We start from the raw sequence: 288,358 nt of genomic DNA on the forward strand, positions 1-288,358 counted from the left end.
AAATCACAATAAGACATATAATGTATGTGAGAAACATTGTGAAATTCACATCTGAAAGTAAACTCGGTGTGTGAATGAGAAAGCAGAGGCAGGATCTTTGGTCACTCTCAGTTTCCTTGCCTGAGACTTGGCAATAATGACATCAGAGCAGAGAAGATTCTAGAAGAGATATAATTTCTTCAGAATCACTTTAGGACATGAAAACCTCAGAAATGTCTGAAGCTATTGCAGTAGATGATTCCATAAGGCTTCTTACTTAGATTGAAAAATGAGGGAGAATAAAATTTAACCAATATCTAACTTCAAGGTCAAAAGCCAACACTATAGAGAGCAGATGAGTAGAATTGATCAAAATTATTTTTTGTTGCTATTGACTTTGACACAGCAAACTCATTTGTTAGAGGAAAAAGTGATTATGAAGTAGTGAAAATAATGATATACTGTCTTAAACATTCAAGAGTGCCTGCATATTATAGAGCCCAAATTGCTTGAATATTCTAGCATTCGTTACATGGACTTAATACACACATGTTTATTTATCTCCAGTTAGTCTCAGGTATTACACAAACATAACTTCTTAAAGTTTTCCAAACCACTTTTCCAATAATTGCTTGAAATGACTTTCTTCAAGATCTCGTCATGTCTATAAAACATAAAAAAGAAAAAGAACAAATCTCAGGTTTATCATCACTTTTCTCTTATTTACTTTTTAATTATGCAATTAATAAATAAATAGATCAGATATAACATCATTTTAGTAATAGATGTTCCAGTAAGTATCTGCTGCATACTGAAAATGTTGAAACTTAATTTCTAATGTGATAAAATCTGGAGGTGGGACATGTTGCAGATGATTATTTCATGAGGACAGAGTTCTCCTAAATGAGATTAGAACTCTTATAAAAGAGACCCTATAGATTGTCCACATTCCTCCTACCATGTGAGGAAAAAGATGGTCAGCCATAAATCAGAAAGCAGGCCCTCACTGAATACCAAATGTGCTGGCAACTTGACCTTGGATTTTCTAGATTTCAATGATAAGAAATGAATTTCATTACTACCTGGTGTGTGGAGTTTTGCTACAGCATCCCAAAGAGATGAACACAGTTTCTTTTTTTTTTTTTTTTCTTCCTTTTGCCGTTGGTTCACCCTCCAATGGCCGCCGCGGCCGGCGCGCTGCGGCCAGCGCACCGCGCTGATCCGATGGCAGGAGCCAGGAGCCAGGTGCTTTTCCTGGTCTCCCATGGGGTGCAGGGCCCAAGCACCTGGGCCATCCTCTACTGCACTCCCTCGCCACAGCAGAGGGCTGGCCTGGAAGAGGGGCAACCGGGACAGAATCCGGCGCCCCGACCGGGACTAGAACCCGGTGTGCCGGCGCCGCTAGGCGGAGGATTAGCCTAGTGAGCCGTGGCGCCGGCCGAACACAGTTTCTTTATTAGACAATATTTTCAAGATTATTTTACCTACCAAAATTAAAAATAACCCCTAAATATCATTTAAAGCTATTCTGTTTTTTATTTTCCCACAATTATCTCAAAAATAACTTTATACAGTGATATTTTTGAATTAAGAACTCCACAAGAACTATTTTGCAATATTGTATCTCCTGTCAATTTTATGGTAATTTTTGGATAATCTACATTATTTGTCTTGGAAAATTTCCACAATCTGCATTTGGCTGAATGTGTCCTCTTGTCATTTAATTTTTTTCCCCATTGCTGGTGTTTCTTGCACACTGATTGTTAGCTCTAAAGTCAACCATATTTAGGTTTCTCTCTCTTTCTGTCTTTTTGGCAAGGTGTTTCAAAAGTTGATGCTATACAAAAGTTGGTGCTGTGTTTTCTACTGTATTTCCAACAGGGAAACTGCAAAGCTTTGTGAGCCACTTCAACTCACTTTTCAGGACCCATCCTCATACGCCTAAAATCTTCCAAGCCTCTGTATGTGCCTACCAATACCACTTTCTAACAATAAAAATTAATTTTTCTGTATACAAATAAATATATATATAGCTAAATAGAATACTACTGCTGTCCTTGATTATAAATTTCTTCAAATTGTAATGTTGGACATTGCACACCATATATCTGATGTATTTTGGATGAAAACTTATTTTAAAAATTGGATCATACATATATATATTTTATAGTTAACAGGGTTAGATAGTCCAACAATTGCTTAAAATTATAAATACATTTCATCAAGTATGCTTATGTGACTGCTTTTCTATCACCATCTCGCTTTCCAATATTTCAGGCTATCCCTCTATGTACAGGAAGCTCCATTCATAGTAGTACCATATTCCCTACAACATTTAGTACATTTTCTGTACTGCTATCACAATTCGTCACACACTCAGCAGCTCAAAGCACTATACATTTGTGATCTCACATTTTCCATGGGTTAGGTGCCCAGGCGTCCTCTGGGCAGGTCTTACGGTCTGGAATCAAGATGTTTAACAGGCAGCAATCCTCATCTGAAGTAGTGGTCCCCTCCCAGGCTCACTAGTGGTTGGACGAATGCACATTCTTTGTGCTGTAGGACCAAGTCCTGTGCTTCCTTGCTTGCTGTGGAAAAATGGTTGTTGTCAATTACTAGCGGAACCCTGACAGTTCAGAACTTACCTGTTTGGTTACTTCTTCAGAGCCACCCAGAAATCATCCCTCTGATTTCTGCCACCAGCCAGAGAAAACTTGTTTTTAAGGACGCAGCAGATTGCGTCAGGCCCATACAGATGATTTCTGCATTTTAAAGTGGAATGAAATAGAATATTTGTTAAATCTGAAAAACCTCTTCCCGGTAATATGAAGATTAGAATTGGCTGTACAGACAAGAACAGGAATCTTGGCAGCAGATCATCTTAAAAATCTGCTGTTACCATAGAGGGTAAAGCTGCCACCTGCTCCTATCACAGCTGCTCCACTTCTGGTCCAGCTTCCTGTTAAGGGCCTGGGAGAAACAGCAAATGGCCCAAGTGTTTGGTTCCTGCCACCCATGTGGGAGACCCAGATAAAGCTCCTGGATCCTGGCTACAGCCTGGCCCAGCACTGGCCATTGAGGTCATCTAGGGAGTGAATCAGCAGATGGAAGATCTTTCTATCTCTCTCCCTGTCTGCCTCTTCCTCTCCCTCTATTAACTCAACTTTAACAATAAATAAATAAATATATCTTAAAGAATCCTGCCATTAGAAGCTCATCAAACAGAACTTTTTCCCTGTGGTCGCGCTGCCTATTTTTTTTTCTTCCATTGTGCCTTCTCAGGTTGAATTCTTGCCCTTGCTTCATGACTCAAGATAAATACCACTTCTCCAGAATAGTGTTCCTAAACTGCCGTTATCTAAGCAGCTCCTCCAGACCTTGCTTTATTTTCCCAACATCCCATTCTTTGTTTCCTTCATAACACTAATAACAACTTTTTTATTCAGTAAACTCATTTGCATACATGTTTATCATCTCTCCTCTACAAGAATATAGTATCTATGAGACTGAGACCAAGAAACTTGCAACACTTGTTATAAATCCCAAGTCTACTGGAGTGCACAACACCTATCTAATAGATGCCTAAGAAATGACTTTTATTGAATTAAAGAAAGAACCTATGAACACACACACAGAGACAATATCAGATATTCAAAAAGTTCATGGAAAATGCATATTACAAAAATACCATTCATAGATTTCAAAACAGTTTAGCACCAAAATAAACTTGTCATTTGATTCAATTTTCCATGAATATTTGAAGTACCCTTGTGTGTGTTTGGATATTTTAATCTATAGTCTATAAATTTAAAAAAAATCTATTTATAACATAGAACCTTACATGATACAGAATTCTAAAAAATTTTGATATTGAATTTTTGCTATGTTATTGAGTAAGTATGAAATTTGACATTATATTTTATTGATTAAGTTATTTTTTTATTTTTTAAAAAGGAGAGCAAGAGTAGTAAATGCTGAATGTCCTCTCATTAAACCACCCAACACGATAATCTCTTTAGCCACACACATGCTTGCATACTTCTGAGGCTTTCCTTTGCTGGGAAAAGATGAACTGTGAGAACACATACTGGTCACTGAGTAGAAAGTTAGGGAAGGAAGTCATATTTTTCAAAGCTGGTGACACTAGTTTATTTCTATTTTCACTCAGGAGCCCAAATTTTCCCACCACCATAATCTTGATCCTTGGAAATGCTTCACATTTGCATTTTGCAAGTAGAGTGTTGGAAACAAGCACTACCACCCCCTTTGTGCTTTTTCAACTTTTAATCAAAGAAGTGAACGAATTAAGGGCTTAGTTTTTGGTGGTGTACTAGGTGCTGTTCTGTTTCTTTTCTCCCTTTTAGAGAAGTAAGCCTAAGTTATTTGCTACCAACAGTTAACGTTACTTTAATACATGCAATCTCCCCTGTATTTAACAAATCATATCTTAAATAAAACTTAAATGCTAAGGACTAAAGGATATTTTGCTGGTACTTGCATTCTTTGCTCTTCATTATCAGATCCTTGAAGCTTGCATGTCTATTATGTTGTCTTCCTATTATCAGAATGTTTGAAAGGCAGTGATGTTAGTTAAAGCAGTCCTTTTGCAGTAGTCTCCAACTCACCCTCACTGCTATAGCTTCCTGAGGGGCTCTGGCAGTCCTGGTTCCCCCTCTCAAACTTCTCCATCTTTCTCGGGCCGTGGGAGCCTAGCAGCTTAAGAGACTAGACTGTGTGATTTCCATCAGCAATTTCCGATAACAAATGGCGATATGTGTAAGGACTAAGGTTTGATGGGGCTATTTTGACCTGTCTTTTCCTCTCTCTCTTTCTCTCTCTCTGACTACCTTTAGTTATTAAACACTTTGCACAAAAAAATCCTATTATTTCCTAAACAAATTCATCAATAAGCTGCAATTATAAAATACTAAGTAATTAATTAATTGACAGGCAGAGAGATAGTGAAACGGAGAACTTCCATCTGGTAGTTTACTTCCCATATGTCCATAACGTCCAGGGCAGTTCCAGGTTGTAGCCAGGAGCCCAGAATCTAGTCTCCTATGTGAGTGGCAGGGACACAGGTATTTGAGCTATCACCTGCTGTCTCCCAGGGTGCACATTACAGGAGCTACAGTTGGAAGTGGAGACAGAACTGGAACCTAGACACTGATATGTCATGGGGGCCTCCCAAGCAACATCTTAACTGCTAGGGCAAATTCTCAACTCTAAAATAACAGCAATGGGTAGAATTACTGAGATTTTATAGGGGTTTTGTTCTTTTTTATCTCCTTCATTCCTTCCTTCCTTTCCTCTCTCCTTTCCTCCTCCCTCTCTCTTTCTGTGCCTCCCTCCCTCTCTCCTCTCTCTCTCCCTTCCTTCCTCCCTCCCTCTCTCCCTCTCTTCCTTCTTCCTTCCTTCTTCCTTCCTTCCACCTTTTCTTATTTTTCTCCCACTCCCCCTCTAACTTCGCACCTTACACTTCTTCTCTCTCTCTCTCTTTTTTTTTTTTTTTCAGTCAGAGTGGACAGTGAGAGAGAGACAAAGAGAAAGGTCTTCCTTTACCATTGGTTCACCCTCCAATGGCAGCTGTGGCCGGCACACCCCGCTGATCTGAAGCCAGGAGACAGCGGCTTCTCCTGGTCTGCCATGCTGGTGCAGGGCCCAAGGACTTGGGCCATCCTCCACTGCACTCCCAGGCCACAGCATAGAGCTGGACTGGAAGAAGGGCAACCGGGACAGAATCCAGCGCCCCGACCGGGACTAGAACTTGGGGTGCCGGTGTCACAGGTGGAAGGTTAGCCTATTGAGCCATGGTGCCGGCCAAAGAGTAACCAGGACAAGAACCCGGTGCCCATATGGGATGCTGGTGCCGCAGGCAGAGGATTAACCAAGTGAGCCATGGTGCCAGCCAACACTTCTTTTTCTCTTGCCTTCGTCTCTCCCTTTTTTATATGAAGAATGTCCTAAATTATTAAACACTCCACAAATCGTATCTTACATAAAACATACTATGTAAGCATTTCATTTAAACCACACAATCACCCTACAAAATAGATTTTATTATTGGCAGTTTTTTTCCTCAAGGAAATCAATATAATCCCTCCTTCATTTACAGTGATAATTATAAAGCCTGGAATTTAAACCAGATCTGCCTTAATTCTGAGCTCATACCCTTGACGATCAAGCCTTCTCTTGGCTCACTGATCAAGACCTCATTTGATTCAATATTTGTACTCATTGTCTGAAGGCTCATATGGCACTTAGTATTTCCTACCTCGTGACGTTACTGTGTTTTTTATGATTATGCTCATTTACCCAACAAGACTGAAAACAACTTAAAGAATATCTCTCAGTAACCCTGCAGAGTATCACATTTGTAAAGAAGTATTAAACAAGTGTTTTCGAGATACGTGCTTTGGGTGTTGACCTAGTGAGTTTCTTCTTGCTATTTGGTTAAAAAAAGAAGGCATCATAAAGTTTACCATCTTAATGACATGTACAATTATAGTAATGTTAACTAATTTTACGCACATTGTGCAGTAATATCAAGAAATTTTTCACATTATGGATATGAAGCTCTGTAGTAATTGAATAAGTTCCTCCTTTCTCCTCCTAACATCCCTTGACAAGAAGAATACTAGTATGGATTTTATGGTATTCATCTATTTCTTGTGGCTGTTTTTTTTTTTTTTTTTTTTTTTCACACAGCATATAGCCTTAAGGTGTACCTTTTTCATGCTTGTAAACGTAGGTGTCATTTATACCTAAAGTTAGCCTTTGGTAGACAACATAGAGTTGAATCTGGTTTTTGTTCATTCAGTCTTTTAATTATAGAGTATAATCTATTTACATTTAGTTATTACTTAGGGAGAAGGCCTTACTATTGCCATGTTGTTTATTGCTTTCTGTGTGCCTTGTAGCTACTTTGTCTCTCTTTTCCACTTTTACTGCCTTACATTCTGTTTCACTGATTTTTTTTTTAACTTTTATTTAATGATTATAACTTCCCAAAGTACAGCTTTTGGATTATAGCAGATTTTTTTCCCCATAACCACCCTCCCACCCACAAAAATCCCATCTCCCACTCCCTCTCCCCTCCCATCCTTCATCAATATTCATTTTTCAATTATCTTTATATACAGAAGATCAATTTAGTATATATTAAGTAAAGATTTCAACAGTTTGCACTCACACAAAAACACAAAGTATAAAGTACTGTTTGAGTACCAGTTATATCGTTAATTCACATAGTACAACACATTAAGGACAGAGATCCTACATGGGGATTAAGTGCACAGTGACTCCGATTGTTGATTTAACAATTGACACTCTTATTTATGATGTCAGTAATCACCCGAGCCTCTTGTCATGAGCTGCCAAGTCTTTGGAAGCCTCTTGAGTTCGCCAGCTCCAATCTTATTTAGACAAGGTCATAGTCAAAATGGAAGTTCTCTCCTCCCTTCAGAGAAAGGTACCTCCTTCTTTGATGGCCGGTTCTTTCTGCTGGTAACTCACGGTATCTCACTCTCAGAGATCTTTCATTTAGGTTTTTTTTTTTTTTTTTTTTTTTTTTTTTGCCAGAGTGTCTTGGCTTTCCATGCCTGAAACACTCTCATGAGCTCTTCAGCCAGATCCAAATGCCTAAGGGTTGATTCTGAGGCCAGAGTGCTGTTTAGGACATCTGCCATTCTATGAGTCTGCTGTGTATCCTGCTTCCCATGTTGGATCGTTCTCTCCCTTTTTAATTATATCAGTTAGTATTAGCAGACACTAGTCTTGTTTATGTGATCCCTTTGACTCTTAGACCTATTGGTATGATCAATTGTGAACTGAAATTGATCACTTTGACTAGTGAGATGGCATTGGTACATGCCACTTTGATGGGATTGAATTTGAATCCCCTGGCATGTTTCTAACTCTACCATTAGGGGTAAATACGATTGAGCAAGCACCGAACTGTACATCTCCTCCCTCTCTTATTCCCACTCTTATATTTAACAGGGATCACTTTTCAGTTTGGGCCCTGCACCCCATGGGAGACCAAGATAAGTACCTGGCTCCTGCCATCGGATCAGCGCGGTGCACCGGCCGCAGCACGCCGGCTGCGGCGGCCATTGGAGGGTGAACCAACGGCAAAGGAAGACCTTTCTCTCTGTCTCTCTCTCTCACTGTCCACTCTGCCTGTCAAAAAATAAAAAAATTAAAAAAATTAAAAAAAAAATTGAAACACCTAAGAATAATTTTGTGTTAATCAAAGAGTTCAACCAATGGTATTAAGTAGAACAAAAAATAATAAAAGGAATAAAATAGTAAGTTGTTCCTTGATAGTCAGGACAAGGGCTGTTCAAGTCACTGTTTCTCATAGTGTCCATTTCACTTCAACAGGTTTCCTTTTAGGTGCTCAGTTAGTTGTCACCAATCAGGGAGAACATATGATATTTGTCCCTGATTTTCTTTGTAAAGATAGGTTTCTTTTCACATTTTCTTTAAGGTATCTTCTGTAGGTATTTTTCTTCATGGTTACCAAGGAAATTACATAAAAATCTTACAGCCATAGTGATATATTTTAGACTGATTTGCATTTAACTTCTATTATACATAAAATCTGTACCCCTTTATATCTCTTTTCTCCATATTATATTATGTCACAAAATAATTTTTTATATTTTGTATTTATTATATTTTATATGGTTGTTTTTTATCTTTTCTTGTAAATTCTGTACTAGAATTAAAATGATTTACATACCACTATTGTAATATTGCAATATTCTATATTTATCTCTCTCTTTATATATATATAGAAAGATATATACCAAAGCTTATTTTATTGCAAATGCTTTTGTGTTACTGTTTAAGATTCTTTTGGGGATAGCATTGTGGTGCGGTGAGTTAAGCTGCTGCCTGTGATGCCAGCATCCCATATATGCACCAGTTCAAGTCCTGGTTGCTCCATTTCTGATCCAGGTCTCTGATAATGCAACTAGGACAGGAGCAGAAGATGGCCCAAGTTCTTGGGTCCCTGCTACTCATGTGTTCCAGGTTCCTGGCCTAGGTCTTGGCAAGTCCCCACTGTTACAGACATTTTGGAAAGTGAACCAGCACATGGAAAGTATCTTTCTCTGTCTCTCCCTCTCTCTCTGTAAGTCTGCCTTAAAACAAAACAAACAAACAAACAAAATCTTTCTCTTCAACCTGAAATACTTCCCTTAGGCTTTCTTTTAAAGTAGGCTTAGTACTAATAAAATCTCACCTCTATTTCTCCTCCATTTTACAGAGTTAGGCTGGGTATGGTATTCTTAGTTGACTGTTTTTACTTTAGCACTTTGAGTTTAGCATCTACTCCCTTTTGTCCTAGAATGTTTCTGCTGATAAATCTAATGAAAATATAATAACAGCTCCCTTCTCTGTGAAAAGTTACTTTTCTCTTACTGCTTTCAAGATTTTTTTGACTTTTGACAATACTATTATGATATGTCTTCGTACGTGCCTGCTTGTTTTCAGTCTATTGGAATTCTCTGAGTTTCTTGATTTGGAATTGTTTCATTCATCCGATTCTAGAAATTTTAATTCTTTTTTTTTTTTTTTTCAAAATAGCTTTCTGCCCTTCCTCTTCTCTTCCTGACACTCCCATAACACATTCATTGATTCATTAGCCAATGTTCCATAACTCTCCTAGCCTTTCTTCATATTTCCTTATTTTTTTGTTTGTTCTTCTGGCTCAATAATTTTAAATTATGTCTCTTCAAATTTTCTGATTTTTTTCTGCTTGATTATGTCTGCTGTTGAACCCTTCTGGTGATTTTTCCAGTCCACATATTAGATTCTTCTGCTCCAGAATTTCTATTTGGTTGTTTTTAAAATACGTTCCAACACTTTGTTGATAAGCTCATTTTATTCAATTATCATTTTACTGATTTCACCTAATGATCTGTGAAACTCATTGAGTTTCTTTAGGATGACTATTTTCAATACTTTCCCAGTTCATTTATAATTATCCATTTCTTTAGTGTACAATCAGGAGATTTATTTTGTTCCTTTGGTTGGACTATGTTTCCTTCTCTTTTCATATACATTGTGCATTTAGAAAAACAACCATCTTTCTCAGTCTCTGTGACTGACCTAACACATGGAAGACATACATCCATCACCCAGGCAGAGATTCTGGGAACCTCTCAAAGCTTTTCTGGGGATGTGTTTTCCCTGGGTTTGCACTTGTTATTTCTCATTTATAGAGGTTTGTTAATTTCTGTTTGAGGAACCCATACTCTCATGCTTCTTCTGGGATCTGTGTGCAATACCACACAGATTCTCTGATTCTGCAAGCTGCCCAGCTCTCCTTGTTCTCAGAAGTACCCAGGCTCTCAAAGGATGACTCAGTATTATAAGCCAGGTGAGACAGACACAAGTCCCTTTGGACAGTCTCTGACCGACATATGTATACCTCTTTTTCTTTCCCTCTCAAGGGAGAAACTGTGGCTGGATATTTTCTCCTGACCAAAGATCTGCTGTCTTGGGTGAGAGCCACAGTGGGTGATCTCACCAATTCCAATGCAGCTGTTTATGGCAATGACACTGGACTGCTTTTGGCTTCTTCCATTATACTATACCTTCTCATTGCATCTTCTCAACTGGTTTCCAGTGTTTTCATAAAGGCTTTTTGGATCACATGTTACTATTCAGTAGAATACTCCATAGGAAACAATATCTGAGACTTTAAAAAGACATTTGCAGCCGGTGCCATGGCTCACTTGCCTAATCCTCCACCTGTGGAGTGGCACCCCGGGTTCTAGTCCCGGTTGGGGCACTGGATTCTGTCCCGGTTGCTCCTCTTCCAGTCCAGCTCTCTGTTGTGGCCCAGGAGTGCAGTGGAGGATGGCTCAGGTGCTTGGGTCCCTGCACCTGTATGGGAGACCTGGAGGAAGCCCCTGGCTCCTGGCTTCGGATCAGCGCAGCACCGGCCGTAGCGGCCATTTGGGGGGTGAACCAACAGAAGGAAGACCTTTCTCTCTGTCTCTTTCTCACTGTCTATAACTCTACCTGTCAAATAAAAAAATGACATTTGCATTAATATAAAGAGAACAGATTTCATGCATGCCATAGGTACAGTTCCATAAAGACAACCCCCCCATTCTCCCTGAAACTCCTCCTTCCCTCTCCCCTCTTCATCTGTTTTTTCAAAGACATAATTTTACCAACTCTATATTCACAGGTTTAATTTATCACTAATCATAATATTCAACAAGTAAAAAGTAGGAAGATCACAGCTCCACAGGAATATAATTAAGAGCTAAAAATGACAGTCATATCCCCAAATGTCTACTTTATTCCTTTACATTTTTTATTTCTTATTTGGAACTTTATAAATTAATACATTTGAAGCTATATGACCTATTATTCAGCCATACTGCCACCAATTTTAGGGTTTAACAAATATTGAGATACTAGCACTAACAGATACCAAAAAACTGTCTTGATCTAATTTTCACAACTTTTGGCTGAAAATATTTTACTTTTTCAGATCTCAATAGGTCTTTTATTTCATATATTTTAGAAATATCAGGACAACTTTATAAAGAAGACAGAGAAAAAACTTCTAAACTTGAGGTAAATTCTTTTATATGTAACATAGAGTGAAAGTTAGCAGTTCAGTCTGTATTAGCAGGTGCAGACTAAAGTTTTCAAAGCAGAAAACACATTAACTTGAAGTATTGCTCCTTGTGTAAAGTCATATCTGAATAGCATACACACACACAAACACACACACGCAGATGTGTATATGGAAAATGAAGTTCTTTCGATCAACATCAAATCAAATAACAGATGAAATTTGCCTGCTCTCTTTATTAGTTTATTATGGCTCCTTCATAGACTAGAGTGACAATAACAAAATTCCATGGACTGGGTGATTTCAACAACAGCACTTATTTCTCATAGTTCTGGAGTCTGACAAGTCCACAAAGTGCTAGCAGATGTGGTCCTTGGTGGAGGGCCTGCGTTGTGGCTGGCAGACCACTGCCCTTTTATCCATATGTGACCAAGATAAGAAACTCTGGGGTTGTTTTTGCTTTTTATAAAGGCACCAATCCCATTATCGGAAGGCCATCTTTATGACCACATCTGAACCTAATTAATTCTCAAATGTCCTATTTCCTAAAACCATCACATTATCACATATGGGGTCAGAACATCTACACATGAATTTGGTAAGGGCTTTGAATGCTTAGACAATAACAGAGTGTTTACTATTTCAGCGCATCATGAGATGAGCACATATATTATCTTTATAGGGAAGTTTACTTCTTGGGTTTCATACATTTTAATCCGAATGGTAACCCACAGAAATCAGCTTAGATTGCTTAGTTCCAAATACAAATAAAGTCCCTCTCAGGAGATGAACAAAATTTCAAAGTAGAATTGGTTATATCTACAAAAAGTATCAAGAAATTAGAAGCATAAGAAATAGAAACAATCCTTAAGAAGGTAGAGTTAAACTTCATGTAATAATTCTTAACATCAGCAAGCAACATTCACTAATGAGCATGACTACCTTTTCTAGATACAGGTTTTGTTATTGTTGGTACTTTCATGCTCTGTTAACAAATTTGTATGAATATTAATGAAAGGATTCTTCTAAATTTTGACTGAGAAGAGCAGATAAAATGGCGGTGACAAAATACACTTCCCAGAACAATAATTAAATTCAGTTTTCAATCATTAGAAAATTGTTTACAGACCTATCCCTAAGAGTCAATACCTGTATGATCATTTCAAAATAAATTGCACTGCATTACAGCTCTACTCAAAATGTCAGGTATGTTCTGATTATTACCAAAAAATAATATTCCTGATTATTCTTGGAGTCCTCACCTCTTTATCTTTCTCTAATATTTTCAGAGCCTACTAGAGTCTTGGAAATAGGCTTACTATAATATTTGTTCTAATTAGAAGAGCAGTATCCAGACTATTTTAAAAGGAAGACTTGCTGCTCCTGGAGTAATTCTCTTCCATTCTGTTTTTGCTGATGAAGATAATTAGGCTTATGGGTAATGATTTGAATGAGGGTTTAGAAGGAAAGAGGATTATGCACACAATAAAAATAAACTCATCTGAATGCTAGTTGATATAAAAAAAGAAAACATGTCCATGACATTCTATGTTTTTAAAATTGTGATTTGAATAGAGAAATGATAGTTCATAGAAAGATCATTTCTATCAACTTCTTTTGCTTCAAAGGAAAAGGATAATATGCATCCTGTTGTTATTTTGGAAACATCTCAACACTTACGTCATCTTTCTAGAAATGTGTAGAACTGTGGAACAATGCCCAGGATCTCAAGCGAAAATAAGCAACATACATAAAAAAGCAAAAGAACAACAACGAAACATAATTTAATTATAAATATACTTATGAAATATTGATATTATATCAGGGTGTAACTATAGTTTGAGAAATAATCTGATATACCTTTCCATGAAACAAACCCAAATTGCATAAAATATAGTCATTGCATACACAGAATACTCATTTATCTCCTTTGCCAATTATTAGAGGCTAGTATTTCACTTGTAGGTGGAGATATCTTCACCTATTTGGAAGTTTTTATTGAGATTTGTTGCATTTTATCAAAATTTAAAATCCAAGTGTTCTCAATTACTTAGTGAGAGAGGACATAGTTTGAAACAGTTGTTCTCCACAATATAATGTTGAATCAGCAGGCCTTAACTTCTTACTCAGTAGGATGCCTTTGACTTGGTTAAATCAAATAACTGTCATGTTGGACAATTCATGGAGCACTAATGATGGAGACTGAAACTGGAAAAGAGCCAAAAGAGACTTTTGAAAAGGCAAAAAGATGATCAGGAAAATTACATAGCATTCAGTTTCAGTGTAAACATCCATCTGCCCCTATTACGTTATAACAGTTTATTATGCAAATGCATAATTTGAAGGAAGAATATGAAACTGATAAGCAGTATGTTTAGTTTCTAATAAACACCAAGATGACAGATAACTATTTTAGTCTTTTAAAACCATCTGCATTTGACTTAACTGAAAAATTCAATTGAAGAAACTTATAAGAACAAGCTTCTATTAAACTTTCCTGATTTGTACACAGTATCACTAATTTTCCAAACAAATGTTTACTTTACATTTATTTAGCATAAACATTAATTAAAATTCAAATAGTAAAATATGTTAACATTCTATAATTTAAATGAAATAATCTTAAGGAACCTGAACCTTTAGGAAATACCTGTGCTATTCAAAAGAAAGGATACATTTTTTAGCATAGGAGGAGCCATTACTGGATTACATTAGTGAACTGGGTAACTCAATTTAGTTGCCCAAATCAACTTGATTCAACTTGTCCTTGATTCAGTTGACTACTCCACATAGAATTATCTTATTTCATATTTTTTACTGTTTATTGAAACAATTAAGTCTTTTGCAAAGTCTATGAGCTTATTTTAGTTATTGTTAGGCTTATGAGTGTATGCTCCCAAATAAGAAAAAACACTGTTGTGGTTAATCTCTTATGGTCAAAAATGCCTTACGCTTTCAGTAACTCTATCCAACATTAAGCATCTTTGCTTCTATACCTCTTACATGCAATTTAATCTGTTTTGGATTTTTTTTGTCAACATTTCTTTTGCAGTATTTTTCAAAATGTTCACTTTTAAAATATTTTCATTATCCTGAGCTCAATTTGTTAAACACCTGGGCAGTTGCAAAGTTAATACCTCCAGCTTCCTTCAGCATCTCCCATTTTTCCAATATAAAATACATAGTTATGGGAGATTCAATTTTCTTTCTGTCTTTTTTGTTTTCACTATTATCTGGAAGGTCAAATTCATATCTGTTGCTCCCCCTCTTCGCGGAGGAACGACACTGGACCCTGCGCTGTTCTTTTGTCTGCTCGGCCCTCCCCGGGTTTGCTGCTGGTCCTTTCCGGGTTGGCTGCCGATCCTTTCACCTCCGTGGAAGGGCGGCTCCCCCTGCCACTTTCCCCACTTCCGCGGGGGAGCAGCACACTGCCGGCCGGCTCTCTCGGGGGCTGCTCAGATGTTATCCGGATATTCCTGGTGCATGTTGTCTCTCTCTCTCCTCCTTTATAGTCCTCTTCCAACAATCCCAACTCTGCTACCCACACACCGAGTACGCTGCTCTCCTCCAATCAGGAGCAGGATCAGCTCCTGCAGGTTATTGGTCGAACTGGAGGCAGCTGTGTAGAAGTTGTTTACTCCTCTCCCAGTGCCATATTGTGGGAGAGCAGATGCATAGAATAAGTCTTAATTCCAGTAACTTAGTCTAGTCCGAGTTGCTCCCCACACATATCCTTTAGTATCTTCTTTAAACTTCTTCAAACTAGCCTGTCTATGTTGATAAATTGATTTTGAATTTCTTTTCTGAAGAAACTCTTTGCTCTTAGACTCTATTTGATCCTCATGTGTATCTTCTACAGTTTTAAACATCTTCATAACTGTGATAACATTTTTCCTGAAGTATTGCAACTACGAACAACAGGGGAGGTGTCTCCAAGCACTACTGCCAAGATGCTTTAATTTTATGTGTTTTAAATAATATTGTCTTTTTAATTGAAAATGAATCATGATGAAGAATGGGATGGGAGAGGGAGTGGGAGATGGGATGGTTGCGGGTGGGAGTGAGGTTATGGGAGAAAAAGCCACTGTAATTCAAAAGTTGTACTTTAGAAATTTATATTTATTAAATAAAAGTTGAAAAAATATTATCTTCTAATTATGTGCTCATAGTTATGCTTCAAAATTGCTTACTTTGTAAAATAGCAAAATTATTGTATGAAGAATAGATGTAAAATAATAATAATTAATATCATTAAATATCAAGTTTGCTATTTCACTGCCACTATGCTAAGCAGGTTGCACATATCAAAGCATCGCATATGCTGAACAAACTTTATTTGATGATACAATTGAGCAAAAGAGATCTGCAAATATAATTAGTGACACACGCAGATTCACAGAACTAGATAGTGAAGTATGAATGCTTCAAGTCTATGGTTTATCACAGCTCCTGACACTTTTGAGTACATAAAATGGGATTATGTAAGTAACTAAAATAGCTTCATTGATAATGGCATGCATTGAATGTTAAAGAATTGCAACTTAAAATACAAATCTTGAGCTCCTTGTGTGCAGATGTATGTCTTAATTGACTTTTATATCTATTGCCACCTAGCAAAGACCTGGCATATGTATGTATTTAATAAACACTGTTTTGACCAGCACCACAGCTCACTTGGCTAATTCTCCACCTGAGGCGCTGGCACCCCAGGTTCTAGTCCAAGATGGGGCACTGGATTCTGTCCCAGTTGCTCCTCTTCCAGTCCAGTTCTCTGCTGTGGCCTAGGAGGGCAGTGGAGGATGGCCCAAGTCCTTGGGCCCTGCACCTGCATGGGACCAGGAGGAAGCACCTGGCTCCTGGCTTCGGATCGGTGCAGCGTGCCAGCTGTAGCGGCCATTTGGGGGGTGAACCAAAGGAAAAGGAAGACCTTTCTCTCTGTCTCTCTCTTTCACTGTCTAACTCTGCATGTCAAAAAAATAGTTTTAAATGAATGATTTTTATGTTGTACATACTTACAAACATAAATATACATTCTGCTTTCTTTTTTATTTATTTTCAGCAACCTGAAAAACAAGATATTTATTTCATTTAAAAGCAAACTTTTGGCCGGCGCCACGGCTCAATTGGCTAATCTTCCGCCTGCGGCACCAGCACACGGGGTTCTAGTCCCGGTCGGGGAGCCGAATTCTGTCCCGGTTGCCCCTCTTCCAGGCCAGCTCTCTGCTATGGCCCAGGAAGGCAGTGGAGGATGGCCCAAGTGCCTGGGCCCTGCACCCCATGGGAGACCAGGAGAAGCACCTGGCTCCTGGCTTCCGATCAGCTCGATGCACCGGCCACGGCGGCCATTGGAGGCTGAACCAACAGCAAAAGGAAGACCTTTCTCTCTGTCTCTCTCTCTCCCTGTCCATTCTGCCTGTCAAAAAAAAAAAAAAAAAAAAAAAAAAAAAAAAAAAGCAAACTTTTGTTCATTTGCTTTTTTTTTACTTCAATGGCACACACACACACACACACACACAGAAATCTTCCATCCACTGATTCATGCTCCTAATGAATGTAACAACTGGTTCTGGTCCAAGCCTAAACCAGGAGCCAGGAACTCAGTCTAGGTCTCCTCTGTGGGTAGCAGGGATCCAAGTATTGGAGGCATTACCTGATTCCTCCAGGGTTTTAATTAATAGGGAATTGGAATTGCAAGTGAGGCTGAGAATTAAACCCCGGCACTTTGTTGTGGGATGTAGGCATACCAAGCAGCACCTTAGTCAATGTATCAAATGTTGGCCCCAAGATGTTTATTTTAATAATAAAACATGTGGTTCTATCAAATGTTACCTGAATTTATTCTGGAAAATTAGATGTATTATCTTTGTTTTCTTCATTATGCTAATAACTACTTATTAATGACCTATACCATGTCAGACACTGTCCTGAATCTTGGGCAATAACAGCTAATAAAACAAGCAAACCAAAAATATTTGACCTGATGAAATCTAGATTTTAATGGAAGAGATGGACAAAAAGCAACATAAATAAGCAAAATACATGCTATATTAGGAAATGATAATGATAAATGCAAAGAAGAGCAAAGAAGGAAGAAAGTGGAGTGTTTGAGGTGGGATATAGTCATCAAACATCATGGAAATCTTAGAGTAAGGATCTGAAAGGTGTGTGATTCAGTCAGAATGTTTTATACAGAGGGGAAAGAATATGAAAGACTGGGGTGAGTGTGTGCCAGGAATACCCAAGGAATAGTAGAGTCCACAGAAGTGAAAGTAACAGGGAAGGAAGGCAGGAGCAGGGGACGAGCAGATCCCATGGGACCTTCAAGTCCCTTAGCAAGACTTCAGCTGCTTCTCCCAGCAGTGTGGGTGTTGGCCCAGGGTTTTAAGCACAGGGTTAATACAATCCTAAATGGCTAAACAACCTCTTTCTTTCTGTGCACTCCATTGAGAGATGATTTAAAAGAAAGGACAAAAACAGGAAAGATGACCCATAGAATATTATTATAATAATGTAGGCAAAAATAATGAGGATTCGACTCAGGAGGTCATTGGAGAGGTGGATTGGAGGACAGGTTTTAAAGGTAGGTTGATGGCATGCACTGATTGTGTTTGACGGCATTAGAGAGAAATGGAAGATGATTTCCAAATATTTTAACTAAATGATTTAATGAATAGAGTTTTCATTTCCTAAGATGGAGGAGATCATTAAGAGTTATAGTGGGGAAAAATGAGAGACAATATGACAACTACAGTTTAGTGCATTTAAGTAGAAAAGTCTGCTAGCATCCAACACTCACTTCCCACACCATCCTCTAGTTGTATGCTAGTTCAGGCAAACGTCACCTCTCCATGGATTACTGCAATGGATCCTGATTAATTTCAGTCTCCTTTCTTGCCTCCTACATAAATTCTCTCTATTCCCTGTAGCACATACTCTGAAAATTATATGGAGTGAGTCAGATCATGTCTCTCCTACCACTCAAAACTCTTCCATGACCTCTTAACTCACAGGAAAACCCGATCTTACCATGGTCTCCTTTATTTGGCTAACAACCTCTCTGATCTCATCTCTCCTACGTAATCCTGTACTAATCATTAAAAGACCATAAGGAGAGACACAAAGACAGGCTAAGGAAAGGGATAGGGCATTTAGCTCATGAGTAACAAAGGGCTTGTATGCATAATGTGTGAAGAACTCTTACAGATGAGAAATAGATAATCCTGTAAAAGTGAACAAGATGTTTACATAGCCATTGGGTCTCTACATTTGCAGGCTGAAGGGAAATTCTGTGTTCTGGTGGTGTTGGACTTATTGATCTCGATGACAGTTATTTATTTGAAAGGCAGAGTGACAGAGAGAAATTGAGAGAGAGAAGAGAGAGATTGTCCATTCACTGATTCACTCCTTAAATGCTTGCCACAGCTGGGACTGGGCCAGGCAGAAACAAAGAGTCAGCTCCATCCAGGTCTTCCATGCGGTGGCAGAAACCCAAGTACTTTGGTCACCATGTGCTGCCCCTCGGGTGATTAACAGGAAGCTGAATCAGAAGTAGAGGCGAGGCTCCACCCCAGGAATTCTGATACGGGATGTGGGCATCCTAAGTAGCAGCTTAGCCTTCTGTGCCACTAGGGGTGTTCTTCAACACAGAAGATGGAATCAAAAATTAAGCATGAATTTAATTATATCCCAAAAAAGTCAATAAAGTTCTGGACAAAGAGAGAGACAGTGGAACCAGAAAGGAAGGAAACTGCTTTAGAGATGGTGGGTAAGAATGAACCTGGCATGCTGACTAGCAGAGGTCAGGAGATAAGGCAGAGGAAAAGTGCCCTAAGAATGACTCCCGTGTCTTAAATGTACGGCTGGAAAATACTGATCGGCTAGAAATATGAACAAACCAGATTATGTTTTTGTCCTGGTGAGAATAGAGAAAGAAGTAGATATAAATTTCCCAATCCTACATTTTATTAGCAAATTGTTGAAACTGAGTTTCAGGCTCAAGCTACGAGACTAGGATTCTTACAGCAGTGATATCACACAGCCTGGACCCAAGAGCACTAAAGGAAGGGGACGGCTATGGCAGAAAGACATTACCAATTCAGCTCGCGACGTGGGTTTTATCGATAATCAAGTCTCTTTACAGTACAAATAAAAGGAGAGCACAAAAAGAGTAAAACTGATTCTTCTTGGAAGCAATCAAGTTTAATTAGCTCTTTATAAGCAGTGTAATAATTGGCAGCATTCAAATTGCTGACAACTTTGCTTTCTCGCTTCTTTCTTTGACTCCCTTCTTTTTTCCCCCTCACTTCTTTTCCAGGGAGATCAAAGCCTTTATAGCTGAGTGAATGTTAATGGTGCATACATTTATTTGAAAAGCTTTAAGTCCTTGAAAATGTGCACATAAGTTTTTTTTTTTTTTATTCCCAAATGTCTGCTTGAAACTGTATTTGACACTATTAGCAGGAATTATCTCTGCTTTATTCCCCTTGTCGTTTTTAAAAGAAAACAAGTCTACTTTAACATTTTGGAAATGTTGGTTAAAATGAGAGTTACATAACCTTTCTGAGACTCCACCAAATAGGTACTCTGACCCACAGACTTGCCATAGAGTTAATGAGTCTCTTCCTCATGCATATGTACTTTCCTCCGCATTGTGTGTCACACGGGGAGAGGCCTGAGCCCACCACACAAGCTTGGGAAAACGATCAAACCCTCTCCTAGCTGTGTGTGTGACGCTGACAGGTGGGAGGTATTGCTGTTGCAGTTTGTAAAGAAAGAATGGAATATTTTCAGTTGCACAAAAGCATTTCCCAGATTCTTACATGGACAAAATGCCTTTCCAGTCGCCTCAAAACAATAAGAATTACCCTTGGTGACTCTGCAGGGCTGATCCAGAGTTCTTTCCGAAAGTGGAAGCTGATAAACACTAGTGTTGATCTGACATCTTCCGATGGATTTGTGTTCTGACGCATCACTGATTCTTGGGCACTGTGATTCTTGGGCCTCACTCTGTATTTACATTATGGTGGGGTATGTTTAAGATGGATTTATGTTTAAGCTGAATTTCAAGGATTACTGTGCATATTAAAACAATTTGCCTGAGACACAGAAATGATTGAGGCATTAGTTGTTCTTATTCTTCTTTTTGTGAAAAGGAGAAAAAGAAGAAGGAAAGAGGGAGAGAAAAGAGAAGATGTAAAATATCTACGTGCTGAATAACTTACAAAAGCTGCATCAATTATTTCTGGTATTATGTCACATCATTACCTAAAATGGCAGCCTGGTAGTGAATGATGATTTTACTAGTTAGAGAACATAAAATAAAAGTAGAATCAGTCGATCAAAAACTGCAAAACAACTACCTTAACATATCTGGTCCTTGTCCCTTCCAAGCAGGCATGGCTCAAAACATACTGGTCTATTTCACTGGGTGTTAGAAAGGAAATCATTTCTACCAAAGTTCTCAACTTTAAATAGTCGTTTCTCTCAAATTTCAAAATGAGGTTCAAAAGCACCAATGCAGGACCTACAAAGGAAGGAGGTAAACCTCTTTGTGGTCTTCACTCCTAATTCGCTCACCTTTTTATTGAATAACAGTGGATAAAATTGGCCAGACAGGAATGTTGGCATTTGGAGGATTTCTTTAGAGTAAGTGTACTGTGCATCTTGGAAACCCACACACTACAAACACACACAGGAAGCTAGCAGAGAGCAGGAGATTTTCCTTTGAAAGGAGTGTAGAATTTTTACTATTTTATGGTGCTAAACACATTAACATAATAAAAGGGCATTATGAATTGAGATTGTTTGGAGGATTAAGGTCACAAAAGGGTACTTTATTATCCAAGAGCATCCAGAAAAACCTTTTGATTGTATTCACAAAGGTAGGTGAGGGGAAAAAAAAGCTATCCTCATAGAGAATGTCTATGTGGGATAATAATTAGAGAAGAAAATACAATTTCTAATTATGCCCAATGAGTCCTGCTAAGGCAATGTACTAGTTACAGTAGTTTTCTAGGAAGAAAATGTGCTTTATGATTAAATTTACCAAAGCCTTCATAAGTTCAGATCTCCTTCATGCCCATTTCTTGGCAACAATAAATCTGATTGAGGAATTTAACCAGGAGTACTTTGTCCTCAATCCTATTATTGTTGAGCAATGTTTGTTATTTAATATATGAATATCTCTATGGGTCTCTATGGTTACAGAGAAGTGTTTTGGCAGTGACTGGAGTGGCTCTGATGATTGAAAGGACGATAAGAATTATTATTATTTTCTTTAAATTCCAGGCCCCATGCCCATATTTTATAAACTCATCCTTCTCCAAGCTTATGATAGTAGTTAGCCGTAAAATTGTCAAAAGGAAGAGCTCCCTCAGTGGAAAGCTACTTTGTAATGCAGATTCTTCTGAAGGTTTTTGCAATACGTTCGAAAAGAACTAATGTTAAGGGTTTTTTGCTGTTGCAGGCTTAGATTGAGAAATGATTACTAAAATCCAAAATAACAGATTTTTATTAAGTAGTTACAATGTATTGAGCTCTGAACTATGCCATATATGTGGAATTATATCATTTAATCCTCAAAACAACCATATATGATAGATGTCACCCAGTGTCACTCCATTCTCATCATCTTATTACTTAATTGAGGAAATAGAGTATGAGAATTTCTCAAGATCATACAGAATTAAAATTTTATTTAATCTGATTATATACCCCACATTCTTAGTCACTTTATCATTTTTTAAAGGTTTTTAAATTTTATTTGAAAGGTAAAGTTATGTGAGTGGGGCGAGAGAGAGAGAGAGAGAGAGACAAAGACAGAGAGAGAGAGAAAGAGAGAGGGCTGGTCTGAAGCCAGGAGCTTCTTCCAGGTCTCCCGTGTGGGTGCAGGGACTCAAATACTTGGGCCATCTTCTGCTGCTTTTCCCAGGCCATTAGCAGGAGCAGAAGTGGAGCAGCCAAGTCTCAAACTTTTTTCACCCATATGGAGTGCCCACGTTGCAGGTGACAGGTTTACCCACTACGCCAAAGCACCAGCCCCAGTTGTATTACTTTAATTCCTTTACCTTTCCATGTTCCAAACTTGCCTAGTTGTAGCATCCAGAAAGTCTAATAAAACAAAGATGTGCTTGCTCTGGGAGTTTCTGCTTGTGTTTTGTGTGTGTGCTGCCACCAATCTAACAGCGTTCTGCATAACATAATTCTTTCCATCAAGAGCCTCGAGAACAAGTTTTCTTCCTTATTAGCTGACTCAAAAGTAGTTACCTCTAATATTTGTCCCTTACTCATGACTCTTATTATCCATAGAGAAAAAGATAACTAATACAGAAGCATCCTGTATAGTGTATGGTAACTTTGTACTATTTCAAGACTCTGGAAGCTCTCTTCATCTTCTTTCTCTTCTTGCCACGGCTGCACAGGTCTTGCAGTTCTATTTCTAGTCCCCAGATTTCAGTGAAGAATGACTGCTGAATGTGTATATAATGCAGGTGCCCAAAGCCAGGCTGTGTTTGCTGAAACTGCAATTCGCTTCAAGGCTCCTTTTTTTTTTTCCCTTGAGACCCAAGTATGTAAGCTGGTGCAAGGGCACCTTCTGTTGGCCAAACCAATGATCTAATCTACAATGCTGGTCTTCCATTTCCACCAGGTTTATCACCACCTTTGGCGTAAATTTGAGAAAGGCTAATCCTTCTGGGGAGAAAAAAATACCTGTATCAGTAAACTGAAGAGAAGGGTGCTGCTTAGATCGCAGTACCTGGCATGTGTTCATGTGCAGTAAAAACTTTGCACAAACATATTCAACATAGGAGTCCCTCACAGAGTCCTAGGAACTAAAGCAGCTACAAAAGGAGAGCCTCATGTCTATGAGGCTTTATATTTCTGGTTAGCAACAATATTTGACAGCAGTAACTCACAGTTAGAAGATCCCTCAATGGAAAATATGAAACCGTGATGGTTGATGGAAACACTTAGGAAAAAAAAAATTGAATTTGTTTCCTGCTATTCCTGCTGCCTGTTGCCCACAGTGGTATTCCATGGAATCTTTTATTCTTCCATTGGTTTAATGGTTCTCAACTTTGGCTGGATATTGAACTCACTAGTAGAACCTAGAAAATTTTTAATTCTCCACGTCTATCATAGAGCAGGTAGAGCAGAAACATGGAGAATAGAAACCAGGCATCTATACTGTTTAAATCCTTCCAAAGATTGCAATGAACAGAGTTTAGAATCACTACAGATTTTAATAAATTATTGAATTAGAAGATAGTATAAGAGTCAAACTATAATCTTTTCCCTTCTTTCAGGCCACCCTCATCTGGTTGACTTTGTGTGACTCAGATTGTATAAAACGTAAAACATTCATATTGTTATTTAAAATTATTAACTATATAATTTAAACTGTCTTCTTTCATGTTTCATTCATTTATTTTATTTGAAAGGAGAAAGAGAGAAGTGTGCCTTTGGTTGACTTTCCAACTGCCTGCAACAACCAGGTCTAGGCCAGATGGATGCTAGGAGGCCTCAACACAATACTGGTCTCTCATGTAGGTGGTGGGGATTCAAGTCCTTGTGTGATTACCTGTTGCATGTCATGGCTGCACATTAGCCAGAAGCTGGAATGGAGAGTGGAGCGGGGCTCAATCCCGAGTGCCGCAAAGTAGGACTAGGACGTGGCCATCCCAAGCAGCAGCTTAGCTGTTATTTCAAATGCCCTCCCTTCAAATAAAGAATTTAACTCGATTCAATCAATTACTTTTCTTCACAATGTTTATCTAATGGCTAACTCTGCAATGGTGCTAACAAAATTAAATGGTATATTATAGACATTGCCCTTTTTTTTTCTAGAAAGTTCTTTCTGAATAGGAGTAAATGAACATAACAACATAAATGCTCCAGAAGAAATATTAGGCCTAGAATAGCTGCTTTCTCATAAGCCTTTAGTGAAAATAATGACCAAAAACAAAAAATAAAATCAACAGTCCCTTCAAGAAATAGCTATTTAATAATTCATTAAAGACTCATCTGCAGAAAATGTCATGGTACAAATAACAATGTCATTCCCAGGCCACGGGTCTATCACAGTGTATCAGCAAACCACAGTTAATAGAACAAATATTTTTGGCTATAGAGAGGTAGGTTCTCCAAACACAAATTAATCTCCTTAATGGGTTTTCCTTACTTTCATGAAAAATACATTATGGGCTCTTAAGTCACACTCAACACATTGTTAGGGTTTTATATGATGTGGGGTTGGCACAAAGATGATTTTTCTTTCACACTGTGGGTAAAAAAACAATGATCGGAGTGGTTTGGAGCCAGACTCCTTAATCACTAGGTGAAGACTGGTCACCCAGAGAAGCTGCGCTGTTCCTCAGCTTTCCCCTTCTGCAAGAGCTCTTTTAATTTTGCTGAGAGGTATAAAGCAATTGCACCAAATAGCTTAACACTTGCAAAATTTTCAAAGAATCAAAAAAGCTGTCTCAGTTGGCCTTTTTATTAATTGCTCTGATTTCCTTCAAAGCTGACTAATGGAAAATTGTCCTGATACAATTGCAATTGCTTCTGCTTATGCCCGGGCTCCTTCCTTTCCCAGTATGCGATAACACCAGAGTAACTTGAATTAGAAACTAAGGTGGTTGTGACCAGAAGGCATAACACACATTCCGTGATATAATTATTTCTAAGCACCATTTCCTAGGCATTTATTTCCGGATATAGATTTTATATGCAGATGGATGTTCATTCAGGACTGAAATCCCACATTAACCAGGATGAACACATGGACCAGTTAAGTTTATGCCATCTTAGGTACACAAAGAAGGCAAGATGGGAAATGGAACTTCCGATGCTGAGCTCAGGGTGTTTAACCAGGTGCTAAGCCAGCTTCAAGAGTGGCAGAGAAGTGGGGGGCAGATGTGTGGCACTCATGAGTTTGTCCAGCTTTGTGGCAGAACTCACCTTGCCTTTTCTTGAGTTTTCTCGAGTTAAGTCCTCTAAAATTACTTTAAAACCACTGAGGCTTTAGTTTTCTTTTAAGTAGGAGTCAACAATATGCCTTCAAATGGTTTTAAATAGCAAACACAGGTCAGAGCTGAACCCATGCCCTAGAAGTGAACAAGTCTCTTGTGAGAAATGACCTGGTAGCAGAACCTGGCGAAAGCCTTATTAGCTGGGTTTGGGGCGCTGAGAACCATGGATAACCATGGCAAGGATTCACCCGATGCCCACATTTAGGCATTGTGTTTCTCAAATATATCACTAAGAAATTAGGTGACTTATTTAGCATTGTCAGTCGGCAACCTGTCCCTGCACCGTGACTGCTTCTTTGCAAAACCAAGTGTAGAAGAGTCAGGAGGCGCTTGCACAATTGCATGGGCATTGAACTCAACGAAGGTATTGCAGCAATCACATTCAAATTAAAGAGAGGATTTAATTTACAGCAGAGATCCACCGCTGTGAATATTATGTCTTCGAGTAACTGGTTTTGGTTACATAATGCCGGTGATTTTTTTTTTCCAATTAACAATCAACAACAATTAACAATTAACAATTAACAGCAGCCCATGAATTCTGAGAGTCTAACACAGATTTAGAACTCATGAAAAAAAATCTAATGTGTGCATGGCCTTAGTTTCTCAAACAGTAATTTTTCTGGTATAGAGGCTAAAAGTCAAAGCTCCTTTTTATAGTCTACTAAGGAAAATATTTTATCTCACAAGCACCAGTTTAATTGTTACCTAGTTCATTTTCCAAACACGTGCATTCTCCAATGACTGTATGAAAATATGGAAAACAAGTAAGGCTTTATATGCACTCTTGGGTCAGCCCCAGAGTTATTCGCAGAACAGCTGACATAAATTAGGTAGGTTAATTTCTTGGTTAAAATTTAAAGCAAAAAAAAATAATCTTCAGTTTCCTCACTGCATTAATAAAACCCTAGCCCTTTATAATGGAGCCTGAACTATTTAGAAAAGCTGCTGTCTGCCTCACTCCTCAACCTCTGCGTGTACCATTGTTCACTCCTCAAGCTTGGATGAACGGCCACTGTGGTGTGTTAAATAATGGCTCCAAAGATGCCCACATCCTCTTCCCAGAAACCTGGGAGTGGATTACCTTACATGTAAGAGGGATTTTGCAGATGGGATTAAGCTAAAGATATTGAGATAATCCTGGATTATCCATTCGGGCCCAATATAATCGCATGTATGCTTATAACAGGGAGATAAGAGGCTGAGAGTCAGAGAGATGGAAAGATGGAGAGATCAGAGAGGAAAGACGGTGCTGCACTGCTGACCACGAAGACAGAGGAACAGGCAGGGAGCCAAGCATTCCAGGTGGTCTGTAGAAGCTGGAAAAGGCAACGAGATGCATTTCGTGTTCCGCACAGGCTTAATAAGAAGGTGCAAGTAAGAAACTACGAAGTACCCAGGGTCCAGCCATATGCTTCCTGCCCATGCTCCTCTCCCTGATTCCAGATAGACCACCCTTTATTCTAACCTCTTTAGACATACTCTATGCGAGGATGTATATATTGACTTCACAATACAGGAAAATTATTAGAAAGCGAACAAAATAATTAACAAGAAGAAACTCAAATTTAGGCTTTTCTACCTAAGGAGGATAATAAAGGAAAGTGAGTGTTTTCTTTGAAGTCTTTAATGAGAATCACAGGAATACAGAGAACTATTTCACTACTGAAGAAAAAAACACTCATTCCCCAAAAAACTATTATGGAAAAACCGCTGAGCATTCAAGACTATCCCTGGTTATCACCCTGGGACACAGGGCAGTTAATGGATTTTCAGTTATGTTCTAATTTTTTTCTATGCTTCATCAATGTTTTGCAAAATGTCAGGTTTTATTCAGCTTTCTTGTTTTCTTTCTTCTCCTTAGAAACTCTTGACCCTTGTCATTTGTCTAGCAGCAGAGAGATTACATCTCCCTACAAAAAGTTCAGCTTAATTGAAGATCCTGGAATTCAAAACTTGCAAATATTATGCCAAATGTACAAGCATGCACTTTAAAAGTATCTCATTTGCTACCAAGTACACAACATCAGCAAAATCAAACTGCATCTGTGGTTTGGAAATAAAATACGGGCTAATTTTTTTGCCGTTCAACTCAGAGAAAAAAAAATCAACTGACATCAGGATTAAAAAGATAGGCAGAGGACAGCTGCTGTGGTTCAGCCACTGCTCCTGCTGAGTGCTGGTTCAAATTTCAGTGACTCTTGTTCTGATCCAGCTTCCTGCTAATGTGCGCTGAAAGTCCACAAATGATGGCTAACTCTTTGGACCCCTGCCACCTAAGTGGGTGAGCTTGATTCCAGGGTCTAACTTAGGCCTGGCCCAGCCTGGGCTGTTGCAGGCTGTTATAGAGTGAACTAATAGATGAAGCTCTCTCTCCGTCTCTCTGCTTCTCTCTGTCACTGTTTGAAACAATAGGCAGAGAACAGTCAGTCACTCTTTTGGAGAAATTTTCACTTTTATACTTTAATCCCTATGATTTTTAAAAAGAAAATAATTAGCTAATTTATGTTTTTCATTGAAACCACAATCATCATCAATTGGATCATCAATCAATTTATTGAAACCACTATAATCATCAATCGGATTTTCTGGTGAATTGCTGATTGATTGTCTGTCCTTTTGGTAGGCGTCACTGGGGAAATTTATATCTCTGCAAAAAGAAAATTCTGTAATTTGAATTCCGTTTTTTATTTGAAAGTGGAGCAATATAAGACTTAGGAGAAAACACAAAAGCCTACAAAGAACTGTAAGTCATTTGATTTGTTTGAGTTAATTGTTAACTTCAGACAATCAGTTTGTTTTGTTCCAGCCTGAGTTTACTTACTAAATTTAGAGGTAGTTTCCAGCATTATTACGGCATATACAACATACACAACTAATTATCCTCTGTTGAATATTTTAATATGTTCCTCTGTAATATAATTTTTAATGATACAGAATAAATTAAACTTACATTAGAGGCAGAAGGAGAATCTACAAGCTGGTGTTTCATAATCATTGCCAAGGGAGAAGTCACGGCAACCCATGTATTCAGTGGGAGTATTAATAATTCAATCAACAGATGGCTAAGTGTACCTCTGAAGCGTGCAGACAAATTAATTCTCACTTGCTCTCATCTATTGGAAGATAAAAATAGAATGATCACTTTCTAACTTATTATATTACTTACATGCCAAGATATTATAGTGAAATCTGATATAAGAAGGCAAGGAGTAGAGGGGTTATTCTGCAATTTCCATACCACATTCTAATCCCATTTCAATTCAATTCTAAGAACATTATCGATAATCAGACTGAAGTAAGAAACTACTGAAATGTCTGTTTCCTTAGCATGTCTGTATCAGTCAGCTTTCAGTGCACTTTGCTATAGTAACAAAACACCCCAACATCTCAGTGGCTACAGATGAGGAAAGAGTTCAATTCTCATCTGCCTTAATCCATCACAAAGCTGTCCCTAGCATCTTTTTCCATATTGCTTCACACTGTCTCCAAGAGGCAGTCTCTCTTTAATACAACTTGTTCTCACACCAAAGAGAGGAATGAGGGTGTATTACTCTGAAAGACCTGTTGAGAAGTGTCACGCACTACTTCCATTCACATTTAACAGGCTAAAGGAATTCACATGGCTAAGCCTTATGGCAATGATATCAGAAGAAAGTCAGAGGAGAGAAATCAGGGTTACGGTGAAAGAGAGGCAGAGACAGAGAGTGAGATCTTCCATCAGCAATGGTCAGGGTTGGGCCAGGCCGAGGCCAGGAGCTTCAGCCAGATCTCATACATGGGTTCAGGGTTCCAAGGACTTGGGCCATCCTCCATGCTTTCCCAGGTGCATTAGTAGGGAGCTGGATCAGAAGTGGAGCATCTGGCACTCAAACTGGCACCCATATGGGATGCTGGCTCTACAGGCAGTTGCTTTACTCACTACGACACAGCACTGGCTCCTCAAACTAAGTTCTGAAGATGCTCAGAAAGATTTTGAGTAGATTTGTCAAAAAATGAGTAAATATGGCAACTGACTATTAAAAATAACTACTGCCCTCTATTTCCACGTCTCCCAAACTGATCAAAGTCACAGAAGAATCTGAAATTATCACTCGAATATATTTTGTAATAAAAAATAATGTATGAATAGATTTTTATTAGACTATTTTTTGCTTGCAGCTCTAAAGACATATGACTACATTTTTAAGACATGTAATGAGAATATGTTCATATCAATTTGTTTTTTTAAGATTTATTTATTTATTTGTATTTATTTGAAAGGCAGAGTTATGGAGAGGGAGAGGCAGAAGTGGGTGGGGGAAGAGAGAGAAAGGGTGAGAGAGAGAGGGAGAGAGAGAGAGAGACAATGAGAGAAATGGAGAGAGAGAGAGCTCTTTCATGTATGGGTTCATTTCCCCAATAGTTGTAACAACTGGGGTTTTGCCAGGCTGAATCCAGGAGCCTGGAATTCCATCTGGTTCTCCCTCATGGCTGGCTGGTACCCCAGCACTTGGGCCATCTTCTGCTGGTTTTCCCAGGCACATTAGCAGAGAGATGGATTAGAAGCAGAGTGTGATGATGTTGGTGTTGTGCTTTACTGGCTGTGCCACAGTGCTGGCCCCCATTTTGGTTTTAAAGATTTATATTTTATTTACTTGAAAGCCGGAATCACAAATTGGAAGGGAGAGACAGAGAATGATAGCGAGAGCGAGAGAGAGAGAGAAAGCGCAAGCTTCTTCTGGGTCTCCCATGTGGATGGCAGGGCCCAAGCACTTGGACCATCTTCCGCTGCTTTCCCAGATCATTAGCAAGGAGCTGGATCAGAAGTAGGGAAGCCAGGTTTGAAACCCTTGCCCATATAGGATGCTGAGGTCACAGGTGGTGGCTTTACCCACTATGCCACAATGCTGGCCCAATAAAATGTGTTTAAAAAGACATCATATCACATATGATGACATTATTATTATTATTATTATTTTAAATTTTGTATTTATTTATTTGAGAGGATGGGAGGAGTCTTAACTGCTAGCCTAAGTGTATGACCTTAACAAGAGCATTTTAATAACTCAGTAAATATTTGTGTCCAAACTATACCTCAACTCTGTCTGTTTTATTTCTTGTCCAAGTTCAAGGATGCTAAACCCTAATCTATATTGCTTAGTAAAACCACAGAGGAGAAAATACAATAATTACATTTGAAAATATTTTCTTCCTCTTATTCTTAGAAACCACACGTATGTAACTCAAAAGATGCAGTTCACTAAGAATTACATCATACATTTTGTATGTTGGCCTCTTGTTTATACACACACAGACACACAATGACACACAAACACAAATCCAAAATGAGAAATTTTAATGTATTACTTCAGATCATACTATAATTTAATGTCTTAGATTATTCTTTTAAAGTTGAGAAACGATGAATGTCAACTTCAGAGATGTTTAGAAGAAAGAATCCACACATAAAAGCTTGGGATGCTGCAAATGGAGTGCCCCTGAGGCAATGTTAAATAAATGTGTACATTGCTTTACTATTGCCACCTGTGTTTTCGCATTTTCTACTAGTATCTCAATCATTGAGAGGACCAAGGACACTGTCACTGAGATATGGACAACATGTTGTGGTGGCAAATCAGTGTGTAGAGTACAATATCATTGAGATGGGACTTCAAGCAGAGGCTTTGCTTACAATCCCAATCTCAGTCCCTAAGAGGCTGGGCTGGGTACAGAAGAGGTTCAACAAGCAGTGTCTGGGAGCACACTTCCGGCCTCCCAATCCACACAACAGGTACACACACACACACACACACACATACACAAAATAGAAGCTTCAGTAGGGAACATTCTCACATTTTTTATTAATGTGTTTCATTGTTGTGCTTCAAATATTGCTTGAACCAAGAGTCCTATTTGTCCTACTCTGTTGGTAGGCATCTCAGGTGTGGCTGTAATTGTTGTGAAATGTCAATTGGAGAAACTATTCTCAGGAGAAAATATGAACAAAAGAAATATCCGGCTGAAATGCCCATGAGAGTATTTCAGGCATGGAAAGCCAAGACACTCTGGGGAAAAAAAAAACCTAAATGAAAGATCTCCACGATTGAGATCCCAGTGGAAAGAACGGGTCATCAAAGAAGGAGGTACCTTTCTCTGAAGGGAGGAGAGAACTTCCACTTTGACCATGGCCTTGTCTAAATATGATCAGAGTCAGTGAACCCAGGGTGCTTCCATAGCCTTGGCAGCTCATGACAAGAGCCTAGGGTGATTACTGATGCCATAAACAAGAGTGTCAATTTGTTAAGTCAACAACAGGAGTCACTGTGCACTTACTCCTCATGTAGGATCTTTGTCCTTAGTGTGCTGTACATTGAGATTTAATGCTATAACTAGTACTCAAACAGTATTTTTCACTTTATGTTTCTGTGTGGGAGCAAACTGTTGAAATCTTTACTTAATGTATGCTAAACTGATCTTCTGTAAAAAAAAAAAAGAAAGAAATTATCAATTTCCAACTTGACTCTCACTGGGATTAAACATGACAATAGGTCTGATCTGATTTGCTCATCATTTAAAAAATCATCTATTATTTTTCACTTTATGTTTCTGTGTGGGAGCAAACTGTTGAAATCTTTACTTAATGTATGCTAAACTGATCTTCTGTATATAAAGAGAATTGAAAATGAATCTTGATGTGAATGGAAGGGGAGACGGAGTGGGAAAGGGGAGGGTTGCGGGTGGGAGGGACGTTATGGGGGGAAGCCATTGTAATCCATAAGCTGTACTTTGGAAATTTATATTCATTAAATAAAAGTTTAAAAAAAAAGAAATAAACCCAATAATGATATGTAATCAAATCAAAGGAGAGAGAAACAAGGAGCCCAGGACAACACTTTCATCACATCCTGCAAGTTCACAGCTGACAGTTACTGCTTTGTATTTAGAAACCTCAGCTTTCAGCGATATCAGATGAGTTTTTAAATCAGCAGACACTGGGCAAAGGAAACACAGAATTTTACTACTGTATAGTCCTCTAAGCCCATCATACTCTGTACTTCTTTTTTGAGAATCCTGATTTTCCCAATGAAAATAAGCAGTGATAACATATACACATAGTTCCCCTGCACAAGAGCAGTGATTCTCTGAGAGACCAACCTGCACTTGAGAAATACACCACCTTAGCTGCTCTACAAACCACTGGGTGAATTGAACTGCTTTGCCATTTCTGCCTAGCAAGCAACTTTTCTAGTTGCAAACTGCAAAGGAAAACTACCTCAGCTCAATCTAAGAGAATCTAGCTTATTAATAGAAAGGTCAAAGAGTGCACATACAGTGAGTTACTAAAAAGAATACAGTATTGATAAGAAAGAGTTAAACAATTGAACTCATCTGAAACCGAGTGAAGAGCAGTGACTTAGTCATGTGTCTCGGGCACTCCACTTGTATTCGAGATACAAATTCCTGAGCTTGTGCACACAGACCCTTTTATATGGATTGCCTTGGAAGCTCATATGAAATCAGAAATGACTTTCAAATTTATTTACCTCTTCTGTGAAGTAAAGAGCTTATGCATTTCTACCAAGACTATTGGGAGATTAATTTAATATCTTCCCTACTCTTTTGACTAGAGACCAGATCAGATACTACTAGACTGACAACAGAAGCATCAGTCTTCCAGGGAACATCCTTGGCCTGACAGTTCAGTCACAAGTGAGACACCCACAGCCCCAGTCAGAGTGCCTGAGTCTAGTCCTCAGTGGCTCAATTCATGACTACAGCTTTCTGCTAATGTGTGCCCTGAAAGGCAGCTGGTGATGGCTCAAGTTGGATCCCTTCCAGTAATGTTGAAGACTTGGTTCCCGACTTCAGCATGCCTACCATCAGTTGTGTATGTTTCAGGAGTGAGCCAGCAAGTGGGAGCTCTCTTGTCCTGTCTGTTTCTGTCTTCCTCTATCTATCATCTATATATCTGTTTATCTGTATCATCTACCATCTCCATTTATCTTGTTGTAAACATAAGTCTCAGGACCGATAAAGTTCATTGTGTGGGGCTCTTTATTGCTCTATGAACTTCACGTAAGTCTTCCATTTGATCTTTATCTCACTCTGTGAAATAGGAATTATTATCATCCCCATTATGGCCATGCAGAAATAGCAAAGAACAAAACCACAGTGGTACATTTGTTTAAGACTTGCATTGTATGCAATGAGAACAAATGTGAGAGCCAAATGTACAAGCTATGTAGTGGGAAAACATAGCAAAGGCACACTGTGTTAAGAGAGATAGGCAAACTTTAGAGACCCTAGAAATAGGAGGTAACCTTAGCAACTTCAGTATTATTGTTGTACTTAGTAATAAAGTTCATTTTCTTTTTTTTAAGACTGTTTTTTTATTTTTATTTTATTTTATTTTATTTTTTTGACAGGCAGAGTGGACAGTGAGAGAGACAGAGAGAAAGGTCTTCCTTTGCCGTTGGTTCACCCTCCAATGGCCGCTGCAGACGGCGCACTGCAGCCGGTGCACCGCGCTGATCCGGTGGCAGGAGCCAGGAGCCAGGTGCTTTTCCTGGTCTCCCATGGGGTGCAGGGCCCAAGCACCTGGGCCATCCTCCACTGCACTCCCTGGCCACAGCAGAGAGCTGGCCTGGAAGAGGGGCAATCGGGACAGAATCCGGCGCCCCAACCGGGACTAGAACCCGGTGTGCCGGCGCCGCTAGGTGGAGGATTAGCCTAGTGAGCCGCGGCGCCGGCCACTAAAGTTCATTTTCAACTCAGAGTCACCTAGGTTTAAATTTCAGTTTTATTCTTCATCAGCCATATGACTTTGAACAAGACTATAACCCTCAATTTACTCATATGCAAATCAGAGAATAAAACAGAGAATAAAATTCTTACTTTGTATGATTTTGGAGACTTGAATAAAATGTTTATTAGAGTACTGTACATAAGGTGCATAGCATGTTCTAATCATCTTTTTTATAAAGGTTTATTTATTTATTTGAAAGTCAGAGTAATACAGAGAGAGGAGAGGCAGAGAGAGAGAGAGAGAGAGAGAGAGTCTTCCATCTGCTGGTTCACTCTCCAATTGGCCGCAATGACCAGAGCTGAGTTGATCCAGAGCTAGGAGCCAGGAGTTTCTTCCAGGTCTCCCACTTGGGTGCAGGTGCCCAAGGACTTGGGCCACCTTCTACTGCTTTCCCAGGCCATAGCAGAGAGCTGGATCGGAAGTGGAGCAGCGGAGTCTTGAACCGGTGCCCATATGGGATACTGGCAGTGCAAGCAATGGCTTTACCCACTATGCCACAGTGCAGGCCCCCGATTATCTTTTTTATGTATTGTTTTATATTTTTATCTTTAAGATGTCATATTTTATTTCTAGATTATTTGATATTGATTCTTAATTTCTAATAACAGGCACTATTGTCAGATTATTATTTCAACATCACTATTGTTTGCATGGTGACTCCTAACTCAACATTCCTTAAAGGCTTGCAGTTTCACAGAAAAGTTGTCATAGTGGCATTCCACCCTTTCCACATTTTATTTTAAGTGCTTGAGAGAACACTTCATGTTTTCAAAAATTCATTGAAAATTTGCATTCTGGAAAAATGTATGAATTTACAAAATTTTATGCAGCAAAATAAACTTATTTTTAATTCCATTTTCCATGAACTTTTTGAATAGCCTAGAAAACCATTAACATCTCCACCACTTCACAGAAACTCTCTCAGAGTCTCTTTTTCTCTCTGTCAAATGTGATAGTCATGCTTGTCTGATAAATGTTACCGATGCCAAATAATGTACAAATTAAGCAACTCATTTGAAAATTCTTTGAAAGCTGAAAAGAAATATGTAAGAATTAGATGGCAATAGAAAGAGTGAGCTTTGAAATCTTGTACAACCTGAGTTCATAACCTGGCTCTGGCCTTTACAAGTTCTGGGTTCGTGAGAAATCACTTGCTGTCTTTGATTCTCAATACTTCTAACTAAAATAAGTAAGAATGATATATACTTTCAAAAGATTATATCTTATTGCCAAATATTTTTATTTTAATTTTCAAATCAAGCTGCGTCTAAATTAGTACAAACTTGGTCATCATTTATGCAATGAGTAGCAATCTCGTTGTGCTCTAAAGATTTCCATCAGGATCTACATGGATTCTAATAGATTCTTGATACTTAGTTTTCCTTTTTTAAAATGGTGTATAATAACTACATATTTATGGGGTACAGTGTGATAATTTGCTACGTGTATATGGTATGGAGTGATCAAGTCAAGATAATTAGCCCTTCCATCCGCTTGCATATTGCTCATTGTGTGTGTGTGTGTGTGTGTAGATGTGTGCATGTTCAGAATCTTCTAATGCTTCTAGTCTAGTTTTTTGTAAAATATGTAAAAAAGTTGTTGTAAAGTATGTGGGCCCTATTACTAGTAGGATAATGGGAACCAAAACATGGTAAGAGGAAGAAATAAGTTCTAGTTTCCTGATTCCAAAAGAAGTGAATTAATAAGAAGCAAACAAACAAGTAAACAAAAAAACAAAGGGAAGATTCTGTTGTGGTCCACGATGATTTCACTATGCAACACAACCATGGAGAATGAGAGTGTGCTGATCATGACATAATTTCATTACATTAGAGATGTGTAGAGAATGGGTGACAGTGAGGCGCAATAGCTGTCATAAGGGAGAATCAAATAGGTTGGTTGCCTGCAGCGAGGGCCAGCATCAGACACTGGCTTAGCTGTGGAGTGCAGAGAAATAAAAAACACTGATGAGACAGCTGGTTTGAAGTAGGAAGGCATTGACTCACTAATTATGCTGAATGCAAAAGGCAGGGTCACATATGATGATAACAGTGACAGTAATATGACAGGTTCAAAGAGTAATAACTTACCAAAGAAACATGTTAAGATAAATCGTGTTAGAAAGTTATTTGCTACCATATTTGTACTTCTACTGCAGTTTACTGAGAGATGTATTTCAGCTATTGAAAAATCACTAAATTAGAAAATTGACAATTAGATATAATTTCATTGATATATTTAATTTCATGCATCTTACAATTCTTTTAATAGGAACTAAGTGATCTATTATAACTTATTTTGGTGGATAGTCTGTTGGTCATGCTTTCACAAATTAAGCGCTTCATGAATATTCAGTAAATATGTGAAACAAAGATGCTTGTTATAAAATTTCCTAGTGCTTATCCTTCAAAAAAGATATCCATAAATGACCTCAACAAATGCTTGTCATGTTTTTGTAAGCGTAATGCTACAAGTTTTTGGTACAAAACCTTGTATGTATCATGTAAGATTAACAACAATCAAAACATGTGACTTTGTATAACTAAAGATGTACTTGAGAGCCAATGGCCTATTTAAAAACAGCAGTGAACATAATTTCCAATAAGATCCAATGCAGCATCCTATTTGAACGCTGCATGTGTCATTTAAATGCTGCTTCCTCTCCTCTCACCATGTTGCCAACATCCGGCCCTTTTCAGTTCCTGGAACACAGTGACTGTTACAATGATGGCTTCACTCCTTCCCCTCCTTGGGTGTTAGCTGCTTCTCCCCAGCTTATCACCCAGCAGTCGCTTCTCTTCTACATACAGGAAATTTCCTTAAATACCCTTGTCAGTAACTCTTCTTCCCCCTGGCCAAATCCCAGAGTCACATCCGTTTAGAATGTAACAGAACACAAAGTAGGCTAACTGCAGATTCATTTTATTTAAATCTTAGCTTTAAAAGAATTAAATGTTGTGTCAAGTCTCAATGTTACTGAATTGCCAAAACTAAGCTTCAATTATTTAAAATATATGTATTTAGTATTATTTTTTCTAGAACTGAGAATAATGTCTTTGGTATTTCAATTGGGATCACACCGAATCTGTAAATTGCATTCAGTAGTATATACATTTTAATGATATTGATTCTTCTGATCCATGAACATGGAAGATTTTTCCATTTTTTAATGTTGTCCCATCTTCTATTTCTTTCCTTAATATTTTTTTAATTTTCGTGACTCACTGTTTATGAGTAGGGGAATACGTTTACATATATGAAATCAGAGTTGAAGTCCTAGGATATCAATCGAAATGGTTAGAGTTACTGCCATTTTCCCTTTCTTTATTAACTAACCTTTTCTACGTATTGGCAAAGAATTTTAATACTGGGGAAATATTAAAGAGATCACCACAGCTTAATGAAACCCAGAATACAGTTTTTTGGGTACTTGTCTTTGAAACTGGTCTCCAAACTTGAATTTTCCCAGTAGTTGAATAGCTACCATGGCACATCATGAGAAATAACTTTTAAAAAATTCTTATTTATTTGAATGGCAGTTACAGAAAGAGAGTGACAGAGAGAAAGAGAGAGATTGATTTTCCATTTGCTGCAAATGGCTGCAATAGCCTAAGCTGGGCCAAGCCAAAGCCAGGAACCAGAAAATTCATCCAGGTCTCCCACGTGAGTGACAGGGGCCCAAGCACTTGGTCCACTTTCTGCTGCTTCCCAGGTGCATTAGCAGGGAACTGGATCCTAAGTGGAGCAGCTAGGACTCAAACAGACACTACAACATGCTATACTGGCATTGCAGGTGGCAGGTTAACCTGCTCTGCCACAACACTGGCCACAGGGAGTCAACATTTTAAACATATCTAAAATTTTCTCAATATTTGATATTATAAGCAAAATGTTTTCTTGCTTTAGACTTTCCTGGGGGCATTCCATTCACTGTTTTGCATTTTCAAACATGGTATATTTAACAGAATTATAACAGTTCTTTACTTTGTTATTGGCATTATTTCTGTCTAAAGTTGGTATAGCCATCAATGAAAACTAAGTTTTCTGATGCATACTATCAAAAATGTAGCAAGTTTCTATTCTAAAATGCATTCTTAGAACTCAGCATATATGGACATATTTAATTTTTGGTGACTTTAATGTTTATAATACCATGAATGTTATCACAATGCTAGGTATTATTTGTTAAATATGTTCTAATGATTGAGGAACCTATAAAATATTTATACTATATCTTTTAGGAGATATATAATTTGCCTAAATGAAAGTATTAAAATATAGTATGAAATTATGTTGAATACACCAAAGAAAATTAGAGCAAAATCAAGACTCATAGAGAAAAATATGAGATTGGAAAACAAAAATGTCAGAACAAAATGAATCATTTGGTTACTTTTTTCTTCATAGTTTTGCAAGTCTCCTTCCCACAGAATACAGCCACAAATGAGGCCTAGAGAAATTAAAACGGAAAATTGACAGCATTGGAATTGAAATGCAAAGGAAACTTTGAGATAACCAGACAACTGTCAGAAGTAATCTTTCAGTAATTTTACCCAATGTAAGCTTTATCCCTATTTACCATAAACTCAGCAAAGCCTGACTAATGTAAACAACCTCAGATACTATTTAATACAAACAACATTAAACTGTGTGAAAACTATAGTTTAGAAACCGAATGAATTAGCTTAAAATTGAGTAGGCTATGACAGGACAAAGGTGATAGCAGTTAGTTCACGTAGTAGCTTCCAAATATTGGAATTTTAATTAAATGCTACGTAATAAGGCAATGCAGAAATGCTGAAAAGCATGAGTAAATGGACTGAAATGCTCTTTCAAGCTAAACCACTTTAATGTGTTACCTTTTATGATGCAAACATTTAGGAAGTAATTGAGCATACTGATTGTCTAGGAGACTCCTGGAGAGCCCCCATTAGTACCAGTACTTTGTAAACATTTAAGTAAATCTCAGAAACAGAGATAGCAAAAATCCAAACTTGGTACCCAAACCATGAAGCTTCTTGAAGGCAGGAGTTATTTTTTATTCACGTGGCATCCAAGGTGTCTGCATAGGGTAATTAGGATTGAACAAATTAACAAAGAGGTACAGTGCCAAGTCTGCAGGCTAGTTTGTAAGGCGGAGTTAGTTTCCAATTTGATGACCTACAAACATCTATCTCAAAGTGCTGCCTGTTAAATGCAGAATGATCAAGGACTGACTTCCGTCTCAACCAAAACCTGCCTTCAAGTTAGAGAGAGCTATCTTTGCCACTTTAAAATCTGGTAAAGATTTCTTGGACTCATTCTGTTCTTGATCTGAAGCTGCATAAATTAAGACAATTTCAAATGAAAATATAATATTTTCTTTCTCATAAAACTGACAGTCTAAACCATCCTCTTTCTTTGAAAACTATCCAACACTAGCAGGCTAGAAAGTCTCAAAGAAAAAAAAAAAAACATATTCTGGTTTAGATTCAATCCCCAGGTCCATGTGTCTGTGCAGCATGTGCTACTGTGAGCTTTTTGCCTGGATTAGAAAAAAGCAGTTTAAAGACATGAACAATTTCCTGTGGAGTAGTAGATGATTGTCAACTGAAATTTTTTGATGATTCTGCCAAAGAAGAAGAGAGCAATTCTTGTTTCATTTTTCTTTATCCAAAGCCATTTCACAAATTTATCGGTTTCCCATTAAAAAGTAGATCTGAGCATCTGACTTTCCAGGTACCCTTACATCAGCTAGAGCAACAATGTCCTTCTCTTCACGTAGACTCTTAGCTTAAAATAATTAACACATTTTGGGAGCAGTTGTGCAGCTCATGGTCTTAATCTTACTGTTTTGCTAAAGAGACATTTCCTTATTTATCTTACTCGTCCACTTTAAAGTCAGGGATCAACAGGACTGTTTGGGGCTGCATTCTTGCATAAACCTGGGCAAACAGAGTCTCAGAATTGGGACTTGAATGACAGACTGCTCAGGCAAAATGGAATCTTACTCTGATCAACATCTGTACCACAAGCAGTATGGTTTCAATTTGAGAGAGGGAATCAGTGACATTGCCAAAGAACTTTGTATATTGCTGGTTATTTTATTTGGGCTAGAATGGTACGTAGACGAACATCCCGACTTTCTGCAACAGAACCTTGATAAACAATTTTGTACCTTGCAACCTGATTTGGGAGTTTGGTAGACTGATTCATACACTATTAAATCCTAAAGTATCTGAAAATCATCTATCTTCAGGCAATGTGGTTTTCAGTATTCTATGGGTCAGCAGATATGGAGTCTCTCTCACAAATACGTCTTTCTTAGTACATCTACTATCACTATATGACATGTTATGTGAAGATTTGATGTCTGTAAACCATTCAGTATATCCCTTTATTGAAGTGTCAGCAGTCTTTATCTACATGGATGTCAATTACACATTTTCAGAATTAGCTTCAGGAATCCTAACACAACTATAGATCCAATACACATACATTATATACTAAATAAAAAGATTTCAATAATTTTTATGGTTAATGCATTAAATAGTCTGCATATCTTAATCCCAATTCAGCATATCCTACTTGGATCCTCACTGAAATCCCAATGTACCTTCAAAAAAAAGTATTAATGATCGAAAGTTGAATTTAACTACACTCATTAGAAACAAATAAAAAACCCTTATTAATGCCATGTAAGCAACTTAGTTGCCTTGAATTTGGGCACAGACTCACTATTATTTCTTAGAGATACCTTATTTATCATCCCTCCCTCCACATGTATCTCATTCAGTTTGAAAAATTTTCCTTGTAAATGATTCACTTCTTAAAAAACGAAGTCAATTTTTAAAATGACAATTTCTATAACATCCTCATCAGTAGTGACACTGTGGATATATAAATGCCTCAGCAATAAGGCAATGACTCCCTTGCTGTCATTTTTCTTAACATGCTTCCTATTACTATTCCTCCAGGCTTATGTTGGTCAGAAAGGATAGCATGAGTCAATCTGTGTTAACACAAACATCCATCTCAATTACATATCTTGCTTTTGTTTTTTTTGGATTCTAGATATCAGTGCACAACAAATGTATATTCACATTCTCAAGATTTACTTAGTATTTGAAGATGCCCTTCTACAATAAATGTTTCTGGGCCTGTAATGAATTATCATTCTTAATATCCTCACATGCACCCATCCCTATGTTTTGTGTGATGCTGTCTTTGCTGACATGTTGATAATTTGGCCTCATTGAGTCTCTTGCTGCAGTCTTAACATGGGATGCTGTCCTACTGTAGGCTTTCCCATGTCACTGTCACTGTGGCCACAGTGCTGTGCATGTGTGTCTGTCACTCATTCGCCTCCATAATTCAAGTCTGTTCAGATGTAGCATCCCACAGCGGTCTTCCTGATCAGCCTATTCAAAACATCATCACTTCATCTTGCTTTAGTTGGCTGGATAACACCTGTCTCCACTAAATATTACACAATTGTTACTATGCTTATATCTTGATTCTGTATCTCCTCAACTAGGATGTAAGCTCATCAAGGTGTGAGCTTTATCTATTTTATTTACTATTCTATTATTATTACTCTTCTAGGTTTAGAAAAGCACTTACTATATATAGGGCATTAATTGCTTATAATTAATCCAAGTTTCTGAACTTCTTATGTCTGAATTAATTTCTCTATAAAAGATTATTGTAATCCATGGTCTTTAGTCCAAAACATTTTTGTTTGTAATGATTATCATAGATATCTAGGTTATGTTAGGATTGGATCATGGGGCCGGTGCTTTGGCACAGCAGGTTAAAGCCCTGGCCTCAAGTACCGCATCCCATATGGGTGCCGGTTCTAGTCTCGCCTGCTCTTCTTCCGATCCAGCTCTCTGTTGTGGCCTTGGGATGCAATGGAAGATGGCCCAGGTGCTTGGGCCCCTGCACCCATGTGGGAGACCCAGAGGAAGCTCCTGGCTCCTAAATTCGGATCAGCTCGGCTGCAGCCATTGTGGCCATCTAGGGAGTTTGCCTGCAGATGGAAGACCTCTCTCTGTCTACCTCTCTCTGTAGCTCTGTCTTTCAAATAAATAAAATAAATCTTTAATACCAGGGGATTCCAATTCAATCCCATCGAGGTGGCATGTACCAATGCCATCTCACTGTTCCAGGTGATCAGTTTCAGTTCACAGTTGGTCATGGTGAAGGGACTGGGAGTCAAAGGGAGCACATAGACAAGTCTAGTACCTGCTAACGCTAACTGATGGAGTAAATAAAGGGGAGAGTGATCCAACATGGGAAGTGAGAATCTCAGCAGACTCATAGAATGGCAGATGTCCTAAATAGCACTCTGGCCTCAGAATCAGCCCTAAAGGCATTCGGAGCTGGCTGAAAAGCCCATGAGAGTATTTCAGGCATGGAAAGCCAAGACACTCTGGCAAAAGATCTCTGCGAGTGAGATCCCAGTGGAAAGAACAGGCCATCAAAGAAGGAGGTACCTTTCTCTGAAGGGAGGAGAGAACCTCCACTTTGACTATGAGCTTGTCTAAACAAGATAAGAATCGGAGAACTCAGAGGGCTTCCATAGCCTTGGAAACTCATGACTGGAGCATAGGGAGATTACTGATGCCATAGACAGGAGTGTCAATTGGTAAAGTCAACAACAGGAGTCACTGTGCACTTACTCCTCATGTAGGATCTCTGTCCTTAATGTGCTGTACATTGAGATTTAATGCTATAACGAGTACTCAAACAATATATTTCACTTTGTGTTTCTATGGGGGTGCAAACTGTTGAAATCCTTACTTAATGCATACTAAACTGATCCTCTGTAAAAAAAAAAAAAAAAAAAAAAAGAAATTATCAATTCCCAACTTGACTCTCACTGGGATTAAACATGACAATAGGTCTGCTCTGATTTCATCATCATTTTAAAAAATCATCTATTATTTTTCACTTTATGTTTCTGTGTGGGAGCAAACTGTTGAAATCCATACTTAATGTATACTAAGCTGATCTTCTGTATATTAAGATAATCGAAAATGAATCTTGATGTGAATGGAAGGGGAGAGGGAGTGGGAAAGGGGAGGGTTGTGGGTGGGAGGGATGGTATGGGGGGAAAGCCATTGTAATCCATAAGTCGTACTTTGGAAATTTATATGCATTAAATAAAAGTTAAAAAAAAAAAAGGATTGAATCAGTAATCTCTAAATTTATTAGAACCTAGTAATGGCTTTTCCCTCATTAAAAATGCCTGAAAATATTGAATTCATATATGATATTAACATGAAACACTTGAACTGATAAACCATTAAAATTATTCTCTGGGGCTGGCACTGTGGCACTGAAGGTTGACCTGCCACCTGCAGTGCCCGCATCCTATATGGGCACTGGTTCAACTCCTGGCTACTCAAATATGATGGGAAAGCAGCAAAGAATGACTCAAGTCCTTGGGCCCCTGCACCCTTGCAGGAGACCCGGAGAAGTGTCCTGGCTCCTGACTTTGGTCTGGCGCAACCCCAGCTGTTGGGACTATTTGGGAGTAAGCCAGTGGATTGATTTCTCTCTCTCTGCCTTTCAAATAAATAAATAAATAAATATTAAAACAATAAAAAAAACTACTATCCGAGGATAGGCATTTTGCCCAGCAGTTAAAAACTGGTTAAGATGTCTATGTCCTATATTTGAGTACTAAGGTTTGAGTCTCAGCTCTTGGCTTCAGGTTCCTGCTAATGCATGTCCTGGGACACAGTGGTAATGGTTCAAGCAGTGGAATTTGTGCCTTCTACATAGAAAACCTGGATTGGGGTTCCAGATCCTGGCGTTGGCCCTAGTTGTGGGCCATTGTCCGCATTTGGGGAGTAAACCTACAGATGACAGCGTACTTTCTCTCTGTCATTTCCTGTCCTTCTGCTTCTCAAAAAAAATTTAAAAGAAAGTCTTTTAAAAAGAAAAGCAAACTCCTAATAATAGTAGCAACCACATAAATTATAAATGATGTGACATTATATTCAAAATATGTTTAGATACATAATAACTGATTAATCATAGACATTTTGTTTCACATAGAAAGGCCTAGTAATGTGCTAAAATGAACTTCATTTTGATTTATTTTTCCTTGGGAAGGTATATTGTTTTTTAAATTATTTTATTTATTTGAAAGAGTTAGAGAGAGAGGGAGAGACAAAGAGAGAGGTCTTCCATCCGACAGTTCACTCCCCAGATGGCCGCAACGGCCAGAGCTGTGCCAATCTGAAGCCAAGAGCCAGGAGCATCTTCCAGGGCTCCCACGTGGGTGCAGGGGCCCAAGGACTTGGGCCATCTTCCACTGCTATCCCAGTCCGTAGCAAAGAACTGGATCAGAAGAAGAGCAGTGGGGACTAGAACAGTGCCCATATAGGGTGCTGGCGCTTCAGGCCAGGGCTTTAACCTGCTGCACCAGCCCTGGGAAGATATATTTTTAAAACTAAATTTATGACCAATTAAAATAGGGAAAAAATTGCCCTGCTGAGTTATTGATTCAAAGTTTTAAAAGTCTGCCTCACTTTTCACAGACTTTGTATTGTAATATCAAATTCATATAAAATATATCTGCACTCATATGACAGAAGTGATTTGTTCTTAGAGGGAATATCTAGAAGTAATAAAGCAAATGACCACATGCTTCTTTTCCTGACTGACAGCATAGTCATTAGGGTATTTTCAGTTTGCACCTGCAAGAAAGTAATGTTTTCTCATAACAGAAGAAGACCCCAATGAGTGACTGTATTTCAGGAAACCCTATAGAGCCAGGATTGCATTTCTAAGGTCATGATATTATGTGTTAACATACAGATCACAACCAACTATTTATTTTTTGGGGATTATTACCATGTCAATTTGCCTATGATAATAGTAACCCACCCTAGTAACATATACCATGTCATTCCACAATGTCAATAAATTAAGCATTAATATCCATTTTAAGTGATACTGTAATTTCATATATTTTTTATTTGTTTTGCTATAAATATTGTTCTTTCTTCAGTGAAAAAGATTCCAACAATAATCAAAGACTAAAAATTTTCCTATAAGAAAGCTATCTTGTTCTTAATATGGGAATGATTAATCAAGAGAATAGTGATTCTTTGTCTCACAAAGAATTCTAAGAGAAAAAGAATCTTGGCATCAAGGTCTTTCTGCTTAACCCTTAGCTATAATCATGTCTATCACTTTACTTTTAGCTCTGCTCTAAATTATAGAGTTTATATCCTTCAGGACATTAACATACTTCAGAGATTCTTGAAAAAAATAGTGTACTCTGTTTTGACTCACACAAAGCAATCCACATGTTCTCATGTTTGGTGCATAAATTCATACAACCAAAGCTCACAGGAAGATACTGAAACTTGTTGGTGGATTACAGGTGATCAAAACAGAGAGAAAATTAGACTAGTGTCTTACACTTAGTCTCTCAGCCACATGAAAGATATTTAATAATTTAAATGAAACTCACATTTTAATTCCTATTCAGATACAAAATACACTTCAACATGTTTAAATGATAAAATACTTCTGGCATATATGTCAATATGCTGGCATTAAGAGCAAACTATTAAATTTACCAGAACTATTATTGTTAAAATGCTTTTTTCAATATGGCACGGTCAGTATTAAAGGATAACATCCTCAAGGAATGTTAGGATCAGGGTAGATATTTAACTACAAAAGTTCTGAGTAATTTTCAAAACACTTAGATATGTAAATATTCACAAATAGTTCCTGCTTTGTGCTAGTCTTTTTTTTAAGTTGTGTCACTCTTGGGTGACCACCAGGAAACAGAGATCTGTCTTGGCTAAGATAGCATGCAAAATTTGTTTAGGATTTATGCATCAAAGTCATCAATAAATTAAAGATAGGAATGTGTAGTCGGGCTTTTGCTGTAATTCTTTATACCTACTATTGCCTTTGGAAAATTCTGGGCTGGGTCCTTGGAGAAAATCAGACCCAGACATTTTCCCATAATTACCTTTAATTCATTGCTGCTTCTATAACTATAATCTTGGTCCAAAGCTGGCCTTCAGTGAATGCACTCTATTGGGAACTTCTAAACATTTATCATTAGAATGCTTTAAACCTGGTTCATGGCTAAGTCAGTCCCTTAAGACCAACCTCGTCTAGACTCGTACTCCTGGGAAGTCCAAGAACTCTGACAAGTAGAAATGCACTAAAATGACCTTAAAATATCTGTGTTGGCAATTCTCCAAATCAGGTTTTATAAAAGAGAATGATGCATCCCATACGTGGTTCAACTTGCCATACTATATTGAGAAGTAAAGACTGCTCTCAATTGGGCATGTTTAGAGGGTAGAAAGGTGGAAACTTAATATTACACTATGAATACAAAGTATTTTAAATAAATATTTTAATTCTATTGTTGGCATTTACAAGTAGAAAGCATACAGTATGTTACAAATATCAAAATGTGAAAAATATGAACGTTACAAAAGTAACAAATGTAAAAAAAAGTATTTTCTTACCTTCCCTGAAAGTAAGAAAATTATTCAGCATAGGAAAATATCAGTATCAAAAACACAGCTCAGGTGTAAAAAAAAAAGTTTTTACACGGTATTAAAAATGATCTACAAAATGACAGAAAGTAAGAAGTGTTGAAATTTGACTTTATATAAATTATAAAAACTGGGTACTTGGGTAAATGTTGAATGGTTGAAAAATAAGTCCAATCACAGGCTTTGCTTAGGTCAGTTCTTTGAAATGTTACACGTATAGGCTATTTTCTTCAATAAATAACTCTTACAAGTGTCTCTTGGAAATGCTGTTGAGAACATTATTCCACGGTAGGAGGGTGGCAGTGTTCTGGGGACAGCATGCAGTCATTTCGTTCCTGATGGAAGCCTGAGAAAGTCAGGAGACCATAATCATTTGCAAACAAGATTCAGAAGTTTTAAAACAATTTTGTAAGAAAGCTTTTAAAGTGCTGAACAAAATGACTTATTTCAGTACCCACTGTCATGTAAAACTTAAGCAAATACTCAGCCATTTCTGAGCAACCTCAAATATGGAATCTATAATTCTGAAAAGAGTTAATACTTAGTTTTTCACTCAAGGAGAGGAGGGCTCTTTTCTACACTTTACACGGATGGGTTAAACCCCAAGGATCTTGCAAGGCAAAACATAATCATAAGAACACAATGGAAACAATACACATACCCCACTGTGAAAGCACAAGTTCATTTCTGCCATGGTAATGGGATTAATTTTTTAAAAAATCACAAAGCAAACACTGGTAAATAAGAAAAACTTTCCAAATGCTGCATGCCACAAAACTAAGTTACAAAATTCAATGCATGCAGGCAAATAAATTCAACCAAGCATATTTAAATTAAAGAGTTGTTCTGAGTCTGTTTCAGCAGCATTGTGGTTATTATTTGTAAAGTTTCCCTCAGCCACTGGTCCATACTGGCCTGTTTTTCCAACGTGACCCAATCTGGTGGGCAACCTCGCGCGGGCTGCAGTGTTTCTTGCATTGCTATGTTTCCAGTACCATTCTGTGCCCTTCACACATACTGTTCTGCTTCCCCGTCTTTGGGGGCTGGCTTAGTTGTCCCACCTTTGCCTTCTTCGTTTGCTGCTGCTTTTTCAGGGAGGGATGCCAAATCTTTAAACACATCCACGTAATGGCCAAAGCCAGGGCCCCAGTTCAAAAGGTTGTCCCAGTTGAAGTTTCCTGCTTGCTGCCCAAGCTTCAAGGGCAATGTGCTGTCAGCACCCCCAGGGGCCGCTGCCTGGGTGCCCACGGGTCCTCCTTCAGCCCGACGGCCGTGGTACCTTCTGGGCTTCAGTCTGGCTCCATAGTTATCTTCATCGTCTGCATCAGATTCATTGACTTGAGACAATTTGGGCATCCTGGAAGTATACACCATTGGTTTTTCCCTGTCGTATTCCATTTCTGAACAAGTGAAGGACTCGTGGGAGTCACTATCAGAAGAGGATTCTGGAGCGGGAATGCCGTCTGCTGGGTTCCTGGTTCGGGACAGGGGCCTTCGGCAGTCCTCCTCCGAGGACGACCTCCCATGGTCTGCACTGCAGATGCTGGGGTTTCTGGGGCGAGGAGTGTTGAGCCTCTCCACCTCTTCGATCGAAAGCCCGACTGGAGGAGACGACTCCAGAGGAATCTGCCCAATTGGCTGCTTGAGGCGACTGCCGGGTCTAGAACCGTGCGATGCCATGGCCTGAGGACTCTTGCTTCTCCTTCCCAGCCTCGTGGCATAGTTAAAAATGCCGGGCTGGCAGGCCTCACCATGCATCTCCAAGGCATTCCCATCCCTCATCGGCAGGTGCAATTCCCTTGCTGGGCTGTTCCTATAGAAAGTGGAAGACTTGGAGAAAGGAGCGGGGCTGTGGCGGGACAGGGGGTTGGGAGTCGGGCAAGCTGAGTGGCTTAGGGAGCTGGTTCTTAAACCTGGCCCGTAGGAGGTCTGGTACGTCAAACTGCTTGCTCCTAAGGGCATGGGGGATTGCCTGGCAAAGCCCAGGGGGCTGTGTCTCTGGATAGAAAACTTGGGTGTGTGGCTGCGGAACTGCTTGTAGTGCTGGATGATATCTGCGTCGGACGGCGCGATGCTGCTGGCGTTGTCGATGTCGTAGTGTTCGATCTCCTGCTCCGGGGACGCCAGAGGGGCGCTGGGGATGGTCTCGGAGTTGTGAGGGATGTCGGTCTCATCGTAGATAAGGTACGGGTTTTCCCTCTCTATGATATCCGGCTTAGGGTTCCCTTCCGGCTGCTTCCTCACGGTCATGTCGTCCCCATACGGGGGGATATTGTCTGGGTCATCAAACGCAACGTTCTCGCTCCCCTTTTTCTTCTTCTCCTTCGGTTTCTTCTCCCCTTTGGGGTTTTTGGCCTTCTTGCCCCTGCACTGATTACACAGAATCAGGCTGAGTACCAGGAGCGCCAGGGCTGTTGCGCAGCTGCCCACGATGGCAGGCACGGCCCACAGAGGCAAGGAGATCTCTTCAGGGCCCTGACTCAGAACACAGACGTGCCCCCCGGGGCTTCCGGCTTTGCACACCTTCCCTGGAGGACAGAGGATGCCAAGACAGGCCACCACCGTCTCACAGGTCCTGCCCGTGTGCGACTCGGGGCAGCTACAGGTGAAGCCAGAGTGCAGGCCTGGCTCACAGCTGCCGCCGTTCAGGCACGGGTGGGAGGCGCAGTCTCCCGGAGGGACGCACTTGTAGGCGTACCACTGGTTGATGCACAGCAAGTCGCCCCAGCAAGGGTTGCTGGCACAAATGTTCGGGCCTCGACAACCGATCTTCACAGAGGGATCTGTTTTTGAGATCGAGGCCAAGCTGTGCTTCCCACTGAAAGGAAGACTCTCTCCACCATACAGCATGGAAGCGATGCAGCCGTCAAAACCTGGGGCAGGAGGGAGAAAGAGCAGGAAAGCGTTTTAGATAAAAACCCAAAGTTGGGGTGGCATTGTGGCACAGAGGGCAAAGCCACCGCCTGCAGAGCCGGCAACCCATACGGGCGCCGGTTCGAGTCCTGGCTGCTCCACTTCCAATCCAGTTCTTTGCTATGGCCTGGGAAAGCAGTGGAAGATGGTTCAAGTGTTTGGGGCCCTGCAACTGCGTGGGAGACCCAGAAGAAGCACCTGGCTCCTGGCTTTAGATCAACACAGCTCTGGTCATTGAGGCCATTTGGGAAGTAAACCATTGGATGGAAGACTTTCTCTCTCTCTCTCTCTCCCTCTGCCTCTCTGTAACTCTTTCAAATAAATAAATAAATCTTAAAAACACACACACACACACACACACACACACAGTTTAAAACCCTGCAAGGCTGAGATCTGATAGAGAGAAGCTTCACAAATGCCACATGAAGAATTTAGTCATGCACTTCACCTTCTTTTCAGGGGGAAAACAGTCTGTGGATCTTATTTTAGCATAACTTTGTAGAATGTGTAAAGGCATTATGGCAGAAATGGGAGAAGACTGACAGGGTACTGCACTTTCTACAGACTTATGAATGACTTCAGACACTCTGGATTTTTTTAATTAATTCATTTCCTTATCAATTTGAGAGGAGAGATGAGAGAAAGAACTCCCATCTATTGATTCCCTCCACAAATGCCTGCAATGGCTGGGCTTGGGCCAGAGCTGGAGCCAGGAGCTGGGGATGCAGCCCAGGGCTCCCATGTAACTGACAGTAATCCAACCGCTTGAGCCACCACCTCTGCCTTCCAGGAGCTGAAACTGCGTATTAAAGCCTGCTGCTCTGATGTAGGATTCGCTCATGTTCACTGGCGTCTTAACTGCTGGGCCAAGTGGCTGCTCCCAGCCTAGATGTTCTTTCTGTTCCACTTTTCCTTTGTTTAATTACACATTTGTTTCTATTTGTAGAGTCTCTCTATATACAACAAGAATTGTTCACATAGTAATCGAATGTGTGTGTGTGTGTTTTTTTTTTAAGTTTTACAAAATACCAAAAATAGGCCAATAGCTTTCACCACAATATCCTGCCTCCTCAGTGGGTGTGAGATCGCCCCCAAGGAGTCTAACATAGGTTATTACTGAGCAAAAGAGTAACTGCAGCTAATACAATGGTTTGTCGGCTCCCCAACAGCAAATAGAGAGTAGAGCTGTGGTGTTAACATGAAATGAGAACAGCAGTGCTAGAGAGAGAGAGAGAGAGAGAGAGAGAGAGAGAGAGAGAGAGAGAGAGAACACTTGAGGCAGCTTCTTAGGGTGATAAGGATTTAAAAAATAAATAAATATAAATTGAAAAACACTTTCTTAGACTTGAGTGTCAAAATATAGCTAATGCACCTGTCTCAGGGCACAAGAATCTATTTTACTAACAAAAGTCATCATCCTTGTTGACTGCTGATCTTTACAACATTCATATAAATTAACATCTAAATTCTATATAAGGAAATATAGCCTGGAATTAAATTTCATGTCTTAATTCAATTACTCTGTCATGCATTTTTCAATTTTCCTCACTTTTTTGCACTGTTCTAGCATAGTAACATTTCTGTCCCTATTCCTGATACACTCTTTTTCTATGATCTATTAAGATATCTTCAGTTTTTGTTCATATACTCCTAGTTTCTTCCCATTATTTAGTCTCCTTTTATTTTTTAAAATCAATGCCTTAAAAACAATGCATTTATTTATTTTCATTTTCATTTTAAAGGCAGAAAGATGGGAGAGAGAAGAGAGAGGGAGAGAGAGAGAGAGAGAGAGAGAGAGAGAATGTCCTATCTGCAGGTTTACTCCCCAAAAGTCCTCAACAGCTGGGGCTACGCCAAGCTGAAGTCAGGAGTCTAGAACTCAGTCTGAGTCTCCCATGTGAATGGCAGGGACTCAAACATTTCAACTAGTTCCTGCTGCTTCCCAAGTTATGCATTAGCATGGAGCTGGAATCAGAAGAGGATCCAGGACTCAAACCCAGGAATCCAATATGGGATGTACCAAATAATGTCTCAACTACCGTGCCAAATGCTCTCCTGCCTTATGACTCATTTTCCTCTAAACAACCATTAACTGAGAATTTCAAGGTAAGTAAAGCCTTAGATTTTTTTCACACTGTACACTTATGTTAGGTAATCATGCTCATGTTTGATGCTTCAAATACTGCTTGACACCGACATCTCTCAGACATGTATTACCAGCCCAAGTTAACCTCTGTTTTGCAGCTCCTCCGTAGGAAGGCCTGTTTCAAAGACGTGTCCAGTGCAACAGGTTCCATACCAAAGTCGTGTGTCTCCCAGAGACATAGATCTGTTGAGCTATGCTGCAGTTTTCTCTTTCAGTAGCACTACTCTTTGAATTAAAGGATCAGAAACCTCCCCAGACTGTTACCCAAATCACTAACAGCTTGGTTGATAGTAATTCCTAGAACAATTGTTACCTTTATGTTTCTTTAACTAACTCATCACCCATCAAATTAGTGGGAAATTACAGGGTACTTTCCTCACATCCTGGCAACAACTTCCCCATTAGTTTCTGAAAATCCTTTCTTGTCCTACTCCAGTTCATTCTCCATGCAGTAGCTTGAAAGATCTTTAATATTACTGAATTAGGCTTTTAGTAGCTTTCCATTGCTCTGCAAATAAGACCCAAACTGTGACATATCTTGAAGGCCCTGCTTCATCCTCCAACTTCACCTTTTTAAAAATTACTCTTAAAGTTTAGTTTCATTTATTTGAAAGACAGAGTGACAGACACAGAGAGATAGAGTAAAAGACATTTTCCATCCACCGGTTCACTTCCAGAAATTATTGCAATGAACCTGGCCAGTCCAGGATGAACTCAGAAGCCCTGGAACACTATCCAGGTCTCCTACGTGGTGGTAGGATCCAGTGTACTTGGGACATAATGCACTGCCTTCCCAGGTGCATTAGCAAAGAATTGAATTGGAAGTGGAGCAGCTGGGGCTCATGGGATACCAGTGTTGCAACAGATGGATTAACCTGCTGTACCACAATGTCTGTCCCTCAACTTCATCTTCTTGCCAGTAACATCTGCCACCAATGTACTGTTTTCTGTAATCTTGACTTTACCTGCTTTTTTAAAATTCCCATCAATATAAATCATTCTTGCTTTTTTTTCCCATTGTCATCAACACCATTCAGATTTAAGTACACATGTCAATTTCCCAGCTAAGTATCCCTTTCTTCTTCATCTCTTTTTCAGACTTTAGAATTCTACAATCTTCAGTTACAACATCTATCATAAATTAAAATAAAATATTAATATATGTAAAGATTTCTCATTTCCTGTGTTCCATGGGGAGAGTGGCTTTGAGTGTACATATGAATTAAATAGAAATACATGTATGGTGGAGAAGCAAAGCATCAAAGAACCATAAGCTAAATTATTCTTGATAGGAGAGATGCCAATAGTTACAGGAAGTGATAGCTTATAGTTTATGAGACACTTCCTGAAGACAGTCACTATAGTCAGGATATTATAATTAATTATATCAAAATATAACTTCTTATTGAAAAATAAGTGTAATTGTCATGAAATAGTACAGTATATGTGATTAATCTCCCAACAGTAGATTGTAGCTGCTATTTTCCAAAAATAAACAAAAAATACTTTTTGAGGAACAGACCCTATTCAACACAAGCAATTTACCTGTTTGAGTATCTCGATAAGCCTGATTGGGTGGAATTCCTCCAAGAGATATAGTAAGCACATCAAGCCCACCAAAATCCTGAGTAGGGTGGATGATATCTCTGTTATACATTCTGTCAATGGACAGCACAGTGATTGTCCCATTTTTCCCAATTAGGAATGTATGCCAGTGGCCATCTGCCACATACACTTCAGGAATATTTCTCTCCACTTTCCCAGCAATTCCTGCATCCGACGTGTAATGTACTTTGCCATTTTTAATCTGTAAAACATTAAAAAGGTAAAATTAAAATATAGTGGGTTGAAATAAAATTAATGCATATAAACCTGGAAATATTGATGAACCTCAAGCAGATTAAATAGCTAAGCAATCTAGTTGTATAAGACATGTATTCCCTGTACAATATTAGGTAATGTATGCTTTCATATTTTGTACAAGGAGTCTTAAAAATGAATGGGAATACATATTTGAAAAATACTGTAAATATTTCAATTTTTTGTCTGTAGATTATCTTTTAACTGAATTTTCCACAAACTTTTCAAAGTTTCCTCATGTTTTTAATAGGTTTCAAGGGATTATTGTATTTGTACTTAATTTTTTCAAGGTGTATTATTTTTTCAGTACACAGTTGAGATAATAATAGAGCAAATAGCTATCTTGAGATCAGCAAACTAGTTTTTTGTGATTATCCACATTTCAATGACCATATTGAGTGTATTAGTTTAGTAAATAGTTATTTTGATCAAAAATCATTAAAATCCAAAAGAAAAATGAATGCTCAGCCAAAGAAAAATAGTTGGAAAAATAGAGACAAAAGGAAAATGGTTTACCTCTCATCTATTACACATTGGAATTTTAGGAAAAAGTGATGCCACTTATTTATATCATTTATTGAAGTGAAGAAACTGTGATGCATACAGGGTGCATTCTTAGTAATGAGGTGTCTGGGCAAGTCTTCACTTTGGCTGTGCTTTACAATTTATCTAAGGGATATTTGGTTTCTTTTACTTTAAGCAGACAAACACTGGGGTAACAGGATGCTCCTACTCCAGGTTCCAGTTACCAAGTTTCCAGTACTGAGCAGTCCTCTTTAAAAATGAAATGCTTGATGAAGCAGGATGAACATTTGGTTCAGGGAGCATAGTCCCATCAGTACTGCCAGACAGAGCTGCTATCTTGGCAGGGGGACGAAGTGGCTCTGCTCAGATGACAGGAATGAAGGCATGGATCCGTTTATTTTGTCATTCACATCAAATACTATTTCTCCATGCAACAAACACATCTGGGAGAACTAAAGAAACAGTTCATTTGTGCTTGATGGAAAATATGTCTAGCACATTTACATATGTTATTCATATAGTAATATTTTATTAAAGCAATCTTTCCAGATAATAATGTATTCAGTACCAAACTAAGATAGGGAAAAAACAGGGAAATTCTAGTTAAATGACAATAACAGCTCATCAAATGGGCAACATCTCACTACAGACAGTAAAAACAGCAACTCCTCTTCAGTGCCAGCATCCTTTTGGAAAAGAAGCATTGGAAAGAGCCACCTCCCAGCTCTGTTTTTCTCTCCTACTTGGTCTTTCCATGTCTTCCTTTTATTTGATGAAATTTTGATGAAAGTGCACTTGCAATATGTCATGGAGTGGGGTGAACAAGGATAAACTTCCCATTATAACTTTCTTAATGTTTTCCTTCAAAGTGACACTGGACCTAACACATATCATTCCTAACTTTCAAAACACCACACAGATTTGTGCTTAGTTTTATGTATTTGCTCATTTACTGAATTTTTAGTTTATAGAGTTCTGTACCATTGATGTCACCTTACTTCAACAAATAGAGAAAACCATACAGAACTGATTTGGAGTTCGAATACAGTTCATCACCTGAATGTCATTATAGAACTGCAAATACAGGGCTAATGAAGTGCCATGAATGAAGACAGGTTGATGAAATGCTTTAAAGGGAGTATCAACTATTATATATAAAAATGCTGTTCTGTAGCTTTCATCTCTGCAATGTCCCCCTCTTAGTTTCTTCTTTATTAAAACGAAATCCATCAATTCCACGTACTGTTCCCTCTCTGCACATTGCTAGTGTCACCCACTCCTGGTACCCTCTCTACTGTGACCTGATGGAATAGCCTTCACCCACCTTTCCTTCTAATTTTCATAAAATATCCTAGTTTTCTCACTGTGAGTATATGTGCATGGGGAGGGAAAGAGAAAAAGACACACACACACACACACATACAGAGAGAGAGAGAGAGAGAGAGAGAGATTATTATTATTAATCATTTGAGCCAAATGAGGGGCAGAGATGGAAAACATGGATCTTGGTCATGGATAAGCTAAGAAATAAGCCCAAATGTATGCTAGTGAGGTCCCTAGCCTGTATAAATGGAGCATATTCCTGTCACTCAAATAATTTTCCTGCTCATAGCAGCCACTCTCCTCCAATCTAATTCACCTAATCCATTCTAATTTGCTGCTTCTTCCCTTATCTTCTCACTTTACTGGTCAAGCCCTCTTAACTGAAAATCCACTTTTCAAAATTTACCCACAAAACTGCATTTTGGTCTACATTAGTCATTGTTTTATTAATTAGCACTAACTTCCTCTTTAAAAAATCTTTTCCAAGAGCCTGCTTTACTGATGTTACAAAAGCTAAAGAAGCCAAATGCTGTGTGCTGTTGGAAACCCCTTCATTTATGGTAACAAAAATGTATACTGATATTCAGTTTCTTCTTTAAAGAAGAAAAAGTTCTGTCTCTGATTTCTTCAGCCACATTGTATTTTGAATGAATGCCTTGGCTTAAAGAGATAACAAATAGAAATATTTTTGCATGTCATTTAAATGGCATGAGGACTTGGAAACAGTTTAACAGATAATGCACAGACCTCAATGTCAAAGCCTCTGCAAACGTGAACAGCATTTCTCCCAGGTGATGGAGGTCGATTTGCTTCTTCACTTCTTTATATTCCATATTTCTTTGCTTTCTCTACTGCTTATACATTTGTCAATCAAACTTGCAAACATCAAATGATAACTTTATATGATGGCTTATGTGTTCTGTTTTGCAGTTGCTATATTAATCCCTAACCTGAGCCCTTTGCTTCAATAATAGACCCAGATTTATAACTTGAAGATGCTATCTGGTACCTGACCAGGGCAGACTGTCACACTGACATCTGGCACTGGATAATCTCCTGTCCTGAGTGCTATGTTGTGCATTGTAGTATGCTTGGCAACATTCCTGAACTCTACTTACCAGATACAAGGGACAACTCTCATTTCCAACTGTGACAACTGAAAAAGCATCCAGGCACTGCCAAACCTGCTCTAGGGGGTAAAATTACCTCCAGTTGGAAATGATCAGGCTAGAGGGATTATAATTAGAGAATTTTTAAAATATTGGGCTTTGTACTACTTATTAAAGATATGTCCATGCAATGTAACACCAGGGTTGGTTTAGAAAGAGAAAATTTGAGGCTGAACATGCTTATATTTAGATGTTAAAAATGTATTTATATTTTAATGCTATCTGTAAATTAAACTGAGTAATTTTCTATGTATATTGCTCTTTTTCATTATTAAATAATCCTGTAGTAATTATCAAAATATTGATTTCTAGATGAAAAGAATTCAGGAACTCTACTACTTTATATCAAACTCTTATCTGTAGAACTATAATGTACAAGTGATACTAATGAAGAGCACTCAGTGTAACTTAACTGATAATCTAGGAGATGATGACATTTGTGGAGAAAAAAGCAGAACAATAGTTTGAGAAATTCAAAAATCTATAAGCTGATTAAAAATGTACTTAGTGGAATTATTCACTAGTTTATAGATGGCAAAGAATATGAAACAGTTTGATAAATCAGTTCACTACTCTAATGAAATATAATTTTAAAGATTATTTATTTAAATTTTATTTTGAAATTTTAGGTGAAATTTTACCACAATATGTCCCAACTGCACTTAATTTTATAGACTCTACCTAGACAGTGAATTGAATATATGCTCCAGAATCAAGTCAGATAATTTAAAAATGTTTTTCCTTATTCTAATCTTGCCAATGAACATGTAAATATTGGCAATATTTTGAAACAATTCTTAGATAAACATTCTGTTCCATTTCAAAGACACCTTATCCTTTTTCTTTTGCATTATTCAAAAATTGGAAAAAAGCAGTATAAAGTTTTTATCTGACAAAATACATTGCAACAGATTCTTTTTGTGGCCTACCTGGCAGTGGTTTCTACTCTAAACCAAGACAAAAGTTTTGAGAAACCAACCGTTGAGGTCTTTGTTCCTCTGGCCAATGCCTGGGGAATAGTTAAGATAGATGACATTGGAATAGTGCCCAGCATTAGTCGGAACTCTAATGGGTTGTAAAGAAAAGGACAGAAATTATGGGAGAAGAGATTTAAGCCATGAGACAGCAGGCGGTCTAATCAAATGAAGTCACCATTAGCTTTTATCTAACCTTCACAGTAGTGTAATTGCTGCTTTCTTGGATATGGATTAAAATGCCATTCTCGCTTCTTGTCCTGAATTTTACTTCCAGACTGTTCACACCAAAAGGCTCCAACGTGGTCCCTCTGATGCTCTGTCTTAACAAGTATTCCCGCTTCTCATTCTGACTCATGTGGTAGTCCAAGCGCCCTTTGCCTTCCAGCGATAAGGCGGTATCTGGAGTAATTGCTGAAAACCAACACAAAACGGAAAATTGAATGCACCCATTAGACATTTCTTAGAGGTTTCTAGAGGGGTAATAAAATACAAAAAGAACAATTTTTGAAAATCAATGTAAAATTGTAATCTTACTCTGGAAAAAAATTTCCATTTGTGACTTTTTATATGAGTTGATTTAAACTGCTTAAACCCATTTCAGGACCATGAAATACAAAATACTTTAAGACAGTCATTAATCATTTGGGAAATATTCACTAAACTATTTGCTGCATGACATAAATCATGAATATCTGAAGAGGTAGCCACCTGTTGAAAACAGGAACTTGAGAAATTTTTGTCATCAGCTTCATTTTATTCCCAAAATTCATAAATAAATATATGTTTCATAGTTAAAATGATTTGTGACTTTTAGTCTCTTGTATGTTAGAAATTTGGACAAAGTGTACAATAAAATACTTATATTTGTACCTAATTTCACTTTGAGTAGTAATCATGAATAGTTTAATTTTTCCTCATGTATAATCAGTGTGCATAACTATACCATAATCTGGTGAAAGCCTCACAGTACACAAGCATGGACATTACATTACAGTAAGATGTAACAGTGCTAATATTAGTATATAAAGGAAATGGTATCTCAGCACTGAGTAATACTTTAAAGGGATAAATTTTACAGTACATAGATTCTACTTCTAGTTAAGAAAAACACTTGCAGGCATTTTTCAAGCCAGTGATTTATTTCATGTTCCAGATATAACTAAAGTTCCTGAGTAAGTACTCATCAATTTTTAAAAATCATGTGGTACTGTAGTTCTTCTATGTTTTCATTATATCTGAAATAAGTAAAGAACTTTTAAATTATTTTGTAGTCTAAGAATTATCACACATTACTACTTATTCTATAACTGATTCAAATTACTCCTTAAGAAATTGTCAGATATCTACAATTGACAGAGCACTTTAATAAGAGAGATTCCATTTGGGTAAATAGGATTCCCAGCTTGAACTTAGAGAACACCATTGGCTAATGATGTTTTGAACAACATACATGTCTTATTAACAATATAATCAGGATTTGAAATACAAGTAACTAAGGAAATAATTTAGAAAGTAATATTCAAGACAAATCCCAGTTATTTCTAAATGAAATCATCTTATTTTAATATTGTCCTTGTATGATGTTTTGAGTTCAGTGACTTACTGTGTACAATTTTCTATTAGGTAGAAACAAATTCACTAGAGAAATATCACACAAAGGCAGATCATATTAAAATAAAGCCTGAATATAGCCCCTGATCTTTCACATTGCCTAAGATTTCTATATGTAAGACAAAAATAACTCAGTATGATGTGTATAAAATGAAGATTAAATTTAGTTAGTGAGTCATTCTTCCAAAGATATTACTTTTCCTCTGGTCAATAAATGAATTTAGCATCGTTACATTGGAATGAGTGAGTCGTGTAGCGATCAAGATGCCGCTTGGGATACCCATAGCACGTATCAGAATGCCTGGGTTCGAGTAATGCCTCTCATCCTGATTCCAGCTTCCCCCTATCAGGACCCTAGTGGGCCATAATCATAGCTCAAGTTGTGTCTGTGCCACCATCTTCTATATTGGGTTCCTAGCTCCTGGCTATTGCCCTGTCAACCCGTGTCTGTTGTGAGAATTTAGTGAGACAATCAGCAAATGGGAATTCTGAGTGTGCACATCTGTCAGTCTCTTGTTCCCACCTCTCTCTGTCTTTCTACCTTTAAAGTAAATGAAATAAGTAAAATAATAAAAATGTAACTATACAAGTATTTTATATTCAATGTGAGTATTAGGAATGAAAACTTAATTTAAAAAATTCAGCTCCATATTTAGGTTTGTATAATGTATACTTTTGTGGCTGCACTTTCCAGTGGAATCTGGGACAGCTTACATACATTTCTCACAGTATTTTCCAGTTAGTCCTTCTTTGCAGTGACACTGCTGCCAAGACCAGAAATCCATACATGTGCCACCATGTTGGCAGGGGCTGCGGGTACAAGCACCTTCTAGTCTAGGGCATCTAAAAGAAAATAACAATAAAGAGACATAAAGCACAAACAAGAAGCAAAGAAGTTTGCTAAAAGTAGATGTAAGCTTTTATTAGCATGTTTAATTTCAAGTCCTAGGTTATCTGAAGCTCAGGCTACAAGTCACTTTTGGAGCAACTAATTTGACTGGAAGTCATCATGCAACATACAGTCTGCCTCAGAATAAAGAAGATTAAATCAAAGTAGTATCTTATGCTACAAGAAAAATGGGTGACTGTTTCTTCTTTCCATTAATTCTTATTAGAGAAAAACAATTTGTCCAAATAAACTCTTTGGTTAGTATGATGCAAGAGCCACATGCTTATGTGATAACCAAGCTCCATGACCAGGTTGCTCACGCAACTAACATTTACTGATTATCTATTGTACACTGAATACTGTTCTAAGCATGGAGGTAAAGTGATAAAAAAAAAATGCATGTGTTCCTTGACTTTTTTCCCTTGTGTTAGAGACAAGAAAAAATAATTAAAAATCCCCCAATTAACAAGGGTAATTTGAAAAATACAGTATGTAATTTTCACAATTCTTAAATCATTGCTGAGATCCAGTTAACAATCAATTAAGAAAAAGAGAATTCTTATAGTTTTTAAGCTTTAATTTAACTTGATTTGTCAACCAAGTTGTTACTGGGTTTTAAAGCTGTTTAAGTATTTGGAAATGTTCATGTTTATAAATAAAACTACTTAATTTAAAAAAAAAAGGGTCATGTCTACATGATAACTAACATTTATGTTACTAACATATGTCACTTTCCTTTCTATATAATTTATCTACATAATTCATTTACTCTATAGAACTCTGTAAGATAAGATAAAGCATGCATACATACATGTATATTTTCCTTACATTTTCAAATAAAATTAACTTTATAATTCCATATCATCTGTTATGCTAACTAAACTTTCCCAGCTATAAATAAATAAATAAATAAATATCTAAACAATGTAAAACATTTGGTATTTCTTAGGGATTTGGGCAAAATAATTTTATTTCTTTGAGGCTCAGATAGCATATGTTCCCCCATTTTCCTTTAAAACAGTAAGAACTAAGATGGCCATACTGATCTAGGATGCCTTGTGCTGCCAAAGCTTGGCTGGGCTCCAGAGGCCTTCCATTGACTGCGAATTCCATTATACAGCCGACAAAATCATGGCTCTCCACGTGTCCTCTCCTCTGAAGGATTGGTTCTAGAGATCTGATACCTCCGACTGTGACTCGATTTGGCTGAACATCAAGGGTCCTAAATGAAAAAGGAAAGACAAGAATATCACTACCCACACAATAGACTCAGTAGTGTTTAGTCTAAGAGTGAATACTCATGCTTATTTTTTCTGATGTCTATGACAAGTGTGGTAATTTTCAATGGAAAACATGACATTCTGATGTGGATCCCCAAAACACAGGATTATTAGATTTTCAAGGCAGGAAAAATATTAAAATTTACGGAAATTATATTTTTAAGTAGTCAAAATTGATGTATATAACACTGTTAAATCAGCAATTAGAAGTACAGTATCAGAGATAGGTCAAAATGAAGAAGTGAAAACTCTTATTTACATCAGATTATGTTGTTTTTTCATTACACAGATGACAAAACAAATTAAGTTGATTAGTGCACTAAATGATGGGATACTATTTATTTTAGTCTATTTGTAATTATTCCTATTAAGATCTCTTGTTTTCAATCATCTAATTGTGTTTCTAAAGTCTAGGTGATACCAAAAAGTACTTTTTTAATTGCCACATAAACTTCTAGAGAATTTGTCTATTAAGAGTCAGACACCTTATTCTACACTAATTCTAGGACCCAGGTTACATGCTTCTATTTCTTGAAGCTTCTCAAAGAATGCTGGAGGGGCTGGCATTGTGGCATGGGGGATGTGATGCAGGCATCCCAGATGGGCCAATTTGGGTCCCTGCTGCTCCACTTCTGGTCCAGCTTCCTGCTAATGGGCCTGGGAAAAGCAGTGGAAGGTGGCCAAAATTGTTGGGCCTCTACCACCCACCTGGGAGACCTGGAGGAAGCTCCTGGCTCCTGATTTCAGCCTGGTACAGCCTTGGCCCATACAGCCATCAGGGGAGTGAATCAATATATATGCAGGATCTGTCTCTCTGTCCCCCACCCCCGCCCCCATAACTTTGACTTTCAGATACATAAATGTTTAAAAAAAAGAATACTGACTACCTATATTTCCTTTTCTCTTTGTACATGAATAATTAACTATTTTTAGTTTATAGTATGAAAATCCCTTTGGGAGATAAAGTATCTTAAATTTTTATGGAATATGCAGCATAATATAATTATTTTGAAATACACAATTTCTTTCAAAATTTCAATTTACTATTAATGATCAAGTAATAATTTTGCTTACCAGTCATCTGAAACTGCAACATTACTGACAGTGCAATATCCTGGCTCTTGGTTCTCAGAACAGGAATCAACGGTTAAGGAAGCTGCCTGGAAAGCAGAAATGGTGACATCACATTGGGTGTTTCTATCAGCCTTTCCAGCCTTCTCAGAATTTGTTTCTATGTGGACATGTTTTACAGCTGTGATGACAATTTGATTTAATGTTTCATAATACATAACAAATAATACAACTGTAATACAGTATTAAATTGTGGCAATTTTTGATATCTCCAAAACTAAAGTTATAATTATCTTTACTTATAAGAGGTGGGAAATTGTACTGAAAAATCTTTTTTTATTCACTCTATATGAAAGAATAAAAATGCTATTATTCTTTCTGATAACAGCATACAGGAGTTCTGGATCATCTTGCTGGGATTACAATCTTAAGAAAGAAATTTATTCTACTGTGCAGCTATTTTAAATAAGAATACATAGAATTTTCAAGCCGGCGCTGCGGCTCACTAGGCTAATCCTCCGCCTAGCGGCGCCGGCACACCGGGTTCTAGTCCCGGTCGGGGCGCCGGATTCTCTCCCGGTTGCCCCTCTTCCAGGCCAGCCCTCTGCTGTGGCCAGGGAGTGCAGTGGAGGATGGCCCAGGTGCTTGGGCCCTGCACCTCATGGGAGACCAGGAAAAGCACCTGGCTCCTGGCTCCTGCCATCGGATCAGCGCGGTGCGCCGGCCGCAGTGCGCCAGCCGCGGCGGCCATTGGAGGGTGAACCAATGGCAGAAGGAAAACCTTTCTCTCTGTCTCTCTCTCTCACTGTCCACTCTGCCTGAGGAAAAAAAAAAAAAAGAATACATAGAATTTTCAATTTTGAAAAGACTTATCCTAATATTAGGAAAATATGAATATTATGAAATACAGAATACATGCTATTTTAGAAATCTATGACAATTTCAAATCTTGCATTAACATTTGAAGTGAAGAAATCAAATAAGTCATTTATGTTCAGAATTAGTTTGTATAAATGACATACTGTAGCTAATCTATACGTAATCAGGATATATTATACATTATTTTACATAAATAATTCCCCAATAGTATTTAAATTGCAACTAATAGTAGTCATTTTAGCATATCTTCTTGATATAAAAGCCTTATTTATTGAAACATATGAGTACTACATTTGATCAATAAACAAAGTAATTACTTTATGGTGAAAAGGACCAAAAATATGATAGAAGTTGGATTTTCTACTGTATAACAGCCAGTGAATGGACAAAGATTGTTACAGTCCAGTTTGAGATCATAGTTGTAATAATAAGCCATATTATTCCGTACAGGCAAGGCTCTCATACTGCCCCTTTTTTATCCTCCTAACCTCGATAAAATTTAGCAAATGATGAAACGTGGCATATTTTATTTGGTGAAATTGTAAGAAGGATATTCACAGTGTGACATTTCAGAAAATGACCAATAAGTCAGAAGTAGAGGCATAAATCAATATCCGGAAACACAGGATGATTAAGAAGTTTCTCCCAATGCTTAGGATAAGGGATTAAACATAAAACACCTATATTTATTTGGATGTCACAGAACAGAACCAATTCAACTTCATAATATCTATATGAGAAATGTAAATACTACATAACTACCCATTTATCAGAATGGTTATCATTTGAGGATAATTTTCATAAGAGCAAAGCAAACCCAGGACAGGGAGGTTAAGTAAATTGGCAGTTTACAGGCAGAGGTTGGCTATCAGGCTGTTTTCTGTCTCACAGAACAGATCACTTTCATTATAGATGAAAATGACTCATGTCCTTAATATCCATAACATATGCCCTTAGGTGAGAGATTTGTAAAAGTTGTTCTTGATCTCACACTTCAGAAATGATGAAGGAGATCAATTTTTAGTAACTGTGTATCAAATATTACTAGTTAGCATACTTTTAAATATTTCCAACAGTTAATTATTTTAAGCTCCATGCAATAACTCTTATGAATCATGTAAAATTTTCTTGCTGCTTTCTCAAGTAGATTACAATAAATAACATTTTTAGAAAACATTTATATTTCCGATTCAATATCAAGACATTCATAAAGTATTTAGTTACCTTTTCCAATAGATGTGATTCTTTCCAATTATCTATGAAATTGAATGGCATTCAATTTCTTTTTTTTTGTTTGTTTGTTTGTTTGTTTTTGACAGGCAGAGTGGACAGGGAGAGAGAGACAGAGAGAAAGGTCTTCCTTTTGCCGTTGGTTCACCCTCCAATGGCCGCCGCGGCCAGCGTGCTGCGGCCAGCGCACCGCACTGATCCGATGGCAGGAGCCAGGTACTTATCCTGATCTCCCATGGGGTGCAGGGCCCAAGCACCCGGGCCATCCTCCACTGCACTCCCTGGCCACAGCAGAGAGCTGTCCTGGAAGAGGGGCAACCGGGACAGAATCCGGTGCCCCGACTGGGACTAGAACCCAGTGTGCAGGCACTGCAAGGTGGAGGATTAGCCTAGTGAGCCGCGGCACCGGCGGCATTCAATTTCAAAAGCAGTATTAGGATTTCATGATATAATTTATGTTACCTATGTCCACTATTTGATTTAATACATTTTCTGTACATATGCCATGCAAAGTATTCATCCCAGACATCACTAAAGTTATCATAGAGTGACACATAATTATTTGTGAAAGTCTGAACTAAAAATATATATTTAGATAATGGTATGATACATAATCATTCTTAATATTTAATATAATTTTCTTATTCCCTAAAACTTGGTGACACACATTGACTAACTGAAAGGATGATTATTTTAAGTGTAGCTCATGCAACTTAATCTCCTCCTTTTGCTGTTGAATTTTTCTGCCAGTATTACTGTAAACTGAGATGCTTCTGTCCTGTCTATGAAATGACTAAAAGCTGGGAGGTTAATGATTTTGCCAGTTTCCAACAAAAATCATATTGAACTGTAGAACATAACACTCAAAATCCAATAGAAGCCTTATTTTGGATGTTTTCTGACACGGGGAGACACTTGCCCTGTTACTGAAGGAACAATGACAGAGCTGGTTGTTCACATTTGCTATCGTTCAGAACTGGATGACTATGGCCATACATTACAAATGAACCAGAAAAACTTTCCTCTACGCCTTTTTCCCGCTTCACACTACCTCCTTGCTCCCTCCTCTTCAGCCCCACTCTGTGTATGGTAAAGGCAATGCTCAGGAAGCTTATGCAGACCTTTACCTGCTGTAAAATAATCTATTCTGTATAATACTCTGCTTGACAGCAGGGTGGGATCTACTACCACTCACTAGATCACACAAACCTCGATCTCCATATATAAATATCCACGTTTGCTCTGATTCTGTGATACTCAGTAGTCCCAGATCAGGACTGGTAATCAGGAACTGAGATTGTCTTAAGATATGTTAGCCTCCAGATTACCATCTGAGCACACTAATTTAGTATTACGCTGGTTGTAAAGTGCTAAGTATGAATAAGTGCTGTAATTTATTACTAACAGGAAGAAATAATTTATCCATTTTTGTTATACATCTTTTTTAAAAAGTTATTTTATTTATTTGAAAGGAAGAATGACAGAGAAAGAGATCTTCCATCTGCTGGTTAGCTACCTAAATGGCTGCAATGACCGAGCCTGGGTCAGACTGAAGTCAGGAGCCAGGAACTCTATCCTGGTCTCCTCGTGGGTTGGCAGGGGCCCAAACACTTGGGCCATCATCTGCTGTATTCCCAGATGCATGATCAGGGAGCTGGATTGGAAGCAGAGCAGCCAGAACACAAACTGGAGCTCCACTATATAATGCCAGCATTGTAAGAGGTGGCATAACCCCTGGTACCACAAGGCAAACCTCTCTTTTAATGTTCATTGAAGTCAGGACGACCTTTTAAGCACTGTTCAGAATTTATTGTCCATAAGATCAAATAAAACATTTCCAATGTGGTGGTAGCATCTGTGCTAACTCCAGATATCTAACACTGATTTAAATGTCTATTTTTTACAGAAGAAATGGAATTTTATATGATTTATATTAATTTTTAAAATAGTATAGAAATATGGAGATATATTTTTACTATTTAGACACTAAATTTTTATTTTCCTCCAATCCCTTTCCAATAGACAACACTACTTAGAATTATCAAATTGTGCTTCCAAGTAAGTCTTTTACTATAGATTCTGTTTAGACTCTGAATTCCCTGGATTACACCTATTGTTACTAAATTTTAGTCATGTATTTAGGCTTAATTTTCAGAATATCATGGGTAATTTTATTAAGTAAGCATGACATAAATTAAACATTTAATAAAGTTATTGCAGCTGTGCAATATTAAAATCAAGGCAATAAAGAGATGGAAGAAAATATATAAGTAAAATATTTTAAAAGTTATGCAATAGTTTCACTCTTTCTTCACCTATATTAAGGTGGCATACATCTAATAAAGTGGTAGGACCCTGAATATAACATGATGGATGTGGAGATATCCAGGGATGAAATCTCCGAGCAGATTCTTTGAGTGTTAACTCAATCACTTGTTCATCTTTAAAACTCATCATTATTCTTTATTATCCCAATAACTGGAAATGATTGTAATTTAGAAAGTTGCTTAAATCTTGTTTAATGTATTAGATGAGATCAGAGAAAGAAAAGTCATTGTATATGATTCTATTTAAAATAAATATGGGTTTATAAAATATTTGTAAAAGGAGACAGAAAATTGCATCATTTGACAGTAGTAGATTGCTTGTTACCTGCGTTGGTCAGAAACAAATCAACATTCTATGGTAGCTTCTGTCATGTTTTTACGAAGTTAGTAGTTACAGAAGATAAAAAAAATTGCCTTTAGAATTAATTAGGGGCCAGAGAAAAAAACCTAGCCAAAATATTTGAATGTTATTTCCAGATATTGATTATACCTGTTTGCATAAATGCTCTTCAGAAAGTTTACAGAAAAGGAGCATTATGAAAAAATTATCCATGAATATCAAATTTTTTTGCATCATAACTGTTATCTTAATTCAATTCCTATGAACTTTTTGAAGTACCCTTGTATTCTAAGATGTATTCCCACAAGTAAGTGGCAAAAACATTTCTCTCAGATAAACTTGTAATTCCTTCGGTCATTATTAGAAATGTATAATTCATTATATCTTTGTAGATTGCCACTGAGGGAAGATATAACTGAAGATATTTAGATCTCAGTTTCTTCATTTAAAAATAATTCAAGAGCACAGATTTTACTTGAGCTAATTTTGCTTTTACTGTATGATTTAATATTCTGTTTATTTTTGTTGGGTGAAATATCTGTCATAATAATTATGCTTTCAAAGGTCAAAGATAAAGGCACAAAAATATTTTCAGATAGCTTTTTTGGCATTTACTCATGCAAAAATCCTTGAAGGTGCTGAAGATGAGGTGACCATGAAGAGATAGTTAGGAATATGAAAAAAATGAACAAATTATCAGAAAGTAATAAGCTCTTTTATTCTGTTACAGTATGTGAGATGTTCTTAAACATTGAGAAGAAAAAGGTAGGATTTGCTTTTCTTATAAAGCAAACTATTTATATGATGAACATAATTTCTAAATAAACCTGTGGCATTCATGTTATGAGAGCCATATGGTTATGCTGATATAATTTATAATAATATAGTATAGAGGCCGGCGCCACGGCTCACTAGGCTAATTCTCTGCCTACGGCACCGGCACTCTGGGTTCTAGTCCTGGTTGGAGCACTGGATTCTGTCCCGGTTGCTCCTCTTCCAGTCCAGCTTTCTGCTGTGGCCCGGGAGGGCAGTGGAGGATGATGGTCCAAGTGCTTGGGCCCTGCACGCGCATGGGAGACCAGGAGGAAGCACCTGGCTCCTGGTTTCATCAGATCAGCGCAGCGTGCCTGCCATAGTGGCCACTTGGGGGTGAACCAACGGAAGGAAGACCTTTCTCTCTGTCTCTTTCTCTCACTGTCTAACTCAGCCTGTCAAAAAAAAATAATGTAGTATAGAAATCTTCACTAATTTGGAGTTATAATTCTACATACTCTGTAAGTAATAAAAAAAGCAAACTATCATAACATAGTCTCATCTCCTAGACTTCACAGAGGGTAGTATATTGAGGTATAGCATCATAAAGATTAGCCAGAATAGTACTATATTGAAACAAGTACTAAGTATAATTTTCTGTCAGCAACTCAGTTGCAGAAAAGTTCCCCCATTTTGTTCCTAAATTGTTTCTTCAGTTAGGTAAGGGACACACAAGAAAGAAAACTCGCCAGTTCCAGTAGAGTTCTGACAGGTCCTTAAAAATATGTATTTGTAGGAGATATCAGTGGAATTTCTATGTAGTTGTCATAATCAAAAAGAAAAATATATATATATTACTTCTAAGGCTGCTGTGCTTCTTAACTAGACTGATTACGTAACCAGCTAATGTGTAACTCGATTTGCACCACAATTAATACTTCACTTGCAGGCCTACTTGACTGGATACATAAGCATAATACTGCAAGGTTAGTGTAGGTGAAATGTCTTACCATTCCTGCTCTCCTGGCAATCACAGTGTGAAAATGTCCATCTGACACCTTCTTCATGGTGGTGAGCTTATATGTACCACTGCCCAAATTATAAGAGAAGCGTAGTCTTTCTTCAGCAATTTCAAGGGCCAAAAACTCAGCCCGGTCCCCTGTCTGGTTGTCATAGTTGTAAAGCAGTAATGCATGGCTTTTGATTGTTGAAAATTTGACATAAATATAGTTGTTATTGGGGTCCAAGCTGGGGAATTCCATATATGATAATTCCTCAAATCCATAACTGTTCAACTCACAGTGTTTTCCAAAGACACCTGCAGTTGCAAAAAATGCAAATTGATACATCAAATTCCAAAGTTTTATTAAGATATTTTGATTAAAATAGTTTTAAGTTACAATAATCAATTGTGATTGAAACAACTTTTTTATTACTTCTTAAAGAATAGTATCTAAACTAACACTGAAACAGAGTAAGTTAGTAGTTTTTAAAGCAAAAAACTGAGATGCTAAACTGATGAAATTAATTTCCCTTGAAATATGATGAATGATGTAAGTTTGCCCTATTTATAAAAATTAAATCTATACAAGAGAATATGTCTAAGGAAACTCCTTTCCTGGAAAATTTCCAAAATTATTTTGTCAATCTTTTAAATGTTTTACTATGCTGTAACTTTCAACCAAGATACTTCCTTCATAATATATCATTCTTAAAAACAATTTCAATTCAGTTGAGAATGGTAAATTCATTTGTTTTGATTAAAAATAAAACAGTCCCTGCACACACAGTTTGCTCAAGGGTCACAAAATTAGGGAAGGGGCTCACTACTTCCAGGGAAGGAAGTAACTGTCTTTACGTTTTATCTCTTTCTTGTTTTGTACCCTAGCACACTATGATTTATAGCAGGCCATTTTAAAATAAGTTTCTGTTTTTCTGATTTTCAGCATTCCCATTTGTTTGTCCTGGTTCTTTTTCAAACCTGAAAAATAATTTTTATTGATGTTACAATGCTACGCCAACATTCTTTTCCCACAAATATTACTAGACTGTGGCAAATGATTGGAAAATTAACCCATGCCAATACACCATGATTCTTATTAACTTTCAAAGGCTTCATTCCTTAATTTTGGCTTAATATCTCTTCTAAGTGCATTAAATTTAGAATCAGGGAATTCTTCAGCTGAAAGGAACCAATGCTATTATTTTACAGAGTATTTAAAACTTGCCCAAGGTCACAGAACCATGGAAATCACAGCCAAAATTTGAAACCAGATCTACTTGACTTTCTAGTTGTTTTGACTCTACCACACTTTATGTCCAAATGTTCTCTAAATTAAAAGGGCATAGAAGCTGGCATAAAAATCTTGTGTCACTTAACTTTTTCTTTTCTGACAAAGTTTAAAATATTCATTACAAATGAATAGGAAAAAACATATAATTTATTATTTTAATTAATTAAAAGTTAAAAGAAAGGCAAAAGAATTATAGGAATCATATATATAGATATGTATACACATACAAAATCTAATTATTAAAATGTTAATGGAAAATACATTATGAAAAAACATATAAGAGTTTCAAATTTAAAATTCCATTTCCCATGAATGAATTCTTGAAGTACTGTCATACATTATAAATAGTATATATTTATTTACCATGTCATAAATTTGTTTATTTCATATTTATATTTTATATATTTATATGTGAATATACATCATATATAAGAAAGGAATAAAACTTGAAGTTAAAAAAGTCAAAGATACAAATTAAGAAGAAATAATACTGAGAAAAAATTATACTATGTGTTTTCACAGCTCTTCTCTGATTAAATGTTGATCTATAAAATTGTATTTAAAATTTGGATATGAAAATATTGAGAAAGTGTATCTATATATATAGATACTGGAAAGATGTTTTATAATTTTATTCAAATTTATATTGTAATTTCAAACTGGAAAATATTTCTTTAAGGATTTTCTTTTTTAGTAAAGCATTTTGTTATAGTTTCTACAGAAAAGTAGATTTTTTTCTGTGAAGTATAATAATATTTAATGAGGTTTTTAAATATGACTTCCAAATTGGATATCATGAAATAATCTAGATAAAGTTACTCTAAAAAGTTACACATACATTATACCTTAAAAGAGTAATTTATATATATATTAATAAACATAATATATTAGTACATAGTACACATATACAAAATACATTTAAATACTCACATACTATCCCTTCTAGGAGTAATTTTAATGTATAGACTATTGTGGACATATACACATATTTCATGTATGTACAAAATCTATAAAATATACTATACTATAATATTATAATATAATATAACAGCAAAACCACTCTAAGAAGTTATCATTATGCAGCCTGGGCTAGCATTTTAAACACTGAATTCCTTTGTGCTTTTCCTAATAAATAATCTAACAGGAAACAGAATCTAAAATTTTTAAAAGCCAAACAGAAAATCTTTTACTGATGAGAAGGTAAACAGTACACAATATTTCCCAGCTTCATAATTATAATTAAAATGCCAATTGCTAGGATATTGGTGGTTCTACTTCGTCTTCTCGTTTGAGGTACTGCATATGACACCTTTATTGCATATTTCATTCACATTCAAAAAATATTTTTTTTCTTTTAATTCAATCTCTGTAGTCATAAATCTTGTTTGAGGTCTCAAGTTTTTCACCTTTTTTTTTTTAGAGGTACTTATATTGTCAGCTGATAACGTCTGTTGAAATAATGACATTTGGTTTTGCCACTGGAGGAGTGGGGGGGGGAATAATCTGCACGGTCAGGTACGTGCTATATGTGGCTCTCTGGATTTTCCTTGTGCCATCCTCCTTTCCCTGGGCATCTCTGGCAGGGGGAGGGGAAGGTCAGTTTGAAGCCCAAACACTGCAGGCGATAACTGTGGATTAGCTACAGGGCAGCAGCAACAATTGGCTTCTATTTAGAACAAATTTCTTAAATCCATTCATTTTTAATTGAAATGTTAGGGGATATCTAAAAATATAAACACCTCTGTTCATTCACTAGGAAATCATTTTCCACCTTCCCCTCCACTTTATTTATTTTTCATTCCAAAACACAAGCTCAACCATGAAGTCTAACTGTAGCTATCCGTAGAAAGCAGCACCATTTCAAGAGACCACTGAAACAAAGGAAAAGCTCCTGATCTAAACGTATGGTTACTTTTGCCCTTAAAATCAGCACTCCAAAAAATATCATGGTAAACGCATAGTATGAAAAACACTATGCATGGATTTTTTTTTAAAAGTACTAAAATAAACATGCCTTTTAGTTGAATTTTTCCACAAGATTTTTGAAGTTCCCTCTACCTTTCACCACTTCATGGGCATTGTTAGGAATCACTAAGGACTTTTAACAAGGAGGGATGCTATGAATATCAAGTTGGACTAAGCATTTTATGTGTTGCAGTCACTATACCATCTTGAATTAGTTTTTCTTCAATTCCATTTTTTGACTTTGGGCAAGTCACTCAATTTCTAGATTTGAGAACCATTGGTAAAATAAATGGCTCAAAATTAACATTTTTATATTGATTCTCTTTATAATCCTATTGATGCTATGCTTAAAAAAACTAAACAGAGTCATAGAACTGCTTGAAAATGAGTAATAAACAACATTTGTTACATTTTACTAGTTACTAGGAACTTCAGATTTATTTTAAAGTTCTATTCTGAACTAGTAATTGAAGTTCAATTTTTAGCTCCATTGAACATAGTAACGCAACCAATGAAAACTAGAAAGAGTTTCTTTTTCTATCTTGTTTAAGGAAAGGCCAAAAGGCCAGATCACTGAAAGGTGGGTTCCACGTTGTTGGATGAAGTAGCCTTTAAATAAATGGAATGATCACAGACTTATGAAACAAACAATGGTATTAGAAAAGCTTCCTCCAAAGCTGTTTTCATTGTCCTTGGCTGGCTCAGTGCCAGGTAGTACTTGGCTGAGAGCTGGAAGGTACCCTTATTTCATTACACAGGTGAATAAATATGTTTGTGTACAAATGGTTTTCTTTAACCACTTCTTCCTTAAAAGAACACATTAGTGCCAATTTATTAGTTTTATAGCATTATTTATAAAATGTCTATCATGAAAACTGTATTTCTAGTAACTAAATCTTTTCATAAGTTATTGAATTAATTTAACAAAAAACAAAACAAGAACTATTTCAACTATTTTTACACATTTGTAATATGGAGTGATATGAAAGAGTGCTAAAAATAAGGCATCCATAAAGATTTCAGGGAGACATCCTGGGAAGACATTTTGATTAATTATCTTGTTGATAATTTTTTCTGGTAATGATTTAAAAACAAGAATAATCAACAAGATTTCCACAATTAAAGTTTAAAGGGTTATACCTTTAATGTTTTATTTTATTAAAACCTCCTATGTAAAACACTGTTTTTGTAAGCACTGGTGGCCATAATAAAACAAAATTGCTAAACAGTATGCCAAAGAATTCATGGAAAATGTGCATGTTTGTATTTCTTTCAGAATCAGAGAGATATACAGACAAACAGAGAAGCCTGTGCCACTGAGAAGGTTCACTTCTCAGCAGCCTGCACCTGGGTGGCAGAAACAATTGTCAGGCCATTGCTGCTGCCCCCTAGGGTATACATCATTAGCAGAAAAGCAGGGGTCAAGATCCAGAGCTAGTTACCAAACCTAGGCACTGTAATATGGGATGTGGGCCTCCTAACTGGGATTAACTGCTGGGCCAAATGCCCACCACTACATTATCTTTATTTCCATCTTCCTTTCGGCTTCTGAAATCCCATTGTAGAATGCATTTTATGTCAATAACAAAGGTGTACTCACCAAATGGACAATGGCAGTAATATGAATCCACACCACTTTGGCAGGAACCACCATTAAAGCAGGGGTTGCATTCACAGTAATTAACTGAAGATTCACACATTTTCCCTAGAATAGATCAAATTCATTTAAAAAGTCTCACTCATAAATACTGTGACATCATTACAGCATAACCATATGTAAAATCCATTCTGAGGGCTCATATCTTAAAAACAAGTATCAGAAGATTTTATGTGAGAAAAAGGCATTGGAATTCTATCTCAGAGTTCAAAATCTTACTAAGATGTTCTATTATAAACATAAGCATATAATGTGTACAAAAGAATTTACATAATTATCCTGGGAGGAAACACTATTTTTAGGAAAATGACACATTAAGCCCATTAAGATTATTTCACTGAATGTATTTTATCAATGCCCCTTCATCTTCTACATCTTATAGCCAGAGTGTGGAAACTTTCACAGGGTTCTTTTAATTGTAAATATTGCCCCGACTTAGATTTTTGAAAGGTAGAACTCAACTTAGTTAGCTTGTCAAACTACAATCATTCCACTTTCCAGAAATAGCTATTAACTTGCAATTACTTTTCTAAAGCAGAATAAGGAATAAGAAAACACAACAAAGACTTTTTAAAAATTTTGTTAATATTTTTCTAGGCTACTGACTGCACCAACCTTGTCTTTTTTTCTGAAACTACACCTGAACAGCATATTTTTCAGCTTATAAAGTTTTTTTTTTTTCATAAATATTCTTGTAAAATTAAATCAACCAATACTGACTGAGTGCACATTATAAACGGGGCATAATAATGGATGGGGCTAGGTGGTGAGGAGAGCACAGAGGTGTCTTTTTCTTATAAAAATTCTGTTAGCTCAAACTTCTCTTTTTAAGATGTATGCTATTTATTTTAAAAGCAAAGTGACAGAAAAAGCAAGAGAGAGAGAGAGAAGGAGAGAGAGAGGAGAAATTTTCCATGCACTGGTTCACTCTAAGATGGCTGCATAGCCAGGACGGGGGCCAAGAGAAACCCAGGAATCTGAACCTCCATCCAGGTCTCCAATGTGGATAGCAGAGGCCCAAGTACACTGGCCATCTTTTGCTGCTTTCCCAGGCACATTAGCAGCGAGCTGGTTTATAAGCAGAGCAGTCATGACGCTAACCAGCTCTCGGCTATGGGATACTGGCATTGTTGCAGGTGGTGGCTTAACCTGCTGCACCACAACGTTGGCCCTCAGGCAACTGTCTATATTAGGAGAGAGTTTCCATTTCACTGGGGAGAATTAATTCATATAAATGAAACATTTAAATTTTGTAGCTGAAAGCAAATAAACCCTTATAATCTAACATTTGCTCGAGAGATTATAAAACTATGATACAGACAAGTTTAAGCCTTCTATTTCCATATTCAGGTTTGGCAAAGCATTGACTGAATGGTTGATCACTTGGTACACAAAACCTAAGGTCTGAGTGACACCTTTTTTTTTTTTTTTTTTTTTTGACAGGCAGAGTTAGACAGTGAGAGAGAGAGAGAGAGACAGAGAGAAAGGTCTTCCCTCTGCTGGTTCAACCCCAAGATGGCTGCCACAGCTGGCACGCTGCACCGATCTGGAGCCAGGTGCTTCTTCTCGGTCTCCCGTGCAGGTGCAGGGCCCAAGCTCTTGGGCCATCCTCCACTGCCCTCCTGGGCCACAGCAGAGAGCTGGACTGGAAGAGGGGCAACCAGGACAGAACTGGTGCCACAACCAGGACTAGCACCTTGAGTACCAGCGCTGCAGGTGGAGGATCAGCCTAGTGAGCTGTGGCACTGGCACTTGTTTTGTTTTTGATATAAACTTAAATATGTTTTAATACTCTTTTGCCACAACTTAAATTATTGCAATGATTAGACATATTTGTTAAAACAATTTTCCAAATTCTCCCACACCGTGAGAAGTAATAGACTTTTTAGTTAATTTCCATTCACTGATAAGAGGGTATCAGTTAATGTAGAACTAGTTTCCATAAAGCTATTTTCTACTTCCCAACATGACTACACTAATGCAGTTTTAAGTATGGCATGAAAATACATACATTTCAAATGCACAGCTAGACAATGTTGAGCCTAGAAATTCCATTTCATCATAATAACTTTGCCTAAAACATAGTCAAAGATTTTGTTTAGCACACATTTGTTCTGTGGCTTGCTCATGCAGCCACAATTGTTCTGCTCTGAAAGTACAAGTGTGACTCAGAGCTCATGACACTGCTAACTAAGCCCCTTTCTGTACATCACAGATCATATACACAACACACTTTTTCTGCATAAATAAAATTGGGAACCACCTTACAAGGCAAAAACATTGAACTAATGATTTCAGAATATCTTTTAATAAGGGGAAAATGTGGAAATAAACAAGCTACTAATCTAGAAACACAGCAATCAGGTTTTGTCTATTAAGGATTTGATATAAGCTTGTGCCTTTCACACCACAGTAATGCTGTTTCATAGAACTCCTTCCTATGTTGTTTTCTAACTGAATATGACAAATCATTTTAGAAATATGAATTTTTTCCTAATACAATGCCAGTATTTCCCAGTAGAGAATAAGCAATACCTATTGGCTATATTCTTTATTATTTATTCATCATAAAGAAAGTCACATTTCATTTCTTCAATTTCTTTCACTTTACAACCATACCTAATGTTCACATGTCTACCTTTACTTTCTTTTTCTGAGAAATTTCTTTTGTGTGTTGTTGGAAAGTCACACATATCAAATACAAAGATTAATATTCTTTTGAAGTATGAGCAAAACACCATTATGTCACAAAAACATTAGTAAATGTCAAAACTGTGCAGTTCATTTCTTGAATATGAGAAATTAAAACTTTGAGGAGATTCTCTCATATATACTTAGTCAAATACTTGGACAGTTTTGGTCCCTAAATAAAATATGTAAAACAACAGAAACCCCAAAATTATTTATCCTATAAAACTCAACCACATATTTTTTAACCCTCTTTAGAAATAGTATGGTTTACAATCTTGGTTTAAAATGACAGCAAAATAAAATTAGGGATCAGTCTTTCTGTGTAACATTTATATTGCTATTTACTACCTACAAAATGATATTTTAACAGAGATGTCAGAGTTTAATTTAAATATAAACTGCATGCAGTTAGTCCAAAATGAGGAGTGGAAAAACACCCTATAATAAATAAGACTTATCTATGTATCAAAACATACAATACCTAAGGAAATGACAGAAGTTACAAATTTTGAACATAGTTTTGAGAATGAATTTCTCAAACTTAAACTCAATAGAATTTGATTCTTGAGTATATGACAATACAAGTAAAAATTGGTATGAAAAAACAAATTGAGAATTTCATTTGCAATTTTGATTTAAAAGTTTTATTTTCTTACCATTTAATAAATAATTTTGAAAAATATAAAATGACTTTGCTAGGTACCTCATAAGGGAATTTCTCACTGAGTTTGGGAAAAAATAGTGTTTTTTTGGTTTTAAAGCATATAAATCATTTACTATTTAAAAATTTAGTTGGAGTTCTCTATTTAATGAATATATACTTCTTTTGTAAGCCGTGAGGTTTTTATACTAGATATTAGGTTCAAAGACACAGTTTGAAAACAATGTTTAAATTATTATTAAAAATGTTCTTCTTTTTGTGAGAGAAAGATGTTATAATTTTACCTAGAATCAAAAGAAAGCCTCTGAATGCGTATTTCTCAGATTTGGAGAGTTTATGTCCTACTACCCAATTAAAAATCAACAAAATTTTTGTTGTTCTGTCTATATAAATTGTACTGTTAATGGCGTAATCCATATCACTACATGCAGCAGTTTTGAATTACTCCAACATGCTTCTGGTAAAACAAGCTGTTGTGCTGCAGCACTGAGAAACAAATCCTGGCCATTAATTTAATTAATACTGCAAGTCATTTAACAATACTTGTCAATGTCTTGAGGCTTGGCACTCTACTGATTGGACTTGCATACAAGAAGGCACTCATGCCTCTTGAACTCAAGGAGTCTTTGCTATAAAGACATGTTTACTTTCATAGCAACTCTTTACAAGAATAAACCGATCTCATTGCTTTGACATCCATCAGTTGTGTTAACATACATTATTTAGCACAGATAGGAGATGTGATTCAGAAAACAAATTCTTAGCACACAGAGAAAGAGAATTGCTCAAGATGACCGTAGATGCACAAAATGACGTCAATGTGTCCACAGATTTTCCAAGAATGTAGTTTAAAGTTACAGGAGAAAGTAGGTTATATCTTCATGTTCAGAGCAGAATATGAGATGGCATGTTGAAAATAAACTGAACATTTTGTGATTACACATGGTCTTTTCAACGACAATGTATGATCAATTTCACACGTCTAGGAATAGTTTAATGATGGATATGTAGAGCAAAGTTAAATTGTCAGCTGTAATTGGATCACCTCATGAAGATAGGATGATTTTTTATATTCTGTAGTTTTCTGAAGTCTCCTCACTTAATATCTTAGATCATATATATGTATATGTATATAGATTTACACTATTATAATATTGTTTTTGCATCTCATTTATACATGGAGTAGAATGGGGTTAACTATTTCACACCTAAATGGACTATTTTATATATATAAATATGTATATAATATACATGCTATTCATTATAAATATTTATGCTGATATGCTTATTCATTGTTTTAGCAAATAAAATTTGGTTTTGGCATATTTCATAAATGTTTCTCATTATTGCAAAAGGCACTATGAATATAGCCCATCTAAATACCCTGCCAAAAGCATTGTTTTTTTTTTAAGATCCTAAGAATACAAGTCTGGTATGACTCATAGCTACCTTACCCTACTGCGGCTTCATGACTTTTTATAAATTGTGTGATGTATCTCTATTACTACCAATACACTAATGCTACTGCCAGTTCTAATTAGCAAGGTCATTCATCAAATGTTGGACACTGTGCTAGGTGTTTTACAAGCATTAATATTTACTCAGTATAACAACTCTAATTATTCCCATTTTGTAGATAATCTGATTGAGAGTTAGTAGGTTAGCTGACTTCACAGAAGCAACTATCCAATTTCTTAATCTTATACTTGCTTGCAGTCCCTTTTCAATTGTATTTCAAGGAGTTTATTTCAAGACAAAGCCTGTATGTTTTGCCTCAACTTTTCAAACTTGCTTCATATCATCATCAAGAAACTCAATTCCTAATATAGAAAACATAACTCTTCACCTGTTGGGCTCTACTAAAAATATGACATCCAAATACATTTATTTTAAAACTTCTTTAACAATATAATTCTGTAAAACATCTACAAAATGTGATAAAACCCTTTCTTGGTTCTATTTCAATAGTACCTTAAATTGCACTTATAAGCACTATAGAGAAATCTGATATATGTATGTTCTAAACATGTGCAGTGTGATTATTATAGGAAAGAACTGTGCTCTCCTCAAACTCACCAACAGCATGGCATTTGATTACTAATACCTAGATAGGTGAAAGGTAGGTGGGTGGTAGATAGGTAGAGAGATACACATAAGATATAGAAATAGATTGAGATAAACATGTACCTGGACATCATATCCTGTTAGGGGGTAAGAGCTAACTAGATAAATTTGCTATTGTACGCTTAATGGTGCTTCTAAAATGTGAAGGTGAATTGTATTTCAGTTTTATTCTGATTTACCTGCTTTTCTCCTATTTCTTATAGTATAAGAAATAATAAGGAATTTGAACCTTAAAATATGAATTTTGCTGTATTCTTATCACTCTGTTCATGACTTTAAAACATTCTAAAAATGAAGATGAAATAGAAGAAACAACAACAATTATTAACAATTATGTAGGACAAAAAGGAATAGGTCTTATGTTTTGTGTATACCATATTTTTCAAACTTTGAGACTCTCCTTTAAAAAGATATTAATCTTTTTTGTTCTTGTTCAGAGGCATCAAGTAGAAGGACTAACAGTCTATGCTCTGGACTGACTCAGAGCTTTGAGCTCTGGAATTGACAGCGTAGGGTTGAGTCATGACACTAGAACAAATTAACTGGATTGCCCTAGAAAGATAATTTCACTTCTTTCTACTTCAACTTTCTTGCCTGAAAGAAACGGAAAATATTCCGACTTTGCAGGTTTTCTTATAAGAAGCAAATAAGACAAATACATATAAAATGCTTAGAAAGTGTCTAAACAATAGTAAATTTTTTTAAAACATTTGTTCCAATTATGCCCATTTTATGAAAAAAATGTTTAAAAATGAAAATTCCAATGCTTTCTACTACACGAGGCATGGCTAACATCTGAGTAAAGAACCAAAACATTATCATACCTGTGTATCCAGTTTTACAAACACAGTTGAAGCCTCCTGGAAAATTCTGGCAGACAGCACCATTCTTGCAAGGACTAGGCAGACATTCATTGACATCTCTTTCACAGGCTCTTCCCGTGAAGCCTTCTGGGCAACTACATGAAAATCCTCCCACTAAATTGTGACAGGTCCCACCATTGTGACAAGGTGATGGAAGGCACTCATCTATGTCTGTTTCACACCAGCTACCCGCATACCCTGGCAGACACTTGCATAAGAAAGGCTGCAGAGGTTCATTGGCCATGATGATAACTGGTAGACTCTCGTGACTTTTCAGCACAGAGCTCACAGCCAGTCTTCGTATACAGCTCCCTCCATTCTGACAGGGGCCATGAATGCATGAGTCGTGATCCACAGATTCTACCTTTACTCCACTCTGCCGAAGCAGGATCTCTTTGATGCTTTCAAAGAAGGTGGCTACACCACTGGGATTCACATACTGATTATTATTTCGCTTCACAGCGGCCAAAAGAAATGTTCTATTGCTTTCTTCATATGCACCATAGAGCTGCACAGCAGTGCCCAGGCCTGTGAGCTGTGAACTGGCAATGCGTAAGAAATGAAGGTAGTGGTTAGTCAAGAAGTCCTTCACTGTCGGTACTGCAACACGAAGTAAGATGCTGTTGTCCACTGTGGCATTGGAAAAGCCAGCAAAGAAGACTCGGATGTTGCTTGTCACTGTGCTGTGCACGCCATCATTGCTCAGGACAGTCAGATCAAAAGTGCCATCTGTGGATCTCGGCTGGGAATTCAGATCACAAGTGCCCCCTGGAATACTGAACAGGCTTGTAACTCCAGAAGTAAGGGAGCAGTGGAAGCTATCTAACACATCTGGATCCTGTGGCTTCACAGAGCCCAAAATCCCACCAGGAAACAAGTTGCCATAGTAATTAACAAATATCTCCACTGTGCGAGACTGTGAAGGATTGTCATTTTGGTCTATTACTGTGATGTGCACAGTTCCTGTGGAAGACATCTGGGGAACACCAGAATCCCTAGTAACCACAGACAGATAGAAGTCTGAAATCTGCTCTCTGTCAATCTCTCGGGTCGTGCTCAGAACTCCGGCAGTATTCAGACTGAAATAATTGGTGGCAGGACCCGTGCTCAGCAGGTAATAGGTAAAGGGGCCTTGATTAGGAGGCAGATCAGGGTCAGTGGACTGCAGGGTCATCACTAGTGTTCCTGGGCGTTTGTTTTCCATCACTTCGCCTTCACTTATGGTCAACATGGGCCCATTATCATTGATGTCCTCTAGGGTGACTAACAAGGAGGCACTTCCCGTAGCTGAGGGGGTCCCTGAATCAACAGCCAGAACTGTTAGATTGTAGACGGGTAGGGTCTCTCGATCTAACTCTGCAGTAACAGTGATCTGTCCTGTCTGTGGATTGACGGAAAAAGCACCATTTTCATTCCCTGATCCAATGAAGTAAGAAAACCTGCTCCAGCTGGGGATGGAGTCTGAGTCGAAGGCACTGACAAAGGTCACGTGAGTTCCTATGGGGACCCCTTCGCTGATTTGAACACTGTAGATGCTTAAACTAAAAACAGGTGGGTCATTGGCATCTAGCACAGTGATATTTACAGTGACCTCATCTATATCTGCACCCCTAATGCTTCCAAAATTCTTGGCCAACACCTTCAAAGAAACCCTTTCTTCTTTTTCTCGATCAAGAAGTCCAGAAACATAAATTTGTCCAGTCTTCTTATTGATCTGGAAACCCTTCTTTCGACTATCACCAAAAATCAAATAGTGTACCTCCCCATCAGCGCCCAAATCACGGTCACTGGCAAATACCTCTCCAACAATAGTACCTTTAGGAGCTGCTTCTGAGATTTCAAAATAATAGAGTTTGGAGACAAAACGAGGCACATATTCATTTGTCCCTTTTAATTGTATGTTAACCGTAGCAAAGCTACACCTTTCTTCATCAGGGACATTGAAGGCTTTCACAGTAAGATGGTAACTCTGCTTGGTTTCAAAATCCAGGAAACCTTGAGTTGTGATGACTCCTGTGTTAGGGTCAATGACAAAGAGGTCGCTGTCGGATGTCTGTACGGTATATGCAATCACAGCATTTGTTCCAGAATCAGCATCTGTTGCATTTAGGTGGATGACTGTTGTCCCGCTAGGGGCGTTTTCCAAAACGGTGGGGAAATAGTCGTCAGGGATGAATATTGGAGAATTGTCATTCACATCAATGACATTGATGGTCACAGTGCAGTAACCAGTTCTTGCAACCCATCCCCCATCTGTAGCACTGACAATCATTTCATGCTTCTGGCATAGTTCAAAATCAAGAGCTTTGGCTAGTGTCAGTACACCTGTGGAGGAGTTGATTGCAAAAATGCCCCCTTCATTTCCTGAAGAAATGCTGTACCTAATCAAGCCATTCATTGCTGCGTCTCTATCTCTTGCAGAAACAGTTCTGACAATGGCCCCAATACTCTGGCTTTCTGGTATGGTTGCACTCAAGTGGTTTTGGGAGAATTCAGGTGTATGATAGTTTTCCTCAGTGACAGTTATTTGAACAGTTGCTTGGGAAGAAAGAGGAGGGTTTCCTTTATCTTTTGCAGTGACTGTGATTAAAAAGTTTTGGTTCAAGTCAGAGATCAGGGAAGATGCTACTGAAATCCACCCTGTGTTATTGTCCAACTTAAATTTTCCTAAGTGATTTTCATTAGACATGAAATACTCCACTTCAGAATTCAATCCAAAATCTTTATCATCCACTGCAGTCACTTTGATTAACTTTGTACCAACTTTAACATTTTTCGTGACTGGAGTGAAATACTGAGTTTGCAGAAACTGAGGTGCATTGTCATTACTGTCCACTGTGTTGATGGTGACTGTCGTCTCACTGACTAAGGAAGGTTGCCCTCGATCTGAGGATGTCACTATAAAACTATGCCTGTTGATATTCACATTACTGAAGCCACTGACATTTTGGTATTTTAAGACTTGTTTATTGAAAATCTCTCCAGTGGTGGCATTAATCCTAAAATACTCTGACTGAGATTTTATAAAATAAAACACTTGTCCATTAGATCCCTCATCAGGATCTGTTGCAGAGACCTGAGTTACTTTGGAGCCAATCTCAGTCAGTTCAGGGCAATCTAAATAATAGGAGGGCCTACTAAATCTTGGAGCATTGTCGTTGACATCTGTCACAAAAATTGTGACATCTGTGCTCACAGTCCACCCAGAGTCATGGGCAGAAACTCGGATTCTGTAGCGATCTGTGTCTTCTCTATTTAAAGGTCTACTAATAATGATATCGCCTGTGCTAGGATTAATCGTAAATGGAAGACTCGTGTCCATTATGGAATATCTACTAATTGCATTTACACCAATGTCTTCATCAGAAGTTGTGACACGAGTCACAGTGTATCCTAAGGGGGAATTCTCAGGAACGTGGGCACTAAATATTTGAGAAAACCTAGGGGCATTATCATTTTCATCTAAAATGTTAATGATAACCTTTACTGAGGCACTCTGAGAAGGGGACCCTTTGTCTGAAGATTTTATGGTGAGCACATAATGAGATACTTTTTCTCTGTCTAAAGGTCGAATACTTCTAATTTCACCAGTAGCATGATTGATACTGAAACTATTTTCTTCATTGCCATTAACAATCTCATAATCTAACTGTCCATTGGGTCCACTATCCTTGTCCACAGCTGATACAGTAAGGATTTTTCGAGGAGAAAGGTTTTCCAATATTTCAGATACAAATGGATCTTCCTTAAAAACTGGGGCATTATCATTGACATCCAATACTGTTATGTCCAGCTTCTCATAGGAGGAGAAGGGAGGGAAACCTCCATCTCTGGCCTCTATCCAGATGACATATTTTTGTAACTGTTCAAAATCCAGGGGTTGACTAATGGACACTTGCCCCGTTAACTGATCAATCTGGAAAGTATTGCCAAGATTTCCACTTGCAATGTAGTAGGACAACGGGTCTCCTCTCAGAGAGGATCCCGTAACAGTGGTGACAAGAGTGTCTACCGGTTGGCTTTCAGGAAACATGAATGTTTGTTCTTTGGCTCTGACTTTCGGGAAATCTGCCTTGTTCACAAATCTAACAGTCACTGTTGTAGAATCTGTCTTTGGAAAAGCGCCACCATCTTTCACATGTACGGAAAATGTCACTTCTGAAGCTCCATTTAGTGGTCCAGCTGCCATAATAGCTCCCCTCAGTGGATCAATATGAAATTTTTCAGAGTTTCTACCCGAAAGGGAATAATGCAGCTCAGAATTGGTTCCAATATCAGCATCTGTGACTGTAACCGCAAAGACAAAGGAACCTATAAAAGAAGGAGTGTGCAGTTATAATCACACGGGATCCAGTTAAAACATTTGGTAGTATATTAAGGCATATAAAACACTACATTGCTGCCACACATGACTTTATTTTCTCATAATTACTGAAGAGAACAGTATCTCCTATATTTTCTCTAAAGTTTCCAACTTAAATCTGCTTACTGACAATCTTCAGAGACTGGCTTGCCATTTTCTAGCTAAAACCCACACAGTCTGCTGGATTTAATATTTTCCGGTATGCCTTTGAGAGAAGCATAGTGAAGAGAACTGGCTAATCATTCAGAATCATAGTTCCTAGGAGAAAAATCTGCACATAATACAACATTCCAAGAAACATGAAATATGTGAGATCTGCAAGGAGGTATACTTCTAAACAATGAACAAAGGTTATTGTTCTACTGTGTTATAAAATACCTTTCAATTAGTGTATAGAATCACATCAACAAAAATTATGTTCAAAAATACTGCTGATTACTTATATCTACAATTTCATAGCAAACTTCCTTTATTATCACATGTAGATGATGTATGTATCTATAAACATGCAGAAATAAATGTAGATAATCATAAAGTAGTAACAAATAAGAACTGAGGGATAATGAACTTTATTTGGATTCCAAAAATTAGTGCTTGAAATGAGTGCCAATGGAACAGATTGTAGGAGAAATATGCAGAAAAAGTGCCATAAGGACACATTTTCAGTATACTCATTCAGAAACTCTTCCCAAACATGCACCCTTACTCCTATGGAAGAGAATGTGATGAAAGTGAAAAGTCTTTTATTTTGAAATGACAATGATTCTGATTAATTCTAATAAGTCTAATGAGGAAAAGATGCTTAAGCACACCTCATTTTGCACAAGAGATGCTGCACTGCACCACTTCACACTGGATGCAATTAGAATCACGCCCGTCAGCCCATTTCAGCTAAAGATCTTCAGCAAGGATTGATGACTTTGATATTTACATTTCTTTTTGATAGAATGTTAGTGTGTACATTCAGGGATTTTATGCCCTTAATTGGTATCAATGAGACATTCTCGGTTACCAGCAGATCACAGATTTCTGAGAATAGAAATACCAGGCCCACTTATTCCTTTCTTCTAATTAAAAAGATTTTCAAGCAAGGAAGATTAAATTAATTATGAGCCACATTTGTGTGTGTTTTCTGTTTGAATATTCATCTAAAAATTACAAATCACAGAAGATCAGAACAGTCCCCAGAGGACTATGCCATTTTCTGCAAATAAGCTAATGGTATCAATCCAATCAAAGAAGCTAATGGTATTAATCAATGATATGAATTTAAAGGAGATGCAGATGGAAAGCCATGACACGGTGGCAAAAAAATAATCTAAATGAAAGATCCTGGTGAACAAGAGCCCAGCAGAAGGAACAGGCCATCAAGGAGGGAGGCGCCTTTCTCTGAAGGGAGGAAGGAACCTCCACTGTGATACGGCCTTGACTAGACAAGTCCAGAGTTGGTGAACTCAAGGGGTTTCCATAGCCTAGACAGCTCATAGCAAGAGTCTCGGGTGATTGCTGACGTCATAAATAAGAGTGCTAATTGTTAAATCAACAATGGGAGTCACTGGGTACATGCTCCCCACGTAGGATCTCTGTCCTTAATGTGTTTTACTATGAAACTTAAAGACAACACCACTAGTCGAACAATACCCTATACCTTGTGTGGTTGTGTGAGTGCAGCCTGTTGAAATCCTTGCTTAGTGTATACTAAGTTGATCTTCTGTATATGAAGGTGATTGAAAATGAAACTCGATGAAGGGCGGGATGGGAGAGGGAGTGGGAGAGGGGAGGGCCGCGGGAGGGAGGGAGGTGGGGGGAGCCACAATAGTACAAAAGCTGCACTTTGTAAATTCACATTTATTAAATAAAAAAACTGGAAAAAAAATAAAGGAGATGCAGAAAGATAAATGCATATTGTCATTCTGAAAGGGGACCATAAATAGCTCCATAAGCTTTCTAATAAAATTCATCCACCAAAACTAGCATAAAATAAACTAATTAGAATTATTCATTAATAAAATAATTCTGGAAATCTACTGGTGAAGGATTAAACACTCATTTTCTATCAACAAATATATTTTAATGCCTATTACCTCCTATATAATGTTTCAGGTATTGGGATATGGCACAAAAAATAGAGAAAATATCCCTTCTCTCAGGGAAATTACATACCAATTATACCACAGAGGAGAGGTTTCTTTGACTATGAAGAGATACGTATTTCAAGTATGTGCAATATATAACAACAGTAAGAATTTTAATAGGAAAGATGTAAGTTATGAAATTAAATACACAACTGACTAGGAATAGAGTCAGGATTCAAAGTTCTTTCAATTTCATTAGCAAAACAATCTGAATTTTATAGGACTTGCAATGTTACGCTAGATCAGAGATTTTTTTAAAAAAATTGCATAATATATTGAAAGAAAGATCTGATATACAACAGGCTTCAAGAGTTGGTTTGATTACCTGGAAGAGTTGGAGATGGGATGTGTGTGACATATGGGTGATGTTGAAATCTGGGTGGATTGTCATTGACATCAGTCACAGTGACGAGCACACTGGTGGAACTGGAAAGAGGCTCTGGAGATCCGGCATCACTGGAGACCACCACTAAAGTATAATTATCTTTTGTCTCCCTGTCAAGCAATGCACTGGTGATGATTTGTCCCGTGGACGGGTTGATGGTAAATTGAGAGTTTCCACCAATGATGCTATAACTAAAGCAGAGAGCAGAGATAGATATATTTCTTTCAGTTTTAGTACTGTGGCATTTATTTACTAAGGCTGAAATGTAAAGAAAAACATGGCAAATAATTCTGCATAACAATGAAAGAATATGACTAGAAGATAAGTATTTTTAAAATGTTGGGACCATTCCACTAACAGTCTTCATTGCGAGGTACCTGGTGGCCTCTAGCAAGTCTCCAGAAGTATTTTAGGACTCTCAAATCATGCAACCCCTCTAAATAAACCCAGCAGACCATTGTGACTTAAATAAATGAACCTGAAAACATAAATGAGGGCCTTGCTCTTACACTGTGGTTAGCAGTCAGCATCACAAATGATTGACTTTTAACTGAAGTTAGAATTATTTTGCTCTTGTATACTATAAAAAACTAGAAAAGATCAGTTGAAAACTTTCTTTATTCTCTAAAGATAAAACACTGTATTTGACATATATGGGCTATCCAGAACAACTCATGAACTGATTATTTACACTGGGGCATTCCTAGTTACTAATTCTCTCGTTTGTCAGTCCTCATATGGTTATGTTACTTTTTGTCAGGGCAAGTATGACATCTTCATGGATATTTTGATGCTAACCAGATTGGTTAGCAGGCAAGAGTTTCCACTGAGAATAGCTTCTCTTCTTTCAGAAGAGTAAACCTACCTATCTGCATAAATCTCTGATTTTCTATCTGAGCCAAAGTCCCAGAGATCATTTTGGAAAGAAATATTTCAGCCTGAAGGTTCAGAAAATGGCTGGGTCCAAAAAGTTGAATGGTAGTAAGGAGACAGACATCTTTAAAAGCTTTCATCATTATCCCCCCAAAAGATACATCCTGTTGGAGTTAACTACTCTTCTATAGTTTGGTTGGTGTCCATGTAAACATAGCAACAGGATGTGTCTAATGTAAACTGCAGGGAAAAAATACTACACTGCAGCCAATGGGCTGTGCATTCTTCCTGTTACATTACCAGCTTAAACATTTCGGCAATTTCATCCTACTAAACAATAAACCATTAAGCAGGCAATCTTTTAAATAATTATCTCACTTATTTGAAGGACAGAGTTAAAGAGAAAGAACGAGGGAGAGACAGAGAGGGAGAAAGAGGTCTTCCATCTGCTGGTTCACTCCTCAAATGGTTGCAATGCCTTCTTAAGATTCTGGCCTTGGGGCCGGTGCTGTGGCACAGTGAGTTAAAGCCCTGGCCTGCAGCGCCGGCATCCCATATGGGCGCAAATTCTAGTCCCAGCTGCTCCTCTTCCAATCCAACTCTCTGCTATGGCCTGAGATAGCAATAGAAGATGGTCCAAGTCCTTGGGCCCCTGCACCCCTGTAGAAGAACCAGAAGAAGCTTCTGGCTCCTGGATTCAGATAGGCACAGCTCTGGCCATTGCAGCCAACTGGGGAGTGAGTCATCGGATGTAAGACCTCTCTCTCTCTCTCTCTCTCTCATTTTCTCTCTGCCTCTCCTCTCTCTGTATAACTCTGATTTTCAAATAAATAAATAAATCTTTAAAAAAAAGGATTCTGGCCTTTATAGGTTTTGTCTTGTACTATGTTCTTAACAGTTACTCAGCTGAGTTTTTTTTTTTTTTTAAGATTTCCAGTGTTTTGATGACTCCTTAATGTGTACTAAACATACTACTAGGAAATTTATAAATATATTAATTTAAATTCTAAAACAGTTTGGCTTAGTATTGGATTTTTATAGGTGAGGAATCTGAATTTAAGGGCCATTAAAATAGTTGCACAAAGAAACACATAATCTGTAAATGGAGGATCTAGAGTTTGAGTTTCTGCCCTTGTATCTTCAATAGGTCCTTTTCCCATTGTACTACAATATGGATAAGGTGAAATTTGGCTGTATTGAGGCAGGTAATGCTGTGTTTGCTCAGGGTGAGTCAATGCAGAATCGGTTCATAGTTATTTAGTTCAAAGCAAATCAACAAACATGTTAAAAAATTTTCTGATTAAAGAATAATAAACTATTTCAAATTATTTGCATAAAACATTATTATCTGAACTCTGAATCAATCATTTGAAATCTAAAATATTCCCATTTGATTATTTTGACCACTATTGCCTCTTTCTGAGATAAACTAGGAAAGTGAAGCACTTTGCTACATGCTGCAAGAATACAATAATACAGTAACGGCTTAGAGACTGGACTGTGGAACACAATTCACCTGAATATGAAGTTTCTGCTCACTAGCAGCACTCAGATTCATAAAATGTCCTAACCTTTCTAAGCTTGCTTTCTTCGCCTTTCACTTGGTGGTTTTCAGTATTAAATGTAATTTTGTGTGAAAAGCAGTTTATATTGTGATTGATACATGATAAGCACTACAAAGGCTAGGTTTGCTTAGAACATGGGGACATAAATAATCATAATGTAATAATGTATGGTATACAATCTATCTTAATGTAACTATATATTTAGATAGTGAAATAAATAGATGTATGAAAAAGAGATATGACAAATGGGTTAAAAAAACAAACCCTGGTTTCAAGTCTACATTCTAAATGGAAGAAATTTATGGAGAAATGTAAATATAAAACAGGGCAATAGGTTAAAGTGCTGTGACACTGTTAAGAGGTTCTATTCTAGGTATTTAGAAGACAGAACATTTTTGACAAGAATGTTTAAAATAAGCCTTCCTCAGAGAAGGCCAAATTTTAGATAAGTTTTAAAGGAACTAGCAGCCTTACAATGGTGTTGCAAGAAGGAGAAAACAGTATTCTGGGCCAGTAGTTGGCAAACTGTTTCTGTAAAGGACCAGGTAGCAAATATTGTCAGTGTTGGGGGGGGGGAGCACAAGAACTCTGTTGGAACACTGCCATTCCAGTGCAAAAGCAGTCATCAACAACATGTACATGAGTGGGCATGGCTGTGTTCCAGGAACACTTTATGTACAAAAGCCGGCACTAGGTAAAGTTGGCTTGCAGGTGGCATTTTGCTGAGCCCTGGTCTAGGCAATAGTATGATTGGAACAAAGCCTTAAGGCTTGGGGAAGAACAGATCTGTTTCACAGGAGAAGAAAATGATCTGGTGAGGCTGAAATGTTGGCTATATGTTGGGGCTTTGTGTAGAATACACTTGGGAAGACACTGGGGCCATTTATAGAGTGACTGGGATGGCGTTATGCCATCCACAGGCAAACTGGAAGTTGAGAGGTTTTAAGGAAGAGAATGTTACTGAAGTGAAGACAAAGAATGCTCAAACTGGCTCATGTTACTGCCATTTACCATCAGGCACCAACTCAGGCTTTGCTTCTTCCAGACTACTTTCTACCACCCCAAGAGAGGAATTGTCATGAAGTGTATACCTGTAATGTGGTAGCCCAGTGTTAAAACCGTCCACTGTTTCTCCCATTAGATGCAGAAGGAAACTTAGAATTCTTTCATATGGTGTACAAAGTCCACCCCCAATTCACTCTAACCTTCTTGACAGGCTTTGTTTCTCTAAAGCTATGCTCCTTGTCTTTGAACCTATTTGTCTTTGCCTACAATGGCTTTCATCCCTTTACTCGTCCATAAATCACTTCTCTATCTTTCTAAAATTCTAATTACTTTAATAAAGGAAGCTGGGTCTTGGGGATACGGAAACTGTTTATACTACTTCTCAATTCTTTTTCTGTGAATTTAAAACAATTCTCAATTAAAAAGATTTAAAAGATCATTAATTACTTGATGATTCTACTGATGTTCTCATGGAGAATTGACCATTCTTTGCACATCCTCCCATTCTATCCTTAAACTGTACTTGTTAAAAAGAACTATAATTATAAACTACACAATTACCTCCTGGATTGCACTTTCCTCCTTACAAGATCTAGAGTGACTGACTCCTTAGAATTTAACAAAGTGTGTGGTATAAAGTAAAGAATATATAGTCATACAGTATAGTGTAGCATATGGATTGCAGGGATTAGAAACCAGAGGCAGGGAAGTAAGTTAATTTTTATTATAATAGTCTAGGCATGACATAATTATGGACTGAACTTGGATCTTGGCAGGAGCAGTGCATTGAACAGAATGGGTGCCAGAGTGGTCAGAAAAGAAGAAACATGAGAATCTGCCCAATGATTGAGTGTAGGAGGAAAAGAAGACACTCAGCCACAAGGTGTGGATGAAGAAAGCAAGGTACCATTATTAAAGAGAAAGTAGAAAACCAAGATGAGAAACAGAAGAGCTTAGAAATTTCCCATATACTGTGTTTATGATGTCAACAGAACCTCTAGGTAGAGTAGGTCCACCAGAGAATTATAACTATAAGGAGGCTCTGGGATACACTCAGAATTGATGGTCCATATAGCACAATGTTATATTAGTATTATGTTATATTATCATATATATGTATATATATTAAAAATGAGTGGCTTCAGTCAACAAATTCGCTATCACTCACTCTCTCTCCCTCTCTGTTTTTCTTCACTTTCTCCCTCTCTTATTCTTCCCTCTCTCCCTCCATAAACATACAAAGATAAAGAAAGGAGAGAACTGAACGAAAAAAATTCTGTGGAGAATGTTTAATGACTTTCTAGGGAAAGAAGGTCCAATTCAGAAACCAAATTAGGTGAGATCAGATAAAAACACCATGCTTACTTCCATGCTATTGACCTGTACTTCAGCTTAAGGGGCACCTCCTTTGAGACCCTACTGCTATCAGAATTGAATGTGCCCTCGCTAATGGGTTGAAATAATCACCAAGGTGACAGCATTAGCAGATGAGGTCTTTAGAAGCTTATTAACTCAAATCATTGGATGAGATTAAGACCCTTATGAAACTATTTGGAGGACTGGGTTTGCTCTTTTCAGCCATGTGAGTGTGTGGTGTTAATTCCCTCAAAAGAGTACAGCAACAAGGCACCAACTTGGAAACAGAGATTAGTCCTCTCTGGACCCAAAGCCAAACATGGAAGTGATTTGATCTTGATTTTACCAGCCTCCATAAATGCAAACCATAAATCTATGTGATTTACAAATTACCCAGATTTGGGCATCTTGTTACAGCAGCACAAATAGACTGTTGATACCACTCAAAAAAAACCAGTCAAATCTAAAAACCCTCCTTGTTACTCTATTATTATATTGTCTCATTTTTTTCTTTTGACAGGCAGAGTTTTTTTCAAGGTTTTATCTACATAGGAAATACTCTGTTGTGTATTTAATTGTGTACCTCAAAAAGAATGCAGGTCCAAAGACAGCAGAACTCTTGTTCATCACTTTTATTCCTATCAGCAAATCACTAAGTATTTATTAAATGAGAACTATTTCTGAGGCTCCTACATTGACTCATTCATCTCTGCCAGCAGAAAGAAACCAATTAAAGCAGTTTCTCAAAAGGATTTTTGTTAGAAAGAAATGATAAAATAAATACTAATCAAATCATCAGATCAATACACGTGTTATCCTTGACTGATACTTCTGGAGTCGTCAAACCCCTTCTAATTTATGTAACACCATGATGTGTGTGGGGGGTTGGAGATGTTCAAAAATATTTATGTCTTTTGAGTTTTTTGTAGAAAACTTAGAAATCTTCATTTCTTATACCATAGAAGCGGGGCATGGACAAAGGGGACAAGCTAGATCAACTAACTATTCACAATTTAATTGTCTTTAAATCCTGTTGGTAAAAGCTACCACATTGCATTTTTAAGAGGGTTTAAGTAAAGTAAAATAATTTTTTAAGCTAAAAAAAGTAAGTAGTTCTATTGGAACTAGTAGTGGGTGAAAAATGGCCAAAATTCTTTGACAGTCCTCCCATAAGAGGTGGTATGTATTTCCGCTCAGTGAATCTGGGCTGGCTATGGCCACTTTGGCCAATAGAGCATTGAGGAAGTGATGCTATGCTGCCTCTGAGCCTGATCTTTAAAAGCCCTCGGAGATTTAACCCAACGCTCGTGGAGCCCAAGGCCAACCATGTAAAACGTTCAACTTTTCTGCCAAAGAACCTCTTGGAGAATTCCTAAGACTATATGAATGCCTTAGGGGCTCAGCTGAGCCTGACTTTCCAATCATCCTTGCCAGGGTGCCAGGCATGTGAAGCTGCCCTACAGATCACCAGTCACCAGGTAAACAATGCTAAGTGACAACAGTCAATCATATGACACAGAACGACTACCCATTGTATCCTTGAATTACAAAATCATGATACAATAAAAATTTAAAGTATAAACACAATTTTGAAATGATAAAATTATTATTGTTTAAAACTTCATTTTAAGCATAACTGGTTATTTAGCAATAATTATGCAGAATAGAATAGAACCACATGTTAATATGAAATTTCCAATGAAATTGAACATTAAATTCATTTAGTCCAAAGACTAATGTTTCCTTAGAAGACAAAGTTCACAGAGGCAAATTCACTGACCTAACAACTGCATTTGTTGAAGCATCAGCATCTGAGGCATTCACCAGCAAAACGTCTGTTCCAGTTGGGGCATCTTCAGGAATTGTTGTGAAATACATTTTACTTGCAAAAGTAGGGACATTGTCATTGACATCATCTACTATGACATTGATTGTGCCAGTTCCAGTCAAGGGAGGGAATCCTGTAAAGACAAGAAATTCAGGTCTTAATGTTCAAAACTGATGAAAACAGAAGATAAAATAAAACAATTAGCTACAGACAGAATTATTGAAGAGAACTTGAAAAATATGTTGTCAGAATTTCTGAATACATAAGAAAAAGTGATTGATCTTTAATTATAAGAAAAAAGTTCCATTTATGACCTAGAATTGTAACTCTTTCCTAGTGATTCTGCACAAAAGCAGTATGTCACATACTTTCATTCTTTTTTAAAGGTGCTGGTTCAACAATGCAGACACAATAATATAATTTAAATTCCACAAAAAAGCAATGCTGGTGATTTCTCTAAGCTTACATTAAAATGGAACAAACCAGATTTGGAGAATCCCCACAGGCATGGAATAGCTGGCCAATTAACAAGGCACTGCTCTTAACTGTATTTTTAGCTGTGACTACCACTGTTACAGCCAAAAATTCCAACTTGAGTCGCCGAAGTACAAAGATCTGTTTTTCTATTTCAATAAATATTTGTTCTTAGAAAAGAAAACCTTCAAGTCATATCTGAAAACTATAATCCTTTCAGTTTCTGGAAATAAATTTATGTTGATGAGCTGATATAGAATTTTTGTTATATCTATTTAATATTCAATTAAATGTGAAGTTATTTTTATTTCCTGCTTCAGTTCTCTTATCAGCAAAGGAGTGTACTTGAAAAAGTTCATGGAAAAATGTAACTAAGAGACTAGTCTGTTTTGTGCTCCAAATTTTGAAATCCATGTGTAATTTTTCATAGTGCCTATTTTAAACATTTAACAAAAAGTTGGAGTACACCATCAGTACAACACACAGTTAGCAGAATCATTTTCTGTTGGAGATCAGATGGCATAGTTGGTTAGAATTCTGTGGGTTGCCCCCATAACTAAAAGGCAAATCATGTTCCTTTGGTTGTATTTCAAAACCATTTTCAAGCTTTATTTTAAATAGAAAAATGAATATTTATTGAGCTGCATTTATCTAAAATAAAATAAAGGCCTAGATACACTCCTTATCTAATTAGGATATTATTTTTCTTCTGATAAAATTCTTTCTTTCAATAAAGTTATATGAAGTTTAAATGCTACTTATTGTTGCCACTCTGTTCTGGAAATACAGCCATTCATTCATTTCTTCACAATCTGTAAATTGCTTATGGATTACCCTTATAATCATAAAATAGTTTTGGGATTCACAGACTTTCACTACAATTTCTTCCAATAATCTTACGATTTGCTGATATGTCTTATATCCATATTCAAGCTTTTTCTATGTTTTTTTAAGATTTATTTTATTTATTTTAAAGACAGTTACAGAGAGAAGTAAAGATGGAGAGAGAGGTCTTCCATCCATTGGTCCACTCCCCAGATGGCTGCAGTGTCCAGAGTTGCGAGGATCTGAAGCCAGGAGCCAGGAGCTTCTTCCGGGTCTTTCATGCAGGTGCAGGGGCCCAAGGACTTGGGCCATGTTCTATTGCTATCCCAGGTCATGTCCTATTGCTATCCCAGGCCATAGGAGAGAGCTGAATCGGAAGAGGAACAGCTGGAACTAGAACCAGAGTCCATATGGGATGCCAGTGCTTTGGGCCAGGGCTTAAACCTACTGCACCACAGCATCATCCCCTTTCTATGTTCTTAATTTACAGTTACTGGTAGCCTGTTATAAATTAGCTTTTATTCTCAGATGTATAGAAATTTAACTCAACAGGATAGAAGATTATGGAATGCAGTAGTTTTGGTGATGTGTTATTATTGTGTCCCATACAGAAAGCCCAAATACTGTGCTAGATGAAAAAAAAAAAAAAATGTATAGTACTAGTTGAGCTGGGACCCATAAGGAAGAATGAACTCCTAGAAACCTGTGCAATTAAAGTTAGACTGCATATCATAATTGTTGTCTCTTATATATCTTTGTCAGTAAGAACTTTTTACATTATGCATTTGTTGTATATTAAAATATTTAAAAAATCATGAGTGCTAAAATCATCCCTATCAAGTGTTTGATTTTTACATTCAAAGGAAAAAAAGCCTTTGTTCCATTGGCTATATGAATAAATCATACTTTTAAAAAACTACATACACGGGGCAGACGCTGGGTGTAGCAGGTAAAGCCTCTGCCTGCAGTGCCAGCATCCCATGTGGGTGCCAGTTTGAGACCCGGCTGCTCAACTTCCAATCCAGCTCTCTGCTGTGGCCTGGGAAAACAGTGGAAGATGGCCCAAGTCCTTGGGCCTCTGCACCGGTGTGGGAGACCTGGAAGAATTTCCTGGCTCCTGGCTTCAGATTGGCGCAGCTCTGGCCATTGCGGTCAATAGGGGAGTGAACCATTGGATGGAAGAACTCTTTCTCTCTCTCTGTTTCTCATTCCCTCTCTGTGTAACTCTGACTTTCAAATAAATAAATAAATCTTTTAAAATAAGTACATTCACTTTTTCAACAGTTGCTTAGTGTAAACAATAGTAATCTTATGTCACAAATATTTCACACACATGCCAGCATAAATAGGGAAGTATTAAAAACACTGAAAAAGCACATCAAAATAGAATTTTAAAAAATCTCATGCAACAATTTAATATCAACAATAACAAATATTTATGGATAATTATGTCTGCAAACATTGGTTTAAGAAGTTTAGATAAATAATCTTATATACTCATAATACCAATGTCATCTCTATTGTTTTTATATGAATGAAATGAAGTTCAGAAAGGTTAAGTAGCTGCTATCTGTGTGGCATAGATCTGGAGCATTCGTCCTGGCAAACAGCAGCTTCTAGGTACTGCCAGCAGCTGGAAGGGTGTAGTTTGCTCTGATGCTCTGGCACTCACAACAAGCAGCAGTGACACTGAGCCTAGGAGACAACAGGTCCAAGCAAGAGGAACTGTCATTATTTGTCAGGTTAAGTTTGTGGAGCATTTGGAAACAATAATATTGGCACAGATGTTAAATTTCTCACAACTGAATTGTTAAAGCTAATGTAAATATTTTGGGGAGTATTGCTGATATTGAATGTTGGGTCTAAATTTCTTGAACGAGTGTTTAATTATATGCAAATTAAGGAAGAAGAAGATAGTAATCTGAATAATGTTAACAGTCCTTCCACTGGTGTCATATGAATGAAAATTAGCTGGAGAGTATCTGCATGAGAATGGGTAAAAGAGACTGTGGTACGTGGGAGAGGGTACATATGATGAACTGAAAAACAAGTATGGTTACAGAGGCAAAAGATGAGAGGAGACACAAGACTCTTCAATCTCTTTTATTGATCTTTCACTCTACTCACTTGAAACTCAGCTTCCATCTGTAAAATGAAAATAACAATAGAATCTACCCCCCCTCAAAGAGTTTGTGAAGGAATATAATGTATTTGGGATAACACTGAGCAGGTTGTTCAAATGTATTATATACGGCTGTTTTATTACTGATTTTTTTAATAAAAGATTCATTTATTTATTTGAAAGGTAGTGTTACAGAGAGAGAGAGAGGGAGAGAGAGAGATATCTTCTGTCTGCTAGTTCACCCTCCAAACGGTGGCAACATCCAGGGCTGGGCCAAGCTGAATCTAGAAGTCAGAAGCTTATTCAGGTCTCCCACATGAGTGCAGGGACCCAAGCACTTGGGCCATCTTCTGCTGCTTTCTCAGGTGCATTAGCAGGGAGCTGAGCAGCTGGGACCTGAACTGGTGCCCATACAGGATGCCAGAGCTGCAGGCTGTGGCTTACCCTGCTGTACCACAGTGCTGGCCCCTATTACTGATTCTATACTTGTTTTAGACACAAAGTGGAAAACTGACACACACAAGGTCTATATTCAGTTTATAGATTTCTGGTTTATAGCTCTTAGAATTTTTTACTCCTCAAACGCTTTCAACTCAATCTTATGATATCATTGAGGGAAACATTTTGAAACTAATTTGTCTTACTGATTCCTTTACAGTATAAATGCATGAGTTGTTTGGCTTTCAAAAATTGATAGGCACATTTAAATGAAATTTTAAAATTCATGGTGGGCTTTTAAGAAGATCTGAATTGGGCCAGCACTGTGGCATAGCTAGCAGTGCTGCCTTCTGCAGTGCTGGCATCCCATATTGGTGCTGGCTCATGCCCCAGCTGTTCCATTTTTGATCCAGCTCTCAGCTATGACCTGGAAAAGCAGTAGAAGATGGCCCAAGTCCTTGGGCCCCTTCACCTTCTTGGGAGACTTGGAAGAAGCTCCTGGCTCCTGGCTTTGGATTGGCCCAGTTCTGGCCATTGAAGAACTTTGAAAAGTGAACCAGGGGATGGAAGACCTCTCTCTATGTCTGTCTGCCTCTTCCTCTCTGTAGCTCTGCCTCTCAAAAAATAAATATATCTTGAAAAGGAAATACAGAAAAAAAGATCTAAATGCCTCTGATATGCACATTGCTTCTCTAATTCACAATGCTTAAATATTTTGGAGATACCCAATAACAGCCAACCAAAGGCTTTATCACTGGTATTCAGAAGTGTCTTGGCAACACACATATGGAAAACCACATAAAATGATGACTAACTCATTTGGTCAGGAACATGTGATTTCTTTCTTTGTCTGTGAGCTACATATTATTGCAGAATCGTCTTCTGAGTTAATAAACAAACAGAAAAAAATGTTTACGCAGGAAGACTTAGAGCAAGCTCAACCTCACTGTCTTCATGCTACAGAATATCTTATTATTCCAGATGATGCCCAAAACACCCCAGTAACAACAGGCAAGCCAGCTTATGAAGTGGTCTCATAGATGATGCTTCATCTATAGGGGACTCCTCTCAAACCAAGAACCTTTCCCAGAGAGTACCCTCTTCTCTCCTTGTCATCTGTGCCCCAACTCACTTCACAAGCACTCAGAGTCCTCTGCTTTTCCCACCTTAAGAATAGAAAGCGAGGCAAATCTCGGCAACAGGCTCAACTTTCTCACTGCCCCAGGCAATGTACACATAGGTCTCTGTAATTTCTTGGTTAATTTTTCAAGGAAAACAGTACAAAACCTTTGATCTACGTTTCTAAGTCTTTCACTGCATTGTAATTAAATCCCCAGTTTACATTCTACTCCAGTGTTTTTTATTTTTATTCTTCACAATAGGGCTAAACACTTTACCCCGCACAACCTTTTTACTTGTGCATAGAGAATCTTAGCTCCAGAAGTCACCGCCTCTCAGCTTTACACAGAAAAATGCTATCAAGGGAGAAGTGTGAGGACACCCACTGATCTCAAAGGGGGAAGGCTCAAAGTTCTACTGCATTTTGGCTAGACTGAGGGACACAAGTCTCCTAGGCCATGGCCATTACACATCCCACCACTTCCTCACGTGCTAACTGAATGATGAAACCATGTGTTTTTTTGTTGTTGTTGCATTTCTGTGTTTTTCTTTTTTTAACCCTTATGTATTAGCTTTTTTGATAATTTAGAATACCTGAAAAGAGCCACATAAGAAGGAAAAAAGGTTTATTTGAGTTCACGGTTTGGAGTTGACCGTCCAAGAGGTGGCTCCATTAGTCTAGAGTTTGATGGCAGCTGACAACCGTATCTGCAGAGTACGGATCACATGGCAAACCATGAAGCAGATAGAGAGAGATGCAGGAGGCACCCTCTGCTTATATTACCAAGTCTCTCATGAGAACTACCTTCTGAGGGTACACTTCCAATCCAAGGACTTAAATAAAGACTTCCAGCTAGCTCATCTCAAGATGCCATAATTAGATCAAGTCTCTTCCCTTATTCCATCAATCATTAACATTAATCCCTAAATGTTAACATAAGATTTTGGGGTTTTAGCATCTACATGATTTGCAGCATTGAATCCTACTCAAAACTTAACACTTTTCTTTTAACTATGTAAAGAAGTCAGCTAAGGTGTTTATATTCCTATTTCCCAATATTATTATTTAAAATTTATTTTACTTCTTTGAAAGTCAGAGAGACAATTGTCATTCTTTGGTTCACTCCCCAAATGCTCACAAGAGCTGGGGCTTGGCCAGGACAAGCCAAAGCCAGGAGCCAGAATCCAACACAGTTCTCTCCAGTGTGTGGCAGGAATTTGAGTCATCACCTTCTGCCTCCCAGGGTGCAATCAGAAAGCTGGATCCAAAGCAGAGCTGTGCTTAACCCCTGGAACTCCGATTAAGGGTGTGTGGTCGCAAACAGTGATTTAATCCCTAGACCAAATGCCCAAATACTCCTGCCCCAATCTTCTCATGGATCTATTCCATGTAAAATGTTCCTCAATGTTTACTATTACTTTAGCCAATTGAGATCTTTCTGCTGAATTCAGGCTAATACATCTAAGTACCTATTTATTGTCTCCTCTTGAGTTATCAAAGAAGCTCAACATAAACATGTCAAAAACCAAAAGCAGGGGCCAGTGCTGTGGCATAGTAGGCTAAGCCTCCACCTGCAGCACCAGTATCCCATTTGGGCTCCAGCTCATGTCCCAGATGCTCCTCAGATCCAGCTCTTTGATTATGGCCTGGGAAAACAGTGTAAGATAGCCCAAGTGATGTGGGACTGGTCAGAGAGATAGATTAGCTGGAGGCCACATCCCTTTTCCCCCACGTAATCTCACTTGTATCCACTCACCTGCCAATCAGACTGTGTAACCACTCCCCTTTTGGAAGTGAATAAGAGGCCTGGAGAGCACTGGGCCCACTTTCTCTCTTGCCTGCCTGCTCTCTCACCCCCTTGCCCTCTCGCTTGCAGCCTCTGGTCTGCTCCCTCTCTCCTGGTGGATCCCTGGAAATGACTGGTATGGAGTTCTCCATTTACCCTTCTTGGTGCACTCTCCCTAAATAAAGGCCTCCTGTTCCTGTGTATTCTTCTTACTCCCTAAACAAATTCTGAACCTTACCATGCTGCATGTCTTGCTTGGGCCTGTGCTTAGAATTCTTCTCTAAGTAAAAAGCAAGAGCCCAAAATACAAATTTTGGCCTAATTTAGCCCACAACAGAACTTCCTGGGCTTCTGCACCCTCACTGGAGGCCTGAAGGAAGCTCCTGGCTCCTGGGTTCAGATCAGCCCAGCTCTGGCTATGGTGGCCTTTGGGGGAGTAAACCAGTGGTTGGAAGACCTTTCTCTCTGTCTCTCCCTCTCTCTGTCGGTAACTTTGCCTCTAAAATAAATAAATAAAATATTAAAAACAGAATTATGTGCACTTATAAACACATATTAAACTCATATTTGATAACCAGATTTCTGGACTTAATATCCATCTTACCCATTTAATATATAAACTCCATGAAGTGTTTTTTAATTTTCTAAAATGAAGCCTTTAAAGTGCAAAGATTTTGACCAGTTACTTCACAGTCAGCCATAAAGGACAATGTAAACCAAGAAAAAATATTTTCAGTTTATAGACTTAGATAAAATCATGCCACTCTTTTTGCAGATGTTGTGCTTTATATTATTATTAGCAAAAAACTGCTGCCATATCCTCTATTAATGCAAGCTAAGTGAACAGAGTAATAATTCCATTAAACTAGATTTCTGTATAAACCCATGATGTATAATATTAGGTCTTTTCTTCAATCCATATTAACTTTCCTTTATTTTATATATTTGAAATCGCTGTAGTGAGTACATGGCAGAAACTTCCAGGAATTGAAAACTTTTAGTAATACACAATCTAGGAATGTTGGTCTTGGACTAAGGCTGAGCTGGGAGAATAAGACTGCAGACAAAGGTCAATGTTTCGGAGATAGTGTACTACTTATAAACAGAAGGTCCCAATTAATCCTGAATCCCATGAGAAGATTAAGAATACAGAGGCCAATGTTTAGCTTGAATGGATCTGATAATGATGAATTATATAGGTAGTGGCATAATAGGGCAAGATTATTCAGTTTCATCTGGGATTGATTTATGAGAACCAGATGCGATCAGAAAGACAAGGCAGGATATAACGACACAGGCTGCTGGTAGAGGATAGTGAGCAAATGAAAGGGCTAGAAGATACAAATGAACTAAAGGTCAAAGTCTCAGAAATTTGTAATTGTTGAGGTTAGGAGGGTGCATTGGACATTTGAATTAGAACTCAGAATCACAATTAGAAGTCAAAAGTCCAAGCACAAAGAATAGGGTGAAGATAAAAGGAATCTAAAATTTCAACTTGTAAAACTATATGCATTTTATATATACATACTTGTACATTTGTATATGTGTGTATATGTTCATACAAACACACATGCATATATATATATAAAACAAACAAGAATAAATTGCTAAGAACTTTTAAAATTTTTAGAGTAAATATGAAAATATATATCTTATTTTGAACAGCATTTTTTAAGTGTGCAACAATCAAAGCACAGCACACAGAAAGACTGTCTACAGCTTAATCCTGCAATTGTTCATTGCACCTTGGTTAGCCTCAAGCCTTATGAGTTATATTTTATTTTATTTATAAATGTTTAAAATAATATTGCCTTTAAGACTAGAAGTTTAATAACCAAAATATACCAAAATAAAGCTTAAAAATTTAAAATAAGATATTCAAAAGAAAATGTTTCAGGCAATCAAGTGCTTTATTGGATGCTTCGTGAATGAGTATGTCTTCAAATTTCAGGCAGTTCACATTTTTAATGTGAGCTCCTGCAAATTAAACAACTTTCCTGAAAGATAAAAAGTATGCAGCAGAAATAGAATCTGCTTAACTGAAATCTGTAGCTTTGCAACAAAGCAGATTTCACTCCTGACATCAAATCTTTGGTGAATGGATGCCCTTATGGAGTGTTTGTTATAATAAAGTAGTAGCTTCTTTTATTACCATGAGGTAAAACTATTTGTTTCACAATCAGTAAGCCATCCATGAAAAATGTATTGAAATTCAGTCATCCTTAATAATATCGAAGAATATGTGGTTAGCTTTGTTTGAATCCAAAAATATAAAAAGCAATAAATATGAAACATTTACACATGACTAATAGCTTTGAATATTAAAATATTCTATCTTACAAAATAATTTATTATTGCTACATACTTGTATAAACATATTGGCATAAATTTATATATACATATATATACACACACACATACAAACAGATACACACACTGAAGTTTCACTTGCTTTTGTTTTTCATTTTTCCATAGGAATCTTTATCAAAACACTATTAATTCCTTACTATAAAAATATGCTAAATAGAGGCAATAAGGAACACTAAAAAATTATTTAGTAGTTTTAGGAAAATGACACTGAATAGGGTGCAGAACAATGTGAATGTGCTGATTATTACTGAATTGTACACTTAAAATGGCTAAAACACAAGTTTTATATGTCTATTCTACCAAAATTTTGAAATAATATTAACTTACTACCTTATCCTTTCAAAAATTCATTATAAGACATTACTACGGAGAGAGCACTAAAAGAAAAAAAAATCCTAAACCTCCTATCAGAGATTTGAACTCTGAAACAGTAGAGGTTACCCACACCTTCTACACTCAACCTACCTCCTCCTCCTTACTGAAAATATCAAATTAGATATTTATAAAATAGTCCTCAAAACTGGCTATAAAATGACTACATTTCAACAAGATCATATTACAAGGTTCTTAAAAGGAAAAAAAGATCTTCATAATGAAATTGTTACTTTCTATTGCATAATGAGTATGTTTATCTTCTAGTTTTTGTAAGCTTTTCTTTAATATTGAAAACATCTTGCAATCTCCAAGTTGGAAATGTTCCAGATTTGTGTACTGTGGTTCATAGCTTTAATGAAGTAAATAAATAATAGAAATTATTTTACAAAACGTAATTATCTGCATCATAATGACAATTCTCATTCAATAAAATTTTATAAACTTATTTTTGTATTTTTATCTTATGAACACACAAATGAAATTCTATGTAGGAAGATTTTTCTTATTAAAAGTTAACTTATTAAAACAAAATTAGGCAAATAGGTAATTTATAATAATACTTATGTCACTAACCAATATGGTACAAAAATTGTATTAGAAATAAAAGGAAATAAAACAAGAAATTATCAACCTTGGAAACAAAATTCCCATCTGGAACAGATACTCTATCAGAAATACACATATAAGATCTTAAACAGATATATACAAGTAGGTAAGTCAAATGCAAATAATTTCTGGTAACTGAAGGTAATTCTAGCATCTTTGATTTATGAAATAATTGGTGTCTTATTAAATTTTTCTAGTAATATTCATTATTAAAAATGTTTATCATGGCTAGTGTCCTGAAATATTTTTCACAAATAGTAACAAAATGCAATATTTCTAGAATAATTAAAAAACAATTCTCTTCAAATACAAAATGTCACTTAACATAATTTTATCTTTCCTTTTGATTATTGAGCCATTTGTAATGCAGCAACCTCTTTCAACTAAACGTTGCACACAGTATTAATTCAAAATGTCATCATATACTTACCATGAAAATAAAGCATGGTGATTAGTCCTTTAGCTTTTAGCATTAACTTCTGCTAAAGCATCATGTTTCCCCTCCATTAAAAAGCAATTCCCAACCCCTGCATAGGAATGAAATTATTCCCTCTTTCAGTTGGATGATAAATGTTCTTAATTAGGAATGCTAACAAACTGAAATTTTCCCTGTACATCTATTAATTATGCTGACACATAGATACTTCATAACTGAACATTTTTGGTGAATCTATAGCCAGATATCTGTATATCTCTTTAGTATAACACACTATGAATAAATGAAGGATAGCATATTTAATTTGTGTGCAGATCAATCTCCTGCTTCTAAATTAAATACAGCCACACACAATGCCCAGCTGATTGCATTGCCGATTACGTATGTATGTATGGTATATATTTTATAATCACAGTATACTACCTAACATTCATTTTGCCATTTGTATTTTATAAATGCCTTAAATACACATTTCTTGATTTTATGAGGAAATTATTCCCATGATTTCTGGTTTATGAGCATTCTTACTTTATAGACTAATGATGGAGATCCATAAGTTTTTTGGTCTTCTTAAACCATTGCCATTTTTAATATAAACAGAAACAGTTCAAACAGAGGAAATTTTTAGAAACATAGTTCATATGAAATACAATATGGTAGTTAAGCTGGTACAAGGGAAGCAGTAAGTCATGGCTAAGAAATGGTCCCCTGATCAGACTGCGTGAGATGTCAGTCAGGGTGTTTAACTTTTCTAATACTCAGTTTTGTTTTTCCTTGTAAATGTATAAAATGTAAATAGTACTATCTAATTTACATAGCTGGTGTGAGATGACATAATACAGACCCTGGTACTTAGAAGCATGCGCTGAGCACACAGCAAATATCATCTAAATGTTCAGGAGTTTTCAAGTTGTATCTCTACTTGAATTTTTTCTAGAGAACTAAAACTTTATATATAATTTTCCTCTTGACATCTCCACAAATATCTCATAATATCTCACCTGTAACACGTCCAAAAGATAATTCTGATTGTTCTGCCCTAAAATCTTTACTTTTCCCAACTCCAGCTTGTGCAGGCCAATAATAAGGAATCCTATTTTTGACAAGACTCTTTTCCCAGCTTCCTACACCTCCAATCCCACCAAATTCAGGAGGCTCAACAACTAACTGTGTAACATATGTAACCAATTAATACCTGGCAGGATTCAGAACATGCTGCCCCCCAGAATGTGGCATGTTGGTACAGTGTTGCAACTTGAAGGAATCTGACCAACAGCCTGTGCTGAGAGCTGTGATCTCTCTGCTTCAGAAGACCTTCATGTGGGAGGGACCCTCTCCAACACCCAAGAAAGGGGCATTTATCTCAAGGACAGAGCACAAGGCGAGGATCTGAGAGACTGGCCGAGCCAGTTCCCCTCCTTTGCTCCTCGGAGCTCATCTGCCTTTCGCCTATCATGTTTTTCCATGACTTTGCTCTTGGTTAAATCTGTTGTCAATGCACTCGGGCTTAACTATTTTCTTCAGGTCTTCCTGCCCTTATGCAGAGTCTCAGGTCACACAAAACCGACACATTGTTATTCTTGGGCTTTACTAGTCTTTCTTTTGCTAGCATAATTTAAAATGGTTTCAATGAAGCTAAGATGGGGGGGGTGGATTTTTTTTTTTTTTTTTTTGACAGGCAGAGTGGACAGTGAGAGAGAGAGACAGAGAGAAAGGTCTTCCTTTTGCCGTTGGTTCACACACCACAGGGTCATCTGTTTCAACACTGTCTGGCCTCTCAGCAGGTACGCAGCGGCCTCTTGATCACATCTGTACCTGCATTCTTCACCACCACTGCTCCTGACAGGCTCCTTGCCACCACATCACGGCTTTCCAAACACCCCTGTCACAGGCTGGGCTCCCCCGGCCCAACAAGGCTCCCCCGACTGAAGTTAAAGCCGCTCATCACAGCCGGCCAGCCTGAGCTGTGCAGCCCTGCTTGCCTCAACTTCCAAGGCTCCCACTCTTTCACTCCGGCCCAGCTGCCCAGGTTCTCTGGCTGTTCTTTGGCTAAACTTAATCCCTGCTCCAGGGCTGTTGCATCCATACGCAGTGCTGCTCACCGTATTTTCACATTCCACTTTCCTGACCCTTCCATCCAAAATAACACCTCCTTCTCCCCACTCTCTAGTCATTTAACCTGTTCTACCTAACTGCATCACATCTCATATTACTTCGGTTTATGCATTACGTTGTGTTTATGTTTATATCTTTATCATCTAACGTTTAAATAGATTGCTGATTTGTTTGAAAGACAGAGACAGAGAGAAAAGAGGGAAGAAGTGGGGGAGAGAGAGAGAGAGAGAAAGTTCCTATTCTGTGGTTCACTCCCTAAATTCTCAACATTTAGACTGGGCCAGAACTAATCTAGGAGCCAGGAACCCAATCAAATTCTTCTGTGTAGGTGGCTAGAACACAACTACTCGGGCCATCACTACTGCTCCCAGTGTCTGTGTTAGCAGGAACCTGGAGATGGGAACCACAGCTGAGTATCAAATCCAGGGACCCAGAAATGGGAGTTTGGCATCTTATCCACTATATTAAATGCCTATGCCTATTGTGAATCTGTGTGACTTGAATGTAAGTTTTATGAGACAGAGACCTTCTCCTCTCACCACTGTATCTCTAGCATGTGGAAGAACGCCATAAGAATTTTATGACAAATCAATATTAAGTGCTTGTTCTGTATTAATAAAGTCCTTCTACTTGTCTTAGCTTCATTGGACTTATTTAAATTACACTAGCAAAAGTCTCATTAACTGTAATCAGAACACATAAGACATATTAAATGAGCATTGTAGCTTGATTTTAATAAAGGCAAAATGATAATTGCAGTGATAACCGGCAATATTATTATCTTCCACCTTTAAAGACTAATGAATTTTTAATAGCTTATCCTACTTAACAGTTTAATTTGAACAATGCCTAAATTTAAGCTTATTTTCAAAAGTCCAATATCAAAATTACTGACTCCAATTTGGCTCCACATAAAAGTGTTTTGAACAGCAGCTATATGGCTTAGCACTCAGGACTAGAGCGGATATGCCCGCATTTCATATAACAGTGCTTGGGTTCCAGTATCAGCTCTGTTTCAACTACAACTTCCGGCTAATGTGGGCCTGGGAGGTGGCAAGTAACGGCTCAGGTAGTTGGGTCCCTGCCACTCACATGAGAGACCTGGATTAACTTCCTGGCTCCCAGTTTCAGCCCAGCCTAACTCTAGCCATAAGGTTATTGGAGAGTGAACCAGTGAATAAGAGCTCTCTTTCTGTTTGTTCTGTTTCTGTCTATTCTTCTGTCTCTCAAATAAATAAATTAAAAATGCATAAAAATGATTAGAAATACATACATATTTAGAAAAGTGAAATAACTATTGAATATTGTATTCATTAAAGGAAAATGAATATCATATACAAAGAAAAGCAGCTTTAAAATTGCAATTTTGGAAATATTTGTCATATATAGTCAACAGGATGTTTTAAGGAACAGCCTGATTTCCTTAAAGTATTTAGTAAATATGGTTTAGACAAGTAAGATCTTGGTTGCAAGGCAGGAATCCTGGATATTGCCCCTGACTCTGCTATTACTGGGTCTGCATGCCTGGCCAGCAGATTCTCTACCCCCGGCTTCAATTACCTTATTCAGAAAATAAAGGAAGTAGGCTGGATCATCTCCAAGATATTTTCTGGCCAACAATTATCAATTTATGTCTGATTTCCCTAACTTTAGAATTTCTTTGTGTATACTTCTCTTTATAATACTTTAATTCTACACATTGATATAACTGATAGCCTCAAACTAACATCATATCTTGTTTTATCACCTTGCCTTTTCACATATAAATTCAGTTCCTTGAAAGAGTAATATTGGTGAGTACTAAAGGCCAACAGATTTTGAATTTGCCAATGATCATCCTAAGATAAAAGAAAATGAAAAGACCTCAATGTTACCTGCATAGATATATATGTATTGGAATAGTGTATCTAAGTCTCAACAGGTCCATAACAAATGCAAAATAATCAAACTTTTCATATCAAGATGATGTGAAGAGTGATAAGCTCTTATATTTAAGCTATGCCAAACTGGTTGTCACAAGGAGGGTATATGCAGAAGTGCTTGGAGTTTTGGGCGATATGGAAGCCTCGGACATTTTACTCTGGAGAGCCCAGTGATAAAAGAATTGACAGTGGCAGAACATTTTGAAAGCACATAGTTTTTGTTTATGCAAAGATCCTGAATTGGTGAATCCATCTAAGAAAAGGTAAATAGCAAAGTACAGAGTAGCAACAAGACCTGGTAGAATGTCTAATAGATAACTAATTTGAATAAGAGCCAGAAGGTTCAGGGGAGAGTCATGAGAACATGGTTCAAGCAGTATTTTAAGCACTTGAAACTGAATTAAAGCCATAAAATGCTTCAGTGGTTCCTTGCATGTGACTGCAATTTATCACTTCACACTAAATGCTACAAAGCCTCAAACACTTGTGCTGCTTTTCAAGGCAGAAGTCAATTTGAATGACCACAACCAATGTTGCAAATACTTCTGGAATTTCAGCCCTGAGTTAAAAAAGACTTGTACTTTTCCTTTTGGAAGATCTTTTTAAAAAACCTGCAGACGAACACTTTGTGACCATACACTAAATATAGGTATAGTAAAACCAGATATAACAATTACATATCAAAATAACAGATTGGAGGGACCTGAATTAAGGTGCAGTGAATTAAGCCACCATTTGTGATGCTGCCATCACATAACAGAGCACGAGTTTGTTTTCTGGCTGCTCTGCTTCCAATCTGGTTCCCCGCTAATGCACCTGAGAAACCAGCAGATGATGGCCCAATACTTGGGTTCCTGCCACTCACATGTGAGAGACCTGGATGGAGTTCCTGCCTCCTGCATTCAGCCTATCTAATCCAGTCCTATCTGTTACACGCAACTGGAGAATGAAAAAAGAAAATGGAAAATCTCTCTCTTTCTCTGTCTCCTTTTTCTGCCATTCTTCCTTGCAAATTAATAAGTAAGTCTTTTAAAATTAAACAAGGGTGCTGGCACTGTGGTGTAGCGGGTAAGGCCGCCACCTGCAGTGCCAGCATCCCATAGGAGCATCACTTGAGACCTGGCTGCTCCACTTCCAGTCCAGCTCTCTACTATTGCCTGGGAAAGCACTGGAAGATGGTCCAAATCCTTGGGCCCCTGAACCCACTTGGGAGACCTGGAAGAAGCTCCTGGCTCCTGGCTTCAGGTAGGCACAGCTCCGGCCATTGCGGCCATTTGAGGAGTGGACCAGTGGATGGAAGACCTCTCTCTCTTTCTGCCTCTCCTTCTCTGTGTGACTCTGGCTTTCAAATAAATAAATAAATAAATCTTAAAAAATAAACAAAATAACAGATTGGTGATTAAGCAAAATCTGATGATCATCAGTGTATTTCATTAAACATTGATTCATTCAACAAATATTTGTTAGTGTCTTTTAAGTCATGTGTCCTATTCTGAGTGTTTCTGAGAATCCAGTGTTGAGTGGAACTTAGAAAATGTTCCTTCTTCTGGAAGCATGATAGAGCTGGATGAGGGGAACCACACCACACACACTCAAAGGCAGTTTATATATAAGCATAAGATTATAGCTAACAATTACTATTAAGGAGAAAACTCAACAAGGTAAAGTGATAGGGGGCTCTGAGGAGAGGATAAAGGGCAGCATTATTGGTGGTCAACCCCCACCCCCACCAAAAACAAAAATAAAAACACTGCTGGATGCAGAGCAAAATGTTCCAGGAAGGAAGAACCACAAGTACAAGCCCTTGCTGATTCCCTTAGTGCAAAACTTCCATACTGGTCGATCTCCACCAAATGCAGTTAGGAGAAGACAAAATGTGAGCAGCAGCCAGCACACCAGGGCTGGCTCTAGGTAAGGCAACGGTGGTGACAGTACAGGATGTCGAGTTTGTGAGCAGAAGCCAGGCCATTTGATGCTGTGAGGTCAAAAAATTTGGTTTTATTCTTGGAAACCACTGTAGGATTTTTAAGCAAGCAATGGGGTATCTCAGCTTATGGTTTAAAAGTTCATGAGGGCTGGCAGTATGGCCTAGCTGTTCAGATGCTGGTTGGGTGCCTGTATCCTACATCAGAGTACCTGGGTTTGAACCTCTGCTCTGCTTCCTATTTCAGCTTCCTGCTGATTCAGACATTGGCGGGCAGCAGGTGATGGCTCAAATGACTTATAATCTAGTTAGCAGTTTAATTATATAGGAATAAACGGACTAAAATTATTATAGCCTGTGCTAGTTTTGTTTTCTTGTAATGTAACATTCTCTTTCCACACATGACGGGGTAGTTGTAGGATTTTTTTTTTTTTTTTTTTGAGCGCTAGACAGGAGTAGAGAGTTTCCAGATGTGCTGCCCCATGACCATGCAGTCAGTAAATAAAAATATGATGATAGTTGGAATGCTAATGTTTTCTTAAAAAAATTTGAAGATTTAGAGCTTTGTGTGATTAAAAAGCTGCCGCTTCAATTCCTTCCATATTGCCAAAATTGACCTATCTTTGAGCTGCCACCAGGTAAGAGTTTAAAGGAGCAAAGGAAAAGTGATTTGTGAGATAAGGAATAAAACTGTCAAATTTTTATTCTTTAGAATACTTTGACATTTTCCTGGTCATTAGAACACCACAAATTTGAGAATAACGTGGCATCTGGGGTCTAAAAGCTGCCATATTTTTCTGAATTTTCTCATGTCATCTACCAATTTGACTTTTAAATCATAGCAGTGAATATGTATTTTTAAGCCCCATGTCAGAAACCTTATTTTTTCCTGCAAAATGGGCTTGAGTTGAAGATTCTGAAACTGCTATCTAAAACTCTCACATCCTTCTCAAGTGGTTACCCTTGATATCCATCAGAAGCAAGGGAATTAATGGAACATGGAATTGTGGTCATATGTGTTTTAATGACTTTAAATTATCTAGTCCCACTTTGCTCACGGCTTCTGATTGCTTTCTCTATCATCCATAACAAGTGATTTTCAGACATGTAATTGAATACTTGGCTGCCAGTGGCATCAGAGGCACCAGTCTATTTTTAGGGCAACCTAAAGAAACACACACACACACACACACACACAGAGGCAGAGACAGAGAGAGACAGAGACAGAGACAGAGAGAGATAGACTGTGCTTTGGAGCAAGATTTAATTAATTCTTTAAAGATTTCAAAAATGGTGTAACCTAAGTCCTAGTCACTGATGTTACTGAAACTCATTGTTGTCTCCCATCAAGCTCTTTAATATCACTTTTAAAGCCCAGAATAACAGACTGCAGAAGATTTTTTTAACCAGTGATGTGAATTTTCATTCTCCATTATCCAGGCTTCTCCCTAACTCACAACACTTTTATCTCAATTTAGGCAGAATCTTCACCCACTCGGTCTTAATATTTCTCTTTTAATAAAATAACAGTTCTTCAAAGAAATTGCAGTTAGGCTTCTGTTATTTATCTTCACCTTAAGAAATAAGTCTCTTATTTTCCCCAGATCAAGGTTGACAGCTTCAAGAACTGACAAAATTTGTATCCCGAGAACCAGGTCCTGGGTCTTCAGGGGTCTGCACATTTAAAACAGTGCTTTGGTGAGCTGTGTCATGGAAGTTCCTAACAGGCTGATTCCTCTAAGTATATCAGAAGAGAATGTTTTTCAGCTCTGTCATTTTTTTTTTGTTTTTGATATTCATTTTTTGATATTATTTATTTATTTATTTATTTATTAAAGATTTAATTTATTTATTTCAAAGTCTGAGTTACACAGAGAGAGGAGAGACAGAGAGAGAGAGAGAGAGAGATCTTCCATCCGTTGGTTCACTCCCCAAATGGCCGCAATGGCCGGAGCTGCGCTGATCCGAAGCCAGGAGCCAGGAGCTTCCTCCGGATCTCCCACGCGGGTGCAGGAGCCCAAGGATTTGGGCCATCATCTACTGCTTTCCCAGGCCATAGCAGAGAGCTGGATCAGAAGAGGAGCAGCCAGGACTAGAACCGGCGCCCATATGGGATGCCGGCACTTCAGGCCAGGGCTTTAACCCACTGTGCCACAGCGCCAGCCCCCATGGCAAGTTCTAATTCTTTGGGTTTGTTTTTGTTTTTGTTTTTGTTTTTGTTTTTTTGTTTGTTTCTAATAAAATGTCCCTTGGTGTTGTCATTTTGGTGGCAAAACATTGCAAGTGATGGTTAAGTTTATTGTCTGGTCCACATAATCCTCATTAACCATAATTTGGTTCAATTACATTTTTAAAATATGTGGAGCTTTTTTTTTTTTTGCAATGACTAAGTAGTTACTATGTAATGTATCTTTAGATGTTTAAAAAGAAATATTTGCTATACCAAAGAAGTTCCTAAGGTTGCAATCTATGAAATGAAACTCAATGTGGCCCGTATTTTTTTTAAAAACAGGATTTAGCTATTCAACATACATAAATTAAACTTTATAACAAGTACTTTTTAACTATTGTTAAGCCCTTTGTGCTGTGGAAGAAACTGAGATTGACACTGAGCAGATATAAAAAAATGTATACATTAATTGAAACATTTCATCAAATGTAGAAAGAACCCAGTGGAAAGGCTAGAATGTTCTTCTCTATCAGTTGCCATATACACATATATATGACCATACAAACATATCTCTCTGTCTCTCTCCAAATATATACATATATAAATACATAGGTGTATATAAACATAATTTCAGAAATCTAAAGTCCAACAAACTTGTCTTGACTTTAACAAAGAGTTCAAGAAATATTTTCTTAAATATGCCAACAGTATTAAATTTTTAAATACTTAAATATTGAATTGAATTGTGATATCAATTTTCACAAATGAATATTACTTAATGATAATATTCCATAATTCTTTAATCCATTGGGAAAATCAATATAATTTACTTATTTTTTTCAGCAAATATTGAAGCAATACCTATTTTATTCAAGGCACAAAGATTCTTTGATGGATTTTTAGCCGTTTTAGTTTTGAATTAAAAGTGCTTTTATGAAAAGAGTCCATATATGCAAAACAACATAGTATAAATAAAACTGCTACTGTTAAAAATTAAAATTGTATTTTATTATTGCTTGCTAAAAATTGTACGTAATTACTATTTCTGAATAATAAAATCTAATGCAAACTGATTTTCATTAGTTCTGTAGCAGGCCATTACACTGCTAACCTGAGGAAATCTCCAGTCTCACTGATACTCTGTGGAGCTTTATGGCACTCATCAAATGCCTACTACAGCAATTGCAGTATTGTAGAATCTTGAGAACTAACTCAATAGAATCTTGAGAACTAACTCAATAGAACTGTGGACAACCTCTCCAATCTTCACAATGAGTTTCAAGAATCCCTGGATTCTCTAAAGCTAAAGTACTTTAAATATGTGTGGGCTCCAGTGGAGGAGGATAATCTCACACCCAGAGACAATCAGGAGGTGGGTGGTTTCCAAGGCAAGGTGGTTTTACTGAAATAGAATTTTGCTTGTGATATCCTCAAGACCTTATCAAATTTCATCAAGTTATTTGTGTGCTCTTAATTACATGTGTATATATACATATATATAATAAACATTTCAAATATTGGTAAATTTCAATAAATATTCAATTTAATGATAAAAATAATTTTCTACTGACATAATAACAAAATCATCTGCAACTGAACAGATCTGCAATGGATTACCTGAATCTGTAGCTGTAATCACCAAGACAAAGTGCTCCTTTGCTTCCCGGTCCAGACTCTGTGTTACTTCAAGTTCTCCACTGGCTGACAGAGTGAAAGCATTGTCTTCATTTCCACCAAACAGAACATATGAGAGCTTGCTGTTAGAGCCTTGGTCATCATCTCTTGCCACCACCTAGCGAAGAGAACAGCACATGCCATGTTTGCGAGTGAAACGAACACAGTGCATGCTGGCATATGAAACACATCTATTAAAAAAGAGATTGAGTCAGATTAAAAACTCCAAATACACAGCTTCAAGTTTTCAAATAAAAATGGTAAAATATATAATGCACAAGTACACTTCCATTAAAATATGCATAAAACTAATGCACAGCATTTTTGGAAAGTTTCACAAAAATTTTGACAGCCATTTCATGTCGGGGTAGAGTTTATGAGGTGTGAAGGAAGAATAATATTTGGAAACTAAATTTTTACATCCCCTTATTTCCTTACTGTGGCACATATTACTCTCATCATGAAATCAAGTTAAAAAACACACAAATACATACATGCATGCAATATAAATACACATAAAAAGGAATGGGGATGCGATGTTATAATCTCTGAAGAAATCAATAAGACTTCAGTATAATGTTCATCGCCCATTCCTTGCCAAGGTCTGCAACTGAGCATTAATGGGTGAGCATGAGGAGAGGATGGGGCAAGCAGGAATAGGGTAGAAGATGAGAGGTTTTCACTGTGAACACAATACTTGTTTTATTTAAATATACTGACCTGAAGAATCGTTCTGGGTAGTGTCTCTAAATTCTCGGGGACATTTACAGAATATGGAGATAGCTCAAATATGGGAACAAAATCATTGATATCCAATAAAGCGATGCTGACAGTGGAAGTATCAGTTCTAGGGGTGCTGCCTCGATCTGTCGCCTGAACAGTCAGAAGGTAAACAGGGGTCTTCTCCCTATCCAAAGGCTTAGCCACAGTGATGGCACCGGTGACAGAATCAATGCGAAATTCCTGATTGGCGTTACCGTCAACAATGCCATAGCGAATCTGTCCATTTGTACCTTCATCTCCATCTGCTGCAAATACTTGTATGATATCTGTTCCAGTAAGTGTGTTTTCATTGATCTCCACTTTATACAAAGCCTGGGAAAAAGCTGGGTTGTTATCATTGATGTCCAGTACCATAACTACAACTTCTGTAGATGAAGACAAGGACGGTTGACCTTTGTCTGTAGCCACCACCATGAGAGTATAATTTGAAACTTCTTCTCTGTCCAGTTCTCCTGTAAGCCTCACTTCACCATCAATGGTTCCAATACTGAACTTGCTTCCCAAAGGGTTCAGCAGGGTGTACTCAATATAGCTGTTTGGGCCACTATCTGGGTCAGTTGCTTGAGCTTTGAAAACTACAGTATCAATAGGTGTGTTTTCTGGAATATATGTCAATTTAGGGGAAAGAAATGTTGGTGGGTTATCATTCACATCCAACAAAATAATGGAGACTTGTGCGGTGCTTGTGAATCTGGAGCCTGGGTGCTGTGGCAGGTCATGCACCTGTACAACCAGGTTGTAGAAGGACTGACTTTCCCGATCCAAAGCTTTCAGAACTTTCAGGACACCATTCTGATCAACTGTGAACTGCCCAAGGCCATCCCCTGAAGCAATGCTATAAGCCAACTGGGAGTTGATGCCTGAAATTGAAGAGAACAATTAAACTTTCCTAAATGTGTGCTCATGGCAGACTAACCTGCATCAAAAAGTCTGGCATGTAATTTTGCATGTTTGTTATATCAAGCACCCAAACACACTTTATGAATTTTTTAGCTGAAGTTAACTTTATTTTAGTAAATAACACATACACAGAACTCTTTTCCTGTTAATTTTTTTACCTGAAAAGATGTTTACAATCTGGTGAACAGATGATATATATACTGCTTGCTATTTACTACAGTGTTGAAATGTTGAATTATAAAAGTAAAGAGAAAAGTATTCCAGAAAGAAGATAGTTTTCTATACATTTCCTTGTTTCTATCACATAATCCCCATGGGTTCAACACTAGCAGTGTCACACTCTACACTATTGGCTAAACATTTATAACTTCAGTAATTCATTGAGGCCAACCTCAATTTTCAGAGAAGGGTAATAAAAATTTCTGATGCTTGGTATTAGTCATGGATGTTTTAAGTCTACTTTTACATTTCTTGTCAGAACCAATATATGCTTTTTAATTCCTATTAAGCATCTGGCCAAATAATGGCCTTTGAGAAAAATAGTTCTCTTTCACATTTTATTATGCATATTTAAAGTTTTTAAAAAGTATTCTTTAGAGGAATCATCAGCAGTAAAATTGTACATAAAGTCTCCAAATATAAATGCTCACACTCACACTATTACAGGCTATATTTAGGTAATATCCATTTTTCCTAGGAACATGTGTCACTTCTTAATTTAAAAAATCTAAATCCTCATTTCAGAAAATGATTGCAGGGATACTTATAAGAAAGATCATGTGAAGAATACATCAACCTATTGTTTTAGTAAATAATATAAAGTAAGTAAGAGACATAGTAAAATCAGAATGAAAAAGATTTACTATTTTATTCTGCATTTGGTATTTTATCTTAAAAATTATGAGACTATTACAGGATATTGGTATAAGTAACATATTGCAATACTCCATTCTTAGTAAGATTTTAAACTAGAGAATTAAGGAGTCTACTGACAACATAAATTGCCTGAAAATAGGACCTCCAATTCTGAAATTAATTTTAACTATTCAAGTTTCTGAATTCTACTTTTCAGAATTGATGTGTACTCTTTACCAAGAGGATCCTAGAACAATTTGATAATGTCCTTATCCACATTTTTTTAAAATATTCTGATTTCAAGATTCTATGAATACTTGTGTTAGCTAGCTTTTGCCTTGTCCTGAACTCACCAGCTTCCTTATTAAGACAAACTTTAACGAATTCCATTAGGAATTTTCTTTTCTACCACGTAGGTCCTGTTCTTTCGTAAAATGCCATTATTACTCTTTTCCCATGAGTTTCTCTCTCCCTGAATAATGTCATTTGCCTATATGTAGATGCAGAGGAAAATTGCTTATGAAAATAACATTTAGGTACTAGCTAATTGACAAATATTTTTAGAGTAAATAATGTTTGAGATGATAATTGACAGGGTAGAGTTTTTCCCTTCATTATGAATTGCAGTTTTTATTCTTTAAAGGGTTAAAAAAACAATTCACTAGTGAACAAAGCAGAGGTTATAAATTTCAGAATACTTAGCAGTCTTATGATCAGGAATTACATGAATAAAATAAAGAGCCAAAGGGACCATGGGTCAATTTTCCAACAGGAGAGAAACAGAAATTTAAGAACTGGATATAACAAGATCAATAGTCTACTTCAACTCCTTTTCCTAAAACTCCACAAGTTTCAGAGAATAAAAAGCTTCACTAACATTTACATACAAAGGAGTGTAATATCCATATTATGGATATATCTATTTAAGAAACTATTTATTTTTATGACAGGTCTGATGAATGTATGTGTATACATGTTTGTTAAAAAGATTTACTTATTCATTTATTTATTTGAAAGGCAAAGTTACAGAGAGAAAGAGGAGAGACAGAGAGAGGGGGAGAGAGAGAGAGAGAGGGAGAGATCTTCCATCCCCTAGTTCACTCCTCAAATGGACACAATGATGGGGATCAGGCCAGACCAAAGCCAGGAGCTAGGAGCTTCTTCCAGGTCTCCCAGTGGATGTAGAGGCCCAAGGACTTGGGCCATTCTCCGCTGCATTCACAAATGCAGTAGCAGGGAGCTGGTTGGAACTGGGGCAGCTAGGACTCCAACTAGTTCCCAAATGGGATGCCAACATCACAGGCAGTGGATTAATCCACTGTGCCATAACATGATCCCAGTTTGTAATGCCTTGAAAAATACAAAGCTTGGACCGTTTTTCTTTCTTTACTCTTAGCAGCAAATATCTGAATCAAGAAACACTAAATATATTATTTTTGAATTGTAAATTTTAGTCATAAGTATTGGAACTTGACTTCAGTTGGTTTTATAGCCCACCAGATGGTAAACAGCCCACATTTTGAGCCATCTGTGTTCAATGTTCTGAAAGTCATTCAGTTACATGATTCTTCCTGGCAGTTTTATTGTGTGTGTATGGTTGTGTCACATATATATCTGGATTTCAGTCTTGTGAAATGCTTAGTTCCAGGAAGAACAGCACATAAAATATAAATAAATATTAATAATAAAATATATTTAAAACTCCAGGTATGCAGCTCTTTGTTACAATGTGTGTGCATTTATTCACAACCCTTCAATAATGTATCACTGTTTCTATAGAGAACTAGCACTTGTCCAAGGAACACACTGCTGCCACACAGGGCAGTGTTCAGACTGCATTCCTCTTTATGCAGCAGTTTGAACAAGGCCAGCAAATTACTGTAATGTGAACCCATTCACAATTCAAATCATCTGCATCATGTACTACATGTATATGGCACATTTATTCAGCAAAAATTATAATTATTTCATTATCAAAACACTCTTGTGTGATTCTCTGATATTTTAAAGTATATATGATTTTCAGAACAATAAAATAATAATTAAAGTCAGAATGTTCTCATGATACTCAAGTTATTTTTCCTCACCATAATATTTTAAGTGTGTTTGCGAAAACTCTGAGATTAATACATTTTAACTGTCTTGCGAAAACAGTAAAGGATTAGTTTGATTGTTATGAAATGATCAGGTAACCTAAAATTTTAAAGGGTAAGCTTTGAAATACTATATATATACATAACAGAAATTATTACTTATTTTCATATAATATTTCACCAAAGAAGATGACAATATGACATCATCAGGAACTTTTCAATTAGAGTTTAATTAAAAATGTCAAAATAACATTGCCTGTAAAATATAGTGAGAACTATTTTTGTGTTACTGAGCTAGCAACATTTACAAACAAGGTTACCCTTGGGCAGTCTTATCATTATTCTTAAAACACAGAAAGAATAGGAACTGTGCCCTGTATCTTAGGTCAAGGTGCAGGAAATCACACTGATAAAAGTATTCAAAACTAAAACAATGGGCAAAGGTAGCTAGAAGCTTCTACTCAACACAATTAAGGGGCAAATACACTATATGTGATTTGCAGTCAATGGTTAGTGCATATTGGTGTTGACTTGTTCATGGACTATTACATATTTTGACAAGGAATGTTTCCCTTTTGCTATCTTCTGGTCCCTAGATTTTAAGCTACGGAGGTACATTATTCCAAAGAGGCACACACTTCTATGAAACAAAAAGCTCTCTCTAATGTATAATAAATAAATCATAAAGAAATATGGTGGGAAATACTTCACTAATGAAAAGTTGAGCATGGTCACAGAGAGAATATTTTAAGAAGATATAAATGGCAATGAAAATATTCATAACCAAGAGATAGATAAATTAACTAACAGTAGTGGAAACCAAGAACCTCCAAAGGGATTAACCTCAAGTGTGAACAGATATTTAATTGGGCCAATCCACCGATTTGCCAGGATTGATATTAGAAGTCAATTACTATTAGTATGATTATGATTAAGAGAAGTAGTAGTAGTAGAGATAATTGTAGTACCACTAGTATTACAGCCACATTTGTTTTAGTTATAGTCATGTGTCCAATGTGCTTTGCATCAGATTAGGGAAATTTAAAATAAACACAATAAACTCTATGAAAAGTCGCTTCAATTTTTACTGTTTGCTTTTCCCTTTTAATATATAGGTGAAGTTACAGACATCTCCAAAAGACGCCTATGTATGGACCAGATTGTTAATAGAGAATACTATTCTGAGATTGCATAAATCATCAAAGTCACTAAGAAATGAGGACATTATAAATTAAGGTTTGCTAGTCTATGTCATTGTCATGTCTTCACGCTAGAGACCTATTTCTTCTTCAACAAACTGCTTCCTTTCCCTTTTCTTGTCCACTAAAAGGGCAATTAGTTGCATCCAGTAGAAGGTAAAACAATTTACTAACTTTGGAAACAATTCATTTAAAGTCTGATAACCTGTACAAGGATACTTCTAATACTATATTAAGAGATAGGTCTTGCAAGAAAAGATGGGGAATCTTCTTTGAAAAGATAATCGGCCAAATCTTTTGAAATAAATACATATCAGATCTATGAAGATGATACATTTAATGCAAAATTTCAGCCTAAACACATAGCTAAAATGAAAAAAAATTGAGTGTTCAAGTCAGCATGAAAGCTTGTTTCAGTATTATTAGAAATTGTCAGAAATACAAAACATAGGTATAAATCTTATAATTTTCTTCAAAGTTTAGGCTTCATTTTACTTCCCAGTTTCATCCTTTTGACATTAAAATAATATGTGCAAAATAAATATTTCCATTCACCTAACAAAATCCTAACAAAAATTGTCTTATATTTTCTATAGTACTAATCTATAAGACTGCCACTCATTGAGGGGAAAAGGGGGTGCCAAAACTGCCAAGATGATAAAATGCATGTCATGTAACTGCAATAAATAAGAACGTAACTCACAAGATAATGCTTTCAGCCTTTTATAGTTAAGTTATAATTTCATCCCACGACATATAAAAATGTCACTTTTGTGATAGCACAGTAAATAGATGTAACATAAATACATAGTATAGAGATAGAAAGTTAATGACATTTTAATAAAGATTTTAAAAGTGCATTAATAATGTGCTTACCATCATCTGCGTCAGTAACGTTGAACACAAGCACAGCAGACCCTATTGGTAGGTTCTCCATTAAAGAGGTGCTGTATGAATTCAAGCTGAAAATTGGTGGATTATCATTTACATCTAGTATATTGAAATAAACTCTGATAGTAGTAAATTGTCCCCCACCATCTTCAGCTCGAACAGTGAGGATATAATATTGTTGTGCTTCATAATCTAATACACGAGTCAAATTAAAGACTCCAGTAACTGGGTTCAGGAAAAATATGCCATCTTCATCATCTTCATTCACAATATAAGTAATTTCTCCATTCACACCAGAGTCATCATCCGTGGCTAAAATGGCTGCTACCAAAGAACCTATCAAAAGAACAGATTAATAGTCTAAAGTTAATGGAACAAGGGTATCACTAAGACAATATTTACAAAGATACTAAAAAAATTATCTGTACAGTAATTTTTAAATTTTTATTAGAAACAGAGAGACAGGCAGATAGACATAGTTCCCATTTGATGGCTTACTACTCCCAAATATCTACAGCAGCCAGGGTTGGTTAGGGCCACAGGGCAGTTGCTAGGCTCCCCAGGTTGACATTAGAATGAAGTTGAAATTGGATGCCAAATTGGGATTGAAACCTAGGCATCCCAACATGCTATGCAGGCATCCCAAAGTGTTGCTTAATGTCTAGGCCAAACTCCTGCCCTAACTAGAAAACCACTATGAAAATACAGTATACAGAATTCTACAATTCTATGTTAGCACTGATACTAACTTTTCTGTACAGCAATAAAACATATAGTAAATCAGACACCCAGTGGCTCAGAGTGTAAATGCCCTGGAGAATTAATCCTACTTTTGACATTACTACTCCACCAAGTACTACTAATATAAAAACTTGTTGATGAACTTAGTGGACATATTTTGGAGCCCATTGCTTGTGTCAGGAACTAGATTCCAATAGATATATATCCAATAGATATATATCCAAAAAGATAGATTAATGCACTGGTTTTAACAATCCAGAGTCTGTGATCTCATTGCAATAATTTAGTTAAGAAATGCATGTGAACTGATGGGAATTTCATGAAGGACGTGGGCAACTCATCTTGGGTAGTGAAGGAAAAACCACAGGGAGAAGCAGTGCTCGATAAATGTTTAATTCCTTTGCAAAATAGACTTTCCCAAACTTAGGGATATTATGCAAAACACTACAAATGTAATTCAAAATAAAATTTTTATCATAGGTAATAAATTCTAATAATGGGATTGAAGGACACACACACAGAGACACATACACCAAAACATAGTTATTGAGACTTAAACTCAACATCACAACATATTTTAAGGGAGTAATATTACTACACAAGATTCAGATCCCAATAACATTTATTGAGCAAGTGCTAATCCCCAAGCTCCGTGTTAGCAAATTCACACATATTTTATTAATTAACCTTTACCCCATTTTGAACAAAAATTATTTCCTCTACTTTACAGTAGATAGAATTGAAACTAAGAGAAATGAGTTAACTTGCCCTGAACACACAGCTGGTAAGTGTTAGGAATAGTATGCATTGTTTTTAATGTACTTTTCTTTGCTATTTCTACACGTTTGCACAATGACATAATCACAATAGACATTTTCAAAATGGACAGAGTACCAAAATAATGATTTCCAGAAAAACAATTCATATCACAAACACTATCAGAAATATAAATATCTGTAATTAGTAATCAATCAATGGATAACCACATTTGCTCTAAAATATCAAGCAATTTGCATGGGAATTTTACCAAATATGATTCGTTAAAAAGATTTAAAATCTAGCATATATTTTTTCATAATTAGTAGTAAATGGTAAACACTGGTCACTAATTAGGAATAGTCAACACAGAGTTGTTAGTCAAATGTGATCATTGCTACATTGAGGTATGTTACCTACCAGGTGTTGTATCTTCTGGGATGTCAAAGGAGTACACAGGTCTGGAGAACTTGGGTGTGTGGTCATTCACGTCACTGACGGTGATATTAATTCTCATGTCTGAGGACTGAAGACCATCATCAGCACGAACTAGCAAGGAATATTTGGAACGACGTTCCCTGTCCAACCGCTTGGTTGCTATCAGATCTCCAGATTCAGGGTCAATGCGGAAACTATCATCGGCGCCACTAATGATAGTGTAGGTGACAAGAGCATTTGCACCCTAGGAGAAGAAAACAGGCTTGTGAACTGCTGCAAGTAGTCCAATAAGAGCACTGGTCCTCGTATATCTTTACTACATGAATTTGTGAAAGTTCAAAAGCTAACAGAAGATACAGTAAATGAAAGAAGTGAATGATATGTACACTAAAATTTATAAAATACTGATAACAGATGAAAGAAGACACAAATTGGAAAAATATCCATGTTCATGAATTGAAAGACTCAACATTGTTAAAATATTCATATTACCTAATTGCAAACTACAAATCCAACACAATTCCATATCACAATTCTAATGACATTTCTTACAGAGATAGAAAAACAAATTCTAACATTCACATGAAACCACAAAGAACCTCAAGTATCCAAAATAATACTGAGAAAGAAGAATAAAGCTAGAAGTATAACACTTCCTGTTTTCAAAACATACTACAAATGTAGAAGTACAGAACTGGCATAAAGACTGACTATATGATCAAGGAAGAGAATGCCAAGCCCAGGAATAGAACTGCATTAATGGTCAACTGTTGGTCAATAAGGGCGGCAAGAATATGCAATGGAGAAAAGGCGGTCTGCACAAATGGTGTTGGGAAAACTGGAATCATATACAAAAGAATTACACTGGAAGCTTGTCTTACACTGTATACAAAAATAATCTCAAAATTGGTAAAACTCCTAAACATGATTATCAGAAACCATGAAACTCCTAGAAGAAAACATGGGCTTAAGTCTTCCTTTGTTTATGATATTTGACTTGTCAATGCCTCCATGGAAATGACAACAAAAGAAATGTCACTTGTCTCTGAAATGATTTCAAGGATTCAACAACAAAAGCACAGCCAGTGAAAGCAAAAATAGACAAGCAAGACCATATTAAACCAATCAACAAAATGAAGACAATCTATGCAAGCGTTGAGAATATTTCCAAATTTTACACATATATATGGACATATAACAGATATATGTATATATGTGTTAATACCAGGAAAATGTATGATTCAACAGAAAAAAATCTAATAATCTAAATAAACACAATAACAAAGGGCTCAGATAGACATTTCTCCAAAGACAACATAAACATAGCCATTAAGGTATATAAAAATAAGATGTTCAATATCACTAATCTAGAGATACAAATCAAAACCATAATGAGATACTACTATATACTTGATAGGATGGCTACTATAGAAAATAAACAAAAGATAATAAATGTTGGTAAAGATGTGCAGAAATGGAAAACCTTGTTGGTGGAAATGCAAATTGGTGAAATCAGTATGGGAAATAGTATGAAAAGTCCTCAAAAAATTACAAGTACAACTACCATATGATCCAGTGATCTCACTCCTAGAAATCTATAAAAAAGAACTGAAATTAGGACCTCAAAGAGATATCAGCACTCTATTCACTATGATCAAGCTTTTGGGGCAAACATTTGTCCTAGCAATAAGTTTCTGATTAGAATGCTTGTGTACTCTGTCAGAGACCCTTGGTTCCACAGCAAGCTCCTACTTCTGACTCCAGCTTCCTACTACTGCAGAAGCTGGGAGGCAGTGGTTATAGCTCATCTACTGGGGCCCCTGCCACTCACACAGAAGACCTGATTGAGTTCCCAGTTCCCATCCTTGGCCAACTGGCCGTTTTGGGCATTTGGTGAGTGAATCAGTAGATGGACTTGCTCTCTCTTTCTCTCTCCCTCCCTCTCTTCTTCTGTCTCTCTCAAATAAATGAATAAAAATGTTATATAATATATATATATTATACATAATATATATTTTATATATTATTTATACATGAATTTATAAATGAATAAAAATGTTATATAATATATATATTATGCATAATATATATTTTATATATTATTTATACATAATTATATATATATTATATATTCCATACATATATATATGGAAAACAGTTGGAAACAACCTAAATGTCCAGTGATAGAGAATACATAAAGAAAATGTGGCGTACATATACAAGAAAATGGTAATTCAGCTTTTAAAACAAGGAAATCCTGCCACATACAACATGGATGAACCCTAAAGACATCAGGTTAAATAAGATAAATCAGGGACAGAGGGACAAGCACTGCATGATTCCACTTAGATGAGGCATCTAAAACAGTCAGAGAAACAGAATGGTTTTCCCAGGACTGAGGGTCATGGGAAATGTAGAGTTGTGAAACAATATGTAGAGATCTTCAGTTACACATGATAACTAAGCTCTAGAGGTTTAATGTATGACATTACATCTATAGTTAACAATATGGTGGTTGTGCACTTAGAAATCTAGAAAGTGTGTAGATTATATAACAATAAAATACAAATTAAAAAGTAGCAGGCAAGTCTAACAGATTACATAGTCTTTCGCTATTCACCCCACTGATTCGAACAGTGAATCTCAGCCTTCAATATTAAATTAAAAAAAAAAAAAAAAACAAAAACAACCTTGAGGCCTGTGTCGTGGCATAGTGGGTAAAGCTACTGCCTGCAGTGCCAGCATCCCATATGGGCACTGATTCAAGTCCTGGCTGCTCCACTTCCAATCCAGCTCTCTGCTTTGGCCTGGGAAGGCAGAAGATGGCCCGAGTCCTTGGGCCCCTGCACCCTCATGGGAGACCCGGAGGAAGCTCCTGGCTCCTGGCTTCTGATTGGCTCAGCTCCAGCCATTGCAGCCATCTGGGAAGTGAACCAGCATAGGAAAAGACCTCTCTCTCTGTTTCTCTCTCTCTCTAACTCTACGTCTCAAATAAATAAAAAATAAAATCTTTAAACAAAAACAAAACTCACAAAATATACATTTGGAAAGAAGTAAAGCTGACACTTGCAAAATAACAACAGTCCTTCTACTATTAACCACAATAATCAGACAATTTATCATAGGCTTGCTCTGTGCAGGGCACTTTGAACAGCAGTACGTAAGCCATATCTCACTTTAGTTCACAGCTTGGGGAGGTGTGATTTCAGAAATGAAGACACAGGATTGAGGATCTAAATTCATTCACACATGCACATTGTTGTATATCAGTGTGGATTGAAAACCTAGATTTTACTCTGGCCAAAAAAAAAAAAAAAAAAAAAAAAAGGATCTAAATGAAAGATCTCTATGAGTGAGATCCCAGTAGAAAGAATGGGCCATCAAAGAAGGAGGTACCTTTCTCTGAAGGGAGGAGAGAACTTCCACTTTGATTATGACCTTGTCAGAATAAGATCGAAGTCAGCGAACTCAAGAGGCTTCCATAGCCTTGGCAACTCATGACAATAGCCTAGGGAGATTTCTGACACCATAAACAAGAGTGTCAAACTGTTAAGTCAACAACAGGAGTCACTGTGTACTTACTCTTCGTGTGGGATCTCTGTCCTTAATGTGTTGTCCAATGTGAAATAATGTTATAACTAGTACTCAAACATTATTTTACACTTTATGTTCTGTATGGGTGCAAACTGATGAAATCTTTACTTACTATACACTAAATCGATCTTCTGTATATAAAGATAATTGAAAATGAATCTTGATGTGAATGGAATGGGAGAGAGAGCGGGAGATGGGAGGGGTGCGGGTGGGAGGGAAGTTATGGGGGGGGAGCCATTGTAATCCATAAACTGTACTTTGGAAAATTATATTTACTAAATAAAAGTTTAAAAAAAGAGAAAACCTAGGTCTTCCAAACTCTGAATTTGTACTCTTTCTGCTATACCATGAAAATCTATTTAAATGACAGGAAGTGCAGGAAGCTAGCAATAAGCACAGTAAGAACCAAGAAGACAGAGTGATCATTTTTGAGTTGCTTTGTTAGGAGAAAATATAATAAAAAGGGTGAACCTGAACTGAATTTTGGAGATCAGGATTTTTTTTAGTAGACAAATGTTTGAGAAAAGCAAATTCAGAAGAAAGGAGATGATGTGTTTGTCTTACTCATTGATGAACAGTGCAGAGTGGAGAGATTTGATCAAGAACGAAAGAAGGAAATCAGCTAAAATGTTATGTTATGGGTATCTTTTGTAGAATCTCAAATATAGCACACAGTCTGACATCAATGTTAAAGAAACCCAGTCTTATTGGAAACAAACTATTATTTGTTATTTTATTTTTTAAAGATTTATTTATTTATTTGAAAGTCAGAGTTAGACAGAGAGAAGGAGAGGCAGAGAGACAAAGAGAGAAAGGTCTTCCATCCACTGGTTCATTCCCCAGTTGACCACAACGACCGGAGCTGTGCCGACCTGAAGCCAGGAGCCAGGAGCTTCTTCAGAGTCTCCCACGTGGCTGCAGGGGCCCAAGGACTTAGGCCATCTTCTACTGCTTTCCTAGGCCATAGCAGAGAGCTGGATCAGAAGTGGAGCAGCCGGGCCTTGAACCGGCGCCCATTTGGGATGCCAGTACTGCGGGTGGAGGTTAAACTCATTATGATACAGCATTGGCCTTGGAAGCAAACTTTTAAGGTCATGGATACTGGATGCACTAGAGTAGGGGAGAGGCCAGAAAAAGGAGATTATGAGCAGAGGAGGAAGGAAGTGGAACGTATGAGGAGAAACAAAGGTCAGCCTACCACAGAAGACAGAGGGGATGTTTCAAGCAAGAGTAATTTTTTTTTCTTTTATTTAACAGGTAGAGTTATAGACAGTGAGAGAAAGAGAGAGAGAGAGAGAGAGAGAAAGGTCTTCCTTCCATTGGTTCACTCCCCAAATGGCTGCTACAGCTGGCGCTGTGCCAATCCAAAGCCAGGAGCCAGGTGCTTCCTCCTGGTCTCCCATGTGGGTGCAGGGGGCCAAGCACCTGGGCCACCCTCCACTGCCTTCCCAGGACACAGCAGAGAGCTGGCTGGAAGAGGAGCAACCGGGACTAGAACCTGGCGCCTATATGGGATGCTAGCACTGCAGGTGGAGGATTAACCAAGTGAGCCATGGCGCTGGCCCAAGGAAGAGTAAATTTTAAGCAGAGTCCAAAAATAAAAAGATGGTAGAGAATTAAACAGAACTCATGTGACTCCAGTGAGGAAGGATACCCATTTCATTATCTTAGCAACAATTAAGCTATGTATTATTGAAATATAACTTAAATATTACCCATGTTAAAATTACGAGGCAGTTTGAGTAGATATCTTAGTTAGGAATACTATAATTAACATATTGGGTTGAATATGCATATTCTGGTTGAGATATGATGCTCTAGGGATATATTTTGGGGGTCAAATCTCTGCTCCAATACTTTTTAATTGTGTAGCATTCAGTAACATACTTAATGTTTCTGAGCGTGTTTCCTAATCTGTACAGCCGTGATGACAATATAACCCACCAAATAGGGCTGTGGTGAAGATTAAATGAGATAATCCCTGTAAGAAACCTAGCATGATCCATGAGAAACAGCATCAGACAATGCTAGTTTTCTTTATTCTTATTTTTATTATTTCCTTAAAAGACAAACATTTATTTAGATTTCTGCAAATAAATAATTTAAGTCAAAACGGGGTTAAACTCCAAAGAACATATGGTTTATGATTTCTTATGGTATAGAATTTTTTACCTTGAAACTAAGGTACAAGTAGTATTGGACTTGGTGACTTGAAAACCACCCTTTTGATTTACATAAAATGAATTTCCCTTATAACATTATCAATCTCTAGAAATGTACCTATGTGGGCCGGCGTTGTGGCATAGTGGGTTAATGCCTTGGCCTGAAGCGCCAGCATCCCATATGGGCGCCGGTTCGAGACTCGGCTGCTCCACTTCTGATCCAGCTCTCTGCTATGGTCTGGGAAAGCAGTAGAAGATAGCCCAGTCCTTGGGTGCCTGCAGCCACGTGGGAGACTCTGAAGAAGCTCCTGGCTCCTGGCTTCAGGTCGGCACAGCTCCGGTCGTTGTGGTCAACTGGGGAGTGAACCAGTGGATGGAAGACCTTTCTCTCTTTGTCTCTCTCACTCTCTCTCTCAATATCTCTCTCTCTCTCTCTCTCTCTCTCTGCCTCTCCTCTCTCTGTGTAATGCTTTCAAATAAATAAATAAATCTTAAAAAAAAAAGAAATGTACTTATGAATACATTCAGACAGGGAACATTGAATGAGTCTATTAAGAAGAACATAAAGTAGATTTGGGATATGACTGACATATGAGAGATTACACTGTTTGTAGTTTCCATAAAGCTTTCCCATCATAGATTACATACATTTTTTTCCCTTCATGGTCAAATTCACAAGGGAATGATGTCTAATAATCTAAAGGAAAATATTCCTACTCTCAACTCATGCTTAGTGGCATTTGCTACTTTTTTTCTGTGTTCCTCAAGCCAGTCATGAATTTACTAAAGGGAATAAAATATGCCTCAAAACATATTTTAATTCAATAATGGAAGAGCGGAGTTTAACATACTACCCAAATTTTTCTTGTATATTCAGGTGTACACAAAGTATCTTGCATATTTATTGTGATTTTATGGTTTAGGAAAAACATTCAAGAAGAATTTTTGACCACTAATCTAACCACATTCTGTGTTATTTGTTGTGTTTTACTAGGAATTCCATTATTCTAGGAAAGTAAGTCAGGTATAAAGACAATTAACAATCATCTATTAAAATGGTAAGTATTTCAAATTTAAGAAAAATATAGAAACAAAAACATATTTAAAGTTATTACACAATGGCTTTTGTTCAGAAATACTATGTGTACAAAATTATTTAATAGTATTAATATTCCTAAGGTTGTGAGAATTCTTCCGTATAGAAGCAAAGACATTGGATTCTGTTGATAAAACTATTTTTTTCGCTTTCAAAATCAGCTGATGTGGTGAATTTATAGTACCAGCAAATGCCTGAAAATGTCTTGCCAAGAGTAATGATTTAATTAGGTCTTTTGAAAAGTCTATTTATTTATTTAATATCCAAACTATGCCACATCAGCAACACGAGAAACAAATATCAAGTTTCAGCTACAGTGCAGTGGAAATAATGCTGTTTAAAACGTTCTACTCTCCTGAGGAACCACAGAGACACAAGCACATGGAAGGAATTCTAAAAGTAAATAGCTATAAATTGCAAATGCATTTTATTACCTTAAGTAGTATTTTCAAAAACAAATATGGTTCCATGAAACAGAGTTTGAGTATCCTGGGCTATTACTGGCATAATAATTCTGCTTATAAAAGGGAACACGACACTGACACAGACACAGACATTTGCTTCTATAAGATGTATATCTTGATCTAACACATGTTTTAAATGATATTTAAATTAAGTTCAACATATACATGTTGCTTTCTAAAGCTGTAATTCTTTTACCTAGGTTTTATCCTCCAGCATTCTACAAGAGTTTCTGCAGCACATTAAGTGTTACAAGCTAATTAATTAAGAAACAGTGTGCAAATAATAAAAAAACTGGCACACTACTTCCAGATGATGAAAAAATCTCAGTGCTTAGTTGCATGGGAATTTAATGCTAGCCACAAGCTAAGTTTTCAACTAAGGAGCTAAGAATGCAGTAGAAAATAGAATAAAGGTTGTCTAAAAACATTGATATTAATTTATTGTAAGCAACAAAAAAAAAAAGGAACCAGACAAAATTTCCAAATGCCATGAGAAGACTGGGTACTCATTCTGCTTGGCATAGGGCCAAGAGATGAAACAGTCAGCAGTTATTAAAACACTACTCAAGATTTTAAGATAAAATTTATTCGGAAATTAAAGCAACTAAATAAGATTCATCTTTAAAAAATAACAGTTGCCAACTACTTTCATAAAATGATTTTCTTTCCTTTAAAACTGTAAGTGTACCAACTTCCTTCCATTCTCTTCTGCCTTTCTGCACACACCCATATACACACATATACACACATATACAGTGACAAAGCCTGTGTGATCCTTCTGACCTCAGACAATCATGCCTGGTGCATATCTTCAACATCCCTTTGTCCCTGTGACTTGTTCCCACCCCCATCCATTTCCCTCATCTATTTCTACATTAAGTCATAGAATTTTCTGTTCCTTAGCTGCTACCTTCTCTCATCCTGAACAAATGTATTTTTGCTTATTTTATCCACTTGACACTTAGTATTTTTTATTTTTTTATTATTTTTATTTATTTATTTTTTTTTTGACAGGCAGAGTGGACAATGAGAGAGAGAGACAGAGAGAAAGGTCTTACTTTGCCATTGGTTCACCCTCCAATGGCCACCGCGGCCGGCGCACCGCGCTGATCCGATGGCAGGAGCCAGGTACTTCTCCTGGTCTCCCATGGGGTGCAGGGCCCAAGCACTTGGGCCATCCTCCACTGCACTCCCTGGCCACAGCAGAGAGCTGGCCTGGAAGAGGGGCAACGGGGACAGAACCTGGCGCCCCGACTGGGACTAGAACCCGGTGTACTGGCGCCGCAAGGTGGAGGATTAGCCTAGTGAGCTGCGGCGCCGGCCGACACTTAGTATTTTTTAAAAGTAGGATTCCTGCATGACAACACCAGAATGGTTAAAGTTTTTTAAAATAAGAAAAAAAATGCTCACTAGAAATAAGACAAAATGCATGGTACCTGTGCTGGTGTAAGTACCTAGAGACATAAGGATCTTCCCAGCTGTTCTCGAATTAATCAGAACCATAAACATCTTAGAAGCTGAACTCTAGGCAATGCAAGTGTCTATCTGCACACATACCCACAAACACAGAGAAACAACACACCCAGTCATCAAGTAGTTTTCCTCTCAGTTAAAAAAGAAAACTACCTCAAAAAAAAAAAAAAAAAAAAAAAAAAAGAAAGTTTTTGGTTGTTGACAGTGGTGGCATGAAAATCCTTATTAAGCAACTAAAGTTTAAGTTGTGAAAGGAAGAGGCACTTACAATGGTTACTCTTTCTGGTATAAGCCTAATGTGTTATTTAATCTTAATGTGAAGAAGAATCTCTGGTAGAGAAGTGACATACAAAATCGGTGGGCAAAGGTCTTGGTTTATTTCTCAGTGGGGTGGGAGGAGTGCTACAAGTAAGTAGCTGCATTCTCGTCCTGCCTACCCTACAGGCATACCAAAAGCTCACTCTGAAGAAGTTAGAAATAAACACCAAATCTTTGAGAAGTTGATCCTGACTCTGACATGAAGACCAGCATTGATTCCATAATGAACGCTACAGATGTGGTAATTGGAGAAAACAGTTCCCCAGATTGTAAGAGTTAATTGAAGATATTGACACAACTTAAAAAATCAGTAAAGGAATATATATGAGATTCATCTTGTGCTTTACAGTAAGATTTGTTGCTCAGATTGTGTAAAATGAAATTTATTCATGTTTCTGCTCATTCAAAAATCTTATTGTATCAACTGGTAAACCATTAAATGCCTTTAAAACTGAAAAAAAAAGTCTAATAGAGAAAAATATGCATGCAGACAGGACTATTTGTATTAACACTTACTTGTAATATTCTTGAAAAAAAGAGAAATAACAGTAGAATATTATCAAGACAATAGCATTAAAAGGGTTGAATGTTGACATCTGTTTGAAACAATCAGTTTTTAAGAGAGCACTATGATGATTAAAATGACTACATTTCCAAATATAATTTTATTTGTGATTTACTAGAACTTGTATTGAATAATTCCACTCTAATTATATTATTCCATGGAGTAAATAGCCATCCCATTAGAATATATATTATAATTAACATGATTATTGCTTCATTGTTTTAAAGTGATTAGAATAAATCACTTCAAGCAAATGAGTTCCATTTGCTGTGTTCCTACAGGGAATACAGCCACTAAAGTCGCCATTACATGACAATTATTTGATGTGGATTGTCTTGCATCAGTTACTTGCAATTTTTTGTTTTTACTATTTTCATATAATAGTTAATACAATTTTATGAATTGATGTGTCCAACTATACATTTTCAATGATTTTTTTAAAAACTATAGTAATACAGCTAATGATATCACATATCGATCAACAATGAAATGTCATGAATTTTTTTAATGATAGCTACATTTGGAATAGGTGTGAAATTTTTTTGTATATAAAAATGAATACAAGGTTCTAAGCTTAAAACATCAAATTTTTTTCTAATGGAAAACTATTATCCTTATGTTGCATTTCAAGAATTAGTATTCTTTGGAAAGGATTACACAATCCAGTGTTTAATAAATTTATAATAAAAGTTGTCAACCTATATGGGAGGCTTGCTAAATCACCACAGTCCTAGGTTTCAAAAACTTAGGTTCTGAGTTACCTCGTCAGCATCCATGGCTGTCAGCTGCATAATCTTAGAACCATCTCCTATGTTCTCCTCCACAGTGAGGTCCAGCATGTCAGTTGGAAATACTGGAGGGTTGTCATTGATATCCTGAAGTGTTATTTCTACCTGCAAGGAGAGAAAGAAACAATACCTGAATACTTTATGTGTCTGCAAGTTACACATTAAAATGCACACTGAAAATCTATGCAACAAAGCCTACCAAAATGAATGAGAACACATGTAACATCCAAATGACAGAAAATATCCCCAGTGAAAAGAGGAAGTTTTCACTGGAAAGCACAAAAATCATTTGACTTGTTAATAGTGAGTGACTTGAATTAGCTGCCATGGAGTTCACCGTGGAAAAGGCCCACTGATCAACTGTCATGTTAATCCCCAGTGAAGAACTGCCAAGACACAGCACCATCTGTCATTCAACCATTATATGGTGTCTGAAACACAGATGAGGCGGTGTAAAATTTCTTCCTGAAATGTTTACATATCGGCAACTAATGTCTTGGGGATATAAAGAGGTTCACATGTTGTTTTAGGAAACACTTAGAATTTTTTACTTTAAAGTCAACTCTCAACGTTTGGGGGAAGAAAAGTACACACATCTTCACTCCATCTCTCCTCCCATCAGCACTTCTTATTTGTAACTAAAACTACGCGACCATTCCTTTCCTATGTCATGTTTATATAGGTTACAAATATTAGCAGATTTGTTTGAAAGAACCTAACCAGAGTTATTTGTTTCCTTACCTAAGAAAAATTGTTTAGAAGAAAGGATTTGTGAAATCTAAATAACAACTTCAAACCATGTGTTTTCTCTTTTGAGCTAGGTGCTAAAAGTTGAAGTTCTAACAGGAAGAGGAAAGACAGCTGCTAATAAAAATGAAAGCTTCCCCAGTTCGATCGCAAAATTAAGTCATGAAGAAAAACCCATCCATCTATTTAAGTACGCTATAACCAGGACCTTTTCCCCATAGGAAAAAATGTCATCTTTTATAGGTTGTGCTGTAAAATCTCCATTTTATCTAAGAGTAATCAAGATGAATATGAGGAGCAAAGGGAGAACAAAAGAATTCTGACTTATTTTCTTGGGATTATGGTAGGTAGGAGAAGAAAAGAAGCAATAGGTAGGATCACCATCACTCTCAGAACAAAAATGAGCGAGAAATAGGGGAGAGCCAGGCAAATAAATGGATGAGAACTTGATAACAAGAGATAATCTGGAAAACAATATATAAAATTCAGTACTAAATTGCTATATCTGTAGTCCTCCATTTTAGTAGGGGAACGTTGATCATAGCAAGTGACTCTAGTTATTCTTTAGAATGGTTAAGACAGGCAGGCAAAATCCACTACATCTGGCTTTGGCTAGACCCAATCATTTGCTATACCACTTCCTTCAAGGAAATATCTACATTAGCTTCAAACACAGCCTATAAGAAGCATTGTTAACTTCTTTAAGGTGTGTGTATATTATAGGCTTTAGAACTAGAGAACCCAGTTCAAATCTGCGTTGCCATTTATTAGCTGGGAAAACTGGCCCCTTATTTTCTCTTAGCTTCGGTACCTCATATTAAAATCAGAATAATAATGTGTGTCTTAGAGTATTTATGAAAGCTTTCAAGATATAGGTAAAATATTTAGCACAGTCCATGGCACGCAGAGAAGTATTTGTAAAGAAGCAAAGATCCTGGTTATCAAGCTGTCAGGACAGACCAATGAGTTTCTTAGAACAGAGACAGACTTGAAGAAAAAGAGTTCATTAAATCAGAATTTTATATCCCACAATCTAGATTCAATCAATTCTTTTTTTTTTTTTTTTTTTTTTTTTTTGACAGATAGAGTGGACAGTGAGAGATAGAGACAGAGAGAAAGGTCTTCCTTTGCCATTGGTTCACCCTCCAATGGCAGCCGCGCTGATCTGATGGTAGGAGCCAGGAGCCAGGTGCTTTTCCTGGTCTCCCATGGGGTGCAGAGCCCAAGCACCTGGGCCATCCTCCACTACACTCCCTGGCCACAGCAGAGAGCTGGCCTGGAAGAGGGGCAACCGGGACAGAATCCGGCGCCCCGACCGGGACTAGAACCCCGTGTGCCGGCGCCACAAGGCGGAGGATTAGCCTAGTGAGCCGCGGCGCCGGCCAAAGCCACCCAATTCTAATCTTTGGTACATATTGAATGTGTCCTATCTTACATATAGGAAGATATCTGAGATACACATATACATAAAAATGTGTTGGTACAGGTTGAAAACTGCTGACAAGAATGAATGATTCTGAAATTTGATCAGATGGCCATTCAAGAATATAACTATCAATATTCTTCAGAAATTAATAAATATCTTTATATGAGATGCTTACAAATGCTCATATATGCGTGCATAGTCCATAAGATACACAAGAAGAATAATGTAAAAACAAACTTATAACTGATCTAAAGCCTCATAATTCAACTCTGAATTCTAAATTATTTTTCATCTGTAATTTTATGACGGGGTTTGTTTGGAAAAATAAGTCAATGCTTTGTGTGTGTGTGTGTATACGACTTTGTAAATATATTTATGAGAGAATATTTGTGTGTTTATGTAAGTGTGAATGTATAAATTTATGTGCACATGAGTGTGTATGTGCAGGGAAGAATGCTAAATTGAGAGTAAAGAGAATCCACATTGGCATCAATTAAATATGATATCTAATGCATGTGAAAAAACAGTACTATACACTAGAAACAAGTTGAGTATGATAAAAAGAGTTCTCCTTTAATGTGGAGAGTGCATGGATCTCGTTCTATATGTTAACAGTTATAACAAAATAATTAAAACATTTATCAGACATATTTTCAGTACATGTCTCTGTGCATATATTTATATATAAAGCCCTCCCAAAAGAACTATGAGGTAAGAAATATTATCAGTCCTTTGAGAGACGCATTAATAAAACTCCAGAAGTGAGTAAATAACATGGAGCAAGAGCTGGTCAGACACCTAGTCACACATGAGAGAGATGGGTTTGCTACTGTATGCGTTCAATAAACCCAAAAAATCAAATTTGAAAAACATGTTACAGTTATATAAATGTATTTTCATAAATATGCATGCTATTTCTTTCTGGAATCCGAATCATTTACATATTAAGTAAGTAGCTATATTACCTTGGGTTAGGCCAATAAATCTCTGTCAGAAGTTTTTTTTTTATTTTTTACAAGTTTATGTATTTGAGAATCACAGAACAAGAAATCTTTTAAGTTTTAAAAATTGATTTATTTGGGAATCAGAAAGATAAAACAAGAGACTTTCCATTCACTGATTCACTCTTTAACAGCAAGTAGGGCTAAGACTCGAGTCAGGAACTAATCTAGGTATTCTCTCTGGATGGCAAGAACCCAATTACTTGAGCCACCACCATTGCCTCCCAGGGGACATATTAGGAAGAAAGAATCAGGAAGCAGAGCTGGAAATTGGCTGCAGGTCCTCTGATATGGTACATAGGCTTCTTAACCAACATCTTAACCACTAGGTCAACAACTCATCCCCCTCCGTTAGAATTTTTTAAAGATGGGAATAGGTAATCACTAGGGACAGCTCTAGAAGTCTTTGATCTGATATGCTCTGTAAGGACTTGCCGAACTCCTCCATCACTTCAGGTGCAGAAAAGTGCTTCTATTTGTTATGAAGCAGAATAAAATTTAAATATCCTTGGCTTAAAACATTTCTAAACCAATATAGGATCAGCTAGTTGTAAATATGGATCTATAACAGTTCATTATTGCATTCTGATGTGCCAATTTCATATTTGTAAATAAGGATACCACAAATTGTTCATTCATTAAAGCAGATTATCCTTTTTTCTCATATTCAGTGTCATCTTGCCAATCAAAAAGTTATGAACTTCATATTTCATCTCTTGAAACATTGGATATTTTCTTTTAATTGTCTACTCCCTCTCATCTACTCTGCAGTCCCTTAGATATCATTGAAACACTATCCTCATGGCTCATGGCTTCTGTTGCTTCTCCCAGTAGTTTTAAGGAAATCTGAACTTCTTAGTATAGATAAGTGTTCTGAAATCCTTCCACTGGTCCAGATCCCTGGTGCCATGTTTCTGTTTACCAAGAACTGCAGGATGTGGACTCATTTGCTAATTATATGTCACTAATTTCAACATATATTCATTCAATGTTTTTATATATATATATATATATATTTGACAGGTAGAGTTATAGACAGTGAGACAGAGAGACAGAGAGAGTTCTTCCTTCTGTTGGTTCACTCCCCAAATGACCACTACAGCCAGAACTGCGCCGATCCGAAGCCAGGAGCCAGGTGCCTCCTCCTGGTCTCCCATGCAGGCACAGGGGCCCAAGCACCTGCGCCATCCTCCACTGCACTCCCGGGCCACAGCAGAGAGCTGGACTGGGAGAGGAGCAGTCGGCACTAGAACCCGGCACCCATATGGGATGCCAGCGCTGCAGGTGGAGGATTAATCTAGTGAGCCACGGTGCCAGCCCTGTTCAATGTTTTAGAATCTATCAAGTAACAGGCCTGTTTTAGTTACTAAAAATGCAGAAAAAATATGGTAGGTCAAAATCTAACTTGCAATAGGTGGAATATATCAATAGAAGCAGGTACAAACAGAAACATTTCCAGTTGTCTCAGGAGAATCCTTGCTGACATCTTGATTCCAAGAAGTCTGCCTTCCATAGCATAGATAATTGTTTGAACTGCCTGTCTCTATTCACTGGCAGTTACCATTTCTCCTGATGACTCCAGATCCTAATATGTATGTCGCTCACTCACTTGGGTCTGACACCAACCATTCCCATGCCCTCTTTGGACTACGCTTTGGTGTGATTCATTTTGAAATGCTGTCATAGAAAATAGTGTATCAAACATTAAAAGTTGAGAGAAAATATCTGGATATAATAACTAAGACATTTTATTTTTAAATACTCCTTTCTCTGGATAAATAAGTGGTTTTAAAGAATATAGATCACAGCTAGTAGTGGTTTAACATAGTCTACTATTACTAAACTAAAAAAAAAAAAGAAAAAAGAAAGAAAAGAAAAACCTGTTTTATAAAATACATTGCATTATTTGTAAAGACATACTAAACACTTTTATATAGCTAATCTTTTAGTACTCTTTTATATTTTTTAAAATTTTCCTTTACTTATTTTAATTTATTTGAAAAGTAGAGTGGCAAATAGTGAGACAGAGACCTTCCATCCAGTGATTTACTCCCAAATATCTGCAACATCCAGGCTGGGCCAGGCCAAAAAGCAAGAAGCTGGGAATCTAACCCAGTTTTTCCACAGGTGGCAGGGACTCAAGCTCTTGAGCCTTTGTCTGCTGTCTCTCACTATGCATATCAGCAGGAAGCTGGAATCAGAATAGAACCAGGACTCAAATCTCAGCACTCTGATATGGGCTGGGGCCACTCCAACCCTTATCTTAACAACTGTGCCAAATTCCCACCCGCCCAACTGTGTTGCCTGGTTAGTGTTTTACATTTACCTATACATTTGTTTATACCTTAAATCAGTAAAACCAATTCACTTGAACTTCTCCATAAAAACTACTTGTTGAACTAATAAACTTCTTAAATGGCTTCATTTTAAAGAAAAACAAAAGATATTTTGTACAGCAAAGGATAGAATCAATAGAGCAAAGAAACAACCTACAGAATGTGAGAAAATATTTGTAATCTATGTATCTGACAAAGGATTAATATCCACAGTATATAAAGAACACAACTCAATAGCAAGAAACCAAACAATTCAATTAAATAATGGGCAAAAGATCTAAAAGACATTACTCCAATAAAAGGCAAACATCATTAATATCATGAAAATGCAAATCAAAGCCACAATGAGTAATAGCTCACTCCTGTAAGATTGGTTATTATCAAAAAGACAAAAGATAGGCGATCCAAGATGGCTGAATAGAGTGTAGCCACACAAACTTCAGCTGCTCTGGGATATGAAAGAACAAAGGGGGGACCACTTTCCAGGGACCTGACTGACAAATATTCGGCAAAGAATTGAAAAAACAGCGAAGACCTGATGGGGCAGGAAGAGAGAAGAGAGACGCTGCCACAGCCAGCAGTACAGTGCAGTCAGCTTCCGGGTTTGAGCTGCTACCTTACCACTAGAAGCAGGAAGAAATCAATGCACGTGCCACTGCTCATTGTTCCTGAGAGGGAACCCCACAGCCACCCACTGACTTTTACTCCAGCCGGGAGGGCTGACTGGAGCTGACCTACTGCCAGGCTTGGAGCAGGGAAGCTGACCCACCTCTTCGCCTCCCCGACTACTGCAGGGTGCCATATTCTGCAGCAACAATTTGGTAGTGCTCCTGTGTTCTGCTCCTACCAGCATCAGAATCAGCACCAGGAAATGATGTCATCTTCTTAAAGAGAAATGCGAGGAGACTGCAGCCACTTATGTCCCTGGCGATACTGCCTGAGAGAGAACCTTGCAGCTCACAGGTACTTTGATTGTGGTCTGGAGTGACAGCAAGAAGCAGGGTGTGTGCCTAAATTTTGAATAAAGAGCACAGTGCCTGTTTCCCATCCCACCCTACCCCCCACAAGGGTTCCCAGTGAATAGTAGGGAAGAGGTGAAATTTTAAAAAGCAAGTAAAAGCTGCTATGGCCCACGTGTGTGTGACAATATTTTATCTGAAGGATAAATCCGAGGTCCCCACTGACTTTGAATTTGGCTTGGAATGTTGACAGGGGCTGGGGTGCTCACTGAAGCCTGTGAGGCGCTCCCCTCAACCTTTATATCACTGGTGCCAGCACTCAAACTACAGAGAACACCAAAAGGCAGCTGGCTCTGGGAATGCCTTAGCTCTCTCCATGGACGGAGCAGCCTTGTGGGGCTGAAGAGTGGATTCCCTGCACCCTGTGACTGTGCAAGCCTGTGTGCTATGACTGTGGGAATTGTTTGCATGATAGGGCAGAGGGTATATCTGGGTCTCTGGGCAAGAACTGGGTCTGGCATCAAAGGCTCAGACTTTCCTGAGTGCCTGGTGTGGGTCATTGCAGAGGTTTCTGGGCTCACACTGAGGACTGCACAGATCCTCTGCGTCGTTCTTGCCAATGCATGGGTTGGGTGTGTTGCCACCCTGGACTCAGCTTGGCAGAGAGGAGGTGAGGCAGTGATCACACCAGCCAATGTGATCATACCATCTCCCCTCATGACAATAGAGGAGCTCCACCACACCCACTGTGGGTATTTCCCTGGATTCTTGTACCATACCCAAGCACGGACTGGACTCTAGCTCTCTGACCCTACCTAGTACACACATCTGGATACCCACTGAAGGAGCAGGCACTCCACTAAACCACAGAGGCATATCTCAAAGATAAACACCATCAGAGGATAAACCAATATTTAAAATGCAATATATATACACTATGGAATACTATTCAGTTGTTAAAAAAAGGTGAAATCTTGTCTCTTGCAACAAAATGGATGCACCTGAAACCATTATATTTAATGAAATAAGCCCACCCCCAAAATACAAATATGTTTTCCCAATTCTGTGGGAGCTAACAGAGTACAAAAATTGCAATGTATATGAGCAAAATTGACATCTTGAGATTTGATTATTGTTTGTCTTTTATTGACTTTGATTATTGTATTGCCTTTGTCTCTACTGTTGAGGAACAGTGGTTTTTGTTTGTTTGTTTTTTCTTATTATTATTTGTTGACTTACTTAGTGGATGGTTAAGTTTATGATGACAAAATAAAAAAGCAAGTATGTCATTGTAAAAATTAAAAGAAAGAATAAGAAGGGAAGGAGGGGGGAAAGTGGAAGCATAGGCGAGAGTAAGGGGAGGGTGGGACAGGTAGCTATGCTCCTAAATCTGTATATATGAAACACAGGGAATTCATCACCTCATGTAAATAAAGAGGTTATTTTAAAAAAGACAAAAGATAACAAATGTTGGGGATGATGTGGAGAAAAGGGTACCCCTCCACACTGTTGAGAGGGAATATAAATTGGTACAGCTATGCAAAAGAGAGTATGGGGTTGTAAAGTAACTAAAATTAGAACTACCATATTATCCTGCAATTAAATTTCTGGGTGTATGTCCAAGAAAAATGAAATATACCTGTTGAAGAGATGTCTGTATTTTCATTTTATGCAACAATATTAACAATAACCAGGAAATGGAAGCAATTCAAGTCCCCATCAAATAATGAATGAATAAAGAAAATATAGGACAAATACAAAATGGACTATTACTCAGCTATAAAAAGGATGAAACCTTTCCATTTTCAACAACATAGATGTAATTGGAGGTCATTATGTTAAATGAAGCCAAACATAGAAAGACAAGTATCACACCATCACTCATATATAGAGTCTAAAAAGTAGATGTTCATAAAAGTTAAAAATATAATGGTGGCTTCAAAAAGCTGGGAAGAAAAATGCAGAGAGAGGGATGGGGAAAGGCTGATTTACAGATACTAGTTTATGCCTAGTTAGGAGTGACGTTCTGGACTGCCATTGCACAGTACAGTGAGGACACAATGTTACCTTACTGTGTACTTCCCTATCAAAAAAACTAGAATACAGTATATTTTGGATGCTTTCACTATAAATAAATGTTAAATACTTGAGATGTTAAATATACCTACCCTGATTGGATATTACACAGTGTATATATGAAACAAAGTATCAACTAGTAATCCATGTACATCTGCAGTTTTATGTTTGCTCAATGTTGAATAAAAATATTTTTAATTGTTTTATTTTTACTTAAAAATGTGACCTTATCGGAAAGAAAAACTTCCAAGAGCTTTCATGAATTAATTCCAGAGACCATTTTCAAGGAATGAATTCTGAAAGTTTGTGAGAATTCATCTTCAAAGATGACAGAAACATTACACCATTAAGATAAGACACCTGCATATTTTATGCTCCCTATCAAATGTTGACCTACATGCTGATATACCAGGTCCTGAAGGAACATATGTGGTTTTTCCTGTTTTAATTACAAGAAGGGCAGGTGGAAGCTTTGTGGTTGACTTATTCACAACAAATACAACAGCTGCTAATGGCTGGGCAACAGGGTCTGTGCACTGCCACTTACCTTTGATACCATCTATGGACATTTAGAGTAATGACTTTCTTGGTTGAAATATATGATTCCTAGAAACTGAAACCCTGGTAACTAAAATCACTGTATTTAAAGAAAAAAATGATTGAAATGAATGGCGTTAAGCACAATCCAAAAATAATCTATAACTTGGTAGCTTGATAAAGGTGAAAACTGAGTAAAAAGCATGTCATTAAACATTGTTACCAATATTTATGTAGAAAGAACAGAGTTCTTGGCATGCAGCTTCCTGAATAATCAAATGTATATTTCAAAACCAAAAACATTAATACCAGAATAATTGCCATGCAATCAGTAAAGTGCTGTCATCTTTAAATTTTTTTTCCGGCAATGTGTACACCACCTTTTATTTTGTACCACATTGAGAATCATATTTGGCCTTGGAGATTTATTTTTGAATTTTACATAATTTTTGACATATAATTATCTGATCAAGCAATCATTACTTAAAAATAGCAATTGCTAAAATTGATATGTTTAGCTCTAACTATAAAACATAGTATTTTACTGCTTTAATTTGATATTATAAAAATAACACAGTATATTCAAGTTTAAAGAATTAGGTAAAATAGCAGAGTCCATTGCAAGGTTCATTCCTCATTAAACTCATAATTGTATACTGATCATTACTTCAACCATGATTAAATATATATTCTTAAATTTATAACCTCTCTGCCAGCTAAATAATGTGGTTCCTAATGAATCAAGATGAAAACAATCTGAAACATATTTTTAATTAACAACCTTCCTGCAATCTACATAAAATGATTCTCAATATACATATATTCTTTTGGAAGATGCAAGATTTATTGTATATAAATTTCAGGAATCCATTCATTTATAGGTAAAAGTATTAGTATTTTTGAAGGACTTAAATAGCATCAAGTTCATCTTGTTTATTTCACAGGGAATCAAATCAAGGCACTGAAACATCAAGTGCTTTATCAAAGGAAAACAAGGCTACATGTCCTAACCCTGGCCCACTGACCTTCTAGAGACTTTCACAGAGAAAGTATAAGCTGAATGATGTGCCTGAGACTACAACCCTGGGATCCTGCATAAAGACAGTGATCTTGCATATTTAATAAGCATTGGATGTCAACAGGAAAAAAAAGACTTTTAAGGAAATTAATATTTGGTTGGCTACACTACAAATACTGTTTTATTCACATGCTTGCCTGTATGTACCTGGGAAGGTAACCCATGAGGATTTGTCTTATCAGTGCCACTGGAAGACTGTTAATCAGCAGAATGGTTATGAGTATATGTTACACTTAAAGAATGTTTAGTTAAATCTCAAAATGTCAGTGACTTACTGGTTTAAAAATATGTATAAGATGCTGTCTCTTTAAATGATGTAACACTCACAAATATTCATTTTAAGGCATGACTAAAATCTATAGTTGGTAGGATGGACAGAAAGCACAAAAGTAAAATAATAATACAAGATACACAAGGCAAGTAGTGCTTGAGTATTTGCTTTGATCAGTGACAAATAATTATTTATATTATTGACTTTTATATTTGTGAAACTGACATCCAAAAGGTAAATTCTTCACATATTCCCACTCCAAAAAGAGATGTTTTGAAAAAGTTTTGCACCAAAAATAATTACCTCTAAAGACATTAAGATCATGTCATATTGATTGAATCTAAATAGGCCTTTTAATTATCAGATTTATTAAAAATATTTATCTCAACAATATTTTAGCTCTGATTTCTTTGGCATTGCATGTATTAAAGAAATTGGTACAAGTTACTCAACCTTATTCAAAATGCTCAGGATCAGAGGAGTTTCAGATTAAATTTATTTTGGGGATTTTTAGAATGTATTCATATATATAATGAGATATCCTGGGAATGGATATCTCAAACACAAAATTCATTCATATTTCATATATACCTTGTATACATAGCTTCAGGGTTATTTCATACAACCTTTATAGAATGCCTACATTTTTGAACTGCAACTCGTCACATGAAGTCAGATACAGAATTATCCAACTGTGCAATCATGTTGACACTCACAACTTTTCATATTTTAGAGCATTTGGGGGTTCATATTTTCAGAAGAGCGATGCTCACCATGTAATTGCAAATTATCTCAGTCACTTAGTTACTGTATAACTGAAATTAGTGACTTCTCAATGCCAATATTTTCAGAGCAAGAAATTGTCTTACTGATTCTGACATATTATCCATGTGCAAGCATACAACTTTTCTTTTACAGATATTTCTGCTTTTGAAGCAAATCAGGGTTATTTTTACATTACTAGAGTTATGTGTTCAGTAAATATAATAGGTTACTTGTATGTAAAGAATGTATTAATAAAAACTATCCCCAAGCACAATCATTTTTTTAATTTATTTTATTTATTTGAAAGGCAGAGTTACAGCAGTAGACAGTGAGAGAGAGAGAAAGAAAGATGTCTTCCATTTGCTGGTTCACTCTCCCAAATGGCTGCAAAGGCTGGGACCAGGACTGGGACAAGCCAAAGCCAGGAGCCAGGAGCTTCTTCTAGGTCTCTCACATGGGCGGCAGGGGCTCAAGCACTCTGGCCATCTTCTACTGCTTTCCCTGGCACACTATCATGGAGCTAGATTAGCAGTGAAGCAGCCAGGACTTGAACCAGCGCCTATATGGGATACTGGTGCTGCAGGTGGAGGCTTAACCAATGGACTGCTATTTCTTCTGTGGCTCTCATGCCATCCTTCATAACTTTTTGACATGAAATAATGTTTTATGATAAATCAATAACTGTACTCTCAGAAACATGATTTCAAAATAAAAGAACTTCAGAAAAACGTTTGCTCTATCTTTGATCAGAAAGTATTCCACTTGAGGGACTGGAATATAAAATCCTATGCAACTGTAAAATCCCATCACTACTTCGGAAGCAGCTATACAGACCACCACAAGAAAGGCAGGGCCCAGCCTGAGAGAACAATTGAGCTGGTTCAAATGTGCTTTACCCTTAAGGGTAAATTATGATGTAATTCCAATAACACTTACTGAATAATGTCCTAGGTTATATTGTGTAGGTTCTACTAAACTCAGTGAGGAAAAAATCTAACGTTACACTCAAAACAATTTGTATTTCACCAGAGTGAAATACGATGCTGTCAACCTACTATTTAATTAAATTTTGTATGGAACTCCAGTGAAGATTTGAAGTTGAAAGTAAATTAACCAAACTGAAACCTACACTAAGATCAGTACAGCTCCGAAGCCTGAGCTGTCACTTCCTTTGGCCTTGAAAAGGAAAACTCCACCTTTCCTGTCTGAGATGAGTCTGGAGTATGGAGTTTAGGTTTGTCCACACACAGCAAGAGGCTCAGTGCTGGGGAAAGCAACTGAGTGTCACTGCATCGGGGAGCTGTGTCCAAAGGAACACTCTCCAGTTCAAGACAGCAACATTTATTGCAGAACGACAGCAGGACGGAAAAGTCAGAATCATTGTTTTAGATAAATAATAAAAACTAGATTAAAATGTTTGGCAATAGCTTCACATTGTTCTCTCTTCAAACAAAGCCAAATACTACTTGACTTATGTAAGTTGATGGGATGAACAGATTTTGTAGGCTGTGTAGTAATAGGATCCCCAAAATAAATCCTTATTTAGTAAATTAGTATCAAAACCTGTGTGAGAAGGTACTTTAAAAAGCTTCTGGGGAAATGGAATGAAGAGATAAGTTCATTTTGGTGCAAAATGTTTGAAATCCATGCAAACATCTAAACATTTCATGGACTAGGTATAGTGTGAAACAATTATGCATAGGATTTGAAATGCTTTTTGACCAAAATAAACTTATCTCTTAATTCCATTTTTCCACAAACTTTCTGGAGTGTCCTCATATACTGAGATTACATGCCAAAAACTCTAGTGCATTTCAGCAGAAAGTCTGACATTCTACATTCATCCACTTTGCAGAAGAACTAACCACATAATTTCACTTGATAAAACATGTATGTCAGCCCAACTTCAAGTCCAGAATTAAATTCAGTCATTAGTAAAAAGAAAATTCAACAGCTAGCTGTACTTGTATTTATGGAATAAAGCTGTAAGTACTTCACCACAGTGAAGAGCTCTATTGCCATGAAAGGATGGTGCCAGGGCCTGCATACTTCCTTTCGTTTTGTTCTTCATTTCTTTCCCTATTTTGGGTGACCACTGGGAATTCTACTGCCATGAGTCTGGGTGAAATGTTTCACTCTATCCAGAACACTTCATCATGCAGGAGAGCCAAAATCTATTATGGTTTGCAAGTGACTCATATTTTAGTTATGAGAAGGCCTTGACAAAGAACAGTTTACATTTAAGTGCCCTAAATGTCAGGAATGTAATGTTTGGACTATGTAGGTATGCAAGGTCTGATCTTACTGTATGAACAATGCTTTTAGGTATGTATTTATTTATGATGTATAACCGACCTAACTCAAAGGAGCCTGCAGTGGCTGTAATAACTGTGCACTGTCTCATCTTGATGCTATCACTGAGATTTGGAAAGTGAAGTCTAGGAAAAAACAGATGTCAAGCTTCAGTGAAAAGCTATAATGACAATCTATGAAAGAAGGGCAGGGGCTAAGTGTGACCTATTTATGGAAAACCAATAAGGCCACAACCACCTACAGTGAATGAACCAAAAATTCTGGAGAATATGTCAATTTCAGGCCTAAACTCTGCTGACATCTCAGGGATAATCAGAGTAAATCTGTGCATTCTGCTACAATTTTTTCTTTAAATATAAAAGAAAAAAATGAATATCCAATACATCCACTAGGAAAATGTGCATTTATATTATACATCCTAGGGCCAGAGTTTTGGCACAGTCGATTAAGCCACTGCTTGAAATACCAGTACCCCATATCAGAGCCAAGGTTCAAACCTTTGCTGTTCTGCTCCCTTTCCAACTCCCTGCGATTGGTCCTGGAAAAGAAGTTGGATGATGGCCCACGAAACTGGCCCCCTGCCACCCACAAGGAAACCCCCTATGTATATCCAGGTTCTTGGCTTGAGGACATATGGGGAGTGAATCAATGAATGGAAAATTCACTCTCTCTCTCTCTCCACCTCTCCCTCTCTCACTATAACTCTGACTTTCAAATAAATAAATGAATATTTAATAAATTAAAAAAATTTGTATGAACGGCGTGGTATCAGAGAGGGAGAGACAGAGAAAAAGATACTTTCCATCCACTGCTTCACTCCTCAGATGGCTACAATGGCCAGAACTGGGCCAAGTGGAAGCCAGGAGCCAGGAGCTTCATCCAGGTCTCCCACATAAGTGACAGGAGTCCAAGCACTTGGGCCAACTCCCACTGCTTTCCCAAGGCATTAGCAGGGAGCTGGATTGGAAGTGGAGCAGCCATGACACAAACCAGGGCCCAGATGCGATGCTGATGTGCCAGGTGGTAGCCCCATCCGCTGTGCTTCTATGTTGGCCCCAATAAAAAAATTCTTCAAAAAATAAATGTTATAGATACTAAATACTATCATAAAACATTGCTTTATAGAAAATATTTAATGAAACATGATACATTAATAATACTTCATGAATTAATATTTAAGAATTAAAATATCCTCTTTGAAATTTAGGTTAATAAGTATTTTGTCAATCCAAATTTTCTATGCTAAATTAAGATTAAAATTAGGGCCAGTGCCATGGCTCACTTGGCCTGCGGCGCCAGCATCCAATATGGGCACCAGGTTCTAGTCCCAGTTGCTCCTCTTCCAGTCCAGCTCTCTGCTGTGGCTCAAGAGGGCAGTGGAGTATGGCCCAAATGCTTGGGCCCATGCACCTGCATGGGAGACCAGGAAGAAGCTCCTGGCTCCTGCTTCAGATTGGTGCAGCGCCGGCCATAGTGGCCGTTTGGGGAGTGAACCAACAGAATGAAGACCTTTCTCTCTCTCTCTCTCTCTCTCTCTCTCTCACTGTCTGTGATTCTACCTGTCAAATAAATAAATAAATAAAAGATTAAAATTAAATTATATGATCCTTAACTGTGCATTTATATAATACAAAGATGGATTGAAATTACAAAATATTAAAGAAAGAAGTAGAAGAAGATATAAAAAAAGTAAAAATCTTCCATGTTCTTAGAATGGAAGAACCGATATCAAAAAAATGTTCATACTACCAAAGGCAATGTATAGATTCAATGTGATTCCAATCAAACTACCAATGGCATTCTTCTCAGATCTAGAAAATTTATGCTAAAATTCATATGGAATCACAAGATACCCCGAATAGTTAGAGCAATCTTATACAACAAAACCAAAGCCAGAGACATCACAATACCAGATTTCAAGACATACTACCAGGCAATTATAATCAAAAAAGCCTGGTACTGGCACAAAAGCAGACATGTAGACCCATGGAACAGAATGCAAACTTCATAAATCAATCCATGCATCTACAACCAACTTATATTTGACCAAGGAGCTAAAACCAATCCTTGGAACAAGGACAGTCTTTTCAAAAAATGGTGTTGGGAAAACTGGATTTCCACATGCAGAAGTATGAAACTAGACCACTATGTTGGCCCCAATAAAAAAATTCTTCAAAAAAATAAATGTTATAGATACTAAATACTATCATAAAACATTATATAAAAATCCAGCAAAGTGAAGAGGAAACTGACAGAATGGGAGAAAATATTTGCAAACTACTCAACTGATAAAGGGTTAATATCCAGAATCTATAAAGAGCTTAAGAAATTCAACAACAAAACAAACAATCCAGTTATGAAGTGGGCAAAGGATACGAAGAGGCATTTTTAAGGGAGGAAATTCAAATGGATAACAGACACTTGACAAAATGCTCAGGATCACTAGCCATCAGGGAAATGCAAATCAAAACCACAATGTGACTTCACCTCACCCCAGTTAGAATGACTCTCATACAGAAATCAGCAAACAAATGCTGGCTAGGTTGTGGAGAAAAAGGTACCTTAATCCACTGTTGGTGGGAACATAAACTGATACAGCCACCGTGGAAGACAGTATGGAGATACCTCAGAAATCTGAATACAACCTACCATATGACCCAGCCATCCTACTCCTGGGAATTTACTCAAACCAAAAGAAATCAGCAGGTGATAGAGTTACCTGAACCCCATGTACCCGCAGTTCAAACCACAATAGCTAAGATATGGAATCAACCCAGATGTCTATCAACTGTTGACTGGATAAGGAAAATAATGGTATGTATACATTATGGAGTACTACTCAGCTGTTAAAAAAATGAAATCCTGTTTTTTGCCACAAAATAGATGCAACTGGAAACCATTATACTTAGTGAAATAAGCCAGTCCCAAACAGATTTCATATGTTTTCCCTGATGCAAGGTAACTAATAGAATACTTAAATGTAATGTATTGGAGTGAAATGGACATTTTGAGATTTTATAATTATTTACAGCCACTGTCTCGTCTTTTGAGGAACAATGTTTTGTTGTTGTTGTTGTTCATACTAATTGTTGAACTCTTTTCTTAGTTTAAGGTTACCTTTATGATCATTAAGTAAAGTGAAAGTAGATCTTTGTAAAAATTGGGAATGGGAGAGGGAGGAGGAAGAAAGTTTGGAGCATGAATGGGAAGGAGGGTTGGGTGGGATGTATCACTATTTTCCTAAATTTGTATGTATGAAATACATGAAACTTGTATGACTAATACAATTTTTTTTAAAAAGATGGACTATTGTAATCCAAGTATTCTGGAGTATTAGGTTTGATGGAAAGATGCACATTTTAGATTCTTTCTAGTCTCATTTATAAAACAATAAAAATAAACATAATGAGTTTTAAAACAGAATATGTTTTTCATAAAAGCTACTTGTATGTAACTGTGACCAATTATATTTCTCAAACAAAAGCAATTATGTTAATCTCTCACCACTAAAACATTTTTAGGAGTCAGGAGCTTAAGTCCCCAGGATTATGATACATTTCTTACTAGTAAAGAAATTTGTATGAGTAACAGGCAGGCTTGGAAAGCAGCCAGAAATGACAAGAAGGGCTAGAAGTGAGGCTAAGACATAGTTAACTCCATTCGTGAAACAAAATGCTTTCCATAACTCTCTAACTGTGCGGTGACATAATAAAAAGCTAGTTTTGTTGTGCTTTCAATATTGTTCAAATTAGAACCAAATAAGGATTTCTTTTAAGGCAAAGGCAATCATGTGTAACCACTTCAAGTTTTCCTGAAATCAATACTGCATAATTTTGGCATTTTAACAGAGTCTTAAGGATGCCCAAAAGTAAATGCAGAATAAAAGATCAAGTTAAAATATGTGTGGTTGCATGTGAAATTTATGGAAATTTTTACACTGTTCCTCAAAACAAACACCCTCCAAAAGCAGTCTGTAGTGGATTTTTCAAGAGATGTTAATCTGAATGTGGCAGACCTGTATCAAAGGGAAAATTTAGTAAAAATAAACAAATAAAGATATCCCATTGCTTTTTCCTTTCTCCTTTTCTTTTGCCTAATAGATGCTGGATATTATGAAATAGAGATGACTTCTATTAAGACTGCTGAAAAATAAAATTCTTGTTTGATTTACATAAAAGTATATGCTGACGTAGCCTAGACTACTGGTCCCAATTCTTCACTCCTCCTTAGAAGCAACTTTCAGCCCCTCCCACTAAGGGTGGGGTTTCTCTCCCTGCCTCTTGTCTGTGGGCTTATCCAAGATACTTTCATTGGACAATGGGATATTTGCAAATACATCACATGTAGAGACTTGAAAAGTATTTGTTCTGTGTACAACTGTTATGGTTAGTAGAACAATATTCAAATGTCTCCGCTAACCCTCATGGCACCAGAAAGAGAATAACTCTCTCTCTCTCTCTCTCTCTCTCTCTCTCTCTCCAGCTGTGATTCCTAACCTGAATTAAAATCATATATTCTGTTTATTGGAAACTAGTAACAAAAAGGATATGGCCACAATTCATCCTGTTTCCCAGATAAATTCTGGCAACTGACTTTACCTTATGTTATGGTCAAAACACACTTACAGAATCATTTTGAAAAGATTTATCTATTTTACTTGAAGGCAGAGAGAGAGAAAGAGAGAGAGAATCTTCCATCCACTGGTTCACTCTGCAGGTGACTATAACAGTCAGGGCTGAGCCAGGTTGAATCTAGGAGCCAGGAACTCCATCCAGGTTTCTCACTTGAGTATCTGGGACCCAAGTAACTGAGACAGGTGCATTAGCAGACAGCTGGATCGGAAGTGGAACAGCCTGGACTCTAATCAACACTCAAACCGAGGAAATATTATCCTAAGTGGTAGCCTAACCAGCTGTACCATGATATCTGTACTTGTAGGCAGAATTTTAATTTAAAAAGTCATTTATATCTGCATTTTGTGTGAGGATGACCAAGACATTTCCAAAATTAATAATTCAAGAAGCAAAAATTTTTTAAATTTGGAATTATTTTATTTCTGGATGGTATTAAATTTATTATTTAAAAACATAAAAACATTACTTTTTAATTATTTGAAAGGCAAAGAGAGAGAAAAAAAGCATCTTTCATTGGTTCCATCTACAAAAACATGAAACAAAACTGACTTTAGTCATGCCTAAACAAAGAATTGAGAACTTAATACAAGTCTCCCATGTAGGTGGCAGGTATACAAAAACTCAAGCCATCCCCCTGCCTCCAAGGTTGCATGTAACAGGAAGTGGGTATCAGAAGCAGAACTGAAACTCAAACCCATGCATTCTGATGGGTGATGTTTAGTCCCAGGAGGGTCATAACCATTAAGCAAATACCTCCCTTTAACTTTAGAAAAAGAGTATCAAAGAACTCATTAATCTATCCAGCAAACATTAATCTATTTTCTACTATATCTCAGCTAGTTCTCAATGATACAAAACAACCAAACTGAGACCCAAAGAAGATATATGAATGCCTAATAAACACATAGCAAGAAGTTGAAATCATTGATCAGCGGGGACATGAACATTAAAATTGTAATGCAATAGTAATTTATAATCACCACGATGGCTACACTCTAAAAGACAGATAATAACATGTTTTGGTGAAAATGTGGAGAAACTAAACTCCTCTTATGTTGTTGGTGGAAATATAAGATTGTGCAGCCACTTTGAAATATAGTTCAATAGCTCCTTGAAATGTGAAACAGAACTATTCTATGATCCACAATTTCACACCTATGTATTCCTCTGAAAACTACTGAGGCTGGGACTGAATGGAAAGATCTTAATGAGTCTTAGTGCAGTGGTTTCTAACTAGGTTCACAAATTAGAATAATTAGAATTTGGAAAACATATATTTTCAAGTCAAAGCCCCAAGGAATCTCACTCACCAAGCACCTCCATCAGGTGACACAGCCAGGCAAATACTCAAAGAAGGGCTACCAGTGTCATGTAGATGAACAGAAAAGCTGGTGTTCATCAGAGGCACAGGTGAAACAGGACAGAAAACAGCTTGACAAGTTTTTGTCTTTTATGTACTCACAATGCCTATTCCAAATAAATACATGAGAAATAATTTAGTCACTTCACTAAACATTTTGTGCCATAAAATTTTAAGTCAAAGAGGCTGTCAGCAAAAAAAGTTCTTGCTTTAACAATTTGGAAACACCAAGAAAGAACCTAAAATAATGACCAAAAATTCCTCTCTTGAGTTTTATGAGTTGCTGAAACACTAAGACCTCTATGAAAATTTCCCTTTTTTAAGATTTGTTATTTATGTGAAATTCTGAGTTACAGAGACAGAGAAGAACACACACACAGACACACACAGAGAGAAAGAGAGAAAGAGAGAGAGAGAGAGAGAGAGAGAGAGAGAGAGAGATCTTTCAACTGCTGGTTCATTCTTCAAATGGCTGCAACAGCCAAGGCCAGGCCAGGCTGAAGTCAGGAGCCAGGAGCTTCATCTGGGTCTCTCATGTAGGTAGGTAGCAAGGGCCCAAGCTCCTGGACCATCCTCTGCTGATTTTCCCAGGCACATAGACAGGAAGCTGGATAGGAAGTACAGCAGCTGGTACCTCCGATCCAGTACCTATTTATGATACCAGCATTTGTAGGCAGTAGCTTTACACACTATGCCACAATGCTGGCTGCCAAAATTTCACTTTTTTTGACTAACTAGTACAACGCATCTTTTTCTGAAGTTTATAATTTGTTAAACAAAATGTCTAAGTATTAATTATTTTTCTCTATAAATGTCAAAATGTATCTATAAGTTTAAGTCATCTATAAAGTAATTCTACCTACATAAGAGGGAAATGTTATCTTTGACAAGTGATCTGATGCTAATAAGTTCATATTGCTTTTCTGAATAATAATATTACAACTAATGTTACAAGTAAATGTGATCTTTTAAACATTTGTTTGTATGCTCTGGAATTTATATATTAAACCTTAACTATTCCTTGTGTTTTTCATTTAATTTGTGTTTAGCTAGAATTACCTTACTTATCCCGCTACTGGTATAATCAAAAAGCCCATGGAAATATGTATTATGAACAATGATGCATGGATTTCAATTTAAATTTACCAATTTAAACTCATATTTTAGTCTCAATTTTCCATGAACTTTTAAAAGTGATATGTTATACCCTCACATTAAGTAGATGGTTCACTCAGAAAATACTGGTAAAGAATATCAACAATGCATGTTTTACTGTGCTAGATGCTCTTGAAAAGCAAAAAGAGAGAATGAGTCAATCTGCACAGTTCTGTGAATACACTACAATTCACTCAATTTATCCTTTAAAGGATGAACTTTGTGGCACATGAATTATATCTTTCAAAAACTAATGAAAGTAGGCAACGGGCCTTTTGCAACTAATGTCTATAGAATACTGAAGTGAATCTTATTCCATATAACTTATTTGTATTGGAGCCAAAACAGCTCTTGTAGATAACATCACACTTTCTGAGTTTTTCCAAAGAATGTTTTTAGCAATCTGTTTTGGAATATTGTCAAGCTCACCGATTTACATTGATAAACTGATACTCTGTCACTTTGGAAATAGAGGCATCTGCTTGTGACCAAACTTCTGGAATGCTGAAATTCAAATAAATCCAAATGTGACTATAATAGGTTTAACTTTTCTTTCACATTTGGCTTCAGTATAAGGATGCAAGAAAAACACGAAGACTCAAGCTATCATTTGCTCTGTAAGACTCAGAACCAATCAAGCAATTGCATAGAAGATGACTTAATAGATTTTTTAAATTGGCAAAGACTGTTGAGTTCATCTCATATGACATCACTGAATTAAGAATAAAACAGGTTAGAGTTAAGTTGGTGTCATAGATTTCAGGGTTAGCACATGTCTGTGAATAAAACTGAGATTTTTCCCTACCATTTCACTCTAAAAATATGCTACTTATTGTAGTTTATTTAATGAGGAATTAATAGTCCAAAATCAAACATATGTAGTTTTCATTATTTTTAACACATTTCTTATATGCAAATACCTGAAATTACATGTTAAACAAGTGTTGCTTCTTATCTTCTATTACTTTCTGAAAGAAGGCATTAATGTTGTAGCCCTATGGATGCATTTAAATTCTGGCTTTTAGGCAGGAATTTAGCTTAGTGCTTGAGATACCGGATTAGCCACATGTGCACCAAACTGAGTTATCTGGATTTGCTAACTCTGGCTCCTGACTCCAGTTTCTTGCTAACGCAGATCCTGGGAGGCAATGGTGATGGCCCACGTAATTAACATCTGGCCATACACATGGGAGACTTGGATTGAGTTCCTGGCTCCCAGCTTCAACCTGCCCTGCCCCAACTGTTGAGGGCATTTGGGGAGTGATCCAGCAGATGGGAGTGCTCTCTTGCTCCCTCTCTTTGTCTATTTGCCTCCCCAATATAAAGAAAAAATTTAAAAGTATCCTGGTTTTGTCATTTCCATCTGTTTAATTCTGGAAAATTACTTTACCTCCCCATGCCTCTGTCCCTTAATCAGTATCCTTAAGATAATAAAAGTACCACTGTAACAGGGTTGTGAGAATCAAATGAAATAGAGTATAAAGCACCAAGATTAGCATCTCGCACATAGTACACATTAAAAGAGAGATGGTATTGGTATTATTATTACTTAGTAGTACACTGCTAAAGTTTTATTTGTTATCAAAATAACAAACATTCAATGCACAAACTCATATATACACATAAACTATAGGTACAGAAACAAAGTTTCATTTATTAGGAGCATTTTTAGATACACTAATAAATGTTAACAGTTTTTAGAAATCTGACCCAGATTGTGATCTCTACATCTCCATTTGGAGAAAATATGCCTCTGTTAATGTCATCACTAGGAAATCAGCATAAGAAGTAAAGGATAGGGAAATTAGTTCTCATGTTGTCTTGCTTTAAGGATGTGAAGCTACATCATGGTAATTTTGATCTAAACAATTCACTGAATTATTATGAATCCACTAAAATAAATTTAAATAATAGATTAACATCAAATCATTCTTTGTATACAAATTTAAACTTTTTTAATATTATGATTTTAGAAAAAATAATCCAGTTATTCATATAAAATTGTTAACAGTGGTTGTTTGCTAAGAATTTGTTAAAAATCAATATATACTATCTTGAGAAATAATGGGGTTGTCAGTGAAGAAACTTAAAAACAACCTCATATGTGGCTGCTTAAGTAAAAACTACATGTTGTGTTCTGTGTGCATACACTTTAATGATCTGTATTTCTGTTAAATGTAAGTGATGATATTTAAAAAAAGAACTTCATAAAATGGTTGATTAAATAAAACATTTTTGACAGTACAGATTCCTAGCACTTGTTCATAGAATAAAAGTATGGATTTCCAGTTGCTTCAAGACAACTTTTCTCAACTTCTATATCCGTATCTATAAACATAATATAATAATATTTTTATCTCAGTCAGACTTATATTCTTTTAAATCATTTCAACAGTACTATGTAATTGGAAGATAACTTGAATTCTTACAAATCATCCACATTCAACAATGACACAACTAATAATGAAATATTGTGCCATATGTGAATGAAGAAGCATGTTTGAGAAGCTCCCTCCCCACAAACACACATTATTAAGCCAGCTCTACTATCCATTGGTCATATAATTTAAGTATCTCAAACTCATCAGTTGTAGTTCCTTACTCCTGTCACATTACCTCAGGTAGTTTTGAAGACTAAGGATCATATCTATTAGTTTTTAAGCGATTTAGATTTGTAAAGCATCATCATACTATTTTTTGGTTACTTGTGTCAATACTATGGCTATCATATTCATTGGCCTATCATTTGTAAAAGCAGGCCTGTTCACTGTCATTCTACTTCACTCTTACATTCAACAAACATTTACGGAATGCCCACCAAGGGTCTGGCTCTGTACTAGGCACTGCATCTATTTGCCAACAAAGGATACATGTTTCCTACCCTCCTGAGCAGAGTAACAGATTGAAGGATATCTTGGATACCCATTTGTTAGGGAGTTGTTTCTTAAATGATCCCATCTAAAGAGTATTTTTCAGGTATTTCCCCATTAATAAACATCTTTAATTTTATTCACAAAATTACCACTATCCATAATTATCAATTAATATATATGTGTGTTAATTATTTTCAATTCCTCTTCACAGCTGATCACAAGGCACTATCGTCTTATTCACTCCTTTATTCACAGTCCTTGGTACATAGTCTGGAAAATGCTATGATCTTTTCCACTATTTACTTAGTAAATAAACCATTAATCCAATTATGTTCATATTATTACCTATAGTGCTTATAGCATAGAGCACGAAATCAAGTCACCTTCTCAGTGGAATGTGCTTTAGAAATATGCCCAACAGGCTCCAGTCTTCAGAGTCCTGGGGGATTTCCTGGCTTTCCATCTTATTCACTGTTGATCTTTGAAAACCAATTTTAAAAGAGCATGAACAGTTACTCTCTTAAGTAATTATTAATGGAATTAATATGTATCCATATTCTTCAATATTTGCTACATATTTATATATAGAAAAAAACTTTAGGATCCCATAAAAATATATCAGTAGATATTAAACCTGATAATTAATAAAAACAGTTATGATTATTTCTATAAAATATTGACATCAGAAAGTTAACACTACTCTTCACTCTAAATATGATAATTGAAACTGTTTCTATTAGGAAATCAGATATGACTTAAAGGCTCTGAATATTATCAACACTTTAGTTACCACCCATATAGGGGCTTTTTAGTTTTGTTTTCATTCATCTTTTAGTTATCTGCTCCTTTTAATCCAACTACCATGCTGGCGCCTCGGATCAATAGGCTAATCCTCCACCTTGTGGCCTGTCCCGGTTGCCCCTCTTCCAGGCCAGCTCTCTGCTGTGGCCCAGGAGTGCAGTGGAGGATGGCCCAACTCCTTGGGCCCTGCACCCTCTGGGAGACCAGCATAAGCACCTGGCTCCTGCCTTAGAATCAGCGCGGTGCGCCAGCCGCGGCAGCCATTGGAGGGTGAACCAACGGAAAAAGGAAGACCTTTCTCTCTGTCTCTCTCTCTCACTGTCCACTCTGCCTGTCAAAAAAAAAAATAATAATAATCCAACTACCAAGAAAATGTGGTATGTGCATGCCATGAAATATTATTCAGTCTTTAGAAGGAAAGAAATTTTGGCATTTGCTACAACATATATTCATTTAAGACATTATCTTAAGTGAAATAAGGCAGCTACAAAATGACAAACATTATGATTCTACTTATATAAGTTAAGTGAAGAAATCAAATTCATGGAAATGGAAAGCAGAATGATGATTGCCAGGGCTTAGAGGTTGAAGGTAAAGAGAACTTAGTGTTTAACAGATACAGTTGAAATTTAGGAAGATGTAAACTTCTGGAGGTAAATGACAGTGATGGAAAATGTGTTAAAATGTTATGTTATGTGTATTTTACTGGAATTTAAAAACTAACTCAATGTCATGCCATATTTTATCATTAATATTAAGCATAATATTAAACAATGGAGTGAATTAATTTATACAGGTTAATAGTAATCTTCCAAATTGTTGCAAGAATACTTGGGCATTTTCCTAAACATTTTGCTCTACACAGTTGTGCCTCTCTTAAAAAGAAAGTGAATTTGTAAGATTTCAAGCATTAAATTCATATTGGAACTCTCCTGGTTTTAGGTTATTTACCTGAAATCATATCATACTTATGCCCTCCAGCCACAACACATGTTTATCAAGTATCTCATATGTATTTTAGTAGAAAAGCAAAAGATTGTTATAGATTTGTCTAAAATAAAGAGGCGTACATATCATACATAAAAATAAATTCAAGCTACATAATATGATTCTCCCTTGGCATATTCTTTGTTAAAGTTTTCTAAGATTATGTGGTGCCAAACACAATATTTTTCTTTTGTCACCTTGCCAAAATGAAACTTGACCATTGAAGTCTAAAAGATGTACAACAACAGGCACAGATAGATGAGACTTTAAATTCTCTCAAGTAATGTTTGGGACCATGAAAGAAAGCATGAAGAACATGATTGCCTTAAAAAGTACAGTTTCCAGAAATTCTCACAGGAATTTCTCAGCAGGAATTTGGCTAAAATCCAACTTTCTCTTTTTCTCAAAAAAAAAAAAAAAGCTTTGGATATGTTCCTATCTTGACATTGTAGAGAGATCTAAAGCATTGCCAAATGTCATGCCTGCATGTGGTATTTTTAATCATATTTTTACAAATCGTAATTTGCATTCAGTTTTGAGTTTCAGAATCAGGAAAGTCTCAATAGAAAGAGTTAACATTTTTTATCCTGTACACACACACACACACACACACATATTCTAACTAGAGAAATATCACAGACTTCCTGGCTTCCTTCCAAAGACTCTACCAGTCAGGCTCATTGGCTGGATTCCCATTCTACTCTAAAACATCCTTTTGGTTTGCTTTTCTTTGTCTTTTTTTCCTTCATATTTTAACTGCATAAAGTGTTTACTACTAATGCTATAGAACTACCCTCCAAGAGAGTCAGCTAGCAAACAGCTTTAATAATCTCTAAGTCTGACTCGAAAATATGACTTTATCAATCATTTACTTTATTTCCACAAATCCTCATGACTATCTACAAATCTGGATTTGCACTCGAATCTGTTCACGTTCTGCCACAGTGAAAGGCCATTTCAAGATCTTCTATTTTCTTTGCCAAAGTTTCTGTCTATACTTAGCACCTCATACAGGCTCCAGAAAAACAAGTTCCAAAGTAGTAACAAATATTCAATTGCCTACTTAGAAAATCCTATAAAATCTAAAACATGACAGGAAAAAAATATAACTGGACTGGCAGCTTTAGAGACTTCCATACCATCAGGCAGGAAACTGCCTTTTCTCTTCATTACAACTGCTGACTGGAGACACTGAGGAATTGCCACACACACACAATAATCTTTTACCCTTTTGAAAGCTATGGCAAATTTGTTGGCAATGTCTCCAAATCTAACTGTTGTCTTTTTTTCTCCAGTAGTTTCTTATATGTCACTTAAGGAAAGGTAAAGGTTGTACATGTCAGATTATAAATAGCAATGGTCATCCGTCAATTGCCCTTACAGAAAGTCTATTTCTACCTCCTCCTGAAGAACGTGACACATTTGGAACAACTAAATAACTTCTTGACTTCCTAGGATGTATGGTTTTTAAAGCTAGAAATGGAGTATGTTCTTTCTCCCAGTCTGATGTTTAAACTATGGGTATTTAAATATAAAATCTTATGCATTTTATGTACTTTATTTTCCTTAAACATCAATAGCTGCATAAAACATCACTATCTCATTGTTCTTAGCAAAAGTAGACTCTGTAACCAGAACAGCCAAATTCAAGTCTACTGTGACAGTTTCAAATTGTGTGATCTTGACCAAGACATTTCAGAACCTTTGTGTCCTTCATTTCCTCATGTGTAAAATGTGACGCTATCTCACAGAATTTTATAAATATTAAATGGTTTAATATATGTGGTGTTCAGAAAAACATCTGGCAAATAATTATCCTTAGCTCTACTAAAAATTGCTTCCTATCAGTTGCACCTAAAATACTGAGGTAAATTACACTTTGTAGAGCAATGTGGTAAAAAAGTTGGTATTATTTGATGCATGCTTGCCACACTAACAATAAAGAGAAATAAATTCTGTAGTGAAGACATTTCTCAAGGCTCTGCTACTTGTTTTGGTCAAATATTAACTTCTCATTCCCCATTCCCATATACTATATTAAATATATCCATTTTCCTCTTTCTCCATAGCTAAGAGTCACAACAAGTAAGGCCCTTCTAGCTTAGTGCAGAGAAATTCACCTTCTCATAACCAATCTGTGACCTTCAAATATGAAATTGTTCTGGTCAGAAATTACAAGAATCTAATTAGATTATCAGAAATTGAAATGATGACAGAGAGTGAAGCAGAGAAGACATGGACACTAAGTTACACTTAGGAAGCAAGAAAGAAAAAAGGGAGAAGTCAAAGGATACAGTGAGATTTTGAGCTTGCAATGATGGTGTCGAATAGGAAAAGAATTCCCCTCCTTTTTGGATAACATATCTACCCTTATGGCTACTTCATGAATGCTAAACTCCATATCTAAGTTTTAGCCAAGACTGCTTTGCTGTGCTCCAGATCATTTCTCAGTCTGCCTGTTGGATCTTTCATTTGGTGTCTCAGAGTAAACTCATATTTAACAGGACCCAACTCATCCATTGTCTTTTTGTTTTTGCTCTTTCTCTAGTGCTCCTAACTCTCCATCCACTTGGTGTCAAGGCAGAAATGGAGCTTCCATCCCTTCCCCTTCTGCACTTGAATCCAATTCATCATGGAGAAACACCAGTACCACCTCTTCAACACATCTTTTTGTTGTTGTTGTTGACAGATACAGTTAGTGAGAGAGAGAGACAGAGAGAAAGGTCTTCCTTCCATTGGTTCACCCCCAAATGGTTGGTACTGCCGGCGCGCTGTGCTGATCCAAAGCCAGGAGCCAGGTGCTTCCTCCTGGTATCCCATGCGGGTGCAGGGCCCAAGCACTTGGGCCATCCTCCACTGCCCTCCGGGCCACAGCAGAGAGCTGAACTGGAAGAGGAGCAACCGGAACTAGAACCAGGAGCCCAACTTAGATACGGGCGCCTCAAGGTGGAGGATTAACCAAGTGAGCACGGTGCCGGCCCCTCTCTTTAGCACATCTTAACCCCAAGTATATATCTCCAGTCTCACTATCAACCATCACGCCAGGTTCCCAGGATGGTTGCTCCACACCACTAAGCCAACAATGCCCCCGCGCAACCTCCCACTTTCCTTTGCATACACTATTGGTTTGGTTTAGCTATGAGGCTTTTATGAAACATAAATATTACAAAATCAGTAATTAGCTGAAAACTGTGAACTCCAGTAGCTTCTCCATTTGGCATAATGAATATAAAAATTTTAACCTGATTTGCAAGTGTTTCACAGTCATACAGGGCTGACTCTCCAGGGTCTTCTTTTGCCCATTCACCTTCAGCACTGCACATGACAACTCAACAGACTTTTCTTTCATGAGCAACTCAGACTTCCACACTTTCTTACCTCAAGGCATTGTACGTATTATTTCTTCTTCTTGGAACGCTGCCTCCTGACTACTGAACTTTGCCTAATTAACTTCAAGTGATTCTTCAAATTGCATTTTAAATTTCCTTTCCACAGTGAAGTGACTCCTTAGTCTAGTTTTTATGCTCTCCCAATATGGTCCTAATAAGACATTTTTTTATTATAAACTCATCATAATTTATTGAAATACCTCATTTATAACTGGCTTTCTTAATAAAGAAAGTTATCATGAAATGCATTGGGGGCTAAGTTTCTAGGCAGGAATTACCAGCACATATCCAGACTATGTTGCTGAACAGAAGAGGAAAGAGAGGTAAAGAATGATCAACACACATATGACAGATGCTAGGACACTGCTGAAAAGATACTCGGAAGAGGGAGAAAAGGACAGAGTACCAGAAGTCTAAGGAAAGATCTTTGAGAAAATCTGCATTTAACCTGTAGCAGGAAGGAGGTTGGAAAAAAGAGAGTAAGAGAGGGAGAGAGGATGAATGGAAATATTAGAAAATTAACCAAGAAGTAAATTTCAAAGACCTGAAAATCAATAGCTAATACTGCTCAATTTTGTAACAGTAATACCTAGAATGATGCTTAATACATAGCAAATTCTCAATAAATATTTGTTAAATGAATGGCAGTGTTAAAAGTTCTCTCGTAGATATTGATAGGGAAATATATAATGAAACATTAAAAAGTCGTCCTACTAAATAGTTATGATGAAATCACTAGAAAGAATAAGTAATAATTCAGTCTTTGAAATTCTAAAAAAATTTAGTTTACAAAAAAGTTAACAATATTGCCATAAAAGTAAAACAATAAAAAGGACAACTGAACAAGGTAAAGTGATATGACTTAGTTTAAACTGATGTTTAATGTCAGGATGCCACTGCTAGTGTATCACTCCAAAACAAGGAGCACAACAAAAGGGACTGTAGAGGAATATGAATAATTAAAAGTATATACGTACACTTCTATTTTCTTCTCTAACTAAAAAATTATATGTAAATATCTCTAATCACTCTATTTCATTGATATATTACTTTATTATAGCTGAAAACATGACTATCATTTGCAAATACACTTCTTGAAAGTACTCATTGATTTCCATCTATGGACATGCCCACTAGTATGTAGGAGACTTCAAAAAGTTCATAGCAAATCATAATTATTTTGGTGGAAAAAATTTTTAAATCTATTAATTTGGAGAATTGTCAAAAAGTCCATGGAAAATGTGTATTGTAAATACACAATACATGGTTTTCAAAATTTTTTTAATAGGCATGGTGTTGTGACACAGCAAAGCTGCTGCCTGTGACACTGACATCCCAGATCAGAGCCCTGACTGGAGTCCCTGCTGCTTTGCTTCCAATCCAGCATCCTGGTAATGCATCTGGGAGGCAGCAGATAATGGCTCAAGTACTCAGGCCCCTGTCACACACATGGGAGACGCAAAGTTCCTGTCTCTTGGCCTTGAGGTTTCCTAGGACTGGCTGTTGCTGGCGCTTGGGGTGTGAACCATCAGATGGAAGATCTTGTTCTCTTCCTGTCAGTGTTTCTCTGTCACATTGCCTTTCGAATAGCTAAAATAAATCTTAACAAAAAATGTTTGTATCAAAATAAATCTACCTTTCAATTCAATTTTTTCCGTCATTTTTGGAAGTATCTTTTTTTAAGATTTATTTGTTTATTTGAAAGGCAGATTTACAAGAGGAAGAGACAGAAAGAGAGAGATCTTCCATCTGCTGGTTCACTCCCCAAATGGCCGCAATAATCAGGAATGGGCCAGGCCAAAGCCAAGAGTGAGGAGCTTCCTCTGGGTCTCCCATGTGGGTGCAGGGGTCTAAGCACTTGGGCCATCCTCAGCTGCTTTTCTCAGACCATTAGCAGGGAGCTGGATCGGAAATGGAACAGCCAGGACTCAAAGTGGTGCCTATACAAGATGCCAGCACAGCAGGTGACAGCTTTCATCACTATGCCGCAATGCCAGCCCTTGGAAGTAATCTTTCTTTGTGCTCAAATAATTTGCCTTGTATAGCATCCCCATTGTGATAAAACTTGATTTTATCACTTCAGTCTTATTTCTTTTTATTTTTAAGTAAAATTGGAAAGTTTCTTTTGCTTACTTGGATAATTTTTTCTAATGAGTTCTAAGAGCTTCACAATCCCTATATAAACCATCTAACTAATGCTAAGCCAGGAAAGGATTATCTTCCTTCTTGATATGACCCTGATAGCTGGAGCTCATCACATAGCCTTTGACTATTATATATTTAATAGAATGCTACCCATTTATTCTTTTTATAGTCAACAAAGTCCTCTACTCAAAAAAGGATATGTAGTTCAATAAATTCTCCTCCATCATTTGCATCTGGCACACATTGTACTAATAAATTCATGTTATATTCGAGTATTTTTAAAAGGTCAGATGATAAATTTGTGTATTTCTAGACCATTTGCTAAACTCAAGGATCTCTCTAAACAATTCTTCACTTGCATGTTTTGGGAATCTTTATCCCTTTTATCCCTCACCAAAAAAAGAGAAGCCATTTTCTCTTCTAAAAAATCATACCACAAAACTTCATAAGATATTCCTTATTTTGATCCTATTGCTGTCTCTGCTTATTCTTTAAACCAACATCTTTCAATATATCCCTGATGTATGTATGACTAGCTTCTCCAAGTATTGTCCTGAAAAAGCATGATTCTTGCCCTCAAATAGTTCATAGTCTCTTGCCTTTAAAAGGCCGTGTGTAGTCTGCATTTCCTTAAGAAGGTAAGAAAGGGAAACAATGTGAATGCATACACAACATACTATCAATCAATAACCATAGTAATTAAGGGATTAATATAATGCAATCACATTATGCAACATAATGAAATCACAATGGAAGGAAACTTATGAGGTAACAGGAGCAGGTCAGGAATCTGGAGAGTGGCACAAGTGAGAGGAGATACTCAAAGTGTAATCTAAGAACAACTGAGTGTGTCAAAGCTGCAAAGGTCCTGCCATGAGAAGGCCTGATTCAGGGCTCACTCGTGGTTAGTCAGGCCACACAGCAGGAAGCAAAGCCCCAGAAAAATAGGCCAACAGTCTACTGAAGCATCTGAATTCTGATTTGAGGCTCTTTTCTCCTACTGCTTCTGAGAATCCCTGTGCTTCATTGGTGACTGAGGCTCATTTCCTTGAGTGTGGAACTGCATGTGACTATCAGTAAATAATAGAACTCCTGACTAAAGTAGGAGGACATTGAAGGGCAGAGGATCCAAGCAATTACAGGTGATAAAACCACAACTTCTCTATATGGGTGAGCCTGATTCCCTACATTACCCCACTCTGTTTCCCTAAGCAAACTCACGTAGGCATATAAACACATAACATTTGATATTCATATGCGTATATACCTAAGCAGATACACAGGAAAAGAACTTTAAAAAGTTCATGGAAAATTAATTTAAAAGGCAACGTGAATTTCCATAAATTTTTCAAGTTCCCTTCTACAATCAGACAGTGCCATCCTTGTCAAAGCCTGTGCTACCAACATAGTAAATAATCCTTTTTGTAGCTTATAGTAACCCAAAGTTAGTAAATATGATGAATTTCACATTAACTGTCTAATTTCCCATCCTCCCTGTTAGAGTGGAGTTCTCGTCTTTTTTTTATGATCTAGCACAGTCCGTCCATGAAGTTTACAGATTTTGGACCAACATTTATCAGATTGTCCCACAACATTACCACATGCACATCAACTTTTAAAACAAAGAAAATGATTTCTTTTCCCCAAATGTCTCATGGATATGTGAGTCCTACTCCATCATTAGCCCCTGGGAAAGCATCATTGGTTGACCCTGGCAAATGCCTTGGCACACCCAATACTTTCCAGATCAACACAATATGCCCCATCCAATTCTCTTTATTCCCTCTTTTTCATTGTCATGCCATACTAAAATGCTTCCTAAGTGTAACTGTTCCGTATGCTTAGTTTAATAATAGATTGAACCCCCAAAGAACAACAACACTTTCTTATTAACTTTGAATTCCCTCCAACAACTACCACAATACATCTCTCAAAGAGATGAGCTCTAATACATATTCATTGCAGCTAATTGAATTGAACTTTGCCCCACTGGGGAAAAATGTAATATTTGGCCATAGAGTAACTAGCAAACTGACCTTGAATTTAATGAAAAATGCTTGAAACAATATATATTAATGTACTCATAGCCATAAATACTTATACCAGAATTTTTGAATATAAGTGAAACCATATTTTATGTGTTTATAATCTTGACTTTAGTAAACTGAAATTTCCAGAAAGTAAAGATGAGTATCCTTTCAATAGTATATCTGCACCTCCCCTAAAACTGGAGTTTTGCAGGTACAGTCAGGCAAATGAGTACAGTTATGTGCACACGCATGATTATTTGGTAACACGTGGTATGTATGTATGTGAGTCATAATCATTCCTTATCTGGTCAGTTTCTCCTGCTAGACTATGGGCTCCTTGAGGACAGTCACTGGTTACTCAAGCCCTTGGACCCAGCAGCTATGATCAAACAGCTTCTGTATTAGGTAATTATGTGAGAAATAATGACTCCACAGTGGGGCTGCACTGAGGGAGCAATAATAAGAATAGTTAATATGTGATCCAAGTGCCAAGATCCCTGCTAAGAATTTTATATTCACTACATAATTTTGTCCTCCTTACAAGTCTTCCAGGGAAATGTCGTTATTCATGCTTTAGAGATGAAGACACAGAAGCTTAATGAAGGTAATAGACTTGCAAAGGTCACGAAGCCAGTAAATAGTGAAAGTGGGATGTGAACCCAGACATTATGACTCCAGATCTCTTAACCACTTAGGCAAGAGAGAAGGAGGTGAGAATTCCCGGGGCACTGGAAGTGCTGACACTCGAACTTTGAAAATGAGAATGCTCTGGGGGCACAGGAGAGCTTCTAGAACACCAGAGACATGGTGATGCTTTCAGAGGAAAATGAAGCAGTGTAAACCTTGGAATTTACTTCTCCAGAGATCCAGGCTGGGGCCTCTGAGCAAAGAGGATAAATAAGCAAGAAAATGAAAACAAAAACAAAAACAAAAGAACAATGCACGCACAGGTAAAAACCTCAGGACATGCATTCCCTGAATACTGGTATCACACAGTTATGTTTCATTGCAAAGTTATAAGCAAATACAGGTTTTCTCTGCCGGTCCACTGTTCCAGTTTTGCCTTCGAAGCTTCTAGTTTCTGTCAGGTGCAACAGTCATATCAACATGAAGGTGTATGTCTTTGATTTAAAAGGAAAATTAGGTAACAATAAAATTATAAATACTTAAATTTATAGTATTTATAAATTATAAATACCTAACATTATAAATACATACATGGTCATGTTTTTTAAGATCCATGAATCTTGAAATATCCATTGGTGGATTGATTGAAGAGCAGTATCCCAAGTCACAGTGACTTAGACTATTTGCATTTCAATATACAAGTAGTATGCTGTCTAAAAATATTTCATTTAGCAAAGAGGTATAAACCTGCTGTAGAGGTGGGAGGGCGAAGATAGCCTTTACATACATTGCCAACTTAGTGTTATATTATAGCTAAGTCATTTACTAGGAAAACAGTAATATCCATTCAAATCAAGGATATTTGTCAAACAACCTAATTTACTCACGTGAGATTTTGTCATTTAAAGAAAAAACACTGAAGCAAAGTTTAATGAAAAGAAATATGAAGAGAGTACAAAGGATAGACCAAGCTGACATCTCAGTACAGAAGTGACTCTGGTTTTTTGCATTCGATCTCACTGACCAAGGGGAATTACCTCCACCTGTCCATGACTTACTCTTCTCATCAAGAAAACCTGAAGAGCACTGTTGGGAACATTAAATGTGCTACGATGTGTCGATGCACTAGAGCAGAACCTGATAAATGCCATAGACATTTGTGCTGTTGCTTTAATATTTGTTGAACATCTGGCTAGAAAGTCTGGTCATAAATGTAATATGGGCTTATGGGCTAATCAACAATGGTGATAATTACTCGTGCATAATTAACTGCTTTCTATATAACACAAATTTCTCAATCTTGGTTTCAATAGTAAGCATGTTTGTGTGTATGATTTATGGTATGTAGAATGTGTGCTCTAGACAACATACAGTGCAACTCTCAGTCATGTTTTCAAAGTGAGAACACGTGTGTGAGTATGTAGAATGTGTGTTCTAGACAATACACAATGCAAGGAGCCTTACTTGATGCTTCTGATTGCCTTTGTGCTTTCTACCAGATACAATTTTTGGCTCTAAAAGTCCCATAACCTCACAGCAAATCTTCACAAAAGAAAGAAATTATGGATGCAGACAATAATAAACATATTTCTCATTATGTAACACATAACTTCTTTATAACAATAATCTCAATTATTTAAAAAATAGACAAACTTCTTTTTTTAAAAAATGGCTAACATTAAACACTTTAAAGCTTCATATCTCTTTTTTCCAAATACATACTCTAGTAATTGTGTTTGCACCCTTCCTGCTGGTTTATTTCAAAGAACTCTACTTGGATTTATGTATTTAAAGGTTAAATGACTACAAAAGAAACTAATATCAAAGGGCAAGAGGAAATAATCTTACAGCTCTATGAAGCACTTAGCTTTTCCTTTCGTAAGTGAAGGGGAAGGAATACATGGCCCAGTTACTTCATTAATCTGTGGGACTTGACAAACAATGTGGTGACACTGTCTGAGACTGTTCACTACAATGAACAAGAGCATCTACGGTAAATGACAACCCCCTAGGAGGAAGGTCTGAGCCCTTTTTGAAAACCTTTGATGCAAATACATCCAAGGGGCACATGCCAGAGTGTTCAACAATTTATGCTTTAATTGTCACACTTTAAATCTGTGCTGCAAGGAGGAGATAAAATATTTTGTTCCTCTTTAGTGAAAAGAGTAAAATCCATAAAAATGAGCAATTAAAATGACGTCTCCCTTGTCTTTGGATGAAAACCTAATGTTACCAAGTACAGCTGAAATGGTAACTCTCTCTCGTTTAGTTAAATGCTGATAGTGCATTTGTAAAATAACATGTTAAAGTTGAGTTTTATTTCTTTTTTTAATTATTACTTAAAGGTTACAGACAATCTAAATGTTGCCTGAATTAAGACAGAAATCTATAACAGATCTTGTTTTATAGGTCTCTTTGCTCTAAAGGAATCTGTATCAATTTAGCTGAATGCATGATGATTTTTATTATAGAACAAGACTGCACATTTGCCTAAAATTCATCAGAAATTGAATAACTTATTTAGGCATATCTTTTCACTAGAAACAAATTTAGCATTTCACTCTATGACCTCCGGTGACCATTAATGTTTCTTTTTGATTATAGGTGTTCAGAAACACAGAGTTGAGCATCTTAGTGACCAATTACATCTAATGTGACTACTGTTTCGTGTTGCATTTTACGTAACACATCATATGATATATTTACTTTTCATTTTTTCATTTTATATTATTGCCACATGATTTGTGTAGAAACAGGTACTGGGATGAGAATATAAAATAGCAGATATTTGAAGACACAATTGCATCAGCAAACAACTTTCACATTTTTAGATTCATGAATACTCAACATAGAACTACTGGAGAATGAGTCCAGTGTCCTATCATCTATCTATTCTGATGCATAGATATCAATAATATCTAATAAAATATTTATATATTAAATATTTATTATATTCACAATATCTCCAAAGAAATCTATTAATGTCCTATAAATGCTATTCATTACATGTGCTTTGTACTAGACTAAAATATATGCAATATTGTCTAAATTATATGCAATGGTATTATCCAGTTTTGTACATATTTTTAAAATCACTTTTTAAGATAACTTTCATATAGGACCGTTTGAAATACATAATCATGGCCTATGACTCATAAATGGCAAAAAAGTAAAAAATCTTAATACCTTCTGCAAATGTACATTTGTTTTACATTTCTTTAACTAGTCAAATTTAAAAAAAAAAAACCTTCAGATTGTGTTATATAAATACCAATCTGTAAGATATTAGTTCAAGCAACTGCATAAAATAAATATTGACGCAGACATGTAATAAATCCATAAAGACCACTTCTCTGCACTTACTTTGAAGACAAATTGCCTGGGGAGGTAAGGATGCCATTCCCTTTATCACAGATCCAATTTTAAGACTTGTCAAGGAATACAAATATCCAGCTCAGACGACTTTGCTTTTCTCAAGCTGAGGAATGCAAGCCAGGGTGTACTATTATTGTTAGACTACAAAGATAAGACCACCCCAGTGGCTCGTGTGAACACTGTCACAGCTGCTTCTTTTCCCTTTGAAATCATTCAAAGTGATGCATGAAGACGAGGCTGCTTTTATCAGCCTCCCACTCGGGGTCTGTTTAGCCCACTGAGGAAAATACTGGTGATACACTGCTGACAGAAAACAAAACATGATCCAAGCAGCAGGGCTGCTTCTCATAGGATATTATTATGTCAATCAAGGGGTGCAGCTGTGCTAGAAAAAAATCCTCTGACAAAAAATATTGGTGAGGGGAGAGACTATACGTATGTGGTCCTGCACACCAGTGTTGGGCAAATTTCAGTGATGCTGCAGAAGGGTGCTCTGTTCATCACCATAGCCATTGTATATATTGTTTACTCTTCCAAAGTTCCCCTTGCCCCAATTCAGTTGAGTCCACTGATTAGTAGAGAGAGAAAGAAAACAGAAAATTTCCATCATTAGAAATGAAATAAAAATGTGAAAAAAATAATTATATCATAAAAGGCATCTTTATAGTCCAAAAATCAAATATTTTAAGCTTTAGAAAACCCTAAATATAGCTGTTGTTTCCATTCACAAATAAGCAAGTTGAAGGTCACAAAAAATGAAAGACCTTGACCCAAGAGCAGATATCTGATAAAAAGACCTGAGACTCAAATTAAGTCTGTGATCCTTTCTCTATTAGACCATCATGACTCCAGGATCAAATCTGTCTTTCTGTTTATCTGAAAGTATCTGAAATCACATTAGATGTGCATTCTGTAATAAGATGGATCAAAGAAAAATTTTTGTTACATTAAAATACATTTTAATTCAATTCAATTTACTGGAAATACCTTTCCAATTTTCTATTAGACCTAGCCAATTGTGATAGACATCTCAGAAGTTATTTAATTTTACTGTAGAGAAGTAAATATGCTTTAGAATAATATAAAATTAATAAATGAGTTTATAAATCATTTACTTGAAAATAAATATCCCTTTAAAAGGCTTTTTAATTTTCTCAACCAGTATTGATATACCATAGGAAAATTCCCTAATACTTAACTGGCTAAAAATAATAAACTGTTGATGATATGAAGAAAAATACAAGCATACTTCAGAGTTTGTGGGAAAAATGCAACTATAAGGCAAGTTAATTTGAGCCAAAAAGTTGGTAATCCATGCACAGTATTTTTCATAACTAGAAATTTATTATGAAGCTTTTGATAATCTCTCATATTTGGAGAAAGGTGACTTTTAAAGTATTAATAGGCTATACTAAATATTTTAAGATTTACTTATTTATTTGAAAGTACAGTGACAGAGACAGAGACAGGGACAGATGTGAGACACAGAGGAGAGATACAGTGAGAGAGATTGTCCCTCCTCTGGTTCACTACCCAAACACCTGCGAAAGCTATGGCTGGGCCGGGCCAAAGCCAGGAGTCAGGAGCTTCATCCCAGTGCAGGGTCCAAGCATCCATCTGAGTCTCCGATGTGAATGACAAGAACCTATGTACTTAGGATATCATCTGCTGCCTTCTCAGATTGCACATTAACAAAAGCTGAACCAGAAGCACAGTAGTGAGGACTCAATTCAGGTACTGCAATATGTGATGTGGGTGTCCCAAATGTTCACTTAATCCACTATATCACAATGGCTACATGAGGCTATATTAAATTTATATATTCTGCTGTCTAACTGCAAAAATATAATGGTCATAGGCAAGGCTGCTATAGCACAAATATGCAGCTGAAGCTAAACTATTCTCCCTCATTGCTGAAACTTAAAATTCAGAAAGTTGCAGAAAGAATTCTAAGAGTACTGCTCTATGAACTAATGTTTGATCCAAGACTCTGATCAAGTCAAAACCTAAACTTCAGATTTATTTTCTTTCTTATCCGACTATTCCAATCAGTTCCCTTCATTAATCTTCACTATTCTCTCATCCACCATTCTTTTCTTCATTCTTTGATTTCCACACACATTTTCCTGTTAGGTTTGAGACTTGACACTAACTTCCTGGCTACAGTGTATGACCCTTTGTAATAATGGTTTAACTTCTCTCCCTGAACTGATTCCTGTTCTGAGAAGAGCAAACCTCACTACTTACATTGGCGTGGGGTTCTCTTTCCATATATACTGGTATATACTTTATCCATACATTGGATGAAGAAAATGGAGTATAAATTTATTCAATATCTGATCAGAAAACAAATCATCACAGTTAACTTCTGGGCAACCACAATAAAAAAGGTGAGCATAGCAGGACTGTAAAATTTGACTATATCTGTATATAGCTGGTCTTTTCTGCATTTGAATCAAAAACTTATCCCAAAGCAAATAAAATATATGCTAAGTGCTATAAAGAAAAATGTTCATTAACAACAGATTCCTTGTAATAAACTATTCTCACCAATTGTCACACCAGAAATTAGTGCAAGTGATCATATTTTCTCATTTATTATCAACAGCAAAATTTGATAAGGCCATCTTAGTTGTACTGGCCTTTAAAGTTCTTCTAAGCTATTATAAGAGGCAACCTATTTTCTGACTTTTGCCTTTGAAACATATACATGGACTTATATTCTCTTTAAGTAGCATTTTGTTCAGCATTGGCATTTTTACTTTATGAATTACATTTACTTTTGAAAGATTTTTCAATAAAGGTATAGATATGTTTCCATATATGATGATTATAAACCAATTCAGCCTGAAGAAAGGATGATTGATGATATAAAATTGTTCGGATCCTTGGATCAGTTCTGCTCATGTAATTATGGCCTTGCAAATTCTCAAACCCCACAATTCAACCAAAGCATATTTTATGTAGTGTTCATTTAGAAAGGCTCAGTAATTAAATATTTAACTATAGGCATGTAAATGGAAGCAAAGTTCATTTTTAACACAGTAAAGATATATGTATTTAAGTAACATTCCAGTAACAATCAATCTTCTTTATAATATATACCAGCACTGAAACTTCTGATTTAGTGAGACACAAACACACACAAGCACACACACACAGACACACACAGGTATTTCAAAATGCTCTTGGAAAATACATACTATGGAAAAATATGCATTTCCATGAACTTTTTGAGGTATCCTTGCACACGCAAAAACACACACACACAGTTTATATAACCACAAACTCTGTTAGAGTACTATTTTTATTCTAAGAACAAATATTAACTTCTATTTGTAAGGATAATATAATATCAAGTTTAAAGCCAACTAACAGATTGCAAAAGATAGTAAACATATTATGAAAAGGGTTTGCTTTAAAACATATTTATCTCACTTCTGGGCCTATTCCAGCATGGGGCACAATACAATGTTATGAACATTTTAATTTACATCATATTCTTAAACAATATAAAAATGGACAAGTCAATGGTGGACAGATGTTGAGATGATGCCTAACAGGCAATGAATAGTTTCTTTGTTTGTGATGAAGTAATGTTTTGGTAAAACTTCTGTAGACTATCATCACTAAATGCTGGCTGGTTTTCATTTTCAAATTATTGTAAAACTGCTTGAATAAAAAAAAATTGTTCTGACTGAATGCCAACCTTTCTATGGAACTGAACATTTTCTTGAAAAATAAGATCTGGCTTGAGTCATTTAAAATCTTTATTAGTCATTAAGAATGTACCCTTTGCATTAATCTAAAATTTGCATCCATCTCAAATTTCAGAAGGATTTGAAAACATCTTCAAATTAGACTGGAATCATATTTTAACATTACCATGCAGAAGAAGGCCAATTGTGAATTAAAAACACACTCACCAAGGGCCTATTATGCGTAAGGCACACTCAGCTGGGAGCAGGGCAAAATGGAAATGAATCATCTTCTTACAGCACCACTGCAGCCAATAGACGTTAATATACATTTATGGTATATGCAGTTGATGAACTTTTTTCCCTAAGATGTCAAGGTTGCGGTGTTTTGGAGAGGCATGGACAAGCCCTAGTTTGACTTCAGAAAAGGGCAACTCCTATGTGTTGACCCCTACCGTTTGTTGCTGCTCAGAGAAGTCACGTGCGAAGAAGAACCACTCTTTGGACTTATGGATTCTTGAATTCTATATTTTAAATATCTCTACTGTAATATCCACAACTGAACCACTCAAAAATACAAATAGGTTTCCACAGTAGGTTGAAAAAAGAACTCTAATTAAAAAAGGAAAAATTCAAGCAAAAGATGTCTATTTTGCAAATCTGATGGCAGCCTGTATGCTGGTATACTTTCAAATAAAGCATTCAGTGATTAGCCATTGTGTTCAAATATTTTTCATCATGAATAATGAATTGTTATATCAAAAATCAGTAAGAGGTGGAAGAAATCATTTAAGACAGTTAACTTGGAGCTACCCTGGTTGAAATAGTGAAGACAGTGAGAAGAGTTCATGATAAAGTTTTGTGGCCCTTGAGAGCTCTTCAATTCTACCTTGGAAACCATTGCACATAGTAATTAAAAATGCTCCTAGGATATTTTAATTGCCCCTCATATAATCACTTAGAATTATACTCAAAAACAGGACTCCAATATATGAATCTTTATAATTATTGTTATAAATGTTATACAAATTGTCAAAATTAATGTCAATCCACAGCCTAACTTCCTGTTTTAAAAATAGTGTTTGTTGCTGAAAATAAGACTTATACCATAATAAAAATAAAAGCCTAACATACCTACTGTTTGTTGAAAAGCCAACAAATGGTTTAATAGGGAGGATCTTCTACCTTTGTGAATTGATTTGAATTAAATCTTGTGAAGGGACAGCCTAGGATTTTGTGACAACTCAGAGGATTCTGAGGAATCCAACCTTCTCAGGATGAAGGTTCTCTCCTGGTATGAAGCATTCTGAATACAAAGCTTAGTCAATGTTCATTATCAGATGAACGCATCTACACATATTTCTGACTTTCACTGACAAATGTTAAAAAACCACAGCAAAAATCTGCCTCTTCACAGTGTGCATTTATTTCCTAACTCTGTATGCAGCTCAGCTCTACTTAACACAATCAAGATACTATGGGAAACAGTTAAAAAGTCTGTGGTATGAACAAAAGCTCTTGAACAGACAACAAAAATGAATTTATTCTGATAACAGAGAGAAATGTGAAGATCCCTAGTATTGCAGACAGACTGATATAATAATGTGATTAGGAAAAAAGGTGCTTAATGAGAGATCACAGGCTAATGAAAGAAAATACATCACAATTTTATGGTTTCTCAAAGATGTGAAATTCTGCTTTGCTAACTTATTTATAGCTAATATTTCTTGAATGAAAAGCTGTAAAATTAAAATGATAATATGTAAATGAAATTCATGACCCATTTTTAAATTAGCCACTGTATCAGTGATATTTCAAGGGTTCCATTTGTACATTTTAACTCCAATTTGGTAGCACCCAATTAACATTATTATATACTTTAATCCTAAAAGTTAAAACTCACATGATCCACTGCATTTTAATTAAGTTCATTAAACAAAAATGAGGTCGAACAGAATTTAAAACAAAAAAACAAGGTTCATTTGAATCTGACTAATCAACCTCACCAAATGACAGCTAAGTGCAGGTTCTGGTTGGCAACCGCATAATGCAAAGCATCTTCTACTGGGAAACCTCGGTTTCCATCCTCAGCCCCTAATCCAATAATAATAATAATTTAATAGTCCCTTCATTCCAAATTGTTAGAGTAGGAAATATGATGAAACAGCCTGTTTTCAGGGTGAGGCATTCATCTTCGATTTTAATGGACTGTCTGACTGAGAAACATGAATAGATACCTCAGAAATCTTGCTGCTTAGTGTCTGTCCCTAGGAACATTAAGTGGCTTACTGTAGTGCAAGAGGAGGGAGGACTTTCAAGGAAATCAGCAGGAGCTCTGTAAACTTGCTCTGTTTTCCTGTGGATGACAGCCAGTTCCCATTTCTCCCAACTTGTAAGGATCCAAGCCTTCCTGGAGGCCAGCTCTGGGGACAAAGGTGCTTCTCCAAAGCTTGTTATAGATAGGAACATTCAGGCTGAATGAGAAACACAGTCAACAAAAGCAAAAACGACCAACTAGAAACACAGGCTATACAACACATACTTCCTTCCTAGTCTTTCACTCTTTAACAAAGACTTTGCAAACTGGATCCTTTCTGTTGTACACAAGAAGCTAAGTCATGGAAACTGATTATTCTTTTTAAATCAGCAATAAGGAACAGGACAGTGAAAAGATCATCTAAATGAAATAGGAAGAAGTTTTGACTTCTGTAGTTGGAAAATAAAGATAAAATGACAGCAATTGTAAGGTCAACCCACAATCTATGGCTTTCTCATTTTCTTTAATTGACATGGCCCAAGTAGAGAAAAGCCTCAAATCTCTCATCTTGTTGGGAAAAAGAAAGAAAACATTGACTGTGACCAAAGATAAACACAACTCAGCTACTTCAGGATTCAACTGGCTCTAAAGTGAGTGAATTGCTGGAATCAAAATTTACTGTTCCTTTGTACTCCTGAGAGAAACTATCTTTGCCCAGCAACATCATAAAATAAATGATGCACTCATCACTTGGAATGTATGTTTCTTTGAAACACCAAATAACAGCATCATTATATAGAAATGTATTCAATTCACATTTGTTAAAATGAGTGAATACACATATGAAAAACTTACAGCAGTTACAAAACAAGTTTACTGTAGTCAGTAATTGTAAATTCAATATGTGTATCTGAAATTTCTCATTAGGTTTAGAGCCCTACTGAGAAATATTTTGAATTGTTTAATCAGTTTTTAATCTGCTTTTATTGTCTTTCATCTTTGTAAAAATTATTAACATTTATTTTTATGATAGGAAATTTTGTGCATCAACATATAATTTAAACCAATTTATGTGATTTAAAGAATATCAACCCAAATGACAATATTCATAATTATAAAAGTGACTATGTATATATATTAAATCATATATGGCATACACTACATACATAACTCTTGTCATGCAATTTGCCTGCTTGAGTCAACACATCTGCTTGAGTCAACCACATTTATTTGGTTTGAACTTTAACCCTAGAGGCAAGAGCTTCAGATCAATGGCATGTTAGAGTCAACATTGCATGGCTAACTGAGAAAGCACAGGGCAATCTGTGGAAGGTATGAAAGTATTCACAAATTTCAAACTCTTTTAAATGTATGCATTCAACCCCTTTCATCTCTTGCGGTATTGGGGTAAATCAATCCATGACATACATGTTAATACAGTACACTTACTAGAACACTGCATATTCTTTTTCCTAAATGCTTCTCTCAACCCATTATTTTTAATATACTGGGAAATTATGTGCAAATGCAATTTAAGCAATACTTTACATCGTTTAGTGAAGTTCAGTGAAAATGCCTTTTATATTTTCATCCCTAGACTTGAGAGTCTTAATTTTTATATTTTCTTTATAATCTTCTAAACACCTCTGAATAGTTTGTCCCATCTTTAGAATCTTCTTTTGTTTCTTTAAAAATATTATTTATTTATTTGGAAGGCAGAGTTACAAAGAGACAGAGGCAGGAAGAGAGAGAGAGGAGGAAGGGAGAAAGAAAGACCTTCCATCTGCTTGTTCACTCCCCAAAGGGCCACAAAGGCCAGAGCTGAGCTAGGCCAGAGTCAGGAGCTTACTCTGCGTCTCTCACTTGGATGTAGGGGCCCAGGCACTTGGCTCATCTTCTGCTGCTTACCAAGTTACATTACCAGGGAGATGGATCAGAAGTGGAGCAAAGGTCAGTGCTGTGGCTCAGCGGGTAAAGCCGCGCTTGTGGTGCTGGCATCTCATATGGGTGCCAATTTAAGTCCCGGCTGCTCCACTTCCAATCCAGCTCTCTGCTATGGCCTGGGGAAGCAGTAAAGGATGGTTCAAGTTCTTGGGCCCCTGCACCAGTGTGGGAGACCAGGAAGAAGCTCCAGGCACCCAGCTTAGGATTGCCTTGGCTCTGGCCATTGTGGCCATTTGAGGAATGAAACAGCAGATGGAAGACCGCTCTCTCTCTGCCTCTGCCTCTCTGTAACTCTGCCTTTCAAACAAACAAATAAATAGATCTTTAAAAAGAAAAGTGAAGCAACCAGAATTTGAACTGGTGCCCACATGGGATGCCAGTGCTGCAGGCAGCAGCTTTACCTGCTACACCACAGTGGCAGACCCAGAATCTTACTTAATTGTATTGACGGATACACATGCAATATCCCCAGTGCATAAATTCTTTGTATCTCATACAATGATTGATTTAATTCTAATCTTCTTCCTGATTTCTCTGGACTACTGGAAAACAACTAGGAACTATCTATGTAGAACTATACAGACCTCCTAGATTCTTCCATATTCTTGAGCATCTTAAAATATTGCAGTTTTCTCTTAGATGGGATAACATTACTATAAATTATCCTAAACTTAACTTCATAATAAACTAACCACAATTCTGCAAGCAACAAAAGAAGGAGAAGGAGAAGGAGGAGGAGGAGGAGGAGGAGGAGGAGGAGGAGGAGGAGAAGAAGGAGGAGGAGGAAGAAAGAAAAATGGCTTCCTTCACACACAAGTGAAATATAACATCATCAACTTCATTTTGGCTGAGATCGTCCATGTATACAGCATTATGTGGCCCCAAGGTTCTAACTCTAGCTTCTGAAATTGTCTGTACATATTCTACAGGATTACTATTTTGTTTATACACACAATTAAAATGCAGCCCTCTTGTGTACCACCATGGCTGAAAATAGTTTTCATATTAATTTTCCTTCTTCCTGTGGTGTTGATTCACTTCCCCAACACATCATTACTAATAGGTGACAGGTGATTGGTTCAACACTGAGGATAACCTGATGACAACAGGAAGGGATCTTCCCTGTCTCAGGTATTTCCTTTGTTACTAAATAAGCACTCCAGATAAAGTGCTTCATTCTTTTAGAGACGTGAGCAGTTCACTATGCTGCTATGAAAGTTTCTGAACTTGGAAGCTGTGTATGAATTAGGTTATTTTATATATCAAAGCATAGGTTCCAACTCATATGATAAATTATTTCCTTAAGCATGACACCTAAAATATAAAAACTGCTGTATTCAGTGGTTGGGTGTATTAACTAACTAGGACAAACAGTAACTATATAAAGTAGCTATTAATATTAATTTATGGATAAGGAAATTGAGACTCTGAAATATTTAGCAACTGTCTCAACCTCATAGAGCTAGTTCAGGAAATAATTGATGTACAACTTGAAGGCTGAGCCCTCTGATTTCAATACTCAGGATTTGTCTAGCTCAGTTAAATGTAGGTGTGTTAAAATTCTTCTCCGATCTATACATTCAAAATAGTAGATGCATAAGAAATTGAGCTTCAGTCCAATTATTATGGTGAAATTACTAACTCTTAATGTGTGATAAATACAATTTAAATGGCTAAGTGAATTAGTGTACAACCAAAACCAAAAGTCAATTAATTTCCAGTGACGTAAACCAAAGGTCTAATTTAAAAGTATTGGATCTTTTCAAAATCTTTGGAAGTAAGTTCTAAAATCATCCCAAATGGGCTGGACATCCAGCCTAGTGTTTAAGACACTGATTAAAACATCCATGTTCCATGTTGAAGCAGCTGGGTATGATGACCTGCTGCAGGAACTGACTCCAGCTTCCTACTAAAGCAGACCCTGGGAGGCAGCAGAGATAGCTTAAGTAGTTAGATTCCTTCCTCCCATGTAGGAGACACGAATTTAGTTTTCAGTTACCACAGATGGCCTGGCGTAGCTTCTCTATCTCTCCAACTGTGTGTGTGTGTGTGTGTGCCTCTCAAAAAATAAATTAAAAATTAAAAACAATTAAAAGCTATCTAGGCATTTCAGTACTCTTGATTTTTAAAAATAAATGTGATGTTATTGTTTAAAAGATGTATTTATTGAAAGGCAGAGTTTGTGTGAGAGAGAGAGATACAGAAAGAAAGAAATCTTCCATATTCTGGTTCACTCCCCTAATAGCTACAACAGACTGGTCTGGGTCAGGCCAAAGCCAAGATGGGGGAATTCCATCCTGGTCTCCCACATGGGTGGCAGAGGCTGAAGCACTTAGACCATTTTCCACTCTCCCAGGTGCACCAGCCAGGAGCTGGATTGGAAAAGCCCTCTGGAGAAACTGCATGCTAATGTAGAATGTTGGCATTTCAGGCAGCAGCTTAATCTGCTATACCACAAAAGTGGGCACAGTAAATGTGATTTTAAATTTAATATGTTGACCGATGGATTTAAACCAATAGAAATGTTACAGAATGAACATTCTTATAAATTGTGATTGATTAGTACGATTTTGCATTATTTATATTCATGTTATATATCATATACATAATATTCAAATGGTACATATCAAATATATAGCCACACATACAAGTTATTGTTTCTTTTCCAAAATGAACATTTTTGGTTAAGTGTTGATAATCATTTCTTTCAATGTTAACAAACTGAAAGCTATGGGTAAAAGAAAGGCAGTTCTAGAAAATTTACTTTTTTCCTTTAGGAATATTATTGATGTTCACTTCTAAAAGAATCTATACTTGTCACTAAATTGATATTCTTAACATTCTTCTTTTACTTTTGTTATAACATTTTAAGTTAGTATCATTAATTGGCTGACCTTTCTAGATATTTGTTTGTATTTCTCTATGAAAATGCAAAATAGATCATATGATTGAACTACATTTATAAAGAGAATATGTATTGTACATTATGTATTTTATGGTAAAATATAGCATTTGGTTGGTAATATATACCTATGGTTGACATTCCTAATTAATGTTATAGGAACCCAATGTAAAGCATTTCTTATTAGCTTGTATCACAAGATATCATGCAAGGAAAACTTCATAATAAAGAATTCAAAGAACACTTTTATTCACATGTATGTGATCAGAATATTGCATCATTAAAAATAAATATTCACTTTTATCGTTGTTCAATATGCCCTATTATTCATTAAAATAAATAATAATAATAAATAAATAAGCTGTATATTGAGCATTAGTCACTAAATCCTTGATTATCTTGTAATAATTTATCATTTGTTAAATGCAAGCATTTATTAAGTTCTTAGTGAATAAACCGATATTGTTGGAATTAGATCCTGTCCACATAATAATACTGCTGTTAGCTTTCCATAAAATTAATCCATAGAAAATACCCATGGATTAACTACATTGATATAAAAGTAAAACCTGTCTTCTAAAATTCTCCAAGCCAATAAATAAATGCTAACACATATTTTCCTACTATTGATTATAATTAATATACATAAATATTGTAAACATTTACATTTTAGATATTAACATTTAGGAACTGAAAAATGTGCATGGCTAGTAATTCATTTGATTTTGAAAAATGAACCTGCTAATACTGTTCTTATATATGTCTTGACTAGTACTGAGCCTGTTTCCCTAGCTCATGCTTTCTTTAGTCATTTGCAGTTAATCGCCTCTGCCTTATTTCTTTCAAGTAGTATAAATGCTCTCACTCCTCAGACTCACTACTTATATCTTAAATTTTTCCTTTCTAAAGCATAAGCCCTATTTGGAGGAAAGGGCAACACTTCCATGAAGCACTAAAGAGGAAAAATCAGTCAGCTTCAAGACACAAGGACTACTGTTTCTATTCACAGCTTTGTTTTAAATCTTCCCTTGTTTTTCCCCACAAACCATGTCACAATGCTGCTGCATGTTCCCCTCCCAAACTGTGGCTGTCAATACCAGGTTGTTCTGCCCCTGAATATGCGAGCAGGCTCAAGTCAGTCTTCCCATGAAAATCAAGTCAATGACCTGCCTCCTTGGCTTCTTGTGAACCAAAAGACAACCATAATTTTTCATCCTTTCCATTCTCACGTGTTGTAAATGTTCACTCAAGTCGCAATGCAATACAAAATGCATTACTTCCTCCAAAGTGATTTCACCGTGCATGATTTAATTATAGACAATTGGACATACTTTACTTTTTAAAAAAATAGTAACATAAGGATCTATTTCTAAGAAATTTTTTCATTCAGTGGTTTATGTTACCTTTGTTATCTAATCATATGGAAGAAAATGAGGTTTTGTCCTCAATGGATTGTCCAAAATATATATATATAGCCTAAAAGTTTTTATCTACAAAATTTGTATCCTCAAAAACCCAACTTCAGTTAAGCAACTTCTTTGTTTCCCACATCTCACAGTACTCCAACTTGAAAACAAAACATAAGGAAAAACACTGCTACTCTTTTAATTCCCCACATTGTGCAGTTGGTGTTGAAGTCAGATATACAAAATTACACACAGTTTTCCAAGATTTGCATTTAAAAGATTGCATACAAGCTTCTATACAGGTTGCTTTGCTGTGACCATAGAAACATCAGAAAAGTTGGAAAATTCAGTCCACTGAACTTCAAATGACTTTATTAAAGTGTCACTAATCAGAGTTAAAAGACACAAGGTTTTAGTGTTTAGGCAAACAAAGTGAATAATTCTCAAAGTCTAATGACCTACTAAGAGCATTACTTCAAATTTTAAAAAAAGGTAGAGGGACTTGTTGAAACCAAATTAAATAAGAAAACCTTCATTGCTTTCTATAGAAGGTTGATCTCATACAGATAAGGAGGGCTCAACTGAACTGTGACACTAATATAGTGCTCTCTGGCTAGGCAACTGGGAAAAATCTACCTGGTTACCACTTAAAGCTCTCTATGTACAGATTTGCCTAAAATGGAGATGATAGATCACCTTAAGGACAAATCCATAATCCCATTTACAGAAAATACTCCTATGGTTAAGTGAAACAAACAGCAACTCTTCAAAACTCCAAGTGCATTCTAATTGAATTAGAAGCAAAAAAAAAAAAAAAAAACAACAACAACTTCAACACACAAATGCAAATCAAAGTGCATAATAATGCATGGGAGAACAGTATTAGAGAGGAGGTTTATCATTAAATGCTATTAAAAGTAATATTAGCTATATTTAAATGGTACTAGCAACATTAACAGGATCCCAGAAGAAAATTACAGGAAAACAATACACTAAAAGGAAAATAATATAAGTGAGTATTTTCATCACTATTTCCTTTCTTTTCAATGGTGCCTAAGATATCCTTAGAATTTGTCATTGGTCTTAAGCAAAAGTTAACAGGGAAAGAGACCTGAATTTCAGTGGTATCATTTCAAATAACCCAAAAATCAAAATCCGAAAAAAAAAACTAATTTAGCATCTTAATTGCCCAGAACGTTCTTTCTCAGAGAAATTTTTCATTGTTCTACTCAATGTACAAAGTTCCACAAAATTTTTGTTAAACAAAATCTTTTGTTAAAAGATAATGTGAATTTTCCACAATTTTTTTAATTTTTAAAACTTTTGATTAACATGTAATATTTATACAAATTTATCAAGTCACTGCTTACACTGAACTGGTCACATCAGACAATCTTTTCCAATTCTGCATTCTTCCTCCTGGTTTGCACCCTACCGGTTCCTCTCCAGTTCTTTAGGTAAGGAAAAAAACAAACAAACAAAAACATCACTGCATTGCAATCTACAGTCACCTCACATGGAACGCTAGAAGCTATTACGTCTATAAAACTGTTTTTCACTATGCTTTTTCCATCCCCACCTTCTTCCCTCTATCTTTCCAAGCATCTGGAAACTGCTATTTTAATTTCAGATCCATTTCTGAAAGTCCCCTTGTACTGTGATGATTAAGCAAGAGATTGACCTGCTCCATTCACTGTTTTCTCCAGGAGGCACCTTGATATTCATCCAGTTCTCCAGTTCCATACACTTGTTGATCGCCTCTAATATAAGTGAAAGGGTCAGCCACCATAGGAATTTACATAAAGGATAACCTTTGTTCCTATCAGCAACTCAGGCTATTTTTGAATTACACATGTACCTTCCAGAGGCAAAAAAAAAAAAAAGTCTAAAATTAACGAGAATAAGACCTGAAAAAATCATTCATTCATATAATTCATCTCAATGTACTAATTCTCTTCACATTTCTTGCTCATGGCCATGTGTAAGGCACCACTGAAGACACAGAGGATCCAGGACTGGATGAAAAAGCACATCAGGCACAAAGAAGTCCTAGTAAGGCGGGGAGAAACTTGGAAATGTTAACTAACTACAATTCAATGTGGCAGGCTTTACATTGGTGTCATGAACAAGAATGTAATAAAATTGAGGAGGAAGGACTAATATATTCTACCTGGAAGGAAACTGAGGATTTTCTTTTTATAGAGGTGTTCTTGACCTAAACGGTGAATGATAAGCAGGAATGCTCCAACACAAAAAAGGCAAAAATATCCATCAGCATTAAGAGAAGAAGTAAGAGTATCAAGTAAGTGGGGACTGGTGTTTGGGGATAGTCTAGAAATTGCCGGTTAAAGTAAACTTCAGTTCCAATGGAAAATCTCTAGAACAGTAAGTTCTCAAGAAAAACTAAATTAAAATTGTACCAGGCTGCCTAGTCACACCATAATTGTGCTGTTTGTTCCAGTACCGCAAAAGTGGAATCATTTACCTAATACATTTGCTTCTGAATTTTTCAGGGTGGTTGGGAAATCCACTTACCACAGAAATGATGAATCAAAAGTATAACATACTGAAATTGTAATTTATAAGGAAGCTCATCTTATTGAAAATCCACGTGCAAAGCTTATTGAATATGTTCTGACAAAATTTATAGCACTGTTCACCGTTCATCAAGAGCGTTTTGCATTGTAGTACTTGACTGTACATGACATATACAGCAATACCCACAATTTTAGAAATGTAAATCGCTTAACTTAAGAAAATCTCACCTAATGCAGTCTTGTTCACTTCCTTTAATTCATATCACAAACTAAATCTTCATCATGAATCCTAACACATGGTTATATGTTATGATCCTGAGACCAGCTCCATTGTTGTTCTTAGTCCTAATTTTGCTTAATCCTGTTTTTGAAAATATCTCGTGCTTTCTCTTTCCATTTATATTTAGAAATTCATGTAAGTCCAAGACTAATCTTCTGTTTAGGAATCTCTTTCATGTTAACTTACCTAATAATATGGTTATGTGATGTACTTTGTTTACACCTCAACTTTTTTTATCTACATTTAGTTCTTTCTATAGTATGGTGTCTTGGATTTTCTCTCTGAGCAGGCTCAATATTTACTTTCAGTTTATATTCTTGAGCAGTTTAGTCCTTCATTGGTCAATACTTCATTAGTCAATACTCAAACACAGATTTTTAAAAATACTTTTAGGATTTTAAGGTAAATTTTTTAAGAACTGCTGTTAGTACCATAGTAAGAAGTAAAAATGATGGTTTCTCCAAAAGAGTTTCTTTTGTCTCGCCAAATGGAATTATACATCAAATGAAGATTCTTGAGTATTTAGGGATGAATAAGAGCATTAAGTGAATGTAGCAGGTACAGGAAGTGCAGGAGGAGCCTAAGGCCTGGTACTGTGTGATTCTAGCCCTGAATGTCAGAATTACTCAGCCCCAAGAACTGAAACTACTTAAAACATCATTATTTTTAAACCAGTAAAAGTATGGCTCAATACAAATGGGATAAAGCACTGACTTGCTCCTGAAAATATCATCTGCCCAGGAGAGTAAGTTATCGCTGTACACAGAATTTAAAGATATGTTTGTATTCATGGGAACAAACAGAGGCTTTATCACAAAACCACAGACTTCATTTCAGAAAACCCATCGAATATGATTGAAGGTGCAAAGTAATTAAAGCTTACATAGCTTTTATTTAACATTAAAGTCAGTAAGAATAACAACTAGAATAACAACTAGAATGCTTACATGTCTGATATTGACCAGCACAGTTCATTATAATTCAACTAGTAATTTCAAATTATAAATTATATAACAGATTTATGTGGTGTAGAAATAATTGTACATAGATAGAACATTTCTTGGTTTAAAAAACTTGATTTAGGGGATGGCGCTGTGGCATAGTGGACTAAGCCTCCACCAGTGGCACCAGAATGTCATATGGGCACTGGTTCATGTCCTGGCTGCTCGTCTTCTGATCCAGCTCTCAGCTATGGCCTGGGAAAGCAGTAGAAGATGGCCCAAGTGCTTGGGCTCCTGCACTCATGAGGAGACCCGGATGAAACTCCCTTCTGGTTCAGAACATCCCAGTTTCAGCCATGGTGGCCATTTGGGGAGTGAACCAGCGGATGGAAGATCTTTCTATCTCTCCCTCTCTCTCTGTAACTCTGCCTCTCAAATTAATAAATAAAATCTTTTAAAAAAGAATAATCTTTCGCATTCTTGAGCCTAAATTAAAATAAAGTACAATGCCAAACATATGATTTAATTTATAAGCTATCAACAAAGACTCACCACAGTTTTTAAATTAATGTGTGTGTGTGTAATATACATATACGAGGGTATCTGAAAAATTAATGAAAAAAACATGGAAATGAGAATAAGCCAATTGTGGTGTGAAAACTGTAAAGTACTTGAAAATTTCTCATATAGACACTTGCATATATAACAACTGTATTTTGAATGCGACTGACAGCACAACAATTGTATTCTTTATGTGGGAGTTACACAAGAACTCTAGTTACCAAATCATGAATACTGACCCTGTAGTCCAGAGTAAATCACACTTCCTAGGAAAAGAGTTTGCAAATATAAAGAAGTAATTTGCAATACAGATCAAAATGTATTGTCTGATACAGGAAGAAAAAAAAAGATAGCCTGGTCATCATTCAGCAACAATAACATTTCAAAAATCTAATAGAAAGATAATGCTTAGCAACCTGAAACAGGAAAGGAGTCTTAAAAAGCAAAAACACTGAAACTCCTTTCTCTGTTGTAAATAAAAAACTAAAAGAACTCTTTGATAAAAAATGGTATGCTAAACATAAAATATATTCTAAATATATTCCACATATTTTATGCTTTAGTGTGAAATATAAATTTAAATTTAGATGTATTTAGACTAGAATCCCAAAGACATTATAAAATCAACTAAATTACACTATGTGAAAATGTAATCAATTACTTAAATATTATTTTGATTAAAGCTTTACTCAAAGAGTACATTTGCTTTGGAAAGAGCCAATGAAATGTAATAGTATATTTAATTTTTTCCAAAAATATTTTTCTACCAAATCAGTGTGCTTCTAACACAATGATATAATCAAAAAAGGGACATAGCAATTCTTCTATCGTTTTGTTTTAGAACTAAATAGCCAAAAAAGCCAAATAACTTTAAAATCTAACTATAATTACAATTATTGGTGAACTTGATGAATGGTTTTCATAGTATCAACTACTTATTAATAATTTTAGACACCAAAAGGCAAACTTCCCAAACAGAAAACATGGTATATTTTTATTCTTTTTTATGATTTATTTGATTTATTTGAAAGAGAGAGTGACAGAGGGAGAGAGGAAAGAAAGAGGTATTTTATTGTTGGTTCACTCTGAAAATGGCAGCAACCCAAGAACTAAAACCTCCTTCTGGGTCTCCCACAACGATGAGGGGCCCAAGCATTTGGGCCATGCTCTGCTGCCTTCCCAAGTTCACTAGCAGGGAACTGGATTGGAAGCAGACCAGCCAGGACATGAGTTGGTGCTCTGATATGGGATGCCAGCATTGCAGGATGTGGTTTAGCCTGCTGTGCCACAAGGACAGTCCCATAACATGTTTTTTCTAATATATGATTATATTATATATTCGGGATATATTAGAGCAAGTAAGTGAATAGGAGCTCAAATCAGACAATAAATAGCCAACTGATGAAATCAAATCAGTTTCAAGGAGGTTTTGAGGGCTTGGTGCTGATCTTTAAACTATTTTTCCTGTTTTTGTTGGTGAAATGCTTGGCCAACACTACGTATATATAGTTAAATGCAGAGTCACATGGATAAGCAATAACAACATTTATTTCTCTAGTAACCACTCCATATGAAAATTTTACATTAAAATTAGCCACTGAAGAAGTGACTAAGGGGTAAGTGTTTGACTAAGAAGCTAAGCTGCCCCTTGGGATATGTGAATCCCAAATATGACTTGGGCTCAAGTCATGGCTCTGCTTACAATCCAGGAAGCTTCCTGCCAATGTGCACCCTAGGAGGCAGCAGGTGTGGTTCATATACTTGGGTTACTGCCACCCATGTCAAATGTGTAGATTGAGTTCCTCGTTCATGGCCAAAGTTTGGCCTAACATTGGCTATTTTGGGCTTTACCGGAGTGAACCAGCACATGGCAAATCTCTCTCTCTCTCTCATCTCTCTGCTTTTCACATTAAACAAATAAATTTTAAAAACACATGTTTTCATTTTTAAGACATTTATTTTTATTTCAAAGGCATAGTTACAGAGGAGAGAGGGAGAGACAGAGAAAGAACTCTTCCATCCACGGGTTCACTCCCAAACAGACCCAACAGCAGAAGCTGTGCCAATGTACTTCCCTTGTATATAATATTAAGATAATTATACATTTATCATTCAATGACAATCAATAATGCCAAGTTTATTTTTTGATTTGGAATAATTTGTGTTTTTACACCATTTGATGAATTGTTGAAACAGAATACTTTGGAGTACTTCCTATTACCTTTGTTCACAGATTCTCAGATTTCATCTTGCTTTATTTTTTTCTTAATATAAATGAAGGGATGAAAGGACATTTAGGAAATCATCAATCTTTTGTAAATGATGAAAAGCACACATAGTCTCAATAAATCAATGTCATTGGAAGACACAAAAGGATCTGGGTGTAATTCGAAATCCTTTATTTAAAAAGCCAAATGTCTTTATATTATGCAGAAGTGCTCCAGATGGTTAGGCACCTGTTTCAGTTAAGCTAAGTTACATTTTTTCCCAGTGCTCTCTTACTTTATTACATTCAGAATGTTATATTTTGGCTACTGACTGTATCTGGATTGGTGCAGGTAAAAACATTCTATTTGTAAGTGTAAAAGTCTTCAGTTAAAGAAGAATGCAGGTGAATCAGGAACAAGGCACAATATACTGGCAGGCCATCAAGATACTGAGTCTATGATGTATCCCACAAGTTAGACTAAACATTCTATTTATCATCAATCAATTTTTTTCAATATGGACATACTAAACCTCCCATCTGTTCCTCCTATGAGTTCACTTCTATGATTTCAGAAATAAGAAACATTTTGGATCTGTATACTAATAATAATTCCACCATTAAGGAACTATAAAATAAAACTGCATATAATTTCTTTTTAAAAATTCTAAGCTTGTACTTTTATCAGAAACTAGCTTCTTGCAAGAGCTCATCTGGGAGGAAGTGATAATGGCTCAACTGGTTGGGTTCCTTCCACCCATGTGGGAAACCTGGGTTGCATTTCCAGCTACCAGCTTTGGTGTTATTGCAGCCTCAATCACTGAGGGCATTTAGGGAACGAATGTGTGAATGGGAGCTCTGTCATCTGTCTCTCTGCTTCTCAAATAAATAAACAAAATTTTAAAAAGGAAGAAGGAAAGAAGGCAGGAAGGAAAAATAAAAGAAAAAAGAGAAAAGAAAAAAGAAAGGGAAGGAAAAGAAAAAAAAGAGAAGAGAGAAAGAAAAAGAAGAAACTACAGTAAAGATATACAATTGGTAAGAATGAATTGTATTAGGACAAATCTAACCTCTAGGCCTTTCAAATTATATGGTCCAATTGGAGTTAATTTGTTCTCTTTAATCTTCGCTTTTCTCATCCATAAAATAGCAATATCAACCGTGTCCACTGCATAATACCAACAGTGTCCACTTTACAGTACAATTTTTAGGTTTGAATTATATAGCCTGAATAGCCATCTGTTCATAATGCACGTCTGTTCTTATTGTCTTAGGGGTAAATGCTAATACTGTTCAATGATGATGATGTGTAAGTAAGCTGTTATTGCTTAATAGCTATTACCATGGAAAGAAATAATGTTGGAGACAGATGAATAAATATATTACCTGACCCAGACACACAGATGTGTCATCAAATATATACATATACTGGGGCATCTTAAGGCAAAAGAAATGCTTAAGGCTAGAGATGATAGCAGTACAGTCAATCTGGGTTCAAACAGGAAGGACAAAGAAGTACATTAGGACTGATAAGCAGCCTTAAAACCATGGTACAGCACAGTATTTCTTGCTTGTGCCTCAAGGTGAGTATGCTTTCAAACAAACTGCATTTAATTCATACTGATATTTCATACCAAGTATTTTTAAAACAAGAAAAGAGTAAAGGCAGTATCATTTTAAAAATGTGTTGTCAGCATATACATCAAGAAAATGATTTCATGTGAAATAGCTTAAGACATGCAGATAGACCCTTACAAAGTACAAAACTTAAAAGCTTAATGGGATAACTATCTCAGTTGTGTGAAACCATTAGTTACTATAATCAGTTGGTGAAGCTTCTTTTCATAATAGCAATCTTATAGATTGGTTTATGTGATGATTGACTTCATTTTACACTGTTTACTCTTGAGGACATAGGTCTCAAGCAGACATATTAAAACCCTAGCAGTGAATACTATATCTTATATTTTGAACACTGGAATGGAAGTTGAAGATGAGAAGGTACAAGGGCAAGCAAATTATTCACAAAAATAATTTCATCTGAACAAAGGCAAATTGGCATCTATGCCAATGAAAAAGAGGTAAGAAGGATGAGAAAGGATCCTATGTTGGGTAAACATCATGGGTGCATTATTTGATTATGTACCTCAAAGCAGTCATGTGAAGCAGATTTTAAAAAACATGCATTGGTAATCTGATATATTAGATAATCTGCCCAAGGTGAAGGTGCAGACATAAGTGTATCTGATTGGAAAGTCCTTGCTATTCCCAGTGTATTATATATTTGATCTAAAAGAATTTTATTCCTCTTTCTATGTTTCCTAGATTTGAATTCAACAATCCTTTTCAGTTCACTGGTTCATGGAAGGTAAATTTTGTATACAATATCACTAATATTCAAGGCAAAGTTCACATTAATGCACCTGCTTGTGTGTACACAGGTGTTCCAACATATAGTTCATTGTGTTGGCTTCAAATCACCCTTCTCTTATTCTTGCATCTGCGTTATCATTTATTAAGTTGGAATTTAATATTCTATATTCCCTTCTCTCACAGCAATCAGTAAAAGTAAAATTTGATTCAGTCATTTAGATGATTATTTAGGAGACATGGTTACATATAGCAATGATACAGACATTCCTTTCAAAGTTAGTTTAACAGGTAATTTAATTTGGTTAGTTATAAATTCAGCTCTATGAAAATATAAATTTTCTGTTTTCTAAGCATATTTTTCTTTAATGAATTGTAAATCTAATATAACCCATTCATGTTCTTTGAAACAAAGTTATTCACTTTCAAAAAACGTTGATTATTTCCTTTTTGTCTTTTTTAAGACTTATTTGTTTATTTATTTGAAAGTCAGAATTACAGAGGAGAGCCAGAGGCAGAGGAGAGCAGGAGAAATTTTCCATCTGTTGGTTCACTCCCCAAAAGGTCGCAATGGCAGGGGCTGGGCCAGGCCAAAGCCAGGAGCCAGGATCCAGGAGCCAGGAGCTTCTTCCAGGTCTCCTACCTGGATGCAGGAGTCCAAGTACTTGGGTCATCTTCTGCTGCTTTCTCAGGCACATTAGCAAGAAGCTGGTCAGAAGCCAGGACGCAAGTTGGCCCTCACATGGAGGTGAGCACTGCAGACAAAAGCTTAACTTTCTATGCCACAGTGCTGTCCCCAAATTATCTCCTTTTCAAAATATTAATATTAACTATATCCCAAACAAAAGGGAAAATATGGTTATGATATTAATCAATAGTCAAACAAATGCTGTTTTAAGTATTTATAATTTCTGTTCCTTTAATCTCTTTCTATTACACTTGTAGTAAATGGAATGTGGTAGAAAGAACAAATCTTTGGAACTCGGCTCCACCATGAAACAATTTACTTAAACTATCATGATGCCTGATACTCCCTCTGTGAAATGCAGATGCCATCACTGACCTTAATGAACTAGTGAGTAAACCAATGAGACAGTATTTACAAAATATACAGTACAATGTATGACATTTTACTTGAAAATGAACAAAAACTAGCTCCTTCTATTACTCTAGTCATGCCTTTGCAATCATAATACATTTAATATTTGCTCTAATATTGTTTCTTTGACATCAGAATAAACACCTTAAGGAAAGGTGATTACCTTGTTTCATTTCATATGTTCGAATACAAGGGAAATTCTTTACTCAGAAAAGCATAACAGAATAAACAGTGTGCAAAATAATTTTTCATAGAAATAGAACTGATAAAGTTGCAGAGCTTACAATGATCAGACTTTTGAATATCTAAAGGTCTATCTTTATCAATATTTCAAACATTTTATTAACTGGAAATAAAGGTACTGTCAGTTCTGAAAAATCTCTTCACAATTCACCTACTCTTTCATTAAATGTTTTATTTTTATTGATTGCCCTACACAGGTTGCCTATGTTTTAAAAATAACATCAATATTTGGCACTGTTATCAAAAAAGTATATAAATTAGATCTATAATTAGATAATGCTCATCTAGCTTTGCCTTACATTAAAATTCAAAAGAATTCTGTAATTTTCTAAAATAAATGTATGCAACATTAATATTTTAAAAACTGTACCTCTTTCCTTTTCTTAGCTAATAACCTTTATATCCAAGTTGCCTGTTAGCTCACTAGTCAATGCCATATTTTTTCATACTATTTGTTGAACTATTTCCTTAGTATAGGGTTAACCTTATATGTATAAAGTTAATTGAGAATAGATCTTAGTTTAAAAAAAAATGGGAATAGGAGAGGGAGTGAGGGTGGGAAGAATCAGTATGTTCCTAAATTTGTATTTATGATATTCATGAAATTTGTATACCTTAAATAAAAGGTTTCTGGGGAAAAATAAATTAAAATTCTTTAAAGTATTTAAAAAATAAAAATTACTTTTCTGTCTGATATAGGATAATGAAGAAAAATTCCCATAGAGGTACTCTGAATGCACTTTCTCAATAATTTCCTTAAAACCAGAAAACAAATTTGTAAGTTTGTTTTTTATTGCTTTCTGAGTTATGTCATTAGAAATGTCATCAAGGCTCCTAAGTGAACAGTAGCTATTTACATGACTGGTAGTTGTTTACATTTTTTTTAATCATTGCCTTCTGGACCACACAAAGAGCAACTAAGTCTATGTAGCATCAACAAAAGTAAACCAAACAGTCTTTTAGGAAAATCTGCACCGAGATGTGCACTGCACGTCTTCCTCAATCCACTTACTAAGGAAATTCCCTCCCTTTAACAGACAAAGGCAGCGTCACTCAGAGAAGTCTAACATCTATCTCAAGGCCACACAGCATGAAAAGATAAAACAAGGATTTCAACAGAACCATTCTAACTTCCAAATTTATGTTTTTTACTTATTTTACCATGCAATACAAAGCCACACTCAGTACTAAGAACAACATAGAACGCCTTCGGAAAGTGAAGTACACATTATATTCTTTAATGGAGGTTTAAAAAAATACCTGACTTTAGGTCAGCATGGTGCATCAGGTTAAGCAACCACTTGGACTCCAGCATCCCACATCCTAGGTGCCAGTTCAAGTCCTGAATGATCTGCTTCCTATTCCGCTTCTTGCTACAGAGCCTGGAAAGGCTGCAGATGACAGCCTACGTGCTTGGGTCTCTGCCAGTTATATGGGGAGACCTGGATGGAGTTCCTAGTTACTAAGAGAATCCTGGCCCAGTCTTGGCTGTTGTAGCCATTTGGGGAATGAGCTAGCAGATCAAAAATCTCCCTTTCTTACTCACCTCTCCCTTCCTTCTTCTCTATGTGGTGCTTTTTCAAATAAATAAATAATTTCTTTGCCAAAATTGAATTTAGGAAATCTTAAAATTATAAAAATGAATTTTAAATTACAGCTTGTATATCACTTCTTGGCTAGCATCAAGTGTAAATTACAGCTTCTTCTTCAAATGTTTTACCTTCTGCATAATAAGATGTATTACTAAGAGAATGTGTTCACCTATGTCAATTTCTTTTCAAATAATGTCTGACATAAAAAGTAGAGGCAAGCTAAGAAGTAAGTGCATGATGTGACCTATTTAATTTCAGACACATATAAGGAACAATTCTGCAAAATCACACCTCCTCACATGTTAAATACTACTCAATAGCAACACCGCCCCACCTCCCATCATCCAACAGTTTCCATCCATCAATTTTTAAAACAAAAATGGATTCACTTAGTGTGTTTGTTACCAAGCAACAAAAATTCTTCATGTAAGTATAAACGCACAGAGAGAGGCGGAGAGAGAGAGAGAAAAGTGCTGAGAAGAAAATACAATAATAGACACCTCTATCAGCTACAGCCATCTGTGTTAAGTTTAACCCATGTTTTTGGCAAGCTTACGTTGTCCTTCCCATCCAAAACCATCTTGTCCTACAAAGAACAGTTTTACTACTACTTCTTTCATTTTCCATCAAGTCAGAGGTCAAGTGGTGCTCTAAATCTGCCAGGCTTGGGACTGAAATAATAAGGATTCATTACTTGCAATTAATTATGACCTCAATGGATAAATAATTTTCCCTATTTTATGATGCAAAGTAATAAAATATTAAGCTGGCATTGCAACACAGGCTGTTCTGTCCCACATAGACATACACATGAATTAGTGTTTTAATCTTTTCAGTGGAGAATTTAAGGTACTTTCTTAAAAAATAGACTATGGGTCAAATTTTTGTACTATTAAAGGGATATCATAGAGCTACTGGTGAGGAAAAATGCTACAACAAAACAATCCAATCAATTGAAATAATATATAGGATCTGTGAATTATGTTTCAAAAATCCCAATACATAATTTACCATAATTACAATTAAATTATCATGAATGTAATAAATGCTGCAAACATCTTATTTCAAACAGATCTTCTAACAAGGCTGTCAAACATGAAAAAATTGCTATAAATTGGAAGTAATTATAAGAACAAAATTTACTTTTTTTTCTTTTGCACTTGAATGCTATCAGCCTCTGATAAGAAGTAACCTTCTCAGGAATTTTTTAGAGATTTATTTATGTATTTGAAAGGCAGAATCACAGAGAGAAAGAGAATAGACAGAGAAGAGAGATTTTCCATCTGCTGGATCACTCCCCAAATTGTCTCTAGGTCCATGGAAGGCCAGGAGGAATTCAGGAGCCAGAAACTCTTCTAGGGTCTCCCACATTAGTGGCAGGGACTCAAGCACTTGGGTCATTACCAGCTGCTGCCCCAGGCACATTACCAGGGAGCTGGACTGGAACTGGAGCAGCCGGGACTCAAACCAACACCATATGGGATGCCGGCATCACACTCCAATGCTGGGCCCAATTTCTCAGGATTTTATAAAATATTGGAAAGTGCCATCACATAAGCAAATGGTAGCTGTCAAGGGGGATTGGGGACAGCAGTCTGGTTGGGACTGGCATCAGCTGCACTACAGTGAGGAAGCAGGTGGGAAAGAGGAAGAAGCAAGAGTTCATTGCTTCATCTTGAAGCATATTTACATGATCAAAAATCCCATTTATAATTTAAATTCACGTTTGTTAAGATTGTCTATGGGGAGATGCTAATGAAGACATGCAGATCCTGAGGAAGTTGTAGCCTCATTTTCTCCCTCTCCATTTGAGGGCAGGAGGCACCACTGTGCACAAGTTGCAGTTCAGGAATTCTAATTTGTGACTTTTCTGCTAATGAAGAGTGCCTTATGAATGGGCTACTTTGACACTCCTGTTTCAATTTATCATTTGTAAACAAGAGGATGAAAGGCTTTGCTAAATTAAAGACTTGAGACTCCCATTCCCTTTCCAGCGCTCTGTCCCTCATCAGCACTGATTCCTCCCCTTCCTGCCCTTGGGATATCATTGACTCCACAGAGAGGACAGGATTGTACTTGTGGCAGTAATTCTTTGATATTTTTAATGCTTGGATTATAGCACATCTTTAAAATAGTATCAATATTTTCAAAAGTGAATTTTATATCACAGGATAATTTTTTTTTTTTTTTTGACAGGCAGAGTGGACAGTGAGAGAGAGAGATAGAAAGGTCTTCCTTTGCCTTGGTTCACCCTCCAATGGCCGCCGCGGCCTGCGCGTTGCGGCCGGCGCACCACGCTGATCCGATGGCAGGAGCCAGGTACTTATCCTGGTCTCCCATGGGGTGCAGGGCCCAAGGACTTGGGCCATCCTCCACTGCACTCCCTGGCCACAGCAGAGAGCTGGCCTCGAAGAGGGTGTGCCGGCGCCGCAAGGTGGAGGATTAGCTTAGTGAGCCGCGGCGCCGGCCAATTTTTTCTTTTCTTAAGAAAACAGAGGCCAGTGCTGTGGCATGGTGGGTTAAGCTGCCACCTGCAGCACCAGTTTCCCTTTTGGACACAAGTTAGAGCCCCGGCTGTTCCTCTTCCTATCTGGCTCCTTGCTAATGCAACTGGGAGGGCAGCAGAAGGTGGCCCAAGTGCGTGGGACCTTGTACCCTCATGAAAGACCCAGGTGAAGCTCCTGGTTCCTTGATTTGGTCTGGCCCAGCTCTGGCCATTTCGGCCATTTGGGGAGTGCACCAGTGGATGGAGGACTTCTCTCTGTCTGCCTTTGTCTCTTCCTCTCTATAACTCCGTCTTTCAAATAAATAAATCTAAGAAGAAAAAAAGAAAACAATTTAAGATACAGACTGCCAGAGATTTATGCCAAGTATGTTAAATAATTGTAGTATAGCTTTAATAACAAAAGATAGTCTCCTTACATATTAAACTAAAATTTCACTAAAACCTTTTATAGTCAGGTTTTCTCTGTGATGTGCTGAGATATGTTAATGCGAAAAATCCCAGTAGGAACATTCTTCCTATTCTTCTTATGATTATAAAATATTAACCCATGCCATGAAAATACAACTAAACAAAAGCACTTTTCCAATAGGTATTTCTTTTGATTCATACATAAATTATTTGCAAGTTGCATTTTTGTAATTTGCCACAGATCCACACTAAAAGACATCACAAATAAACTGATGTTGAAAATCTGTCACTGAACTAGTCCATATGCCCTTGGGAAAATCATTACTACAAAAGAAAAATATTCTTGAGCATCTGTGGGACAAATTTATCTAAGGTTTCTGGGTTTAGAAAATTTGTATTTCTTTTATTACGCTCTTATCTATTCATGTGTTTGCTTAGTCTTAGAACATTAAGACTCATATACCTGATCTGGCTCTTCTTTTAATTTAGCCTTTAGAAAGCTAAACATAAACTCAGCGGGTCACTTAAATCACACTTTTAAGTAGGCTAGTCTTGCATATTGAGATTACTTTTTACCAACAAATTTTTACTTCCTACAGATTCATTTAACAAATTTATCCTTTCATTTCACATATACTAGTGTGAGCTGATGAAAATCCATCGTAGAAGGGTGAGCATTAGGAACAGCAAGTTCAAATGCCATTTGAGATACCCTGTCCCATATCGGAGTGCCCAGGTTTCAATCTTGGCTCCACTTCGAATTTCAAACTCCTGCACGTTACTGTAACCTGGAAAGCAGCTGATGATGTCTCAGGTACTTGACTCCCTGCCACCCACATAGGAGATCTATATTCAGTTTCAGGCTCTTACTTTCTGGCTGGCCTAGCCATGGCTGTTGCAGGCATTTAAAGAGGCAGTGAGTAGATGGAAGCTCTCTCTTTGTGTGTATCTCTGTCTCTTTTCTTTAAAAAAAAAAGCAAAAAATAAATAAATTTGAAAATTAGAAGAAAATCCACATATCCACTGTAGTGTGCTATGAATGTATAAATTAATGTAAATAATAATTGTTTTGTCTAAAGAACAGAGTTTTACATTACAGAAAACCACATCAAGCAGGGGAAAACATTTCTTCATATATTTACTTTGTTAAGAAATATCACAAAGTCATAAAATATTTTTGTTTTCAGGAAAATGTCTTAATTATTAATTGGAAATCCCTCACTTAAGAAGTTAAGACTTTGGGACAGGAGTTTGGCACAGCGGTTAGCCTGACACTTGAGATAGTCGCGTGGGTTCAAGTCCCAGCACCACCCTCCATCCCAGCTTCCTGCTAATGTGCACCCTGAGAGCAGCAGATGGCTCAGGTAGCTGGATTCTCATCACCTGGATGGTGTACCTGGCTCCTCACTTCCATCTGGCTCATCGCTGGCTGTCATGGGCATTTGAGAGTGAGTCAGAAGATGGAAGAGTTCTCTATCTGACTCTGTATTGCAAATAAATTAAATAAACAAATAAAAAGCATTACCAGAATATGTACATTCATGAAAAACAAGTTGTACCTTGAAAGATGGTTGTACCTTTACCTGATAGGACAAATCGACTTGATTTCAATTAAGAAAAATGCAGTAAGTCACTAACAAAAAATTTCCAAACAGGTCCAGATACTCATAAACACACTTATTTCATGGTGTCAATGTGGTGCTACCAGTGAAAATTGAGACATGACTATCCATGACTACCGCCCATATAAGCCTGCAGTGAAACACAATGTGCATTCTAGTATTATAATGTGCATGATTCCTGAGCAACAAGACTTCTCAGCAAAGTTTCAAAATTCATAAATAACTTCTCTTAAGGGACTATATTACTGAATTATGTCAACAACAATAACATGATGGATGGATAAATAGCATTAAGTTAACCACGGAGTGGGCAGTGTGGTTTAGTGCAAAGCATGATGACCGAAGTCAGAAAAATTTGGATGCTAGTCTAAATCTGTGGCCACACAAAAATTATAACATTCTCCATGCCTTTTCCTGAAAATGAACATAAAAATGCCTGACTGACCTCCTTTCAGGCTTGTTGAGGAAATCGAGAAAAGAATAAAGAAGAATAACACTCTACAAACTTAAGAAACAAAAATGTTTGTTAATAGTAAGTAATGGCTCGTGCCTATTTGTATTTTGGGAAAAAGAATATCTCACACATTTGACTGAGTATTTTGTCCCTACAAGAGGGTAGGAAATAGATGCCATCATTCTTATATTACCAAAGAAGAATGTGAGAGATTCAGAGAGTGGCTGTGGCAACATTTGAACCAAGCTTCTTCTAAAGGCAGAGTGTGCATTCTTCGCTAAACCTCAATCAGGATGCACTCTTGAATAATATTTTCTTTACAGCATTTTCGTTATCTACTTCACTGGTAGTATAGAAGTTAAATGTTGAACATGGATGATAAGTTTGAAAAAGTAATGACAGTACTGGAATTAATATTGAAATCAGCATGTTTTCAAACTCTCTATAAACTCTTCTTTATGGTGAGGAGAAACATGGTTTAAAAGTAGGTTAAGATTTTCTCTCTAAAGCAAACCTAGTTAAATTCTAGGGAAAAACAAACAAACAAAAAGACATGGCAATGGGGGTAGGAACCACTGTAATATTTATATTGTTAACTGTTCTACTTTACAAAAATATCATAGAAAATAAGCATTCATGGTCCTCTCATACTTCTCAGACACTATAAAGATTTCTGGAGATTAGGTTACAAAGCTCTTAGCCAGTCAAGTCACGCAGTCACTGTCATTTTATCCAGGAAAATCTGTCCTTGCCAATTAGCCAGCCTCACTAATTTCAGAAGATGCTCCACAGAGCTAGCTTGAGATGAAAAATGACTCCTTGATTCAGCATGCATCATGAGCTCCCAAGGCTTAAGCAGCATATTTGCAACATTATCAACTATAATTCCTAAGTTTATCAAAGATTTACTGAGCATCTGCATTGAGCCAGCCTTATTACAGGTTCTGCACATACTGCAGAAACAGAGGAAAGCCTTTCCCCTCATGGGACATATATTTTCAAGGGAAGACACACCATAAACAAAATAAAGAAGTAACATATGTGTTATGTTGGGTGATGATAAGGACTACGGAGAAACAAAAAGAAGGAAAGAGAAAAACGAAGGCAAGAGGGAAGGAGGAACTTGACTGGCGACTTTGAGAAAAGACGTCAGGGAGCTGAGACAGCCAGCAACCCCAACAGTGGGAAGACCTTGAGGTGGCAGTGCCTAAGGCCAGGGCCTAGGGCTCTCATCGCGGTTGCTGACGAAGCTCAGGGTGAGGGAATCTGGAGGAAAAGAGGTCAGAGTACAGAACTGGAGCTGTCTCCCAGGACCTATGGGTCATTGTCAGGACTTTACTTTTCCTAAGGGTGAAATGAGAAGCTTTTGAGCAAATGAAAGATTTTTTTTTTTTTTTTTTGACAGGCAGGGTGGACAGTGAGAGAGAGAGACAGAGAGAAAGGTCTTCCTTTGCCGTTGGTTCACCCTCCAATGGCCGCCACGGCCAGCGCACCGCGCTGATCCGATGGCAGGAGTCAGGTGCTTCTCCTGGTCTCCCATGGGGTGCAGGGCCCAAGGACTTGGGCCATCCTCCACTGCACTCCCTGGCCACAGCAGAGAGCTGGCCTGGAAGAGGGGCAACCGGGACAGAATCCGGCACCCAGACCGGGACTAGAACCCGGTGTGCCAGCGCCGCAAGGCAGAGGATTAGCCTAGTGAGCCGCGGCGCTGGCCAAGAGAATGAATGATCTTTTAAATTCTTTCATTTGTTGCCGGCGCCGAGGCTCACTAGGCTAATCCTCTGCCTTGCGGCGCTGGCACACCGGGTTCTAGTCCCAGTCAGGGTGCCGGATTCTGTCCCGGTTGCCCCTCTTCCAGGCCAGCTCTCTGCTGTGGCCAGGGAGTGCAGTGGAGGATGGCCCAAGTCCTTGGGCCCTGCACCCCATGGGAGACCAGGAGAAGCACCTGACTCCTGCCATCGGATCAGCGCGGTGCGCTGGCCGTGGCGGCCATTGGAGGGTGAACCAACGGCAAAGGAAGACCTTTCTCTCTGTCTCTCTCTCTCACTGTCCACCCTGCCTGTCAAAAAAAAAAAAAAAAAAAAATCATTCTCACCCTGCCTTCAAGACAAAACCAAAGTCAGAAAGGATATAAGCAGAGATACCAGTTCATGCATTCATTCTGTCATTCAACAAAAGCTTATTTTGTGCCTACTATGTTCCAACTAAATAATGTTCTGGTCTCTTAAGGTGCATTAGCATACATAAAAGAATAAAAATACCTGTGCTTATGGAAATTCATTTTAGTGTGAGAAAGACATAAAATATAATCATCAGGGGGCCAGCACTGTGGCACAGTAGGTTAATCCTCCAATTGTGACATCAGCATCCCATATGGACACCAGTTTGTGTCCTGGCTGCTCCTTTCCTGATCCAGCTCTCTGCTGTAGCCTGGGAAAGCAGTAAAAGATGGCCCAAGCACTTAGATCCCTGCACCTGTGTGGAAGACTTGGAAGAAGCTCCTGCCTCTTTACTTTGGATCAGCTCAGCTCTGGCTGTTGTGGCCATCTGCGGAGTGAACCAGTGGATGGAAGACTTTTCTCTCTGTCTTTCCCTCTGTCTATAACTCTACCTCTCAAATAAATAAATAAATAAATCTTTAAAAATAATCAACATATATAATCCAATAAATTATATTACACACCTATCCATATATATATATAAAAATATATATATATTAGTTAATAGGCTTAGTTGAGTTCCTCAATGGAATAATATGAATTAAGAAGTGAATTTCAAGAACTGATTCCAGAGAGACTCCAACAGTTAACAGGAGATGAATAGAAGTTGGTGAGGAAGGTTCATAAATCTTACAAGGGAGGAATATGAAAAAGTAAAGTAGGGAAATAAAGATCAGGCAGGAAGAAAGGGTGTGGAGAGTGATAAGCTAAAGGGAGGTTAGGCCTCATTTAGAATGTGAGGTAGGAGCAAATACTTGAAGTCTGGGAGGCAATTACCCAAACTGATATCTGGAGGAAAGAAAATCCTACACAAAGGGAAGACTAAAAGCAAAAATTCCAAGGCAGCTATGTGCTTAGCAAGTTCTGGCAACCGCCAGATGCCAATATGTGTAAAACAGAGAAAGCAAGGAGAACAGTAGCTATATCAGGGACCACTGAAAAGATGTGTTCAGTAATCCAAGGGAAGGGTGATGGTGTCTTCAACCACAGCGGAAACAGAATATTTAGAAAACTAATAAGATTAACGGATTTCATGCAGGGTAGGAGATTGAAGTCTGTCAATCCACAATTTTTTATCTGAACCTTTAGGAGTTTAGAATTATCATCAACTAATAAAGCAATGACTGAAAATGACAGATTGTTTTTGGAGAAGAAATCAGTTCAAATCTGGAAAGCTCAATTTAAATCACCCATTAAAAAATAATCAGACAAGGAATCAGTGGTCAGTTGTCTGAATACTATAGAATCCAGGAGAGATTTATGAACTAGTGATGAAATTTTAGACATCAGTGTATATATATTTACCATCATGAGGTTAATTAAGATTCTCAAAATAATGAACGTAGATTGCAAGAATTTTAAGAGTTGATTTGAGCAATGTTCCAACATTTTGAGTTTCGGGACATGGAGAGACACTGATGAAGGAGGCTGAGAAGGAACTGATACAAGATCTAAAAAAGAATAAAAATTCACAGATTATGATGATTTAGAATCAAAAGAAAGAAATAATTTAGTGAAGATGATAGAAATCACCTTGGCTATATGTTCATTATGAATGAATTAAATTCAAGGAGTTTTGAGAAATGGCCAGCAGATTCATCATGCTGGCCTTGGTAAGAGCAATTTCACCAGAGTGGCAGAAGCTAAGCCTGATGAGAGTAGATTTAAGAAAAAACGAAAAAAAAGAAAGAAAATATAGAAATCTCTTTCAAGAAGTTTTGATGGAAAGGGAAGAAAGAAAGAAACCTATAACTGGAGGATGGAAATAAATCTTTGCCTGAGGTTTAAGTAATAAAAATGAGGGTGTGATAGATTATAGGTCAGTTTATTCAAGTCTAACTGAAATAAAGATCCATAGGGACCTAATCTTACTACTTGGTAATTACTCAAATTTTACTTCATCCTATATTTTTCAATTATCAGTATGGGCAAAAATGGAAACAGGGAAACAGCACCTTGCATAGTAAAATTTGCATGCCTATAAGAGTACAGAGACTACTATTCATCCTTGTAAAAATAGCACTAGAAATTGTGCTGGGATTAAATGTACTGAGTCTCTACTGGTATTAAATGTACTGGTCATGCTTCCACCATGATCCAGTTCATAAATGGCCTCCATGAGCCCCCATATGCTCATTTGTCAAGTGATGTCATGACCACCTGCAGAACTATCATGAAGCAAAACTACCTCTAGTGTTTCCCAGTGTCTGAAATAATGTTAGTATTTCATATGTGTTAGAATCTATCAATGATAAAAATCTTTGGAAAAATTTCATGACCAGCAGGAATGCATTTGCTCTCAACTGACATAGTGAAGCATGTTTGTAAATGTCTGTCAACACTTCTTAAAATTATTAACAGTTTTTGTGCTTTTTTCACTGATTGTTTCTGAAATATGCATATATGAGTATGTCTGGAAACTGAAGAAGACTATATTCCTATAATCAGTTCTTGATTCTCTGCCAATTATATTATGCTTCATCTTTATGACTTTATTGTCCAATCTTGTCTCACAATATTAATGTTAGAGAAAAGACAACAATCATTGTATCATGTGCATATTGTCACTATATAATTATACGTGTATATTTTTAAAAGAAATTTTGTCTAAAGATTTTTAAATTTTTTATTATTTTTAATTTTTTTATCCATTTATCTGAGAGTCAGACAGATGGAGAAGAAACAACTCTCATCCTACAGCTCACATTACAAATGACAGCAATGTCCAATCCCAATCCAGCCCTCCTATGTGAGTAGAACTGTTTGAGTAATCACTGCTGCCTCTCAGATTCTGCAGGACCTGGAAGTTGGAGCAGTCAGAATTGAATCTAGCTAAAACCAGGTAATCTAATACAAGATGTGGATGTCCTAGCCAGTGTTTAATCACTAGGTCAAAAACCCACCACCTCAAATTCACTACTTGCTGTATTTCCTGAACTTTCTCCTCCTTGTTTATCATACTATAAAAATGAGCAACTCTTGTTGCAGACTACTTAAATCTTGAAAGCATTACAAAATATTTACTATCATCTGTATTTGGGCCATGATAAGGAACTTTTCATCTTGCTCCGTGATATAAGTTATTGCCTTCCTTATTTCCACTCACAAGCTCCTAATTCAGAATATTACATACTTTATGGTATTGCAAAGAGCTGAGCCATAGGCTTATTAATTCTTGGAATAGATGGCCCAGTGTGGGGCTCACTAATTCAACAGTCCCTCACAGCTAATGAGGCTGTTAGGTAGTTTTTCACCCTAATGATGACAAAGTGCAAGCTGCAGATAATATAAGAAAAAACTGACTCTACAAAATTTTACATACATAATTATTTTTCAAAACTACTCAAAAGTATTGAGACTTTACCTCAAAATCAAGTGGAATAATAAAGAATTATAATGGGGAAGCATTAATAAAGTGAAAAAGAAATAAGCAGTGAATTATTGGAAAGTGAATTATGTCTTTGGAAATCTATCACCCAAACAACAAGTTGAAATCAATCATCCTGAAAATGTAAAATATGAAGCATGCACATAACTGGCCATCAATAATCTCCTTTGTGACACACATTTGTACATGTCATGCAAACGTATAAACTCCTTTAACTCATAGTATTCTGTCAATACATTTAAAAGCATACCTCTTAGTATTCTGATTTTTCAAAAAATCAGAAAATAATCACAGGTAGAGTCTTAAAAAAACACTCTGGAGATCAAAAGCAGAGGAAGCAATAAAATGTTTCCCTCCCTTTAATTAAATGTTCACACTCCATTCATTCCAACTCCCTATTTATTCCCTAGAAGAGGAAGAGCTGCCATCTGAAAATCCAAAACTAGATTCTCCACCTTCACAAACAGCAGCAACCATCTCCAAATTCGATGATGTCCTCTTGTGGACATTCCCCTTCAGCTCTCTTCCCCCTCATTCTCTCCACCTTCGTCCCTGTTCCCAAAACACTTCCATGTCAACCCAATTTGGGATAGTTGCTGCCATCACCAATTGAACCTTAGGAATGCACCTGAGTTGCTGAAAGCCTTGACTGAGGCAAACGAAAATCCTGTTTCCCCTTAGTTCACACAATACATAGTAATCCTCTTGAAAGATTTTTAAGGATCAGGGATGAAAACTAGATCATTAGAAAGATATAAATAAGAAGCCTCAAGAGGCTTGGTGGAAAACATTTAAAAGAAAATTCTGGGCCATGGACTAATGGTTATGATGCCAGTTAAGATGCCTGTGCTCCATATTAGAGTGTCTTTGCTCAGTTGCTGGCTCCAGCTCCTGATTACACCTCCTTGGTAATGAGCACCCTGGCAGAGAAACAGAAGATGATGGCTCAAGTAGCTGGGTTCCTGATACCCACCTGGAAGACCTGAACTGAGTCCCTGGCCCTGTGCTTCAGCCCTCAGTAAGTACGTTTCCTTGCAGAATCTACAATTATTAATGATATAAAATCAAGACTGTCCTCAATTTTTAAAAATATTCTGTGTGAAAATGAGCAAAATGTACACATAGAGTTCCTAAGTATTGTGGCTTTCTCAAAGAAAAGCATGAAATGAAGGCTTGAGTTGTGAGCTGCACTAGCTGCTTCCAATTGTGGAACACCATTTTTACTCAAAAGAACAACTGACAGACAATATTTTTTTTAGACTTGAGTATGTGGACACTTTTTTTTAATGAGCAAAAGGAGTCTGACATGTCAAGGAAAACAAAAAAATGCCAAAAAGTTAAGCTTTCAAGTAAAAGTTCAAATTTTGGAAAGCTTCTAATCATCACCATGGGGTTGATGATCAAAATACTTAAAGACTTTTCTGTAACCAAAACAGCATAGTGCTGGCATAGGAAAGTACATATAGACCAATGGGACAGAAGAGAGAACTTAGAAATAAATTCACACATTATAGGCAACTGATTTTCCACAAAGGTGCCAAGACACACACAATACGGTGGAGTGCGGGAGGGCCACAGGACAGTAACATCAAATGATCTTAGGAAATTTGGACTCCCACATGCAGAAAAATGAACTTGGATAGTTTTCTTTTGCCATAAATAAAAATTAAATAAAATATCTTAGACTTAATTATAAATTTTTTAATTATGAAATTCTTAAATATAAGATTCAAAACTATGAAATTTCTAGAAGACATAGGGAAACTTTTCATGACATTGCTCTGGGCAAAGATTTTTTGGATAAGTCCTCACAAATAGAATTAGATAAATGGTATTATATCAAACTAAAATGCATCTGTAGCCAGCGCCATGGCTCAATAGGATAATCCTCTGCCTTGCGGCGCCAGCACTCCGGGTTCTAGTCCTGGTCGGGGCGCCGGATTCTGTCCCCGTTGCCCCTCTTCCAGGCCAGCTCTCTGCTATGGCCTGCGAGTGCAGTGGAGGATGGCCCAAGTCCTTGGGCCCTGCACCCGCATGGGAGACCAGGAAAAGCATCTGGCTCTTGGCTTCGGATCAGCGCGATGCGCCGGCCGCAGTGCGCCAGCCGCGGTGGCCATTGGAGGGTGAACCAACGGCAAAAGGAAGACCTTTCTCTCTGTCTCTCTCTCTCACTGTCCACTCTGCCTGTCAAAAATAAAAAAAAAAAATGCATCTGTGCAGCAAAGAAAACAGAGTAAAAAGACAGCTCACATAATACAGAAGATCTATGCAAACTATACAGACCTAATGCACAAAATATATGAATAATTCAAACAACTCAATAGCCAAGTAATAAACAACCTGATTTTAGAATGTGCAAAATCTGAATAGATATTTCTCAAAAGAAGACACTCAAGTGAGCATCAAGTATATGAAAAAGAAAAGTTCAATTTCAATAATTATCAGGGAAACTGAAATTGAAATCACAATGAGATATCATTTTATCACAGTTAAAACGGCCATTATCAAAAAAATCAAAAACTAACAAATGCTGGTAGGAATATAGAGAAAAAGGAACACTTAGGCATTGTTGGCAAGAATGTAAATTAGTTCATGCACTATGGGAAACAGTATGAATGGTCCCTAAAAAGCAAAAGATAGAATTGCCATCTGACAGAAAAGTCCCGCTACCAGTCATGTATGCAAGGAATTGGAATCAGTGTGTTGAAGATATTTGCACTTCCATGTTTATCACTAAATGTTCACAATAGCCAAAATATGGAATTAATCTAAGTGTCCATTAGACAATGAATGTGTAAAGAGAATTTTGCATGTATACATAGCCAAATACTATTCAGTCATAATAAAGAATGAAATCTTGGGGACAGCGCTTGTGGCTAGAGGGTAAAGCCACTCCCTTTGACACCAGCATCTCATATTGTCCCAGTTTCATGTCCCAAGTGCCCCACTTCCAGTCCAGCTCCCAGATAATGTGCCTAGGGGAGCAGTGGAAGATGGCCCAAGTACTTACCCACGTTGGAGACCCTGATGAAGCTCCTGGCTTCTGGCTTCAGCCTGGCCCAGCCCTCACCATTATGGCCTTTTGAGGAGTGAATCAGCAGATACAAGATCTCTCTCCCTCTCCCTGTCTCTCCCTCTGTCTCTCTCTCTCTGTAACTGTTTTTCAAATAAATAAATCAATAAATCATTTTTAAAAATGAGGTCTTGCCTTGTGCAGCAATGTGGATGAACTCAGAGGCCATTATATTACGTGAAATAAGCCAGGCACAGAAATACTGTATGATCTCATTCACATGTTGAATCTAAAAAGTTGCTCTGGTAGCAGTAGAAAATAGAACAGTGGTTCCCAAAGACTTGGGTGTTCAGGAGGAGATTTGATCAAAGGATGCATAATTACAGTGAGACGGGAGGAGTAAATTTAAAGAAATCTGCCACACAGCAAGGTGACTTCAGTTAATGATGATCCATTACATACTTAAAAACGTTAAAGAGTAGATGTTATGTGCTCTCACCACAAACACAACTATGCCAGACAATACACTTGTTAATTAGCTAGATTTAATCATTCCACAAAGTTCAAAACATCATAGTGTATACTGGGTTGGGGAGCCTTTTTTCTGCCGAAGTCAATTTAAATAGTTAGAGCATCACTCATGGTTCATACAAAATTATCAAGTTAAAATGAGCCTGCTATAGATTTATTTAATTTAGAGTCCTGCCCCTGGTTACTTGAGCAGGGCCAGACCACATGATTTATGGGCCTTATATGGCCCACAGGTTGGATGCTCCCCACCCCTTGTGTATACTATAAAACACACAGTGCTAACTAACAATTTAAAAAAATAATTAAATGATAAAATCCTTATCAGTTATACCAATATTTTTCAAATGATCAATACCCAAGTCTGTAACAGGTATAAAAAAAGCTGTTCAGGAAGCAAATTACATCAATTCATTTTTATGTAAACGAGCATGACAATTCATTGATATGGTTTCATTTTTAACATCACAAATTTTAAGAACACGTCATTTGTGGACTTCTGATATAGTATCAAAAGTTGCTAATTAACTGAAAAGAATATCAACTCAACTTATGAGTACTTTTCCATCATCTAAATCAATGTCTGGTGTGAGGATGGTTTCTTTTTGAATATTTTAACAAAAAGAACAATATACTGCCATGTATTGAACAAGATTTGAGAATCCAGCTATATTCTATTGAACCAAAATCTTCTATTAAAGAGATTTCTTTTGGCAACGTAGTGGCATAGCAGGTTAAGCCATAGCCTGTGACACTGGCATCCCCTATCGGCACTGGTTCAACTCAGGGTTGCTCTACTGCTGATCCAGCTCCCTGCTAATGTGCCTGTGAAAGCAATGGAGGGTGACCCAAGTGCTTGGGCCCCTATACTTACATGGGAAATGTGGATGAAGCTGCTGGCTCCTGGCTTCCCAACCTGGTCATTGTGGCCATTTGGGTAGAGAACCAGTGGATGGAACATCTCTCTCTCTCTCTGTCCTCTCTTCCCCCTCCCCATAACTTTGTCTTAAATAAAGTAAGTAATTCTTAAAAAGAAAAAAAAGGAATTTATTAACATGTAGAACAATGCAGTCTTTTTTTTTTTTTTTTTGGTTTGGAAAAATAAAGCTTTATACATAAAATTAAAATGTCATTAATTTAATTTGTAAAAGGTTAAAGCATTGTTAAAGATTTATTTATTTATTTAAATGGCACTGATATACAGAAAGGGAGACTCATCCTTCCACTTGTTCACTCCTCAGATGAATGCAACAGCCAGGTCTGGGCCAGGCTAAAGCCAAGGGAAACGAACTGCATCCTGATTCCCATGTGGGTGGCAGGGACACGAATACTTGGATCATTTTCCACTGCCAACCCATGCTCATTAACAGGAAGCTGAATTGGAAGCAGAGCAGCCAGGACTGGCAATCAGATATGGGATGCCATTGTAGCAAGCAGTGGTTTTAACCCACAGTGCCACAATGCCTGTCCCAAATTAATTAGCATCTTAAAATTTTCTCAGTTAAAATATTCCAAATGGTAAATATCAATAGATAAGACAGATATAACCAAAAAGCTCCTGAGGGTTCCTAACAGTGGGAAGCCATCCTGAGACCAGCAAATCTGAGAACTGCAACGTGGTTGCTACCTAAATGCATATACCTGGTTTCCCTCCTTTTAAACACTAAGTTCCATATCAGACTACCAATTAAGTTCGACTCTTCATTTTTTGAGTTTTCTGACAATTCATTTAGAGAGAGATAACTAGTATATTCTGTCCTCAGTTCAATTAATGTAGAGAGTTAAATTTACTAAGTCTCACAATTGCCCCAGAATTTCTATGTTGATTTATGCTGAGGCACCAGAACAAATGTTTTGATCTTAGCTCTTTCAACATCTCCTTACGAAAATATGAACTGAGCATCCAGTACACATCAAGTAATAGACAGAGTTCTGACACATCAAATATCAGTAAAGCAAAGTCCCTGACCATGCTTGGGCCCAGCCAAGTCCAAGTCCCTAAACTGTATGTTCCTATATAAAGCATATTAAAAGAAATGACCTGTGTTTTGTGTTATGTTGCTGTTGTTGCTTAAAAGATTCATTTGTTTATTCAAAAGGCAGAGTTACAGAAAGAGAGGGAGAAACAGAGAGAGGAGAGAGGAGAGAGAGAGAGAATCTTCCATCTGCTGGTTCATTCTCCAAATGGTTGCAACAGCCAGGGCTGGGCCAGACGGAAGCCAGGAGACAGGAGCTTCACCTGGGTTTTCCACATGGGTGCAATTGGGCTACTTTCTGCTGCTTTCCCAGGTGATATAGTAGGGAACTGGATTAGAAGCAGAGCTGCCAGGACTCCAACCAGCACCCATATGGGATGCCGGCGCTGCAGGTGGCAGCTTAATCAGCTGCGCCACAGTGTTGGTCCAGAAATGGTTTTTGAAATACTGCGTGGCTACTCTTTGGTTGGACCCAGAAAAATGGCGGTAAAGTGCTGCAAACCATTAGAAGATAATCAGGACTATGTGCACTCTCTTCCAAAAATATAAAGAGATAAAATAAATGGATAATAAATGATGTGACTATAACTCAGAAGTCTCCCTTCAAAGATACGACAGTTAGAGGGTTAGGGTAAGTCAAAAAATATACAACTGGACAAATCTCTGGGATGAGCAACATCAGAGTTACAGTCTTGAGCTCCTCACAGCAAGGGTCACAGTGAGGAAAAGAATGCTGATTAAATGTTTCTTTCTTTACCTGCTGACCCTCTGCTTGCCTGTGGAATGTGATCAGCCAGGACTCAGGCCAGAAACCTGAGTAAGCAACCCAGACTCTTATCAGTGTACATGAATAAATTTTTTAAAATGCACTGGACAAAATCTGGACTTGGGAAACAATTTTAAAACATTGCCTCTGGTAAGGGATAATTTATAATTTCTTTTTTTTTTTGCAGAATCACAGTAAGTTACTGAACAGAAAGGGAAAAAACACTTTATTGTATATACTTGAAAGATAGGTGTACAACCAATACTAATATGAAATTTCAGCTCCTAACTACTAATTTCAATATTGCTTGGAGAAACATATTTGCTTCTAATTTTAGGAGTGGATGGAGCTTGAGAAGTCAAACTTGATTTGCAATTTCAGCACTTCAGTTCACAAAAGACACTCTACCTTTTTTTAGGTAAAAATTATATTGAAGTCTGCCTGGATTTTTAAATAAATAGAATGCAGTAAATGTGAATATAACCTTTCATATTAAGGTAAACAATAAGTAATAAACATATCATTCCCTATTAATAACAAAATTATTTATCAATATTACTTTTTAATCTTCATCTCTATTGTGGAGACAGCAGTATTTAATACATTTATGCTTAACCAATCTTTGTATATCTAATGAGTAAAGGACAAGGAGCAATATACCTTCTACTGATAACAATGAACATTTATTCTCATTCTGCATGGTTTTCTAGTAAAATGTAGTGCACTGAATCAAATAACATTACCTAATTACAATTTGTTTTACAGCCTAGAAATTCATCTAATATCTGTAATGACTTAATTGTCTAATATTTTTGCTTTCGGACTAATCAAATCTCTTCATCTAAGAAACCATTTTAAGGAAGGAAGGTAGAGACAGGGTATGGGTTTAGGAGAAGGATAACTCCAGATCAAAATAAAATTACATAAATCATGGCATGAGTTAAGCCAAACAGTGCAATAGATAAGATCTATGTCAAGAGCCTTAGAATTATAATTAAGTAAAACAGAATGCTTGCCCTAGAAAGACTTTCAAGGCTATGTATGTAAGAGAAAACTGAATTTCACTTAGAATCATACCTCTAGGAATTTTATCTCTATGAAGAATTGTATCTCTAATTATTTCTAATAAGCCATGAATATACTGTTCCAGGCCCAGGCATTGAAAACATATAACTAGGCATTATGAAAAAAATTACAGTGGATTCAAAACATAATCATACTAAATTAACATTTTAAAGTAAAAAAAATTCCTCCACCTACCCCCAAAAGAAAAGAAAGCAAGAAAACAAACACACGAGCCTCAATTTCACCAGCATATTGTGTTTGGATCACAGCCAAATATCACAAACCACATTGATATTTTGTGTTTTTGGCTGAGTGACATTAGGATATCTTTGAGGAGAGAAGGAAGAGAAAAAAAAAAAACTCAGAAAACAGCAAATAAGAACTTTGCAGAGCATAGAGGTATCATTTCTAGTTTATCATCAAAACAACATTGGAAATAGTTCAATTAGAAAACACACCAATGACACGAGGAGGTAGTCATCCAAGGTATACTGCAGCGAAGACCAACCTGGGAATTCTTTGAGCAAATGCTGTAGAGCACCAATTTCCTAGTCACTAGCAGAGAGAACATGTGCCTATTCCAAGGTATTGAACAACACAGTTTTGTCTCAACAGCCCATTGCATGTTTTAGTTTAAGAGGGAAGAGAAAGGATTACCCCAAGCCAGAAGATAGTGTCTAAAATGTGGAGGCAGACGAAATCAGGAATTTCCCAAAACTTTGGCTCAGCACATTAAAATTCGTCACTGTCTATAAAGAACCTGCCAAGACTGCTGAGGATGTGAAAGTTAGCACTGTCCTGATGGAAACTGTCAGTCTGTCCACCACTGACACTCCTCCCAAAAAGCCAGGGCATAAGGCTGATTTCTACCGAAGCTCTTCATTTTGGAATAGGGATTTCTTAACTCTGAGCCAGCCCATCCTCTAGTAAACTTCCCTACAGAACAGCGTCTAGGTTAATTCAGTGTCTTAGCTGGGACTAGTGGGTTCTAGTTCACTTCTGAAACAGCTAATGTTTCCCTCCCCCACACACTTAAACATATGATTGCTGTGAGGTGAAGAATAAAGTGAAAAAATATATAGTTGTTTAGTTTAAACCACAATTAAAATGAACTTTTACAAAATTCTTAGTCTTTAAGACAGAATACTGTTATATGTTCCTCTTATTTGTAAACTGAAAATAAAAATAGTTACAGAGTATTAATAAAACACTCTTTCTAGAAAACACATCAACAACAACAACCAAAAAAACTAATACAAAAATCATTACCTCTGCTCTCTGTGTTCTGGGAAAAGCAGTTGATTTCTCTATGGCATAAACATCCACCAGGTAAAGGCACGCTCCCTGCTCCCGGTCCAGAATGGCCGCAGTCTGAATTGTGCCAGAGTGTCGTCCAATTGTGAAGAGACGTCCAACAGTCTTCTCTTCACAGCGAACAGAAACAATGTAATACTCCACCGGTGCTTCAGATCCTCGGGGGCTAGCTGCTTCTATTGATATGACATTGGTACCAATGGGTTCCCCTTCCTTCAGAATAGTTATATACTTGGGTTGAGTAAAAACAGGGCCATCAAGACCCTGAAGAATCACAGTCAATTCCGTGGTTGATTTCCTCCTTTCAGGGCCAAGGTCTGTTGCTGACACAATGAGGTTGTAGATCAGCTGTGAGGGCACCAGTGCAGAAGCCACTCTCAAGTCTCCGCTATACCGATCCACAACGAAGGTGTTTGTGTCTCCATTGACGATCTCGTACTCCACCTCTCCGTTAGCACCTTCATCTGGGTCGGCAGCCATGATGGTCGTCAGCACAGACCCAATCACAGCAGATGGGTCTGCAGCAAGGGCGTTTTGTGATATAAACATTGGGACATTGTCATTGAGGTCTGTAACCAAAATGGTCACATTTTTCAAAGCATACCGTCTAGTTTCTATTGGCACAGCTTGATCATTGGCTTTTACAGTTAACTCAAAGAGATTAGCAAATTCCCGATCTATTTCAGCATTAGTGTATATGGTCCCTTTGACTTCATCTATGCCAAAGTGGTTGCCTCTTGGCATCTGCTGGACGATCGTGTAAGTTAGCTGTCCATTAATATCTGCATCGGGATCGTGTGCAGTCACTGAAATGACGGAAGTACCAATGGGAACATTCTCAACAATGGACTTGAAGATATCTCCAGGAGGGAAGCTAGGGGGGTTGTCATTAAAGTCTCTCACATGTATAACCACTGACATTGTAGACGAACGAGGAGGCCTTCCTTGGTCTCTTGCTGTTATATTTAACTTGTACAGAGACTGTGTTTCAAAGTCCAGTTTTTTGGCAAGAAAAATACTCCCAGTGTTTGGGCTAATGCTAAATGTCCCATGGTTATTAGTACCAGTAATACTGTAATGTAAGTCAGCATTGTCACCTGAATCAGAATCAGTTGCAGTAACAGAGGACACGAGTTCACCAATTCTCATGTTTTCAACAACATCAACGAATAACGTAGACTTAGGGAAAGAAGGGGTATTGTCATTTTCATCTAAAATATCAATATTTAAGGTGCAGGTTGAATTGAGGGGGATTGTCCCTGAATCCACAGCTTGAATGACAAGGGAATAGGCAGGTGTTGCTTCATAGTCCAATTTGCCAATTAGTGTTACCTGACCAGAGGTACTGTCTATGGCAAACTGCTTTTCTTCATTTCCCTTCATTACAGAATAGTGAATGAGTCCATTGTTACCTTCATCAACATCTGAAGCGGAGACCCTTAAGACCTGTGTCAGGTTGGCTGCGGACTCTGATATCGTGGCTTGGTAAAAGTCTTTTAAAAACTTGGGAGCGTTATCATTTATATCCTTCATGTAAACATGCACAGTGGCCTGATCCTTGAGAGGCTGAGGGAGCCCCTGATCTGTTGCTATGACTGTGAAGCTAAACACTGCAGTTCCTCTCCGCCTCATAAGAGACTCCCTGTCAAACTGATGTGTACTTGTAATTTCCCCAGTGACTGCATGCAACTCAAAATCTGGCTGCACCATTTCAAAAGAATACCTTACTTCTCCATTGGGCCCGAAGTCTTTATCTATTGCACTCACTTTGCCCACAGATGACCCAGCTCTCTGCTCCTCTTCAAAGTAAAATGTGTAATTGGTACTGTTAAAAAGGGGTCTGTTATCATTTACATCTTCTAAAATTACAGTAACATTCACAGTAGCACTAAGGGGTTCCACTGCTCTGTCAGAAGCAACAACCAGTAACACATATCTGTCTTGAAGTTCACGGTCCAGTTCACTTTTTATATACAATTGACCATCTGGGAATATGCCAAAAGCGTTCCCTGTATTTCCTTCAGCAATGGTGTATGCGATTTCACCATTTGCTCCTGAATCCTTATCAGAAGCTTGCACTTTAAAGAATCGAGAATTCACAGGTTCTGACTCAGAGAGGGTGACCTCGTACGAAAGCTGGTCAAACACTGGCGGGTTGTCATTAACATCATGGACATAAACTGTTAAGATGACACTAGAAGAGAGCTGGGGAACGCCCATATCAGACGCCAAGATCTCTACCTGGTAGGAGCCAGCCTGAACATCCAGGGGCCCAAGCAAACTAATATTACCATTCTTTTCATTGATGGCAAACAGGTTCTTGGGGTTCTGTTTCAGACTATAGAGCACCATGCCATTTACACCTTCATCCGGGTCCACCGCTTTAGCTTGGAAAATGCTATGACCTGCCTGCCAATTCTCCACCACATCTACACTCTCTACTGCCTGAAGGAAATGGGGAGAGTTGTCATTCAAATCTTTCACCGTTATGTTAACCACAGTGTCTCCAGTCACTGTGCCCCCACTGGCCACGACTTTCAGCTGATAAAAGGATTGTTCCTCTCTGTCAATCACGCTTGCTGTGGTAAGCTGCCCAGTGACCTGGTTGATAGCAAACATACCTTTCTGATCCCCAGATGTAATGAGATAACTGATGTTGGAATTGAGATCCATGGTGGATGCAGACACGCTGCCCACATGATAGCCCAGAGCCACATTCTCAAAAACCACGAAGCTGTAGGCAGCCTGGCTGAATACAGGTGGGTTGTCTTGGGTGTCCAATACAGTGATGGTCACTATCGCTTGGTTGGGAGACTGTAAATTGCCACCATCGGTAGCCACTACTTGCAACTGGTAAGCTGTTTTTTCTTCTCTGTCTAGAGCCATCTTTGTTGAAATAACCCCGCTCTGAGCATTGACCTGAAACCGAGACCTGTCCCCAGCTGATATCGTATACCTGACAGTTCCATTGGGACCCAAGTCTGGGTCAGTGGCAGACACTGTGGTGATGTAGCTGCCTCCAGGCTCATTCTCCTGAATATGAGCAAAGTATTGGACTGGGTAGAAGACAGGGCTGTTGTCATTCACATCCAGAAGACTCACATTGATGCGTGCCATTGATGACTGCGGAGGGGAGCCCAGATCTGTGGCCACAACCAACAGGGAGTAGAAGGCCTGCTCCTCTCTGTCCAAGGAGGATATAGTATTCAACCTCCCAGACACAGGATCCAGACGGAAGGACCTCTGGTCCGTCTCAGCATCCTGTAGGGAGAAGCGCACTGTCCCATTGTCACCCAGGTCCCCATCAGTGGCCCCAAGCACCAACAGTTCTGTCCCCGTTGGAGCATTCTCAACCACAGCCACATCATAGCCTTCTGGCTGGCTAAACACCGGCTTCTCGTCATTCACATCCAGGAGGGTTACTACAAGCTGGGCATAGGAAACCTTGGGGTGGACTCCCTGGTCCCGGGCGCTGATGTTCAGGACAATCTGGGAAGCGAGTTCACGGTCGAGGCCTCCTGCAGCCCCAGTGGTCACCAGGCCGCTGTGTTCGCTGATATGAAACCATCCTAGTCCATTGCCAGAGACGATGCTGTAACGTAAATTGGCGTTGAGCCCAGAGTCGCCATCGGTGGCAGACACTCCGCTCACATAGCTTCCCGGAGGCGCCTCCTCGCTCAGGTTCACTCGGTACACTTGCTGCGCGAAGACAGGAGGGTGGTCATTGATGTCGTTGACGAAAATCACCAGGCTGGCCACCGAGGAGCGCGCCTGGACCTTGGCGGCAGGGGGCGCCCCATAGTTATCTGAGACGGAAACGGTGAGGTTGTAGGAAGGGATGCGCTCGCGGTCCAGGGCGCTGGCCACCTTGATGAGGCTCAGGTTTGGCACCTTGCTGCTCTGCACTTCAAAGTGGCGCTGCTCATTGCCCCCCAGAATCTGCACGGAGATGTTCCCGTTGGCTGCGGGGGAATCGGCGTCAGTCACGGTGAGCAGAGCGACCACGGTGCCCACCTGAGCGTTCTCATCCACCGAGGCGTAGCGTGAGGTGGCGGGGAAGTAGCGGAACTTGACCACAGGGTCATTGTCATTCACGTCCAGCAGCTGGATGAGCGCCTCGGCGCGCCCGGTGAGGGAGGGCAGGCCTCGGTCCATCGCCTGCACCGTAAGCGAGTACTGGCGCCGGGCCTCGAAGTCCAGGGGCTCCCGCACGGTGATAAGCCCAGTTTCCGGGTCCATTTGGAAGGGGGTCCCCTCGTCCTGCAGCCGATAACGGATGTCCGCATTGGTGCCCTCGTCCGCGTCCGCCGCCGCCACCTGGAGGACGCTGGAGCCCACGACCGCGTCCTCAGGCACCCCCGCCTGGTAGTGGGAACTGCCAAAGACCGGGGGATTGTCGTTAATGTCCTGCACCGTCACGTTCACCTGCAGGTAGCCCCGCCGTTTCGGCTCGCCCTTGTCCTCCACCTCCACCAGGAGCTGGTACTGCGGCGTGGCCTCGCGGTCCAGCCCGCCCTTGGACACCAGGTGCAGGAACGCGCCCTCGCCGCTGGGGTTCAGGGTGATGTCCAGGCGGAAGCGGCCCGCCTCGTTGCCCCGGATGATGCGGTAGGAGCGGTGGTCCACGCCGTTGGAGCCGATGTCCGAGTCGGTGGCGGTGTCCAGGATGACCTGGCGCCCGCTGCTGCTGTCCTCCTTGAAAGAGACCACGATGGAAGGGTCTGGGAAGACCGGGGCGTTGTCGTTGAGGTCCCGCACCAGCACTCGCACCTCGGTGGGGTAGGTGGGCGCGCTGGAAAGGACCACCAGGTTGATCACGTCGCTGGGCAGGCTCTCGCGGTCGATGGTGGCGGTAGTGTACAGGGCGCCGGTGCTACCGTTGATGGCAAACAGGGCGTGGCTTTCGCTGAGCCTGTAGGTGAAGCCCGGGCGCGTCTGGATGGTGCCCACCAGGGTGCCAGGAGGTTGCTCTTCCAGCACTTGGAACACCTGGCGTTGCTCGGCCCCGAGGACCCAAGCCGGCCCCGGGAGCAGTGACAGCAGCCAAAGGACTCGAAGCAGCTGAAACACTGAGAGTGAGTGCAGCGGGAGCCACGGGCGGCCAGCAACCCTGCCTGCCGCCAAGTCCATGGTCCTGGCTCCCCGGAACGCGCGGTGAAGAGAAGCAAGGGGTGAAGCAAGCAGGATGATATGTACGGGGATTAAGTAGCGCCAGCCAAAACAAAACAAAACAAAAGGAAAAAAAAAAAAGCAAAACAAAACTAAACACCTCAGCTCGCTCTGAGACCTCTGCTATATCAAAGACCCTCAGGTCCAGACAAAGTAAGTGGCGCCAGCACAGGACCCCAGGTATAGCCAGTGGCAGGAGTAAGGCGCGGAGGATGCCCTGGAGAAAAGCGGCCAAGCATTCCGCGGGACACCCACTGCGAGCCGACTTCCCAGAAAAGTTCCTCAAACCTCTTCTTTTTCCCCCCCACCCCCCACCGTCCCTTCTGCTGAATCCGGAGAGAGTCTGGGCGTTCTCGCCCGGCTGGCTGTGTGCTGCCTGGGTCTAAGGTACAGGAGCAGTCATCGCGAGCGATCGTCTTCAGAAACTTCAGAACTTACCCAACAGCGAAGACACGGGAAGAGGGGAGGAAGGGCCCGCGTCGGGGGCGACGGAAAGCACGGCTGCGCAGCCGGGGAGGGGCGGCGAGGAACCGGGAGACTCGAATTCCTTCCCCCGGAGCTGCTGAGCAAGGGGTGTCCGCGAGTCCCCCCGCGCCCCGAGAGCCGGGCCGGGCCGCCCCTTCCAGCTGCGCTCCGAGGCCCGGGCGCCGCGAGAGCCGCGTTCCAGGCGCTCCCGCTGCGCGCTGGGGTTCGGCCCCCGGGAGCGCTCAGCGCCGGCCCCTGCCCTGCCGCCGCCGCCGCCGCCCCTGCTGCGGCTTCGAGCCCGTGGCCGGGTACAGGCAACCGCCAGCGCTGCTGGGCATCTTTTCACCTCTGCCGCGGGCGCGCCCGGCGACCCGTCATTTGTACATCCACAGCGAACGCAGCTCCCCCTTTCTTCTCGGCCGCTCGGGGGTCGGGCAGGAGCAGCGCGCGGTCCCCGCGTGCCCTCCCCTCAGCATGCCAGGGCAGGGGGCTGGCTGTCGGCCGGCGGCCCGGCTCGGAAGCCCACTCGGGCGCCCCCGTTATCTCTGCTTTTATGGTCCCGTGTCACTTTCACTTTGTAATCCACCAGGCTTTTGTTTGTTTGTTTGTTTGTTTGGGGCGGGGGGGTGGTCGGCCCCCTCAGTCGCAGCTTCACCGCGGGCGCCCTCCGCGGCTCCGGACGGCGCCTGTCAGCGCGCTCTCTCCTCCTCGCCTGCCCGGGGCCGAAGGTGGAAACGCTGTGGCGCTGGAGCTCGCCGCCGAGCCCCCTCGCAGGCTGCGCCGGGTCCCTCCCGCTCTCCCCGCCCCTTCCCCGCTGCGCGCACACGCACACACACGCGCGCACACACCACACACTCACACACACACGCACACCGCGCGTCGCCCCCAACACAAACAGAGGGGGCGGGAAGGCCGCGAGCCGCCGCGGGACTCAGAAACTTTGCTCGCCACTCATTGATCCGCGCACTTTAGTTCGCCCGGACGCCCCCCGGCTCCCGGTCCTGTCACCTTCTGCCCCTCCCTCGCCCCAGCCCCATTGGGCCGCAGCTCCGGCGGCCCCGCCCGGCCCTCCTACCTCGAGAGCCCTCTGCCCTGCTCGGCCTCCGACTGGCTCGTCGGGATGCCAATCAACCTGCCTCCCCGAGGGCAGGAGGCGGTTCGGCGCGCGAGCCCAGTGAGGCGGAGGCGCTAAGAAGGGGGTGGGTGAGGGTGTGTGTGTGTGTGTGTGTGTGTGTGTGTGTGTGTGGAGGATTTTTTTTTTCCTTCCCCCTTTTTGGTTAAATCTTGGCCGGCCTCAGAGCTCTAACAGCACGAGGCTGCCACAGAATAGATGGGGGTGGGGTCAGGTTTGCAGATAAATAACTTTAGCGGCGGGGTCTGGGGGCGGCCCGTTCGCTTGTGAGGCGAGCCATAACTCAGGGGTAAGGGGGTTGAGGGGAATAAAAGAAAGGCGGGGGGTGAGGGTCTGTTAACGCGGGGAGGAAGGATTAAGCAGAGCCTGTCTGGGAATGCACAGCGCAGATTTGCTTTAACCGTTTCCTGCCCCTTCGCTTTCTGTGCAAGACGCCGAGATCCGATGGAATCCGCCCCAGCCGTCCAGCCCGCCCCCCTCCTCTGCCTCTCTGTCTACACGGTGGGCTCTCTGCAGCCCAGGGCGGGCTCCAACCCAAGAAACCTGCCCCCCCTCCCCACGCCTGCCCCCCGTCCCAAGTGACCAGGGGCACCGAGACCCCAGCACGAAACGCACTAGGAACTTCCTGCAGGAAAAGCTGGGGACGCTCCCCGGGCTCGCGAGGGTTTGTTTTCCCTCCCAGCCGGAGTCCAGGTTGCCAAGAGGCGAACCCCAGTGTCTCAGCCACAATAACAAAGGCGGTCCTCGGGAAGCAGGGACTTCTGTTCCTGTTGCAGAGTCAGCTGGGAAATGTCGAGCCCTGATGCAGAATTGCCCCCTCGACATTTTGTAGCCGAAGAAATCTTAATGAAGTTTTGTGTTGCTTTGGATAAAGGGGAAGCAATGATAGGACAAAACAGAAATCAATACAATTGGATTTAAGTGACACCACGAAAAAAAAAAGTGTCGACATGCCACGTCAGTGACTCTGTTAATTCCCCTGTCATTTTTGTGGTGATATGCATCACTTCTTGAAAAGAAAAAAAAAAGGAATCAGCTCAATATTTTCCCCTTTAAGGGAACTCACTTAGAAAATAGGAGTTTAAGCCAAACAATGCAAATATAGGGCATGTGTCATACATTTCCACCACACAGGCCTCTCCAAGCTGCAAACTTTCTGCGCGCAGAGACGGTTCAGGCATGAGTAAATACTGCCCTCTGCTGTTCTCTGACAGTCTGAACAGTTCTAGAGGCCAGGTTTCTTGCTTAAAATTAAATGCAGAGTCTGGAAGGATCCGGTTACAAGGCTAATTCCTCCTACTTGCCTAGGGATAGTGGCAAAGAAAAAGATCTTTAAGAATCTCCTGGTGCCTTTTTTTATTTAAGCTAAAGAAAAAACAAGAGCAATAGGGCAAGACAGCAAATTCAAGTCCTGCTGATGCAGACAGCTTGTAACCTCAAACTGACACAGTATATGGAAACCAGAATTCTAAAACTATCACCAATTCCTTTGTTTAAGTTAGAACATTCACTTCTGCATATCCCTCTGCTGTAATATAATAAGGGAATTGGAAACAGACAAGAAAGCTAGATTTAACCATTTCTGTATTTTTGAGACTGGAAAACTTTTGAAAATATTAGACTCTAGCCTTTTAAAAATACATTTAAGCCCTTTCTATGAAGTCATATCTCTGCTAACAATTTACAATATTAACACTAGTACTTCCTGTGTAAGTTAGTCAAGAAAGGTTTATTGATTAACTAAAGTATAGCCAAAATATTTACAAACCATGTTTACTATGTGTGATTTTATGAGATTGTTTTTGGCTTTTTGTTTGTTGGGTTGTGTGTCACAATTCAACCATTCAGGCAGGAAGGGGTAGAAAGAGATCCTTCAGATCAGTGGTGTAGGAGATCATGCACTTATGTTTATTAAGTTGTTTGTTTGGCAAATATGTGGGCTAATCTTTAGACTTTGCCTCAGTGGTATTCAATAAGCATTATTGATGGTTGAATTTAACCTGGAGGGGGGCATGTGAAATGGGAATATCTGTGTAACATTATGTATTTTTAATTAAAAAAAAGGTGTGTCAAAGTAATACAGAAAAATATGTATGTATTCAGTACACAAAATAACTTTTTGGACAATTTCAAAAGAGGTTTATCAAAAATTATTTAAGCAGTTAGTTATTTGAATGAGTAGAAGCAGAATATTCCCATGATGTTATCGTCAAAGAAATACATTCACTTATAAATAAAATACACTCATGACTATCAAAGAGTATGAAGTTTAAAGTGAGATATGGAGAATGATTTTAATTAAAGAAGAGTAATGAAGCTTTTGTTAGACTTTATTTTTATTTTTCTCCATTGTTTCTTATTTTTTAATTTCCATTAAAGAGAACAGATTTCATATATTTTGTAGGTGCAATTCTATGAAGACAATCATACTTCTTTCCTTCCATCCCTCAATCCCTCCTCCTTCTTTCTTTCTTTTCTTATTTTCCTTTAATTTTTGCAATGACATAATTTCAATTAACTTTATAATCAATTAGAATGACTAATTCACCACCACCCATAATGTTCAACAAATAAAAAGTAGAAACATCACTGTCCCACAGGGGTATAGATAAGGGCTAAAAGCAGTAATCAAATCATAAGATGTCAGTTTCATTCTTACACTTTTTTTATATCCTACATTCAGTACTACATATCATAGAAAACACATGATATTTGTCTTCAGGAAACTGCTTTATTTCACTAAGCATAATGGTCTCAACAGTTGTGTCTATTGTGTTGCAAGACAGGATTTCATTTTGTTTATGGCTGAGTAGTATTCCATAGTGTATATATACCATATTATTTTATCCAGTCATCAATTGATAGACATGTGGGTTGATTGTATATTTTAGCTATTGTGAATTGAGCTGCAATAAACATGGGGCTACAGATAACTATTTCATATGCTGATTTTATTTATTTGAAGTAAATTCCCAGGAGTGAGGTGGCCGAGTTACATAGTAATCTATTCTCAGATTTCGGAGGAATGTCCACACTGTCTTTCATAATGGTTATACTAGTTAGCATTTCCACAAACAGAGTATGAGGGTACCTTTTTCTCCTCATCCTTGCCAGCATTTATTGTTTTCTGAATTTTGGATGATAGTCATTCTGACTGGGGTGATGTGAAACCTCAGTGTGGTTTTTATTTGCATTTCCCTGATGGCTAGAGATACTGAGCATTTTTTCCTATCTCTTGACCATTTGTATTTCATCCTTTGAAAAATACCTGTTCATGTCCTTTGCCCATTTGTTAACCAAATTGCTTTGTTGTTGAGTTTCTTGAGTTCTTTACACATTCTGGTTATTAATTTTTTATCAGATACATAGTTTATAAATATTTTCTCTCATTCCGTTTGTTGCCTGTTCACTTTGTTGAGTGTTTCCTTTGCAGTGCAGAAACTTCTTAGCTTTATGTAATCCCATTTGCCTATTTTGCTTTTATTGCCTGTGTTTTTGGGGTCTTTTCCAAGAAGTCTTTGCAGAGTTTCCCATATGTTTTCCTCTGGTAAATTGATGTTTCAGGTTGTAGATTTATATTCTTGATCTATTTTGAGTTGATTTTTCTATAATGTGTAAGGTAGGGGTCTTGTTTAATAATTCCACTCACAGAGATAAAATTTTCGCAGCACCATTTGTTAAAGAGATTGTTCTTTTTTCAGGGATTGATGTTCTCTCTCTTGTCAAAGATTAGTTGTTTGTGGATGTGTGGATTAATTTCTGGGGTTCCTATTCTGTTCCATTGGTCTACATATCTATTTTTTACAGCCAGTGCCTGGCTGTCTTTACTATAACTACCCTGTAGTATGTCTTGAAATCTAGTATTGTGATGGTTCCTGCTTTGTTCTTGTCAAGATTGCTTTAGGTATTAGGGTCTCATCTGTTTCCATATGAATTTTAGCACCATTTATTTCTAGGTCTGGTAAGATTGTCCTTAGTGTTTTGATTGGGATACAACTGAATCTGTAAATTGCTTTGGGTAGTATTAACATTTTTATCATATTAATTCTTCCAATACATGAACATGGAAGATTTTTTTTCATTTGTGTGTGTGTCTTCTTCTATTTATTTCCTTAGTGTTTTATAAATTCCATTGCAGAAATCTTTCACATACATGTTTTATTTTAACTTTTATTTAATGAATATAAATTTCCAAAGTACAGCTTATGTATTACAATGGCTCCCCCCCCCATAACTTCCCACCCACCCGCAACGCTCCCCTTTCCCGCTCCCTCTCCCCTTCCATTCACATCAAGATTCATTTTCATTTCTCTTATATACAGAAGATCAGTTTAAAGCCGGCACCGCGGCTCACTAGGCTAATCCTCCGCCTAGCGGCGCCGGCACACCGGGTTCTAGTCCCGGTCGGGGCGCCGGATTCTGTCCCGGTTGCCCCTCTTCCAGGCCAGCCCTCTGCTGTGGCCAGGGAGTGCAGTGGAGGATGGCCCAGGTGCTTGGGCCCTGCACCCCATGGGAGACCAGGAAAAGCACCTGGCTCCTGGCTCCTGTCATCGGATCAGCGCGGTGCGCCGGCCGCAACACGCCGGCCGCGGTGGCCATTGGAGGGTGAACCAACGGCAAAAGGAAGACCTTTCTCTCTGTCTCTCTCTCTCACTGTCCACTCTGCCTGTCAAAAAAAAAAAAAAAAAGATCAGTTTAGTATATATTAAGTAAAGATTTCAACAGTTTGCACCCACATAGAAACACAAAGTGAAAAATACTGTTTGAGTACTAGTTATGGTATTAAATCACAATGTACAGCACATTAAGGACAGAGATCCTACATGAGGAGTAAGTGCACAGTGACTCCTGTTGTTGACTTAATGATTTGACACTCTTGTTTATGGCAACTCCCTAGGCTCCAGTCATGAGTTGCCAAAGCGATGGAAGCCTTTTGAGTTCACCAACTCTGATCATATTTAGACAAGGTCATAGTCAAAGTGGAAGTTCTCTCCTCCCTTCAGAGAAAGGTACCTCCTTCTTAGGTGTTTTGTGTGTTTTTTGTTTTTTTTTTTTTGTTTTTTTTTTTTTGTTTGTTTGTTTTTTTTTCCCAGAGTGTCTTGGCTTTCCATACCTGACATACTCTCATGGGCTTTTCAGCTGGATCCAAATGCCTTAAGGGCTGATTCTGAGGCCAGAGTGCTGTTTAGGACATCTGCCATTCTATGAGTCTGCTGTGTATCCCGCTTCCCATGTTGGATTGTTCTCTCCCTTTTTTGTTCTATCGGTTAGTATTTTCCGACACTAGTCTTGTTTATGTGATCCCTTTGATTCTTAATCCTATCATTATGATTAATTGTGAACTGAAATTGATCCCTTGGACTAGTGAGATGGCATTGGTACATGCCACCTTGATGGGATTGAATTGGAATGCCCTGGTATTACATACATGGTTAAATTTATTCCAGAGCATTTAAAATTTTTGTAGCTATTGTGAATGGTACTGATCTTACAAGTTCTTTCTCAGCCATGACATTTTTGTGTATGCAAATGCTATTGATTTTTGTGTGTTGATTTTATATCCTGTAACTTTGCCAAACTCTCTTATTAGTTCCAGTCATCTCTTTGTGGCGTCTTTTGATTCACTTATATATAGAATCGGGTCCTCTGTTAATAGGGATAATTTGACTTCTTCCTTTACAATTTGCATCCCTTTGATTTATTTTTCTTGCCTAATGGCTCTGGCTAAAACTTACAGAAGTATATTGAATAGTAATGGTAAAAGTGGGTATCCTTGTCTGCTTCTGGATCTTAGTGGAAATGCTTCCAACTTTTCCCTATTCAGCATGATGCTGGCTGTGGGTTTGTTATATATTGTCTTGATTGTGTTGAGATATGTTCCTTCTATACCCAATTTGCTTAAGTTTTTTTTTTAAATCTTAAACAGATGTTGTATTTTGTAAAATGATTTCTCTCTGCAACTATTGAAATAATCATGTGGTTTTTGTTCTTTTTTTATTTTTTTATTTTTGACAGGCAGAGTGGACAGAGAGAGAGATAGAGAGAAAGTGGTTTTTGTTCTTTAGTTTATTAATGTGATGGATCATTCATTGATTTACATATGTTGAATCATTTCTGCATCTCTGGGATAAATCCCACATGGTCTAGGTGGATGATCTTCTTGATGTGTTTTTGGGTTCAGTTAGCTAGTATCTTGTTGAGGATCTTTTCACCTATGTTTGCCAGGGATATCGGTCTATAGTTCTCTTTCCTACTTGGAATTAAAGTGATGCTGGTCTCATAGAAGGAGTTTGGGGGGGAGTCCCTCCCTTTCAATTACTTTGAATAGTTTAAGAAAAATTGGGAGTAGTTCTTCTTTATAGATCGGTTGAATTCAACAGTGCACCCATCCAGTCCTGGGTTTTTCCTTTTTGGGAGGGTCTTTATTACTGATTGAATCTCCATCTTGGTTTTTAGTTTACTTAGGTTTTCTATGTGTTCATGCCTCAAATTGATAAATTGTATATTTCCATAAATCTATCCATACCTTTAAGATTTTCCAATTTGTTGGCATAAAACTGCTTGTAATAATTCCTATTAATTCCTTTCATTTCCTTGGCATCAATTGTAACAACTTTCACTTCATCTTTAATTTTATTACTTTTGGTCTTCTTCCCCCACTTTTTTTTTTTGGTTTGTTTTTTGTTCTTTTGCATCATTGGTTTATCAGTTTTGCTTATTTCTTCAACAAAATAAATTTTTCTTTTTCTTATCTTTTGTATCTTTTGTTTCATTTATTTCTTCTTTAATTTTTATTATTACTCTCCTCCCACTACTAATATTTGGTTTGGCTTATTCTTGTTCTAGTTCCTTGAAATGCACTGTTAGATCATTTATTTGATATCTTTCCAATTTCTTGATGTAGGCATTAATTGCTATAAGCGTTCCTCTTCACACTTCTTTTACTACAGCCAATAAGTTTTGACATGCTATGGTGTCATCTTTATTCATTTCAAGATTTCCTTGGGTTTTGAAAATTGTGTTAGTCCAATGCATGATAAATAGTTGGGATGGCTCCCTGAAAACTAAAATGAAATTTAGTAATGAAGTAATTTTATTCATAAAACATGCAATAACCATGGAATATATTAACAGCTAAATATTATAAGGAAATATATTAATATATTAATAAGTAATTAGAGAGTTATTTCTCACAATACACTTCTTTCAAATAACTGACATTTGAAGACACACATGACATAAATTTTTACTTGTCCACCAAATATTTCTTTTATGAAAATAATTATTTGATCAAAACCTTCAATGAAGAGAAAGTTAAATATTTCTAAGGGAGAAGATATCCATCTTTTTTTTTTTTTTTTTTTTTTTGACAGGCAGAGTGGACAGTGAGAGACAGACAGAGAGAGAAAGGTCTTCCTTTGCCGTTGGTTCACCCTCCAATGGCCGCCGCTGCAGCCGGCGCACCGCACTGATCCGATGGCAGGAGCCAGGATCCAGGTGCTTTTCCTGGTCTCCCATGGGGTGCAGGGCCCAAGCACCTGGGCCATCCTCCACTGCACTCCCTGGCCATAGCAGAGAGCTGGCCTGGAAGAGGGGCAACCGGGACAGAATCTGGCGCCCCGACCGGGACTAGAACCCGGTGTGCCGGCGCCGCAAGGTGGAGGATTAGCCTATTGAGCCACGGCGCCGGCTTGATATCCATCATTTTTAATTTTCTATATGAGAACACATTCTTATGTCCAAAAATGGAAGATATCAGAAAGCACAGCTCAAATGATCCTTAGAACCTATTTTTAATTAGTAATTAATATCTTAAATAATTTCATAGCACTTTGTGTTCTGCACACATTTACTATCATTATTTCATTAAATGCCTGGATTTTTTTTATGTTTTAGATCCCAGGTGAAGGTTAGGAAAACCGTGCTTCTCCATCATATGTACTGGTAGTACATATGGTAGTATACATCATAGTACTGGTAGTACTGGTAGTATTGTTCCAGACCACATTTTCCTCTTTTTGTTCTCTTTTCCACTTTTTTCCACCTCTCTAGTTGCTTTTGCATTTCTCCTTGCACCTTCCCTCACCCCTCCCTTTCCTCCACTTTTTTGTTTGCTCACCTTACTTTTTTTTAAAGATTTATTTATTTATTTGAAAGTGAGAGTTACAAAGATAGAGAAGGAGAGGCAGAGAGAGAGGTATTCCATCCACTGGTTCACTCCCCAGATGACCACAATGGAGCTTCTTCCAGGTCTCCCACATGAATGCAGGGGCCCAAGGACTTGGGCTATCTTCCATTGCTTTCCCAGGCCATAGCAGAGAGCAGGATCAGAAGTGGAGCAGCGGAAAGTTGAACCAGTGCCCACATGGGATGCTAGCACTGCAAGCGGTAACTTTACCTGCTACGCAACAGTGCCGGCCCCTCACCTTACCTTTATCTACCTTATTCCCTTAGCATTCTGCACTCCAATTACATTCTGAGCATACTAATATGTGCAAGGTGTATGTTTTGCATATATTTTTATGGTCTTGCAAAAGGTTGTATTATTGCCTTGTATTTTTTCAAAGATTTATCTCATTTATTGGAAAGGTAGAGCTGCAGAGAAAGAGAGAGAGCGAGCCATCACTGGTTCATCCCCTAAATGGCTGCAACGATAAGAAATGCGCCACGCAAAAGTCTGGGACAGGAGCTTCTTCTGAGTCTCCCAGTGAGTGCAGGGGTCTAAGGACTTCGGCCATCTTAGGCTGCTCTCCCATGCACATTAGGTAGCTGGATTGCAAATGGAGCAGCTGGGACTTGAACCAGTATCCATATGGGATCCTGCCACCATAGATGGCAGCTTTAACCACTATGTCAAAGTGCTGTCCTCTGACCTGTATGTTTAATAAGAAAAATGGTGATTTGATGCATACATATATCATCCTATTTCTGAGGGTTTTTTTTTGTTTGTTTACCAAACACTGTGCTTTTAATATTTATACATGTTGCTACGAGTGCTTCTGAACTTTTGTTTCTGACTTTTTGGGTTTCTCTGTATTCATTACTTTCAAACTATCCATGCACACAGTTTATCTCCACTGTGTTGCCACACAGATAAGTCATCAGTGAACATCCTTGTATTTGTCCCCATATGGAAATGAATAACAATATCTTTGAGACTGATAGTGTCACAAGGGAGACGCCTTTACTCAATAGCTGAAACAACTGAAGAGCTTGTTTGCTAAGCAGAAGAACTGCTTTTATGGCACAGGTTTTCTGAGCAATCCTGAGAACTGATCTTTTTTTTCATGTAAGTCAGCATGAAAGTCAGAGATGGCAACATTTCAGAAGTGGAAAGGGGTAGACATAGGTAAGCCTTATATGTGAAGTGATAATTACTAGAGAATTGAAGCTATTAGAATTCACTGGTATGAATTCCACATTGATTTGAAAGATTTTAATACTGCTTTGATAGTTTGGTTATAATTACATCAATACAGAAGGGTAAGAATTGTGTCTTCATCTGCATTATTTTCCTCATCCTCATTCCTTTAGTCCAGCTCTGCTCTTTTCTAATTTCTTGTGTCAAATGTTTAATTTGGTATTTTCAATTTGTGTATCTTCTGATAAATATATTTAAAATTGTAAATTTCTCTCAAAGCAATATCTTAGCATCTTCCCACAAAATATTATATGAAATCATTTCAATTTATCACCTTTAAATATTATATAATTTATGTTTATTATTTCCCTGTAAAAGATGATTAAAATTAATATACAAAATGGAAGTAAAATATTATACATTTTCAATCAAATTTCAAACCCCCTTCACATCTAGTTTTTTAAAAAGCTAGTGAGAAACTCAGAAATAAATAAAAATATACAACTGAGTAAATTACAACAAAAATTATATAGGAACTTTTAACAGAAATGTGATTAATAATATTGAATGTTAATAGCCTGAAGGCTCCAGTTAAGATACAATGAGTCTGGGGCCAGTGCTGTGGCATAGCAGTGCCGGCATCCCATGGGTGCCAGTTTGACTCCTAGCTGCTCCACTTCCTATCCAGCTTTCTGCTAATGTGCCTGGGAAAGCAGAAAAAGATCGTCCAAGTCCTTGGGCCTCTGCATCCAAATGGAAGACCTAGAAGAACCTCCTGGCTCCTGTCTTAGGATAGATCTAGCTCTGGCTGTTGTGGCCATTTGAGGAGTGATTCATTGGATGGAAGATTCTCCCCACCCCCCGTCTCTCTGTAGCTCTGCCTTTAAAATAAATAAATAAATATTTTAAAAAATATACAATGATTTTTAGAGTGCTGATAAAAAAGCTAATTTTTAAGTATAATGCCCTTTCAAAAGACACTTTTACAACACTAGGGTTCAGAGAAGAAGAGTTCAACTACCCTAATAATACCAAGGACTGCTGGATTCCTGACATGTGTCAGGCCAAAGTAGATTTTAATTTACAGGGAATAATAGCATAATTATAAAATTTTTCTAAATCATAAATATAGAAAAATTAAATATATATATAATATTCCTAAAATGCAAATTTAGAGTAGCTACATGACAATATAAGGAGAATTAAGTCTGCCATCATAAATGCAAATTTAACAGCTCTTTTATAGATCTGTATATAAAACCAATTGAAAACCAGTAAAGATCAACAATGGGACTTCAAAAGATTGGTGGGAAAATTGAAAGAGAAAAAATAAAAATACAAGCTTTATTCCTTAATATAAGTCCTATTAAGTCACATTTGTAAGCTATGATCAGCCATTTAATTCATTCCTGAAGAACATGGGAATTTTACCATGTCAATGCAATTTTCTTTACATTATTAACTGAAGAAAAATGGATGCCTTTCTTTTACTATTAGCAAACAAAAAGGAGGTAGAATGGGGACAAATCAGGGCAGTAAGGAGGATGCCTAATGATTTCTCAAAGAAACTAGCTAAGTTGCTCTTCTTTTGATGAAAGAAATGAGAAGGAGCAATGTCCTGGCGCAGAAGGAGTCTATGGTGAATTTTTCTCCAACATTTTTCTGCAATAGTTTTGTCTAACTTTCTCAGGACATTTCCCTATTGAGTACAGTGTCCTATTTGGCCTTCCAGAAAGCCCATAAGCAAAATGCATAATTATCCCCAAAAAACTGTAGTCATGGCCTTATTTTTTGCTTTTAATTTGACTAGACCACTTTGATGACTTAGTAGCCATTGCTTTGATTGTATTTTGTTGTCAGGATTGTACTAAAAAGCCATGTTTCATCTCTGATTACAATACTTGGAAGAAATCTTTCTAGGTCTTGATCCTATTTATTTAAATAGGCTCTTGTCCTCAGCTGATTTGTGCACAATGGCTTTGGCACCCATTGAGAGAACAGTTTGCTTCACTTTCATTCTTCTCTCATCACTCTGTATACTGAGCAAGTTGAGACGTCTCTGGCATTAGCTTTTGTTTCTGCTGTTAATAGTCCTTTTTAATTGGGGAACAAATGAGAAGATGAAAACTCCCCTCATAAAATGATGATGATCTGCCATTATAGGCTTCATTTTTGAAATCATCTCATTCCTTCTTTCACTTTAAACATAAAAATATTTATTAATATACAGATTAGAATACACATTTCTTTGCCTAGTAAGCTAAGTACCTGGAAATGATGACAACCTAATAGCAGCAAGCACACACATCCACATAAAGCCAATTTTATTTTAAGATTTATTTATTTATTTGAGAAGCAGAGCTATAGACCTAAGAGGAAGAAACAGAGAGAAAGGCCTTTCACACACCAGTTTACTCCCCAAATGGCTGCAATAGCCAGAGCTGGGTCTATCCACAGCCAGGATCCAGGATCTTTTTCTGGGTCTTCCACACAGGTGTAGGGGCTCAAGCACTTGGGCCATCTTCCACTGCTTTCCCAAGCCATAGCAGTCAAAAGCAGAGCAGCCAGGAGAGGAACTATTGCTCATATGAGATGCCAGCACCAGAGGCAGAGGATTAGCCCACTGAGTCACAGCGCCAGCTCAAGCCAAATACTCTTAAAGATAATTTCTACTTATCTGACAAATAAAATAGCATAAGAGATATCAAAGCTTGAAATGACTAGATTTTCAGATGAGAAAATAAACTTAGACTTTCATAAATTAAAATGCTATTTCTAGTAATATATTCCATGCTGGAATTCATTTTATGTCTAAGATATAAAAAATTGTGCTATGATTATGTTAATTTGATCAGTTAATGTATGAAGTTTTGGAAAAATAACTCAATTCTGAATACAACAGTGTTTTACACACATCCCTTCTGAAAATGTGATCCAGTCCAGCCCTCTGCTGTGGCCCGGGAGTGCAGAGGAGGATGGCCTAGGTCCTTGGGCCCCGCACCTGCATGAGAGACCAGGAGAAGCACCTGGCTCCTGGCTTCGGATCAGTGCGGTGTGCCAGCCATAGCGCGCTGGTTGCAGCGGTCATTGAGGGGTGAACCAACAGAAAAAGAAGACCTTTCTCTCTGTCTCTCTCTTTCACTGTCCACTCTGCCTGTCAAAAAAAAAAAAAAGTGATCTATTTGTAAATCCCTAATTTTGTTAGAGCATTGTTGCCATAAATTTCTCTGAAAGTATGAATTATTTAATTATTTCACCATTCTTCCACCAGAGTCTTGCCATACATATATTTGTTCCTACTTTAATATTTGTAGAATTCATATTGCTCTGATACAACTATCTCTCATCATGCTTCAAAATTAGTTCTTAAAGTAGAACTAGACATGTTATAACAAGCTAGCATGATTTCATTTTGATACAAGAAAATTTTGAAATCTATGCATAGTTTTTCTATAATAATTTTAACAATTAATATTGCTCTAATCTAATTCTTTTTAGAAGTATGACATTTGTCATAATTGTACCTCTACATATCACTTTACTATTTTTAATTTGTGTATGCATAATTCTGAATAATTTCTGACTTCCCTTCTAGTTCACAAATTCTTTCTTCAACTATGTCTAATCAACTTCAAAACTCTTCCATTTAATTTTTAGTTATATTATTCTCAAACACATTGCTATATTGTTTCACAGATAACTGTCCCTTTTGGTGTTCTAGAGAATGTTTTCAAATCCTTTGAGAATATTAAACATGGCTTTGCTACTTTTAAATTTTTATCTGAGGACTCCAATATCGAAATATTTAATTATATGTTTCTGCTTTGCATTCTTATTGTCAGTTTTAGCCACAGTAAATTCTTTTGGGGTGTAATTAATCATGCTTAAATACAAGCTGACTATTTTAGTTGTTCTTCAGTGCATAGGATAGGTGCATTCCTGTAGAGAGAATACAATTATGCTTCCCTTTGTTGCTTGTGGGCTACTACTCATCGGCAACCACTACTGTTTTCATTGAAGTGAAGACGTTAGATGATGACATACAAGAAATGAAGTTAAGTCACAACTGTGGTGGGACCTTTAACAAATACGGGGTACTTCCATAACTTCACAGAAAAATAGAATTAAAAGATGTTTCATACACCTTTTTCATTAACTTTTTGAGATCACACATACATCTTGACTGTTGAATGTTATTTTATAAACTGATAAATTAGACCAAAACAAAGTGAATCTTTAAAAAAAAGGTGCATTTAAAACTTGAGGGTTTTTTTTTCTCTGTACCACTCCAGTAATGTGATCTTGAGAGCTGCTTTGTGGCTTCAGTTTCTCAGGGACACATCCTTCCACTTTCCGAGCCTAATCAGTGTCCCAGCAACTTTATTTTTAGCAGTTTGGGAAAAGCTGAATGAATAAGTATATAGTTGCAGTTAACTCTAGTCAAAGTTTTCACTGGGATTTGGGTTGGAAAGATCTAGCTTTAACAAGAGAAGTTCCCTATCAGACTTATAGCTTTAGATTTTCCCAGGCTTTTATTCTTAGCTGTTACCCAACCATATCTTAAAAATCAAATGGCCTCATGGAAAAGGCAACTTCCATGTTGAGTTTACCTCTGTGGAGTCTCAAATTTTCCTATTACTTTCAGCAGTAATTCCTAATTATTATAGACTTTTGATCTTGCACAAAAATATTTTAAAAATCAGTAACTTCATTTGTTTTTAGTAGTAAAATAATAGTCTGATATATTACCAAAACATGAAATCCAGCTCCGATTTTTCTCCAAGTATTTTTCTTTCCAATTTTCTTTTTCCTTTGGAAAACACTATCATTGATGTTTATCCATCATCCATGACTCTTTAGCTTTTCTTGTGGAAAATTTCACAATCCAATGCTCCCAATTTACCAATTAATTTTTCAAGTATATCCAATCGCCACCAACTAATTTTTTTATCTCTATTGCAACTCGAGTTTCCACACCTATGATTTCTACTTCAATCAGTCAATCAATTATCTATATCCCACCTGTTTTTGGTTCTTATTCATCTGCTGACATTCTTTGTATATTGTGACCTATAATGGTCCAGCTTTTCTTTCTCTAAGGTGTCAGTATCCTTATGGCTTTGCTTATTTTGGCTTCTGAGCCTTTGTTCTGGTGTTGACAGCTGTGCTGCTGGTGTATGTTAAGAACAGATCAAAGTCTAGGCCTTAGACTATGAGTTTAAATGCTGGCATACCTTTTGGGTAAAAGACAAGATATTAATTATTTTGGGGTTTAAAGTTTGACAACCTCTATCACACTAATGAACCCTTCCTACACAGTGGGACAACAGTTTTAGATACTATGAAATCTTGAATTTTAAACTGTGGGGTGAAGGATAACACAAAGCCTTGGGGAGGTTTGGAGAGCGGGGTTGGAATACTCAGTGCTTAAGGGCAGCTGGTCTATTTGCTTCTGTATCATGAAGATTCATCAGTCCTGGCTGCCACTTTTGATTGCTACAGAGAAATAGGCAATAATTTCCCCGAGGCAACTGGAGCATTCATCCTCTCCAGTCTTTTGTATACATGTCCTGGCTTTTATTATTTGCTACGTATCCTTCTTTTTTTATTATCTGTTTTATATATATATATATATGTGTGTGTGTGTGTGTGTGTGTGTGTGTGTATTCTAGCTAGTTTAATGTCTATATATATTCTAGCTAGTTTAATGTCTAACTCCAAGTATTATGTGAAACCATAACTGTATGTAAATAAATAAAAAACTACATGATGGAAACTAGAGCATTTTTTTAACATCACACTTATGGGAGAAACCAAATGAAGGGTTTGCTTTAAAATCCTTCATAATATAGTACATGTGAGTTTGTGAGCAAACCCACTGGAATGGAAATTGCTTATACTAAATGTGAGACTAGCTTTCTGAATATTGTGGCATTTGCCACAAACTAGTAATTACCTTCCATAATTTAGTGAAACTTCTCAGTCCAACAACTGTTTGTGACAATCTACCTTTTGTTGAAATACGTAATATGTCAAAATTTGCCATATTGAATCTCTATTATATATAAGTATTCTACTTAACTCATACTAAAAATAATAATATTTGTAATAGTCAAAAACTATATTTTTCTCATCAAAAACATTGAAATGAACCTAGAATTCCATTCATTCTGGAATATAGACAGAATGAAGAATAATAGATGGGTTTGATTTATATGCAGTATGAACATTTGTCATGCCAGAGAAGTGTTAAAGAAAATTTTGTGGTTTGCTAGACTTTTAACACATGCAATATGTTGAAAATATAGGACAATTTGTGCTATAACTTCCATCATCAAAAGGAAAGTGGAAAATTAGGAGAGTCTTTCTAGAAGGGTTTTTTAAAAAGATTTATTTATTTATTTATTTGAAAGGCAGGATGAGAAAGAGTGAGAGACAGAGAGAGAGAGAAGAGTAAGAGAGAGAGGTATCTTCCATCTGCTAATCTACTCTTTCTAAATGCCTGCCACAATTAAGACTAGACAAGGACAAAGCCGGGAGCCAGTCACTCTGAGTCTTCTACGTGGTGTCAGGAGCCCAAGTACTTGGGGCATCATCTGCTGCCTCCCAGGCATATTAACAGGAACTGTAACGGGAAGTGCAAAGTACCTGGAACTTGAACCAATTGCTGCATTGTGGGATGCAGGCATCCCAGTGGCTTAACCACCTATTCTACCCAAGAAGAAGATGCATCCTAAAAAGACAACCTTTATTCACAGCTAGCATTTTATCACATTTTCTGGTTTTCTATTTTGAATTTATTTGAGACAACACAGAATAGATTACTTTCAAACTACTTTACTTTATAACTACTATATATTACTATGCAAAAACCTACTACTTTTTGTGTTATTATTGATGAGATTATAATATAATAATTCAATATTCATACTGTTTAATTCAATACATAACATTTTGTCATATAAATAAGCTCAGATAACTAGTTGTTTCTTTAATGTTATCACTCGACATTTTTCTAGGTTATCTTGCTATTATAAGGAATGCTTTGATAATCCTCCTTCATTCAACAAGATTTATTGATAACTAACTGTGTGTCAGGCACATTAAAAGCTAAAAATGATACACTGGTAAGTGAAACACACACAGCTTCTGCCACAGTTGGTGAGATTGAAAAAATTGAAAAAGAAAAACAAACATTTAATAATCTTTGTTGCTTATTGTAAATTGCTTTCCAGAAATGATGTATCAATAACTCTATCAGAGTTCTTTCTGAAAAGCAAGTGAACAAACACATTTGAGTATAGTGTTTTAAATTCTGACCCATTTTGAGAAAGATGACCTCTTTAGACACACATTTGTAATACATTTTTCATATATTAGCTATTTGTCTTTTTTCATAACTTATGCATAGCTTTTGCCAATTTAATCAATTGCAGTCTCAGAGATTAGTTTTAGTATTTTGCTGTGATTTTTGTTAAATCTATTTGACTTCCTTTGTGAATATCGACTTTTTCTTAAATTGGTGAATTTTTCCTTTATCCAGAGACTAAATGAGTATTAATGGAGCATTAGTTCTAATTTGCCTTTGCTACTCTTCCTTCTCCTTCTTTAAAATCATGGGGTATCATCAATAGGCATAACATCACAGGAGCCAGAAATACAAAGACCTACTCTTGTTTCCTCCGTGTCAATCACGGTACTTGGAAGTCAAATAGTATTCACCCAATTTCTACTCAATTGGCGGGGGGGGGGGGGGTCCTAAAATGCTTTAAAACACTTGAGCAAAAAAAGAAGTCATGAGAAGTTTGCACTCTAAAATCTGAAACAGTGTCGTCTAAACTGTGATGGTGGCAGCACTCCAAGCAGGGTCTCTGAAGAGGACTTCTGACTGGCATAACAAATAGGCAATATTGATGAAACCTGCAAAACCCCTTGGTGAGCATTGCAGCTTGACATTCGCCTTCTGTGCAGACCTTTCAGCCTGCACCGAGCCTGCCTCTCTGGAGGCTTTGTTGGGATACTGATCAAGTTCTTCCTGCATCGTTTCTCTGCTTCTGGGAATACACATGAACTTGTCAGGGAAACATGTGGCAGAGCCTGCCTTCCTTTTGCTTCAACTGTTTCTCTGCTGCCCAACCAAGCTATGGAAACATGCTTACACGGGCATGCCATTGTCCAGTCTGTGTGCACTGAGAAGCAACAGTCATGTCATTTGCAGGTGCAGCAAATTCCTGACACCTGAATCACGCGGCTGCTTTGGCCTGTTGGTAAAATTAAGTATTCTAGTGATGGTCCCCTGTTTTCCCACCTGTGGGCTCTTGTAGAAGTCATAGTGTTTGTTTGGGGGTATTTCTTTCTCTGCATTTTTTCAATGGTTTTTAAATCCCTAGAGCACATGATATTTTTGAAATAGACTTTTGGTGCCTGCAACACGACCTTGATTGCTACAATCACAGCTGATGAAAATTATTTCATTTTTCCTTTCTGCCTCAAGTAAAGAAGAAATTTTGTGGTTGATGTCAGTAAGTATTAGCTTCTCAATAGCACTGCATATTATCTTCTTGTATAGAGAGTGTTGTAAGTGAATAGTCCTGTACACTAAGCTTAACTCTCAGGACTAGAATAGCATGATGCTCTTTGAACACATGACAGATTCTGTTTAATAAAGATTAATGACTAATGTGAGTCAGAGGGAGTGAACATAACACACATAGAAATGAAGGAAGGGAAAAAAACCTCTGAACTTGGCACACGCTAGAAGACAAAGAAAAAATAGCAGAGGAGCTCACTGATGCTTGTGTTTTTGGTATTTTATGGTGTTCGAAGTCCTTCTTTAAGAAAGAGTGCATTATCTGTACTAGTTAGTTGGAATATTCCAGATGTTTCTAGTCTTTATAAACATATCACAACATCTTAATTCTTTGTTTATTTGAATTGCTCCTTAGTCATGTCGCTGTTTCATTCCATTCTTAATCACCGACTCTGTGATTAAAAATGGCAAACATGTGTTTTGAGAAGAAACTAAGCTATGATTTTGGTTGTGGGTAGTAATTCCTGAGTGGCAGGGCACATTAACCCCCTCTTTTCCATCCTGCTCATGGACTCACAACAAGACACAAGGAAACAGTAAAGACAAAATAAACATAGAAAAACAAACCAATTTTCAGCTCAAATACTTGTGCACAATTACACTAAGGAGATGTTCCTGGAATAGCAAACAAAATGTGGCAGTTTAATATTTACAAAACAATGTTAAGCTAAACCAGTACAAGCAATCACAGATAGGATATGATCGTGGTTAAGATTCTTAGTTTATGTACTTAAAGATCCGTTTTAGAATCCGTCAGTGTTTGAATCTAACTGTGACTGCTTCCTCCACTGTGTAGGGTCAGCATTCTGTGGTTGAATTTATAATGAAGTTTCCCTCAATTGTAAAATGAGAGAAATCAACTCACATGGTAATTGTGAGTTGTTTACTACCTGCCCATGTGAGACCAAGATCGTCTTAATTTGAAAAAGCCTAGAAAAAAAAGTTGAACCCTATGATTCATACATTTGTGGGGGAAAAGTTGAAGACAAAATGTAAACTTTTACAGATGAGAAAAAAATTATTCATTTAACAACAGTGGTGCAAAGTTATGGTTCCAGCAGTGGCTGCACACAGTGAGGTGGGCTACATGAGGGTGAGCTACTCTACCTCCTGCTTACACCGCCTGGGGCTGCTACTGATCTCACACCAATTGGTTCAGCATTGGGTGAAAATGCCCAGGTTCTTTGGAAAAATCCACCATTGAGCGTTTTATTTTTCCAGATTTTAAGTCAATACCCTCAGTCCTAAACACTAACTCTTGTTTAGAAAGGCATCAAAGAGCTTTGTCAGGTCTGACAATCCCGGTGTGTGTACTGTATAGAGATTTTAGGATTAGGTGTGGGAATAACAAGACTCACGTCCAGCTAGTGTCTCCCCTCAGATGTGGTGGCCGTCCGTCGGTAAAGGTTGTAGCTCTGGCAGAGACTATGAGGTGTTGACTGTGAGCCCTTCTTCATAACCTCTCAGCTTTACAGTTTAGCTTAGGATTGACACCAGTGACTTGACTTTTGTATACCTCCTTGTCATTTTTTCCTCAAAAACATTGCTGACCAGTCATCTTGTTCTTCTTAGTTCATATCACTGGGAAAATTTAGTCATGGCTTGTTCAATTGGGTCCCATGATGACATGGGGAAGAGAGAGACTGACAACAAAGACTCAGTGTCAAAAACACTTTTAATCACACTTGAGAAGCAAAAAGGTTTTAGAAGGAGAGGGAGCTTAGGGTACGGTTACCTGGAATCCACTTTTAGGGGAGAGAGCCATCATATCAAAGTACAGAGCCATTAATATCTTGCTAGTGATGCTTACTATGCAACTACATAATTCAAGACTAAATTGATGCTATTCAGAAGGTTGAATGAGATTACATAAAAGTCCTAAAAATTCAAAGACAAAATTTATCTATAATAAATTTGCTAAATTTTGTGATAACTTTGCTCATTTTCAGTATCATGTGTTATTGAATACAGTATAGTGCTTTGTGAATTCTAATCCTGTAGTCTTCCAAAGATTTCTTAGGATTAAGTATGGTAGGTAAATTGGATTTAGTCTCATTTTCAGTCTGGCTTATTTATGTTTTAATTCATTCAGTGACTGCTGATAGAGAGGTGTGTCACCTGTGTTAGAATACAGAGTCAGGGCCGGCACTATGGCTCAGCGGGTTAACACCCTGGCCTGAAGCACCAGCATCTCATATGGGCGTTGGTCTGAGTCCTGGTGGCTCCACTTCCAATCCAGCTCTCTGCTATGGCCTGGGAAAGCAGTGGAAGATGGCCCAAGACCTTGGGCCCCTGCACCCACATTGGGGATGCAGAGGAAGCTCCTGGCTTCTAGATTGCACAGCTCCGACTGTTGCAACCATTTGGGGAGTAACCCAGCAGATGGAAGACCTCTCTCTCTCTCTCTCTCTCTCTCTCTCTCTGTCTCTCCTTCTCTCTGTGTAACTCTTTCAAATAAATAAGTAAATTAAAAAAAGGTCAATGAGATAATACATAGTAATGAGATAATGTGTACTCAGTAATTATGTTCAATAAAAGTTATGTTCCCCATTCATATGGCAACAACCAATGGGGTTCATTATTCACAGGAAATGAGTAAAATGATCTACCAGAATTATGATCAGTCTTCAAAATGACAAGAACGTTGTGGGACAGGAATTTTGTGCAGCGGTTTAACTTACGCTGGATGCTTGTATCCCGCACCAGAGTGCCGTGCTTCAAGTCCCAGGTCTGCTTCCAATTCCACCTTCCTGCTACTGTGAACCCTGGAAGGCAGTAGGTGGGCCTGCCACTCAACCACTACATGGAAGACCCAGACTGAGAGGTAGGCACATTTCTTGGACCCAGCCCAGTCTCAACTGTTGTGGGCATTTGGGGAGTGAACCAGTGGAAGGCAGATATCTATTGATCTTCTCTCTCTCCTTCTCTGCCTTTCAAATAAATAAAAAACAAACAACTTTTAAAAAATGAATACTGTGAACAGTGTAATAGTTATCACTTTTCTCTGAGCAATGCTGCTATATATTTAGAAGCTTAAAACACATTACACGCATTCCATTACTACGTGACAAGTTCCATGTGTTAGGAATCTGAGCACAGGTTAGCTGAGTCTTCTGCTTCAAGGTCTCACAAAGCTGCAACCAAGGTGTTGCCAAAATGTTGTTCCTGTTTGTGGCTCAGCTAAGGAGAGATGAGGTTCCTAACTTCATGGTTGTTGTCAAATTCAGTCTGTTGCAGTTTGTTTGGCCTGAAAGCCTCAGTTTCCTGCTGGCTGTCAGCCAGAGGCCAATCTCAGGTCCATGCCAATTCCTCCTTCACATGGCAGGACGGTTGCTGTTTTTCTGGAAGACATGCACACATAATCTAGTGCTATATGTCACCTTTGCTGTACTCTATTTCTTAGAAACAATTACCAAGTCTCCCCCACGCTAAAGGGGCATGCATCACACATGTGGATACCAGGAAACAGAGATAAAGAGGGACATGCTAGAATCTGTATACCACATTCAAAAAATGAAAATCATAAAGCAGGACCTGTATTTCACACATTAGATTCATCCATATCCTTCTTGCTGCTTTGTATGATGACATTTTTTTTTTTCAATTCAAGTATTTGAGGGAAACAAAGTGTATTGCAGTTTTGTAAATACTAAAGAACTGGAAGGGCATGAATGTATTAGGTTTGAATGGCATTTTAGAGTTTACAATATATTATTATTAATGAGTATTATTATTTCAGACTAGAAAAAGAGGTTTGAATAAATACCAGTTTCAAGATTATCACACAGAATTTATTCATTATTTATAATGTTGTAATTGAAAATTTCATTATAACAACTAGCTGTATATTTGTTTATGACTTCAATATATTTACACCACTTGGGCATTCTTTTAAATGATGTTTTTGAATTAAAAGTAAAGAATGTTGACTGCAAGAGTGGATGGGAGAGTGAGCAGAGGGGGAACTTGTGCTGTGACCAGAGATGTTTTGAGTCAATACAACAAAGCACTGAGGGTACTGTATTGGAAACACCAGGAAGAGATGTGCTATGGGTCATGTGGAAAAGGCTATGCTGAAAATGAATGTACTTTGTGATACAGATAATTTAATTTTCTAGGTTGGAGTCTGTGTTATGAGCCTTTTAATGGAGCATGCCTACAAGTTCTTTATGCAAATGATCTGGTAGTCAAAAATATGTTAGCAAGGGAGCTGTAAATCAGAGTTCCATGTCAGCTCTAAAAATGCAGTTGCCTTTTAATCCTAAACAATTGCTTTTTCCATAACTACAGCTATATCTATAGCACTAGCAACACAGTCAACAAATGGCATAAATGCTTGTCAGAGATTCTTCAATCTAGAATCCTATTTTCTTGCACTATTTTCTTGCTTGCAAACAGAAAAGTTAATTGGCATCTATGTGTGAAGATTTTATTTTTGCTGTTAGAGTAGTTCATAATAACATTCATAGAGAATGGACTTTATAAAGATAACACTTTTAACTTTAGAATCTTTATCACTGATAATGACCCAAATGGTAAACTCTTCATGATGAGATTTGTTATATTCACATCTTTAAACTACCAGTTGTTCTCAGCTAAGGTAAACTGAATGTCTGGAGAGCATTTTAAAAACCCAAATGAAATTAAATAAATACAACTGCTCTCCAAATTATGATGGTTTGTCTCATTATTTTCAACTTTAAAATGGTGTAAAAGTGATAACTGTTCAGTAAAAATTGAATTTCCAATTTTGAATTTGGAGCTTACCCTGGACTAGCAATGCGTGGTATGGTACTCTATATACTGGGCAGCATAGCTCCCAGTCAGTCATGGGATCATGAGGGTAAGAAACTTATACTCTACAGTGCATTGTGTTGATAAATTATGATGTGTGATAAGTCAAGTGGGTCACATGCATTTATATTAGGAAGCTTTCAATTTACAGTGTATTTATCAGGACGTAACTCCATTTTAGACCAGGAGGAATGTAGATCTTATGAGTATCTATACATCATAGTGAGCAGAAACACAAGCCCCAACCCACAGCTGTTGGATAATGTGAAAGGATGTCAGGAGTGTTTGTTTGATGGTAAAATGCTGGACAGTGTCAGGATTATGCACTGCTTGTTTATTTGACAAACCTAGGTTAAAAGACCCTATGTAATTAGCATTTCTCCATAGACATCTCTTGTATGTGAGGAACTCAGAGAGTATGCTGTCTCATCAAAAGAACCCACAATAAAAGCGTCTGTGTTATGGACTTCCAGTCTCAATTCCAACACAAAAGAGCTTGTAAGTCATTGTGTCTGTCCTTACAATATGGAAAAGAACAAACTGAAAACCAATGACTTTTCTTGTACTCAGCAGAAAACTGAGGTTACACAAAGACTTGTTACCCTAAAATCTGGAAAGGCAGGCAAATCCAGACAGCCACAGTTGGTATTCACTTACCAAGAGCAGAAACTTCAGGAGCCGCAGTCTGGTAGTGCCATTTAAACAGCAACTCTGATATATTTTGGAGAATGAGTGTAGGCTAGTGTGAGAGTGAACACCTCATTGGAACCTCGTCATGGACCCCCACACTTTCATGGATTTTGCCTCCAGGAATGTTTCCAGTTCCTCGCAGTGAGCGTATAAGAACCAAAACCCACGACTTTGACAGACAGAGGGAAATACAATCAACTGGAAGGATTCCCAGGATATTCTCCATAATAAAGGTCTGTCATTTAGATGAAGAGATTGTATCAAAACCTTAACCAGATAAAAGAAGGTAATTCTTTTAATTTAGCGATTTGATCTTTTTTTTTCTCAAAACTAGGGTGATGGAGGAACCCATGAAACTATGGAAACATTGGTAAAGTTCTCAGCCCAAAGACAGAAGTCAACTGAAAGATAACAATATTCTTCCCCTGTCCCATACTTTATTCCCCACATAGGAATTTAGTGAAATACAGTGAGAGCTACAAGATGAAATCTTACTATCAGAAAGAATAGAGATAAGCCCAAACTAAAAGGAGACAAAAACAAGAACATTAATATAATCTGAAGGCACTTTCACCTGTAACAACAGCACGCAATTAAAATTGCTTATCTCTTACTTGGGTTAGCCCAAATCCTCACACCAAAATCTGTTTATTTCAGTCTGTGTTTCCTAATACAACAAGACTTGCCAAAAGCAAGAGAAAAAACACTTGAAGAGACAAAATAAGCATCAGTAACAGACCCAGATATGAAATCTTTCAGAATTATAAGCAAGGGAGTTAAAACCACTATGAATTATATGTTAAGGGTTTCAGTGGAAAAAGCAAGATGCCCAAGAACAAATAGATAATGTTAGTACAGAGATGGAAACTCTAAGTATCAAAAGGAATGCTAGAAATCAAAACCTTTTAACAGAAATGAAGAATTATTTTAATGATTTCATCAATATTGACGCAACCTAGGAAGGATTAAATGAGCATGAAGATAGGGAAGGAGAAATAATAGTAATAAACAAAGAAAACACAAAGTTTGGAATACTCAAGAAATAATACTTACATGAATTTAAGAAACCAGAAGGAAAATGTAGAGCAGAGGAAATATATGAAGTAAGAATGGCAAAAAATACTTTCCAACATTAATAGCAGACATCAAATACAGATTCAGAAAATTTAGAGAATAATCCATGATAAATACAAATAAAAACCACAAACTAACAAGCAAAAAAAAATACCAGCAAGCAGGCTACAGAAGATCAAATATGAAAACAAAACCCTTGAATAAGTAAAAAGAGTAGGGATGTAAAACATCTGACCTATAAAACCAATCTTTCCTAAAAACAAATCTACATTAAGGAAAAGTGTTGAAGAAGAACCAAATGAATGATAAAATGGTTTAATTTCCTTAGCATAATACATCTACAATTAACTATTTATAGTTATAATAGTAAGAATTTTAATGGGTGATTATAAGTTTATAAGTGAAATGAGTGACAGAATATTATAAGGATGAAGGGGAGAATTGTAGATATCTTACTATAAGACACCTGTACATGAAATGATATCGTGTCAGTTGAGAGTGACTTAGATTATTTTAAATTGATTATTACAAACACTAAGAAATGTATTAAAACATTTAAAATAACACACTGATATACTAAGGGAAGAGAGAAAACCAAATTATATGAAATGCTCAATGAGATCCAAGTGCTTGGGCCTGCACTGGCATGGGAGACCAGGAGGAAGCAACTGGCTCCTGGCTTCAGATCGGCGCAGTGCTGGCCATAGCGGCCATTTGGGGGGTGAACCAACGGAAGGAAGACCTTTCTCTCTGTCTCTCTCTCTCTCACTGTCTAACTCTACCTGCCCCAAAAAACCACAAAATCATCGCATCTCAAAGTGTCAATTTCACTCATATAGATTACCCTTTAAGTACTCTATTAGTTACCACAGATCAGGGAGAACATATGGTATTTGCCATTTTGGGAATAGCTTTTTTCACAAAGTAAAATGGTTTCCAATTGCATCCATTTTGTTGCAAAAGACAGAATTTCTTTGTTTAGCACTGTGTAGTATTCCATATTGCATATATAACAGAATTTCTTCATCTAGTCTTCAGTTGATGATCATCTGGGTTGATTCCATATATTCGCTTTTGTGGATTGAACTGCACTGAACATGGGGATACAGATTGCTTTTTCATATGTGATTTCATTTTGATGAGTAATTTCCCAGGAGTGAAATGACTACGTCACATGGTAGAACTACATTCAGATTTCTGAGGTATATCCATATTTTCTTCTACAATGGCTGTACAGGTTTACCTTCTCACAAACAGTGGATTAGGGTACCTATTTCCCCCACAGGCTTGCCAGCAATTATTGTTTCTTGTTTTCTGTATGAGAGCCATTGTTACTGTAATGTGGTCAAACCTCACTGAGGTCTTGATTTGCATTCCCCTGATGGCTAGTGATCTTGAGCATTTTTCCATGTGTCCATTGGTCATTTGAATTTCTTCTTTTGTAAAATGGCTATTAAAGTCCTTTGCCCATTTCTTGACTGGGTTGTTTGTGTTCTTGTTTTTGAATTTCTTTAGCACTTTATAGATTCTGGATATTAATCCTTTATCACTTTCATAGATGGCAAGTGTTTTCTCCCTTTCTGTTGGTTGTCCCTTCACTTTGCTGGGTGTTTCCTTTGCAGTGCAGAAGCTTCTCAGCTTGGTGTAATCCCATTTGCAAATTTTGGCTTTGATTTCATGTGCTTCTGGAATCTTTTCCAAGAAGTCTTTGCCTATGCCAATGTCTTGCAGAGTTTCCTCAGTGTTCTTTAATAATTGGATGGTATCGAGTCATAGATTTAGGTCCTTGATACATTTTGAGTGTGTTTTTTTGTAAGGTGAAAAGCAACAGTCTAGTTTCATATTTTTGCATGTGGAGATCCAGTTTTCCCAGCACCATATGTTGAGGAGACTACCCTTGCTCCAGGGATTGATTTTGGCTCTTTTGTTAAAGATAAGTTGGTTGTAGATGTGTGGATTGATTTCTTGGGTTTCTCTTCATTTCCATTGGTCTATAGACCTGTTTTTTGTGCCTGTATCAGGCTGTTTTGAATATAACTGCCTTGTAGTATATCTTGAAATCTAGTATTGTGATGCCTCTTGCTTTGTTTTTGTGTATAAGATGGCTTCAGCTATTTGGTTCTTTTGTGTTTCCATATGAATTTTAGCACCATTTTTTCTAGATCTGACAAGAATGTCATTGGTATTTTTGATTGGGATCACATTAAATATGTAAATTGATTTTGGTAGTAGGAACATTTTAATATTAATTCTTCCAATCCACGAACATGGAAGATTTTTCCATTTTTTGTGTCTCCTGTTTCTTTCTTTAGTGTTTTGTACTTTCATTGTAGAGATCTTTGACTTCCTTGCTTAGATTTATTCCAAGGAATTTAATTTATTTTTGTAGTTATTTTGAATGGGATTGATCTTAAAACTTCTTTCTCAGCCATGGCATTGTCATTATATATAAAAATGCTATTGCTTTTTGTGCATTAACTTTATATCTTGCAACTTTACCAGACTATTTTAGGAGTTCCAATAGGATCTTAGTGTAGTCTTTTTGTTTCCCTACACATAGAACCTTGTCTTCTGCAAATAAAGATAGTTTGAATTCCTCTTTTCTGGTTTGTATTGCATTGATTTTTTTTCTTGCATAATGGCTCTGATTAAAACTTCCAGGACTATATTGTGTAGCAATGGTGAGAATGGGCATCCTTGTCTGGTTCCAGATCTTAGAATGATTCCAACTTTTCCCCATTCAACAAGATGGTGGCTGTGGTTTTGACATAGATTGCCTTGATTGTGTTGAGGGACATTGCTTCTATACATAATTAGCTTAATGTCTTCATCATGAAAAGATGTTGTGTTTTACCAAATGCTTTCTCTGCCTCTATTGAAATAACCATATAATTTTTGTTCTTCAGTTTCTTAATGTGATGCATCACATTTATTGATTTTGGGTGTTAAAACATCCTTGCATACCAGGGATAAATCCCACTTATTTGAGTGAATGATACTTCTACTGTATTATTGGATCAATCAGCTAGTATTTTATTGAGGATTTTTGCTTCTATGTTCATCAGGGATATTAGTTTATTGTTCTCTTTCTCTACTGTGTCTTTTTTTTTTTTGCTTTTGGAATTAAGTTAATGATGGCCTCATAGAAGAAGTTTGGGAGGATTTCCTCCCTTTCAATTGTTTTGAACAGCCTGAGAAGAATTAGAATTAGCTCTTCTTCTAATGACTGGTAAAATTCAGCAATGAAGCCTTGTGGTCCTGGGCTTTCTTTGTTGGGAAGGTCTTTATTACTGATTTGAACTCTATCTTGGTTATTGATCTGTTTAGGTTTTCTATGTTTTCATGACTCAATTTTTGTAGATTGTATGTGTCTAGGAATCTATCCATTTCTTCTAGGCTTTCCAATTTGTTGGCATACAGCTCTTTGTAGTAATTTCAGATGATTCTTCATATTTCTGGCTATGTTTCCTTTTATCTCTGATTTTATTGATTTGGGTGTTCTCCCTCTTTTTTTTTGTTTTTGGTTAGTTTGGCCAATGGTGTGCCAATTTTGTTTATTTTTTCAAAAAAAGATCTTTATTTCATGGATTTTGTGGATTGTTTATTTCTTTTCTAATTTTAATATTTCTTTCCTCCTACTAATTTGGTTTTAGATCAGAAATGTGCATAACCTCTACCAGCCACAGCCCTACTAGTTTCACAATCACAGCTTCTCCCCACTGGTAGCTGGGAGGGCATGTACAAGAGTCTCTGTAGCTGGTACTAATGTCACAATGTCTCCTTCTTCCTGCCTTTTTCCACGTGTGCACACCCTAGCAGCTGATGGATGCCTCTGCTGACAAGATGGCGTCTGTCCCTTCCAGTTGTTGGGCTCATCTATAAGAGCTGCCACAGCTGTTACCTACTTATATCCAAAATGGCACCAGCCCTCTCTCAGCTTGTTGCCGAGTGCCACAGTGTGGGAACAGGGAGAGAGATATGTTCTCCTTTTTCCACTGTGGCTAGTGGGCACCCTGTTCACCTCAGTGCTCCAGGTGGGACTCAAAGACTGAAGTCTGCTAGGCTCTCTCTCTCTCTCTCTGGCTATATAACCAGTGGCACTGGCTGCGGCAGAGTGATCTCACCTTGCTCTCCGAAGCTGGCACTTACTCTGGCTCAGGTCTGCTGTGGTCGTGTGCTGTGTCCGTGCTCATTGCTGCACATCTGCACCCTCCACACAGATCCACAGTGTCTCTCGTCCTTCCACAGACTCTCCCTGCAGTTTTCCCTCCAACTCTCACATGAGAATGCGTATTCTCATATTTTCCTTTTTTAACTATTTTCCCTTAGCCTAGAGCAGTCCACCCTTTCCCTATTCTGCTATCCTGGAATCTCTGAGAAACTGACAAAAGATAGCATCATGGCAAATATTAACCCAACCATATCAATAATCTCTAAGTGAGAAATTTTAAATACAGTTAAAACACATAGGTTGTCATTGTGAAACAAATGATGTGTAATCTATAGGAAATCTTTTTTTTTAAAATTTTTTGACAGGCAGAGTGGACAGTGAGAGAGAGAGAGAGAGAGACAGAGAGAACGGTCTTCCTTTTGCCGTTGGTTCACCCTCCAATGGCCGCCGCGGCTGGCGCGCTGCGCCCGGCGCACTGCGCTGATCCGATGGCAGGAGCCAGGTACTTATCCTGGTCTCCCATGGTGTGCAGGACCCAAGCACTTGGGCCATCCTCCACTGCACTCCCTGCCACAGCAGAGAGCTGGCCTGGAAGAGGGGCAACCGGGACAGAATCCGGCATCCCGACCGGGACTAGAACCCGGTGTGCAGGCGCCGCAAGGCGGAGGATTAGCCTAGTGAGCCGCGGCGCCGGCCAATAGGAAATCTTAAAGTTTGTGATTGAAAGCAGGAAGAAATGCAAAGCAAGCCTGACCAGCAATTCTATATCTAAAATATTGCTTTTGTTTCAAAACCTCCTTAGGTGGGTCCCCATCCACTCCTGGGAGCAGTTTAGGGGAATCTTCCCTATCCTGTATCAAGGGGGTTATTAGGTCCATTGTGAAGTTCTGGGAGGAATTTCAGGAATTCCCAGCCCAGGGAGACTTCCACCCAGAGATATCTCAGATAGAGAGGGAAGAAGGAGAAATGGAGGGCTCAAATCCATATCCATAAATAACTCCACTCCAAAACAGGCTGGTCTCAATCCTTTACTGAGATGCCTGCCTTGTCTGGCAGGTGTACTCTTTTCATAATAACTGCTGAAAAAAGATTAAAGGATGGAGGGAGGTATAAAATGCTGTTTTAAGTCATGTGGGTTAGGTAGGGAGGTAGTTAGTTTAGGTCTGCTAAGCTGGAAGCCACAGCTTCAATATGTAACACTGTTCTACTTGCCAATCAAAATGCCCATTTCCAAGGATGCACATGCTCTATCTGGGGCCTAATCGACCAGGAAAATCTGAATATTAAACTCTACATTGAACTTGTGGAAGTGCAATATAATTCCTGAGTGACTTCACACCTGCAGATTCATCACTGCCTATGTCATAGAAGAGGCCAACAGCTGGGAGGGGGGCTTGCACTCTTTCTGTTTTGCTGCAGACCATGGCTGGAGATGCCTTTTCTCTCTCCTCTCCCTCACATCTCTTCCCTCCTCACAGTCCTCTGCCCCAGTGCCTACTCATGACAAGCATTTCTCAATGTGGGTTCACCCACACTCATGTGTGAATGTCTGTTCACTTTATCACTTTTTGAATAAATGTTGTTACCTTATATATGTCTGCAGTTGGAATGCGTGTCTTTGTGCCAGAGCATAGCCTGGAGTACAAATTAATACAACCATGCCCACATCACAAGTCGAGCACTCGTAACCTGAAAACCCAAAATGTTTCAAAATCCAAAAATGTCTGAGTATTGACATGGTGTCATTAGTGTAAAGTCCCATGGGCGACAGGCCGGTGTTAAAATGAAAGCACACAACACAATTTATTCAGCATGCACAAGGGAAAAAAGACCCTCTCAGCCACCCTTGGCTGTGATATATACATGCACCCAGATTCCCCACAAAACATACTCACCAAAAGTAAGAAAATGTCATGTGTGCAGGCCAATTGCTCCAACGGCAGGGTACCCACCAGGCACCAGGTAGGGCCAAGACTTACCAGGATTACTGTGTTAACTTGTGCTTCATTTTGTTTGTGGTTATTCTCTGTTCTGTGGTATAAATACATCATTGAAATTGTCAGAAAGTCCTGAAGATGTGCTTATGGCCAACTTTTAGTGAAATTGAGCAGTGGTGTGGGGTTGAAATACTTTACAGAAGAGTATGGTGTAGGAATGACTATCAGGTATGACACAAAGAAACAGAAGAAAACTGTTGACACTCTATGCTGAAAATGATGAGCACAGGGACTGAAAATTAGAAAATCATGGCATGAAGTAAATATGAAGATAATAAAAATCTCACTTATGTACTGAAACAATGAATTCATCAGCATCACAGTAACACATGTAACTTAACTGCTATGCTGAACTCCAAATAAAGATCCATTGTGGTAAATTATAAATAAAAGGGAGTGTGAATATTCAATAGCTTAGTTTTAAACATTTTTAAGAATATTTATTTATTTGTTTATTTGAGAGGCAGAGTTACAGGCAGAGAGATGGAGAGACAGAGAGAAAGACCTTCCATCCACTGATTCACTCCCCAAATGGCTGCAACTGCCAGAGCTGGGCCGATCCAAAGCCAGGAGCCATTGTCTCCTTCAGGTCTCCTGTATGAGTGTAGGGGCTCAAGCACTCAGACTATCTTCCACTGCTTTCCCAGGCCATTTCAGGTGGCTGAATCAGAAGTGGAGCAGCCAGAACTCAAACTGGTGCCCATATGGGATGCTGACACCACACATGGAGGCTTAACCGCTGGCCCAGTTGTAAACATTTAAAACAAACCCATGATTTTTAAGGATTTTTTATAAATACAGGTGGGTGTTTAGTCTAGCAGTTAACACACAAGGTAAGAAACCTACATCCCACATTAGAATACCTGGGTTTCATTCTTGGCTCTGGCTCATGACTCCAGCCCCACTAATGCAGATGCCTGAAAGCAGTAGTGATAGCTCAACTGATTGGGATCCTTTCTCCCAGAAAGTTCTGAATATCAATCCCAGCTCCAGGCTTTGTCCCAACCCAGTTCTGGCTTTTCTGGGCATTTGGGTAATGAGCCAACAGGTGGGAGTGTGTTCTTGCTCTCTGTCTCTGTCTCTGTCTTTCTGTCTCTCTCTCTGGCTTCCTTTCTCCATCTCTTGCCTTGCACATAAATAAATAAATAAATAAATAAGCAAGCAAGCAAGCAAGTGTGTGGTGATAAATCATGTACTGACCAGAAAGCAGTGGAGAAATTTATTGACAAGTTTACAAAGGTCATAGCTGATGAAAACTGGTGCTAGAACAAGTTTTTAACACAGATTGTATTTCACTGTTCTGGCATTGTTCTCCCAGAAAAACTAACTGCAGCTGGTGAGACAACCCTTATAGAAACCAAGGATATCAAGGACAAATTGGCTGTGCTCAGACGTGTGGATGCAGCAACCAAGCATAGATGTCAATTGCTGTGACATGCAAAAGCTTACATCCTTCCTGCTCGAAAAGATGAGAATTGCTTACAGTCCAGCCAACAAAAGGCCTGGATCACCTGGCACATCTCTTCTGATTGGTTTCACAAACATTTTTTATCCATGGCTTGTGCTCACTGCAGGGAAGTTGGAATGAATGTTGATTGCAATGTTTGCTATTGCTTCACAACTGTTCTGCTTCCCCTGTACCTAAGAGTCTCACCACGCCCTTTCCCCCAAATGTGTCTCCATTAATGGAGTGATGTGCCCGAGAAATGCTTAGATCAGTGGAGAATAACAAAAAAGCACTTTCTTAAACAGCATGCTAGCAGCAGTGGACAGAGGCATGGATGTGGAAAGTTCAGCCTAAAGGATGTCATATACGCTATTGCTTATGCTTGAAGCAGATTGACCTCACACACAATTATGTATGCTTGGCACAACTTCTGCCTGGCAAGACTGTTTAGTGAGGTAGCTGACTTGAAAGTGATTCCATGAGTAAATGAAGAAAGAAAATGCTAACTCCTTTACATATGCAAAACATACATATCTTCAGAGTCCATCAGTAAACTGGAAGAAGTGGATACTGAAGAAGCATTAGCGTCAATAACAAGGATCTACTTCTTCATCCTTTTTTTTTATTTTTTGACAGGCAGAGTTAGACAGTAAGAGAGAGAGAGAGACAGAGAGAGAGACAGAGAGAAAGGTCTTCCTTCCGTTGGTTCGCTCCCCTAATTGCTGCCATGGCCGTTGCTGCGCCAATCCAACAGGTGCTTCCTCCTGGTCTCCCATGGGGTGCAGGGCCCAAGCACTTGGGCCATCCTCCACTGCACTCCCGGGCCACAGCAGAGAGCTGGACTGGAAGAGGAGCAACTGGGACAGAACCCGGCGCCCCAACCGGGACTAGAACATGGAGTGCCGGCGCCGTCGGAGGAGGATTAGCCTAGCGAGCCGCGGCGCCGTCCTACTTCTTCATCCTTTCCTTGACTAAAGGTGAAATAGCCGAAATGGTTCTGAAGCAAGGTGATCATGATAATGCTGATATAAATATGAAATTTCTTACATGCCAGAAAAAAACTCTACATGGACAGGGTAGAACTGTATGGTGGGTTCATTGAAGGGCTAGAGCAGTCCATAAATAGAGCAGAACATGAATTCATGCCAGTTCGTGAAATTAAAGGAAGACTTCTAAGACAAAAAACCTGGTGCATGAGTCCGACAGTGCTGGAGGAAGCATTTAAAAGCCTTCCAGAGAAGCCTTCTCATTCTTAGAGGACCCACTTCCTGCTTCTGCTGCTTTTTTTCCTCATCTAATAAAGAAAATACCCTGCATGCAAACCTTATGATCTAAACACAGCATCACAGGTGGAGACTGAAAGCCTGCCGTTGTCACTGTGGTTTAATAGCAGATAAGGTGCTGCTCTGATGTTCAGCCACCATGGGCATATTATTATTTAGCTGTGTTCATGGTAGGATATTATTTTACTGTTAACTACTCATGTGTGAGTAAGTGTAAGAAAATGATTGCTTACAGATAGCTCAAAAATTCAGATCCAGGAATAATGGTGATACTGAAACACAGACTTCCCTCATGGGCAGCTGAGATAGCGACCTCTTTGCTTTCTGGTGGTTCAGTTTCACACACTCTGTTTTGTGCATGAAATTAGTAAAAATGGAGAGGAGCTGATGGCCACATAGAGAAGCTGAACATTTGCCTCCTCCTCTGCTGAGCTGAGAAGACCCAAAGCAACCGCGTCGTGAGACATGTACCCAGGGAGGAGCACCTGAGCTGTGGAAGGGAACAGTGGGAGCACAGCAAGACACTGAGCCCAGGAACAAAGCTGTGGGAAGGGGACAGATTCCCTGCCACAGGGGAGGAGTGAGCAGGAGCGCATCAATGGGGGCTATCTGTACAAAAATCTAATGCAACGCTCCCTAAAAAGAAACCCATCCCCACAGAGCCACAGCTCAGTAAGGGGAGCTCCCTGGAAAAAGCACAGCCTCTCTGCTTCTGAGCAGACGTGTAAGTTATCCCCTCCTCTGAGCCTCATGTCACAGGCTGTGGCAGTATCACACTTGACAAGAGAGCCCAACTGGTGCTCTGATATGGGATGCTAGAGCTGCAAGATGTGGCTTCACCCTCTGTGCCAAACAGTGGCCTCTATGTTTGGGAATTTGATAGCTTACATAAAATGGACTGTTCACCTGAATGACAGAAACTGCTGGAATTGCAATGAGAACAAATAATATAAATAGACCTATTTCTATTAAAGAAATTGAATCAATAATTATTGTGTTTCCAAACAGAGCACCAGAGTCAGATGGTTTCACTGGCAAATTCTACCAAACACCGAAGGAAGAATGATACTAATTGTCCATAGTACCTTCCACAAAATAGAGGAAAGTGAATACTTAATTAACATCCATATTATATAAAGAACAGCAATACCCTAACATCAGTGCAGTAAAGGGTTCACTCAGCAAATCAGGAATCCTCTAACCAATTATACTCCAAAGAAAGGATTGTCTCCAAGAGTTCTGGTTGCCCAGTTACTGGGTGTTAACCTGTAAATGTCTGGATTACCCTGTGTGCTAAGTGTTTTTGTGACAGAAGTCTTGGTTTCCCACTGTGTCACTTCAATCAGATGGTTTATTTTAACAATATGACATGGGGTGTGTGTCTTTGTATGCCTGAAGTCTTGGGCCATGCTCTATTGGCTTGGCCTCTAGGGTGCTGGAGACTGAGTTACTACGGTCAGTCATGTAGATGTTCCATGTCTACAGAGTTCACCACCCAGTGAAATCCCTGGACATCAAACAAAGTACAAGTGAGTTTCCTTGGTTGACCATATTTGATCTGTGTTACCACACATCATTGCTGAGAGAATTAAGCATTCCCCGTGTGATTCACTGGGAGGTGAAACCTGGAAGCTCACTTGTATTAGGTTTCTCCAGGACTTTATTCATGCATCTTTTCTCTTTGCTGATTCTAAGTTGTTTTCTTTGTGCTGTAGGGAACCACAACTACGAGAATTACAGCTATTCTAAATTTCTGCAGTCCTGCTAGTAAATGATTGAACCTAAGGATGGTCTCAGGCCTCCACAAAACCAAATAAAACATTGCCAGAAGAAAAAGCTACAGAACAATATCGCACAAACTTATATATGAGAAACCTCAATAAAATACCTGCAGATCAATTCCAATGATAGATAAAATATACTTATGCAACATAACCAAGTGAGATTTGGCATGTAAGTGCTAAGAATTTAAAAATCTTTCAATGAGATGCAGAAGAGATGGCTGCTGTGTAACACGTCAGGGATTGTCTTCCCACAGAAACATGGATTTGAAGTTATTTATGCACCAAGCTACCTTCACAGGAGCTAAGGGCCCAGGAGAAAGGCCACAATTCCTGTTTTAGTATAAAAATGGGGAAAATACATTGAAAAAGCAGAAAAGAGTTGCCTATATCATTTCTCTCCTAGATCAAAGTAGTGTAGCTTAGAGACATTTCATGCTTCCCTCTTGGAGGAAAGAGCAGGAATAATATCCAGGCCTCAGTGAAACTCCATACCATGCCTGTCGCAGTACAACCTGGGGCTATAAAGGGCCACAGTTCCTGTTCCCAGACCAGAACCTGCAGACTGAGCCCTCGCATTCTCAGCCAAATGGCCAAGGGATTGCCTCCATTATCCCCCAACCTCTAGCATACAACGCGGAGCAAAACTTCAGTTACTGGGGAGAAGGGTGGGAAAGTGGTTATAGGACTTTGACTTGGACCTCAAGGACAGCCCAGCTTTAGGGAGACCTAGCACTAAACAAAGCCCAGAGTCTTCCATCCTCAAGCAAGGGCTTGCCATCTGGACCTCTAGATCTGCCCTGGAATCAAGTAGAGACCTGTGCTCCACAAGGCTTTCAGCCTGTGTCACCACCAGCCTGCACAGGATTGGGAAGGACTTAGGAGACAGTGCAAAGCTCTGTGACTGTTAGGTGTCACCTAGCTTAGTATCAGCTGAAGGCAAAAGGACTGCCTTCCTCATCCCACCTACAACCCAAACCTCAGACACACAGCAAAGAGCAAGACTCACGCTGTTGTTGAGTAGAACATGAAAATGAACATAGGACTGTGTCCTAGAACACACGGTGTGGCTGGGAAAACCCAATAAAAAGCAGATTCTAAGGATCAGTTCTCAGGCCACTGCCTGTGGCTAGAGTTTCTGGACCTGCCTCAATGCTAAGAGGAGACCCACCGCCACAATTGATTGGGCTTATATCTTGCCACCATCCACTGTTCTGTTCATGGTGACCCCTAGCAATGCGTTCATTTCAGTAGCAGGCATCTCAAAGCCTCAAGGGCCCTGAGCCTACTCCCATGCTGTGCTGGACTTGGCGGGCTGTAAGTTCTGGGTGTGGTTTAGAATGTTGTCATTGGTGGCCTCATGGCGGTCCACTTAATGTTTCCTCAAATCCCAGACAGCACTATTTGGAGAGAGTAACTTTCCACTTGGGGGAGGAAAAGAGAAATAGATGCCAAGACATCGCAATCAAATCTGGTGCTCAATCAATGGTGAAGCCTAGAGGCAAGTGGAATCCTGCGGTGACTGAGCACAGACCAGTGACTGTGGACAAGCATTTATGTCTACTCTGGCTCCAGTAAGAGCTTTGTTGTATAAACTACCCATTTTTAGATGCTTCCTCAAACAATTACAGTCTTGAGATTGACCTGAGATGGAGCACCATCTAATGCTTAAATCGTGACAACAACCAATAGCAGACTTGTGGTAAACCTCAAGTTTGAGTGTTGTCTTGAACTAAAATAACAGAAGTATCCACAAGCTTAGAGAAAACAAGTAGACTTCTTAGAATTTTGTGAAGACAATCAGAAACAAAGCCAGATTAGGAAGCCTGAAAAAACTTCATAATCCCTTAATCCACACATGACATTGTATGTCAACACTAAGAACTTTCAGGGGACTATGACTTACCCTAATGAACAAAACAAGGCATCAGTGATTAGGTATCAGCTGACATACGCAAATTCTTAAAATTCAAATCAACTATTTTAAGGAAATTCAACAAAGCTTAGGAAAACCCAAAGAAGTAAGTCAATACTCTAACAGAGAAACTGAACAGGAATATGGAATAAATTTTTAAAAATGAAGCAGAAATTTTGAGCTGAAAATCAACTAAGCAAAATTAAAAATTTGATAGAAGGCATCAGAAGTAGAATATATCAAACAGAAGAAAGAATTAATAAGCTTGTAGACAAATTATCTGAAAATTCACAGTCAGAGGCAAGCATTTATCCTGGTGGTTACTTAATCAGTTAAGACACCCATGTCTTGCATTGGGTGCCTATTTTATGCCCAACTCCATCTCCTGACTCCAGTTTCCTGCTAATGCAGACCTTCGAAGGAAGCAGTGATGGCTTAAGTAATTGGATTCCTGTTACAGACATGGAAGATCTGAATGTCATTTATAGCTTCTAGTTTCAACCTGGTCCTGTACAAGCCATTGCAAACATTTCAAAAGTGAAAGATAACAGAAATTGTCCTAGAATAGTGGACATCAGTATAGATCCCACATACATTAAAAGAGTAACAAAGGAGCATACCTTCTCTATATAATAAATAATATTAAAAAATAACATGAAAAAAAGAAAGACTATAAGAACATAGGGATAATGTTAAAAGAGAAAATATATGAGTTATTTGGGTTCCAGAGGGACTTTACAAGGCTTTAAGGAGTAGAAAGCACATTCAAAATAATATCAGAAAACTTATCCACAGCATTCATATTCAACTCCAGATAGTCTACTCCAAGAAATATTATAATCATGCTCTCCAAGGTTAAATGTAAAAAGAGCATTCTCAAAGCTACAAGAGTACAAAAACAATTAACACATCAGGTGTCCCAGTCTAACTACAAAATTCTCTGCAGAAACTTTATATACTAGGATTGAATGGCTTGAGAATTTCACAGTGGTTATGAAAAAATTGCTAACCAAAACTACTTTATTCGGCAAAGCTATATTTTAGGTGTGAAAGAGAGATAATGACATTCCCAGGCAAACAAAAGTTGAGAGAATTTATCACCATTGGTTTTGTCCTACAACATATGCTACAAGGAGTTCTTCCAATTGGAAGAAAGAGATGCTAAAAAGGAAAAAAAAAAATCAGAAAAAAATCAGAAGATAGAAAACTAATTATATAAAGAATCCAGAAGTAAGCTCAAATATCTACAGTCAATTGATCTTTGACAAAAGAGCTAAGAACACACACTGGAGAAAGGGGCATCTTTTGAATAAATGATGCTGGAAAATCCAATATCCACATGCAGAAGAATGAAACTAAACCTTCCCCTCTTCCCATCTTTCACCATGTACAAAAGTCATCTCAAAATCCTTTTTTTAAAAGAAGATTTACTTCCTGGGACCAGTGCTGCATCGTAGAAGGCTAAGCCTCCACCTACAGTGCTGGCATCCCATTTGGGTGCTGATTGAAGTCCAGGCTGCTCCTCTGCCAATCCAACTTTCTGCTATGGTCTGGGAAACCAGTGGAAGATGGCCCAAGTGTTTGGGCCCTGCACCTGCCTGGGAGACCTGGAAGTAATTTCTGGCTCCTGGCTTCAGATGGGCCCAGCTCTGACTGTGGTGGCCATGTGGGGAGTGAACCAGCAGACAGAAGAATTTTCTCCTTCTGTCTGCCTCTGCCTCTCTGTAACTCTACCTTTTAAATAAATAAATACATCTAAAAAAGATGTAAAAAACCTAAAAAAGGTTTTCCATCCACTGGTTCTCTTCCCAGATGTCTGCAATGGCCGGAGCTGTGCTGATCCAAAGCCAGGAACCTGGAGCCTCCTCCAAGCCTCCCACACGGGTGCAGGGGCCCAAGGACAAGGGCCATCCTCCACTGCCTTAGTAGGCCATAGTAGAGAGCTGGATTGAAGTGAAGCAGGCAAGTCCTGAAACATTGCCCACATGAGCTGTTGGCAATGCAGGTGGCAGCCCCACCAGCTATTTCATAGAGCAAGTCCCAATTCAAAATCTTTTAAAGCCTTAAAGTTAATACTGGAAATCATGAAATTAGAAATAAACACAGGGGAAATACTTGAGAACATCGGATTAAATAATAATTTAATGGAGAAGACCCCAAGAAAATAAATCACAGGAAGGAAAGCAAAAATAGTCACATGATATTTTTATCAAGCTAAAGATTTATGTATAGCAAAGGAAGTAATCACCAGAGAAGAGACAAACTTAAGCAATTGTAGAAAAACATTTGCAAACTATCCATCTGACAGGGCTTAGGAACCCAGCTCAATTTCACAGGGACAAATAACCCAGTTAAAAATAGACAATAGACTTGAATAGACATTTGTAAAGGAAGACATACAAATTATTAGCAAGTACATGAAAACATGCTCAACATCACTAATCAAGACAATGCAAATCAAAATGACAGTGAGATATTACTCCACTCAAATTAGAATGGTTATTATTAAAAAGACAGAAGATAGGGGCTGGCGCCTTGGTGCAGTGGGTTAATCCTCTGCCTGCGGCACTGGCAACCCATATGGACGCCGGTTCTAATACCGGCCACTCATCTTCCAGTCCAGCTCTCTGCTGTGGCCTGGGAAAGCAGTAGAAGCATGGCCCAAGTCCTGCATGAAAGACCAGAAAGAAGCACCTGGCTCCTGACTTCAGATAAGTGCAGCTCTGACTGTTGTGGCCATTTGGGGAGTGAACGAACAGAAGGAAGACCTTTATCTCTGTCTGTCTCTTACTGTCTGTAACTCTACCTCTCAAATAAATTAATAAAATCTTTAAAAATAAAAAAACAAGATAACAAGCACTCGTGAAAAAGTGGAGAAAAGGCAACACTTGCATACCATTCGTGGGAATAAAAATTAGTAAAGCCATTATGGAAAATAGTATGTGTATTCCCTCAAAAATCAAAAATAGAACTACTGTATGATCCAGCAATTCCATTACTACATATATATGCAAAGGAAATGAAATTTATCTGATAAAGTGACATCTATGTTTCCTTGTTTATTGCAGCACTATTCACAATAGGTAGAAAATGGAAACAACCTAAGCATACATAAACTGGTAAACACATTTTCCATTTCTTCTTTCCTGTATAATTTTGGCAGATTCTCTTCTTGTGAATTGCTCCATTTTATTGAGGTTATGTGACTTGTGGACATTGAGTCATTTATAATACTCCTTTATCACTCTTTCAATGTCTGTGGGATCTGTACCGATGTTCTCTAATCTATTAGTATTTTATGTCATCTTTATTTTTCTTAGACTGAATTGATTTTTGATATATTATGGATTTTTGAAATAATAAGGCTTTGTTTTCATTGATTGTCTCTACTGATTTCCTATTTTCAATTTCATTGATTTTTGTCCTAATATTTATCACTTTTCTTCTGCACATTTTGGATTTAACTCATTCTTTTTATGATTACTTGAGGAACTTTAGGTTATTGATTATATATCCTTTTTATCATCTAATATATATATTTAATGCTATAAATTTCCCTCTAATCACTGCTATTATATTACCACATCCCACACATTTTTATTATGCTTTCATTTTTCTTTAAATCAAAATAGAGTTTTGTTTAATTTCTTTTGCTGACACTAGTATTAATTTGAAATGTTTTGTTAAATCTTTTAGCATTGTTGAAATTTTCAATTTTTTTACAATTAGTTACTCATTTGATCTCATTACAGTCTGAGAGAAAATGAAATATCAGTTTTACACCTTTAAATGAGTAAAGAGTAGATCATGGTCTAGAATATTGTCTATTTTGGTGACTGTTCATGTGAAACATGAATATTATATATTTTTCTATTAGATGAAATTGTCTGCAGATATCAATTATATCTGCTTGACCTATTGTACTACTGAATTTAATTATGTTTTTACTATTTATCTGCCTGCTGTTTGTAGAAGGATATTGAAGTATCTATCCATAATAGTGTTCCATTAATTTCTCCTTGTATTTCTATTGATTTTTATCATGCATTTTGATATTCTGTAGCTAGGCACATATATATTAAGGATTATTATGAGTTATAGAAGAGTTTCTTCCTTTTTCACTATGTAATGTCACTTCTTTTTAACACCTGATTTTTTTTGTTTTAAAATCTGCTGAGTCATAAATTAGCATAGCTATGCCTGCTTTCTTTTAATAAGTATTAGCCTAGTATATCTTTCTAAATTCATTATTTAAACCTAAATTTGTCTATTTAAAGTGGGTTTCTTATAGAAACATAAGTTATGTGTGTCTGTTTTATCAGTTCTGAAAATTTCTGTTTTTAATTAGTATATTTAGAACATTGACATTTAAAATGATTATTAATATATTTGAATTATACCTACCATATTTATTGCACATTTAATGACGTAGAGAGATGGAAGGAGAGTGAGGACACAGATTGTTCTCCCATCCACTGGTTCACACCTCAAATACCAATGAGCCAGGAACTCAATTCAGGTCTTCCATGTGGATAGTGGGGACCCAACTATGTGGACTATCATGCTGTCTCCCAGAGAATGCATTAGCAGGAAACAGGGAAGGAAAGTGGTGTTGGGACTAAAACCCAAGCACTGTAATATGAGATGAGGGTGTACTAAATGGTATCTTAACTTCTGTGTCAAAAACAATTCTTTTTTTATTTTAATATAATTATATTTTTTTCTTCTTATCATGTGTTATGTGTCTTTTGATAGTTTCTTAAGTGGTTGAGTGGTTGCTGTAATTTGCAATGTTCATTTACACTTATACAAGTTAATTTTCAATTAGTAGTTTAATTCTTCATAAGTGGTATAAGTTCTTTATAATATCAAAATAGGCCAACACCACGGCACAATAGGCTAATTCTCCGCCTACAGCACCGGCACCCCAGGTTCTAGTCCCAATCGGGGCACCAGATACTGTCCCGGTTGCTCCTTTTCCAGTCTAGCTCTCTGCTGTGGCCTGGGAGTGCAGTGGAGGATGGCCCAAGTGCTTGGGCCCTGCATCCACATGGGAGATCAGGAGGAAGCACCTGGCTCCTGGCTTCAGATCAACGTGGTGCGCCAGCCGCAGCATGCCAGCCGCAGCGACCACTGTGGGGGGGGGGGGGTGAACCAACGGCAAAGAAAGACCTTTCTTTCTGTCTGTCTCTCTCTCACTGTCCACTCTACCTGTCAAAAAAAAAGTATATAATATCAAAATAATCCTAATTATTCTTTCATGTTACTTGTATCATTGCTGTCATTCATTTCAATTATATTCCATTATTTAACACCCACAAATTAACAGAAAATCCATACATTGCTTTTTTTACTACTATTAAAAAACATTTAAGCAGTGATTATGGATAAAATTATCTTTGTCTATAGCTAAGATTATTTTCAACTGGATTCCTTAAGGATTCTTTTCTTTTTATCTGATCTTCTGGAACTTTTTTTTTTTTTTTTTTCAGATTCATTTATTTATTTGAAAGGAAGAGTTATGTGGGAAGAGATAGATCATCCATTCACTGGTCCACTTCCCAAATAATCTCAATGGCTGGGATTGGGCCATTCATCTGAGTCCCCTACATGGGTGAGGGGCCCAAGTACTTGGACCATCTTCTGCAGCTTTCCCAGGCACATCAGCAGACAGCTGCATCAGAAGTGGAGCAACCAGGACTCAAATCAGTGCTATATGGGATGCCAACATCACAGACAGAGGCTTAACCTGCTATGCCACAAATCTGCCCCCTGTAATACGATTTTTGAACATTATATGCATATATATATATATTTAGCTTTTTTCATGCTTTGTGTATTCTCTGAGCTTCCTTGATATGTGGTTTGTTGTCTGACATTAATTTGAGGAAAATTCCAATCATTATTCTTCAAATATTTCTGTTCCTTTCCCTTTTTATTCTTCTCCTTGGATTGTGATTGTGTGTATGCTACATCTTTTGTAGTCATTCCAAAGCTTTTGGATACATCATTTATTTTTTCCAAAAGATTTATTTAAAAGCAGAATGACAGAGAGAGGAGGGTGGAAAGGGAGAAAAGAAGGAGAGGGAGAGGGAGGGAGGGGGAAGGGAGGAAGAGAGAAAGAGAGAGAAGGAGAGAGAGAGAGAGAGAGAGGTCCTCAAATGACCGCAACAGTCTAGGCTGGGCCAGGCTAAAGCCAGCAGTCTGGAAATCTACTGGGTCTTCCACTCAGAGAATGAAGTACTTGAGCCATCATCTGCTGCTTCCCAGGTACGTTGGCATGGATCAGAAACAGATAGGCAGGGCTCAGACTGGCACTCCAATATGAGTTGCTGCCATCCCAAACAATGGCTCATCCAGCTGCACTATAGCACTGATCTTTATTCCTTGTTTTGTCTACTCATTTTTCCCTATTTTTTTAACCTTTGAAGGCTTTGCTGTCTGTGGCATAACATGAAAATAATGGTTTAACAATTACAACAACATAGCATAAACATTGTAGGAGTCAAAATCATGACATTGTTGATGGCACTTAAATAAAGTGCTGCACAGCTGCCAACTGTACCCTGGACATCCTGGGGAAATCAAGAAGTGATTGGTACTACAGGAGGCCACATAAACTCTGGCTTGTACCCAAAGTTCCAGATGCCTAGGTTGCTGAGAATATGCATGGATATCACCAAGCACAATGGAGAATCTCAGGTGGTTCAGTGAAATGTCCTTTGATCTGGAAGCAGTTCCCATCTGCAAGATAAGAAATGACTTCCTCTTCTCATCCATACTAGGTAAAAAGGAAAGGAGTGACCCTGGGCGAATAGTGTCCCTGTAACATTGACACCAAACTTCTACCCCTTTAAGATGTTGCACAGTGAACTGTATACAGTTATATGCAGTTCACACAGACTCACTTTCTTCACTTCCTAGGAGCCGAGGAAAGTACTGGGTTCACATAAAGAAAAGGCAATGCATCTACACATCAATGCATCTCAACATCACCCCAATTAAGGGGAAGAAATGCTAAAATGTTCACAAGTCCTCATGAACTATTTCAACCTAGTCAGTAAGCTAGATTTCTGTAAGACATTCATTCTGGGATTTGGCAGCAAGAGCAAGGTTAAGTCTTCCAAGAGGAAGTTCTTAATTTAACTCTGGGCAAAGCAACTTGGTCCATCACAGGGGTGAAGGGCTCGTAAGAGGGTTGTTCTTGAATTAAAATCTACCTTTAACTGTAAACTTCCCTACCCTCACTAGGACTGTTTTCTTTTCTTTTTTTTTTTTTTTTACAGGCAGAGTGGACAGTGAGAGAGAGAGACAGAGAGAAAGGTCTTCCTTTGCCGTTGGTTCACCCTCCAATGGCCACCGCAGCCGGCGCACCCCGCTGATCCGATGGCAGGAGCCAGGAGCCAGGTGCTTTTCTTGGTCTCCCATGGGGTGCAGGGCCCAAGCACCTGAGCCATCCTCCACTGCACTCCCTGGCCACAGCAGAGAGCTGGCCTGGAAGAGGGGCAACCGGGACAGAATCCGGTGCCCCGACCAGGACTAGAACCCGGTGTGCCGGTGCCGCAAGGCAGAGGATTAGCCTAGTGAGCCGCGGCGCTGGCCAAGAGAATGATCTTTTAAATTCTTTCATTTGTTGCCGGCGCCGTGGCTCAATAGGCTAATCCTCCGCCTTGCGGCGCCGGCACACCGGGTTCTAGTCCCGGTCAGGGTGCCGGATTCTGTCCCGGTTGCCCCTCTTCCAGGCCAGCTCTCTGCTGTGGCCAGGGAGTGCAGTGGAGGATGGCCCAAGTCCTTGGGCCCTGCACCCTATGGGAGACCAGGATAAGCACCTGGCTCCTGCCATCGGATCAGCGCGGTGCGCCGGCCGTGGCGGCCATTGGAGGGTGAACCAACGGCAAAGGAAGACCTTTCTCTCTGTCTCTCTCTCTCACTGTCCACCCTGCCTGTCAAAAAAAAAAAAAAAAAAAAATCATTCTCACCCTGCCTTCAAGACAAAACCAAAGTCAGAAAGGATATAAGCAGAGATACCAGTTCATGCATTCATTCTGTCATTCAACAAAAGCTTATTTTGTGCCTACTATGTTCCAACTAAATAATGTTCTGGTCTCTTAAGGTGCATTAGCGTACATAAAAGAATAAAAATACCTGTGCTTATGGAAATTCATTTTAGTGTGAGAAAGACATAAAATATAATCATCAGGGGGCCAGCACTGTGGCACAGTAGGTTAATCCTCCAATTGTGACATCAGCATCCCATATGGACACCAGTTTGTGTCCTGGCTGCTCCTCTCCTGATCCAGCTCTCTGCTGTAGCCTGGGAAAGCAGTAAAAGATGGCCCAAGCACTTAGATCCCTGCACCTGTGTGGAAGACTTGGAAGAAGCTCCTGCCTCTTTACTTTGGATCAGCTCAGCTCTGGCTGTTGTGGCCATCTGCGGAGTGAACCAGTGGATGGAAGACTTTTCTCTCTGTCTTTCCCTCTGTCTATAACTCTACCTCTCAAATAAATAAATAAATAAATCTTTAAAAATAATCAACATATATAATCCAATAAATTATATTACACACCTATCCATATATATATAAATATATATATATATTAGTTAATAGGCTTAGTTGAGTTCCTCAATGGAATAATATGAATTAAGAAGTGAATTTCAAGAACTGATTCCAGAGAGACTCCAACAGTTAATAGGAGATGAATAGAAGTTGGTGAGGAAGGCTCATAAATCTTACAAGGGAGGAATATGAAAAAGTAAAGTAGGGAAATAAAGATCAGGCAGGAAGAGAGGGTGTGGAGAGTGATAAGCTAAAGGGAGGTTAGGCCTCATTTAGAATGTGAGGTAGGAGCAAATACTTGAAGTCTGGGAGGCAATTACCCAAACTGATATCTGGAGGAAAGAAAATCCTACACAAAGGGAAGACTAAAAGCAAAAATTCCAAGGCAGCTATGTGCTTAGCAAGTTCTGGCAACCGCCAGATGCCAATATGTGTAAAACAGAGAAAGCAAGGAGAACAGTAGCTATATCAGGGACCACTGAAAAGATGTGTTCAGTAATCCAAGGGAAGGGTGATGGTGTCTTCACCGACCGGGACTAGAACCCGGTGTGCCGGCGCCGCTAGGCGGAGGATTAGCCTAGTGAGCCGTGGCGCTGGCAGGACTGTTTTCTGTTGCAATATCTTGTCCATCATCAGAAACTACTTCTAAAAACAGCCTGCTGAAAAAAAATGCACCGATCTTTCCAAATCTCGGCCAGAATGAATCAAATGCCAAGTACAGGAAGCTGGCAATTCTAGTTCCAACCAATGTCAGGTCAAGACTGAAGGCACACAGACCCAGGCCCAGGGTCTGAGCAAGTGGCCAAGGTCTCTCTGAGGCTGTCATTAGCAAAATCATGGAAGAAGAACCATAAACAACCAGAAAACAAATTAATTCCAAAGTTGCTCAGTTTAAAGTTATTGTAATACAAAAGATTTGGGTGAAGTTAAAGGACATCTTTATCACCAGGTTGGAAATCAAAAACTCAAAATCAAAAACTCAAAAACTCTGGTGCCAGGCAGATTTTTTGAAGACACAATGCTTGTTCTGTGGAAAGATTTACGTTTCTTGAAGCCCAACCTCTTCAGAGGAAGGAATTGACAGCACAGTTCCTGTACTCAGTTATTTACTGCCAAATTACCAAAGCAGAACGAACTCTCAGACTAAGGGCTGGCTCTCTCGCTGGACCAGCGATTTCCAGAGTCCAGAGAGGATGGCTTCCTTCCCCTGTCTCCTGGAACATTTGCATGCTTAAGCTTTCATTGCTTGGTTGAACTTCAGATGTGTATTGTTTTATTCTTGCTAACAGAGGAAAAATTTATTTTCAGTGAACTCTGAGCAGTGTTGGCTGCACTCAACAAGCACAGCAGATCTCACAGTTAATGTCATCCTACAAGGAAATCCTGCCCATCGGCCTCAGCTCGCAACATCACCTCTAATTATTTTTATCAGCGGCAGATACATGTAATAAATAATACTTTTTATTTATACTTTCTGGATATTTCTCTTTTCAGAGAAGGACCAACCTGTACTTTGTCAAGTCTCCATAAAATCTAGAAATGCAGTGAGTACACTTGGATAATCACGTTTGCTTAGACAAAGCAGACAAGAGCAAAGCTTTTTGGGCAGACCTGGCAGTAGTACAGGACTTCTTTGGATCCAGGGGCAGCGGCTCATTCAGTGTGCTGCACTGGGAACCACCGCAAGCCTGCAGCTATCCTCCTGTGTAAGAGAAGACTTTGAAACAGCTTGGATGTATCGTCGCAGATGGAAATAAGCCCAGATGTTCGGATTTCTATTTGCATGATAAAGATGTCTTCCCAACCAGTCCTGTATTTCTGCAATGTTGACTGTCACCCCACTCAGTGCCTCCAAAAAGAACTAAGGAAGTCCCTTATAGATGGGTCTCATCCCAAGCAAGCTCCTTCATATTCTTTACATCTTCCCTCACCAGTTGTTCTCAGTCTTTCTGGGCTCTTTGTTCTTCCTCTAAAGCCTTCTTCATGTTCCTCTATCCTGTCCTAATTCTTGTACTTCATCCATATCTGGCATCAAGAAGACTATTTTATTCTAACACAGTTTAACCATTAATTGATGTTTGTTCATCTATGTTCTTTTCTTCTTCTGGAAGCAAAGCCATGGAGCAGATTCTTGGCATAAGTTTGGGTTATGTGTCTGCCAAGTCTGGTGCTTGTGCAGTAAGTTTTGCAATATTCAGTGTCTCAGCATCTTCTTCCAAAGACTTTTTGTCCAGGTTTTCCTTAGGCAGCATTTTTCCTTTCCTGTTTTAAATTTTTATTTATGTTTATGTATTTGAGAGATACAGAAAAAAGCACACACACACACACACACACAGAGAGAGAGAGAGAGAGAGAGAGAGACAGAGAGAGAGACAGAGAGAGAGAGACAGAGAGACAGAGAGATTATCCACTGGTTCACTCCCCAAATGCCCACAACACCAGGGATGGATTGGAGCCAAAGCCAGGAACCAGGGATGCAATTCAGGTCTCCTATGTGTATGGCGAGAACCCAATCACTTGAGCCATCACTGCTACCTCCCAGGGTCTATATTAGTAGGAAACTGGAGTTAGAAGCCAGAGCTAGGAACAGAACCCATGCACTCCCATTTGGAACATAGGTGTCTTAACCATTAGGATAAGAATCCAATCCGTAGCAGCTTCTTCACTGCTCCTGGGCTCTGGCTAATATCCCCACTGTAGTAGAGATCAGCTGAGAGCTGGAGGCAAGGTGCAGGCTGCAAGCAGCTCAATCTCCAACACTTTATAATTTTTGGAAGTTCCAAGAGTCCCCAGTTAATGGTGGCCTGTGAGAATTCTGTGCAGCAAAGCCTTTGGAAGGCAATCACAGATTTTCATATATATATATATATATATATATATATATATATTTGAAAGTTAGAAAGGGAGAGAGAGAGAAAGAGAGAGAGAGAGAGAGAGAGAGAGAGAGAGAGAGATAGGTCTTCCATCCACGGGTTCACTCCCCAAATGGCTGCAATGGCCAGGGCTGGCCAGGCCAAAGCCAGGAGCCAAGAGCTTCTTCCTGGTCTCCCACATGGGTGCAGGGCCCAACCACTTGGGCCATCTGCTGCTGCATTCCCAGTCTCATTAGCAGGAAGCTGGATCTGAAATGGAGCAGCCAGGACTTGAACTGGTGCTCGTATGAGATGCCAGAACTGCAGGTGGCAGCTTTATCTGCTATGCCACAGCACTGGCTTCAGTCATAGATTTTGAAACATCTTATCTATGGGAATGATAACTTTCCCTGTGTGATCTCAGCGTTATGAGTAGTGGGGGGTCTTAGGCTAGGTAAATTCAGGGTTGCTAGGACTGGTTATTGATGTGAGAATTGCTGGGGCATTGGCACATTTGATTTCCATGAACTTTGCCATCTCCTCACTGTTCTCCATGAGGACACGCACTACTGATGGGTGTTTGGTACAATAAGTGAACTATGAGCTTTCCATTCGTGGTGTCATATGTAGAAAGCAACCTCCAACGTTCTGCTCAGCTTCAGGCAACTTGGTGCATTCTGCTAAAAACTATGCAAGCATCTGCTGGAAAAGTATTTTTCCTACAGCTTTCCCATTAAATATGAAGTGTTACTGAACTTGGCTTCTCACTGCTCTATGATGGCTTTAGACAGTTTGAAAGCACAATGTGAAGTTCTTTAGAATATTCATTTCCTGTTTCTAAAATATTCTGCAGCACCACATATCAAAGCTTCTGTTGATGGCAGTTGTGGCAAATCCTTTTGGGCAAGCTCTTCCAAGCTCCAGGTTTGGTAAACACACGGTTCTCACTCAACTTGATCCCATGTCTGGAGTTGCTGGGGCTTCAGCAGATCTGCTGTTAAGCAAACCCTCCCATCATCATCCATCCCCACATGCTTGATAGGGTCACATCTCCATTCATAAAGGACAGTGGATCTTGATGGGTCTAATGAAAATTAAACTTTGTACTTACTATCACTTACTTGTTGCTATTATTGATTGCGTCCAAACTTCTGGTATTGGATTATTTAACAACTGGGGTGCAAGGAAATGAAAAGATTTTAAAATATGAGATGAGAACTAAGCATAATCAGAATCACTTCCTAGGCCAATGGCTGCTCTTTTATTTAAAATTTGCCAGAACTCTGTCGAGGTGCAAATCTTTTTCTGCCTCAGACATCTCCAGGGCAGATTTCCAGAAACTTGCTGATGCTGCTCAGGTATTCACTCTCCCTTGAGGACTCTGGGTAGAACTTTTTGCTTCCTACTTCACTGCTACCAGCACCATGATTGTCTATTGACAAATGGCCAAAGTCAGTGATTCATTCCTCAGCCATGTCTGGTCGACAAAGGTCTGCATCAAAGGTACTTTTCAATTCTGTTAGGATGCTTTCCATCTCAAGCATTTATACTTTATTCTTAGAAATTCTTTGTTTACATTTGTGCCTATCTGTTCTTTCAGTGTGTCTACTTTATCCATCAGTGTCCCTACCCTATCAGTAAGAGGCTGTTTTAAAATTTTCAAACTTAAAATTCCAACATTTCTCTCATGCCTGAGTCTACCTCTGATGATTGCTCTGTCTCTTCAAACAGTGTTTTTCCTTTGGTATGCCTTGTAATTTTTTCTTAATAACTGAACATGAAGTACTGGGAAAAAGAAATGACCTTAAATAGACCTTTAGTAATGTGGTTTTAGGATGAGAAGGTAGAAAACATTGCATAAACCTATGATTAGGCCTCATAATCTTTTACTGAGACTGTGCCTCTTGTTTGTGAACTTTATGTGTGATTTTCAGGGTGTGTCTGTGTGTATGTGTTCCTTCTCCGTGGGTAGAATAGGATGGCATCTTAGACTACCATAATAAAATACTATACACTTAGGTCTTCTTTTTTTTTTTTTTTTTCCAGGGTGTCTTGGCTTTCCATGCCTAAAATACTCTCATGGGCTCTTCAGCCATATCCGAATGCCTTAAGGGCTGATTCTGAGGCCAGAGTGCTATTTAGGACATCTGCCATTCTATGAGTCTACTGTGTATCCTGCTTCCCCTGATTGATTCTATCAGTTAGGATTAGCAGACACTAGACTTGTTTGTGTGATCCCTTTGACTCTTAGACCTATCAGTGTGATCAATTGTGAACTGAAATTGATCACTTGGACTAGTGAGATGGCATTGGTACATGCCACCTTGATGGGATTGTATTGGAATCCCCTGGCATGATTCTAACTCCACCATTTGGGGCAAGTCGGATTGAGCATGTCCCAACTTGTACATCTCCTCCCTCTCTTATTCCCACTCTTATATTTAACAGGGATCACTTTTCAGTTAAAATTTAAACACCTAAGAATAATTGTGTATTAATCACAGAGTTCAACCAATAGTACTAGAACAAAACAAAGAGAAAATAATGAAATGGATAAAGTATTACATTGTACATCAACAGTCAGGACAGATCTCAGTGGAAAGAACAGGGCCATCAAAGAAGGAGGTACCTTTCTCTGAAGGGAGGACAGAACTCCCACTTTGACTATGACCCTGTCAGAAAAAGATCAAAGTCGGCGAACTCAAAAGGCTTCCATAGCCTTGGCAACTCATGACTAGAGCCTAGGGAGATTACTGACACCATAAACAAGAGTGTCAAATTGTTAAGTCAACAACAGGAGTCACTGTGTACTTACTTCTCATGTGGGATCTGTCCTTAGTGTGTTGTTCAATGTGAAGTAATGCTATAACTAGTACTGAAACAGTATTTTACACTTTGTGTTTCTGTGTGGGTGCAAACTGATGAAATCTTTCCTTAATATATACTGAATTGATCTTCTGACTATAAAGATAATTGAAAATGAATCTTGATGTGAATGGAATGGGAAAAGAAGCGGGAAATGGGAGGGGTGTGAGTGGGAGGGAAATTATGAGGGGGGGGAGCCATTGTAATCCATTAACTGTACTTTGAAAATTTATATTTACTAAATAAAAAATAAAAAATAAAATACTACACACAGTAAAAATTTATTTCTCCAACTCTGGAACCTGGGAAGTCCAAAATCAAGGTGCTCTCTGATTTGGCTCCTGTTAAGGGCTGTCTTCCGAGTTTACAATCAGCTACTTCCTTACTTACATTGCCCTCTGCATGTGTATTAGCAGGTGGGAGGAGGGAGATCTAGCTCTTCTAATTTGATCGACTAAGTTCTTGATATAATAGAGTCCCACCTTTATGATCTTATTTAACTTTAATTATCTCACAAAAGTCCAATCTCCAAATACAATCACATTGAGGACTGGATTTTCAATATATGAATTTTGAAGGTACACTTTCAACCCAGAGCTGATGGTTAGAGTAGGCTGAATTTGAACATCTCACTTCACCCACATAGAAGGCTTGAATGAGCTGCCTGTTACCAATGTTGTTTCATTCATAGGATTTCAACATCCACCCTTATCTCTTAAGGGCAACTTGCCTGTACCCATAAATATCTTACACTGTTATCACACTTAACTAAATTAAAATGAATTCTTTAATCCTTAGAAATGCCTTCTGGCTCAATAATCTTTAGTATTTCATTCATGCTAAATATTATGCTAACAACTTCTCTTAGTTCATCTCACTTAATAGTTACATAAAATTTGTAGAATATTGATGTTTTCTTCATTGTATTGGTGAGAAAATTAATGCTGAGAATACTTAGCAGCCCATGTACACTAAACACAGCTCATTGGTTTGTATGCTTTTACAATGCATGTTCCTATTAATTCTGCTGTAATCTAACTTCTCTCCAGTGAATTCCTGAATGGCAAAAGCCACCTAATATAGTATTAACTTATATTAAATTAAATCATATTAAATATGATTTTGATGAATGCTCAATTGTAAGGCAGGAAAAGGAGCACTTCATGTTAGCTGCCAAATTTCTATGAGAACAAACATCAGAGATAAAAGGAAAATTAGTGTATATGCTATTCATTTCCATGGCCTCTATTATCTAAGAGCTATGTTTAGTAAGAGTTACTGGAAATTCTTGTTAAAATTTCATATTTTAGCATCTTGCAGAACCTAAGAAGCAACATCAGAAATCCAAATCTTCATTTTTAATAAGTGCACATAAAAGACTGAGAACTATTGAAGTTCCTAATATTAATTATCAAGGAGGTTCACATAAACAAATTTAGCTTCAAGTAGGAGTTTGTCAGAGAAAAGGGGTGTTCAACCCAGCTTTTGAGTATCTGAAGCTAGTGAAAGAATTTCATTTTGACATAATACTTGTGTACATTCAAGTTGGAGAAATACTTTGAGAAATATTTTAGGATTTCCTGACCTACATCATCTTTAAGTGATAATCCAGTCTTTCAACACCAAATTCCTTAAAGCAATTGACCAAATGACCAGTAAAGCAAAACCTTTCTTATTTTTGTTAAAACAAGCAAAAATATTTCATAGTAAGCCAGTTTCTGTCCCTCTCATTTATTTGATACACTTAGTAGGAATTTATTCTTCATATTTTTTCAGATTTTATGTCCCAGTGGATGTTTTTGTTGTTGTTGTCATTGTTGTTTGTTTGTTTGTTTTAACCTTCTCTTTCTGGTTTCCCCTCAGTATTTGAATGGCTCACTCTTATCATTTGAGTCTTGCACTAGATAGTCTCATCTCAGAAATCCCTTATCCAACTTCTGTATTTAATGCTGTATCCCAACAATCACTCAGTACTAAGCATGATTTGTAATGTTCTTCAATGTAGTAGTCTGTATCTGGAAAAAAGCTATTTATTTGTCTACTTTTGGTAGACTATTTGAGTCACTCTGATGTAAGCCTTTTTTTTTGAGAACTTTGACTTATTGATGTTTTATTCCTCATGCTTGAGATAGTAAATATTCAATAAACACATGTCAAATTATTAAGTGAAAACACACACAGTCTTCAAAAAGTTCATAAAAATGAAATTGATATGTTTATTCTGGTTCAAAATGTTTTTGAAATGCATGCATATTTTTCATAATACATATTTTATGAGCTTTCTAAAGACCCCCTCCTATAATAATATTCATTGTATATAGTTATAGCTTTCCCAGTTGAATTGTCCAAAAACTTCATTTACCTGATATGTGAGCAAATGTCAATTTCTATTTGCTATGATGGTTGCACAAGTTATAGATTTCAATACAGTTTGAAGAAAAGTAGAGAAGCAATGACAATGGATTTTTTAATTTAAAAAGTTGGGAGAAATGAGTCTTTTAATACCAAATTTACTTTTCTCCATACAAAGATTATCAACCTAAATCCCGTTTATAACAAATACAGCATTGTACCTTTAAATCTTAAAGATTTATCTCGGGCTTTAAAAAAGTTGGAGAAAGATCAAATCAGAACAATAATTCTCAAATTTAGTGACATTTGGATTGTGACTTATGCAAAAATGAAAAATGCACCCAGGCATTAGTGATTGTTTCTGATGATCTAGTCCACAGTTCTTGCCAATAATTTTCTTGGGAGAGGGACTCGCACAAAACTTCTCGATTCTTATTTTAAAAGTTTTGGGTTCTATTCTATAACTTACAGGAGGAAATAAAAAAAAAAGTGGTTGATCCTTCTGTCTTCCTTCTTTAGCATTATGAAGAAGAGAGGAAAATCATTTGGTATAATGTTTTCTCTTTTCTCTGACTGATACTTTACATAAATTTTACAATGCAAAGAACATAAAGTCAGTTCTTATGGAAAGAAATTCTCTTGATGATATGACTCCATGAAAGAAGAGAATCCATTGTATGAATAATTCTCAGACTAAGAAATAGGCGACATCACCCCATAAAACTTGGTGTGTCCAATAAGCTTCAAACAACATAAAACTTAACAATATCTAACAATCCTAAATAAAAGTATATTACTATGATTACTATTATTCAAAACTAGTTTTACATCTTTGCATACTGATAATATCTCATTGCAGAGGGTGTTCATGATTTAAGGACTTGTTGATACCACCTGCATGGCAATATTTTTGTTTTTGTTTTGTTGTAGTCTAATGTAATTTTTAAAAAGTACACTTTGAAATCCATAGGTACTAATTCTTATGTAGATGATATTTGCCCTTTCACTACTAACACTATGCTACACTAGTACTACTTTTACTATTAATTTTTTGTCAACTTAGCACAAATCAAAGCTAGATATTTCAGTTATTCAAAAAACATAATTAATATGCTAAAATAACTAGTAACTTCAAGGCATAGAAACAAAATGTTTAAGTCTTAACATTTCCAGTTTTGGTGTCAGACTGAATTGGCTTTGAAGTCTAACTCTATTAGATGGTAGTCATGTGATGTTACATACATACAGCTAGTGACTTTAGAGACCAACTTGGATTCTAAGGATTCGTGTTCAGAGCTGTGTCAGTGATGCACAGTGACGCCTTGATCATAAATGGACTTTCCATCTTGATTGAGTTAGGTGAAGAATGATGCAGTCTCACACTATACATTGCATAATGATAAGACTAAGAGCCAAAGGGAGCACATAAACAAGACTAGTGTCTGCAAATACTAGCTGATAGAATCAAAAAGGGAGAGAATGATCCAACATGGGAAGTGAGATACACAGCAGACCCATAGAATGGCAGATGTCCTAAACAGCACTCTGGCCTCAGAATCAGCCCTTAAAGCACACGGATCTGGCTGAAAAGCCTATGAGAGTATTACAGGCATGGAAAGCCAAGACAATGGCAAAAAAAAGAAACCTAAATGAAAGATCTCCGCGAGTGAGATCCCAGTGAAAAGAACAGGTCATCAAAGAAGGAGGTACCTTTCTCTGAAGGGAGGAGAGAACTTCCACTTTGACTACGACCTTGTCTAAATATGATCAGAGCTGGTGAACTCAAAAGGCTTCCATAGCCTTGGCAACTCATGACAAGAGCCTAGGGTGATTACTGATGACATAAACAAGAGTGTCAATTTGTTAAGTCAACAACAAGAGTCACTGTGCACTTATTCCTCATGTAGGATCTCTGTCCTTAATGTGCTGTACATTGTGATTTAATGCTATAACTAGTACTCAAACAGTATTTTTCACTTTGTGTTTCTATGTGGTGCAAACTGTTGAAATCTTTACTTAATATATGCTAAACTGATCTTCTGTATATAAAGAGAATTGAAAATGAATCTTGATGTGAATGGAAGGGGGGAGGGAGAGGGAAAGCGGAGGGTTGTGGGTGGGAGGGAAGTTATGGGGGGAAGCCATTGTAAAGCATAAGCTGTACTTTGGAAATTTATATTCATTAAATGAAAGTTAAAAAAAAAGTAAAAAAAAAAAAAAAAAAAAAAACTATTCTTAAAATTGCTATTGCGCATGTTAGACACATGGTGGCAGACTTGAACCAAAAAAGGACTGTGTTTCTAAGAAACACTTTGTCCGATTTTATTTTTCTTTATGTGGTTTGTAAAAGCCAAAAATTTACAAAATTAAATCCAGGATGTGTGCCGTATCGTACTCATCTTTATAGCCTCAAAATGTGGAAATAGAACTTTAGGTTCCAGTGAGCGTCGGGTTTGTTGTCAGATGGAGATTTCTTTCTTGTCTTGTCTCCATAGTTTGGGAGAAGCCCAGCTTTTCTTTCACATGGTAGGTTTTCTCCTCTGAACTGCTTCCTTTGGACCTGGTAGGGACACGTTCTGCCTAAGAAGAAAAATTTGTTTTGTCATCAGAGGCTACGAATATGACTATATGGAACTGGTGTTGTGGTTAGGGGGTTAAGCCACAATCTGTGACAAAGGCATCCTGTATCAGAGTGCTAGTTCAAGTCTGACAAAGACATCCTGTATCAGAGTGCTAGTTCAAGTCTCGGCTGCTCTGTGTCTGATCCAGCTTCCTGCTAATAGCCCTGGGAAAACAGAGGATGATGGCCCAAATGTTTGGGCTCCTGCCACCCATATGGGGGACCAGGATGGTATTCCTGACTGCTGCATTTGGCTTGATCCAGACCAGGCTGTTGCAGCCATTTGGAAGTGAACCAGACGATGGAAGGTTCCTCAGTCTGTCTGTCTGTCTGTCTCTCTCTCTCTCCTACCTCATTCTTTAACTGTGACTTTGAAATAAATGAACAAATTTTTAAAAAATATTGGATATTTTCATACAGTTTTTTTTACCCAAGCAGGGAAGGCATACACAAAATCTAAGAATTTAAATTAAAACAGCCATTAGTTCATCAAATAATTAAATATTAATGTATTGGTTCATGTCTTCCTTTCTTCATTGATATCCTCATCTGCTTATTCCTACAGGAAACATTAATGAAACTATACTATGTCTTAGAAACTAGGGGGTGCTGTCAGCATATATCAGTGTGTATAGTTTAAGTAAATACAAAACTATGATTTAGTGGAAGGAAAGTTCCTGGAAAAGAGGGGAGAAGTGATAACAGGAGAAGCACCTTCATGTACGTTATCTACAAAACAGCAAAACTCAATACAGCAATTTGTATAATCAAAATAATTTCTTAAAATAATAAAAACAATTCCAATCCTTGAAAGTCTAAAATCTGAGTGGGTGGTGTAAATGAATTCAACTACATTTAGAAAGACTATTATACTTCCTCCGTGGTCCCAGCATCTAATGAATCACCAAATTATATCATCTACTTTTGAAAAAAATTGTTTTATTTTAACTGAAAGTTTTATTCACTAATAGCGCAGATTTTGCCATTTGAGGGAGCAAAATAATTTTCCCTGCCAGCTCTCAGGTCTTCCTTACATACATGTGGAACAACTACCCGTTTTTCTCTCATTGCACACCTCCCTACTATAGACTTGCTATCTTCTACAGGTATTGTAACAATAGATTAACCTGCAAAGTGGAAGTGCAATGTTAGAACTTGTATTACTTTTAATTTTATTTGAGATGTATATTATCTATGAGGTATATCATCTATGTGTTTTATATATATTTGTAAATACCAGGATCACTAGAGATGCAACTATAATAACACAAGGAAATAAGTATATTGCCCAGCATATGAAACCATTTGTCTCCTGAGTGGCCAGTGTTTTTCAGAAGGCAACGTTGTTCATCTTCGTATCTGCTCATGTGGATCTCACGACAGTCTGCTTTCCCTAGTTATTTGGATAAAAGCTTGATGGGTTGAATAATTTGAGTCTTCTCAAATCCTCTTCAGTCAAATACAAAAACTTCAAATGCTCTTTCAATTTACTGTATTTTTGTTGTTGTTGTTTCACCTAGGGCCTGCCCAAATCTGTGCACTGGCAGTGAGTTGTGGTTGCCAACCTTTTCCTTCCATGCTTCTCTGCTTGCCTGCCCCCTCTCCTTCAGGTTGGAGAGGGAAAGGGAAGCAGTGAGGGGTAGGAAGACTGCTCCTGAGTGACCCGCATATATTCAGAAGTCACAGGTGTCCGTGGCTGCCTCTTGCTCGGGGCTCCTCAGTGACCCTGTGCTATGGCCCCCAGCGGAGGTCCTCTGTGTGGGCATCACTTTGTCCAGCCTCCCTCTTGGAATGCCCCAGCCTAATGCCATTGCACTGGTGTTCATCATCATGCATCCTCGGCAGAGGAACCTGTCTTGTGTCAGGCACAGGGTGTGAGTGGCTACCATTTGAGAATGCTTGTTTTCAGCCGGGTGTCCACAGAGGACACACAGAGAGGAGCACAAGCCTATGGCTCTGTGAAGTGCAGAATGGAGTCTCCCGAAACACTCACCCTACAACAGCCTCTTGACTTGTGACTCTCTGTGTGTCTCTTTCTTACTCGATTTCAGGGCACACACATCAGACTCTCTTGTTTGGCCTCTGTTAAAGACGCACAGCCCACTTCTCTCCATCAGGCGGTGAAGAGGAAGCGGGAGGGTATGTCCTACCAAAGCTGTCCAAAAGTCAACCCCAGGTTTTTTCTGTGCTTTTCCTTTTGTAGGCTGCATGTGGGCACTGGGCCAATACTGACAGAAATGGAATCACAATGTTCTCAGCACGTGGTTTTATATCTCACTTTGGAACAGCATGGTTTCGAGAACTCTTACTTTCACCTCAGCATTTGTGACTATAGGGAAATTCTAATACGATGGAAGTAGTGTTTAAATGTTATGCCAGATGTAAATTGAAATTGATGTCTAGAAAACAAATTTTAAATGACTGATGTATTACTTCAAATCTAAACTTTGTAGCTGGTCTAGGTTTGAAGTCAGGATGGGATCATTATTAGCTCTGTGACCTTGAAAAAATTACTTAATATTTTTTATGTTAATTTTTTCTCATATTTAAGAGGGAATAATAAACAAGCCTAATAAATTTATCATATAGGTTTAGATTAAATAATGTATAAAATAGCAATATTATATGTATTACATTATGTTTATTTAATGACTAGTAATATAATATCTATTGCATTAATTACCAGTCCACGTCATCCATGGTTCATTGACAACCATCCTTACACTCTTCAACCTGATCTCATCAAATTGATGTGATATTCTTGCTCCAAATATTCCATATGCCTGCTCTACCAAGGATTAAGGATGCGTTCCTAGCTCAAGCCAAAGACCTACGTTTGTCCTGGTACTAAAATCTGTTTAGAATTTCTCCCAAACTGTCTATGTAGTCATATTTTGAGCCAATGGTCTCTTTGCACTCCAGTCTACTTACAACCCATCACACACTTTCCTTCCTTTCTGACTGCTTAGTGTTTTCCCTACCAAGATCAGTCTCTCTTGTCCTTCAATCTAAATGTCGTCCAACCCTGAAGTCCCAATGTAAGACAGAAGTTTTCTCGGACACTTCAGCTGGCTTTCTTCTGAAAGGTATTCCTCTCTTTAGGTGGATAAACCATCTGAGCTGAGTTTCCCTTTCCTTGTAGACTTGGATGAAATAATACTTCAAGGAACTTTGGATACCAGCAGCTGATCAGACTCTCAGGAGTTCCATGATGCAACCCAAAAATGTGGCATAATGGCTCCTCACACAATGAACCTAGACCAGGGGGACACAGGCGACCAGTTCCACCTCCTTACCCTCTCCTCTAAACAGCTCTGAAAGGCAGTTTCTTGTCGTATCACTTTCAGTGAGTTTACTTGTGCCACATGAGCTCACTTCTTGGTACGTGCTCGGGCTCCTCGGAGATGGGGTTGAAGAAGGAGCCAGTCCCTTTCAGTACTTCTCATCACAGTTTGTGAAATTTCATCTTTTCTGTTGCCTTTTTTATCTTTTATTCATTATTGTAAATTTCCAGGGCTTAGACCTCAGCAGCTCATATTAACCCGAGTCTTCTTTCATTTAAAGTCCCTTTTCTCTGTGCCTAAAATTGTATATCTACAATGCTCATTCATTCAGTACTTTATACTAATTTTCTCTTTGATTTCACATGGGTTGCTGGTAGTCTTTCCTTAGTGCCTGTCTAAGCTGGCCAGAAGATGGCAAGAGTTTGTATCATATTCTTTCATTGTAGTGTATTGTCTGGTAACATTATGCCCAAGAAAGATACCCACTGTATATTTTAATGAGAAATATAGGAATAATGGACTCCATTTATATCCATTCAGTTATACTAGTATATTACATTAATAATAGAAAAAGTTCTTTATTGTGCTGCATAGAAAGATTGTTTTGTTTGCAGACCTCAAATAATTATAGGTAAGTTTCGGTTATTCCTAAAGTCAGAGGTAAATTTCTCTATTTGAACTATGCATTTTCAGTTCTCTAATTTTTAGTTACCTTGGAGCTCCCAAAGTGAAACTGCAAAAAAATTAAAAAGATATAGCAAGTAATGATAGTTAACCAAGAATAAGGGCCCATAGTTTGCAATAAAAGTATGAGATCAATGTTGAGACAAATAAATAAGGTAACTAAACAGCCACAAAAGAGAATTGCTCTATCACAAGGCACCCTTAAAACTTCTCTGGCATTGCTTTTACATTGCTATAGGCTGATTTTGTAAACTTTGGAAAGTTACAATAGACAGGAAAATGTCTTTTGTAAAAACCTTAGGATTGGTTAAAAATTTTAGTGAATACACATTATTATGTTGGGTGGATTGTATTTTGACACAGTTTGTTAGATACCATTTGGAAACATCAATTTTGAGGACAACATTGTAGCACAGCAGGTTAAACCACTGCTTGCAACGGCAGCATCACATATCGAATTGCTGGTTCAAGTCCTAGCTCCTCTGCTTTTGATCCAGCTTCCTGTTAATACAGCTGTGAGGCAGAAAATGATGGCCCAAGTGCTTGGGTGAATGGCACCCATCTAGGAACCTAGAATGGAATTTTGGTTCTTAACTTCTACCTGGCCCAGACCCAGCTGTTGTGGCCACTTGAGCAATGGAGCAGCAGTTGGAGATCTCTCTCTTTCTGTCACTCTGCTCTTTAAATAAATAAACAAACAAATAAATAAATAAACAAATCTTAAAAAGTGATCAGTTGTCATTATTATGTCTCAGCCTTTTGACTAATAGTAATTGTAGAAATGTTAATTCTAACTAAATGGTATAACTGAGCACTAACATTGAGAAGGACCTTAAGAATAACCTCATCCAACTCTCACCTAAGGGGCCTAAGACAAATAAAAGTGAAGTGATGGACCCAAACCATCAAGTACCACTCAGTTAGTAAGTGGAAGAATGGGCTTTAACATCTCCAAGTTCTAGAGTTGGCTTTTAGCCTAGCTGTTACGATGCAAGCATCCCACATCAGAGTAGGTTTGATTCCTGGCCCTGACTCCTGATTCTAACTTCGAGCCAATGCAAACCTCAGGAGGGGGTGATGATAGCTCAAAATATTGAGTTCTTGCCACCCACATGGGAGACCTGGACTTCGTTCTCAGCACCCAGGTACAGCCCTGTCATTGAAGGCAACTGGGAAGTGAACCAACAGCGGGGAGCAAAGCAGCATAGGGGAGCCCTCTCTTTCAAACAAATAAAACAAATTTCTGATTTGGGGCACAATGTACTTTAACCTACATTATTGTTTTTCAGTTGCTTAATTAACATGAAATGAATGTTACATATTCCATTAATCATAACATTACATCATTTTAGAACTAGTGGTATCTTTCAAAATCATGTAATTCAACTTTGGAATGGTGATGCAAAATTTTATAAATGAGACCTAGAAAATTTAAATAACATCCCCCTTTTGAAGCTTGTTTTAAAGCAATAAGGTGTTTCTTAGATAAATATTATAGTGATAAAGAATTTAATCTAATATTTTAAATATGTGTGATGTAAGACTGTCATAGGTATGGAATACGTAAGAAACATTAAAATCAGTATTGATTCTTCCACCTATAAACTTGGACTCTTTCTCCATTTATTTAGTTCTTCACTGAGAACTTGCATTGGCTTTATGTTTTTTTTTTCTATATCCATCTTATATATTTTAGTACTGACATTTATATTTTTTCTTTAACGTTAACTTTGTTATATGTTGGATTCTGAAGTTTCTTCAGAGGGGCACTGGAGTTGGCTCCTGAGAATGTTTGGGTACCTGTCATGGCCAGCCTGTGATCATGGTGTGATGTTGGCACTTTGAGGTCAACAGAGAGGGGAGTCACCAAACGTCAGCAATGGACAAATTCACCAAATCAGCACATATCCTCCTCCCACATTCCAGAAACTGGTTGCTAAACATTGCTACATATTTTTCTTATCTATATATATTCTATATTAAAGAAAAATTATCACTACTTTAAAAATTAAATATCTTTTCAATATAGCTTAAAATACTTAAGCCACTTTATAATATTATGTGGTTAAAATGGAAATTTCTCCCATATGTTAGAAAAACCTGCTATGGTTTTTGGTCACCTTACAAAGTTCATAGAATAAAAGTGTAGTAAATTAAATTTCAAGGAATTGTATTGAATATTAAATAATCAATGAAAATATGTATTTCTATATCTGATTTATAGAAGTAGTTAATAAACCTTCTGCTGACAGCATGTTTTAAGGAATGATTGTATTAGTAAAATACTATTAAGTAATTTCATCCATCTCCATGAGTCCTCCCTACCAGTACAACTGCTCAAGAAAACTTTCTGAACTTAGATATAAAGATGTTGATTTGTTCAATATAAATTAGAATATGTCAGAGTACAACATACATTTCTAGCTATCTCTATCCTCATATGCATATGGACATACACAGCAACAAACAATAGCACATATGTGTTATTCTTTTCAGTTCAATTATGCCATACTTTTTAAAAACTTTTTTAACCTAATATATCATGGTAATCGTTCCAAGTTACTACATATGGATGTAACTCGCTATATATTTATAGGACCATATCCCTTACTGAAAAAAACACTAGATGCGTTAAATTCAGATTTATTTGTGGAATGACAATATGACGCTCATCTGCATAATATTAAAACATTTTCAGTCTTGTCTTAGGTGGGATCCTCTGATCAAACACATTATTTCTGCAGGGATCTGACAGCACATAAAAACAGAATGAATGAAGATTTTGAAGTTTCATGTCTGGGCAAGTAAGATTTTATCTCCAAATAAGTTCATATTAAATTTATGAAAAAGAAACAGATATTTTATAATTTTCTGACTTTTTAAAAGTCCACTGAAAAATGCTGGGGTGGACCAAGCAGAGAGGAAGTCAGTTCAAAAGGCCAGAGAGTTCTCTGGGACCCTGGTGACCTCAGCAGTGGCGTGTCGCCCCGGGCAAGTCAAAGGGGTGCTGAAGGAGGCCTCTGCCCAACCGCTTCTGTGACTATAAAAAATGAAAACCAGGCACGGAGCCACATGAAGCTTTTTGGTCAAATCCTGACATGTCCTTACCACAAGCATGCATTCTGTATGCTCTGGGAGGTGGGAGTGTGGAGAGAGCTTTTCAGATGAGCTGAAAGATTGACTGAGTCACCTGCAGCACTCCAGTGTGGGAATATGCCATTCTGCCAATGCAGGAGGCAGCGTGAAGGGAGGACGGCAGGGCTCCCGCATGTGGAAACAAGCACGGCCATGTCTGCTAGTCACATGGCTTCCGAGAATACAGGAAAGTAAGAGGAGTTCACTTCCTGGGATTGATTTTGACCTTTTTGAAAGAATTCAAAGAACATTGTGATTCATAGGTCCTAACAGGCAAAGAAAGCAGCAGGTCTTTTCAATCTCACGTTGTATACACGAAACACATGCTCTTGAAACAATCAAGCCCATCTATTTATGATCACTGGATAACACATGGGCAGTATAACACCAAAGACATCACCTTCTGGCTCAGGAGGCTCTGTGAGTATGGCAGTAAATTGAGAAAAATGAAAGGTAGAGTGCACACTCAACAATGTGCATCCATTTATGTATTTATTCATTATACATAATAAATTTAAGCAAATATTTCACATTCTTTGACCACTTTCTTTTTTTTTTTTTATTTTTGACAGGCAGAGTGGACAGTGAGAGAGAGAGACAGAGAGAGAAAGGTCTTCCTTTGCCGTTGGTTCACCCTCCAATGGCCGCCGCTGCAGCCGGCGCACCGCGCTGATCCGATGGCAGGAGCCAGGATCCAGGTGCTTTTCCTGGTCTCCCATGGGGTGCAGGGCCCAAGCACCTGGGCCATCCTCCACTGCACTCCCTGGCCATAGCAGAGAGCTGGCCTGGAAGAGGGGCAACCGGGACAGATTCCGGCGCCCCGACCGGGACTAGAACCCGGTGTGCCGGCGCCGCAAGGTGGAGGATTAGCCTATTGAGCCACGGCGCCGGCCTGACCACTTTCAATGAACTAGTCTGCTCAGTATTCCACTATAGTTTTATATTTTTAAAGCATATTTAAACCATGGAACGAAAAGAAATCAATATACTTTATAAAAGTGAATGAACAATGTAACTGTAAAATTCACGATGAACTAACCAGAAGAGTTCACAACCAGAAGAGTTGAGTTTATTCTGTATTCTGTCACATTCAAGACTTGCTCTTTTTCAAGCTCTTTAACTTCTCTGAACCTATCCTGTTCTTATCAAAGAGATACCGTGATTTTGCTTTAATTTTGGAAAATGACTCTAAAATTTTTATAGAAATTTAAAGCACTTTTGTTTTTCATTCATGCACTTATCAAATGTTTATTGAGTCGATTAAATTCCAGGCATTTCTAGCTCTTCAGGTATATCAAATGAACATTTTAAGAAACCAGATGGCAAGGGACAAGTTGTATGAAATATTAGGAGATATTCTGGTAGAGAATGTAGCATCTTAAACCTCCTGCATATTTTGTAGCAATACATTTGCAAAACAGGGAGAATAGTTATAGAAATACATGTGAGGTTATTAGTTCAACACACAATGGATGAATGTGCTTCTATAAACAGCATATTGGGGAAGTAGACAGGGAACATCAAAGGTTCAGATGCATCTGGGAGAAGAGGAATCTCTGTATAAGACAAATGAGCGAGAGAGAAGTAGGAGCGAAGGAAAGATCAGCAGAGTCACATACGCTATTATTACATGTGATATTTAACAGACAGCAGCACAAAGAGGATGGCAGAAAACAGACTGAGTAAACAAGTAGATGTTAGCCATATAGCAACTAAAATAATCTTTTATACATTACATATTCTGAGTTCTATCTTTTAAATTGTCTGCTGAGTGGTTGAGTTATTTAAGAAATGTTGTACATGGTACATGGTAATCCTTGAGTGACATAGTCCTCATGCTAAATAACAGTATAGAAATACAGGGAGTTATATCATTGAAAGCTTGTCTGGGCCGGCACTGCAGCTCACTAGGCTAATCCTCCGCCTGCAGCGCTGGCACCCCGGGTTCTAGCCCTGGTTGGGGCGCTGGTTCTGTCCCGGTTGCTCCTCTTCCAGTCCATCTCTGTGCTGTGGCCCGAGAAGGCAGTGGGGGATTGCCCAAGTGCTTGGGCCCCTGCACTCCATGGGAGACCAGGAGAAGCACCTGGCTCCTGGCTTCGCATCGGTGCAGCACTGGCCGTAGCGGCCACTTGGGGGTGAACCAACAGAAGGGTGAACCAACGGAAGGAAGACCTTTCTCTTTGTCTGTCTCTTTTTGTCAAAATACTTTACTGAATACAAAAGCATTTTAACACTTTTTTTTTCCTTTTTTGACAGGTAGAGTGGACAGTGAGAGAGACAGAGAGAAAGGTTTTCCTTTGCCGTTGGTTCACCCCCAATGGCCGCCATGGCTGGCGCGCTGCGGCCGGCACACCGTGCTGATCCGATGGCAGGAGCCAGGTACTTCTCCTGGTCTCCCATGGGGTGCAGGGCCCAAGTACTTGGGCCATCCTCCACTGCACTCCCAGGCCACAGCAGAGAGCTGGCCTGGAAGAGGAGCAACCGGGACAGAACTGGCACCCCAATCAGGACTAGAACCTGGGGTCCCAGCGCCGCAGGCGGAGGATTAGCCTAGTGAGCTGCGGCGCCGGCCTTAACACGTTTTTGAAAGATATATATTACAGTGTTTCTCAAAAGCACTTTAAAGTATTTAAGAAACTGAAAAAAGTGCATATGCTATGACCCAGTAGTTTTACTTTTAGAGATTCAGTTTATAAAATTAAAGTCTCAGTTTTTAATGATATAGGTGCAAGGATTTTTCCTTCGGTATTCTTTGTATAATTTCATGAACCATTAATTAAATTCCATAGGGCCAGAGGTGCTTACAAATGCTAATGCTTTGGGATTTTATAGCAATAATATGAAATATACTCCATATATGAGATCTGAATCATCACCTCATAATCATGTATCTTACTATCTCTCCACATGTATGAATAGTCAAACTAAATAGGCTAAATAAAGATTTATAAATACGATAATATTGGTTAAGGTCAGGTTTTCCAACAAATTAACTTTTAAAACTTAATTTTGGAGTTACAAATAAGTTTTTATAGACCTATAATTAAAAAAAAATTAAAGCAGGAAATAATTTGAATACCCATGGAAAATATTATGGTTCTATTTAAATATTACTGTACATTTATATATATTGACTTGGAAAAAAGACTAATAAATTATGTAATGAAAAGTACAATTTTAGTGTAGCATGAATCATACAGTTCAATTACTATAAAAATTACCTGTTTATTTATAGTTATATTTTGTTATAAAAATTGAGAAACATATAGAAGTATGTATGCACCAATAATTTCTAAAAACACAGTATACCAGAAAAGTTAAAAAATTAAGTAAAACTCATTGGATGTATTCCAATCCCTGAGCCTACTTGTTCTTGGCTTGTAGAGATACAGTTTGTAGTCAAGACTAATGTTTTACAAGGCCTGAGGAGGCATGCAGTTCATCAATATGCAATTAACATTTTGCTGCAAAAAAATGCAATAATTAAATTAATTGATATTGTAAGCTCAGTGACTAAAATATGTCAGGAGCACTGATTTATTTTTCCCAACAATCAAGGTCAGTTTCTTTATCTGAAAATAAAGATGCTATTTGGATCAAGAAAACTATAGCCTATAAAGTGAATTTTCTCTCTCTAAAATTATGGCATATATATGGTATATGTTAAAATTTTACACCATATCATATCAAACATCAAAAATGTTCAGGGAGAAAACTTTTTAAAGATAAGTTTATTGTGGTGCAAAAAAATGAAAACTCATGCCTAGTCTTTTCATCATATGCATTTTCAATGAACTTTGTCAAGGCATTTTGAACAATTTTCTATTAATTTTTATTAATATAAAAACAAATTTCAAGTACTTCATAGACACAATTTTAAGAATATAGTGATAATTACTTCCCTTCTATCCTCCTCCTACAACCCTCATCCCTCCTTCCTTCCTTTCTTTTATTCCTTTTGCAATAACATATTTTAGCTTATTTATAATCACAGGGCTTGCACCCCACTAAATAAAGAGCTCAACAAGTTAAAATTAGAAAGACTACTGTTCAACAGGAATATAGACAACAGCTATAAATTATATTAAAATTTCAAGATGTCAATTTTACTAGTAGATACTAATTTTTTTCTGTACATATTAACTACCAAAAATCAGATAAAACATGTAATATTTGTTTTTTGGGGTCTGACTTTTTTCATTAAGCATAACAATCTCCAGTTGATGCATTTTGTTGCAGAAGACAGAATTTCATTCTTTTTATGGCCAAGTAGTATTCCATCATGTATTCCACATTTTCTTTATCCAATCTTCAGTTGATGGATATCTGGATTGATTCCATATCTTACATATTTTGAACTGAGCTACTTTAAACATAAGAGCTCATTTAACTCTTTCATATGCTTATTTAATTTCCTTGGGTAAACTCTCAGGATATGGTTAGATTTATTTTTAGTTTTCTGAGGAATCTCTATTCTGCCTTCCATAATGATTGTACCAATT

General features: G+C 37.8%; 1 protein-coding gene across 1 annotated transcript; it reads right to left on the reverse strand.

Moving 5' to 3' along the window:
* Positions 1 to 46,767: 46,767 nt before the first annotated feature.
* On the reverse strand, positions 46,768 to 219,022 carry FAT4 (FAT atypical cadherin 4). The gene is made up of 17 exons (XM_051820332.3): positions 213,593 to 219,022; positions 133,434 to 133,565; positions 122,983 to 123,244; positions 121,051 to 121,401; positions 115,065 to 115,987; positions 114,288 to 114,462; positions 93,940 to 94,120; positions 87,301 to 87,551; positions 80,439 to 84,788; positions 74,082 to 74,186; positions 69,233 to 69,540; positions 62,697 to 62,782; positions 61,385 to 61,564; positions 60,172 to 60,296; positions 58,036 to 58,253; positions 53,534 to 53,795; positions 46,768 to 49,802 (listed from the first exon to the last, which is right to left on the reverse strand). The coding sequence occupies exons 1-17, from the start codon at positions 218,765 to 218,767 to the stop codon at positions 47,938 to 47,940; spliced, it is 14,949 nt and encodes a 4,982-aa protein (XP_051676292.1). The 5' UTR covers positions 218,768 to 219,022; the 3' UTR covers positions 46,768 to 47,937.
* Positions 219,023 to 288,358: the final 69,336 nt, after the last annotated feature.

Source organism: Oryctolagus cuniculus, chromosome 8 (assembly GCF_051225735.1).
Source record: "Oryctolagus cuniculus isolate XC-2025 breed Fujian yellow rabbit chromosome 8, ASM5122573v1, whole genome shotgun sequence".
NCBI lineage: Eukaryota > Metazoa > Chordata > Mammalia > Lagomorpha > Leporidae > Oryctolagus > Oryctolagus cuniculus.

Coding starts and splice junctions, on each gene's coding strand:
- FAT4 (XM_051820332.3), bottom strand. CDS start 218,767: ATGGACTTGGCGGCAGGCAGGGTTGCTGGCCGCCCGTGGCTCCCGCTG. Junction 121,402..122,982: donor CCCAGAAGATACAACACCTG/GTAGGTAACATA, acceptor TTCTTTTGATAG/GTTCTTTGGTAGCAGCCATT. Junction 94,121..114,287: donor GATTACAGCTACAGATTCAG/GTAATCCATTGC, acceptor TTGTCTTTACAG/GATTCCCTCCCTTGACTGGA.